We start from the raw sequence: 231,261 nt of genomic DNA on the forward strand, positions 1-231,261 counted from the left end.
ACGAATAATTTAACCACACAATATTATACTTTCACCCAGACGTTGACTATACCAAATTTTACCACACCCCTGCACCTGTAACGAAACAATTATCATTTTATCATCAAACCCGTTTTTACGGCGTACACAAGTAAACCATTATCTATTATTATTATATTCACCAAATCGTACAAAACTTTACATAATATAGGCGCATAAATATTAATTATATTCTCTGATATAACCAGACAACCCACATTGAAATCATTGTTATAACAAATACACTCTTTGAGATTTAATAATCTTTTGCACCCAATTGTCATTTTTTCACCCTCACATAATAATATTTATATAGCACATTCTGTTACCCCGTCCGTCGCTACATACATTAGATATCATAACATAACATACGCTCATATTATAATTATAATTGAAACGACGTAGTTATTACGTTTTCCTCGTGAACAGCTTGAATAATATTAATAATGGTAAAAATATCAACCATAATCATGACTACGATAAATAAGCGCAACGAGGCACAAAGTACTAGTCATCGGGGTATGTCGTTTTATTACAAATGTGTATGCTTTGATTTAAAAACAAATCTAAATGGTGTCTTTAGCAGGAGTATACATCAAGCAATTCAACACTAAATAAGATTTGTATAGAATAATTAGTAAAATTTGAATTTCTGAAGCATTCAAATTGGCAATATTGATCAATGGTATACCAGGTAAGGACACATGGCGATTGCAGCGTACCATCGAGTAACTTGGGGGATTACAATTTCGAAATTCTATTATCTTTGTGAGGAAATTCAGAGAAACTTACACATGCATTGTTTAAACTGCGTAACAGAAATAAAAAATCAACAATGGGATTCGAATTCATAATTAGAAATGTATAACGGTTGTTGGACAACAATAGACCGTCTCTTTAATGTTCAATGAAGAACTGCACACTTTTTGGTTCATGTGCTCTTGGGTTTCCTTCGTACATGTGTATCTGATTCGAGTATAACGTAAATATACATCGTAGTACGAAGAGCAGGTGAGAGCTACGTATATCTGTGTCAATTGGACACGGCCATAGTTTTTCACTTTCATATAATTTATTACTTCTGTTCAGCCACGCACCCACCACGCTGCACACGTGTCGTTTAAATACACACAATATTTACATGACGCGCGATGGGTCATGCAAATATTCGCGATACATATCAACACATACATTGTTTACTTTATCATCTATCTAATATTGTGAGATAGCTTATTATACGTATATAATATATCTATGTGGTTTGTTAATTAGTAATTACTTCACAGCAGTTTAGTTATGTATATTACTAATGATCAATTTGCAGAAATCCAAACGTACAACACACTCGCCAGTTATACACGCGTATACATAGGTATGTACATACATATAGGTATACATACAATAATGCACTATTATTACTATTACTACACATACGGGTGCTGTAATAAAAACAAACTTCACACTATGTATTCTCAGCATTAAAATTTATAATTGTTATTTCCACACGTTTCTGCTTATAATCAAAAAGCACTTTGCTCAACAAATATTCAACACTCGAAGAATCAGATTCCTTTCTATACAGATGTATACATGTACAGGTAGGTATCTAAATACGAATATAATAGGGTTTATAAGAAAATAATCCGTACTATATATTTTTTTTTCCCCTTCAGCTACTCACGATGTATCGAAAATCTGAACAATTTCTCGTCAACAAATGATTTTGTTCGGTTTTTATAGAAAGTGTAGCGATGTTTAAAAAAATTTCCTTTACAGTAATGTGTATTATATATGGTATTAGATTGGGAAAAAAAACTACAACAACAAAGTTACAGTCAATTGAAATTTCGACTGCACCTTACAGTATGAAAAGTTTAATTGTACACTGTAAACAGCATAGTTGACAGGTAGAAGGTGGATCCTCAATTTTTTGTGTTTGCTTAAAACACCTTAGTATATAAATATGTGTACACACATCCAATATATGTATGAATCAGAGCAACCGTGTTTGTCATATATTAGAATTTTGTACCATATGCTAAGTGTTATGTAATAATATTTTCTTTGATATTATCCATAGCTTATCATTTTCTCAAAATCACACTCAACTGTATTTATTTTTTACGCATGATGTTTCTAAACATATGTATATACCAGAGTAGACTGATTTAGACCCAAATTAACCACATACATTACTATATTATACCTTGACATATAATATCCATGCGTCTAGTTACTGCAAATTCGAACTTGACATTTTTATCAATTATACTGTAGTAGAACTGCAGATTTATAATCTATATACATATGAAGGTACTTTAGTATGTTTAGCAAATACCAAGCAAACAAGTATATTTACGATGTATACACACACCTGCAGATACTAGAGATCAAGATTTAATAAAGTTCTCTGTTAGCGATTCTCGACGAAGTCAAAATTTTACAGATAATATAATATACATATAGATGATAGATGTTGTATTGTATGCACGTATGTATGTATATAATGTGTACGCATATCAGAGAAGCATACTATAATCTAAGCTATAACCATGGTCATGATCTATCGATAAATTCATTTTCAAATAGGTATAGATGCATATAGAACGCTACCTGACACACTCATTACATACCCTCGCCCCTATATATATACTAAAAGTGATTATACCCCCCTCGGCTGCTCCCTTACGCATCTAGATTGACAGCGTTGACCATAAAGTTACATCTGCACAACAGTGGTGATAGTGGTGGCATTAGGAAATCCAAGGGAGGTAGGTAGCCTACGATCGAAACCGTCTTTGCCCTCTCTCTATAGCAAGGCGGGTTGCTAATTTGAAAAAAAAGGTAGAAAAATAAAACAAAGATAATTTTACTCATACTTGAGAAATGTATTTGACTTTTGATCCCGTTGCCCCGGATGGTTTTGCCAAGCCCCTTGCGAGGCGTTTGGATTATTTGGCCCAGGACCACCGCCTCCCGCTCCAGGATTTCCAGCATTACCATCGCCCCCTCCTCCCCCGCCACCCCCTGCTCCCCCAGCCCCGCCTCCCCCACCACCCCCCTGATTCATCCAGCTGAGAAAACCCGAGTTACCGGTATTACCAAGGGCATTATTCCCCGACGGCGCCTGACCCGGAGGTCCTGGTTGGTTAGAATATCCCTGATCGTTTCCCTGATTTTGAAGGTTTCCAATCAATCCCCACGATGCCTGATTCAGGGCAGCAGCAACGAGGGCTGGATTCATTGGAAGGGCGGAGAGGTTCAGACTACCCATTGCCAGGGGATTGGACATACCTCCGCCGCCACCTCCACCCCCGCCGTTGTTCTGACCAGTTATACCAAGTGCCTGGAGATTCGGCATATCAAGATTCCCGCGACTACCTGGATTGCTCCAACCGTTCGGCCCCATGTTGTTACCCGAATGACCCATATATCTGTTGCCCTGATAGTTTCCCTGCATGTTGCCATCGATAGGACCAGTCTGCATACCACCACTACCTCCTCCTACCCCCCCTCCTCCTCCGCCGCCGCCGCCACCGCCACCACCACTGCCTCCTCCTCTGCCACGCATGTTGGAGTTCATTTGATTATTAAAATTTCTATTATTGCTCTCCGATTTTGGTGCAGCGTTTGATACGTGGACCGAAACGCCCTTAATGATATGATCCTCGCCACAAAGAGATTGAGCAACCTCTGGATCAAGGAACGTGACAAAAGAAAAGGCGCGGAAAGGTTTTGGTATGAAAACGTCGGTCACTTCCCCAAATTTGGAGAAATATTCTCGCAGGTCGTCGGCAGTCAGGTCCTCTGTACACCGTCCCACGAATACCTTGCAGGGTACTTGTTGGATCATTCCCTCCTACACACAAACACACAATCAGTCGTACGTACGTACATGTATACAATATATTTATTTAAATCTATTTATGATGTAAGGTGATCAAACATCTCTCTTGCAAAAATGAAACAGCGCACTTGAAGTCGTTCTCAGTATAACCGGATTAGATTCTGATTATAATCTTATTTTTTGGACGCTCGTAATATAAATATGCATACGAGTACAGCTAAAGGAATAATTGTAGCATTTGAATCAAGTTATGAAATCGTTTATCAATGAAATGTGTTCATTAAATAATGAACTGTGTCCCTAAGCTAAGGACATTTAGTCTATGTTTTAAGCATTAATCAGTACATACAAAGTACGAAAATTAAGTATTTCAAGAGTGGATGGGTAATCGCGGGTTTACATTCCATAAACTAATTGAATACATAATTGAATTTATCAGTATAAAGTAGAATGAACGATAACTGTCAGCATCGAAAAGCGAGAGAGAGAGAGAGAGAGAGAAATATAGAGATAGTGAGAACAATTTACGGGGAGTTGGTGCACAGAATATGCACTTTTCTATAACATATCTATAATTCATACAATTTTACTAGTAACACACATGTGTATATTTTATTCAATCCACGCAGATACGATTTTATCATCCTTTGTTTGAGAGTGTATTGCAGAACAGACGATTTATCTAACTAACTAGTTCAACTCCTCGCATCATTACATTCGTAACGGAAAGAGGTATTCAATGGAAAAAAAAGTAATTGGAAAATGCTGCATTTCTATACACTTGGCACTTTGTTAAAGAGGAAATATTGTGTATATGTCTATATCAGCTATAACTATACGTAAATCTACCGAATACACCTGTACAGTACTAGGGTCAGTATGTAGTCACCGTATGTATATATACGCGTGTGTGTATATATATATATGTATGTCTTACAACATACAGAAAGTGATGACACAGTGAACGTTGCTAATCCACTCTGTGGTACTTGGATATATCTGTGTCACGAAAATCTCTGGCTGGACGATGCTTGTAGTATCGGTCATAGTAATTCTCTTTAATAATGTTGTACCTTCCTTCGAATCTGTTACTGCCATCTGAAATTGATCTGTACCGACTAGATGAATTGTTTCTCTCATCTGACGTAGATGTGTGCCTTGAACGCGCCACCTGCCCGTGATGATACTGATGGTAATGACGGTGTTGTCGTGGATAGTGGTGTCCTCTTGCATCTACCGTAGGAGATGAGGAGGATGAAGATGTTGCCGCCGTTGTAGAGTACCTGACATCTACATTTGAATCATTGCTGTTGTTGTATCTTGCCGTCTCGCTTGAAGGGTATAAGTATGACGTAGAGGAGAAAGTTGAGGGTCTCTCATAAACGAACGAATGATTATTACTATTACTGTTATTATTGTGATACTTTCCCCGATCGATATAATCGTTTGTTGCAATGCCAGATGAATAAACCTCAGAATATCTCGGATAATCTGGACCTGACTGATGGTACGAATGTTGCATATGGTGTAAATGAGACGCCGATGATGGATTGTGAGTATTTCCTGTCGCTCTTGACTCGTAACTTGAACCGTCGTAACTTTGCGGAGGTGCTTGCTGTTGGGGCGTCCCTGTATTCGCTGTAGCAGTCATTGTCATCCCTGCTGATCCGTAAGACGAATACGACTTATCATAGAAACCTTCGTAATTTCCATAACCGTCGTAACTCGTCTCTGTTTCGTAGTGCTTATCGTATTTTTCTTCATCACATGGATAATTCGGTGGGTATGAGGGGTATTGTGTGGGACGATAGTCATATGCTGTATCGCATCTGACGTTTGTGCAGGGAGGTACAGGTGTGGGTAGGGGTAGAGACATAGGCAAATGGGTTGGTAGATTCGGGGGTCCGTTGCCCTGTCCAGCTCCGCTTAGTCCTGTTGGATGGTTGTTCCTTGTTGTCATCGAGATAGTTCCCGTCACCGTCGATGCTGCAGAGTACGTCTTGGCATTAGACATGCGGCGATTCGTTGGTGTGTGGACCGGTATCGGACGATAGTACTCAGCGGGGTAGTTATTGCTCATATCATACTGACGCGCCATCATAATACCGTCAATATTCTGTAACCAGACACACCACCGCTCGACAATGTCTTCAACTGTTCTCATCGGGTAACTGCAGTCTGTGTGCGACGTTACAGTCATGCGACTATCGATAATACATTTCAACAACTGCAGATGTAATTCAGTGTCCACACATATGTTTATATTTCTATGCATGAAAGTATCGCACACTTCTGTATTTGCAGAGTGATGGGGTATTTCGTTTGGAATCAATGCGAAAAAAAATCGGCTATTTTTCAATGAGATTTTAACATTTGCAGAGAACTTGGAGGTTCAATCAATGATCAATGAACTGTACAGAGTCAACTCGGAACTCAGTTATAGAAACAAATCTGGAAGTTTGAATTATATATTCCAAAATGAATAAAACGTGAGTTGCCGCAATACTGAATACTCAATTCCCATACCAGTTAAAACTATATATAGGTGATTTTGCTGAAATACTACATATGCATAAATATATAAAGATATGTATTCATACAAGAACTGCTCTATCTTTCATAATAGGTATTAAGAAATAATTTACGAAGAAAAAGACCAACGTAGATAGCAAATCTGTATCGAACCATGAGGAAATAATAATTTCAAACTGTTGTTATGAGTTATGCCATGCTGATGTTTCTCACGCAAGTAATTGGCACTTATTGAGAATTTAGATCAGTGAGGATATAATTCGTAAGCGCGACGTAAGTTGCTCAAAATGAATAACAGACATCGCGAGCATATTAAACATTCATATTTGCACACACATACTGAGTCATACTTCAAACACATATTACATGTAATGTAACATTATTTCAAATAGCATATAATAGTAATGTCGTCTTATACAGCACGCACTGGTATACATAAATGTACTGTTATGATATATACTAAATATATATTGACACCCTCTGCTGGATCTACTACTACCACCGTTCTCCATCATACAAATACTAAAGATTCTTTTTCACTCAGTTACTTTTAGTCATTAGACAATTTCAACAATAAAATCTGGAGAAACAAGAAAATTGCCCATTGTCAGATTCAAACCATCCTTATATACTTGCATATATCCAATAATTTAGACACTCACAATTCACTATTACACACGTATCCATATAATACATTCACTGTTGTGTAAGGAGAAGAGGACACCAGAAGTGACTATAAAATTTCTTTTACAACAGTAGTTAATAATGTTATTTGTGCTAATAATTCATCGTTGCCCTCACTGCAGTCCTTTATCGTCATTATTAGCCACATTTCACATACTTGACCATTGTTTACAAAACTGCTATACCAAATAACGCTTATACTCACAACGAAAGCGCAAATTGTTACTTGAAATAAAGGGAGTATTTAGGGTGGTCTCTCATACCTCTGCCTCTTCCAAATCCCCGAACAAGAATAATTCTATGATGTAAATAATAATTCATAATTCGATGCTAGTTTGCTTAATCACCCACGTTAGAAAACAATATTTTGCACTCAATATCAAGTCTTAGATATCACTTCACTGATCACTTTGCGTGTTACTTACATCCTAGTATAAGATTAACTCTCACACCGTCACGCTTACTCCCACTACACGCAAAACCAGCCACTCACGCAACTATCAAACTGTACAAAAGACTCTTGAGTATTCAATCGAAAATCGAACGTTATTCATACTTTGACAATGATTACTACAAAAACACAATATTCCCCATTCACATTTGCCATTTCTGCAGAAAGTACAATAATGAATTGGGTTCTTTACGCACATCACATTCTTTGAAAATGTAAAATGTAAACATCTAATGATTTATCTATTCCTGTCCACATCATATACCTATCAATTCAATCACACTTGACTGCATGTGTAGTAAAAGTTCTTACCTTGCTGTTTGGGACTTTAACGTCACACCACCTTCCATCAATCATGTGCCGCTGAGCGAGACACCGTAGCTGTGACTCATAACTTCCGAATCTGATGAATCCAAAGCCTTTACTTTGGCCGGATTTCGCGTCCTTCTTCACCTGTTGAGGAAAATATTCAAAGAAGAAAATCAGATATTAAACGTTACAAAGAGATCGTAATGAATAATCAGAATTATACATGATAATAAATTAGGGTGTTTATGTAAGTAGGCCAACAAATTATTACAGTGGCAGGGGTGTTACAGGCACAACCAACACATATTACACGCGTTCTGTGTTAATTACATATACGAATGTATACATAATATCTAAGTCCACATACACTACCATCGGAATTTAATTTGAAATACTAAATGAATTTCAGCAACGCTCTAAAATCATATTGAAAGTGAAATAGGTTTGCATTCGTGACAAAACAGTTTTAATGATCGCTGACATCGATGTACAGGGATGAATGTGTTGAAGAGTTTTGAGGCAACAATGACATTGATATCAATAAGGACATCTGTAGTATGTAGACCACAGGGTGTTTATGGTCTACACTGACGGTAGAAATCATGGTAATAGGATAGTTGCAGCATAGTTGAAATTATTCAAGTGTTTCACACCATAATTATGTCACAGACAACATTGGTGTCAGGATCTTTGGTAGATATTTAAAAGTCAAAAGTTTAGGATATCTTTGTCATATATTAAGGCGGTTGAGAATCAATAGGCACTCTGAAATGGTAATAGAATTTTGCCCGGAGTACAAAAGTGTTGCACCTTCTCTCCTCACAGCAACAGCATCCATCATTTTCCCCTGGTTCACAGCCATACAAATGAAATATTGTGGCTATATTCCCATTTATTTATTCGACGTTTCTTTGAACAGTGTAAAATTCTCTTTTCCACCAACAATCCAACATCCCCAGCATCCTCTCTACCTCTCACTCTCAATCTTTCGCTTATTACCCAGCCCCACCCTCTTTCTCTCTCGCTCTCTCTCTCTTTCGCTCTATTTCCACTTAATTTTCTCGACTATCCATCTTCACATCCTTGGTTCATGTAGCTGCTCTGTAGTAGATTAAATTCTTGGCTGAGCAAATATCCAATTGGGCATTTTGTTGTACACAACTTGGCTAAGGTAAATTTCCGTACTCATATGCGTATCCAGTGTCAGAGCAGGATCACAGATATATCATGGCACCCCCGCAGCAGACACTCGACAACCGACAAACACGCTGAATATACATTCAAAACATGATTCGTGTGCATTCTTGCATAGTCACCCCCGTCTTTCGCAACATGTTCGGAGCTCGGTTCTCTGTTATCACTGTTCTGTGTGTGTTTACCGGTTCTTTATCAGCTCTCGAGAAGGTAGCAGCGGGATACATTGTTGGACATCCTCTATAGTATCTTGGCTCTTTATCCAAACTCCATTTGTTTTCAAAGAATCCATCGAAGGTTGTCCCAGGCCAAGATGAACGGTTAAACCCGAGTTCCCATTTTTTCTCACCCCCTTCAGACTCTCGAGTTTAAATACGATTACGGTCAGTCGAAGGTTGCTTACCGTTCGAATAGACTAATATCTAAGGATGTGAAAATACATAGAACATTATGGCAGAGGCATACATAATACGGTAATTTGTAAATATTGTATGCGTTCAATGTTATACAACATATATACATATTCATGTAGCGCAAGGAAGCAAGTTCACATCTTCCGACAGTAGTGTATATTGGTACTCAAGGTAATCCGATATAATAACAATGATAATAATAATAACAACAACGGCGATGGGTGAGGATAAGAATAAAATTAGGAATAATGGTATCAATATAAACAATAACAGTGATGGTAATTATAGCATTATTAATTATGATGATACTGAAAGGGCTGGTTTAAAAACCATAAGTTTGATGCGTGCAATAATTTTAAGGTTTAAAAGATCATAGCAGAATGAATTGCGAGTCCCATGGCAATTTTTTCTCTGATTAATAAATGAAGCTGAATAATTATAGGAGCAAACAGAATCAACATGCAATTATTAGGGCATAAAGCGATGCACTATGGAAACTTGAAATAAAATCTATGTTACACTCTAACCTGACTATGGATAATTGGTAAAAAAGAAAAAGAGAATCATTGCTGCAACTTACTTGAGCCATCAGGACCTCGCCAAACGTCTCAAAGTATTCACGCAAGTTTTGTTCAGTCGTTTTCCATGGAAGACCAAGAACAATTAGATCGGTGCAACGTAATTTTGTTTCCATTCGTTTCGTCTTTGCCGTTGAATTCTCTAAATTGTCGTCAGACTTGCGTTTGTTTTCTGCAAATCAATATCCGACTTACAATCGTACAGTGAAAATATTTTCCTCCGTCTAACTCTACCTACGTGTACAATTAAAAGGCAACCATTCAATTTCTGGAAAAATGCATGGCAGAAGTATAGCTGCGATAGACTGTCTTTTCAGAACAAATTAAAACGTGGGTATGCCTCGATAATCAAAACTTACATACTAGGCTAGGGGTGATATGACCGGGAAGAGGGGGAGTGAGGGGTGGTGGTGGTGGTGGTGGTGGTGGAAGCGTAATTAGAAAGGGAATACGTACCTTTTGGAAAAACGCAAAAATAGACTGCTTTTCCCCATCCATTTTCGGGGGGGTGTAAGCGACCTTCGACAAGCCTGACGCCTCGCATAGCCCGAGATTCGGGGTTGCGATACTTGAGGCCGCAAGTCCCGGGAAACTGAGCGGACAAGGTAGTCAGAAGCAACGTACTGTCGTCCTCCGTAGGCAATTCTATCGGCTCCTCACCCTCGTCCTCGGCTACTTGTATGTACGACGACATTTTCACAAATCTACAACCGGATTTTTTAACTCACAAGAAAAAGTAGCACAACAAACATACACACACACACCCCAAGCAACACTATTTCTCGATTCTCATCCTTCTCGTACTCTTCTTCGGTGCTGCTTGTGTAGACTGTGTAGAGTTCAGTCGATACCGGAAGTGGCCATTTTGTCCGTTGTCGTGTCGGGTTTCTTTCTGGGCGCTCTTGGCGCCCTCATCTGGCGCCTCATGAAATGCAAAGAGCATAGAGGTAAGAATCTTTGTGTGTACAGAAAGCAGTGTTACCAATCGCACGGTCAGGGCCGTATTTGTACAGTAATTTCGCCTATACGGACGTATGGTCCAGTTGCTCGATATGTCCTCAAATTTCAAAGTACGGTCCACTTTCACCTTCAGTACGATCTGTTGCCACCAGAGGGTTTGCAACGCTGACAGAAAGTGTAACGGACGAGCTGAAAGAAGTATATGTATCGTATGTTGGTTATAATCTGTCTCTCTCGCTCTACACCTGAGTGAGAGAGACAGAGTAACCCTAACATCTCTCTCTCTCTCTCTCTCTCTCTCACCTCTCTCATCACTTCGGCTGCATTTTTCGCGAGGTCGATGGGAGGAGGGGAGGGTAGCTTCCTCCATACATGTATAACCCATGCCACTGAAACATAATATCAAGACCAATTGCCTGACTACAGGCGGGTAGATCACTAAGAGTATCTTCAGTTGCCTATCTGCGGGCGAGATCATTAAATGTCTTATGGTGCGCAAACTCGAAATGACAAGTTCTGTGACAGATTCGACTGAGCGCGAAATTTTCAAATTCAAATGTTTAAATATGAAAATAGCATTGTTATGTTGGTACAATATTTGCGTGCAACGCGTGCAACTTTCACATTGCATCACTATTAGATACAGATAGATGTTTTTTTTTCAATACAAAGATGAAAGGAGAAAGTTAGTAACTATTCTAAATTATTCTTATTTTTTTGTTGCATAATTCATGCCCTTACATAGATAATATTTCTTGTAAAAATATAGGTTTTCATTGTTGTTCGTTAGTTATAATATCACGACCACGTAGAGTATCGGAACGCGAGGATAATAGTCGTGTCCTATCCGCGCGTCGTGATCCACGATTTCTTCGCAAGTATCGGCGAGAGTGCGGACTATTTTCGGGTAGCAGGACCTTGTTTATCTCGTGTGCAACTCCGTTTCGACTCAATATATCGCACCTAATAATTCTGGCGTCATTAACCTGGAATTAAATTAACTTTAGTTTACGGAATCTTGAAAATATATAGATAATTAACCCGTTTTGTAATATGACCGATGAATTTTGAATAATAGTCGCAGCTAACCATTATTGTGTCGTTTTTTTTTACTATGTCAACTGTGCTCTGCTCTGTCTTAACGGCATACCGAAGATCTCGTTGGAATCCTCCCGAAACCATCATATTATTCACAACGTGATTCTTTAAAGTCTGAAAATAAAAAATATTTATACGAATAAAATGTAGGCAGAATTATTTACATCGAGTTTCATGAAAAAAAGCGTAATGCGTTTACGATTACTACAACACCCCAACAGGTATACACATATTACTTGTATGCATTAATTGTCAGCGTGTGAAATTTTCACCTTAGTTAAATATGTGGAATCGTTCATCAATCGGTCCAGCTTGGCCTGATCCAACTGTTCGAATGCTCTGTCTGACGGCACAAAGTAAGTGTAGGCTACGGTGGACTCCGACGGCCGTATGAATTCCTGAAACTCTGCTGGCTGAATTTCTAGAAGTTTGTCCATTGCTTGTAGCCAAATACTGAAATATTATTAGAATCATATAGGTATAATTTTTGGAGAAGTCATACGCAGAGAAATAAATGTGCTCTTTTTTAATAAGTTGACTACCTGAAATTTCCATTTGTTTTTAACACATCGTCCAGTGAATTGTTATTGGTTCGAAGAACTTTATTAATCACGTGCAAAACTCCATTGCTCCCCTGTTTGTCTGCCTTTTCTATCACTGCATCCTCGATACCCACGCTACCGCGATAAACTTGAAAACGCAGTGGTGTCTTTTCATCAAGACTCATCACCACCTTTAAATATTTTTAAAACAAAATATCTCAAAGCAGTAGCTCTAGCAATAACAAGGATGATCAGTGCAAACAAACAATGCGAGTGTGTATATATAATGCAGCTGTAGTCTCACCTGATTATCGTAAATAGAATCTGTGGTATGTTTGCCAAAAACAGCATGATTGAGAACAAATTCCTTCGCCTTTTCGCGATCTGTTCCCATGTGCTTCAATTCTGCGTCAGGTATCGCTGCTGAAAAATAGTTTCAGGATGATTTCAGATGGTACGCATAAATGTAAGGTGTAAAATAATGTAGAAGAAAAAAAAATTTATAACGTATAAATTAAACATTTATTTAAAGGCAGTGTAAAAGAAAATCAAATCACGTATACGTACAATAAATCGCCGCTTCAGAGGGTGCCAACAGAGTGTAAGAGTCAAAATTTTCGAAAGCGTCCTCTAATCCAGCATTTTTTACCACTTGCATAAAAGTACCGAGCTTTTCGTCTTTGGCTAACTCTGTGACAGTTTTGGCTGAAGGTAAGCGAAAAACCGCGAGTGGGTAAATCAATCTTACATGAATACATGAATCCTAATTACAATAGCACTTGACTCACCTCTGTCGGGCAAAAGTACGTCGTCGATGAGGTAAACAAGTCCATCCAGACCATGCAAAAAGTCCTGCCTCAACCTTTGGCCTTCAAGCGATCGCCCACGCGAAGTACAATCCAAAGTAAGTCTCTGTGGGCCAAGGGTTTTGGCATGATGTTCCGAAATAACTCCAGAGAGGCAAACAACGTGGGATATTACATGATTGGCAAGAAAAGCTGAATCAGCAAGGAAACAATCCAAAAATGTTAATAAAGTAGCAATAACAAGAAGCGTGTATGTCGTGTATATCAATCAAGTATGGTATACCAATTTATACCTTCCAAAGTATCCTTGTCCTCAAGAATCTTTCTCCAGCGACTCCATGGTATTTTTTGAAACGCTTCATCACTTGGCGCAAAGAACGTATGGGGCACATCACTGTTTTTAATACGTTCGACGATGGAGTTGGTATTATTCAGAGCCTTGGCAAGTACATTGAATCTTCCATCAGCAATAATCGCCTCGACAATGCCCATATTTTTGTATCGATCTGGTATAAGAACACCGTCGATGATATGAACAACTCCATTCGTAGCTTGCTGATTTTTTCGCATAATTAACTCGCAGTTCACAGTCTCCATCTGAAGAAATGATCTCATACCTATACGTGCACATACAGATTAACATAAAACGTATTACATTAAGGTCTCCTATGATCTTACGCCGTTTGAATATTTGTTGATGCGTATTTTGTGCCTGGATAATTTCGAGTCGATTAATTTATCAGCTCCCCACTGATCAGACAAAAGTTTTCTATCGACAAAGTGGTGCATTGCCAGTTTTCTGTATTTTTCTGACGTGATTTTCTCCGGTTTGATGGCTCCGTATGTTTTAACATAAGCCTAGAAAGTGTCGAAGTTGTACTGTCTACTGTATAACATAATTGTCGTTATGTTCGCAAATCTTACTTATGAGATATAGAGGGACCTAAGATGATGCGATTACAGTTTAGTATGACTATGATAGTAGTAATGAGTTTCAAAATATCGTACGTCGAAAGCTTCATCACTAGGAGCAAATAGCGTCACCGTTAGTCCTTGTGTAAGTTCCGTAGCCACTCCGGTTTTTTCTAAAAAATCCGCAAACTTTCCAGCACCAGCATTTCTCGCTGTTTCCACGACATCCGTCAATGGCGATACTGAAAACATATTCGTGTACGAGATGTGATTCTTCATGTGTCAGATGAAGATATTTCACCGAATTTCTTTACCTCCTGTACATCCCAATTGGCCTGGCACCATCTCATATCCCTCACAACACTCGTACTTGATAATCCTGGGAAGAAAATAATAACAAGAGGTCGATAAGATTCCAGGCCAATTTTTTATAATTTTATGCAAAAGTGTCTGTGTTGGCAGTTTACAAGAAAACTATACGGTCCTGCATTATTGGATGACTTCTCTTTAAAATAATGAAATGGACTGCACTGTGGTTTTCAAATATGAGAATTTCAAAATCTGATGTTATTTATTAAAATAAGATTTGTTCCATACTCTTTATTTCTTCTTCTCTAATTCACGAAAAACAAATGTAGTAGTTTTATAAAAATCTAGAATGACATAACGGGAGTTCTCTATAGGTGTAAGTATAATAAATAATGTCTTTATCCAAAATAAATCTTTTTAAGAAATGTAATATTTAATATTACAACTACTTATGAGTGTTGCAAAATTGCGATATACTAGACCACTTCCTCAATGTGACGCATCAAAACTCAAACACTTTTCCATATGTATAATCTACGCGCAACGCGTTGACGTTTTTTCTCTGAGATTGATGATTCAGGACTGTTGTGGGCAAGCATAGCAAACGTGGGCGATGCATCGAATAATTTCTTGAATATTTTTAGTAATACTTTCGGCCTAGGCGACTTATTTCAATTATTAAGTGATTAATCATGTAGTCAAATACGCGAGTTACAGGTATAGCTGTATACTAACGTTTCATTGCCACAGATTGTTCTTGGTCGCCAATACTTGCACTCGGTATAATAGTTCCTATTGGTACCAGGAACTTGTTCCACGACGCAAACGTTCGGTCTGAAATTTTCAACATCTACAAGTTATTAATTTTCATCGGCATGTTAAGCTAGTTACTGTTTCATTAAATATGTAATAATATTAGCTAATACAGAACAAGCCAGGATCAAAAAAAAGAGCAATTACGGTAACATTTACCTAATAAATCCAAAGATACCTGTAAATGCCGGCTGATTTACGGTGCACAATATTTCAGTTTAATACAAATTGAAGAAAAGGTAGGATGAAAATTGGTTTTACTTGTAAATTAATACGGCTTTATCAGATTTTTGAAATTTTGCAATTGAATTTTCTTTCTCACCTGCCGTTTCAGAGAAGACAACTTGAGCCAAAATTTAAATTCTCAAAGGGTACATCGTAATTTTTGGGATAAGTGTGGACGAAAACACATAAACTGCTGAATGATGAATGTCGAAAATATTTCTAGCTATAATTCGAAAATTTAAACCAAAACAGAAAAAATCAAGGTAATCCAAGCCTTGCACGTATACAACAATTTGTTCGATATGTCGAAAGATTTTGACACCATTACGTAAATGATTCAGAACCATTATCTGTTCGCATTTGATGAACCGAGAGAACCTTATCTCAAGTATATTTTCTTCCGACTTGATCCCTGTCTGAAATCAGTACCATTATGTGTACGAAAAATGGGTCGCCACAACTCCGATGCTTGTATATTATTGCTGCAGCATACATACACGGATAGCTGGTGAAGGTTGAATCAATTTAGAAGAGTAAAATAATCAGAGCTAGTAAGGAATTATGCAAGGTATATGTTATATACGCTAGTGCATCTCAGTACGATTTCGTGAAAGAAGAAGCGAATTTGCGCTCTTAACATGGTTTTCACAGGCATTTTATCACCTCCAAATTGTGAAAAAAAATTGTCCGCACATTTGAGTTAGAATAAAATACACGGTCGCTGACGATTATGCGTATAAGTATGCGGCGTACACCAAGACGACCTGAAATCGGCAAATGACCCCTCGAGGCTTTCAGCGATAAATAATGTCACGATTACTGACAATCATGTATTCCATCACGCCATTGTTATAGCGGCTCTTGTCCTAGCAGCCCGCATTAGTTTTAGTAATGTATTAAATAATGAATAAATTTGAAACGTTCATTAGCCCGGCACCGAGTGACGTACATGGAACACGTCACGTCAATTATAAGTAAATGAAAATACAGAACGCAGGATGTTTGAGGAAACAAAATTATATTCTGGACTTATGCATTTGCATTTACAAGTAAGAAATAAATTCTGACAGAAAAAATAATGAAACTGCCAAGTGGGAGTTGAAGGAATTATTTGGGAACGCGTTAGTAATACAAGTTCGTATTTGTCGGTAAATGATCAGTACTTAAAAAGTTCTACGCATCATGTTCATGAATTATTTGTAAATTATATGCGAGGATATTATTAAATCGGCGAATGATTTAACAACAAAGCATTTGGCTTACAATTACAAATTGAACATACCCTTGTTCTTGAGCAGCTTTGATGTTCCACCAGGGTATACTGGGATTGGCAGAAACCACGCCAACCGTTAATAAAAATGTAATTACATTCATGTTAGGCCGATTATTCAAAAAATCTTGATCTTGAATGTTCGAAGATCAGTTTCAAATTATAATTGAAAGTGAATTGAAATTTCTACAACCTGCAATATTACATTGTTTGTAAAGTAAAAATTCTGAGACGCAATTTGCGATTTCGGTACATCCGTCCGATGTCCGTTACGATACTGAACACACATGTGACATATTTCTACCAAATACCGAATGCTGAGTAACGATTAAATATAGTGAGATCAGTCCGAGTGCCGAATATGCCGCGTCAAGTCATAATGAAAGATCCAGATAGTGACAACAAGAAATTAGTACAACTAAGACTATGCTTGTTGGGTCAGTGTGCCGCATTTTTATGACAAAAAAGTAACACCAGGTTATATTCAATTCTAGGAACAAATTTGTATCTAAAAGTATGCAAGTGGTCCAGTACTTGGGGAGAAGCATAGCCTCTTCCCCTTATTAATTTGCCGCAACGAGATCACCCACAAATTTAGTATATCAGAAAGACCATTCGGCAACTCGTCAACCGGCATCGTGAATTGTACGACCTCAATTCGCCTGCGGATAAGCAATACGCATGGCGCGTAAACAATGCGTACGTTATGCTGCAGGCGTAGAAATATAAATGGCGAAAAATTATGCCGGCGACGTGGAGCACGGAATTTTTTTTTTTACACTACATCAATTAGAACAAATAACCAGGTCACATGTAGGGTCTGTAATTATGTGCAATAAGCGGTTCGCGCAAGTATAGAGCTAGACAGGATATTTACACACTATGTAATAAACGCGGCAACATGCTTTGCAATAATGTAGTCAATCACATGTACGATACGGAAATTTACGCATTACGCGTACCAATCGATACATTTCACTTGATAATGTTGAACAAATTTATGTATTTTATTTTATTTCAACAAGTATTATTGTTTTGATAGGAACTTATGATTATAGTATTTCGTAAAAAATTTAATTCGGACATAAATTTCAAGGATACACGTAATGTCACAAGAGTCGACGTCTTTCTTCAAAACTCTGCAGCTCTTACCTATCATTAACAACTTGTGCAGTGCAATAGAACAGATACGAATATGCATACATTAGCAACTATAGACGCTTGAAGAGCAATCTTTCAATTCCACGAGTTTAGCACATATAAAGAGAAACGCTTTGCAAGCGTGCCAATGTAAAGGACCACTTGGTCGCATCAATTGAGACAAAGAGGATGGAATAACGGTGATATTATAGCTAATGAATAACTATTGTGATCATGGTTCGTACTGATGTAGATCGTCCTAAAATGATTTAAAAAAAAATATTGTCTCTAAGAAATAAGAATTCCGAAAGCCTCCAGAGTCCGCAGAAGATGCGTCGTTTTAGACCATTCCTGAAAAGGCAGGTGATAAGCCGATGCGTATTTATATTCGCAAAACGAATTCCTGAGAGACCGAAGCTTATTACAGTGCAGCTTTGGTGAAGACTGTGAATACCTCGTCCGGCAGGGAAAAGAGGGATAGCAGGTGGCCGGGAACTCTTCGCGATGAGCACCGACTTCCTGCAGTGATTCCCGTCGTTTATCTGGTGTATGAATTCCCCTTACCCAGTCCAACCACCGGCTCTTCTCCTACTATAATCAGACCCTGGTTGGGGAGTGCATTATTCAGTCAGTGATAAACTTAAACAGTGCGAAGAAATTCTAGATGTTAGTAACAAGGATTGTGCTCTAGTTTGGGTAACAGTTCAACATAAGTGGAGAAGAATTTAATACCATTCCAAATTACCAAGACCTGATTGTTCTGTACGACCACCAGGTATTTTTTGCCTTTGCGTTAAAGTACTTGACTGCCAATCAAAGTGTCGAGTAACCCATTTGCGTTGCAAATAAAATTAATATCCAGCTCATGGAAGAACTGGTTCCACTTGCGTGGGTAACCAGTAGCGACTATTTCTTGTTCTCCGATCATTTGAGCGTACTATTCGCCACTTCAAAAGATTATTGTTATACTGCTGTAGTTTGAAGTTTGTGTTCTTTGGCTCAGAATTTATGATAAGTTTTTACCGATTGAAGAAGAGCCGAAATGTTCGTCCCAGCAATATTTGTCATCACAGAATTAGTAGCAATGATTTCCAAATCTCGTTAAACCATCGAATTAAAGCAGGTTTAAAACTACGCTGTCATGACATCTGTGGAAATAGAGAACAACGGTGACCCAAAAAATGATAACGCAGAGAATAAGACTGTGTAAGTGACACAAAAATATCTTTACTTCAGTCTAATTGCAGGAAATCAATTCGTATATTTACTATTCTGCATAGTCTCTTCTTTCTTCAAGACGACTTTTATGCATTGTATATACATACCGTGTGTAACTATTACGTGGTTTTAGACCCCATATCAGAGACATCGAAGTACAGACGAAGAGCACCGAGGACGATTTACAAAATAATTACTGCGACGACACAGACAGTGGTGGCAATGATCGACGTGAATCCGGACGAGGACCTCTCGACAGGTTGCAAGTGGTAAGTACTGATATTCTGCACCATCTATGAGACGCGGCAAAAAATTTATTATTTCAATGATAGTCCGACAACTTGCAGTGCATGTTTGAGGCTTCTTTACCTCTTTTTTTCAATTACGCAGGTAGTGGAATGGACTAGCAAAAACATGCTCCTGGTCCTTACCATTGCTGGAATCCTGTTCGGCCTTGCATTTGGATTTCTCGGCCGCTTGGCTAATTTTTCACCGCCGTCTATAATGATTGTTAGTTTTCCAGGAGAGATTTTGATGAGACTTCTGAAGATGTTCATTTTGCCATTGATAGTATCGTCGCTGATAGCTGGTAACAGATACATCGTAAATATAATTTTCGTTTTCAAACAAAACACCAATTTTACTGCGACTCTTGATAATTTTCACTTGCACAAATCATGCTCTCAGACAGTCTTTTAAAATATTTTCAACTCAATAGATAACAGAATACACATGCATAGGTACTTGGTAATCATTATCCTGTAGGTATGGCCCAACTCGATGCCAAGAGTTCTGGACGAATGGGTTTTAGAGTGCTATCCTATTACATGGGTACGACTTTCCTGGCCACAATTGTTGGCATAGTAATGGTCCTGATGATAAATCCAGGCGATCCCAGCATCAGAACCAGTATTCCAAAGCTAGAGGCTAATGTCGTGACTAAAATATCAACCCTGGATGCTATATTGGATATATTGAGGTAAATAACATCATTAAATTGACAATATGTAAGTCAACATCTGTAATCACATTTGCTAAATATAAAAATGTAGGAATATGGTGCCGGAGAACCTCATACAAGCTTGCTTCCAACAAGCGCAGACAATTTACAAAGAAGAAAGTTCCATGATTTTTGATCCGCATCTAAAAAAGAAGTTTGGCAAGAATCGCGTATTCAAGCCAACATTGGTGTACAGGGATGGTACTAACGTTATGGGAATGATAATGTTCTGCCTTGCATTTGGGCTTCTCGCTGGTCAGATGGGAGCTAAGGGTCGGCTAATGGTAGATTTCTTTGTTGTCCTCAATGAGATAACAATGAAACTAGTGGGGGCTGTTATGTGGTGAGACAGGTGTATCAAACTGCTGATAGTTACTGTAGATTTACCAATTAAGAATAGTGTAAATGATTATGATGTGGCAGGTACTCGCCATTCGGTATCGCGTGTCTCATAGCTGGGAAAATCATGTCGATAGAGAATTTATCAGCAACAGCAGAGATGCTCGGTCTCTACATGGCCACAGTTATCGTGGCTCTGATAATACATGCAGTAGTCACACTTCCACTGATATTTTGGTTGTTTACACGCTCCAATCCAGCTGTGTTCTTCCGGGGTATGATGCAAGCGTGGGTCACAGCACTTGGAACAGCATCCAGGTATAGAATAAGACCTCACTTTACACTGCGCCTGTACTTATTCTGCATAATTATCTGCGGTCTTTGTTTTCACAGCGCAGCAACACTGCCTGTGACGTTTCGCTGTCTGGAGGAAAACAACAAAATTGATCCAAGAGTCACTCGGTTCGTGGTATCTGTAGGCGCCACTGTCAACATGGATGGCACGGCACTGTACGAAGCTGTGGCCGCGATATTCATCGCACAAATGAATGGCATCCCATTAGGTATGGGGGAAATAATCACAGTGAGGTGCGTTGGAAATTTAATTCATTTATAAGTGTATTTTTATTCACTGACTGACGTGTGACCAATCTTGTGAAAATTTCCAGCATAACGGCAACTTTAGCAAGTGTTGGTGCTGCGAGTATACCCAGTTCTGCCTTGATAACAATGCTCCTCGTCCTTACAGCCCTCGGGCTACCAACCGATGACGTATCTCTGCTCTTTACCGTCGACTGGATACTGTAAGTCCAAAGCCTAGAAAAATAAACTGATACAGGGTGGCCACTCAATTCTGCTCACGGAATTCCCTGACATTTCTCAGTTTTCCCTGACTAAAATCATTATTTTTCCCTAACATTTTGATGCACAATTTGTGCAGAAATCACTAAAAACTATATTAACCTAGGTAAAGTATGGTCAAATATATTAAAGTTTAAAAGTTTTTAAAAGTTGTTCGTTCCGTTCATTATGATTTTTGAAAGTTGACAAAAAATGAAAATTTCCATTTGCTTGGTCTTGTTAAGTATATATTTAAGAAGGGGCTCCAAGAAGCGAAATATTTTTAGAGCTATTATTTGAACATTTATGCTGTTTGCAATGAAAATCGAGGTTCGAAGAATTATGACTAATTAACGAATGTGTAACTTTTTGAAAAATAGACTTAAAATTTTTTTTCCAACGGGACATTTTTCTTTTAAGCGTTAAGAATACACCACAATTTATCAAAATTTTTAAATTGATATTTAATACAGCAAAACAATTATTTTATGCGGTGTACTCTCTAGACGCAGCGCGTCTATGCCGTAACAGCTGCGCAGAGCCCTATGTTCAGCGTTAAATTAAAATTACCAATACTGAAGATGGAATCCCAGATGCTTGTACTTTTTTATTGGAAATTTCCTCCTCTTTAAGAATCTTTTTAAAATTTTCGCTAGCGCTTTTACTTTTTGAGTTATTGCCAAAAACCTGAGGCTTCGTTTTTTCTAGACTATTAGGCGTCGGTGAACTTGCGTCTCCACACGTAATGACGGCCATAGATAAATCAAACCGATGTCTGCTCGTACTACTGAATTCATGTGACAATCAACAACTAAGCTTATAATCGTCAATAAGAAGAGTAGAAAAATTGTGGCGATGCGGTGATAGCATCTCAATTTTATGGACAAAGCTTTTGAAATCCGTGAGTTCTATAAAAAGTCCCTGATCAACCAAAAAATTCCCTGACATTTCCCGGTTTTCCAGACGGGTGGCCACCCTGTGATATAACAGGGTTCAAAGCAATATTCATATCACTCTCTGTTATTGCAATTAAAGGGATCGAATAAGGACATCCATCAATGTCCTGGGTGATGGTTATGGTGCAGGAATCGTTTACCATCTCAGTAAGACGGAACTGGAGAAAATGGATGTGGAGAGAAAATTGGACAACCTTGAAACTGGAATTTCTCCGGGAACCGAAGAAATTTTTTCCTCCAAAGGTTTACTCCTCGATTCTGCAGGAAGTGTGGAGATCCATATGTAAATTAATCAATATTACATTAGCGATAAAATTCTCTTTCAAGTATATAGTATTATAGAAACAGATAACGAGATCTTTAACTTCCCTAATTAATTATCTTCCAAAATCAAAGATTTCGCATAGTACTTTGGTTTATTGCATGCACCCTGTACAAAATTCACATGAGCATCAAGAATTTCTAATTGTGTTAACATTAAGTTCGTCGTATACTTGATACTCAGGTGTAAGCGACACCAGTCCTAAGTAGGTGAAGAGTAACGGTGTAAATACATTTAAATGTGAAAACATTTACAATAAAAAATTACACTTATTATAAATAATAATTGCAATTTGTTGCACAGTTGTGAATTTCAGCAAGTTTCAAATACTGAGTATTCCCTCCCCTCAGTAGACATGCACCATGCCGAAAAGGAATCTACATTATGTAGTTAAGAATCGTATTACCAATTTAATACTCGTATGAGATACTGGAATGATTTAACTTAAAAGGATACGTCCAGAACAACACGTACGTCTGTAACAGCAACAGTTGAACCAGCTATATTAAGGAAACTAATTACAATTGATTGATGGTATTGACATCAAATTATGAAAATTTATAATATCAGGGCTGGCAGCAAGTGACGACTCTCAGAAAGATTCTCTCCGATAATATGAGAAAATTGGATAGTCTTTATCTTAATAGGCCGATTGTTATACTATACTCTAAATTTCTATCAAATTCATGAGCTGCAAAGTATGGAATAAAATGAAGAAAATTTACAAACACGTACAGTTTTTACAATTATCTGAAGTAACATGAGATTCATCCCACTCACTCATTGAATTATACAGTGCATAATTTAAATGAAATTTCAAAGAATACCTAAAATTTTGAAATAAAAAAAAAATATGGAATGCAAGTAAATACGACTTGCGACCAGCTCTGTGAGTCACATAGTGTAAAGGATACAAATAGCCCACCAAAAAATCCATTTGTTAGCAAACTTTGTCTACTTATGAAATACTTTTTCCATTGCCCACCAGTTTTCATCATAAGCAGCGCCTGTGAAAATAAACGTAAAAACACACGGTGTTAAAAGAGATTTATGAATACATTGTAAATACAGCGACGAGTACAAGGTTCAAAGGAATTCAATAAGAGCGACTGTATCTTACCCATAACCCGACTACAGCGAATATATAAAATCCAAAACCATAGAGTCCAGTCAGACCCAAGAGTCCAGCCGTACTTCCAGATAACGCAGCCATGGATATCCTGCAGTATTCGACGACAGCTGAATTATTTCTAACCGCTCCCTCACTGTAAGCGACCACCTCTGAAATAAAGATTTGTCACAGTAACTATCACGTGACAGTATTATTGCAAAATATGTCGAACATAATGTAACGATTTGAACAAATTGTATCAAGTTGTCACATAAGTTCCGCTATGACAGATCATGACATGAAACAGTATGTGGCAAAAAACAAACATAACCTACATACATAATCTATGCATTTCGTTAGTCCTCGCTTTTCAATGGTCTGATTGTTCATTGTAAGGACGTGGATCACTTACCGCCGGTTTTTTCTTGCTTTGTTCTTACTTTCGTAGACATGATAAGGCTTCCTCAAATTGCGGTTTGAAAAGAAAAAATTTACAATTCACTCCGACGCTTAACCCCAACACACAGGCATGCACACGTAACACCACACACACGCACGCGTCTCCTTTAATGTTTCACTCGCGGTCTTATAGCAGGTCTGGGTACTCCAAGCCCCTTCCTATGTAACGCAGCGTGACCGTCTTGAGCCTGTGTTTCTCAATTTGTGCACCAAAGAACGGAGCGCTGCAATCTCCGAGGCCGGTGTATGCGTACTAAGTAGTCCTCTCCTTCACTAGCGCTAGCGGCGAAAATTCACAATATCGGCTTCATTTTCGAGCACCGTTTTACAGCCGGAGTGCCCAGACTGACTGTAAGACCGTGGTTTTACTCTATCAGAACCACTGGGCAGCGATGGCTACTCAGAATTTTTTTTATCCCACGAACCAGTGATTTTAGGCTCGCTGATTGGTTAAAAAGTAGTTTCCTTGACGAATGGTCAAAATTTTGTCAATTAATTTGTAAGTTTTTTCAATTCAATTGATAGGCCACTATTCTATATTTTGAATCTAAGTATTCATTAAAGGATAAGATGTTGCACTTTAAGAATCGGCATGTATTTACAGGGTTTATTATTTTCTAATTTTATACAGAGTAGAATGACACTGAAATCTCCCCTGTCAGTCATATTGTTCTTGAAATTGTGAATCGTTGAAGCGTCGACGATGAATGTAATATGTAGCAGCTATGGCGGCAGCAACATTAACAACAACAATGACAATAATCATAATAATCATTTTTTTTCACTTGTAAGGATAAAAAAAAACGGCAGTTTTACAGCAAAAAGACATTATACGCAATGGAGAATGTCTAGTTTACTTTTCGTCTTGAATTTGACGTAACACCACTGTATTGTCAGTTCTTCCAATAAATCAGAACAATAATCTCAAAGACTCTTTTCATATGATCTGACTGACATTTAGTCAACATGACCAATATGATTATTATTCTTCTGCAACGAATGATCAGTTTTTCGACAAAACAGCAACATAAGTAATACCCAGTTATGTAATACATTACAATTGAGTATAAGTGCATGTTGTATTGAACGAAAAATAATTCGAGTAATAATTTTTCGTCAATTTATGCTAAATATTATTATTCAGGGTCTGGAGTTCCGATGGCTTCTTCTTCTTCCTGTTGTTCTTTAGCAGCCTTTGCATCTGGGACCCATAGTCCGCTATCGATGCATCGTTTCATGTGGTATCTTGCTTCCTCTTCTGGCATTGATGCTATCGTCTGTTGCAACAACGGTATATCCTGTGCCTCAAAGCACTTTTGTAAGGCCTGAAATACAGAGTGAGAGCTCAGCAAGATCCTGAGAGCTGATTATACAAACAGTAACTTTGTAAGAGAAAATTGCGAACAACAGTCAGCAATTAAGAATAATTAGTAGATAAACAGGTAGGGGAGAAGATAATTGAGACCAGTCAGCAATCAGCAATAAGTAGTAGATAAACAAGTAGGGGAGGTTTCAAACACGGGGTAGATATGGAGTTTAAACACCAACCTCAGGAAGTTCTTGAAACACTTGGACCGGATCTAGACCTCCAGGACCAAGGCGACTCTTTCTTTCTTCCTCTTCGGCTTCTTTTAGTGCCTCAGCTACTTTTTCTGCCGCTCTCTTGCGAATCCTTTCCTTAAAGGACTTCAGTTCGTCATCAAAGGAATTTTTATATTCAACCTCAGCGATTTGTATACGACTGAAGAAAGATCCGACACAGGCACGTGGGTCGACATCTAGCTGCTTGGAGAGTTCAAGAATATACTGCATGCAAATGCACTGGTGAGCTACATGCTCCATTAGGTCGTGTTTCTGCAACAATAGGAATAAATTCATAGGTAATAAGTTCACAAACAAGAAGCAGCGATTTTAGTTTTTATAAGCCAGAAAACAAATGAGGAAAAGATCCTGAGAATTTCACCTCACACGTGTATTTCAGGAGAAAAATTGACAAAATCGCTAATAACGATACAGTCATAGCACAAACTTGTGTTTTTTCCGATTTGACTGTATGGGACTCTACGAGTATTTTGACTTGTGGATAATGGATTAACTTTCTACTCAAATGGTAACGTGACATCTATATCGGCATATTATCATTTCTTCATTTTCTTTCTTTAACTGTACTAATCATAAGGTAAAATAAATTCTATAGAATGTTTCATTTTTGGCCATCGTGAATAACTATGCGATTTAAAGAATTTGAAACAGTCTACAAATTTAAGATACAAGAATTTGTTATAAATCGACATTTTTTGTGTATACAAACCTCTTCCATTTCCAAGTTGATACACCAAATGACCAAGTAATTCGCCGTATTTTCGCAAACCAAATCTGGGTGGTCCTGGAGATATTTCTTACTATCGTCATACCTCCGCAGCATACCAAATTCCTTCAAAGTTTTTTCATTACGCTTAACAAACTGCTTCATCCTGTTCTCTTTCTCTTCATCTGGCAAGTTACTCTCATCTTCCTTTCTAGCTGGCTTTGTATTTATCACCGTCTTTGTAAAACCTGGTTGGGCAATTGTATCCACATTCCAAGGTTGTAACTTTTCCTTCTTCTTTAATTCTTCTTCCTTGTGCAATATTTCAGACTCTTTCATTTTAAGCTCTTCCAATGCCTTTTTAACAGATGTCAGGTCTTGCTGGTCCTTTTCCTCACCCTTTTCTACCTTGCTCAACTTTTCCTCCGCCTCTTTCAACTTTCGCGCAATTCTGCAACACGTGTATCATTTTTCACAATATTTTTCATACACCTTTAAACATGCCTAAGTTTTCAACAGGAATGGACAAATCAAACCATTCTATGTAATTTGACAAGTCTTACTAGCAGGAAACTGTCTTACTCCTCTTTTTCTCTTTCATGCTTCTCCTGTTCTGCTCTTTGTTCCTGCATCCTTTCCAATCTAGCCTGATGCCGCCACCTAAACAGTGACGGAGTATCGATATTGGGATGGGTGTCATCTTCGTCATCAGATATCTAAGAAATACGAAAGAATTATAAGTAGGTATAACGAACAAAGCTCGGCAAAATAATTTTATAATTCACTTTTTGTTCATTCAACAAAAAATTCACTTATAATCTAATTCATGTACACGCAAGAAGTGTAAATATCATTTAATTGTCAAATTCAAAGCTAGGAAACTGGTGAAAGGGCTTGAATTTTGTGCTTCGATAAGAATTGCGCGATGGAAAATTCCTGACTCAATAAACCGATATTGGCAAACATCGCATTTATCTAAGATTCAGATTCGCATCTGCGGTTTCTCGAACCTTCCAAGATTCTCTTGTCCGCTCGGCCTCGTCTACTGGAGCCTTTGAATTACGATAAGACTCACCTCTATGTTTTTCCACTTGCTGTAATCGACCATTGTTGTGTTTTACAGGAGTGGTGCGGAACAGGTCTTCTGCCTCGTACTGTTGGTTAGGAAATTTGACAATTGTCAGGTGATACCGGTTTCTGGTAAACGCTGGTAACTGCTACTTGCACAGCCTCCGGATCTAAGCGTGCAAGCAAAATGCCAATGCCATACAATGCCAAGCATTCCAGGTAGATCACGCGACGCGAGCGGCCTCCGTCGGATACGTATAGCAAAGTATCCACGAAATAGAGTACAATCAAGATGGCGCTGCGGAAAAGTTTCACATTTAAAAAAAAAGCGCTCATCAGATTGACTCTGATTACTTATTTACGCCATTCTGATTACTTGTTGAACACTATTTGTCGCTTTTTGGTGGACACTTTTTTAATTGACAATCCACATGAGACACTTCTTACCTCTAGCCTTCATAGAGATTGTTGACTGAGGATATATAATCTTCAGTCAATGATAGAGATTACATAAGATCACTGAAATCATGATAGACTGAAATATAATGATACTGGAACGCTTAATGCGATGGTGGGGGTTTCGGACCACAGAATTCTTTTGTAATATTTATCAGGTTCCACCGAGTAGTAGTCGAGTACTCACAAAAGTACGAGAAAACATCCGATATTGATACAGATACGTAATTGAAAAAGAGAAGAAAAACTGAATTTCCTAATGACTAAAAATACGTAAATAAACAGAAGATTGAAGCATGCATTGATCATAAATAATGTTATATTGTTTCAATATTTTTTCATTATAAATTATTTACATAATTTTAAATTGCAATAAATATTTCACTTTGTTCGACTATAATATATATAACAATATGCAATGCCAAAGTTTCCATCTACTCTTGAAGCATAACGCAGGCAGAAAGGTTTACTAAATTATTGTAAACGTCTTGCATAAATTCTTAAAAATATGTGTATACCAAATAATAAACGACTGCACCATAGCGTTAATAAATGAACTGTGCTCATAATAGATTGGTACAAATTCTTTAAGTTTCGTTCAAATATTGTATTGTATAATATGTATACAACAATAAAAATTCTCGACTTATCAATGTTTTGAAATATACAGAGATATATCGTTGTTACTTATAGTCTTAATTATGAAATTCCGTTGAAACTAGGTTGGTTAAAATATGGAATTTTATAATTTTAAGAGCCGCCTTTTCACATTGTCTGTTCCATCATATGCATGTAATATTGATAGTCATTGATGTAGCTATATCAGCCATTTTCCCGCCTTCACAGAATGTTTCATATTTGTTCAGAGATCAGATCGGGCTTTGATATTACAATTATACTACATATACTGTTCATGGAATAAATCATTCGTTATGAATAATAACTTTTCCGAGCGAAAGAAAAGATATATGCGTTGAGCCTACTATTTGGAAATTGGATAGTTATAAACGGTAAGAATATACATTGTATAATACACCGATAATCATTACGCCTATTATACCCACTGGAGGAAAGTATGTATCACAGACAGTAGAGATAGATTATTTTACAGATACATCATGCTTTCATTCATTGTCAGTGAAACAGTAACATAAGAAATAGAATGCTCATGTCTGACGTTTCCTGTTACCCATTCAACTTATTACAGGACCTATATCTCTTTTGTTCCTACTTCTGAATAGTGATGTTTATTTCCCCAAACACTTTCATTGGTAAAAGAAACGGAACTTAGGAATAATCATAAAAATATTGCAGAGAGCTTCAATTGATTCAATTTGTAGAGATAAGATTTCTCGTCGTTAAATTATTATAACTCTCTCGCATCCAACGTTTCGCGTTCTGGATCGTAATTTTCTGTAAAATCAAAAACCACCGGAGCTTTCAAGCTACAACAGTCTCAAATACGATTCGAATTGTGCGTGTCATTACCGTTGGTAAATTTCTTAAACTCTACTTTTTACACCCGCATATCGCATTTTCTCGCTTGCAACAAATTCGAGATATATTTACTTAAAAAGCGTTATAACAAAATTGAACTCTATGAACGTTGACTACAGGAATGCCACTCCGTGTGAAACAAATGTTACACCTGATCAAATTAACGTATTTTTTGTGACTGTAATGTGTACTTAATATGTATAATTCAAAGCTATACCGACATTATTATGAATATTATATAACCTACGTGTGATGTTTAAGTCTGAAAAAAAGCCAATAAAAATATTCACTCCTCAACGTCATCATTGTGCTATCTCATCATTTGTCGGAACATTTCCAGTTCGAAAACACTGTCAGACAACCTATAAATTATTCAATATTTAATGACTTGAATTTTGGATTCAAAACAAAAATAGATATCATACCGACCTTCCAAAAGCGTTGATCAATGCAACAATTTCACTTCTCTCAAGATAAAACTGTTGCTTTGTAATATCATCCAATGTTGGTTCCCATCTATCAAACTTTCCAGAAAATAATATTTTCAATGCCGTTCCCAATCCATGGATCTGCAACTTTCCCCAGAGTTTGCACTTGTCGCAACCAACGCAGTCCATAATCCTTGATATATTTCTGAAATGTTGTCTAAACTCTTCTTTCAACGCTTTATCCTGTGCTCCTCCATTGAACATAACACTTTCGTTGAAGTGATCAGGAAATGACCTGAAAATATTCTAAAATGTATCAAAATATTGAGCTCGTTATAAGCAAAAACGAAACACATGTGCGTATTTACCTTACAACATTCAAGAAATCATGAACAGCCAATCTGGTATCGCGATCATCCTCGTCATTACCAGTATAATATTCTTCTCTCAATAAATAGGGCGCAGCCTTCGCCAATGCTCTTAATTCAAGCAGATAAATGAAATACAAATTTTTCAGCCAAGTTGGTCCTTCGCCTCCAGTTGTTTCCGGAGAGAATCTCCTCTGTAGTTCCGACAAATTTGGACCCCATTGAGCACCAGCTGACACAGTTTCCAAACTATCCTTTTCTGACAATAAATACTTGGAGCACAGGTGAATGTTGATGCTCGAGTGTAACCCTGATACAACTCTATAGAAGACTCTCTTCTCTAAGCACATTCCTGTAATATGTAATATTTTGGTGTTACTCATATAATTTGTGTATAAACTCAAATAGAATACAAGGTCATCCCATTCCGTGAAAAATAATCAATGAATTATGTCCATCAGAGTCAATATCTTAAAATCTTATCCAAAGGATGATGGGGAGATAAGATATGTAAAAATGTCTGGTTTCTCAATGAAATTTACCGTTCATTTTTGATTGTACAAAGTTGCGAGTAGACTTCTCTGGCCTAGAAATAATTAATGGCTGTTATAATATACATCCAAAAACGTAAGGATAAAAGTTTCAAAAACTCAGAAATTTCAAAAATAATTACCTGAAGCAATTTTCCATATAGATACTTCTCCATATTCTATGAGCACTTGGGCCCCTATAGCCTGTATACCTTTCAGGATTTAGCAACAAATCAACATATTCACCAGGACTTGTTTCACTCACACAGAAATTATCGACAGCGTCGTCGTGCTTTTGCCACATTTCAAATTCCTCATAATTTTTTACACTAGAACGAAATAACGTAATTAACCGTACATCTATTATTTGAGCTAAACCTGTTATCAAACTGTGAGTTAGTACGGTATTTTTAACATTTTGCAAGAATTGGTTCATCATAACTACCCCTTTACCTAATCGTCGTGTTTAAATATCCAAGCTCTTTGTTATAGTCTTGAGAACTTCTTTCGCAGTCTTCTAGCGGTCTAGGAGCACTGTACTTATCGGCTGGATTTTCGTTGTAATGATTATGCCTAGATACATCTCCTTTCAGTCCAGCTGGTATATCTTCCTGTAAAAAAATTCTCAATTACATTGAAATATTTATGTGTAACAGATAAATACATAATTGATTGAATAATTTACTACACTTACATCTTGGCATGGTTCTACATGACAGTAGCGTATCGCACATCTGCTGTCATCTGACCAGAAAGGACATTCTTGTTTCAAGTTGACTTTGTAAAATCTGAAGTAATCCTTAACCAATAGACTCCTTAACCTCGGATATATTTTCATATTATTGAAATGATCGACTGTATCCACGCTGCAGCTACAGTCATCTATGGATCCTTTGAGCTACCAAGGCAACGGTAACAAGATAAAATAATACTGACACTGTTTTCAAATTTTCTCATCATACTGTACAAAAGCAGAGGTTACAAACATACAGACTATAGGCAGGCAAGTGAAGAAATGTTTGTACGGACTTCAAAATTATGACGATAATTGTAATTTTGTTCCTCTAATGCTCTATAATGCTCGTCAAAGGATGACAATGATCATAATAATAACAACAATAACGGGAACTATTGAAGACAATAATAATAAGAAATTGAAACGTCGAATCGATCGCTCGTTGGTAGCGTGAAAAGCTGCGTAAACATTACTGTTGTTATTTTTTGATTGCGTAATCGAGATAGTACTCTGGAAATTCATTCAGTTGACATCTGTTGTTTTGGGGTTATGTTAACGAGGTCACATATTTGTCAGGTCAAGATCAAGGACGATGCCTGGAATGATATTCTCACCTTACAGAAACATTGGTCATCGTTATCATTGCTTGTCCCGAAGTAATTAGCGTCGACACCGAACGTTGGGAATAAGAACAAAATAACGATCACTGGATTTGACAGCCACATTGTGCTGCCACAACACTGATTTATCTACACGTTCGATGAAATGAAATGAATCTACAAAGAATCTGCGACGGTTGAATACTGAACGCGATTGTCGCAAGTGATGCCTTCTTAACCGACGTGGGATTTCCTCGTGACTAACCTCAACCGCACATCACGTAGTGCAACATACTGAGAAATCGCGTAATCTTCGAAAGTTCGCAAGACGTGTATGTTTCGTTAACGACGTGAGGCGGTGCGCGTAGGGCACGATAACGTTCTTTGAAATCGAAACGGGGAGGTTTAAATTTGTTGTACCGGGATAGGTTTCACTTTTCCCGTAGAAAAAAATATCAGCATCGCAGCCGCGTGACATGTTCCCGGTGTCGTGTAAGCAATTTATTGGTTCCCCGAAAATAGTACGACACTTGGTAGACCGTTATTGCACTACCGATCGTACCTATCAATTGGCATCTGTTTTGAAAGGTCGCTACGTTTCGACCGGTACTAAGGATGATCCTCAAAAGGAGAAGTCGATTTTATATAGGCATCTTTACTCCCGAATATTGGCCGGCGGGCCCATAACCATAGCTGAATATATGAGGGAAGTTTTGACCTCTCCAAGTGCTGGATATTACATGAATAAAGACGTTTTTGGCACTGAAGGTGACTTCACTACTTCCCCAGAAATCAGCCAGCTATTTGGAGAGGTAATCCTGATGGCCTACAAAAGCAATAAACGATCATCGCTAACCCTTTCATCAATTGTTGTTTTTATTATTATTAGATATGCAGTATTGATTAATCTTAGACATTTCGATAGATGATTGCTGTCTGGTCTGTAAACGAATGGAGAAAAATAAGCAACCAATCTGTGCAGCTGGTGGAATTAGGTCCGGGGCGAGGAACCTTATCAAAAGATATACTTAGGGTGTGTCAAAAGATCTCATTAGTCCAAGGCTCACCTTTGTTCGTTTAGTTCAGATACACTAAAACCAAAAAAAAAAAATTAGCTTTGAGGCTTATAATTTTTACTTCGAAATATTGCCCACTCTGCCAGACAACCAAATTACCTGAAATTTGCAAAACTTATCCAAAATGCTGTATGTAGGCCCGAAGAGTTACGAATCAAAACTCAAACATGTATTTAATCTATCTGGTCGTAATGGTTTATGCATGATAAGTTTCAAGTGATTGTATGAATTTCTAATAAGTTAAATGCATAGATTTTCAGCTCTTCAGCTGACTGGAACAGTATAAGAAATATTTCAATGCTAACTTCACTTACCAGTCTATATTTAATCTTTAAACTTTAATTTTGAACCTAATGCTTTCTGGTATTAGTTTTATCTATGTTGATTAAACTTTTTGCACGGTTCTATGGACTTGTTGACTATCTTGCATGCATTTTATTAGCTGGTCTCACTTTTATTGAGCATATAGCGAAGCAAGGGCCTTCCTCTCTCTTGTAGTATTGCTGACAGATAGGTGTTTCTGTCGTTCAGGTTTACCACAAACTGGGATTATCCTCCAGAGTTTCATTACATTTGGTAGAGGTCAGCCCAACACTGTCTGACCTGCAAGCAAAGAATTTATGCAAAACATATGAAGAAATTGACAATGACAAATGTCAGTCTTATTACAAACATGGCACAACAGAGGATGGTGTCACAGTGTTCTGGTATCGAACCATCCACGATGTTCCTTCTGGTTTCAGCATCATAATTGCACAGGAATTTTTCGACGCTATGCCCATACATAAGTTTCAGGTGAACTAATCTGAGCGTGAAGATAGAATTTCCAGCTTCTTAGCTGCCAATTTAAAACATTGCTCCTTCCTTTTTTAGAAAACAAACGAGGGATGGAGAGAAATTTTAATCGACATCCATCCAGAGTCGAAAGAGACTGAAAAATTTCGCTATGTCTTGTCTAGGTCAGCTACTCCGAATACCAAGTTTTACATCTCTGTAAGCATTAGTGAGCATAGGAAATATCTAAGTTTCTAAAACAAATGAAGATAAGTTACATTTGATGATGAATAAGGTTTAAAGTCTGTTGTTTGCTGTCCGAATAAGTATGTGTGAAACAGTTATTACAAATTTGAAACATCTAAATGAGATACGCAATTTTAAATATAACCGTTGTTGAAAATTCTAGCACATATGACGTATACATGTAAAATTACGTGATTTATGTCACTAATTTATATGCATCAATTTTTTTTAGGAACACGAACCCAGGGATCACATCGAAACAAGCCCGCAAACCGCCGTAATTATAGATTATATTGCAAATTTTCTCATAGGAAACGGAGGATTCGCGCTTATTGCTGACTACGGTCATAACGGAGATCGAACAGACACGTTTCGAGCTTTCCGTAATCACAAGCAGCAGGATCCACTCACGAATCCAGGAACAGCTGACTTGACTGCAGACGTTGACTTCTCACTGCTGAGGAGAATAGCATGTCAAAATAATCGTCTGATATCATTTGGCCCTGTCACCCAGAGACATTTTTTAAAACAGCTTGGTATCGACACCAGGCTGATTATGCTGTTGAAGAAAGCATCCGACGACAGTACCAGAAAAGCATTAATTTCGGGATACAGTATGATTACAGACGAAGACAAAATGGGAAACTGTTTCAAGTTCTTGTCTCTGTTCCCCTCAGTGTTGAAAGATAATTTGAATAAGTGGCCTGTGGCAGGTTTTCAAGCAATTCACACACCGGAGTAGAATAGTTGAAAATTATATATTGTTAGAAATTGTTTACTCTCAAGATTTTCTGTAAATATTTTGTACTTTAGAGCGTTGTTTTCGTGTACATGAAAATAAGAATAAACTTCATCGCTGAGAGCAAAACTTGTATTTCGTGTTCCGTCGACAATATTCGAATATTTTGGTCTACAAGGATTGAATTGACGCGCGCAGTTTTGTCGTTTAGCGCCATCGTTGAGCCGCTGGCGGAAGCTTTTATTTTTCGTAGGGAGCACATTGCACAAATGCGCTATGGCGCGTCGTATCCTGGTCGTATTTAAAAGTCTGTGGTCGTATCTAACCATAGAATTGATAAAAACAAATCAAGAACGCAGAGTCAACAACGACGTGGTGGGTAGTTATGTATAATTTTATTTTACTGTAAAGTCCATGGATTGAAGATCGACCAGGAGTTTAGTGTCGTTAAAACGAGGTACAGGCTTGTAGCTGAACTGTGTCAATTCCTTATAGACTATAATCTTGTCAAACAAACCTAACCTCTTTTCTATCTTCTAACTAAAATTCAATAAATGATTTGTTACAAACAGAACATCGTAAAACACTTCTGTCCGGAAGACAACAGGAGACCGTGGCGATGTCAGAGATTCAAAATGACAGTCAAGAGGCGGAAAAAGTATCACCCGATGTGTCAGAGGTGGACAAGGAGTTTCTGATGGAATATATTAGGGAAGCGGAACAGCGTTTCTCAACAAAGGAAAAGATCCGATTAGCAAACCTAAATGTGTCCCGTCCGCCTGATTCGCATTTCAGCAAACTGGATTCCAGCTTGAAGAAAAATACTACATTTGTCAAAAAGCTCAAGAACTTTTGTACGGCTCAGCTGGATACCGTCCTTAAAGATATGAGCAATTTGAATTTAACGAAATATATAAGCGAAGTGGCGACAGCTCTTGTAGAGGCTAAATTGAAAATGACTGATGTCGCGCCAGCTGTGAAGGTTTGCAGTTACCTGCACCAGAATTATGCCGAATTTGGCGCTCATTTCTTTGAGAATTGGCAGAGGATATTGAGTTTCAAAGTCGGTGACAAGATTCCAAATCCTAGCAAGCTAAGGGTAGATTTAAGATTTTACGCTGAGTTAGTCAATGCTGGCATATTTACGCACAAGCAGGGTCTTCCGCTTTTGGGCAGCGTGCTCACCGTACTCATTAATATGGACAAAGAAGACCACAACAACGTAACGATAATTTTGAGTTTTTGCCGTCACTGTGGTGAGGACTATGCGGGTCTGGTACCAAGAAAAATAAGAGAGTTGTCTGAGCTATGGCCAGGCGAGCCTTTGCCCAAAAGCAGACTACTGTCTGCCGACAAGCAGCAGAATGTTCGAACACTACTACGGGACTATTACAACTCTCTGTGCAAACATCTACTCAAGGAACACAAAGAACTTCAGGCATTCGAAAAACAGAATCGAAAGATACTGCAGACCAGAGGTGAATTGAGCTCAGAGAGGAAAGAAAAGTTGGAAACTCTGCAGGTATCCTATGAGCGTTTGTTCAATGGCGTGCAAAGCTTTTCAGAAACATTAGACGAAAGCATGCCTGAACTGCCAGTCGACATGGAGGTTAAAACAGAAGCAGAAGAGTCTTTTAAGATGACCTGTGACGGTGAGGATAGCGGCACAACAACAGAAGATATGTGGGGCGATGAGGAGACTAAGAGATTTTACGAAGTATTCCCAGACCTCACCGTATTTTTGCCTGGTTCTTATTCAAAAGAAGTACCTGTGCTTAAACCTGACGAAAATCAACTAACAGAAGAGGCTCTGGACGAGGAATTGGTGCTGGAAGAACTCGAGGACACAGACAAAGTTGCCGAAGAGCCAGAGGCAGAGGTTGAAGAGACACACGTCACGAATATCAGCAACAAAATATTATTGGACGCGTTTCTGACTCACCTTCCCAATTGTGTTAATAGAGAAATGATTGACAATGCAGCTGTTGATTTCCTTATGAATTTAAACACGAAGCACAATAGAAAGAAACTCATTAAGGCCCTGTTTGGTGTGTCCAGAATTCGGCTAGATTTGCTGCCCTTCTACTCACGGCTTGCCGGCATCCTTTATCCAGTTATGCCAGACGTCGCTAATGACCTCTGTCTAATGCTCAAGCAAGATTTTAAGTACCACGTTAGAAAGAAAGACCAGATCAACATTGAGTCAAAAATAAAAGTTGTTCGTTACATCGGTGAGCTTGTTAAGTTCAAACTGTACTCAAAAATTGAGGCACTTTACTGTCTTAAAGTACTATTGCACGATTTCACTCATCACCATGTTGAAATGGCTTGCAATCTATTAGAGACGTGCGGGAGGTTCTTATTTTGTTCCCCAGACTCTCATCAGCGCACAAAAATTTACCTGGAACAAATGATGCGAAAAAAGGCGGTTACTGCTTTGGATTCGCGTTACGTAACGATAATCGAGAACGCTTACTACTTTGTTAATCCACCCGAGTCGACTGGCGGTATTGCAAAAAAAGAAAGACCACCTATGCACGAGTTTATTAGAAAACTACTTTATCAGGATCTGTCCAAGGCAAATACTGACAAGGTATTGAGACTAATGAGAAAACTGGACTGGGAGGATGACAATATTTCTACGTATGCTATTAAATGCCTTGTAGCCGCCCATAATGTAAAGTACCTGAACATAAGGTGCGTTGGTAGTTTACTAGCAGGTTTGGTGGCGCATTATGAGGCTGTTGGCCCTTACGTTGTAGATGGCGTTCTGGAAGACATAAGGCTGTGCATGGAGGTAAATTTGCCAAAGTATAACCAACGTCGTATTGCAATGGTCAAGTACCTCGGGGAATTATACAATTATCGCCTAGTCGAGAGCGGCGACATCTTCCGCACTCTCTACCTGCTCATAACTTTCGGCGTTTCTACAGATCATACAGTACCTACGCTCCTTGATCCGCCTGAGCATTTGTTCAGAATCCGTTTGGTCTGCACGCTCCTGGAAACATGTGGTCAATACTTTAGTGGTGGTTCTAGTAAGAAGAAACTGGATTATTTCCTAATATTCTTCCAGCATTACTACTGGTTCAAGCGTAGCGATCCTGTATGGACCGTCGAAAATCCATTTCCAGTCAGCGTCGATTATATGTATCGTGACACACTGACAATGCTTAGGCCGAAGATGCAGTTGTTCCAAGGTTTCAAAGAGGCCCGTTGTGCTGTAGATGAATTGCGCAACACCTTGTACCCAAGTCTCGCCAGAATTGAAGTAAAGGAGGACGAACAGTATTCAGGTGAACCACGCGCATCTGACAGCAATAATGAATCTGAAGCAATGGGAGCTATACCAGAGGTCGATGAGGAAGTGACGACACCTACGCCAATAGCTTCAGGTAACGGAAGTGGAGATGCCAAAGGTATACTCGCAGAACTGCACTTCGATGAAAGTGAAGAGTATTCTGAAGCACAGTCGGAAGATGACTGGGCAACAGATGGTTACAGAGAAGGTAATCATGGTACACAGGAAAATACTCAAGGGGAGTTCAGTCTATCGGCAGGCGTGAGTGAGGGGGTTGTTATGGACCCCTCAGAATTAGATGCTGCGCTACCAATGGCGCCAAGGCGGGTTGGCTGCCCAGAAGATGACGATTTTCTTTCGGCCCTTGACAAAATGGTGTCTGACAATATCCAGGACCGGATGCGTGACTCGGTGAAGCCACAACAGGTTGATATATCTGTGCCACTCCATGTCAAGAGCACAAAAAAGACGTATGAACAATTACGTGAAGGACCGTCGGACAATACGACTGTGGACTTTGTACTCATGCTTAGGAAAGGTAATAAGCAGCAGTATAAAAATCTTGCTGTTCCTGTGTCTTCCGAACTCGCTATGAATCTCAGGAATCGGGAACAAGAACAGAAAGAAGAAAAGGAGAGGGTGAAGAGATTGACACTAAATATTACCGAAAGACAGGAGGAAGAGGATTATCAAGAGACTATAAATCAAGGCACTAGACCTGTTACCGTTAATCTGAACAGAGAACGTCGACAAAAGTACAATCACCCAAAGGGTGCGCCGGATGCTGATCTTATTTTTGGGCCCAAAAAAATTCGATGAGCAGGAAATAGTGTAACCTCGGCAAGGTATATTGTAATGATAACACTTGATATGGTTTCTTATGCCTGTGGTAGCCATACTACCTGTGATGATTTTTATGCTATATGCATAAGTGGTTACACACACACACGTTACGCGAGTACATCAAATGTTTAAGTATACAAAATAATGTACGCTGTTCTACAGACCTCAAATTCAAACGGAGATGTATTTCCAAGTGGGATCGTTCGATTGAAACCTTTCGACCCCAGCTTTACACATCCATTACCATTAGGTATACGTGTAAACTCGGCATGCGCCGTTAATTGAGAAATAAACGTTCCAACGTTAAAATTACGTACAATAATTCGCATGCCTAACATCACATATTCCATCAACCATTTCCGACACACGATAGATAGTTACAATAATCTTAGATTGTCATTTTTACACAAGGTATACTTCTCCATCTAAAATCTCATTTCCATTAATCGCGTTAATGCGCAATGACAAAAATCAAATGCAATATTATATCTATATTTATATACCTATATTTTTTACCATAGGAATAGTTATCATGTACAAAATGAATATGAATATAAAGTCGAGCGCTTTGTGTCTTAGCTGACAGAAATTTACTTCAGAGTATGGTGATTCGGTAAGCTTATAGCATTATGTCTACAACGCGCATGAAAATAAACTGCACGAACAAAGAGATATAGTGACGATTGACGCACGTTTTAGTTGACAGCAGAGAGTAGAATTTAATACCACCAACTACCTAAGGGTCTTCTTCAGCATCTTCAAACTGGCCTGCTTCAATATCCATGGCTTCGTCTGTATCTGCACCGTTCTGATTATATGCTTCATCTGGAAAATTACCATGCCAATTGAATGGTTACAGGGCCAGCATCTAGATAGCAAATTGTATTCAATCTAACCATTCAACAAAAACAGAGAGAAATCATACCCGATGCCAATATGTATGGCATAGCGTCTGTTTCAGCTTCCCAACATTTGAAAACATCGTCCTCAGCATCCTCATAGATATCCTCTTCAGCTGTGAAGTTTTTGTTCATTTCTATTCATTATAATTGTTTCTGTAACTTATAACTTGGAATTGAAATCTATAGGGTTCTGTAGCAGAGTTAGAAATAAATAAATTTGGTCAATTTGCGTGAAAAAAAAGGTGCATTATACCTCCAAGGTAGAATACAACAGTAATTGAAGTAAAGTCAAAAGGATTGTCATGAATTTGAGGCATGACCATTTAGATACCTTGAGGATCAGGGTGAAGTGCTTGGCACTGGCTCATCGCTTGAAACATGGCATCCAAGCTATTTGAATTTTCTGGAACGAATCTCATTTCAGTCATTGGAGTTTCCGATTCATCGTCGTCGTCCTTTTCATCGTTGCCTTCAGATCGGGCATCTATAGGCAGCAATTCTTGCATATCTGTTGATACAGCATGACACAGACATACAGAGATATTTGTCCAAAATTTGAGTTAAGAAATACAAAAAAATCCTCAATCATCAACCGCAAGTATAGCACATGTATAAGGGAAAAAAGTATCCTCGTTTTTCATTTACCTGCAGGGTCTAATTTTGCATCTACCATGACATAAAGGTATTGGTGAGGATGTAGTTGTTGGTCCCTTGATATAGCATGCAGCGATATATTAGGATATTCCAATGAAAATCCTTGACCAGTCGTCCCACTAACCCATGATAGTAGGCTGAGAAAGTAAGATTACTTATAACACAGCCAATCCATGCTGCATATGGGTTCTAACCGTTGCTCTTGCGAGCCACTAGTTTGAAACATCAAATAAAGGGAGAGTCGTGTTCTTCACTACCGATACTCTTATTTTTATCGTGTCATCTATTTTAATTTGCAAAAAATTAATTCAAAGTTTGTACTGTAGAGATTCTACGCTGACTATACTAATTCTATAATCAGTATTACACCAAAATATAATATAATCTGAAAATTATTACACGAATAAAATTTAGTGTAGATCACTGCCAATCTAGGTCAACAGTATGATAAAAACGGCATATTACCTTTCTGTCACATACAGTGTACCCTTTCCAACTTCTCTGTCATTTACGTACAACGTAGTGTCAGGCTCTTCGTGTCTAACACCTTCTTGCGGCAGTAGAAAATTGATCAGCACGACCATTTTACAATCTGCAAAATAACACCACAAATTACACCTATTCTACGTTATCATTATTGTAAATTAGAAGAAGTTAATTATTATAGGTTAGCGTTCAGGAGTCGAAGGGAATCCTACAACTTTGGGCGACTTGATTGATATCCGTAGCTGTATGACTGATCAGCAATTACGGAATCAAGAGCATTTGCTTTTCGTCGTGGGCAGCTGGGAAAATGGTTCTGAGTCAAAAACTTTTAAATCCACATTTTTCTTTTGAAAATATGTATCGCTCGAATGAATGCAGTACTTTAGTACCCTGTCGTTTCTCGGTCCAAGATTCAAACACGTCGCGCAACGAATGCAAGTCTGTCCGTGATAATAATGTAATAATTACCGAACTGATCGATCTTACCTCGTTTTACCTGCCCTTGACGTATGTACGGTACTTTCCTCCGCAAGTATCTCTTGCCGTTAATCGAGAAGAATAAGAATCACGGAAAGTATCGCAAGCGCTCGAAGCGCGGATCGTTCACTGCAGTTTTTCGGCCTGGTACATACACCCGGTGCACCCCTCGAGGGAGAAAATTTGACTCCGTCCCGCCTTTCTCTCTACCTTTTACCCTCGCGCAGAAAAGCAATAGAGATTTTGACACTGCGTCGCCGGGTTTTCTCAACCCTCTAGCTACGCTGCATACCCGTGGAGCTTATGTATATATCTCGGTCTGCGTCGTGATTGGCTGAGCGCGCTCACTCAACCAATCACGGCGCAAAACGAGAACCGACGTGCTCAGCGGAGTAGGTGCTGCACCCTAGTACCCAGACCTCGTATTCATTTTGTAAACACAACTTGAAACTCCTTCTGCACACGTATGTAACATGATGCATACATTATACACACACTGTCGCAACCTCGTGTGAATTGACAAGTCGCCGCTAAGTATTCTGTTTTGTTCTTGCAAAAGCTACCCGACCGAAATGACAGTGTCTTTGCCAAACCTTTTGTCGAGGTTCTTAGTAAAGAGATTATTGTTTTCGTCAAGCTATTATCGTCCAAAAATGTTTTCCCAGCTTGACATGCACACAACTGAGCGTAAGTCGCAGATCACGATTTCACGACCATTCTAACCTCTCAACGGAACTTCATAATGTGTCTATGCCATTTTCTCCTTTAAAGGACTAGGTCACGGAGAATACGAATATCAGGATCCTACATCGGAGGACCAAGTGTAGGTTATTACATTCAAGTTGCCCGATTTACAGTCAACTTCTTAAATTTTCGATCAAGTCCTGTTCTTACTGTTTTGAAAAGCCGGATAGAAATTCTGCCTCTCTTATTTCGCAGCGTCAACGTGGTGTACATTACTAAACATGGAGAAAGGATACCAGTCAGAGGAAAAGTTGGTGACAATGTATTGTACTTGGCGCACAGGCATGGAATTGAAATGGAAGGTGCATGCGAAGCTTCCTTGGCCTGTACTACTTGTCATGTCTACGTAAATTCTGATCATCGGGAAAAATTACCCACAGCAGAAGACAAGGAAGAAGATTTATTAGACCTGGCTCCATTTCTGAAAGAAAATTCCAGATTGGGTAGGCTTTGGCAGTAAACGAAATTAAGATATCCAGAGTGGACAGAAAAATTCCTTTACAGTAACACTCTTCAAATTGAGGTACCTTATTTAAAGAGAATCTTGCGATCAAAATGAAATTCGCGGAAGTCATGCCGGATTGCCCCGGTTACTTTTAATAACAGTTGGCTTCCTTCACTCCCTTCTTAAACATGAATATTGGAAATTGATATCGGATTACATCCGATTTTCACCACTGTACAAAGTTTCAGTTAAAAAGAGTTACATTTGCTGAGATAAAAAAGAAATGTTCCTAATATAATAATTAACTTCCATGTTATATATACCCCATTTTTTGGATTAATTTTTGATTCTAGGATATTTCTAGGATTTGTTTGTAGCCACTGTCAGACTCCTCCAATAGATGAGCTAAATAGATACTTTACTACTTTTTCATTCTTTCAGGATGTCAAATAATTCTGACTAAAGAATTAAATGGATTAGAACTTGAACTTCCAAAAGCTACAAGAAATTTTTATGTAGATGGTCACACTCCAACACCCCATTAAAAAAAAAGGGAAGAATTGAATCTCCTACATGTTCAGAATCCCGCTTGTAGCCACATCATAATGTATTGTATATATAATATATTGTACATATAATGTATAATAAAAACCTTACCTTTTTTGATAATTGATGCAATCATTCTCATTCTGACGACGATTTAGTGTTTCTACAGAGCACAGTAAACTTTACAGATGCACAAAGCATCACATTGACGGAAAAAAAAGAAACATACTCTTACAAAGTCACATCATAGTTTCACAGTTCTACTTTTTGTCCTTTTGACATTGCAAGTTTTACGTTTTGATTGCTCACTCACGTCTTTTTTGCTGTTTTTACAATATCGTTTGTGATACCCAAAATAATTTCATTTTTTATTCCGTTTACGATTGTTGATATTGACTGCATTACTACCTTTTACATATCGAGCTTGGGTAATCAGGAATATAATGTTAAAGTCTGAATCAGTTTCTCGGTACAGTAGTTATTTTTTTTTTTTATCTCGGATTATAATACATATCTCTCCAATTACAATGATACAAGATTTAAACATTTACGATATAATGAGTTAATGAATTAAAGTAATTTGATTTTTCAATATTACATATTTTCTCTTCCTCTTTTTGCCTTACGTGTCAGACAAACTCATTGAGTCGAGTTCGTTGTGTAAATATATATATATACATACAATATACGTATGTACGTGTATATATGTATTTTTTTTTTACATACATACATATATAAATACATATGCATAAGGTGAAAATTTGTCACGATACAAGTAAGAGTTGTAGAAACTCTTATGTAATTTATCATAACTTCATCACATCTCCTGATTCTTCCAACATGCTACCCAATGTTCCATGGTGAACTTATAGGCGTACATGTTTTTACATTTAGTACGCATATTTTCACCAACAAACCAATCGTACTTGTGTTCTGTGTGTATAATTATGTGTGTGTGCGTACAAGCGTGTGTAAATACACGACGCACATAATCGTACTCATTTACTTATTTTGGGTTTATAATATTATTGTTATTATCATCTTATGACCTACAATATTTGTTTTTATATTATTTATACTTTTCATGCTGATACGAATGATCAACGCGATCATGGACACATTGTAATACTTTTGCAAGACATTCGTCAACTTCCTCTTCTGCACTCATCCTCTCATTCTCACTCTTTCTCATCCAACAATTGAACAATAACTTATGAATTAAACGCATCATTCACTCAAACGCATTTTCTCCTACAATTGCTGCCGCACATTTAGAGATGATTACACGCGTATCCTCATTTGGTAAGAATCATCACAATTACGGATGCATTGGGGATAATATAGCTTTGTACTTGTTTGTAATTTAAAGAAAAAAAGACAAATCTTTCAACATTAAATAGCAGTCGTATATATATGTACATACATATATATATACAAACACACGCATATATGTGTTCGTGTGTATGGTATACATATATTATAAATGTAATAGTATGTCCATTAAAACGTATGCGTTGCCAGTTGTAATTGCAACGGAGGTTGCGATCGGCCTAACCAGTCGACCAATCAATAATTTATTGTGTTATCATCATGCCGTTCGTATCAGAATCACAAAAATTTGGATAACGAACGATTAGAAAATTACATCGTATTTACATTCTCCATCAGATCATGTCAACACTGCCGACAATGATCAACGACTCAACCCTTTATTTTAGAATTTTAAAGACAATTATTTAAATTCTAACGTCGCTGCGCAGCATTGCAATTCTAATAACTTTTCGTGCGATATTCACATTCTCTGTCGCAAAGTTGGCAGGCAATATGTTCAACCTCCTTATATTATTTTGAACGTTTCCGTCGCACACTTGGTGAACATGATATACGATAGAAACAACTTTGGTGACAATATAATAACTTGCCCCGTCGTAGACCAACAACAATAGTAATAATAATAATAATAATAATAATAAAGATAATAAGAACTAATGGGTGAAATGTCTTCACTGGATATAAGATATATTATAAGTTAATCAAATAAATATACACATATATATACGAACATATCATGTATACACACATGTGCATATGTCGTATATGTGTATATATAAATATATCATAAAGCAATATTAAACCTAATCGCGCTATTCTATAGCAAAAGGTATTCTATGTGCTCCTCTGAGCCTTTAGGAACACACCGATACCTTTTGAATATACAAAACTGTAAAAAAGTCAATACAAAATCGAATACACTAATATTCATCCGAAAAAGCTTCTCCATTTATACGGTATACATACTTATAGGTATATTCACGACCATGCACACAGTCGCGCAACTTTTTCACTTTTTTACGAAAACTGCAAATCGGTGGAAATAGCATACGATTATTTGGTACCCCTGCATCGGGATTACAATTATTGGGACGCTTAAACGGATTCCTAGCCGTAACAGCATACTGCCAAACGGTATCGTACTGCAACCCTTTTGTCCCCATATTTTGGCATAAAAATTTCGTTTCAGTAGTACAACACCTTCGACAAGTTTAATAGCAGTGCGATTTTTCAGTTCGACCACACTTGAGAATCGGTAGGTACTTCAATCTTGATAAGGTGTGCGATGTCGTATATTAGTACGTTTAGTATTTTTTTTTCGCAAAATGCACAGAGACATATATATATAAACACGTGATTCATCTTTAAACCTCTTCTGTATCGCAGTTTAAACAGATTCAACGGTACGAGTATATTCGATTTTATCATACGTACACAGAGTTCGATAATTTGTACACGCTGTGATTTTAAAATAGTATACATATGCACGTACTTCCCTATTGCGTGTTTCTTTCTGCGAAAAAATGGTGTGCATATATTTGTAACAGAATACCAAACAGATCAAATGAACATTTAGAACTGAATCTTGACAAAATTGAACGAGTCTGTGAACTGGCTGGAGGCCTATATTTCTGAAGACCATAATCATTAGTCATCGTTATTCTCATCATCATTACCGTTATCATCGTGGTTGTTGTCGTTGTGTCACAGTTATTATTCGATACAAGTTTTAAAATGCGGACAGGAAAGAATGCTTGCGAAATGGAGCATTTTTACGTACGTTTACTTTGCTAGATGTGGTATGTTTTTTCTTCGAAGACGATAAGTACGGAATAAATTTGATTAACGGTCGTATCCGCTGCTGCTTCAATGATGCACACTTTCTTCCGCTGTCCACTCGTTGTTATAATCGATAGAGCACCCTGTAGATTTAATAAGACATAACAAACCATAAAGTCATAATACCACATTAATATTTGAGTGTGCGGAATGCATGTTATTAAAAAGCTAACCTTATAGGCGACATTGGTGTACAAGAGCGTGTACCGGAAGCTGCCTACCCCTCTGATATCTCTGACGCCGACCCATGCCAGGATCGTGGCAATGGTATACATTTGCAACAGCGACATTAGCACCACCGACTGTTGCAAGGCGTCTTGAGACGTACTCGACGGAGAACGGGACAGAGATATCAAAGGGCTCTTCCAGTTATTCCATGGGATAATGGCGACCTCCGCACAACCCGCAAGACATTCCGCACCAGTGAACGGCGCGAAGAGGTGGGTAAAACCACAAACAAGGAACAATCATCGACAACAGAGCCAGTCCGAACCATCGCCGACCACAGCCTTCCTCCGTACTGCAGCTGCGAAACCATTTTCAGTTCGATTTAAAATTACTTTCATTCATTACTTCTAATTGCGCGATTCTGGGAGATTTTAGGATTTCCAGACCGAAAATTGATATTTTTCATTGTAAAAAAAGTCGTGTTATTCAGTAATCATGTGAGGAACAAAAATTTTCAAAATTAAAAAAAAAAAAAATAAATGAAAAAAAAATAAATAAATAAATAAATAAGTAAATAAATAAATAAATTAGTATTCAACCACCGTAATAGCAAAATTTTATACTTTAAAATTGGCATTAAAATATGTATACTCTGAATTTTAAATATATAAGAACGTTTTCAAGTTATAGTGATACCGTCACTTACCTGCATGGGTTCTGTGCAAAATCCCCCTCAGCGTCGCTCATGCAGTGATATAGCATGCACTGGGCACATGAAAGACATGAAACGGTGGCGATGCCCCGTCTGACTGGATCAGGTGCGTATTCACAGGCACCTCTCGGATTGTGCTGCTCAGAATATAACTCCTGGCAATGTTTACACCGTAGACGTACACTGCTATTACGTTTCCCGCAACTTTTTGCCATCTGTGAAACTATTACATCTGGCTTCTTGAGCGAGCTGGAAGAGCCGCGTCTGTCGAACCTCCCACCTTTATGGTCCTCGATAACTGGGTACTGGTACTCATGGTTCAGGGTTGTCAGTTGTACGTACGGGTAATTGTCTGTACTGACGTCCATTGATTCCAAGGGATGATGCGGCGGAGGTAGCGGCTTTGCTGAAGGGCCGCCAATGTAATGAATCGGCGGTGCTTTATGGGGGTCCAAAGAAAAATCCGGACACTGGGAATGATGGTGGTGATGATTTAGCTTACGAACTGCACCCCGCTGTGTTTCGGATGATGGGCGTGGATCTACCGGATCCACAGGCAGGTTTAATGTCTGGAATCGTTTAATGTAATTCAACCATTGTTGTGAAACTAATAAAATAATATTACTTTGAAGGGAGACATGCATTCGCTATTGTATGGTACCGGATGGTGAGGTAATAAATCAATGTACAGTAAATTGAGCAGTAAAGAAATGGAGACTGAAGTTTCTGTTCATGTTACCAACTTACCATAAAAACATCGTCATCTCCAACATCTGATTGACCACAATACAAGGATGATTCCGCAAGGCCTAGAACAATAAGTCACATGTAAATTTCTTGTATGATGATCTCACCTACTTGAAACAAACTACAGTGATATCATGTACTAATTACATAGTTTTGATAAATATACTCACCATGGTCATTAAAAGTCCGAGATAAGAGTGCAGCAAAAGAACAAGCATATTCTATCAATATTTTCCTATTCCATATTTATTGAACGTCTGAGTATTTAGCACAAATTGCATACTTTGTAACTACATGAACGTATCTTTTTATGAAGATAACTTGAATGTATCTTTTCAAGAAAGTGCGTAATTCATTGACACATGCAGAATTAACCTTTAGACACCGTGGCTCTTTTAGGACTCAGCAGATAACTCGGAAACTCCACCAAAACATGTTAACTATTTATATACATAAATCGTACCACTAAAAAATATCGAGTTTTAAAGGAAAAATACCGGCCCTCTAAAGGTTGATAAATTTCTAATTGTCTTAATCATAGAAAAAAGAAATGTTTGTAAGCCAGGTAACCCAACAATCCATGAGATGGGTAAGCTTTCACATCGATAAATACTAGATAAAAATCAATACACCGAGTAGATTTTAATCAATTGAATGATAATTCACCTTCTAGCAATTCTTCAACCGCTGTACGGACCCCCTTGTCAAATGCCCTGGCATCCGCAGCTGTTTGAAAGGTAAGTCCAAATTTTTTCTCTCCTGTACGCCAATGGTGAAATGTTGGCATGACTTTGTTGTATTCAAAATCCTTTTTTATTGTGCAGCTAAGAACGACCTGAATAAATTTTTGTCAAAAATATATCACAAGCTCATGGTTTTATTTATATTTTTCAAGGAATGCTTAGAGAATGAAAGTCTTCTTTGAAAAATCCTTGGCGCATAGTAAAAAGAAACTACTCACAGTCTGATCAGAGATTCGTTTGCCATAGATGAGGTATTCGTGTTTGCCATCTGTTGCCCCAGGTGGGGAGGTAGTTGTCGAATCATGAGATGTAGAGCCAAGGTTAGGGACGACGCCGGGGTGGGCTGTGCCAGAGGTTGACGTGGTAGGCACAGCGGTTGATGAGGCGGCGGAAGGGATCCCAGGACTTGCAATGCCGACATTGGGATGCCCCCCCGCGGTGGAGGGAGACCTCCGTCTCACAGAGACGTTGGACAATCCCCCGCCGCCAAGAGGCACCCAACCCCCGGAGCTGTCGTCCCTAGTCATGACCTGGGCCCTGACCCTTACCAAGTAGTTACCACTGGAAAGTGTTAAAAGTCGTGCAACTGTTGTAAAAGAATGAAGTGAAAGTGTTTTTCTCTCTCAAAATTTCAGACCAATGATTCTGATTAAGTTAAGGCTGATCTGGAATCCTTCTGAAATCGCGCGTGTGGGGGAATCGGCAAATTATCAATCGCGTACGGCCGATGGATTTCATGAATGGATCGTACAATGACAGCTGGGGAAGGGCTGGATGGACGCAGGGAGGTGAGACATGAACATACTCGCGATAGACGTTAGTGGAACAGTTTTCGACAACTGATGGAATGACGGATGTTAGGTAGGCAGGGGTTGACAGCATTCGCGTACATACGTTACGTACATTACGTGCGAAACAGGGATAATCGGCTCAGGAAGGAAGCGTGACCGAGGAATCATGCGTTGGCCGAATGATGAGAGGAAAGAGTACTGTATTTTAGAATGAAATCCGAATAAAATGGTGGAAGCGATTGACGAAAGACCTAGCCCTGTGCGAAAAAAAGGATAGAACGGTCGCTGGAAGTAGGGTGAAATCGGTCGAGTAGAGCAGGGTGTACGGTTGCATAGATACGTGCATAAGCGTTTGGAAACATGTAAATGCGGATACGTGTATTTAACGGAATATATCGTAGCTAAGGTGTAATATTTTTGTTTTCCGTGAGCGTATGCGTGGGTTTAGGTGTGCGTGTCTGCGTTCGTTGATCATGTATCGTAGGCGATGAAAGTATAGCACAGCAGGGCTGTTTGCTCGGTAGAATAATATGATTCGTTTTATATCTACTTACTCTTCCGACGCCTCTGTCATGGTTCGAGCTGTCAAAGCCTTTACTCGATGCCCACTTTTTCCCAAATTTCACCATTTTCGTTGCATTGAAAATACATTCGACCGCGATTCTACCGTGTGAACTCTCTTTTTACTCCTTTGCTGTCTTTCTTTTTTTTTTAGGCTAGCGCCAACTACAGGAAGCGCCCCAATCCACCTCTGCCCCCCGAATAACCCCGCACGTCCCGCTTGCCCTCGACCGACGACCGACGACAAACCCCTCGCTCCGCCCCGCCCAGAGCCGAGCGATCCCTGGCTTATAACCCGTCGTCGTTGATCTACCCGCGCCGCGACGAGCCACGAGCGTCGTCGTTCCTTGTCTCCTTTCAGTTTTTACTTCCTCGGGAATACCGTCGACGTTTGGAAATACAGCGAATTTCACATTAATGTTAAACGAACAGTCCTCTCCGCCACATCGTTCATATTTTCCGTTTATTTATTCTTATAGAAGAACGCGTATACATGTATAATAGCCATGCTCTCGATCGATGTGTATCCGTTTGTCACCGCGACTACAGGAATTAATAATTGTTATCAGGATGCAGCTGCAGATGATGTTCGCTATGAGTCGCGAGCAGAATCAACCTTGCCATACTTGGCGAATTATTTATATTTATTTATTTATCTTGTATTCTTCCTTTCGTTTTCTTCTTTTGGTTTAATAACACCTGGATGAATGAATAGGACCCGCGCTACGAGCCCATTCATCGGCTCGCATTCACACGAGGATCGCGCGGGTCGGTTTATGCTTATACTGTATGCGATGGTCAATGGTGTGCGATCCCATCGCACACTGCACAATAGAACAGTAGGGGTTAGTAAAAGCATGGATAGAAGGGTTTGCTGCAGTTCGACGTGCTCCGTAGAAGAAAACTGCTATCTGTTCCCGCGAGAGGCGGGCCTAGTTCTTTTTGGTTAATTCCTTAGTTCCTGAAGCTAAATACTGCAGAATATTGGTCGTTTACTGACATAGTTACCTACCATGGACCTTAAGAATTAGTTCCAAAAATGTTGGGTACTCCAGCACAGGGGGAGTTCACTCAATGCTTTTAGATGGGACCATGTAGGAAAATTAGCCCTAAGAATTTTGATCAGTGCGACTGTCGTTCGTGCCGTTTGGTTGGTAATAGGACGTTCTCTGTTTTTATCTAATCCAGGAGCTAGAAGAAGACAAAACATTTCTGTCGGTATGTCTGTGTATGGATAAGTACTGAACTGTAACTGTGAGGCTGCTATCTGTGATTGAATATGAGTAACCTATGTCAGGAATTCACCCACTGATCCCTATTCGGTGAATTTATGCCAACGGCTGACCGAGACGTCGAACGGAGTATAAAATATAAAAATATAGGTTATGCTGTTTCCACGGCCGTTTGAACGATAGAAGGTTGTACCCATTCAGTAGCCCAGCGTGGCGGTTGTGTTTATAAAGTTGCAGAAAAGTAACCAAACTGAGACGAGATGTGTGTGTTGAGAGCCAAGAAAAGATCTGGAGTCGATTCATAAGCTTGTTAATAATAGTGGCAAAGACTTGATGCGAACATGTCAAACACGATAAGTGGTAAGAATTTATTGCGTCCAACTGGGCTGCAGTGCAAAGATCTTCATGAATATCTAAAGACTCGGCCGCCAGAAACGTTGAATAAACTGTATCACAACCCTCCGATTTGTCTGGCCGTTTTTCGGGAATTGCCTGAAATAGCCAGGCATTATGTTATGCGGTTGCTGTTCGTTGAACAGCCCGTACCTCAGGCAGTCATAGCTTCATGGTGTTCAAAGTTACATACCGATGAGCATCAGAAAGTCGTCAAAATTCTCAATGAGCTAAATATCTGGAAGGAAGCATCAATCCCCGGTGGTCTACCTGGGTGGATTTTGAATTCAACGTTGAAGAAGAATTTGAAAATAGTTTTACTTGGTGGCGGTAAACCTTGGACGATGTCAAATCAGTTAGAAACCGATAATAAACCACGAGACGTCGCCTTCCTAGATACGTATGCCTTGGAAAGGTGGGAGTGTGTTCTCCATTACATGGTCGGATCTCAGCAGCAAGAAGGTGAGCCAGTTTATGCTGTCAAAATGATCTTAAAAGCTACAAATTGCAATAACTTATCAATTAATGTATGTAAATATTGAAATCTGAAAGAGTCACAAAATCTTTCCAAGGCGATATAAAAAATGCTCCAATGGCTAAGCCATGTACACAACCAGAAGCAAAACAATATATAGGATGGAGTACTTGCTAATACGATTGATTTTGATAGAGTAAACCCACAGAAAAATCAACCATTGAAATGTTCCATTACCTATCACAATGTACTAACAAGTTTAAGCATAGACAATTAATATGGAACGAAAATGTGAATATTGGTTCTGAGGAGCCACGAAATCAGGAAAATTTGAATTTTGAATTTTTAAAGCCAGCTTCAAATGATTTAACTTAGGAATATCGGCTGATGCGGTAAGAATACTGCTACATGCTGGACTGATGAAACGTGACGAGGAAGACGGCAGCCCAGTCATTACACAAGCAGGATTTCAGTTTCTACTGCTAGATACAGCGTCCCAGGTAAGATATTCTGTCAACTATAAGATGGTTAAATTTTGGCTACTCAAAAGTCAAAACGAAAGTTGATTGCGTGTAGTGTTTGTGTAAAACCTTTCCTTACTTGAAAATGTAAATGTTGTGCATGGTTTACAATAGCAACTGATAGGCCAGTCATCAATTTATTGTTTACACTGTACAAATCAGCAGTCTTTCATGGTAATATAATATTCAGTTTATGACCACCATATACAAAGTGACTTGGGATTATCGAACCATAAGCTACCTGTGTATTCCTCGTACTATTGGTAGCCTAGGAACGATAGCTCTTTGTAACCGTGTGTATTCTTTATTTCACCATACGTTCCCAGGTACCAACTCGTAATACTAAGTAGCAATTAGCTATGATTTGACTACTTTTCAGGTCTGGTACTTCATTCTTCAATACTTGGACACTATAGAAGCCAGGGGTCTGGATCTGGTCGTTTGTCTAACCTTCTTGTTTCAATTGAATTTCTCGACATTGGGAAAAGATTACAGTACTGAAGGTATGTCAGAGGGACTATTGACATTTTTGCAGCACCTCAGAGAATTTGGTCTGGTCTATCAAAGAAAACGTAAGGCTGGAAGGTAATTATTTCAACAAACTGATGAATCTATTCCACATTCTATCTGCGTGTACATACTGAAAATACTTTATAAATGTATTAAAATTGTAATACCGTATGTTTTATTTTCTCAGATTTTACCCTACCAGGCTAGCACTAAACATTGCCACAGGTCAAAATAAGCCTCTGTCAAGTGACTTAGAGAAGGAAGGATACATAGTCGTGGAAACCAATTACAGAGTTTACGCTTATACCAATTCTAATTTGCAAGTCGCTCTGCTTGGTCTCTTTTGTGAAATGCTTTACAGGTAAGCATGAAAAAAATTGTCTAAAGCAATATCAGTTTTTTTCACTTATTCAATTTCAGAAAACCAACTACTGATTTGTAATTTTGGCCGTTTTCAGGTTCCCAAACTTGGTTGTATCCATTTTAACAAGAGATTCAGTGAGGCAAGCTCTGAAGAGCGGCATTACAGCTGAACAAATCGTTGGGTATGTACGTAATAATATTGGTATACGCACATTATTCGATGTTTCATTAATGCCCCAATTCTAAAATCATTTCTTGTACAGATACCTACATCAGCATGCCCATCCTAAGATGATTGCCTTAGGACCACCAACTTTGCCCCCTACCATAGTGGATCAAATCAAGTTGTGGGAAAACGAAAGAAATAGATTTATATTTAGCGAGGGCGTTCTGTATAGCCAGTTTCTTTCACAGACTGACTTTGAAGTTCTCAGAGATCACGCGCTCACCACCCAAGTTCTAATCTGGCAAAGCGAAAGGTAATGTTATTATATAAAATACAGAATAGGGATGTGGGCTTATTGTCTAACTTTGGTATAATTAATTTTCATTTATTCTTATTCGATATTAAACAACATAGTATATTCAAAATGAGATGATCATTCTTTCACCATTTTGTTTACAGAAAGCGGACTATGGTTGTCACAAAAGCGGGTCATGATGACGTCAAAAAGTTTTGGAAGCGTTATTCGAAAGGAAGCAGTTGATTTCAATTTTTGCTTTGCTTTGGGCATTGCTACCTGCTGGCGAATTCTTCATCTTTCAACTACAGTATGTCTCACATGTTCAGACTGTGTTAATATTATTTACTTCCTGAATGAGACTACTATTTTCACTTTTTGAGCACTTGTAGGTAAAGTGGTTGCAAAAGTCTGCCACCGATCACTCTGGAATAAAGCGACGTTGGAGTAACAATAATGCTCTTGATGATAACTATAATTATGCCAGTCCTGATAAGAAGTTACAAAGACCTGGAAGCTAATGGGATTACAGTGTCAATGATATAAATAATTTCTATGATAAAGGTTACGAAAATAAGGAAATAAATTTGATTAAATTTATCAATATTTGATGATCGTAATTTCCCAAATATTCTCACAGTCAATGTAGCAGAGAGCAAAATAATATTCTCTCATTCCTTACGGTCCAATAATTTTTTATAAAGATTAAGTAATTAATTGTACAAACGATCCTCCTGACGTGATTCCCAGTTCAAAGGATCCGCAGGAGGTTGATGTCAGCGTTGCGGTGCAGCCTTTGGTTTCGGCATTTTGCCCAATAATCCTTGTATTTCTTTCTTCTCGTCATAAGTTCTCCACAACTCGTATAAGTTAATTATGTACCTGGCAATCTCCTGAATCTTTTCCATATCCGCATTCAACTCGGCAAACCATGACTTTAAATCTTTATGCTGTATTACACAGGCAATTTGCAGGCAACCTATTCGTAGAAATATATTAAACAAAAGAAAAAAGGAAGAAGAAAAACTGCACTAAACTGGTCAATGTTGATACATTATTATACTCCGTTCAGGGAGAGAACGATACACTTACGAAGCCAAACACGTCCAGTTCAGTCGGATTTCGCCTAATACGCGACCCATTTTACCCACTCCAGGTAACTGGACAGGTCTTGCAGCTAGCCAGACCCGGCTACAGCCAACAAGGGTAACCAGGTACTCAAATCTAACAGTTACTTCAAATCTAACGGTTGATTTGAAGCCTGATGAATCATTTCAAACCATCGAGCGTCAGTCGTTGCAAAGTTGCGAGTCAGTTCGAACGTGTGAAATTTGAATTGTAGTTTTGTTATTCTGATTGATTGATACATCCGATGGCAGAAAATTAGCAAAAGGAAGTAGAATAAATTTACTTGAGATGTAATGAGACTGCGATATTTCAGAGAGCGTGGCCTTTTGGTGCAGGGCACAAATCTACGATATTATAGGTACGATATTGAGTAGCGAGCTCCGCTACCTCCATCCGACCCCCACTGTCCAAACCTGTACGACGCTGTGTCATTCTCTCGTTGAACGCAGTATAGTTTCAAATTATATGATTCAAGTGTCTCACCGATAGCGATTTGGTACGGGGGATAGAGCAGACACACATCTGTGCGCAAGCTGTCATTGACTATACGCCAAGCTAGCGTGAGCAGCTGATCGTCTGGTCCAACATCTTGTACAAGTGTTAATAGTGGACGATACGGTTGATAGACTATCAGACAGCAGTCAAGGTGTTCCAAAAGATAGAATTCACATTCCAGAATGTGATTGGTTCTATAAGGAAATTCCTGAGAGTAGGCATAGTTGAATTTGTTTTTTACTGTAATAAAGGTTATGGAGATTAGCCATTTAAGAAAGTACAATGTTGAAATGATCTGTGATGTGTGCAGAGACTTTGCCATGTGAGGATAAACTCACCGACAGTCTGGCATGTTGTAATCAGCCTGGTGTTCGATATGACTCCAAATTCCTCTACCTTAGAAGCCAGAAACAAGGAAGTTGGGGCCAACAGCAACGGGTCAATACATTTTAAACTGTTGCGGGCAAAGAACCGTTTAAAATAGACGGTGGCTGTCGCTATCACCTGTTGTCGAAGTTTCAACTGTTCACCCAATATTTGGATCACTATAAAATTAAGTAAACGCATATATGATATAGCGTATACATTGATAGTTCAAAGTATCCAGATTTCACTAAGTTTCAACAAAGAAAGCTTTGACTTTACTTACAGTTTGAAAAAAAAATAAATAGTTTTTGATACTCTTCTTCGGATAAAATAGAAAGGTCGTGCTGACGTTCTCGAACTAAATCTTGTTTATCGAGTAACCATTGTTGGCTGAAAATCAAGAATTAAATAATCAATGAATTGTCAGTTCTTATCATTGTGCATATGGTCCACCGGCGTTTTCAGGTTATTACAACTTACTGATGAGAACTGTGCCAAAAATTTCCGGCCATACTTCTCCGATATATCAACGGCTATATTACCACTGAGCGATATTTCGTACCCACTTTCATTTTCGTTCGTTAACAAATATTTTATCTTTGTGTTCTGATTCGTCTGTATGTGCGACAATTGTATACAAATCATCACAGCCGAGATTCTATTCCAACGGTGACTCTTTTTAGAAATACATCGGGTGTAAAGCCCGCTGCACACGGGGCTTGTTTTGCTGATAGATCGCATGCGGGGTACTAGGATGGCTGCTCTGCTGGGAGCGCTGCTAGAAAGTGGCGCCTCTGATGGCTCTGAAGCGTGGTCGCGTGCTGGATTTCGGTGATAGAACGTGTGCTATTTTTCGTGATGGTTTTCTTGCGCGTAGCAAAATACTATTTTTAAAAACCTGATAAAAAACGACGAACGAGAAATTTTTATTTTCCACGTGTTCCTTTTCAAAATTCAAAAGTCGAAAAAAACACCCTATCGTGCCTTTATCTCCGTAGAAAAGCAAAAAAAACTTTTAAGCAGCCTGAAGGGAATGATAAATGAGAAATTTCCATTTTTCATGTGTTCCTTAAATTTTCAATTTTCAAAAATCGACAAACAAACCAGAAAAAAATGATGAACGAAGGAAATTTTTGTTTTCCACGTTTTCCTTAAATTTTCAAAATTCAAAAATCGAAAAAAAACAATCATGACAATTTCTTCGATGTAAAATCTTGTTCGATCGAGGGGGAATAAATTCTGGTTAGAAAGTGACAGAAAAAGAGTACACCAACCTGTTTTGACATCACCGACAACCAAAAAATCTTGATTTTCATTTTCTTTTATAAAAATTCCATTCCATAAGTCTCCTGTTTGTTTTTTCGTTTCGTTATTTATGTTTAATATTTCACGTCATTCTTTATGTATAATTGTAAGCATTAAAAATTACTCCAATTGCTAAAATTAAGGTCAATGTGAAGCGGCAAGATCGATGAAGGAACAAAAATTAACTACAGTTCACAGTTCTCAGGAACTATGGATTTTTCTCGGTCGAACTTTTCTCTCTGACACCAGCTTCGATAATCGTTGAGAAAAAGTCGTAAAAAAATATAATCGTTCCCTTCGTCGCTTGCACTTCGAACAACACTCTGGCCATTCACACTCTACGGAATTTCTCGAAATTTCCCAGAAGTCCTCGGCGAATATCCAAAAACTCGAGAATCTGTGTAATTTTGGAGGGATTCTTTTTTCAATTCTCGATGCTGCTTAGTCAAAGAGATATTTTCAAAAGTCTTTCGTACACAAACAAAATTCGAATAATATAAAACCAGTAATGGCATTTATTTATTTCTGTATAAACATTGTACAAATACTGTCAAATACAAATACAAGCCGCGGCCGCAGTGCTAGTAAATAAATTAATAAATGAATAAATACTATGAACTTGCTCGTAGAGCAACGACTAATAGTTACCTCGTTCAATAGCGGTATATTGAAATGGCACTATGCCTGTAGTATTAAAGTATTCACAAAATTTATCTCGTATCTCTAGAACTTCGTTACTGCTTCGGTTATTTCTCAGATATAGGGAGGCATTCTGCCCTTCGGATAATTGTACTGCATTACAATTACTATCAACGCGGGTTGAGATTCTGTAATTATGCGGTACGTACCATTGACTGGAATCATTGTTAGATTTATTGATTAAATAATTATGTAAAAGCACACACGCGTAAGTTATTCTCTCTACTTTTTGAACGGAGAGAGATATCGTAGAAAGTAAAACGCGCCATCTGTTTGCCAGTATGCCAAAAGCGTTTTCAACAGTTCTGCGAACACGGCTCAATCTGTAGTTGAATATTCTTTTGTCAAGCGTCAAGTTTCTATCCGGATACGGCTTTAACAAATTAGGTTTCAAGGCAAATGCTTCGTTACCGACAATCACGTACGGTAATTTGTAACAAAAGCCTGGAATTTCACATGGAGCAGGTAAGTTCAACGTTCCATCGTTGATCTTAGTCCATAATGGGCTCTCACGCAAAACAGCAGAATCGTGCATACGTCCATTTCTTCCGACGTCAACGAACAAAAATCTGTATTCAGCATCGACAAGACCCAGAAGCACAATGCTGTCTTTTCCCTTATAATTACGGTAAATCGATCCGTCACTTCGAGGGGGACGAAAATTGATGTGTTTCCCATCCAGCGCACCGATGCAATGAGGAAAATTCCATAAAGTATCGAATTTGTGAGCGATAACCTGCCATTCCTCCAGCGATGATGGGAAATTCCATACTTTTGAGTCGAGTACTTCTACTATTGCTCTTAAAGTTTCGTCAATCACTTTTGAAATTGTGTTCGCGGCTATGCGAGTGGAGTAGCTCAAATCTTGAAAGGTATTGCCCGTTGCTAAATATCGAAGAGTCACAGTGAGTCTGTCCCTCGGTGATATAGCTTGACGCATAACGGTATCCTGTTTTTTTATGGCCGGAGTCAGAAGTGTCAACAACTCATTCCAGTCATCTTCCATCATTCAAGTATAATTGGTGAAACTGGCTGGATCTTCAGGGCTAAACAAAAATTTAGTATAAATATGCATTGAAAAGTCAAGTATAAAATTGAAAATCCAAAAAAGTAATAATAAATAAAATGAAAATCATATGGTTACATACCCGAGCTCACGAAATACCATATTTAGAACATTCTGTCCTCTATCACGCCGTAACAGCCACTCGCGACTCCAAAATTTACGTTTTCGTTGTTTCAGTAGATGTCTACGTTTAAAAGCAGTTGCTACAGCTGACACGATAATTGCTTTCCTACGTCGAATTATTTCAGCCGCAATAGTTTGTTGCACTCAAGCGTCCATGGTACTGTTGAGGTTAGAATTGCTGGGACTACGTATTCGCCTATATTTTTTCTCTAGGCTCCCTGCACGCCAGCACGCCTAGCGACAAGCATCGTGTGAAGCCAACCCAACGAGGGTGCCATCGTTGCACCCAGCGCCACAGCCAACTTGGAACCCAGCGGTAAAATCTAGCAAGCAATCCAGCAGCAAAACAAGCGTCGTGTGCGGGGAGCTTAAGATACGTGAGATAGGATACTCCATTAGACACTTCCGGACAAATATACATCTAACTTTTCATTGGCATAGCACGTTCACCGACTGAAACCTTCGTAATGCAATTACCGACAAGCCGATAAAATCATGTTACCGGAAAAGCACGGTAATGAATAAGAGTTGATCCGGAGTTAATAATCAATACAGTTACTATCAATAGTCATACATCTTTGCACTTTGCGCCAATTTACATGTTTTTTCAATATGCGTTTCGTTAGTAAATCCGCACGTGACGAGTCTTTATTTTTGGTAATGGATATGCACATGGTTTTCGTTCATTATCACTACATGAAGAAAAGAAACATAGGCAATACCCCAGCCGTTACAACTTTGCAACTTCAACTATGATTGCATGAATAGTTTAATTACAAGTCAACAATATGGTCATCGATTATACCAATTATACCACGTCAGCCAGAATATTGTACATTTTTTTTGTATACATATTGATGTGTAATAATTCAAACAGGTAAATGATAAAAGTGGTTTGATCATATTCCAACACTACATTACAATTCGTTCAATAATACACTCACACCTATACATAAGAACCTTCCGGTTGTTTTATCCGCGTGGTTAATACATTGGCGAGACGGTGAAAACAAAGACGATCAGCGTCCGCTGCACGTTCCACCTGCACGTTATGTAAACGAAACGTAGCGTGGAATCCGGAATGGTGCTATCTCAACAGCTCGGAAGTCCTGAACTTCGGCGGGTACTTCCCTACTAATGATGTTAAAAACGGCATCAGCTGACGGATGAACTGTTGTGATCAGCCCACCGTACACGTCGGGCAACTTCGAAATTACCACCGTGAATACCATAAAGATGCCTGGCCAATATATCGGCACGATCCTCTTCCGCCCGACGAGCTAATCGTCGGTATCGTTTTACAGCCACCAAACAACCGATCGTCAACATTATTTGAACGATAAGCCAAAAAATCAAGAGACCCAAGGCAAGGCCAGCGTCAACGCAAAGCAGTCCATCCAACGATTCTGAAATAATCAAGATTTATATCCGCATCTCCAAAAAATTTGACAGTATTTCTGGAATTCCAGAATAAAGTGATATGACGACGACGATGATGGTGATACTATTAGAATCACCACAACGCCATATAATGGGTGAAAGATAAAAATTAATGTACTCACGACCACCAGCAACGAGGATGGTGTCTGGTGCTGAACTGTCCCGCGATAGAAGAGGATCTGGTGAAACTACTGGGCTATGAACGAATATCGAGAACTGGAGAGGAATTTTATCGGGAATCGTCTTCGGTGTTATTTCGGTGACATTGGCATTTGTGGGTGCAGTAGATATCTCTCTACGCCGCCTTCCGTAAGAATATTCATCATTGCTGCAGTGAGCCTTGACGGAAAGATCAAATAATGTCCATACAATGGAATCGTTGTATACATTATAGGGTGGCTTGCTGCTGATGAAGTAACGTCTTAAATCGTCATAATAACTTGAATACATACCGGCTTGCATCTTCCGGTGCAAAACTTTACAACCACGTTGAACCTGACCAATTGGCTATTGGGAAACTTGAAAGCAGTGAATTTTGCGACGAGTGAACTGTTGTCTGTGACATCTCGTACCAGAGCTGGAAAGGTGCTCGTATCAGTTGGACATCCCATTTCATCGAGCAGAAGATAGGATGAATCTCCTCCAGCACTGCTGGCGACCAAATGTCCGGCAAAAATGTCAAACGGGCCTGAAATTTACGTTTAGTCTTAAAATTACACGTTAAGGTTTCAAATGGAATTCACAAAAGTGTACAGGAAGGATTTCGAGAAGGTCAACTATGCAAAAGACACTCGCCGGCGGATAGGCAACCGAAGTTACATTGGGAAACTTATTACAGCTTATTATGTATAAGATGTCACTTCAGTTGCCTACCTGCGGGCGAAGCGTCGTTCGCGTATCAACTATCTAGGTATAAGGAATACTCTCGATAAAAATATATACGCGACAAGAACATCATACCGTCGGGCGGAATTATTTCGATCCTCAGAATCAACTTCTGTCCCAGCTGAGTGACGGTCGCGTCGCGCGAAAGGCTCTCATCAAGTATCCTCATCCTTACCATCGGAGCCTCCGATGATGAGTTTACGACGGTTGAAACGATCGGTGGTAAGCCAGCGCTTGGAAAATAATGATTATAAAAGAACATGCATTCGAAAAATGAATTAAAACCAAAGCCATGCTTGCGCTCTTATACTTCTGGATTAAAACTTTCTATAGAGACACTGTGAAAATAGAATAAACACCACAATTCTCACTTTGGGTCAATAAAATGTACGTCTGAATGTACTGTGATGTTTCTCGGCTGTGGGGGGTCGTCATTTCCGTCCAGGGAACACCCAACTCTCACCGCCTGGTCACCAAGTCTCTGAATTATTGGATTGAACTGCACGACAACGGTGGCCCAAGCTATGGTGCGGCTCCTGTAGGCGTTCGATTAAATTAAAATATCACTTTTAGCATATCGAAAGTTCAACAATCGATGGAGAAATGAAAAAGTAAATTGCGGACTAGTATCTGGAATATACCGATTACGGCTGTTTACGGATATGACAGGGCTCAGTCCACATTTGATGGTTCTGCCCATCGTGAGATCCTCGCGATGCGGTAAAACCAGCCTCAGGGATGTCAGGTTTTTACCACTTCCTTGCACTCCACAACGTTCGCCCCATCCACTGACGTACAACCTGCCCCAGAAGGCGTCATCCGTGCTCAATTCAACGGTAAGGCTTTCGTTCGTGCATCTGACTCTCACTTGGATGATTAAAAAGATAGCTACAGTTATCATTTCACGAATTGATTGATTTGGAAAGTATCGTTGAGCATTGACTTACGGTCCAAACAGGGCTCGCGTTCTTTGTAGATTAGATCAGGCACGTATAGCAGAGAACTTGGTCCAGCACCGATAGTATCGTCGGCATGAAGGAGACACACCAAATTCGACGCAGTTATTGAATTGTACGACCGATGTACTGTATACCCTCTGCAGTTGAACCCATCCAAACTGGCGTCGCACCTCTCTTCGCACTTAAATTCGAGTAGACGTAGATTAAATGCTGCGTATGAATGTGCATCAATATCTCTTGAGCATCGTTAAACTCACTTGTGTTTCGTCCAGTCCAGGCAACCTCAGATCGGAGTACAGCATGGTTGCGTTTTCGAACTCCGAGTAAGAACAGTAATCAGCTTTAGCTGAAACAACGGTTGATTCCATGTAAGTATGCCGATAAAAATCTTTTAAACATTGTAACAGCTCCTTTCAGCTTCATTTGAGTTTCTACGTTAAACTATACCGACACAAATTATGGCACTGATTCTGGAGATACTCGTCTCTGTACATGGAAGCCCTATAAGCTTGAGGTCTGGATCCCCTGTCAAGGGTAGAAAGAGCGCATCTACCCTGCGTGTCTCCGATGCGTAAGTCTTCGGCGGTGCGATATCGCGCTGATCTGCAATTTCTACCTGTTGAAAGAGGAACTAGGTAGAACCAGTTATTGGATACAGTGGTACTTCTACGCGGGCTTCAAAATATGCAATGTACGAACCGGCGGCGATACAGCTTTCATAACACTGCGCTCTCGTCATGATTTCAGGCAGCCACCTGGCTGAAGGATCCACCAAAATCGCACCGAGCGTTCGTTCCACTTGCCAGAGCCTTTCGAGCTTGCAATTCGAAGGAACTAAAAAGTTACAATTTGAGATTATAGATGTAAAACAAAAATCAGCATGCAAATATCGAAATACATGCTCCCCAATTACTTGAAGGCATGCAACTGGAACTTTAAAAATGATGCTCTACTCTTGAAGAGAATTAATTGTGAAAGATAGAGGATCATTCATTTATTCAGCCATATATTCCCTTTATTTCGAATACAATTCTGTATAGGTATAATGTGCATACGTATCTACCTTTAACGCAAATTTGGTGATAAAAGGTGACGTTGGGTTCTGGAACAAAATGCTGCGAGCTTACTTTTACGCTAAAACAACCAGCTCTTTCCAGATCAATTACAAAAGCAGTGCAATTCAGTGCTCTGCACCTGAAAATTTAAGCAACTGTCAATAAGCTCACTTTCGCTCAGGTCGTATATTTTTTGGGATCGACAACTCACTTCCGAAAACATGTTGTCGTGATTCCTTGAGAATTTATACCCTCGTACAGAATTGCACTTGAGTCTACGGACTCTGGTCTCATCCCGGCGACTTTTTCCCATCCGGTATTGTTTTGGTCACATTGCCGTAAACCAAGCACTGGAATATCAATTTCATATAATTTTTAATCTTCGTCTAAATCATACTGAGCGAAATATGGTGATCGGTTTTTATGTATCTTTATCAAAAAATCTTCGTAACTTCAACTACAAAATTTTTGAAAACCATTACTGGACCACGACAGTTCTCTAAGAAAAGTAAACTTTAACTAGTCTAGAACGTGGAATTATTGTTTGTTTTTCTGTTTTCAATAATTAATGTAGCTGTACTTTGAGGTAGCAAAATTCACGAGTACTAGTCGCCCCATTAACTCGATTCGACCACGATGAAGTTGATCCCAATGAATTTATTTGGATAAATTCAGTTTCATCTGGTGAGATGAAATGGTATTTTTTATTGTCAACTATCTAATCTTAGCACATGTCTCTCAAAACGAGTGGTGTTTTTGAAATGGCTAAATAGGTCCAATGGTACCCATGATTTTTTCTCCGATTTAACTTTAACTTTTAGATAACAAATCTGCATCCGTACTCACCTGTACATATGGCACAAAGAAGCAATATAGATTGGATGTAAATGGTCCACGTCATTTTTTTACACATTTATGTAGTTTAACACACGTGGATATGTGCGCATGCATACGTGCATTTATGATTTTGATACGCGTATACGTGTGAAGATGTTGTCTGGACAAAACAATTGTGCGTGCGGATGTGTGAAGGAAAGTGCAAGTGTGTGTACGTGTTTGTGCAATCGAAAAAAAAAAAAAAAAACTACGGCGCCGCACTCTTTTCCACACTAGGAGATGCTTCCATACTTGCACAAAACCACCAACTCAAAGTTCGAACGATGATCTGCCGCTATGAATACGAGTGTCTTTGCATCCACCTCGCCATAGTCTTTCAGCTGCGGTATACGCGTCAATATATCTTACATAACAACGTGTCGAATTGACACGTGTACACGCGACTTATACTCAGCCGCATCACCGTCGCATTGTCATATTTGAAAAACAAGATAGCAAAACGTCGGATCCTGTCCGAATCTATTTGCAATTTACACTATTTACACCCCTTCGTTCTTCCTGGAGACACCAATATTTCCAGCATCATCGACGATGGTCTTCAAATGATGGTCCGAGTCTACTTCCAATCATCGGTTGAGCACAATGGAACTTTAGTAATCATTTGAGTCCCAACTAGCGGGTATAGTCAAAAAAAATACGTCTCTGTGACTGCAGTGGTAGGTGGGGTAGACCTTCAACACGTCATCACCGATGTCACAATTAACTAAGTTAATTTTTTAGTTCCCGGAGCAATTTACACCTTTTGTCCGCGTGTGGAGGAACGGACATAAAGTTATAGTTGCAAGTCAGATGCCACCTGACCGTATTCGAGCTCCTCGCACAGGTTCGAATTGCGAAAAATCACAACCGATGCGGGATTGCAAACGCGAAAAGTGCAGGCCGCTCTTCCGGTTTGCTCATACTCTGATCGCGTCAGAGTCGAGGTGAATACTGCGAGTCTGCATCCGATGCGGGTAAGCTTGTATATATCCGCGTGCATTGTCATATGGCAATGATGTGTTATGCCGTAATGCGTAAAGGCAAGTATTCCTCTATACGCGGGGGAAACGACGCACGGAACGCGATATACATCATTGTGCGATACTCGGTAGCAGGTACACCGTAAAACGTAGAACATACATAAGCGGCATTGTCCGACACCAGAACAGTGTCTTTAACGTCCTCCCCACGGCCCCTCAAGCAGTCCTCAAGCCCGTATAATCTGTCGCGGGCAACGCACACCTGAAAAAAACGAGCCCAAGGAACGAAACGGAAATGTGTGTCAATCGACCAAAGACAAACGTCGCTGACGACGGTGAAAAGTACAAGTGCTCATTTTTGGATCCTGTATTATGGACGGAGTGACGCGTCGGCCGCATGTCTTGAGCCGATAATGAACACGCTCTGCGATCTCGCCGGTGGAATGGGCACGCGGTGTCAAGAGATTTGAATGAAAATGGAAGAAAAGAAAATCCAGAGGGCCTATCGATGGGCGGAAAACGTCGACTCTGACAAAGAGAACACCAACCACGACCGCATTAATGCCTGGTCCATGAATGGCCGATCTATTGTTGTAATCAGGGTGAGGGTGTGGTGTTTCTCGATCTCTACGTCGTCGAGCTATGCGCGAAACGCCTATTCACGCGTCCTCGTTCCGTCGACGGAATATTTCTACCATATTATTGTCATGTTAATTTACTTAATTACCGAGGCTGTATGTATATACACACACTCGGGTCCATGCGTTCAGCCGGAACTCGTGTCATCAAACGAGACCTCTGCTTCGACTGAGCTATGTTCTATTATCAATGAAACCTGGGCGTGTTTCGGTACAACGTACCCTTAATAAAGGAAAGCGAATATCACGTGTACGCGTTATCAACTATACATTACCTCATTTATTTTAGGAATTTTATTTTCGTTGTACTTTTTACCCGACATTAACTTAATGTATAGGCTGCATAAGTATATCATCACAGGTAGTTTACTCCAGTTCATCTGCGGATACTCTTTATCCGTTTGATAATTCAAAATGATCTCGTCGTGAGTTTCTTTTGCACTTTGATGACCCTAAACATCGTTGAAGGAAAACCCACGTACCTAGATTACTCCGATATTGTATATACGATTATAAAATAAAATAAATTTTCGCAACTACATAATTCTATCGTATTACCAAGATCCGCTCCTTGTACTACATCATTGCTATACGATGAATGAAGTTTCGCTCACATTTAGAACTACCGATGCGAAAAGTATCCGTTTTTTAATCAGTTGAATTAAATCGTATCATAATTACGCGTTTGTAAGCATGCGCTACTATTTTTTTCAACTATTAAGATGCTTAAATTGTTCAATTTCTCCCTTCTCGATATCATCGTAGAAAAGAATAACAGATTATTTCAAGGTGTACATTTGTTGCGGATATACCGAAGAGGGATATCGCCCAAGTTTTTCGATTTCTTAAACCGCATTCGTGAGAAAATATACACATGTAAATGTTACGCCACATCCTTGACTAAAATGCGAATGATTGTAGAGGCATTCACGTTTGCAAAGCGAACAAATAAAATTGTATATGTAACTATAGTGCTTTGTATACTTAAGAACAGGAAGTAGCGCAGACACTTACAAGCTTGTAGAAAGATTTCACTCTCTGTATATGATACAGTCATTGCCTGTTGACTACCTGAATAATTTTTTTTTTTTTTGTCTCAAGACTATAATAATCAGAGACGTTCATCATGTGGCTGCAGAACCATTTTTCAGCGTAATTTTGCAACCTTCTCGATACCCTCTCCCGAATGTTTTTCAGCGTCTAATTTTCTCGTTGTTGAGTAATCAATAGTGAACAAAAGGGATGCAATAACAAAAAAGAATAAGACGTTAATTACGCTCTTCATCGTCGAGCTAATTGGACATTCTTAAAAGCGCATTTAAGGCAAGTACCGAAGAACTCTGCTACCAATATTGTTACAGAGCAACGTCAATGCTGAAAATCTGAGTCAACAAATACACTATCGAAAAAACGTTTTTTTCAATCATCTACACGAGCTTTGCTGCGCAGATAATTGAAAAGTGGTTAGAAAGCGTGAAAGGTTAATTATTTCTCACGAATATAGAGTAATCGAAAGGGCCGCTTTGTAAACGCTCAAGAAATTCATTTCAGGCACGACGAAGCATGGCAATGGGCAGCTTGCTCGCCCGTCATACATGCGTGAGTTCTACATTGCGCCATTTACGTTGCCAAACGTAAATGATGCAACGGTAATAGTTGTGGTCTACGATCGCTAATCACGGTATAATATCCCTGCGCAATTCAGGCAAACGCTTTATATTCCTCTTCCGTGAAATTATCCAAAAAGCAACAAGTACTGATGATCGATGATCGACGAATGCAACTCCTCGTCTGACTAACTTCACGAAAAGCAATCTGTCGAATTTGCTACCCTTCGATCCCTCAACCAGATTATCGAATTTTACTCTATACACCATACGCCTGTCATTTCCATCGATTACAGAATTTTCACTGCCTAGGCCAGTACATCATGTATTTTTATCATTTTTAATAGTGCTATGCGATTAACCGATTAATCGGCAGCTTCGATCAGTTGTTTTGTCGATTAATCGATAAAACGAGTTCTTGGATTAATCGACGATTTTGGTTAATCGTATTTCCAGTTAATCAATCAATCGTTTCTTCGATTAATCGATTAATCGAAGTTGCGGTATAATAATTAATTCTTCAAGTCAATATACGGTGGTGTATGAATCGAAACCATCGATTAATCGATTAATCGCACATCACCAATTTTTACCCGTTCAGATGACTGAGTCCTATTGTGATACCGGCACCTACGTCATCCGGTCACGTTTGCGCCTTGGCACGTTATGATCACACCCCTACAAACGACCCGGCGATATCACCTTCACCCATCTCCGTCCGGCCACGCAATTACCGTTTTTTTTTTTTTTTTTTTTTCCGCTGACATTAGTGTACATCGACGACAATGATAACTTATTCGCATATAGGTACCGCGTGCTGTTTCATGACCTTGAGAAATGCATAAAAACAAGAGGGTAAATCATCCACAAGCCACTGGCCTGGCGTAAGATCTTTCACTGTCCTTAGATGATACTTGATGTCGCCTCGCGATTATGCTATTTATAAATACCCTGGTAATTAAATACAATGATTTTAACGGACAATCATTATCGACGTAGCGAAACGGATAACTTAAAAATACAATGTGTAAGAATCGACTGACCGCCTTTCTCTGAGGTGCAACCACCTGGAAAGAAGGACGATGTGAAATTTTCGTGATTCCCTGATTGGCAGAAATGAATTGAAATTAAAAAGTACCTAATACGTTTTATTGTTCGATAGTAAATGCACCGAGACAATCTTTTGTCACATTCGAAACTCTACCGCAGGTAAATAATACATCATAAACATATGAAAAGAATTGAATTATTCTCATCCTGGTACAAGTCCTTGATTTTACGTAACCGAGTTGTTTGTGTTTTCGTAGTCGAGAGAGTTGTATGAATGCAGGTTATTATAGGTGCACAACGTGTTTTAACCGCGATTCGTTACGTTATCTTTACGAAACGGTACCGAAGCGGGCGTTTCGTGATAACTCTTGCAATATTACAGGTATATGGGTTGGTAGAACACGTGTGAAGATAGTCGCAACGAAAGTGAACGCGTTCCAAGTATCGAGAATCAGTATTACAACGAAGGAATTCCTCTAAAAAATTAATCTAACCGAATTGAAAAATTTATGGTTCTTATTCTGAAACAAACGGATATAGACCTAATCAATTGTAACAAGAAACGGAACAGTTTGAATCAAAGACTTCTGTGAATTTGTATGAAATAAATATTTCTGTACCAAACGATCCGATTTAAATTGACATACATTTAACGAACCAAATTCACTGCTCGGTGAATTCATAACGTGGGAATAATCACCTGGTTAGAGAAAAGTTTAGAGGCTGCAGCCAATTTTCGGTCACAGAATGCAGACCGGGGTTCTCAGTGCTTTTTGCAAATCGATTTCGGCCCAATTTCCGGCCTAGCCTTTCTCCGAGCCGATTATTCATACAAACACATCAAGGTTCGCACTGCATATCTCCACATCCAAAACACACACACACGCAAACGCACCGAATAAAAGTATTCTATTCCTGAAGCAGGGACAGCGTGACGGTATCTTTTCAATGACATGTTCAATCCCTCCATTATTTGCGAGATCAATTATCCATTAATCGGCTTTGTCGGTGAACGATGAGTGGACAGAGGCATACCTGCTCAGTTTAACATATAGGCACTATATAATATACCTTTTGAAATCGCACAGCTTTGATAGCACGGTATGAAATCGCGCTTATTTCCCGCCTCCACAATAATTATTACGATACACATGCGACACAGAGACCGGATTTTATTAAAAAAAATTCTCCAACGAAATATCGAAACACGCGTAAAGGCTTTCAATTTTCACTGAAAATAACTTGGGTTTGGGGAAAATTTTCTCACGTACAATATTATCGAGTAAAAGACGACTTCGTGGTCAGCACGAGTCCTTCACCAGACTGATTCGCACTCTTTCACTATTTCACTTCTAATTTACTTTCGTCCTCACTAACCGACGCCTGATTTTATAACATCGTTACACGTATTGTGTTTTACCTCGCACAATCATCTTCGCTCATTTACTTATAGAGTTGTAGGCACGCCTGTGGGCAGGGAAAGTATGATATATGTATGACTTAGCTTATAGGATCGTTGGTGCTCGCGGATGGTTTAATTGCGGCTAGTCTTTCTTGCGAAATTTGCAGAAAGCAGTCAACTGATCGTATTTCTGGCTCCCTCTTACTGCAATAATCACATCATTTCGCGTTCCGCAATGGAATCGCGTTCGCATTATACTTCTACGCAATACCTACTTCACCTCCACTTCCTTAAGTGTGTTGTACGATTCGTTGTCAATCATACATGACATTCACTAAACTCGTGTTCAAATTATTCGCCATTTTTTTTTTTTTTTTTTTTGTCAACAGGTAATTTAGAAAGGGAGATTCCACTGATACATGGGATTGTTCTCCGTATCGAAAAGTGGGAATAGGCTCGACTATGGAGGACCAAGTCGTGACTTAAAAACCCTTAACCCGCTTCCATTCAATTTGCACCTACAACATTGACACTATTTATCATATTCAACATGTGATTATCTACGTAACTCGAACAAAGTACCTTGCGGATTATGATTCACCACTCATGACGCAACATCACTCCGCATAATATGTAATAGTAGCTGATAAGAGCTCAACGTTACTCATATTTAAATACCGAAGAGTTGGACAAATTATATCCTCAAAGCTATAATAAATAAATTGCATATTTATTTATTCGCAACTGATAAACTGGGAAATTGGAAAATTTTTGTCGTATGTACGGTGATGATACCTATACATCTTTATGGTATAGAGTTCAAGTAACACATTTTGCACGAAACATGGATGGACGTAGTATCAATGAGTAAGAATTGTACCTATGGAAAATCAAACTGACTGTGGTATTAGGATCTCAAAGTTGCGTGAATATTATGTTTGGTATTGCAGTATACTCATATGACTAATTCGGATATTACTGGACAACTACTGAAGATACTTGCATTGACGTGAGAATGAATATGATGGATTGTTTTCAGAACACGAAGAGTGCGTTACTTGGAATCGTTTCCAATTTTCTCTGCAACTGCCCAAAAACGATCTCAATTTCTAAGAATTCTTGGCAAGTCCTTGAACATGGAAATATTTTTGAAGTAATGAACCAAAATAGGATTCGTTATTCAAATGGTCTTTCCGTGGATATGTTATACGCAAAAATATATGAGAGATCCACGTATGTATTTACATATGCTTGTACGCGGGCTCAGCGTATTGAAATTTCCACCATTCCTGGCACTTGCGTAATGGTTGAAAAATAACTGTGTTCTACATGCAACCATACCGACATCACAATTGGCTGCAAGGTTTGCGATAAGGTATTAGAAGGTTCGGTATACAGCACAGGACAATATAGACGATATGGTAATAACGAAAAAAAAAGAATTCGCAATCGTTAAAGTTTATCGACGGCGTGAAAGCTATATATCCAGTGGCTACAATAGGTTGCATTTTCAAAGTGTCTTCGCATTGTACAATCTGCCTTTGACGGAACTGGAAGAGTAAATTATGAAGCGACTAGCGAGCCTGCTGCTGATTGTCATCTTGACTACAGAATACGCCAGTGCTGGTGAGAATTTGGATTAAACAGACGCCGTTGCGACTACTCTTAACACTTGTCTACTTCAGTCTATCTATTCGCAATAAGTTTGAAATATAACGCGTATCAGTCGCTCTCATTAATCGTAAAAATTATTTTTTTCGACTTCCAGTAACTGTGGTAAGAGAGAGGGATGGGAGCATGGAAAGTAGCAATGGTATAAACGGCAGGGTGGCGGACCATGTTGGACAGTTAATCAACGGGGTTGAACGCCTTCCTTACATCGGGGAAATAGTTAAGAACTTTTTAACACAGGCGATAAACATCGTGATTCAATTGGACGTTGCAACCAAAGGAAATCTTAGCCGCATGATAAATAGGATAATGCCATGTACAATTTCCGTTGACGGAAGTATGATGTGCAGCGGAGTTTCCATGGCATCACAAATTCGTGAGCTCGTTACGAGCCTGATAGACATCTTCCTTCCTCCATGGGCCAAGATTGTGTTGGCCACGGTTATAGCTCGCATGAAACCAATGAATTTCACTGATAACTGGTAGCCCGGTTCTATCCATCTGTGCATAATATTGATGTCATTGATATTATACAATTATCTATGTAACGATGCGTCTTTATTGCATCTGTGTTCGATTAAAACTTTATCTATACAATGATTATTTCCTGAAGACTTTTCCATCTACCTGGATTGCTATTCACTCCTCACGCCATCGTTTAAATCCGTGTAATATGTGTAAGTATAGTTGATAAAAGAGCAAGCTGGTCAGTTGTATTTCAATATCGATAAAGTGTGGGCACTGTATGCTGGACGGATAAGCCAGGACCTCAGTTTCGTCCACGATGATCAGATGCATAGGTATAATGTGAAGTAGAAATAAACCAAACACTTAGGTCTGCGTAATCAAACATCGTAGCCAGTTGTGAGTAATTACTGCAATTACGTTCTGTCCCATTCATCTTTATGTCGTAGCGGGAACATGAGCCAAGTTAATAAGGATGCGTTCTGAAATTAGCCCCCAGTATTGTCAACAATCTTTTATCTCTTCCTCTTGTCTAGGGAGTTTTTTTCGCACTGCCAGATAGTCTTGGAACGTATCCTAAGACATTTGAAAACAACAGTCCGTCGTACTACAATGAACATTAGGAAAATGTTTTGAGACAATAATGCGTATATTATACGATGAAAAAGGGTTACAAATATTCAGAAGCGAATTGACAACGATGCGTAATTTCAAACGCCCAGACGTATTTATATAACGTCATAAAGTAGAGGTGTACTAGCTGTACATCGCATATTATATAGTATGGTGGAAGATCGTCTACACTCGAATGCCAAAGACCCGTTGAAACTGTTGTGCACAGTTGACACAGTCGACAAACGAAAATGTACGTTTTGGAATATTTTCTCGAGGCTAGACAGGTTACAAAAATCCAAGAATTTTCAACATTCCGTACAAGGAATGCATCGACACTATTGTGGCCGTCAGACCCTCAGGTAGTGCTCCCTGACGCGCAAGGGTCACGGCAAATTCGTCCAATTTTGGTAGCATGAAGTTCTTCGTGAGCTTCCAGCCCTCAACCAACGCAGCTTCACTTATGTTCGACACTATCCGGCCTGCGAGGTTCATCAAAGGACGTTGCATCGCAGTTATATTTCTGATTATCCCCGTAAGTCCCCAGACCAGTAGGCGACAGAACAGAACCAACGGCGTTCTGAGGATGCTGACAAGTATGCCGCGGTGGTTGTCGTGGCCTGAAAACAACGTTTTATTCGTCAGTATCTGCTCTGTTCGTTTATGACACAGTATCGAGTAATCAGCGTCCACGATCATATTACCCTCATCGTTATTGCTCGTCGTCTGCAGCTTGTTGGTACTCGTATTAAGAGCGACGGATCGATTGTCCCCGGCATAGGAACTGGTTCTATGATCAGCAGAGACTTTCGGAAATGTACAGTGGATTGTCAGAAAAATGCCGAGCAAAATTAGCCCCCTTCTCGACATCGTTGCGACTAGGGGCGAGTCACTTCTGCTGCAGGAGAGTGGAAACCGATGATTACAAGCCGATGGCAATCCCCTCTCTTGTGGCAAAAGATACCCTTCGCAATTATGTTAACTATTCAGACTGGTATACTGGTCGCATATGCACGCTGCGTTTGCTATGAAAGTGACAAAATGGCGTCGACTGTGACGTATTGGTTGACGGTATGATATGCTAAATCGACAACTAACTCATGGCAGGATTAAGAGAAGAACCAGCGGATGGCCATTCTGTATTTTTCAATAGTTCGTGATGACAATTTAGTGACTTATATGGATGTCGGTTATTCACATCACATAGGCGAAGAAGGTCTACAAACACAGTGGTATAAATTTTTTTTACAGTAAGAAGCTTGATTTATTCACCAGCAAGGGATTCACCAGAAAGGCTGTTACCAGAAAATAAAGTTATGGAACAAGGCTGCAAGTCGAAAACTCGTCAGTTATTCTATACGGAAATTGATATTGGCGCACTTTGATGAGTACAAGTGTCATTGTCTGCTCAAATTTACTGTCAACGTTATGTACCGCGAGTGGATTGATGCATTATCGGCAAGATGCGATACTTGCAATATAGTTAATTGGTACGATTATTCGGCATAATTATCTGCATATTCGTACGATAATATCAAAAAATAGCCACGGACGTAGCTCATATCAATTTCGAAGGCGAATCAATCGTTGTGTTACACACTATCCACGCATAGTTAATTGTGTTTCGTAAAAGCTGCACAACAATGTCTAATTAACTCGTGAATAATTCACGCGTCGCGAGTGATAAGTCGAACGACCAAGGTCGTATTTCACGCAATTAACTTGTGGCTTGTAAATTGTAAACAATAATTCATGCGGCAGTCACACGTGAAATTTCAAAATTTGGTAATTTGAATAGTTTCAATAAACTAAACAAAAGTATAGTTCTTACGTAGTTGTACAATATACAAACCAACATAAGTAACGCAAGAAATGATGACATTCAATACGTACGTTGTATTAGTAAGCCCAAGGTACACAAGACTTTGGAGCGTCAAAAATTTGATCATACTCGTATTTCAAGATTGAACGGTATGGAATTCTGCGGCTGGGAATTCAGTCGAGCATTTCGGAGGAACTTTCAAAAACTCTATGCGTAAATTATACGTTCTTGAAAACGAAAATTAAGCGATCGGTCTTGTTTGCGCCTACCGACATAAGTTGGCGCGTTGTTACAACTATGATCAATAAAAGGGAGAAAAAAACTTGTGTACACACTGAAAAAAATACCTGATATGACTAATTGGTATACTCTGTACATACATGGCATTCGCTTAAATTTAACGTTACATCTTCGTGTCGTACGAATATCTACAAGCTGATAACACAAGCCGAAGCGACGAAACGGGGAGCTGGAACGTTTCAATATTTTTCCGGATTATATAAATTTTTTGGCGTTTCATGTTACAATTACAAAACTCTCTACCAGCGAATAGATTGTCATTTAAAACTGAATGATTCATTCAACGAAATACATATTATTTTCCATCGAATTAGTCGAACAACTTAGCCTCGAGAGTAGCTGTAATATTTTATTTCCACGGTGAAATGGAGTGTGAAATTACGCCAATTAAAATCTGACTGTTTCCAGTAATAGGACAAATGAAGATGGGATACTACATCTAAGTTCTTATTGTACGTTGCATAATTATCAGCGTATTATTTATGAACATTAAAAATGTCCAATTTACATTCTGCGTGTGTATTACATGCGACTGTCTGTACAATTATTGATCCTCTCGTCTGTTAAATATTCGCATACAATGTAAAGGAAGTAATTCACCAAAGTTCCGAAGTAAGTTAACAGGCATCCGGTATCTCGTTAGCCTATAAATATGCGCAAGAAATTTCAATCGGTACAATGGACCACACGGTGCAGGGTAATGTCTGCCCTATAAAGGATTTCATGAAAAAATTTGCCAGCCACAAAATCGAGCCGACACTCCACCAGCTGTTGGACTCCGTCATACCTGTTTTATCGTTGTCAATGCCGACTGAATTTAGTTCATTAGAATTACCTGTGGAATTTCAAAGCATGATATATGCGAAGCACTGCACAGTTTCGTTAAAACTCGTGAGTTAACATCTCTGTATTGATAAAGCACTTACCATCTGCCTCGCAAATACTTGCGAACACGAGGATCGAGATCACCGTGACTCCTACGAAGATGCGATACAAGTTACTCGCCATTCTCAGTTTCACCATCCAGGATAATTCCTCGACAAAGTGACAAAGTAGAAACCGAACACCTAGTGCGTGTCCTCGAACCCGTCACACTTTTTATATACTTGGCAACTGCTGATGTCTGAATGCATACGTTGTAATTGGGGGCGTAATGGTTGTGCCGACATTACGTACACCTTATGTTTAGAATTGTGTTTCCTTATCAGCCACGATGCGCGAATATTCAGATGCAGTTCGATTTCACCAGCTTTACGGGCCTTGGGCCACATGAGTTTGACCCGTAAGTTCGCATGATTTTATTGAATATTTTTAGCTCTTGATACAACACGCGTACCGAGAAATTTTTCTGAAACTCAATTTTAACGCAGTTTTATCACGCGACTGTGTGACTCAAGTTTCTGTACACCTTTAAAACGATAAAAAAAATATCACATTTGTAATTTGATGTATTCCCATTACCTGACTACGACATTATATAAGCGTAATTTTTCACTGACTCAAGGGGTGTAAAGCCTCTTTCAATACTCGTATCGATGCATATGTTAGGAAGATTTGGACGTACTGATATTTTCCTACGGGGAAACAGCGTATCAAAAGGAACAAGAAGCAGGAGTTATAAGAGGATAGTTCACACAATTGTCATTATCGCGTGAGAATCGCCTGATTCTTATTTGATTTTTAATCCAATTGACATTTATATTCAAGATTCAACTGCATGTTTTCTTTTCGCATGACTGCGAAACGAACAAATTATACGTGATCGTCATTTCCATTAAGCTTGTCCTGCTCTTCTCGTCATTTTCGTAGTGTGGTTAATTATAAGACGTACGTGGGTACGTATATGTATAAAAGTGAAGACGGCCATTATAATTTCTCCGCAGCTTGGCGAGCCTCGGCCATGTAGAGCCTGCCGAGATCGCTCAGATCGGCGGTTTCCTCTAAGAGCCAATCGCGGTAGTAGAATACTCGTGCAAAGCCATCCGGTAAGCCGTTGGCGCAGAGATTTGCCCACGACACAACTCCAGCCAATTCTCGGTTACAGACGAGAGGACCGCCAGAATCACCCTACGGAACACATGTCGTATTTTTCACGATATTTCAAATAAATTGTGCGATTATCGTTTAAACGATGTTGCATTATGGATATTTCTGCCATTGACCGACTAATTTAAACGACAAGCGAAGCGTTGGGTGGAAAAAAACTTTGGACGGAAATATTTGTCACATTACCAGTAGTATAAATAACTGACCACGGCTGCCAGTTTTTCGTAATCGAGCCAACAATTTAGTGACAATTCACTTTTAAAATAGAAACTGCAAAAGAATAACAAGGCGAAAATATATTTTACAAGCAGATATGTGTATGCATGGAATTCGTGAAATTCTCCATAGTTATTTTGAACCCGTGATAAAGTATAGCTTTGGATATACCGTTTTCCTACAGGTGTTTATCGTTTCAAAAAGCTTTTATCATTCGCTTCGAAGAACGTTTATTGCAACGTGAATTGTACGTACATACATGTCCATTAATTCCTGTGATTTAGAACTGTTGGCATAGATTACGTGCAGCACGCACACCTATGCTAATATACACATTTTCTCTGTAACAGATTGTTAAAGTAAAAATAATACATCGGGCCATTAACAACCGTGCCAATAATGTTTTTTCCGTTATGCGAGTGTAGAAATTATCGCTGTTGAGTAATTTAAGCAAGAGTTACGTCTGCATGCAGGGCTGATTGCTTTCCAAATAATAATCGTGAGATACATGAAAGATAAAAAATGTAGGCCATTATTCAAATTTAACTCTTGTCTTTCGTTCTTGCTTCACGGAAATAACACGGTAAAGGTACATCTAATAATAAAATTACTTCCGTTTGTACGCTCATCCCTGCAGCGATCATTGTCAATATTTTGTGTGATTGGTTGTTCGGAGTGTATATGTATAAGTTATGTAGGCAAATCTAACCGCAATACTAGGCCCTCGAGGGGCGGCTGGCTGCAGCCTCGGCTGCATAGAATCTGCCCAGGTCGCTCAGATCGGCGATGTTTTCGTTGACCCAGTCACGGAAGGCATAAACCCGGGCGAATCCGTCCGGTAAACCGTTGGCGCAGGGGTTTCCCCACGAGACGACACCCGCCAATTCTCCGTTACATACGAGCGGACCTCCGGAGTCGCCCTGCAGCATTTTATTCGACATTGTCAGGTACGCGTCAGCCTTTTTATCCAATCATGCGTATCCTCTTATTTTTAATAGATTCGAGGCATAGTCTACAGGGTCAATGATATCGAATCGTACCCCCTTAAACCCACCACAATTCCTAGGCTCTTACGAAAGATACGAATGCACGAATTAATCCACTTCAAACTTTGGACACTTGAGCAGCCCTGGTCAATAATTATACCTATACGTTGCGAGACTCGATTCCTCTTGTGAGAAACCTTTCGCCTGGTGGCGAGCGCGGAACTGTTCTATTAATTGACGGATCAATGATTTATTTTACTGCCACTAAACCGTGATCACTGAACGTTGTGGAAGTAGTGTCAATCGGAAATAGGTTTTTTTGAAACCGCACTTCTATTTATAGGTATGAGGATCCATTGAAGAACGTTGTTTTTCCACTCGATACAACGCTTCGCTTTCTTTCAAATTATAATTCACATGTATGGAATGCGCGAGGTATTTTACACGCATGAATTTAAAGAGACGCTATTGTGTTCAAGGTACGGAATGATTACCTAAATATTTATGATACATTCGTATGATAAGTAAGGCGAGTATTACGACGAAACTTTGAAACCACGATGACAACGAATGATCTAGTCCTATTTATGTTCCAGGTATGACGCATTGTATAGTCAACGGTATAAGCTTACACATGCATTTACACCTATAAATACTCACACTGCACACGCCGTTCCCTCTCACGCCACCCACGCACAGAGTGGAGTTGAATATCATCGAAGATGCCCAGTACTGGATGCATGTATCGCGAGTCATAGTAGCCATTACTCCGGACTGCAGTTGACTCGGCAAGGTGTTAGAAGGCATCTGAAAGATGTTTCTAACTTGTGAAAAAAAAAAAAATCAGTCAATCCTACACGATATACCGAAGCAAATTCATCTCGATCGATTCAAATTCAAATCAAATACTTGAGATGAATAAATCTGCTCCGAATCAATCGGATCAATTTCTCAAATTTATAATTCATCGAATACAGTTTTGGTTATTGGCATTTTCGTCGGCCGTTAGCCAGCTTACGTGGTGTCGACCCCACCCGGAAATGTCGCAATCCTGAACGTCGACATCGGCACTTGCGATGGGTATCGGTTGTTCGGTAGCAGTGTACGGAATTGGTGTAGCGAGTTTCAATACTGCAATGTCATTTTCCCAAGTGTTGCTGGGATTGTACTCGGGATGTATTCGCACTTCCGACAATTGCGTAACCCGTCCTCCGAAAACGTTGCTCAAGTGGCCTGTAACGACGAATCTTGCGCTCGGATCGACCGCCTCTGGAACATTGCTGCAAAAGCAACAATCAGTTTTTCACTTTCCGACATGCTTATTTGTACTGCGGTATATTTCCGGTTGAATGATCCAAGGTCGCATGGCACCGACAAATTAGATTTATAATTATCGTAGCACTTTTTGCACGTCAACGATTTCGAACTCGCATTTTTTCGTGAAAATTAATTATACGTCAACTAACTTGGCGACGCAGTGAGCAGCGGTGACGCAGTGTTCAGGTGTTACAAGGGCTGCTCCGCAAGTATGGGAAAAGCTAGTGCCCACGCGTAGAGACACCTTTGGACATACCGTAATTGATTATTGCTGTTGAAATAAGTAACGGGTGATTTTTTAACCGAATGGTAATTACCATGTACGGATATCTTCCATACTCCGCAACATCCGCGTTGACGAGACGGTCTTCCGGTCTGGCTGTAACAATCAGGCAAGACATTCGTGTAACAACGTATAATTTCAACAATAATTGCCAATAATTTGTTATCGCATGATACGAGCACTTGGGATTGGAGCGGACATCTGATAATCTAATATTTTACATAATTACATATGAAAATAACTTTAAGTATAAGAAAATTTTAACGCACCCGATGAAACCGCCAGGGTGGCAACGCCGATGATAAAAATGAGCACAAACCGCGACATCGTCGTAAAATTTGTGCGCGAAAAATGTTTCGACATTAGGATATATAGCCTCGGTGTATTAGTTATCGTATAGATAGAGAATTCCATTCGTCTTAATTAGGAATCCTAGGTGACTAGAGAAAAACGAGAATTAAGTATCTAATGGACAGTCGGCGGGAGAATTTCTTCCGATAATACCAGACTAGCCGCGACGGCGATGATCGAGGTGCCGGTAGCGAAGATAAGGACATGATATCGGGTGGTTAGAAGCTTACAAATGCGGGTCAACCTTGATTTCATTCGCATGTAAATACAGGCTGTATTACGAAACTCCATTATGTACACCATCGATACGTTCGCAAGGGAGTGTTATCACTTCCGTAATAGTCAATAAACTTTTGGACTTCTAATTCTGTCCAAGCGGCACGCAATTATTGTACCAGGAATAATCATAAAGGTATATTCCTACATGGATTAATCTACGAACGGATTACTTGTAACCGGAATTGCGACACGATCACGTGTTATGTCCACATTAAATATAAATGCACTTTGGCCTACATCACTGAATGGTTATCATCAGATTACAGATCCAGTAATGGATTGGTACAGGCGTTATAGTAGCAGAAATAACGTTCGTTGTCCGTTACTTGCTAATATGTCGTATAAACCTGCATACGAATGGTTCACAGTTCACCCCGTTAGATATACTCGGATTCAATCACTTCCCGATATGTCACATGCATACTATAAAACGTCGGCGCTAATGAACAGTGATAATTATAAACACACCTGGAATGTGCTCAAAAATTTTTAAATGCAAGTAATTTCGTTGTGACTCTGATGCTGTGATCTATTTTTAATGCCACTAACGAAAAATTTCGCTAAATATTCCGATAAAAAATTAAATGGGTGAACATTCACTCGAAATTTAACTATTTTTGGGTCGGATCAATTTGTGATGTTATACATTTGGCCATTTTTTCTGTTACTTTCGCATTATACTCTGGTTTTCTGCCAATTTACCGAGCGATTATATCGGTATATGTGCAAATTGACTTACCGCTGGTTTGATTTGGGTTTATCGATTCATAAAGCAAATAATTCATCCGAGAAAATCATTCGCCTATAACACGGTCTAACGTCTTTCTACCTTCCACAAGGGTTCTCCAGTGTCTTTTGCAATTCACGTGTAAAGATGTATCAGGCTTACACGGCACATATCAGCTCTTTATGTTCCAGGTAAAAAGATGGATTTACGTGGAAGATTCTGACCGGAATCTTGTCAAAGAGTTGTTATAACTTGTACAGCAAACATTTTGCGTCCAAAGTGCGGGTGACTACCGATTGTCAATGAGAACCGCTAACACTCACGTTTTCGATATGTTTACGCAGGCAAGAGAGGTAAGCAATCAGCTTTACGACGAGGAAACGAGCAATTTCACAGTGAACATTTGCCTTTTGTCATCATCTCGCAAACCATGAAACCAATTGGTGTTCAATGATCGGCAAGTAAGAATAAGTAAATTGGGTACACATCGCTGAACCACATCGCTCAGTTCGCCTGGAATAGAAAACGGGATTAGTACCTATTGAAAAAAGAAGAGAACTGGATGGGTGGAAACTAAGAAAAAAACTGAAATGCTAGCGTTCGCCCGTGTCCTGTTAGGAACGATGTCGGGCTTCTTCGTCCTAATCCTGGTCACAGTAAGTTCAGGCCCGCACATTGCGAGCGGTCAATTAATCAGACCAAACCACGTCTACCAAAGTATGATATCTGGTGTGCACGACTACTTCAACAACACGTGCATCATACTGCTGCACGCGACGATTGATCCAATGGAAACGAAAGGTGAAAAATGCGAGAATCGTCAATTTTCGATACACATGCCTATATGAACAGTAATTCGTATTTTCAGGAACGAAAAACACCGTACTTTTGCGAAATCTTCAGTTGTACCTTTCCCGTGAACGACAGACGCGAACAGCGATCATGGACCTCGGCACCTTCACTACAAAAGTAATTATTCCGTTGTAAGAAAGATAGACGCGTTTGCGAGATGGACGTAATGATACGTGATCGTATTTTTTTAAATTTCAGGTCGGTCGATCATACTTTAACATCAAACGACCACTGTTCGTCATTCTGAATGATCAAGGGAACGTACAACACCTTCTGACAAATGTAAATGCCATCAAGTTTCGTCATAAGCCTCAGTTTAATGTATAAGGGGCATTCCATGGTATCTCGATCAAGATTCTGAGTCGATACATCGGTCTGGCTTTATAATTTTTTCTGTGAAAGTACATGGCGAAAAACGTGATCGCAATTTTTTCACAATCTTTCGACCCAGCGTATCTGAAGTATAATTTAAAATCTTGAAAATAAACACCAAAATTCTAAAATCAGAAAACAGTTATAAAAATCTTATAAAATATGTACAAAATTTTGACACCTGTTAGAAGATGAGGATTTCATAACTTGAAAATATAAATAAGAAATATAAAAAATAAAATTAATATTATTATTGGATTGCTTTTTTGACGTAAGAATGAACACAAAAGCTTATTATAATATGGGCCGAAAAACGTCTTGTACTTTCGCACCAAAAATTATCAAGCCAATCTGAAGCAACGACTTAGAATCTTGATGTCATGAAATGTCCCACAAGAAAACTCTTATCCAAAGTTTTCTTACGCCGGTTCTAGAATCCTGAGTCCTCTTTGCACCTTCTTTTCCAAGTATAATATTGTAAACACACGCATCAATGCATGTTCAAATAAAATGTGTGTGCGTAGGTATTCATGCGGTATAGTATATATAACAGCAGGTATCTACGTGGATAACTATGGCCTACCCGACGTGGATGATATTCTTGAGCGAAGGCTCCACAGCGAGTGATTTCTTCTCTCGCATGGACATACCGTTTGACTGCGAATTCCTGGTCTCGGAAAGTAACGGAACGATGGAAGTAATTACGGAGGTGTATCGCGTCTCTCCGGGGGATGTGCTACGGAATTTGCCCTTTGGAACTTGGAGCCCTACTGACGGTGTCAGGACAACGAGGCTGACCTTTTATCAACGAAGGAGCAATCTCTTCGGAAAGAAACTACGCGTCACCTCAATAGAGGTATTCCGATATGGAATGTATCAGATCTGTTATCGGTTCAAACTGATTAGTCCGCGATAACCGGGGATTATGCCCCGTGACGACGAATGTCATGATCACCGTACAAAAGGAAGTTGTAGTTTTTTGTATCTCAGAACTCTTCTTCGGTAGCATGAAGATTTCGTCGCTTCAGAATGCTTTTCTAAAATGTTTTCATAATCAAATCAACTTTCCAATGCCTTCGAAGTTTCCATCCAACTCTTGTTAAAACTCAGACTCTGAAGAAATCGACCTTACGATAAAAGAGGCAATATATTTCAGAAGTGGGAAATGAATATATCGTACAGGGTTTTTTGTCAGACACTAATGGCAACGTGGCACAGCACTCTCGTCATATAAGTATACTATTCGTATAATGTCGGGACGGTATATGGTACTGGATAATTGCAGAATCCACCGATGTCAACGATCCTAACCGATGAACAGGGTGAAATGATTGGAGTTGGCGGGTTGTTTGGCCGGATCCTGGAAATACTTCAAGAAAAAATGAATTGCACGTAAGATATGCGTGACTATATATTATTCTGAATCTTGAACACATAATCGTTTAAGATGTTGGAAACTCACGTAATTCGTCATGAAATTAGCTAGGTTGAACCTTCGTCACCAGATTTATCGTCAGATTTTGTAGTCTCACAATCGTTGTCCAGATTTTTTCTTTCTTGGCGCTTTCTCAATTCCTCCAGTTGTTTTGCAGTTTCTCTCTTGAAGTAACGATCTTGGCTTGCCGAGCCCCTTTCTTCAAAAATCTCAGTCTTCGTTCCATCGCCTTTCCTTCTTTTCCGTTCTGAAAATAACCTCTGCCCTCGACATGTTCTAACCATTCGCGACAATCCACGTCGAATCATTTATGAACGCTACAAGACTGATTCACCACGTTATTTTTTCGTTAAGAATCTGTACGGTCCACCCCGGCATATTTTCTTTTGTATGTAGACCAAACTATGACTCCTGCAGGTGGAAAAAATGTTGATCGATATTGCCAAATATAAAACGGGCCGTGGCCATTAACAGCCACAACTAATTCACGCCTTTGTGCAGATTCGTTTGTTTCTTTCTGCTGCTTTTCCTTTACCGAACGGGAATTTTCGTTTCAACAGGTTCGAATACATCGAGTGTGACTCGTGGGGTTCGATATCCTCGAATGGAACCTGGAATGGGATGCTTGCTTTGTTGAATGAAAGAAAGGCCGATCTGGCCGCCAGTGAATTAGTGATGACCAGCTCACGAACACAGATCGTTGATTTCACGATACCAATTGTATCCTCCAGGTAAGCTATACAGCCAAACAAAGCTGCGTCAAACATCCTGTATTGGATGATTAGAAATGGTGATACTCTACCGATGCATGCAGATTCCGTACCTACATCCAAAGACCATCGTTTGCATTTGTCAAGTGGCGAGGCTACACAGCACCCTTTTCAAAGAACATCTGGATGACCGCTGTATCGCTGATAATACTTTCCAGCATCATCATCGTTTGGATGGAATATGCCGAATCGTGTTTGAAGCGTCATAGAAATTTCATTAATTCAAGGTTAATGGAGACCATTTTGGCGGTTTTTGGAGCTTTTTGCGGCCAAGGTTGTATCCCTCATTCGATTCTGTGCGCAGGTTGCGTTATTCTGTGCCGAATTGCTTGGATTGCTGTGCGTGCTGCGAACGACAGGAAATACCAATAGCTATAAACCTTGCTTCACTCCAGTTTACTGATTTCAGGACGTACATCGATTCTATTTCTTGTTGGTCCGAACTACAGCTTACTAACGAAAACCTGTGAAAAATGGACACAAGCATTCCAGCGCGAATAATACCGACGCACAGGACTATTAGCATGACGCTAACAACAAGCGCACAATTAAAACAAGGGTGTTTTTTAACTTGCCTCAGGCATAATGCCCTCCCCATTGACAACTGCGAGGACCATTCACCTGGCGATTCACCTGACAGCAGTCATTCTATTAGCCGCCTACTCCGGAGCTCTGGTCAGTTTCTTAGCCGTCCAAATGTTCACGATGCCGTTCACGACGATGGAAGGTCTGTTAGAAGACGGTACCTACAAATTCGGAGTTGTCTCCAGTTCGGCGGAGTACAATTTGTTCAGCGTAATGCCCACATATTGGAAATTTTCGAAATTATCCAAAAGCGATCAAAAGTTCGTTCAATAACAGCACAGGCCTGTTATACCTACACTTTAATTTTTCCACCAGAATACATCGGACTTGGTGCTACGAGCGCTGTTTGAAGAGAGAATGGAGTCGGACAGACAGTTACCGCGAAATTACCTCGAGGGGTTACGACGTGTCTGTGAAGAAAATAAGTACGGTTTCATGATTACGGACACCATGGTCGAGGCACTCGAGAACCGAGTCGACTGCATAATTGAAGCACTCGAAACTATGCTGCAAACTTCTTTAGCCATGGCTGTGACGAAGAACAGCCCCTATCGAGGGATCGTCAACGCTAAGTAAGTCTTTTTACGGATAACATATGCAAGCACAAAATCGAGTTAAACAATCATTACACCTACAGCATTCTAATGATGAGGGACAGCGGTATTCTGAAACGCATATTCAAGGCCGAGTGGCCGGTTAAATTCACCAAGGTATACCAAATACGATTAGGGTGAGACTTAACAGCGAGACTCTTGCGATTCATCGGATAGCATTTTCCTTAATGGTCGATCCAATGTTGGGTATTGATTGCTTTTTTACACAGGCTAAGCAGCAGTGGAGTTCTGTTGAATTTGGGGATATCGTTCCGCTGATTCTCGTCCTTGTCTGCGGTATTATTCTTGGGAGTATTTTTGTTTGCGCTGAGAGATTTATTACCTGGCAAACTGCATACTTCAGATTCGGTAACGGGATATACCGCACCGAAGCTAAGAGTGTTAATTGATTATATCAAATATTGTATGAAAATAAATATATTGAACGAGCTAGTTATGGTATCATTGTATTACAGATGTCCTTGTGTTATAAATAAATTTGTTTCGATTCTAAATTCTTTGTTTTATTTCATTGTCAACCACTATCGTACAAAATCGATCAATATTTCCTTAAGCTGGCGGCAATGTTACTCATAAAATCCGAAATTTGAAAAAACGCTGTTTGGTACTGTTTTGAAAGCAACTGCAACGGAGAGACAGACTAATTGTAAGGCATTATCTTAGATCATGCAATTTCGGCAATAGGTGGCCATTTGTCTATAAACTAGAACCTTTTTTGTTCGATTTTAAAACTAACCGCCTCGACGATGACCGAATAATCACAGTACAGTGCAATCAATTGTGGACGTTCGCAGTGTTGTATCTTCTTTTACATCAACGCCTCGCAACTTTCCTCGCAAAAAACAGAAATGAGACGATGAAAAGATGATGAGAAAACATGCGACGTGAGAAATGATTTCATTTAATCTTCAATTACGTATAACGATGATCCCGTCGACAATGCGAGATACTCCCGATTAGGATTCATCAGAATCGAAATCTAAAATCCTATTAGAAACAATCTCAACATCTACATTGCTCGGCATTTATACCAGTATATAACGTATAAATTCGAATCTAACCAGAAAGTAAACTTTCTCGTGGATTTAAAATCGGGCTTTCGTTCCTGTCCCTGTCAAAGTGACGCTGAATTATATGTACGTAAAAAGTATCTACATCGTATGTAGTATCAAACGGTACATGAATTATATTTTCCCTAGCGTGCTTGATACGTTATCAAAACCAATTCTTTTTGGAAAGACTTGAAAAAAAAAATATTTATGAACGAATAATTATGTTCCAACTACTTCAGTTATCTAGACATCACAGGTGCAGTATTATCGTTTGGTATTATCTGCACGCTTTCGCCATCGTCGTCAATGACGAATTTCGCATCCTTGTAGTGCATCAAGTTCCGACTTCTCTGAATTTTCCACGCCGAATACCCGGCTTTGTAGAAGGGTGGAAGAGGCTCAAAACCCCCGTCTCGAGCCAAGCCGTCGTTGTATTCCCACTGATTGTCCGCAAGCCGATGCGCGCGTCGTTTTAACGGTGACTTGCACAACGCGTCCTGAAGCATGATATCCTTCGAGGGTAGACGCACGTTACCTTTCAGCGAGGCGATGAAGTATTGTACCTCAAACAAAGAAAGAATTTTCTAAAACAAAATACCAAAAGATTATTGAAATGAATTTTTCTCATTTCTGTAAAAATTTCTTTACGGAATTCCTGTTTTTTTTTTTTTTTTGTTTCGTTTGTTCGTTTGTTGACCTTTCTTTTCTGCAACTGTCTCCATTATCCTAAAACCGGATTTCCTCTGCTTCTCGGACAAATCTTGATTTGTTCCAAATTATATAGGGTATGTGTAAACGTCATCAATGAATTATAAATATTCTGCACGTACTTGTATATGAAACATTGGAAACGGCACAACAACGAGTGGTATCCCGACAAAGCACATCGTTGGATGTTCGACGTTTATCATGTGCCTGTAAAGGGGGTGAACGTAGTTATCGTCAACTGTAATTCCGCAGGTCTCGTCGAGGAAAGGAAAACTGTACTTGTACCCCGTACAATACAGGAATGCATCTGCGAACAGGCTTGTCCCATCTTTGAGGATGAATCGGTTGCCTTCCACCCCGGTTACGCCCATCACCTCGGTCATGTTCGCCGGTAGAGCCGAAATCAGTCTATAAGTAGAATTGGAATTTTTTGCAATTGAAATCGAGCAATTCTTTCATTACGTGAATTTATTACGTTATTATGCGAGGCTTCGTGTCAAGTAATTATTTATACCAGCCGAGAGGAGATTAATGATAATTTAATTCAATTTGCATTTAACAAAAAGCAGCGTTTCGTACACAAATTTTATGGAAATATATACGAAGATTGTTTAGAAAATTTCTTCAGCTATTAATACATGTATTGATTAATAAAGTATGGTAAAATTATTGAAGTGCAAATTTATGACAAACAATTAAAGGTATGAACTTTATCATGAGAATGTTTGTTATTCATTTCACCTGCAATTACGGAACAGCGAAGACAGTACATTTTTTTTTAATTTTTTTTTTGTCAAATATCTTTATTTACATCGTTAGATGATTGGATTAGAAGTTTGTCATCTTCATTAAGAAGCCCACAGTATCGATTACACGTAATAAATGAACTTACCTAGGATTGTTGTGGCTAAGATAAACGTGGCGAGCGTATCCGGTCAGTTCAATTCCAATATCAGCGCCAGAAGAAGCTGCTCCCAAGACAAGGACGGTTTTACCAGTGAACGGATGTGGTTTGCGATAATCGTGGCTATGCATTACTATGCCAGGAAATCGTTGAATCCCGGGTATAGGCGGAACGTTCGGTTCAAAAAAGTGACTGCGTGACAAAGAAAATTTAAGTTGTAGTCGTGTCAAACGGAGCAATTATGAAAGTACAGTGCAATATACTGAGATTTTCAACTGGTGAACCAGAAGCGATTATGTAACATCAAATTTCAATTATTTCGAACAACGATCACAGGAAAATTTAGACGTATGAATTCTGAGTAAAGCCGATTTCTTTCCAACGCAAAATCTTTTAAAATCGGAATTGCACGATATGTTTAGATTTATTACTTTTTGGTGACTATTAACAATTTGGTCTACGCGTACCCGTTGCAGCAAAATACAGCATCGAATTCTCTTTCCACTATGGTACGGTTTAGGACATTCTTTATTTTTATTTTCCAAATTCGACGATTAGCTACTGATGAAGTAACCAAGGTTGCAGGATCGGTACACCGAACATTGCATATGGGTTGTACAGTCTCAACGCTGGTGTTGAACTGAAATTACGAAAGCGAAAACGTAGGCATTAGATGATTTATTTTCATGCGTAGGGCCTCGCACCAAAAATCATTATCAAAAGATACAGAGTTTGATTTTTAAATAAGTATTTTTATCTTTTGTAATACTCTCAAAAAGTATCTACATAGATACATGTAATAATTCGAATTACGCCGAAATTGGGGTATTGCAACGAACTGTAGGTACGGATTGTAAGTAAACAAAATTGATTTTTTTTTTAATACGATAAATAATTGGTGCGAGTCTCATTACACATAATACAGATGAGTAAAATACGGGTAGTTGTAGTACCGTAATATATTTACGAAGATCAAAATGATTTGTGTAATCTTCTAAATAAGATAAGACTTCGGAGTGCGAGATGCAGCTCTTCTCGCCGTTGCCCATCTTCCGCCAATCAGGAAAGTTCATTATTACACTTGGCAAATTTGTTCTGTAAAGGTACAGAAAGACAGTAAAATATCACCAGTAATATAGCAAAAGTACAATCAAGTTTCAAAAATCATGTCCATATTCCAAATGCGGTTTTACAGAAATATTATTTTTCAACATTTTTATTTGCGCCTGATTTGATTCCAACTATGAGAAATTGTGACACGAATAGAAGTTTTTGTCCACAAGTCAGTATTCGGCATTTAAAAAACCTATCTGATTCAGTAACGATCCGATCCGTGACCCTAAAATATAATTAGTTGTTTATTTCTCTGAAAACTTATGATATTGAATAGGAATCATCGAGTATGTATCATGGTTCACCTGAGACTTTCGTACATGCTGGAGTGAATGGGAAGTTGATTCTTAGCGTCGACTCCGATGCTCTCGTTATAAACCCACGTGCCGCCAATGTGATCAGTCTGTTCGAATGCTTCAAATTCAAAAACCGCGGGCTCGGTCGCCAAGTGACGCAATGCGCAAAGGCCCGCAGCACCTGTGCCAATGACGCATACGCGTAATTTCCTCTCGGCTGCAGGCATCCCAACCAATTAACTCCTGAATACAGATGCCAGGAGAATCAGACAAGGTTTTTTTTTCACGGTGAATACTTTCTTAGGATCACCCTGTCACTCTACACTTTTGACGATAAGACAATAAATTGATTTTATACAAGTGTATAGCACAATGTACGTTATATTTACCCAGCAACAGTTAAAAACCACGCGACGAATATACGGCAAAAACAATATTGTGCACCAGTCCAAGAAGCAAGCTCGATATTGTGATAGGCGGAAAAACGAAACCACGGATTTCCGATGGAACACACTATGTGTGTATCGTATATAGTTCGTGCATACATAAAATAATCATATCTTTATATACTTCGTACATGATAAGACACATTGTTATCTGCGATAGTCATTATCAGTGCATCTGCTTTTGCCCACACCACAATGTTACAATCCCGTTGTTATGCTCGGTACGGGTTAATTAAAAACCAGCACTTCCAGCAGCTATCTGTCACATACCTAATAAGTACAAAGCAGATCGTCGGATTTGAATTTTTCTAGTCACAAAACCGCGTGTATTCCCGCGCATTAATCAAGAAGACATGGGCGTTGTTTTTATGCGAATTTATATCAACGTCTAGTTATGCTTAAGACACCGTAAATTTAGAATAACAAACATCGCAAATTAAAGTTTAAAATTGCTGTCACAGTACGCGTATATCATACGACGACTCATCAATTCGTTAAGAAAAAAAAAAAAATCCCTTAACCTGGGTAATACTGGACAGATTAGATTAGATAATATCGGTAACTCAAATTCGCGATTACGATAAAATTCAAGCCTATTTCTTGTACTTTGTATTTCTTCGTACAACAATGGGATTCGTCGTCTGTTAATTCCGATGCTTCCGATACAATAGAGGATATATTCATCGGATAGCATTACACGTCGATAACGGAACTTCGTTCACAACGTTTTTCAGTTTTAGGGTAAAAGGAAAATTCTAGCGACGCGAGCCAGTATTTCGGTTTAAATGCCTATTGAATTGCGGAGAAAACGGTCGGGATATTATATGGTTGTGATTATAGTTTACAGAATAGGAATGCAGCCGAATAAGAATCTTCAACTCTGCATTCGATTATAAATGACAGTGCAACGCAATTCCAATGGATTTATATGTATGCGAAAAGAAGACAGAATTTTTCGATTTTATAAAGGAAGGATGCGCGTCGGTGTATTCGGTGTCTAACTAAAATTGAGAAGAAATCGTTTAATAGCATTGAATTGTATGTTAATACTATATCCTAAGTAGCATACATATACATATGTATAATATTCAATTATATAATAACAATATACTATGAATTCATTCCTTTTCTTTCACTTCCTGTTTGTAACGATTAAGAATTAATCCATAAAGATATCCGTTTCTGAGCAATCATATAATTCTCTGTGTGTGTGTGTGTGTGTGTGTGTGTGTGTGTGTGTGCGCGCGTGTGCGTGTGTGTATACTATAAGTTACAATCAATATTCCAACCACTGAGACTGATTCAATTCATTAATCAATGTTATGAAAGTGTGGAGAAAATTTAATATACATATATATATATGCATAACCCTATATGTATGTATATATGAAAAGCCATTCGGTAATAGGTATATAGGTATATACACTATACGAATTTTACGATTTCTTATATATAATTAATCCCCGCGATCGAAAAAAAAACCCTCCTCACGCATGTTACTTTGCATGGCGAATGGGTATATTAATATTTAGGCCGTGGTACAAATAATAATAACATTAATTGTAATAATAATAGCAATAATAACAATAATAATAATAAGTATAATAATAATAATACATGTAACAAAATGCAATTTACTAAAACATACGACTTGAAAATAATTCGTAACTATATCAACAGTGGCCAATAATGTACAATAGAGGCTTAGCTCTGATAAGTCCCAAACTTGTCGGTATATGATCTGCCCGTTGCCGTGTATAATTGCGCAGACCAAACTCTGATCGGATCTATAGTACCTGCTGTATTATAATTATAAGAATAACACCGATAATTATAACGATAATAATAATAATAATAGTGATAATTACAATTACAATAATGATAATAATGATGATAGTAATAGCCATATTAATAATAATATTAATGATGATAATGACGATGATGACGATCGTGATAATAACAAGGATAATAACCGAAAATGCACAAACTTAGAAGAATGGAAATTTTTACCCGTGCGTATATAAGTATATATAGATAAGCATGTGTGTGTGTGTGTGTGTGTATGCGTCTGTTCAACTAATTTGCAATATATATATATATATATATATATATACACACAGTATACAGGTCATATATGTACGACTTGTATAAACTACCTACACGCGAATTCTATAACAGGCAAAGATGAAGGTTCAGATTTGTCATGGCCATGTAATAGGGATTGTAAATTCAACAAAGGTTTTCAACTAAAAAATTATTGCAATCCAATGCAGGTATGGATGCAGATGATAATATTACCGTTCAAATGGGGTGAAAGTAATAACGTTAATAATATCACTGCTGGTTGACTTTCCACAGAATCCAGTGTGTGACACTGAAAGCCGAAATTATATATTTATATTGAACTTTGATTGTTACGTTGCCACGCCAGATCTTAATCAGTTGAATAGATTGTTAATAAATATTTCCGTGCCTTGTGGCTTCTACTGGGATAAATCGAGTTTGCCGTTTCATGAAACATCGCTTGAAAGGAATTCGATTGAATGAAAAAAACGAGATGAAGCAAGCAGAGGACAGGAAAATAGAGTTAGAGAGCCAATAACTATTACAACAGTGGGTATTCATATTATATATACATATATATAATATATGTATAGTGTATATATAATATATGGGTATACATACAACTTTAATACCAAGAAGCCTCTCATCCTGCCAGATTAACGAAATATGTACTTATATGGTAAGTATGCCGCATTCGCCTACAAAATGTTACGGGTAACAAAATCTAATCGAAATTGAAGTAAGCGTTTCGTTTATTCCTTTAACATACGAAATAAGAATAAAAAAACACTGCGGACATTACCATTGTTTAAAATGAAATTTGGCAAGTATAATGATATATTCTATCGACAGCTTTTTCGTTCACCACATCGCTGTATTGAATCTACGTGTACAGACACATGTTTGCCCTGCTAAGTCTCTGCATATTTACAATCATGTATACTTTCTTCAATTTATTGCAATTATTGATTATCATATTGTAACTAATTGAAAATACATAAAAATGAGTATGCATGGTGATTAGGTGAAAACTGAAATTTTTACAACCAAACACACATGCACACGCATTGGTTAGACTTTCCATTGTCATTATCATTATTTCACACGACGCCAGCTATACCTGCACATCATTGTGCCATAGCTATTAAAGAGATTCTAAACTCTGCATTATTCTAATCTGCGACAAAAAGCAAATATTTGGCGTCATATTTTGATTCCTGGCGACAATTTCTGCGATTATATATTGTCGCCTTGTTCAAATTATCGAAAGTATTTAAGGTAATAGTCGTGAATTACAAGGGGAAACGCGAGTAACGAGGGTTTGACAATGAGTGCTAATTAAATAATGGAGCACAAGACACTAAATCTGCCTCCATCTTTCGTAGCATATCGTAGCCCATTATTTTCTCATTCGACACATCAAATACAAAACCAGCTATTTTCTACTATACCTCAGTTTGGGGTTTCATCATTCAATCAATTCCTGCTCATAATTGCTATAAATATGTGTACGGATTTTCAACATTATTCGTCGAAACAATTTTTCACAGCCCGTTATTTCATTGTTTTTTTTTTTTTTTTCCAACATTAAAATTTGTTAATCCAAATAACTGGAATATTATATCGTAGTTGTCTCGTGTGTTAGTCACGGGCAGGCAATCGATAACGCTATACCAGTAATCAAGTTTCCAATTTGTGTTGATGACCGAAATTCGGCAAGACTTATCTTCTTCAAATATACGTAAATACATTATTGCAGTAAATCGTGCTCTTACGGAGTACACACACATATATATATGAGCAAACTGCCCGAAGCGTAAGAGTACATATATACATACGTACCTATAATCTTTGTTGGGAGAAAAAAATTGGAAAAATTGAATCGCCCTGAAAACTCGTATGTTCCAAATACACGCACCAATAGTCCACGCACCATGCACTTGTTCATTGAAGTATTTCTATTGAACCGCTAAGTCGGGTAAATTGTTACAGTTTAATATTCGGTTCACTCGGGTGTATGAAATTTATATTACCACATACTCTAGATTGTTGATTATTCATAATTACTTACATCGCTTAGCTATTCATCTATTTATCTATCTATCTATCTATCTATCTATCTATCTATCTATCTATCTATCTGTCTGTCTGTCTGTCTGTCTGTCTGTCTTTCTACCTACCTACCTACCTACCTATCTACCTAGCTATCTATTCATCTGTTTTTTATCTCTCTACACTAATCATAAATGTTTTTTATCTCTCTACGCTAAATCCCCCTAACTTCCAATCTATCCTTCACTGACAGATGACAGGGAACTACGCGTTGAACCACCGGCTACAACGGTGTGATGGGTTAGATCTGGAAGATCAGGCAGATCTGGGAGGTCTGGTGGCAAGCATAGAGGCACCGCCGACGGTCCATAAATGGCCTCCTGTACCTCCAATTGTTGAGCGAATTGTTCTTCTAGTCTCTGCAAAGTATCATGAGAAACAATAATAAATTAGATTAGCATATATGAAGATATTAAGCATTCTTTTCACGTAAACAAATTTTATTTGGTTCTTCTTATAGTACAAATATGGAAAAAAAAAAGTTTTAATAAAATTGAAACTAGATTGAGAATCACAACTATTAAGAGATGGGATTTAAATTTTACTGATAATTAATTGGTTTTCAGATGTTAGCATACAAATGCAAGGGTGCATCTGAGGAGAATTAGAGAATTCGTTTTGTACCCGCATGATTTTGGTAAAGCGATGGCAGTAGTTTGGTAATGCAATTCAATACTCATCAGAATAGAATTGATAATTGACTGACCTTTGGTATTCGAGTATTAACGATTCTCGGATAAATCTTCTACCTGTACTCAATGCCATCGAATACAGTTGTTCGGAGTGGTATTAAAGGATGTGAACAGCGTACAATTTCACATAACAAAAATATATACACAAATTCATATACATATATAATGTATATATACATACAAGCAAAGACATTTCCAAACCACAAACCCTTGATGATACGACTTGATAGAAATATACATATGAATGTATACCTATAGATAGCGAAATAACTGTGTGAAAACATCCATAGTTCGACAAACATAAACAACGCAAAGATATTCAGAACCAAAAAAACATGTTGCAATATTTAATGATTTGAATCACACTACAAAAATGGTAGCTACTGATGAATACAGAAATATGATTACTCGATTTGCACCGCTAGTGCATGTGTAGGAATGATAGTGAATGAAAAAAATATAGATACTCTTTAGACCGTAGTCTACAGAGTGTGCTATCGAGAAGAATAGTAGGTGAAGACGATTACGGCAGCGGCAAATGCTTAGAAATGAATGGAGCATTTTCAAAGATGATAAACGATGTACAACAATACGACAAGAATGGAATGACGTGAAATAGTCAGCCAGGATCATTTACGCAAGGAAAGTGGGCGGAATTCGTTGGGATTTGCCGATTTTTTGTCAAGGCTAGCACCCTCAATCCCAGACAATGAAGTAGCATCCCCTTCGGAACCAGGATGTTTGAGTGATACACGAGGTAAACTAAATGCTGATGGAGATGGCTGAGGTTTGATGTAGGAATTAGCTCTGGAAGTGGATGCGAAAGAACGAGGCGACCTGCGCCAACTGTTGGACATGCCCGTAGTCGTTGTTATTTCAACAGCCATGCCGACAGGACTGACACCGCGAGAAGTGTCTAAGGAGATTAATGAAAGGTCGCTGAGACGTGTCGGTAATGAACCTGGATAACGTGATTCCAGGGCTTCCATTTCCGTAGCCAGCTCAGCCTCTATTTTCTACAACAATTGTGTAACAATGTTGTTAATAATTTCAGCACGATAAATCGTACTGTAAGAATGACAATGATGACGTTAACGACAGTCAGCATTGTATGTGAGCTCTTTGCTTCGAAGACAAGTCAGAAGAATCGATTAAGCGTAAGTTGATAAGATGTTTAAATATTTTCATTGACATGTAGAAAACGTGTGTAAAGTAAAACTTAAAAAATGCAAATATCAAAGTCAACGTGTGAGATTTACGTATTCAAGTCGTAAGACAAATGATTTCATCTATTATATCTTACATGAAAAGAAAAACCAGAAGCAATGAGAAGGAATTTCGCTGCATGGACATGCAAAAAAATTACTGCTGTTATTTTCACTCGATAAAATCCAACATATCTTATATCTACCTATTATCAATATTCTTTATAAACATATCAGGTACTGTTATTTGATAATGGCATACACGTAGCGTGTGTAAACGGTAAGTGCGTGGACTTTTTTTCTTAAAATAATATGCAATAAGTCTGTAAGACTTATATCATTAACGACTCACCTGCTTTCGTGGTTTAAGCTGTGCTTTCCACTCTCGAAGTTCCTTCGTGTAGGATTCCTCCTGCTCCTTGAGCTTCATTGTCTCATGCTCCATAAGCATTTTTCGCTTTTCATTTTGAAGTTGTTCCAACTCCTTGATGGAAGCATCGCTCTGTGCCCTCAACTCCTCGAGCTGCCTGGCGTGTTTTAATTCAAACCTTTGCTGTTCAGCCCTGTATCTCTTCTTTTCATTCTCTTGGAATTTTTTCAATTTATCACGCTCAGCGTCTGGATCAGGAGTAAGAGCAGCAGTCATTGATATACGCATTGATTCGCGGAACATCATCTCCCTAGCCTTCATCTCTGTGCGTATTCTCTTCGGAAGGTTCCTACGTTCAACAGTCTGACGTTTGACAAGCTCCTCTTCCTTACGCTGATTCATTCTCTTCATCTGCTCAAGCTCCTTTTCATGCCTTATCAGCATTTGGTGCCTTTGCAAAAAGAATATATCCTTCAGTTGTCGCTTCAGTAGCTGCTGACGCTCTTTGATTTGTCTCTCTTCAAGTTCCCATATCGCCGCTTCCCTTGCCCTCATGAGCTGCTGTTTCTGCTGCAAGAATTGTCTCTCCATAAGTGCAATCCTCTCACGATGACTGTCTGATAGCCTCCTCAGCGACGTCTCATGGCTCTCATTCAACTTTTCCAAAAATACCTTCTCCCTAGCTTCGTGTTCGGCTTCGAGTTTATCCTTCCGCATCTTAAACGCATTCTTTCGCCTTTCTTTAGGCATAAGGTCAACCTCCTGCTTGAGCAGTCGCAGCTCCTGCTTCAGCCCTTCGCGAAATTGTTTCAACTCGCGTTCTTGCTCACTACGGATTTTTTTTGACGCAAGCCTCAGGTCAGCCTCTTGTTGGGTCTCAGCCCTTTCAATCTGTTGACGCTGTTGTCTGGCCAACGTATCGAGGTCACCTTCTGCCCCACGTTCCAACATAAGCCTCTCTTGTTCAAACCGCTTCTCCTGCTGATCCTTGGTGAATTGCGATTTCTGCGACAGATCCTGAAATTGTTTCTGTTCCATTTTTTGTAACATCTTAAGCTCCCGTAGTTCTTGTTTACGAAATATCTGGTCGTCGTACACCTTGCCATTTTCATCATCTCCGTATATTACCTTTGATGTAGTAGTTGTAACTACAACGCCATCAATCTCGAACTTTCTCGTACGCTTTCGTGTCTTTTTCTTAAGATTCATTATCTGAATATCTTCCTTTGTCCTCGCTTGTCTCGGTGCGTCTCTCGTGTACTCGGGAGGTTTTCTTCTAAGTACAACTTCGTCGTCAATTTCTGACGATTGCCGGGAATCTCTTCCCAAGTGGTTGTCTCGGCTCGAACCTCGGCTGTCCTGGCTTATTGTCGTTGATATAGATTCTGCATCAGATCTGTCGACACTCTTGCTAGGTGTGTGAGACCTGGTTGATCCCTCATCGCTGTTGGACCGATGTGACGAGTTCCCTTCATTACTACAGCTACTGTCAGGTGAGATGCGTTTATCCTTTAATGCTTTACCTCCACCTTCCTCTCTTGACTCATTTGTATGCTTTGCCATCGTTGACCAAGGTCCTGCTGCCGTACCATCGCTGCGTACATTTGCAATACCATTAGGCATCAGCTTCGTAGGGCTAGCAAGGTCATCGACATCTGTCGACCCAACTGTAGTTCCAGCAACCATCACCGACATACGAGGTGGAGTTAGCATCTCGTCGCCGCTGTCACTCTTTGAACTGGACCTCCTCCTTCTTCTCCTACTATTACTACTATTAACATGATCTGCCATTGATGTGCCAGTATTACTATTCTTGCCAACAACAGATGAATCTTTCACTCGCTCTTTGTCATCACCAACGGTAACTACAGATACATGGCTGGTATCCATCAATTCGTCATCAACAATCGGGCTTACTATGACAACTTCCGACTCATCCAGTTTCTTGCCAACACGTTTGGAAGTATCGGTGGCACATATTACAATTGGCTGTTCCTGTGGCGTGTATTCAAGGCTATCCAAGCTTGTAAACCCATCATCGTCAGTCGAACTCTCATTTACCTGGGTTTTGTTTGTCTCATTGGCAACGATTACAACTTCAGATGTCGGGGATTGGTGTCGAGGCGGAGGTGGAGTTGCTGTGGCATCGACAAGCACAGGAGGATGTGTTGTTACGACGGTAACTTGGCTCACATTGCTGGCCAAACTATTCGATGGATCAGGTGTATCTGGAGTTATTCGTACCATGGATTTATTGAATCGTATATCTTCTTGATGTTCAGAGGGTTTTGTTTTACCTTCAAAGGAAAACATAAATACATTAGTCTCCATGTAGGGGGACATGCGACCTGGGACAGGAGCATTTTATTAATTTGTCAATTGTCAAGAATATGACAGTAAATGCTCATAACAATCATAACTCTGCAATTAAAGATAGGGTGAGACATTTCAGGAGAAGATTGTATAGATTTTTGGTATAAGAAATGAATGAGTATCAAATCTTAATTTCTAAAACAATAAACTAACATGAGCAAATATCTTACCGGTAATAACGACAACATTATCTCCACTGCCGCTTCTGGATACACTACGGCTTCTCACTGGTGTTGACGTCACAACAGCGACTCCTGACCCGGCGGACGAACCTCTCCTATGAATATGTTCTGACCTGTCTACTGTATCACCGGAACTTTTTTCTTTTCTGGCTTGGTTTTCTCTCTTCCAATCCGGACTACTGCCCCTATAAATTTCACCCGACTGCGACCTCAAAACATTATTGCCAAACGAATCATTGCTCGATGCTTCTTGACTTCGACTTTTCAAAAGAGTTGTTTGAGTGCCAAGGTCTGAGTTAACATCGGCAGTAGAGCTCGATTTTGGTGTCCGTTTTCCCGAAAGTTGGGAAATTGTGCTTGTTCCTGAAATGCGTTTCAGTGTTTCGATTGACGCGTGATCCGAGTGCCGTTTTGCGGAATCCATCGAAATTCGTTTTTCAAGAACAGCATTCAGTTTATCTTCAACAGATTTCCGTTTTTCGTCCAGGCTTTGGAAATTTTCGTCTGTGACTGGTCGCGCATCGTACCTTATGTCGTATTTTGGTCGTTGATCTTCAATCAATGACTTCTTTTCATGCCTAAAAGTAGATTTATCAAACACTTAGTACTCGGACATGAAAACGATGATAGAATTGTCAACACTCGTTTAACACATGAAGTTACGAATATTCGCCAGCAATATTAATAATTTACCTTTTTCGCTCCTCCACCGAAGTTTGTCTAACATAAACTGGTTCTTTGACTCCATCAGGAGCGTGGACTGGTTTAACTGGTGCTGATTTCCGTTTGTCCTCGTTACTCAAATGTTGCTTATCTGCTGGGAGTTTCATCTTTTCGTCCATAGATCTTCTTCTAACTTCTACATCCATAGGCTTTTCTGGTGGTGGCTTTTTCTTCTCTCCAACTGGCTTTTCATTGAGCATAGACTTTGGTTTATCCGAACACTCCTCACTGCGACGCGCCTCGACAGGAATATGATGGTTTTGTTCTTCACCAACGATTTGTGCTGGAACTTTTTTGATATCTCTATCGTCACCGTCATTCTTAGATACAGATTTTTTCTCCACTTCTTTATTAACAATAGATTTTTCCTTGTCCATTGTCACAGGAGTTACGGTATTGCTCTTTTCAGTAACTGATGGTTTTGGAATGTTCTCCTTATCTTCTGCCTTGCCAGTGTCGTGACGTGTCGTGGCACCAGGTGGTAAGGGCGCGGGACCCTTTTCCCTGGAGATTCGACGTTCGTTCGACTCGTTTCCCACAGGTGGCTTGGGTGCCTAAATAATTCAGCCAACATTTTCATTTAAAAGTCTCTGGGTAATTGTAGTTACATGTATATTCAGAAGCACAGACAAAATTACACCTCAAAAATGCAGCCATTTCTTTTATGCAAGTAATCTTGTTCGACACTACATACACAACAAGATCTTGATTTTTGACGTTTCCCAGCATAAGCTACATAACTTACCAACTTTTTCTCAACAGATACAGAAATGTTCTCTTTGGAATCAGCTTTTCGCAACTTTTTGTTTCTTTCTTCTTTTTCACCCTCGCGCTCACCCTCCCTCTTATTACTCTCTTCCCTTTCGTGTGGCACAGATGGTGCAGCGACATTCTCCTTCTCAGCTGCTATAAGGTATAAAAAATGCAAGACATTGATACTTACTATTCATCTTTGGCAGTTTTCAAAGTATGGATGAAATTATAGACTAGCATAACATTAGAATTAGTAGAATAGAAATATGAAAAATGTGCGTACATTTAACGTCGTTGTCGCTGCGCAGGGAGGCGGAGTCATCTCCAAGTTGGTCCAGCTCCAGCGGCAGTTGCGATGTGCGCTGCTCCTGGAATTCACCAGTTAGCCTTAGTATATGTATGTAGTTATATCACAAGCTTATTAATTACATAACTATCCAACAGCCTATAAAATGCCTATTTGCCCGTTCACAAACATTTTCTATACACAGGATCAACTGTTCCAGGCGTTTCCTAACCTGCAGCAGATAATAATCACTTTGATTTCTCCTCATTACAATCTTAAAATGATCCCACCATCTTTGCTGTAATTACTTCCAAACCATTCAAGTATCCCATTACTCATATAAGAATATTTCAAAGATGTTCAAATGAAATTGCATGTAGTTTGAATCATCTGATGCTAGATTCACTATAGAAATTCTCTTAATATCTTTGGGACATACAGCGAACACTTGCCTCTCTTTATACATCTATAACACACACTCCGGTAAGCGAATCATTCTTATTCGACAGAATCCTGATTGTAATGATAACAAAAAACACCAATGACAGTTTGTATAATTATAGAAGCAAAACAAGAATTTAGACTATATATATTAGGGTGGTCGTTAAAAATTAAAATCTTTGCGGCGCCCGAAAAAATCCTTCCTTCTGATGAGAAACTACGGGGAAAATTTTGCTTTTGCGATTTAAACAAAAATAACACGTGCCGATGGCCAATTGAAGTTAATTTTTCGATAAAATTATGGTTTTTTTTTTTAATTTGTCTCAGTAGTTAAGTTTGGGTAAAAATCATCAAAAACGGCTTGTAGAATATTAAATTCTCTACAAAATTTTCAGCAGTGATTTTGATAATAAGTTAGAATTTATAAATTTGATATTGAGATTATTGCGATGGATATGAACGTTATCAGAAACTTAAAGGAACATTTTTATAGAGAATTTAATTTTCTATTAGCCGTATTTAATGATTTTTACCCAAACTTGAATACTGTGACGAATTTAAAAAAAAACTATAATTTGATCGAAAAATTAACTTCAACTGGCGGTCGGCACGTGTTATTTTTGTTTAAATCGCAAAAGCAAAATTTTTCCCGTAGTTTCTCATCAGAAGGAAGGATTTTTTCGGGCGCCGCAAAGATTTTAATTTTTAACGACCACCCTAATATATATATATATATATTTATATATTTTATACATATATATATACGCAATCCATATACAGGGTCACCCAAGAACATCACCTCACAGGCTATCAACGTATTTCTTGTGAAAATCTGTGACTGAAACGTATTTATTTCTTATAAGAAATTTGTTGTTTGCGAATTACAGCTGTTTAACATTTGCTGATCTAGCTGATGACTTAAAATAGAACGGGACTGAGGCTGGCAGATTGTACTTTGTCGGATGCCAATTTGTGTGATTGGCCAATTTCAAAAGGCTGTCATTCGCAAACGAAAAATGTCCTACAAAAAGTAAAAAATGTTTCAGTCACGGATTTTCAGCCCATGAGGCGATGGTGGTAGGTCACCTTGTTCATCATACATATGAGTATATATGTAATTATGCTGCCATGTCTACTGACCTGACAATTGCACGAGGAAGAAGAACAGGGCTGGCGAGGCCCAGGAGAGCCGCATGCACAGCCAAATTCTCAAGTTATACACAAGTGTATACAATGCATAAAATATGTACAAATATTTATGCACACAAATGATACGGTTAAAGGTATTTATATCATATGAAATTTCGTATAAATACTACAATTTCTACAACACACCTGTATGATTGCACTTGTGCAGATATGTGATAGGCTGAAAGATTTCAGAATTCTTGTTTCTAAAATTTTGTATCATTTGTTTATTCTGTATTACGATTTTTTTTAAGATCTTTGAGAAGTGAGTACTACAGAAATATTTCACCAGTTACAAAAAATGTTATACTTCGACAGATATTCATTTGAAATTTAAGCACCTCTAATTAGTGATCTTGAAGAGAATTGAATGAAGTTAAATTATAGATCATAAGACAATAGTTGATCTGAATCTCACTCTAATATATGGCAATGAAATTCACATAGATTTAGTTATAAAACTTAGTAATTTCATAAAGTCAGTCAAAACATGCATGTACAGTATAAATAATTGTTCTTTGACATTCGTGCACACTATTTTATACACAAATCATTCTCCAAAAAACCCGCTTTCATACCAGGGATAACAACTAAGAAAAAGAAGTAGAACGGATATTTGTATAGAGTAAAGTAAATGTTCAACTGTTGTGTTATCCACGCAAAGTACCAACGAAACAATAAAAACTACTTTAGTATTTTCGGAAAAAAGAAACGCGAAAAAGCCCAAATACAAGCTTGACAGAACATTTCTACTGCACACCATGTAACTGCAAATGTCGAATCGCATAGAAAAGTTAAATTCCAAGTATTGCATTATCACCCACAATGCTTGTGTGTAACAGGTTTGCGTCAAGTACCAATAAATATATTATGCGTATTATTGCGGCACAGCATTCATTTAAAGGTAACAAATTCTGACATATGTTTCACTTTTGAGCAGCTTACCGATCCGTTGATACTGTTCCCTGTGTTTTTTTGCCTTCCTAGCCTTCTACCATAATGCAAGCATGGAATCACAGGTATATTATTTAGATGTATTTATGTGAACTTAATGAAAGTTTCTTTCGCATTTAGGGTGATACAACAGGCCAAAAGATGCTGTTTAAAATTATATGCTTCAGTGAAATTTATAACAACTAGCAAACAAAGTGTATGTTAGTGATAATCACGCTCACAAAAGAAAAATTAGAAAATCACCGAAGTCTCTTGCATAGTTATAGTAGCTACCCATATAACATTAGCTCCATTGAGCTAGGTATGGGCAGAAATCGTACATCGTTTGAAACTGCATACTTATACTGTGTACTTCGCACTCTCTGCTGAATATCAAATATGCGGCTGCATTTGGAATAAGATTAAAATCCCGATGAAAATATGTGACTGTATAAATGCAGAGAACTGTCATTTTAAAAGAGGTATATGCAATTTTCCGTTGTCTTATTTCTTAATTTGGGAATGTCTAAATCCAATGAACTATGCGGTGAAGACAATGATAAGGTGTACTGTGCATAAACGTGGATAATTGTGACATGATGCCAATTATACGTGTAGATGCACATTTTAGCTGTAGTGATACAGATAACGTATAACAAAAGTCGTACCTCAGCATCTTCGTCGAGGAGTTCCTCTTCAACCACATCAGCCTTATATTCGAGTAACAGGTCACGGACGGGCTTGGAATCCAGAGTACGATTGACAAATGGATGTTTAAGTAACTCGTCGGCTGTAGGTCGTGCCGCAGGATCCTTTATCAACGCCTTGGCAACAAACTCGTTGAAATCCTTGCTCCATTTCCCAGGCTGATCAAGCCTTGGAGGATCACTTTTTTGGATTTTCAGCAGAACTCGCATCGGTGACATCTCATGATTGGGGGGTTCCATTTGAGCGAATTCAATCAACGTAATGCCCAGCGACCATATGTCAACCTGACGAGAGTTTATGAAAAGTTATTTGCCAATATATATGTACAATGTTGCAAAATCATTTTTTTTTTCTTACTTTGAAGTCATAAGGATTGTCCCTAAACGTTTCGCACAGAACAACCTCTGGTGCCATCCAATAAGGCGTTCCAATGAATGTGTCGTGCTTCTGGAGGGTGTGCTTATTTTTTGCGGAAACCCCAAAGTCGGCTATTTAAAGAAAAAATGTGCCTATTAATATCAGTGGAAAGTAAATTACAACTCGTCGTTCAATACATAATACCGATTGGCTGCTATCAATAACGAATATACCTACGAACGAAACTTACCCAGTTTAACGCCGCCTGCCATAGTGAGGAGAACATTGCCAGCCTTAAGGTCTCTGTGAATAACTTTGGCTTTATGAAGAAAGGCCAGTCCTTGTGTCATGTGTTGACATATATAAGCTATCTGTGGCTCGGTCAAAGCCTTTTCCAGTTCAACCATTATCGAATCCAAGGCACCGCCGTCGCAGTACTCGATCAACATCTGAAGATTCATACGTCGATTGAGATATCTTAATGAATTGATAAAGACAACAGTAATTGTGTTGCACAAATGACTTGCCAACATCTGAACAAATGATAAATTTAGATGCCTCGATCTGGTAATCTAGCAAATGCTCTGTGTACACACCCACAGTTTTCCCTCCATAAAATAGGCCTCGTGTAATTCCACGATGTTTGGATGCTTGCACTCTGAGAGTATATCAATTTCAATCATGAAATCTGCAAGGTCATCCTCACCTTCTAATGCACACATTTTAGCTGCAGCCAATTGCTGAGTCTGTTTACTCTGTGCCTAGTAAGAATGACAGAAGAAAGTTCAAATTACTAAGTACTTTCATTTGTGTTTTGTATAAAGATTCAGGGATAAAATCACAACAATGTAGTTGCTTACCTTGTAGACTTTGCCAAAAGCACCGTCTCCAAGTTCTCCGATCATTTCCCAAAATTCTTCCGGGTCGCAATCCATTTTAATATTATTGAACAACTTTTTCTTCTTCGCGTCATTGCCACCGAAGTGGAATGCTTTTTTCAAATTTGATAAAAACGACATGTTGAACTTATTACACCCTAAAACTTGACTAAGAAATAAACTAAATTGACTTGGTCCATATAATTGATTGAAGCATGTCAGGCTTCTGGCAAATGACTATAAGACTTATATTGAATAATTAATACAGGACCTTGTTATATTATTTCATATAAAGCGCAAGACAGTAATTATAATCAATAACAAAGATGATTCATAACGCAGACGTGAAATGTCACAAACGTTGTAGGACATATCATCAAATGTAACGTTAATACAAACATTAAAAAAAAAAAAAAATTAGTACAGTCCAGTAAATTTATCTTTTCACGTGTACAAAAGTAAATCAGTAAACATCCTCGACTTGATTCCTAGGCAGGAACCGAATTGAACCAATACTTGTGATATTCAGACCCCCTCGACACGTCGAGGTATCGTCACAAATCTCTCCCGCATCTTGACGGATTTAATCTTCAATGGTGTCTAGCGAGCCAGTACCGATACTCGTCGCCAGTCGGTGTGGGTCATCAAGGGCTAGGCCCTTCATTTCTTCCAGACATCCAAGATTGAATGAAAAATTAACCACTTTAGAACCTCCAAAATCTGTAACAGAAATATTCAATTCATGCAAAATTACATAATAAAGATACATAAAGCTTTTGATACTAGGTTCTTAAAAACATTAGGTACTTTGGGACGTTCGGTCACTTCTTTGGGTGATTCAATTCTCTATCTAGACCACATTTGCAAGCCTGATGGAGCTGTTAATTTAACATGTGATATTAGCTATGAGTGAGTGGAAAAATGAAGACAGAGATAAGAAAGATAAGCATAAGCGTGAGCTTGTAACGGAAGGCGCATCGTCAGCGGTGGTAAAACATAACTACACCCTTGGCCTTGATCCAAGTCAGGTTTCCAATACTGATTCAACAAATACAAGTGGCTGTTTAGACAGAGCAGTGATATTATGAATTTCAAACGTATAAATATTAACATGAAGCCATCACGTTGAACAATGATTCTAGGTATATATGTACGTAAAAATGCGTCGAATTAATGATTAATACAGCTGACATTCGATCGACATCGTTTGGTTAGACGTCCACCTGCGTATTTGCGAGTTATCAAGAGATGCAAAGCACCTGTTTCATACGTTCCAGAACGGAGACATTTTTACGCTGACGGCAAGAAGTTTTTCCTCAAATTCGGGAAACTTAAAGTAAAAAATAAGTCCAAAAATTATCCGATACCGAATTCGTGAAACGAAATTTTTCTGTCACATTGAGTGTTGTTTTTGTTGGCCTTTTTTCTCCTTTTTATTTTTCCACATACATTTACATTCCGATAGGTAGTACTACAACTACAGAACCAACGCCAAACGGCGTAATAGTTTCTTAATCGATAACCGGAGGTTATATTTCGGTGAAAGGCTGCAAAAATATAGTGAAAATAGTACCAAAATCTGTATGTAACACAGTCGCTCACCTAATCGACCAATCGGTACCAATAGTCATCTTATCCAGCAGCCTGTCGAAGGCACGGCACTGAATAAATGACACTCGGTGTACAACAATATTGAAGTAATATCACAGAATAGAACCAGTTTCAATACGAAACGGCAAGCGAGATAAGCGGGAAAAATTTACGTTTGAAATTATATGGCTTGATAAATCTGGTTAAAACACGGCCATTTTCAGCGCACACACGACTCTCAAAGAGACACGGACACACCACGCCTGGAAGTGACGTAAACCGCTGATCCACCCATGTTCAACCATGGAGTGTATTGTACATTGTGTGTGTATGCGTACGTACGAGGCAGCAGCGGGGGGGGGCACGCCGTACCCAACCTTCGTTCAACTTTAAACTAACGCGCGTATTTATCGAGGGTTAAATTGTCAGGCTAGTCACCGATGGCTATTGCTGTTTTTAGCAATTGCACGGTCAGCGTGCAGTATCCGTAAGTCGGTACGCATGTACTCCCAAGGAATATCGAGACTGGCTATTGCCACGATACATACCGCCTTTCAGCCCCCCACCCGCCATCGCCGTGGACAATCAGTCGGCAACCAAAGACTGTATGTATAGATAGAAAAGAGAAGGAATAATAAAAATTCAGGTGCATGCAAACGTCGTGTCGCGTGTTAACAACGTACGTAGGTATCATCTGCGGAGTATATATGTATACATTTATTCTATTTCTGACTGTGATGCGCTGCTGTATGTACGAATTCGTATTCGTAGTTATTGTTGTGGATGATATTTTGTCAACTGTTGTCTTCAAGCAAAATAAAATTCTCGGAAATCAGACGCAGACTAGTTGCTGAAGCTCGATTCTTCACTTCTTGGAGCAGACGCGTTACAGCTCATTTCTCGTATGTTATATTATTAAATTATCGCATAGCCTGCGAAACCCTACGAAGAAAATCCTGTTATAGTCCACAGACATCAAACGCTCGAACGATTCCGATAATCGGTTAGGTTAATGTATAATTTGCAAGTAAAGATGTAGTGTACAGGTGGTTCGACATTTCTCGATTGTAATATTCTCAAAAAAATTTTTGAATAAGCTCACTAATTCAATTTCCAATATAAATTGTTTCAATCGCATAATTCGGTAACTCGAAAATATACATATAAATATATAATCCAATTCACATACACTACATCATAGCTTGTTCTTTGATAAACAGACACTTATTTGAGCGTAAATCCTGCAGATTCGTTCGCAGTAGCAATCTGCATCGTAGCTTAGCAGAGTCGAAGGTAGCAGCAGCTCTACGTGAGAAATCAAGAGAATTGTATTGATTCTGTTTATTCTAATATTAATCACAAGCCGTCGAGCAGCTGTGTACTGTAAATTTTTGGTTAAATTTATGTAATCCGTGCTTGTAACGACATTCTTTACGCATCATTGTGTCTCCCACTCAACTTTACTCTGGTGACTCTGGCGCGTCTGGCAACGGTGTCGGACAGCACGAGTAGTGAATAGTCTACAGTCACGGAGCCGTTTTCATCTCTCTTGCTTCGATTGGGTCTCATTTGGTCTCATTTTCGCGTAGCCGTCGCTGCAGATCACTGAAATATACCCAAGGAACCTGTAGTTCCAGTAGTATTACATACCTATAGGTATGAGTTCCAGGTAGAGTCCCGTAGTACAGTCTTTACAGCATATACTTAAAGCATACCTACCACTGGAGGGAGCTACCTATCCCATCGACCTCGCGAATATGCAGCCGATATGATTGATATATATATATATATATCCAATCACGTATAGAGCGAGAGAGACAGATTATACCAACATATACTTCTCTCACTCCTTCGCGACACTCAACACGCAAAGCTTTCTCTTAAGGGTAGAGTAGAATTTATTACAGTGATGCAGACTTTCCACATGTCAAATTTCAAGTGTTTTTCTACAACTTAACCCCGAAACTTCAGCAGGTCTGGGAAAGGTTAAGAACGAAAATGTGGGGTTTTTGGTTATTGCAGCCAGAGACGCATAATACATATTAACATACCCCGGCAAAAGGCATTGCAACCGATAAGTGATTTAAATTGGTTTGCAGGGTGCAAACATACATCAACATATCGAGGAACTAAGATGGCAGGTAAACCGACGCGGGGCGTTTTTCAAACAATCTGGAAACATTTCATAGAGTCGGTTAAACCACGTAGATTTAGAGGAGATCTAGTAGGCACTGATCACTTTGGTACCAAGTATTATGAAACACCACTACATTCCACAAGTTCAAAAAAAAAACCACCACGTTACTTCGAACCAGTGAACAAAGATGACTTTCAGCAAGAAGTACCTGCTGAATGGGAAGCGTGGCTAAGGTATCGCAGAAAAGAACCACCGTCAGATGCTGAAGTATTGCAGAGTCTGGCACTGATGAAAACTAAGAAGAAAAATGCAGCTGAATTGGAAAGTGCTTTAGAAGCTACAAGATCCTCAAAGTCAAAACCGGCACCACTGCCAGAGTCGATTGGATTCCCAACTTATAAAGACTATCAGTATCCTGAAGGATTCAAGGACAGCAAAGAGTAATGTTCAGAGGTGCTTGTATAATGTTTTCCACTGGCTACACTGGATACTCACTAAGTGCATTTCCTGAGATTCCACTTCTGCTATTGTTTGGAATCTGGAGAAATAACACTCAGTGTGAATCAAGTGCAACCAGTGAAAAATGTTATCGACTTTCATTTAATACTCCAGCGAATTGTTAGAATGTGATTGCTGATTGTTTTCGTAGCCTGCGTATAATATAATTATCGATGACGTACATGTTATGTAACAATCGTACACAATAATTTGTACTTTTGCGATGAATCCTTCAACTTCAATAATTTGTACAGTCACAAAGGAGAGTTGATTGGTAGAAATCAATTGTTCATAGTAAATTCATGTCAATACTCTGTTTCAATAGAAAGCATAATTGAAACCCCTTCGTTTTTACTTTACCTCATACTCTTCCCTTACTCTGAAGATGAATCACGATGTTTAGTAATCAATACATTTTTTTAAAATGCAAAACAATTTATTGACGTTAAGTATACCTCATCGTACATTGCGTGTAGTACGTTCGAGCAACATGGTATAATATTATGTATCTACGTACCAATTACAAACTCGATTGACTACAAAGCGTGAGAATCCATCACGATATACAAAATAAAAATTCTAATTCTTACGTCAAGATAAATATGTATGGCTCACAGTGAAGCTTCTCACCCGATCTGCGTTACTCGTTTGTAAACTTTATCGCATCTAACTCATAGTTCCACTGCAGCTGCACTCGTGATAATGAGTGCATGGTTACAGCATAGACGTGTCATCGATAACTTGAACGAGAAATACTGCCCACTTCGGTAGGTCTGCCCAGTCATTCAAGAATGATTTAATACAAATTTAAATCACAATACATAAATGAACTCCGAAACTTGAACTATCAATCCTATCACTCTGTATCAAATAAAAATTTTCTCATATACCACGAGAAAACCAAGAATGAATTCTATGAATTAAATACGAATCGAAGTAGTGTAGTAGTGTTGATTGTTGTTCAGCTTCTTCTGCGGCAGGAGGTATCGGTCTGATAATTTACAATGCAGGTGACAAAAGCAAGCACCATTGTGCATGTCAACCAGAGAAATCATGGTTGTCAAATAAGGCCTGGTCATAAAGCTCTCCTTTAACCAGTCGACCGCCAAAATACCGACCATTCAGTGAATCACGGGCTCTTTCAGCTTCTGAAATAAAAATACAAAACGTTCAGTTCAGTTTCGTATTTGCCACACATTGGTATGTCTACTATTTACCGCACGGATTATCTGCAGATAAGATACTGATTATTTTGATGTGTTCTTTATCAGCTTTACACTGGCCACAACTAATTGCAAGCGACAATGACTTGCATGCATATCAACAATATTACGTACAACATGACGATTAACTATGAAATAAATACCTACCACTCATTTGTGAAAATTCGACAAATATTTTGACAATAATCTCGACATCTTCCTCGTCTTCTGATTGTCTTTCGTTATATATGATTACTCTTTCAACAACGCCAAATTTCGAGCATTCATCTTGGATCTCTTCCTGCAAACTCTCATCTACATCCTCAGGTGCGACCATATTTCTTAAAATAACAACTCTTGATTCCACTTTACGCATAAGCTTTTGCATTACAAGATGCCTAGCACTCTGCCCCTTGATCGACATGTTCTCCTGCTGTTGAAGTGTTTGCGGCTCAGTTTCTTCCAAGAGTTTCTTCTGCAATTCTTCTTGCTGTTTCTGGTGTGCTGCCTGTTCTTGAGCCCTCCTGACGACATCCACGCTGGCAGCAGTTGTCACTGGAACCTATTAAGTACATAACAGTTAATCAATGATTTATCTTTATGTCTTCAAAGTATCGACTCAATTTAACAGCCAAAGCAATCTGCATAATATGAATTTAAGCTGAATTCTAAGATCGATGCTAATGACCATATATTATTACTATTATCATGTATTTCTACTTACAAGTGGAGCCCCCACAGAAGTTGGCGCGATAACTGCTGGTGGTGGGATGACAACGGTAGGTTGACCAGGAATAGGTTGAATTATGGCTGGTGGACGTGTTAGTGTTTGTGGAATAGCAATTCCGGGTGGTGGAATGACAGCCGGAACCACGGCACTGGCAATGGTAGGAGGTGCCATGATAGTTGTGGTCGCTATTGCAGGTCTTACTATTCCAGGTAGGGCTGAAAACGATATGGTACACTTAGACTCATTCGTATCAACAGTATGCAATATCTTCGAACTATATTAGCCTTGATTTTTCCAGTCCATCTATCGATACATTGTTTTAAATAGTAAATACCTTGGTTTATTATGGGTGGGGTGTTTGTGCCCAATTTTGTAAGACCCAAAGCAACAGCATTACTCGCTACTGCATCCATGGCTTGTATTTTGGCCGTAGCAGCAGCTGCAGCTACTGCAGCAGCCGTAGGCATCATACTTGTACCGCTCGGAGGTCCCATCAGTGCATTTGGTGGTGTTATGGCTCTGCCAACCCTCAAGTACTGACCACCAAGATCAAAAAGGTTCATAGACGCTATCGCTTCCAAGGCTGACTGCATCGTCTCATACTCAATGAAGCCGTATCCTTTGTGTCTGTGGGGTGAACTACCTTGCGCAAGTTTGCAGTAAGTGATCGGCCCGAAAGCTTCAAACACTGATTTTATGTCATCTTCGGTCAAATCTTGATGAATTGACGCTATGTAGATTCTGTTGTAGTGTTTACTTTCCTCAGTTATCTCATCTATGACGGACTGAGCCTGCGGCATGTTTGAAGGGCGTCCCACTACCTGTATTCCAAGAGTAAGAATTAATTAAAACTGCATAATGGCCGCAAAAATCTTTATAAGTGGAGTAGGTTAATTGGATTTAGGGTGTGTAACTGTACCTTGATATTACGGCCTCCAATCATGACACCGTTCATTTGTTCTAATGCAAGTTGGGCTGCCTCTGGAATCTCGTATTCAACAAACGCAAAGCCTTTGTGCTTCTGCGTTACAGGATCCCATGACATATTTATTGATTTTATGGGGCCAAATGGAAGAAAAGCTTGACGAATGGTGTCCTCCTTCAACTCGAAGCTTATGCTTCCAACGTAGACCCTGTTGTAGCGATAGGTATTGCCAAATTAATTATTGGGATGGTATGGGACAATGATGTAAATTTTTGTTCTTGGATATGTGTTGGCCAAATATATACTAACAGGCCAGAGGCATGGCATTCATTTGTATTACTTTGATTACAACGTATCAAGAGTGATTAACCATAATTTTACTCTTGTTCTTGAACTTGGTGTTATGACATATCAAACAGTTAAGATTTGACGGAGTTTCTACTGAATTTAATTTAATTTGTCAGATGTTATCTTGTATTGTAATTTCTATATTAATAAGTACAACTAGAAAGTAAAGATAATTTGTCTTTTTTTAACGCGACTATGCAAACGGTTTGCCTCTGGTGTTAAATTAGAAACATAATTTTGACAAGACTAAAGTTAGAACGTATGAGATGTTATTGTAATTGCAGGAAAGAGGTGATTTATAGTTAATTATGATTGGGAGCAAAGGCGAAGCAAATAAGTGTTGGGCATTGTTATATAAGGGAAAAGGATGGTTTTAAACCAGTTGATGATAATAGGAAGGCAGAAGGAAGCGAGTGAGGAAGGGCAGAGGAATCTAAGGCAAAGAACAAACAAACCTGCACATGAGGGCGAGAGCCTGCTGTCTCTGCACCTGATTCCGCTGACTAGCCATTTGCTGCAACACAAAGGACCACAGGCCTTCTATTGGTATCCCTCCCCCTTACTTGCACCACCGTTTGTTCACATTTCATAAATCCCCCAATCTCATTGTCATTCCCACCTCTTTCCTTGACTATTCTTCTCCTTTCTTTACTTTACCATATCTAAGTGTTGCCCAGTATCAACATTGAAAGAACAACCAGGCAATATGCACATTGTTGTCAAATTGTATACAACAGAAATAGGAAACATAAGGAATTTGACCATGATCAAATAGGGATAAGAAAAATGAAAAAAGAAGTACTTTTTTCCCCATATAATACAGGTATTAACTTTTAATCATCATCCATAATACTTTTTCCAGCTATATACAATGCTTTAGATTGTTCTAGCAGAAGAAGTGGAACAGAAATTAACTCTATTACACAATCTCAGAGATGTAATTTTTTCGTTTCCGTAGGTATCAATACAGATAAGAAAAGTTAGATTCTTTGCTGCATATAAAGAATAAGAGTCAAATAGTCAAGGATAGAATGGTGTAAGATGATACTTTCTCGAATCGCTCATAGCCCATGCAAAACTAATCCTCTCTGCGTTGGTATGGCTCTGCTCTGCTCTGCTTTGCTCCCGCCGACTGGTATTAAAAACTCTAATTTCGTATACAGTTGCGATTTAGGGAAATGTTGAAAGGGAAAGATTGATTGTAAGGCAGTATTGAGTTTGTCCTTGATTTAGTTGACACTAACCTGCACATTAGCAATAATACTTGCTGCCGCAGGACCAACTTATTCTTCTGCGGGGGAGAAAAAATCAACTGATCAGACTTAAAGTTATATTCAAAAAACCATTCGTTGTTTAATTTAATTTTTATACGTACTGGGATCTGGGTGCTGAATCCACAAATTTAATAGAGGTGTTAATACACGTCAGACGGATTGGTGATAGGATTTACATACCAAGAGAGTATCAGTCTTTGGTCACTCGAAAAGAGAATCTAAAAATCTTTTTCTCACATTGCAAGCAGCAGAATGTTTAACAAACTGTTTTAGCAATTTCCGAAAACCCAAGTATTTTCTAAATTTGTGCAAACAGCCGAAATTCAAAAAATTACTAGCTGATTTTCATTTTACACTCGAAATAATACCTGTAACGCAGTGATGATATTGTGAGAAATGAGCGTGACGCAAAATTATGATTAATTCTTGTAAAAATGAGGTACAGAAAAACAAAACAGCCCTGATGACAGAAAATCTCATTTCTGATACCCCTTTGTCATTCAAGTATTTGGATGGTTTAGAAGTATAATTTTATTCTGATTCATGTTACCATGCGACCTGCTAATAACTTATCATAATTTTTTATAGACCATACCTATAGCCATCCATTTCCAAATTGTTTTAGCAATAACGAATTGATCGAAACAATGATGCATTCAATTGTAAGAAACTTATTATTATTTTCACTTTTGCCTAAAAATTGTCAAGGGGTAAACTTGAATATGATAATTTTATCTCTTTCGAAATGCATGTATATAGGTAGGTTGACGGAGGGAGAAAACATTTAATACCTCTTTAGGTATCGAACCGATTGCCGAGCCATAAACTTTTTGCAGTCTCACCTGTTGCTGGTGAGCTAAAGTCTGCTTCATCAGGACCATCTTGATGCTCTGCTCCATTGCATACTTTTTTGCTCTGTTCACCGCATCTTGCTGTTCTGATGTAATCTTGGGCAAGCCAGCTCCCAAAATACCTGGTAGGCTCAGGTACTTTGCCCCAGGACCTGATCAGAATAATCAATAGTACGAGCAAATTAGGAACAATGTTTTCTCAATGTTTTTACTTTCTAAACAACTAAGAAAAATATCAGATCTTATCAGCACAGCGTCCACGAGGACGGAGTCAACCTTCGGCCAAAAGAAATGACCAAAGGGACTCAACGACTTTATTGTCACAAAATATTGATACATCATACTTTTAGAAATTAGAATAACGAAATTATTTACTAAAAAAATGTTAGTTATGCGAAATTGTTTGAGGTAATGTTAGACACATAAATATGGATGGGATTGCTGAAAAACTATGTTTATGCAAAGATAACAGTATTATCTTTAACTTACCGGCAACGACTTGACCGGTCTGATTCAGATCATATATAGGCCCTGGCAAGAAGTCGGATGGATTTCCTATAAAAGAATAACAGATTAGAGAGTGTTTTCAATTAATGCAGGACCACCTTTACTACTTCTACCATCATATAATGTGATTCACTGGTACCATTCGTAATAAAATTGAGCAATGAATAATTATTTTCATGAAGGTAGAAGCATTATCGATAGTCGGCTTTTTCAGAAATATTTGGGAATCATGGAGATATATTGCCAATCCTATCGTTTGGTTGGTATAAGTTCAAGACAAGATGACCGATAAACATCTTGATTTATTATTTTTTGTATTAAACATGGACCAAGAATACGGCACGTTGCTGTTAGATACTTGAATTTAAATTCAGTAAGAAAAAACTACAAAGAAAGAAAACAGATCTTTGTTGAAAATTGTTATTGACCGTAACATTCAACAATTTTGAGTGGCAATGAATACTGATGTGAGCCAGATTTGTATATAAATTGAATGGACGAATCATGTCTGAAAGTACACTGAACAATTTTTGGCTATATTATAGGAGACAGGGTGGTAAAAGGAACGTTGCCGTGCACAGCAGCTCCCCGACCCGGACCTTCCGCCAAACTGTAAGTTTAAAGAAATTAAAACAGTCAAAGTAATCGCGATAGCATTTTTCATGTGATCAAAAATTAGACGTTTGTAGCAGTACAGACATGTATGCACGTAAATATATGTACTAAATATCCAGGTATGTTTCTGCATGTGCATACACATACACATAAATCGTGTCATATTATATCGACAAATTAGGGAACAGAATCCCTAGTCGTTTCGCACGCACCATCCAAAACCAAATTGCAAAAATTCCAGTTGAAATAAATTAAACTGACGGTTAAAACTGCACGCTAACTAATTCAATGGTCTATAATTGACATTTCTTAATATCTTTTAACCGAGTGCTAATATTATTCTCTGGAACTGATTTCATGAATTTGTTTTGTGGATGATCTTCTAACTTTCTTTGCGAATGAGGTATGAAAACTGTAATGATGCCCATGGCGGTGGAATTCTATGAAATTCTTCTACTAGGCTAACAGCTGCGTTGTGTCCCTTATCCCTGCACAATGTCATTCAATTTTCAATGGTACGTGCTTTTTTAACATTTGACTGAACGCGGGGCCAACTTAATATAACCACCCTATCGACAAATGTAATTGTTGGGTTTCATTCGTGACCAAATTGGTAGGGCTAGTCTCTGAAACAGAAATCAGAACACGTGTAACGTATCTTCTAAGATTTCTTTTGTTTACTTTGACATTTTGGCCAACGGTTGCCGCTTGTGTGCTCATTTTCATTCACTTAACAGCTAACAGAGCTCAGGGCTGAACAATGAAGGTTGCGCGCGCAATATATCCGACGGACCGAGGCGAGGCAGTAATCTGTAAGCACAAAGCAAAAGGAGAACTCTCTGAGTGGACTTCCGTCTGTTTTGCTTATTTTTTGCCTTCTGGAACTTATGTCAGCTGACTCACCGAGCCAAGGGCTACAACGTCTAGCCGATTATTCTAGCTAAGAATCCTGTTATGAGAAATTTTATACACGCTTTACCTAAGAATAAAAAATATTATACCCTCCGCTCCTCGCTTCGTAGAATCTTTCTTTACAAAGTCCTTAAAAACTTACCTGCCTCACCTAGGACTCTAGATCGACATACTGTTCGAGTTATTGTAAATGGACTTTGTAATCTTCCATTCAGTATTCACAGGTAAAATCACGATAGCATGGTTTTGAAAATTGTTTGTTTGCGAGCTACCCTAAAGGTGAGTGCTGACCTAGCTAATATACATTTATATATGCATCGAGTACCGCGTACTCGGCACTAGACGTTGCGTAGGTAGTCGGAGGGAGTTTGAAACTCGGATTCTGTTCAACGAACGAAGGGTACTTTCTTTCTTTCTTTCGTTCAGTCTCAGCTCAGTCTCAGCCCGCAGACTCTGTACTGTGTCTCTCCGCTGTAACATCTCAGAACAGAAGGACAACCATACATTAGTTTTATTTGAGCCCATCGCCCAAATCTGGTTGACATATCGCCATACCATTCTCTTTTCAACAAGTGCATTGTACCACTATGTTACATGTATGTATTATTATAACTGGTGTGTTGTATTTTGGCCATAGAGCAATAAACCGGTAAACAGTTGAGCCCATTTCATTCTTATATACTGTATGTATTTTTATACATTACCTAACAATTTCTGTATTTTAATATACTTCTCTCTAAACATTAGGCTATATTTTTTCCACGATAAGTAATATCTGATTCAAGATGACAGGCTTAGCACATCGTATTACCTTCAGTACGGAGTTTCTTAACTGGTGGCTCAGCGTTGGTTTGCTGTTGAGTGTTGGTAGGTGGTGCCTGGAATTCAAATTAATATTGAAAAACTAATAGGCCCAATTGACAGTGAAAGTTCATGCGATGTTTGGCGAGAATACATCGACGTAGAGTTCACGCCTAGGATCTAAAGAGTGTGGACATTCCTCTGAAAATCATATTGTTCAACAGGCGAAGCTTTATGGTACAATATTGTTGACTAATTAGCGTTAAAATAGATAACCGCCATAATGCTAAATCCTAACGCGAACGTCCCACCGACAAAACGACCGATGATCTCTGAGTCCCTCACGGTATTCTATATTCGATGAAACGCCAGAAAAATATTCTTACCATGGCCATTGTTCCGTTCATATCTTAACACAGCACAAGCAGGATGCAGTACGTCGAATCGTGTAAACGAATATCGTCCCACAGTAATGTATAACAGACTTCTCAGAAATTATGGATTCTGGACCACCTCGATACGATCACAATCCACTGCCCAAAGCGTCGTCGCAGATATTCTACTATGGCCGGTTTTCCGCTTCCGACGACTCCTCGAATCTACTCGTTGTCTTGTGTACGTTCTGAAATTAGCTGGCAGAGCCAACAGTGGCCTAGGACAGAGGTAGAGCTAATTACGAACTCGGAAGTGCAAAAGAGATAAAAGATTGTTTATCGCACTGAAAATAGCATTAGTTGGTATGTTGATTTAGTTTGAGCATATGACCAAGCGCAGGAGATTCAAATCTCTGAAATAATTTTACGATCATTTTTACTTTTTCAATAAACGCCTAATTCAATAGTGAAATTATTTTTATAAATTGAAATTCATTCTTACGTAGGCCGCGATATGTCAACTATGATCTGAGATTATTACTCATATCAAAAACTTGTGAAGCTAACCATCTTTAGCAGAATTACCGTTCAATTTATTTCACGATCAACTCTGCTGCATACGACTTTTACACATAACCTGACAACCAGTTGAAAACGGGTTGAACAAAAAACCGCGAGTTCGACTAATTTTAAGACGATCAAATAAATTAGGCTTGCGATTCGAGAAAGAAAGGCGATTTAAAAAACAAACTTTATCTGATCAGTACATCAAATCTTCCGGTATTTCGACTTTGTGACGTTTGGTATTGTTTTTAGAATTCCGTTCACACGTGACAGATTTAAACCCAACAATGGAAGGCGATGGTTTCGAAGTCAGGATAATCGACGAGGAAAAGGTATGGAATCTTTTTTTTAAGATTTATCATTTGCTACGGTTATTCAAGTATGCCTGTTTTTTCCCCAGCACATATGCGTAGCCTTTCGATATGCATAGCTGGCCAGTACCGGTTGAAATAATATGCTCGCAACAGAGGCATTCCCAAAATAGTTTGCCAGATATTGTATGTCACTTTGCAATTATTTGCCATCTTACCAATTTTCTTGTACTTCAAAGGCGCACTTTCATTCTCTAAAACATTATCATTTTTGTTCTATTACTCCCACGGATATTCCACACATTTGTATATTAAGAGTAGTTTTTTCTATGCTGCAGGGTAAAGGCATCTTTTCTTTGAAATCATTCAAAGAAGGGGAACAAATATTTCAAGAGAAGCCTGTGGTCTGTTGCCAATTCTCATGGAATGCAGAGTATGGATACTCTGCCTGTGACAATTGCATGAGCCCGCTAGAAACAGCGGAAGAAAATGCAAAACGCCTTGCTGGCAAACCAGACTTAGTCCTGCCTTATCCCGAGTGCTGCCAAACTAAGAAGGAATCAATTGTAGCCTGTCCAGACTGCGGAGTGAAATACTGCTCGCCGGAATGTCAGCAGGAGAGCCTTGGCAGGTAGATTGCAGAAATGGCTTTTGGTTTTCAGTCCGACTATTATGGTAAGCAAATGATCTAACGAAGTAAACTATCAACAGGTATCACCAATACTTGTGCCACAAGTCCAGCAATGATCCTGGAAGTGACAGTCATCCTCTGGTGAGACTAAATGAAGCATGGAAGCAGATGCATTATCCGCCGGAAACAGCTACTATAATGTTACTGGCTAGAATGGTTTCAATGGTTCAGCAATGTTCAGATAAGGAAATGATCCTATATACTTTTGGCCAATTTTGTAGACGTGCCGTCAACGAAACGCAAGAAATATCTCACAATCTATTAGGAGAAAAATATGTTGGCCAGATTGATATGTTGAGAGAAATGGCACAATCCGCTCTAAACAACGAGGCTGTAGCACATGTATGTCAAAATTCAGTTAATGTTACGTCCATTGTAGTGGGTGTAAGATGCAACTAATCACTGTCATTTCAGTGGTTCACTCCTGATGGATTTAGGAGTATCTTGGCTCTAATTGGAACCAATGGCCAGGGTATTGGAACAAGTGCCTTTAGCCGATGGGTAAGAAACGTTTCGGCACTTGAACTGCCCATGAACAAAAGAATGGAAGTTGACAAATTGATTGATAGGATTTACGATGACATGGAAGAAGGTAACGTTCAGACTTTCGAATATTCTGATATTTATTTACAATAATTTGAAATATTATATTAAACGAGGTGTACTTGTGTGATTTTCAACAGTCGTCGGATCATTTTTGAATAACGAAGGCTCAGGTCTCTACAAACTTCAATCAGCTGCCAATCACAGCTGTGCGCCGAACGCGATAGTCGAATTTCCTTACTCTAATAGTACTCTGGTGCTTAAAGCAGTCAGAGACATACGGCCGGAGGAAGAGATTTGTATCAGTTATTTGGATGACTGTGCCTTAGAGCGGAGCAGGTACTCTAGGCAGAAAGCTCTCAGTTCACTCTATCTATTCATATGCAGGTGTGATAAATGTCTGTCTCAAGCTGATGATCCTAATGAAACTTCGGATGACTATGACGATAATGACGACGATGGTGATGATGTAGACATGTAAAAAATTAATGTGTCTGTCCATTAACAGCCTGTGAAATATTCAGGCAGCTAATACTTGTCTTCTCTATCCGGCGATACCGTTAAAACGCAGCAATAATATGTCTACATCACTTTTTATACATGCATGTTCACACGTACTTATATAAGTACAATATATATCTACGCTCACGTTCACTTAGCAGATATTATACGTCAGTAATAAATATCAATACCTACATATATAGTATCTGTATGCATTTTTGCGGTATTAATAGCGTCTTACTAAACATATAATTAATGTGGTATTTTGTACTTTATTACCGCTACACTTCCGAGTGAGACCCTACCACGTAATAAAAACGACCCTCAAAAGTATAAAAATCACAATCCACTTGTCAAATGCTTTTCCATATTCTATCGCTCAAACTTAAGATAATGCGCTGCGCAGCGAGTTGAGAGATAGCAATCCGGTAAGTGGTCGGTAAGTAAAAGCGACACGAACTGATGTTACCATCGCTCACCCACATGTACCCAGATAATACGGAGTCGAATATTATTCTGCCTATGGAATCTCGAACGAGAACAGACTGAAATTTTCACATAATCCCGTTAGGACGCCGCATACTTTTCAATGATGTAAATTCATTTGGGCCAGATGCGGCAATGTCAATCCAACTCCATCGGATCGACAAAAATAATGTTATCTAAATAGATGCACAATAAACATGCACCTGATTTACTGTTAACAGAGTTAGAAACCTTTTCTTAATGCGAATGATGGGATACATTCGAAGAAGTTAATCAAAGAATAGTAATATACAGTTGTTCCTACATGTACCTTATGTAATTTCTGTACATATGTTTAATACTTAACTCGTGCCGTTAACTGAAGAGACTAATATTTATCTTCAGTCAATGCTCATACCTTTATTCCGAAAGAATATGCCGCTGACACATAAAACGAATTTCTTAACTGACGTTAGATTTCCGTGGTTTTTTGAAAATGCAGTTTATTTGCAGCGGAAAACCCAGACCTTTCTACAAAAAAAAATACTACTTGTATATATTTTTTGGAAATTAGGTAATACTCCATTGTTACTAATGTTTGAGTCCACGCTCTAACACATCCTGATACACCTCAGGTAATTGTTGTTACAAAAGTGATTAAAAAAAATTTTAAATGTTCAGGGTTCCTTTTTTCAACTTCTACTCATATTACATGGTTCGATTGTGAATCTGTCCGCCTACCCCCAAACCCAAGATTGTTCAGAAATTTATTATCAAGAGACCCAGATTATAATTACTCATATCTGTCCACTTTATTATACATTTATGGCAGTGCCCGTGTTAATTGTTACGTATTTCGAGTTTGAAAATATGTATAGCGACAAAGTCGATACTATTTTATCCGGAATTTCAGCACTTTTCCGGTAACCCCTAATAATGACTGCGAAAGGTTAAGCGGGGTAGAAAAACGTGGAAATTGCTAAAGATGTGTGCACCTTGTTGACGTTGACTAAGAAACGGAATTTATCAAAAAGAAAATTTATTTATGTGGAAATCACTCTGACTAAACTAGAGAAATCCGAAGATATTACGATTTCACATGCATTACACATTATGGAAGTATGAGTTTTATTGACAATGAGTTGAATTTACGCAAGAATAAAATTGTCATTTGAAAAACTACAATCTGTTAGTATTTAACGAGTGAAAATAATTTCACTTATGCTCGTTTCCACACCACCGCAAGCGGTAGAGCACCCGGTGCGTTTTTTTTTACGTGGTATCCCCAGTAGGCCTACTCCACGGAGAATAATAACAAGATCGATCTTACGTTCTTCGACAAATTGCGGATAACTATGTTTCACGTGTTAATTATGGTGAACTGTTTTTCCCAATCAATTTGTTACTTGCGTATATTCGCAGTTTGTTCGAACTTTTTCAGTTAATATGACCCGCTAACTGTTTATTATCGATTAAAGATGACGGTTTTAATTATCAATGGAAGATGGTTGTTTAAATTATGTATGAAGGGTGATTGTTTTTATCTTATAAGCGAACGCTGATTATCTTTAAATGTTCGGGCACGGGTTTTTTTTTCTTACGATGTATGAGATAATCACTAAATAAATAAAACTAAATCAGACCTGAACCAGACCTATGCCTAAAAATGGAAACGTTAATTTTTCAGTAGTATAGTTAATAACACTCATTTACCTGAAACAGATGAAAATATAATTACTGACATGTCCATACAGACAAAAATATACTTAGCTTAGATAAGTAAAAAATATGACAAACCAAAAAGAGATAAATTAGTTATATAGTTTCAACAGTCAGAAGATTTGATTAGCTGAAACAGACAAAGAGTTTGATTAGCTGAAAGTGACTAAAAGTTTTATTAACTGAAATAGACAGAAAGTTTGATGAGCTGAAACAGACAAAAGATTTGATTAGCTGAAACAGACAAAAGGTTTGATTAGCTGAAACAGACAAAAGGTTTGATTAGCTGAAACGGACAAAAGGTTTGATTAACTAAAACGGACAAAAAGTTTGATTAGCTGAAACCGACAGAAGGTTTGATTGGCTGAAACAGACAAAAGGTTTGATTGGCTGAAACAGACAAAAGGTTTGATTAGCTGAAATGGTAAAAAATTTTAATTACTCGAAGCAGAAAAAAAATTTGGTTAGCTGAAACAGACAAAAGATTTGATTAGCTGAAACAGACAAATATTAGATTAGCTGAAACAGACAAATATTAGATTAGCTGAAACAGGCAAGAGGTTTGATTAGTTCAAACAGACTACAAGTTTTATCAGCTGAAACAGACAAAAGGTTTGATTAGCTGAAATGGTCAAAAATTTTAATTACTCGAAGCAGAAATAAAATTTTGTTAGCTGAAACAGACAAAAGATTTGACTAGCTGAAACAGAAAAATATTAGATTAGCTGAAACAGGCAAGAGGTTTGATTAGTTGAAACAGACAAAAAGTTTGTTTAGCTGAAACAGACAAAAGGTTTGGTTAACTGAAACAGACTGAAAGTTGTATTGGCTGAAATAGACAAAAAGTTTGATTAGCTGAAACATACGAAGATGTGGTTAGCGCAATCACACAAGTCCATACACTCACAAAAAATAGGTGGAGTTCAACAAGATATTCGCTTTACTATTCGCTGCTTCGATTATTGATTGTATTGATCAATAAGAAACATTTTCAATTGTTTAAATTGATATCTCTTTCTGTTTTGAGTTATTAAAGTGAATATATTTTTCGACTAAACATTCTACAGTTTTCTGTTCGTTTGTTAAGAAATTGGTTTAGTTGTCCTAAAACAGAAAATAATGCGATCAGTTAAACGTGTATTTCTGTACATTTCAGATATATTTAATAAATACTTACGCCAAGATTCTCCACTATCACTATACACTACCGAGATTTTTGTACCAGCGCGTTGAGCGCCGGGTTTCAAATGCTGCGCTTTCTCTCATAACTGAAAGATATCAAGTCCACGCGCAAAAGGCGCCGTGGGACTTGAAAATGTTATTATTCGTAAAAAAATTAACCGAAGAGTTGGAAGATCAGTACATTTAGAGTACGTAACTCTTTTATATACTGTTTACAAAATCGACGCGTAAAACGACGTGTCCGATTCCCGTTATTAATTTACGCGCAAAAGGCTGCGTCCAATTCTCGTAATTAATCTACGCGCAATAAGGCGCGACAGATTAAACTGTCAAAAAATTTGTATTACCTGGGACTTGTCCCAAAAATTCTGTAGAAACCCAATCCACATCTGTATCTTTTTGAATTAGGTACATTGCTATGCGGATTGTTCTTCTCAGATCATAAATCGAATCGAAATCGGGAGGGAGGTTGGAGGGCATGCATTATTGTGTGGCGTGACGGTCGGCGGTCCTCTTCGACGCGAAGCCTTCGAGCTCAGCATTTCTCTCCATCTAGCGTACCACGGAACGCGATAGATGGTCCAGAGATGCGTTTTGCTCATTCAGACGATCACAGAGATCAACCTCATGCAATAATGGTCGCTAATGACTAAATAATTGAATTAAATTGAATCGAGTGACGATTGAAAAATGGTTGCAAAGCGACAAGAAATAGGAAATTCAATCTCTTTAATATTCAAATGCTCACAAATGATCGAGAGACTCGAATACGGAGTCATTTGGGTAAACAATTTCTGTGATCGTTTGACGCTGTGGATTATAAAAGTTAGTCACATCACGGTACATCGCGACCTTCCTACCCTTGCCTGTTTCCCAACGCAACCACCCAACGGAAAAGAGACTCACACACGCATGCATAAGCCCCGCGACGTATCCCAAAACGTCCACTTACCTACCCGGTTACCTATATTCGATCTAAACGATTCTCCATTTTTTCCAACACACTTCATTCTTCATCATTTGCGCCGTGGTCACCGACTTACATTTTCGTTGGTTACCTGTTGGGAGCAAAATGTTTTTGTATCATAGTCTGCCTACTCAGAATATAGTATCGCAGTTGCATTCCGCCAACCCTAATATTGTAGTAAATCTTGGCAGACTATCGGTACATTAACCTTTTGTAAAATTGATTAAAAACGTCCTATATGCCAATTACCATTTTTCTAAGCGAGCTAAGCCTGCAGTTGATCAATACTTGTTGGCTGTTTAAAGATTGAAAATGATACATAATATAAGATGCAATTTCATTACGTTACGTTATGCCAGCCTTTGGAATTTTATCGATTTAACAATAATGTGAATAATTGAATACGTTCAAACCTCAGGTGAACCCACCACTTAAACGACATCATCGGTAAAGTCAAACGTAGATTACTACAGCAGTGTGAAACGCAATTCGATCTCGCGAGTGCCGAGTAAGTGATGGTTGCCTGTCGCGATACTCATTCCACTTTTAGCAACGTGCAAAATTTATAACTTTAAGTAAGCTACGATAAATTGAATTGCGAAAAAAAAAATTATTCGACTGAAGGTCAAGCAAGTTGTGATCGTGAATGAGCCTATCCATGCAGCTAAGAAATCGAAGATTTGTGCAACAATTGTTACCGCCACGCCACGTGACAGAGGAATCCCAGGGAAATACCCATAACCTAACACGTGCAAACTCACCAACGTTGCCGAGAAATTGTTAAATTACTCGGAAGTCTCTGCTTAGATCTGTAAAAAACAAAACAGAACATTTCGATTAATTTAATAAAATGGCTTTTCAGTCTGCAAATTAATTATTACTGTTGTCCAGTTTCGTATTCATTGCGTGCTGTGCAAGAACAAAAGTTCGGCTTTGCATGTACCACCTTGAATTATCAAACAATAATTAAAATAAGTATTGTTACCTCGACTCTGGGCTGCTCGACACTTTTACATGTAGTAGTTCTTGCAACATCTGAGGTTTATTGGAGAAGCGAAGCACGTTTCACGTAATTTAGATCGTCACTCTTATGTAGTCCAAAAATCCGCACCACAATAACACTCGATCCTCCAGTCAGTTTTTGTGCTGTAACTGCCTGTCTGAACCGACTGAATAAACTTTCTAACTATACAACTGCGCATTTACCGAAAATCAGCCAAAAAAATAGTAAAATTAATACACGACGCACAGAAACAAAAATAGACATCACTAAAATCTGAAGTTACACACAACAATGGAAACTCGAGGCACGAAATTCACTTTCACGTTCGTAGGATGTTTTCATTTGGGTAACTCGGGTTTTCTTCAGCCTAGACTCTATTCTTCGTATATTATTCACAGATGAGTATGGTGCAAGTACACCGATCGGATAACGCGTTCTGAATGTTGAACTAATGCCGAGGACACGTCGTTTCACTCTGATCGCTCGGAAACGACTGATTCCGCACGGCGTTCAGAAGAGAATCAAATGAGTTCTGGGAAGGACGGAAGATAATAATTCTCCCACCCTCTCTGTTGCTCTTCCCATGGAGTGGGGGTAGCTGCACACGCCCGCCTAGCTGTTTCTCCCCCCTCGTGGCCCCCCACTCCATGAGCAGACCGACAGAGAGGGCGGAAGAATTATTATCTTCTATCCTTTAGAGAACCGATTCGAATCCGTTCACGGGACGCTCAGGCCGTTGCTTGCGCTTTATGTATCCCTATGGTCTCAACGGCCGGGTGAAAACAACACGTAAGCTACGCGATCAAATGTTTAGAGCTTTGCCGTAATATGCGACGTCAGAAGAAGTATGAATTCTCCGACCACTACGAATATTTCTTGAACGGGATTTTGTCAAATTTTCAATTTCACTATGACGACGGTATGTTACTAACATTTTGCACGCGATGGTGTTAGCACTTCTTTCACCGGCGTGGTCAGTTGCTAATTGGTTGATACGTGAAGCTGCTAATACTCCCAAACCCGGCCAGACGCGGCAAACTGTTACGCAAATAACCCAGGGTTATCAGTATTTATGTGCAGCGAATTTCTGTTTACTCGATCTAGCTTTTTGGAATGGACTGTACGAAAAGAGACACAACTACAACATGACGCTATCTCTCGGCTCGCGTCTAAGGCAGCAGGATCTTACTAGACAGGTTTCTCTCTCACTAGACCATGTTCCAGTTATATCAAGGTTCAGTGATCACGGCTGTTGTGTAAATGATAGTTCATACCTCCGTGGTTCATACCGCTAGTAGAAGATGGCAACACCATAGAAAATATTTCACCAATGGCGACTTGGTACGGATGCTAGGAGGTGACACCACGCAAGAAAACAAGTCTCTTAAGTTTAAACACATAGTCTCTGTTAAGTGCCATGTTAGTTGTCAGTATTGAAATATCGTCGAGTTTCAGAGTCTGGTGAACAATATATTTATCGCAGCCATTAACTATAATATGATAGTAGGGAAATCAAGAAGGCCGTGCAGATTACAGAGGATTTTTTAAATTTCTCGAAGGTAATGAAATCATTTCGAGAATTATTCTGATGTGTACCCTCGTTGGCTGAACATTCTTTAGTCAACGGTACGTTTAACAATTAATCTAAATCGAAGAACGTCAATCACATTCTCTATAATAAATAGCGCAAGAAAAAAATACGGAATTTGAGAGATGCGATGATCGCTCGAAATTAACTATGGATGTTGTAAATCCTACGCCGCAGGATCTTCAGAGAAAGCTCTACTTTCTCGTTGAGCAATTACAACATATGGCCAGCGAATTGCCTCCCAAATACCAAATGCGTCTACCGTATGAACTTCTGTCTGGACTGGCAAATTCTTTGTTAAACGATACTATATTCGAAATAGTCAAAGGGCTGATGGAAATTCAACACGTTACAGAAAAACACTTGTTTCAGCAGCGACTCCAGCTGTTAAATCAACAAAAAATTGAAGTTCAAGAGGCTTTATCTAATTTACATGACGAAGAAAAATGCATCACAGCAAAAATGATTTTACAAAAGAAACACAAAGAGGAATTGCGGCAAACTGATATGAAACTGGTTTTGCAATTAGATCAAAAAGTATCTGACCAACAAGGCATATTAGAAAAAGCTGGCGTTCCTGGATTCTACGTCACCAATAACCCCACAGAAATTCAAGTACAGATGAGACTTTGCGACTTCATAATACGGCTCAGTAAAATGGAAATTCCATGTTGATCATGCACATACAAATCTTATCCTATGTGTGGTGAACTAGCTTATACTGCAAATCACAAATGACAATTATACAGTACATCAAAGTGATCAGTGACAATTTTAAGAAAAAATGCAATCAGACTTGTTTCGAATGTCAAGCTTGTATTTCACATACAGATGCGATGAAAATAAAGTTGAATAGATTTCTTTCCCTATAGAATCAGTCTGTTTTTCATTTACAATATTTTAAGGTTACCAGATACCACCTTTACTTTTAGGTTTGGTCGATTGGTATATCATTGTAATTTTAACTCTGGTTTGATTTAAACATTTTCAATTCTTGCAAAATTTGTTGCGACGACCTTTTTATAATATCAGGCCTATAATACACCCAATAACAGTACAATGGGCAGGTACAACATTATAAATGCATTTGTTTTTGTACACTATCAAATATTTAAAGTAGCTAGTGACTTTTACAAAACAGTTGTATGTAAACAAATTTTACACTTCAATTTGTCAACTAGAATATATAATTGGGTTACAATCCACAATAGCAGTAGATTCTATTTTCAAGTATTCATTCTTTGTGATTCACTGCAACTGAATGGCTTATATGCCACTCAATATCTAAACAAAAAGATGCGATGAAATTACAGCCATGAATGCAAGTAATAAATCTTATTACTAACAGATATCTATGCGCCTTAGATTTCTTTACATATTTACAGTCTTTTCCGAATCTCTGTTCTACTTCCGGATTGGTTACTGAGCTAATAAACTGCGATTTGATTTCTCATCAACATACCATCCACTAAAACAAATTTAGTCCTAGGGAATTCGAGAAATTTTCACGTAATTTGCACAGCAAAGTTGGTAATCCATTGAACCATTTGTACGTATAGCATCGTCACATTTTCCAAACAATTTCAAACTTGCAAAGCCAATCACTCAAGAAGCAGCTTGTGCAGTTGGTGGGGATTGAGATTGTGATGGAATATCGGCGTTAAGTTCAGTACTAGCACCAATCGGATCACTGGATCCTTCGAGGAAGCAGATTCTGTAAACGTCATCAAAATTTGATATGAAATGTACTTCTAAACCATCTGTAATGTATTTAGGAAGATCATCATAGTCCTTTCTGTTCTCCTCCGGTAATAATACACAATTCACGCCAACTCGTTTAGCCTGAAAATGAAAATTTGGTTGAGTTACGTGTGATTCGATGTCTGGATCAAATCAATATTTCACATAGATACAACTACTTACTGCAATTGTTTTCTCCTTGATGCCACCGACAGGAAGCACTTTTCCCATAAGACTAAGCTCCCCAGTCATAGCAACATTTTGCCTAATTGGTTTATTCTTTGCAAGCGAAATTAGGGCTGTTGCGATGGTAGCTCCAGCGCTTGGTCCATCCTTTGGTGTTGCACCTTCAGGGACATGCAGATGAAGATGAGCATCGTAAAGGAATGTGTTGTTGGGATCTTCTTTTTGTAGAAAATTTCTAGCCACAGTCATTGCAATACGTGTCGACTCTTTCATCACGTCACCCAGATGACCAGTTATTTCAAATGTGCCTTCCAATTTTTTAATGCCAATGGGCTTTCTCATCGTTATCTCTATGAATAGAGTAGATCCGCCCATGGCTGTCCATGCCAATCCCATAACAACACCCGGTGGTGTGATTGTGTACATTCTGTCATGAGCAAAGACAGGTTTTCCAACGAAGTCTTGTAAATTATTGCTGGTTAGGTCGATCTTGTCTGTTTCATTTTTAACAACCTTATACGCAACTTTGCGCGAAACTTTCTCAATGTGTTTCTGCAAATTTCTCACTCCTGATTCTCGACAATAGGATTTTATCAATAGACTTAACGCATCGTCATGGATTTTCAAGTGATTTTCGGACAGTCCTGAGTCCTGCATGGCCTGTGGTATCAAATATTGTTTGGCAATAGCTACCTTCTCTTCAGCTACATATCCTGACATCTCAATCATCTCCATTCGGTCTCTCAAAGGCTCTGGGATAGTATCAACAATGTTTGCCGTGCAAATAAATAAGACTCTTGATAGATCTACTGGTACGTCGAGATAATGATCTAAGAAATTTGCGTTCTGCTCAGGATCCAACATCTCTAACAGAGCTGAAGCTGGATCGCCTTGATGTCCCCTGTGAAAAATTAATTGGTTGATAATTAACGCATCACCCATAGTCAAACTATTATTGTTAGCGATGGAAAAAATACCCACTTTCCGATTTTATCAACCTCGTCTATCAGAACCAATGGATTTTCAGTTTTTGTTTTTTTCAAACACTGAATTATCTTTCCAGGCATTGCACCTACATAAGTTCGCCGGTGACCCTTGATTTCGGCAACATCAGTCATGCCACCGACACTAAATCTGAAATACTCTCTGTTGAGAGCACGGGCAATAGATCTTGCTATCGACGTCTTACCAACACCTGGCGGACCGTGAAAGCATAATATTTTTCCTTGGGTCGAACCTTTCAGCTGACTAACAGCAATAAATTCTGCAAATCAATATTAGAAAAATTGAAGAGAACAAAACGATTTTTCAACTAGCATTACATTCATTTATTATGACAGTCTTACCAAGAATTCTCTTTTTTATATCCTCCATGCCATAGTGATCTTTTTCTAAAACTTCACTAGCTTGGTTAAGATTCAGATTCTCTGGACTTGTCATTCCCCAAGGCATAGATGTGAGCCAATCCAAGTAATTTCTTGTCACACTAAAAAGTCGTTTTCGTTAATTACGTGTTATGCAAATACCTACAAATTTTATTCATGTATTCAATTATGAACCTCAACGTACTTGAATTCGCTGCTGTGACTCTCGAGAAAACTTAATTTGTTCAATTCCTCATCCAAGACATCCATGACTGGCTTGGGTACAACTTTTTGCCTAATACGTTCTCTGTATTTCTCTTCAATTGCATCCTTGTCATCCTTTTCCAATCCCAGTTCTTTTTTTATAACTTTCAACTGTTCGTGAAGTATATACTTTCTATGCTGTTGTTTTACTTTTTCTTCTACTTCTCTTCCAATTTTTTGCTGCAGTTTACTAAGCTCACATTCTTTCTTAAGGAGCGCTAATGATAACATTAACCTTTTTGGAATCTACAGGTATAAAAAAATGTCATAGTCGATAAATTTATATAAAAATTTTACCTATTCCGAAACCCGTAATTTTACCTGAGGTTATAGCAACTCCAGTATGAATAATAATGATAAAAGTAATTAAAATTTTTAATCCAAAATAAATATTCTTCCACCTACATCCATTTCTTCCAGTACTTGTTGCAACTCGTGAGCATCAGCTCCTGTAAGTGCAGCACCCAAGTCACTAAGATAGACAGGATTGTCAACGACTCTTTGACCTTGATGCAGCATTTGTTGAAGTGATTCTCTGTACAGTGGATTCATACTAATTATGTCTCGAATCGTTTTGATCACCTCCTGGGTTAGTGCCTGCATATTACAAGTATAAAATTATTTCATGTTTTATTCAGACAATAGAAAGACAGAAAAAGTACTGACAGGTTAGCTACCTTTATTTCTTCTGTTTGTCTAAATTTCTCATGTGAAATATTGACGACTTCGACCATGAGCAATGGTTGAGTTTCCGAAGTGGCCTCACTTGTTTCCACTTTTCTTTCTGTAGAATCTTCTTTCTTCTCATGTTCTGGTGGTACGAGCTCGGTAGCTTCTTCAACTTTATCAACTGATTCAGCAGCCTTAGGTTCAGCCCTTTTCCTCAGCATAGCTCTACGATGCTTTTTACCACCACCAGCCACCGTGTCTTCTATAGGGACGTTAATTGTGGTATTTAGTAGTGGAAACGTCAGTTTCATCTCTGTGTAAAGCAGGTAGCGCAATTGTTAAAATATACAATATAGTTGCAATAAACTTATTAGTAAGAAGCTCAGCAGATAGGCAAATAGGCTCCATACCCATACCAGTTATTCTAAAACTAACAGCGCATAACCCAGGTGTCTAAATTCGCTGTTAATTCTTTTACAGACACCGTACCTTGAGGTGATTTTGCAGAAAAGTCTTCTAGTATTTGACCAGTAATTTTCACTCTTCTATGGGCCATTACAACAAGTCTCAACCGATCACCCAAGTCCTGTACTTCGTGTATCTGAGCAAAAGTTCCAATAGAATACACTTGATCCAAATTTTGCACAACTTCAGCATCATTCCTATGATATAAATGATGATATTAAAATGTTCGTGTGCTGGACAGTGTCTAACGCTCTCAGAAGGACCGATAAAAAGGAAAGACTACTCACTCTTCGCTCTTCTTCAAAAATATTCCAACATACGGCTGGTTCAGTTTAACTTTACGACGTATAACATCTATCAAAATTGGATTGCTCAGTTCGATAAGTTTGATAAACCGAGGAAATACTGGATTCCTGTTTATAGCTATAACCGGTAGATGCGGCCAGACTTCAGGAACAACCACAGTTGCAGGCAGAGCAGCAGCATAATCGTCAGGGAGTTCAGGCTCGCTTCCACTGAGAATATGAAACAATAGCAATGGACAGCAATAAGTGCTTGTGAATCAACAAGTCGATGATGCAACATTTGAAATAATGGAGTCGAGGGTAATGTTACGATAACATTAATTGTAACGATTAAGGAATAAGAAAACCAGAGCTTACTTGGAAGGTGGATCTTTGTCCCCGGACTTCTTAGACGAGAACCCCCGAATGGCAATAAAGGCGGTGGTCTGTCTGTGCCCTCGTGAGCCCTTTTCCCACGCCTTGATAGGGCCAATCGTTTCTCCAGTGAGAATTTTTCTTCCCCATTGCCGCGTAGCTGTACCGGCAAATTTCCCCGAACAATTCGCCGAGCTTTGGACGTTAGAAAAGGTTCGATTCCATGTAACTCGGTACCGATATACTGGTAACAATTTAAGTCGTAGCCCCGTTACGCATATTCGCATTTTGATCGACTACTGTTACGATTATGTACTCTCCGGTGTGTTGTCCAAAGTGTCTGGGTCTCTGTGTATCTCCTTCCTAATCTCTGAATGCTAGAAGCGCGGACCGAACTATCGAGAAATTACGAGGTTATGTATCGAATCTTGACCATGTTCTGTGCTGTGAATTGTGCTGAAAGTAGTAGCAGCGGTGATTAGCTGAGGGAAAGTGCTCAGCCAATCACGGCGCAAAGCGAGAGAGACAGCTGTTATCGCAAATGTGGATTGAGAACCCGCGCTCTTGACTAGATTCAAACGATTTTACTCTGCGTATTCGAACTTGACGACGCGACACAGATAAGTGTAAAACGTCGATCTCAATACAGAAACTTATCCCTATTCGATATAATCCAACGCGCGTCGACATCCAGTTATCTATCTTCAATTAGAGCCAACTGACGAAGCTCCATTAATTTTCTGTGTCGATATGAGTGGAATTAAAGAAAATAGTCTAGAACCCAATTTTGCATCACCAGTTGTTTTCGGCAGCGCCCGTCGCTTGCCAACTGGGAATAATAATAGCAACGGGAACAAAGGCATTATTTCATTAAGGGATCTGTCTATGCCAGAGATATGGGAGCTGGCTCGAGATCGTGTAAGGATCAGTGGTATAGAGAGACGATCAACAGATAATCCTTCACACAAACGTATAGCTGTGTCTGAGACTGTGACGAGACGTCGCACATCAACTTATCAAATCATGTCGCAATACGTAGACTCAACTGCAGCAAACGATGGACTAGATGATAATGAGGAGTTCTTCGCGAATTTGCTAAATAAAATGACCAAGGAACAATTCATGTTAGTCTAGTGCTTATCTCGAGTAATGTACTTGATACTACAAGCTTATAAAAAGTTTATGCATACATTCACAGCGGTATGTATAGCTGAAAGTGCTTCTCTTTCAGACCATCCGGTGAAGTTAATAAATCACGAAAGCGACTGAGTTTATGGAATAAAGAAAACGCAAAAACCTCTGGCAAAAGCAAGCGATCTAAGAACAATGTCAACATGATTCCTCCTATTCCACCAGCAATGGCACTGCTAAAAAAACGATTGCTGCCTCAACAGCACAAGACTACTTTACAAGCCGTGTCAGCTATTCCAGTTCGATCTGTGACAGCTAAAACGGAGCAACAAGATCAATCTGTTCCTCAGCATAGGTCAACTTTAAATCTGGCTCAAGAAGACATGAATATGAAAGAATCTTATTCAAGTTTTACGGATTGTGACTTATTGTCAAATGTGCCCAGGAAGGTAAAAGAAAATTTTCTTCGGAAGAGGACTGCAGATGATGGTTTTCCTACTTCCTTTATGGAAACGTTGAAGTTGCAACATAATTATGCTGTTGAGGCTGTCGATCACAATTCCAGACATTCTACAACGCAGGGCGATTATAGTTATAGTAAAAAATATAACCAGAATTTTTTAAGCAGCCCATGTCTTTCAACTATTGAAGAATACCTTGAACCATCCATGGTAATCGAACCATTAATCCGTGATCCAAATGCTATGGAATTTGAACGACACTCAAACCTGTCTATTCCATTCACTCCACCTTCGTCCACAGAATTTGTTAGTTGTAATGCTCACGAATTTGATAAAGGTTTTAACAATCTTGATGAGAATGATAATTCCCGCTCGTTGTCAGTATTGACAATAACTTGCCCAAGTCTGATTTCAAACTGCGAAAGCAAATATAACTACGAGATTATGAACCAGGAAACATTCAACATACGTGATAATAACTGGTTCAATTGAACTGTTATTGCATTTTATTTACCTTAGTTAAGCTCATTGAAATAATAATTTTTTCACATTCATAGTTTGAATTAATTCAGATTTGAATATAGGTTGGAGCTCTTTGAAATGAAAGTGTATAGATTACTGTTGAAGATTTCTCAACTCGAGTCAGTCTGGTCAGTGTACATTGTCCAAATAGGGCAATTCATTCTGATATACTTTCATGGTATATAAGGATTATCAGATAGTTTGTAACTTCAGAGTGTAGGTGATTAAATGTTTATTGAGGCTACGCAATTTCATGCTGATAATCACATCAATAATAAAACTAGAATTTTAATGACATTAATAAAATACAAATTTACAGCGTATGCGCTGTACAAATTTCAACACTTGATACTTTCATTCATTATGTACATCATTGACATTTGATGAGTATTTATATTGGTTATACCAATATGAATATAATTATTACATGGTAAAAGTGCCGTCTCGTAATGGGGAATAAGAAGGAAGAAATCTATTTTATTTGTTCAAATTTCTCCAACAATACTCCCGTAGGTACTTCATTGTTAGCGTGTTGCACAAAACACCATCTTTAAGCTTACTCTAAGAATTATTTGTAAAAAGACATAACACAATGCTACTTAGTCCATGCTCAATCCAATTGTATTTATGTATTTATATGCCCAATTAAGCAATAACTAATTGTACTTTCTTTTTATGTTAGTCTTTGACAATTTTTGATATCTGACACGATTCATATGCGACATCATTATGTACATTCCTGGCAAGCAGAGTAACAATAGATATATTCTCATTGCCGAAGGAAAATGAAATGCAAAATTCCATTGGTTGGGCATGGCAACTGTGAACCGGTTAGTCTCTTCAAAATATGGAATGTTCCTCAGTATTATTATACCTTCGCAGAGGAAACCAAGGGGATAGAGCGGCATCCATATTGTGTATCGTAGCCACGTCAGAAAACTGAACTCTGTTTTAAACAGTTGTGTCAAATAGTACGGATATCTAACTATTTCAACGGAGCTCCATACTACAAATAAGTAAAATACAACTGGTTTTGTTTGCATTCGAGGTTCTGATTCTATCATGCAGAACAATATAATTGCTCTAGCTCCAACTTGTAGTAATGGCGTCATAAATCCTCCCTTTGTGTATCCAAATAGAGGGTGCATTACTTCCAGAAATTGTAGTAATTGTACAAATTTCATCGCTGTCCCTACCGATTCATACGTAGTTGGCATAGAGTCTGCAATTACATGTAAACCATGATATATTGTTATATTTATCAGGTACTCTACACAAAAATATTCTAATTATTCTGTTAAGTTAATCAAACATTTTGAAGACATAACACGACTATTGAGGTGTATTTACCTGGCCCATCCCGTGAGTATCTTACTGCCATTATCATTAATATGTAAGCGAATCCAACAAATTGACATAAATTGTAAAAAACTAGGTAAACTTTCTTCAAGTCTTCTGTAAGAGATAAGGTTTCGTTAGGCTAAGTATTAACAAATATAGATTCGTCTAAGACATTGAATTAGCATCCGATGGCTGTTATTTCAAGTATTAGTCATTAGCGCCATATGGAGGAATTAATGATGTTGATTTTACATATCAGAGAATGAACGGCTCCAATACCTTGCCTATATCCACATTCTTCTTTGTAAAGTTTATCATACATGTTTGGGTAATCCTTAGTAATATCTCGTTTTCCCTCTCCATCGATCCCTGTTCCTTCATCTTCGTCGCCATCGGCATCCTGACTCTTCCACTTATCGAAATCAATTTTCAGCCAAGCTGGTTTTTGAGGTTGACTAGTTAGCCGAGGCCACCAGCCACTTGATTTTTTACGCAGAATAAAGTCAACTTGTCGATCAATTACTTTAAAATTGCTTTCCTGTTGATCCATTTCAAATATTGTATTAATAAAAATGTCGTGATTTCATACTAGAGCGAATGATGATACACAGTTGAAGCTGGATCATAGTCTAGCATCAATGTAGTAAAATATATGTAAAATAAAAGTTTCATTTCAAAGTTTAGTAACAGTGCGAGTGTATATCAGTCACATAAGTAGAATAAATTACATAATAAGCTTGATATCATATAGCTAACGCATAGCATGATATGAACTGCCTATCAATGAGTCCTACTGCATATCATCGTTGTATAAATCATATACTATGCCTCAGGATCAATTCCCGAATGAAAATCCAAGGTGAAAGCATAGCTGTCAGGGCCTCTAGCACCTTGCCCATTGGCTACGAATTTTAATTTCTTTTCGTGCAAGTCAACGCCAGGGTTCTGAAAGCGATATCAGCTAATTAAACAGTGATCATTAAATCTCTACTAATTGATCGAGTTTAAAATATTGAGAATGCAAACCTTGACATCAGTTAAATCGACCTTAAGTGTAACTTGGCTCTCAGTCTGGGCCCAATACACGAAAGGCGACGGCACCTCCGGCATTATCGTAAATTTCAGGTAATCTCAGGTGTCCACCTACGTTGAAATGCGTTTAAATGGACAATGGTCAGCCGTGTAATCATAAATCAGTCCAATGAAAAAAAAACGAAATATTACAAGCAGCTGGCGATTCTGTCACTACTTATTCTACTGAAGGAATAAACCTAATGAAAGTTGACGTGTCAGAAAAATTAAATGGTAAGCTATTGACAATTCGAAGAACAGCCAGTAAGTATGCATGCTCCAATACCGGTATAGTCAACTGACGTACCGATATCAATGTCGTATCCCTTTTCATCCCGCTGCTCAGACGCCGATAGAAAACCCAACGCTACCGAATCGCACTGCACCTACTTTGTTCCCCAGAACTAACACGAATATCACCCATGGCTGGCTACTTTTTGACTTACCGACTCTAGCGGCAAAAATGGGAAGTAAATAATTCGCGTGAAGTGAGGACGGAAGTGGAATTGAAGTAGCGTGCGCAACCTTTCGCGTTCCCCGACAAGAAGCGCAAACATGGCAGAGGTGAAGTATTACGGATTTTGTTGAATAATCCAAAAATATCTTTACGATCCTTAAAAAAAATGATACTACTGTTAATTCTCTGGTTTTTCTCGATTCACCCTAGATGTTTTTGATGATATTTACGTTTGTTTAGTCGTTATAAACCTCCGCTCTAATGCGTTCCTTTCACCGACACAGGCTGACCGTTAATCGTTAATTTTGTTGCAGGTTGATGAAACTCAGAAGAAGAAGAGGGCCTTCAGGAAGTTTACCTTCCGAGGCGTCGACCTGGACCAACTCCTCGACATGCCCAAGTGAGTCAAGATTCAAATCTACGCTCGCGTTTACGAATGTCAATAGCCGACCTAACCTTACTTTTTTCATCGATTCACCTAACGTCAAAGTTACTGATATCGATATGATGAACACTCGTAATTGGGAGTTAATTATAATAATTAATCTTTTGAATCTATCTGATTACAGTGAACAGCTGATGGAGCTGCTACACGCTCGTGCTCGCAGGCGTTTTTCACATGGTCTCAAGCGCAAGCCGATGGCTCTTGTGAAGAAACTTCGTAAAGCGAAGAAGGAGGCTCCTCCAAATGAGAAGCCAGAAATTGTCAAGACACACCTTCGCAACATGATCATTGTCCCAGAAATGGTTGGATCCATTGTTGGCGTTTATAACGGAAAGACTTTCAACCAGGTGGAAATTAAGCCTGAGATGATCGGACACTACCTTGGGGAGTTCTCTGTCACCTACAAGCCTGTTAAGCATGGTAGGCCTGGTATTGGTGCTACTCACTCCTCCAGGTTTATTCCTCTCAAGTAAATTGCTTGTATGTAATAAATAAATGGCGTAAAATACCATTTTCTGATCCATCGTTTTATAATGATTCACTCCATTACCAATCAGATATTTCCTCTCTAATTACTTGAAAAATCATATCAATCCAGCAGATTTCTAGAGAAATGACTGATTTCGAGTCATGTGCACAAGTTTTCTTTCCCAACATTTGTCTGCTACACGTGGCTCGGAGCCTGCCCTTTCAGCAGAGATTCTCTGTATCTGTGCTCTATTTTAAGATACAGTACATACTCAATCTTTATGAATGCATGAATAATTAATTACCACTTGACAAGAAATATCAAAAGCAAGTCAATTCGGGTATAAAAATAGGAAGCTTTATTCGTCACGTACACAACAACTCTATATGATGATAATTTCATAATAATTAGAACTTGATGATGTTGTCTTGGAAAAAACGGGAGAACAATGTTACACGGTCTAATATACACACACATTTTATAACATTAATAGTTTTGTTGCAGAGTAAACATTTGTTGAGAATATTAGTTTGAGGTAAAATATTAAATCACAGAAGCTTTATTATTGCTACATGAACTTGGATTGTTGTCTGACACACTTGGACTATTAAATGCAACATTGTCATCTGATTTACCTTTATAGGAAAATTTCCTATCTGAGGCAAATGTACCGTCATCAGCCAATATTACGGAATTCTGACTAGTTTTCTCAAATATTTCTTGTTTGACTTGAAGTTCCGTATCGACATCTTCTTGTTTCACCTTATCCATCTCTATGATTTCAGTGTTTCCCATCACAGACTTACCGTCCAATATATGGTCTATATTTTCTGTCTTTAACATTCTATCATCGGTTACAGGTATTTTTTCTTTGCTCAACTTTTTTGGAAATTCTTCCTTTTCTCGTTCATACATGAAGGTTTTTCGCTTTCGCTGCGTTGGCTTACAAACTTTTTTGTACAATATTTTCATCTCTTTGACACGTGCTGTCGGTATTGTCCAATCCATCTGATTGGATGTCATGTCTGTGTTTCTTGTTGGATCTAATTTGCTGTCATACTCTGGTAATTCCAGACCTAATTTCTTCATTACCATCACTATGATGTCATCGACCATACCGTTTATCACCAAATCTGCTTTTTTATCCTAAAATAATGATCGTCTGTCAAAACATTTAGTTGATAATTGTATTAAGAGACAAGACTGAGGTTACGGTTGAAATAAAAATAATGAAGTCTAGTTGAAAAGCATCCTTACATGCTTCGTTGGCTGCAGATTGCAAATAACAAGTCTGCCACCATACTTCTTTGTATAAAGAGGCAAGTTCCCACTTGGTATGATTTGTAAAGTTGTTCCCAGACAAATGCTCAAATCGGCAACACTGTAATTGAAAAATTGTTGACAATTTGATTTATATTTTTCTTCTGAAGTGCCAGAAATCAAAACGTAGTTAAAAAAGTTATAACAATGGAATACAAACTGACCTGGCATGAAGGTCTGAGAGTGCTAAGTCATTGTCAGGTAAGTTATGCTCCCAGTCAAGTATCGTGTCATGCATTCGACCTCGACAAGGTCGTCCTCCAATTTGTTCAGATCGACATACCGTTCCCAAACATTTTTTCCCAACACTCTTTGTAGCAAGGTTGCGAATAAATTGTCTGTGAACCAAATCAGGAAGTGCGTTATGATCTCGCGATAATTTAGGGTACGAATATTGTTTTACACTCGAATCACACCTCTAATTAAGCATATCAATTCTTACAGTGTAAACAAACTTGTACCTTCCACACTTGTCACACTGTTCAGTGAACATATTTCCATGCAACTCTGCAAGCTTCTGCCGCTGAACTCCAGATCGCAGGTGCAGTCCGTCAATATTTTGGCTCACAATGAATTTGACCTTATCTGTGGAGCAACAAAATCCGATTAGGCCCAGATTCAACATTTCATATTGTTTTCCAAATTTGTTAATTAATTTTCCATAGTCTTGTGCTAGGTACACCCTTACTGCAATCAATCAACTTCTTCAAAGCCATGTGAGTCTTGGTTGGCTTTGCTTCGTCAAATGATATATTCATTTCAGGTTTCAACCCTTTCTCCTCCAAAGTCCAGACACCCTTCGGTCCTCTATGGATGGAAACATATAACATTAAGGCTGTTACGTTCGAGAAGTGACGTATTTTTTGCATTCATTTGAACTGGAAGTATATTATTAGGCGATTTTGGTACACAGGGTTATCCAAGTTTGAAAAGACAGTAACATAAAAATATTGTGCTGAATTGATACATCAATTCGTGTTCGAAATATAACAATAACTTGACATATAGAATAATCGTCTCATGTATACAATGTGCGTAATATCAATAAATTTTGCAGTAGACGACGTGTCCATTTAATTCAGAAAAGTAGCAACAAATCTGAATTACCCTATCAATCTCTCTGTGAATTATTCGAAATTAATTTGAAAAAGCACAAATCGGATACATCTAATAGAATAAAACGAATAAATTAGGAACGAAGTTGGAGGAAAAAATTCGAGATGATCTAAATTCAAAAATTCATGGCACAAATATTCACGCTTGTCATAGCTGTCACGGTATCGCAAAACTCTTTTATGAATCTATACTGTACGAAGAGAGTGTTATTTTCGATGAAATTATCCGCAAATCATCTCGTGATTGCAATCTACTAGAGCTGACGTTGGCACGTAATGTCATGACGCCGAAGTACCCTAGTTACAATTACTAACGAGCGTCCTCGAATGAATGAATTACCTAAAATCGGGAATACCGGCAGCGGTACTGATTCCCGCGCCGGTGTGAACGACAACATGACGTGCCCCGTCTATCCAATCAGCCAACAAATCGCATTTGATACGAAGAGTCTCGGCGCTGTCGAATTTCTAAAAAGGAGGAGAGTGGCATTGGGTTATTGATTCGCCTGGAGGATCAGCAATTACTGCCCAATGGCGATATCGCCAAGCCAACTTCGGACCGTACATAACGGCGAAAATTACCTCCTCGAGGCCAAGCTGACCCTTGTTCTCGTACGGCGATAAACCATCGGCGTAGCTGCATGACATCGTCCCTCCCCCCTCACGCCCTTCCGCCGAGCGGCTAACAATGGCCGCAGAGCAACAACCCTTGTTGCCAAATAATAATCCGCCCTCTACCCCCGTCGATGATGACGTAATTATTATCAAAAATCCACGTTTAAATGCTCGGGTTCGTGCGTTTCCGCCGAGCTTCGGTGATGAAATTTAATATAAACAATTTTAAAATTATGATTATGATTTGCCGGGAACTTTACGATTACTGATGAGACACCGGTAAACGACGAAATGTCGATGAAAATTTTCAGAAATAAATCTAACTCAGGTTTATTCACTATTAGGAATCCACGGGACACCACCAAATATCCACAACGAACACCAGAAAAGATCATAAAACTACTCTTTGCGCAAAGCAGGTTGCGCGTTGGAGCGACGCTCGGCGTCGTCCAACGTCGTCGCGGACTCTTCTGCCACCTAAAAGTTCGTCGTGGAACTAATTTGAACGAACGTTCGACGCTCCGATTGCAACTTTTTGACACCCAGCATCAAATGACTTTCAACGGATTGTCGTTGGCGAAGATCCATTTTATACAGGAGAGATCATATTCTCGGGATCGAGTTACGTTTTAGAAATTTCGGGGCTTCAGTTTATCCAAGGTTAATAACGGACCGTGGCAACCTGTTCCGTGTTCTACGTTTGTTGTTGGTTCCGTTGTAATCCTGCACCGAAACTATGAGTCGCAGGAGAGCACATGACGATGACGATGGATACGGTATGATTACTGATAGAAAACATACTCTCATCTCACCATATGTTAGAGTATCGCACCGCTCGCAGCCATTTCAAACTACCCCGATTTATATTGAATTTTTAAGTATCAACGCTAGTCGAATTCATTGAACCTAACCTTATTTAATCTAACCTTATTTTTGGCCCAATCATTGTACCTGATGCTTATTAGTCGCATATGTATGTACATACGTATTTGTGAGAAATTTTTCTTACTCCACATTTTTGTTTTCAATTAATCTAATGACATTGAAGACGAATCTCAGAGTAGATGGTCGCATGCTATGATGAACTTCAATTTGCAGACCGCGTCTATAAGAAGCGGAGGAGGGTATCAGAGAATCAGGAAATTGAAGATCGCCTGGAATCGCTTATATTGCGAGTGGGTGAAAAGTCAACTTCGTCATTAGAAAGTAATTTGGAAGGGTTAGCGTCTGTGCTAGAAGCGGATCTCGGTGTGTTTCGTACTAAGATTCTCCGAATATTGACTGATTGCGCTATAAAAATGCCAGAGAAATGTACGATCTACACGACGCTGGTGGGGCTGCTGAATGCAAAGAATTTCAACTTTGGTGGTGAATTTGTTGACTATATGGTGAAAAATTTTAAAGATTCTTTAAAAAGTTGCAAATGGAACGCTGCTAGATATTCGCTCCGGTTTCTTGCTGACTTAGTCAACTGTCACGTCTTATCTTGCGGGTCGCTTATGCAGCTCTTTGATAATATGTTAGATACGGCAAATGAGGACAGCGTACCTCAAGTTAGACGAGACTGGTACGTTTTTGCTGTTCTCTCAACCCTGCCGTGGGTTGGTCGAGAGTTATATGAAAAGAAAGAGCAAGAACTGGATCACCTTATGGTCACCATTGAAGTATTTTTGAACAAACGAAGTAAGAAACATCAACCTGCTCTAAAAGTATGGTCCAGTGACACACCTCACCCTCAGGAAGAATATTTGGACTGTCTCTGGGCTCAAGTACGAAAATTGAGGCAGGATAATTGGGCGGAAAAACACATTCCTCGACCATATCTTGCTTTCGACTCTATTTTATGTGAAGCTCTACAACACAATCTTCCAACGCTTCTGCCTCCACCACACCATGAATCTTACACGTACCCGATACCAACTGTTGTATTTCGCATGTTTGACTATACTGACTGTCCAGCGGAAGGGCCACTGCTGCCTGGCAGTCATGCTATAGAGAGATTTCTTATCGAAGAACATCTTCGGCAAATTATTGATAATCACTTCTTTGAAAGAAAAGATTGGTAAGCTTCATCTTCTGTTATTCTCATTTTCTTAATTACTTCTTTTTTACTTACATTGTAATCATTTTCGATTTTTGCTGGTAATACTTTGTTATATGATTTCACTTCAAAGCGAGTAATACCTATTTTCAATGAAGCTATTTTTATTCTGATTTACAGCGCGGCGCAATTATTGAACTTTCCATACAAAGCAAAAATTCCACTTGATTATTGTATTGTGGAAGTAATGTTTGGAGAACTCTTCAGATTACCATCTCCAAAACATTTGGAAATCTGCTATGGATCGATTTTGATTGAACTTTGTAAGTTGCAACCATCGACTATGCCACAGGTAATATAAATGATAAATTCCCAATGAGTTTAACTGGTAACGATAATAAAATTCGCTGTGTTATAGTATCTTATACACCCTGCACTGTGTTATAAAGGTTTTAGCACAGGCTACCGAAATTTTATTCCGTCGCATCGACAGCATGGCTGCGGCAGCATTCGATAGATTTGTTTGGTGGTTTGCCTATCATCTGAGCAACTTCCAATTTCGTTGGTCATGGGAAGATTGGGACTCATGCCTCCAGCGTGACCCTGAACATCCTCGGCCTAAATTCATAAAAGAAGTGCTGCTGAAAGCATTGAGGTAAGAAATGATTTTTCCTCATTTCTACAAGATGAAAGTTCCAGCTTATCCTTTAAACAAAATATACAAACCATTTTTTGTTGGATCAAAGATTGAAAAATCAGAGATATTTTGATAATTACCATGCATCAATGTATCAAAAAATACTTTTTGTTACAGACTATCCTACTTCCAAAGAATTCGCGATATGATGCCAGAAACTTACGCCGAACTGATCCCTTTGCCTCCAGAACCAATTTACAAGTACACTTCCGAAGGCGCAAGTCAGTATTTTTACACTCTGATATTTGATATCTCATCGCAGTATCATTTCATTATCATAAATTTTACATTATATTAGAATGTCATCTTTTCTTGAATAAATCTTTCTAGCAATCGACTTTGCTCAATTTTTTTCAGGCACACTTCCTGGAACTTCTGCAGCCCATGAACTAGTTGTTTCAATACGCCGCAAATGCACCCCGGAAGAAGTATTGACCGTTTTGAATACCTTACCAGGTCAAGGAGACAATGAGGAATCAAACACATTCAATCCGTTGAAAATTGACGTATTTGTACAGACGTTACTTAACCTGGGGTCAAAGAGCTTCAGCCACAGTTTCGCCGCTATTGGGAAGTTTCATTATGTATTCAAGGTAAGAATAGTCTTCTCTTATAAAATCATTATATTGAACTATATCATTTCATACCTATGTTAAATAGTTTGACAAAATTTTGTGGCATTGAACCTAACTGCAGACTTTTGCTTGTTTTTCATAGGCTCTGGCCGAATCAGAGGAGGCACAAATATGCATTCTAAGAAATATGCATGCCCTATGGAAAAATCATTATCAAATGATGGTTGTACTCTCAGACAAATTCTTAAAGACTGGAATAATTGAATGCAGTGCTATAGCCAATTGGATATTTTCTCGGGAAATGACATCTGAATTTACTAAGTGAGTCAATGTAATTTTGAACCAATTCCACAAACTTTTATCTTAGAATTTAATTAATAATCGAAAATAGAATATGACTCTTAGAACTTGGTACTAATTTTAACCAAGCTAAATATCGCAACCCCATTATTTTCAGACTCTACATCTGGGAAATTCTTCATTTGACGATCCGTAAAAAGAATAAACATGTCATTAAACTGAACACAGAAGTGACGGAGGCCAGAGAAAAGTTACGAAGGGCGGAAAGTAGATCTGGATCGTCTTCGGAAGATGAGGACAATACTAAAGATAAGTCGGGAGAAAGACCATCTGAAGACGTTGTAGAGCGAATGGAAGAAAAATTGGAAGCTGCTCAAGCAGATCAAAAGAATTTATTCCTCATCATTTTTCAGGTATAATTATTAATATTACATACTTGCAATCTCGGTTGAACATGTTATGTAACCTGTGAGATGGCACTTATTCAAAACACTTGATAATTGCTTTTTTATTCTTTTACAGCGTTTTATTATGATTCTTTCCGAACATCTTGTTAGATGTGATACAGATGGCATCGATTACAATACTCACTGGTACAGATGGACTATTGGAAGGTTGCAGCAGGTATTTTTGGCTGTAAGTAAAAAAAAAAAAAACCCTCAACGCTTCTTTAGTGGCTTTCTTGGACTACCAAACTGATCGCTTAGAAGAGTGTAATGCATTATAGAAAGCTGTTAATCAGTTCGCAAGTGTTATGATTAATTCACTACAAGTTAAAAGAGAAATTTTACTTCTTTTTTTAGCATCACGAACAAGTACAAAAATACTCGTCAACACTGGAAACACTTTTGTTCACGCCAGATCTGGATCCACACATTCTTGACGTATTTCACCAGTTTGTTTCGTTACGTGCATAAGATGTTCAAATCACTGAACGTTTCGTCTTCAAGGGATTGGTATGAAGTATGATATATACATATATTATACATATACAGTTATATTATTTTATTGATAACTCTTAGGACAATTTCAGTCGTGAATATTAGGTAAATAGAGTTTCCGAGTATATTTAAATGACATTTGATTATCCGTATTTATGTTAATGTACATCAAGTCTAAATTGTTGTTGGAATTTTTTCAATCGGTAGCAGAATATTCAGTTCTACCTATAGTGTTGTATGCTAATGAAAGTCAGCAGTTTGCCGGCAATGTACATGGGTGTATATACAGAAACCTATACACCTGAATAATATTGAATCAAAATTATCTATTACCGACTCATGCAAGCAAATGTAGAGGAAGAGAAAGACTTTATTTTAATCCAATTAAAAATTGAATGCTTGAACAGTTTACCTGTTTCAAATTGCATCACCTGGGCGATAATATGACAGAATTTCACTGCAGATATGAATGGACCGTATGTAACGATATTATCATAGGGATTCACAAGTGTCATAATGTTACAGTTTGGAGATATACTCACTAGTATGTATGTATATCAATCTACTGAGTTTTCTGACGTGTCATGTGAGTCAAAATTTCTTCAACGTCATCCTTTGACCCCAAAAATATTGGGCTCCTTTGATGAATAGTAGATGGTATAATGTCCAGTATGCTCATTTCACCATTTGTCGCAAGGCCACCAGCTTGCGTTAAAATGTATGCCATGGGTATGCACTCATAGAGGAGACGAAGCTAGCAACGAAATCAAAATCATACATTTTATTTACACATTGTGTAATGCTGTTTTTCACATTTGTTTGGTAAAAGTAGTTTAGTTATTCAGTGAATTATAATTTCACTATCCAGTTATCATTTGGATTCTTCTACACCAGCTGTTCAGTATCAGTTTAATATTAGACCAAATTGTCAATGGATATTGCTTCGGTAAAACATGCCTCAAAACTAATCATAATCCCAGAATCGCTGTAGCCATATTTTATTTGTGCATTCTTGCGAATTTCGTGTTACCAAACATGTACCACGATAATTGTATGTACTGGTCAGAAAGTGCGTGTATCAGTTAGGCGAAATTTATAGAATTGTGCACAGGTAGACTCTGTTATTTAAATTGAATAATACCTTTCCCTTTGGGCTCTCTGTTGTTGCTGGGTACATAAATATCCCACCGTATTTGAGCGTCCTGTGTACATCAGCTACCATTGAACCCACGTACCTGGCATTGTACGGCTTGCCAGTTGCTGGGTATTTTTTTGAATGGACATAATCCTTTATCGCCGGTGACCACTTGCTTTCGTGAGCTTCATTTATGCTGCAGCATAAAAACAATAAATTATTGTTCGCCATTTACACTAACTCGATTTCACGTGATACGTTAAGCCCATCCATAAAAGTACTTGTATAAAGTAGGTATCATTTTATTTACGTATCAATTCGATATATAATTTACTTGTTGCAAGGTACACTTTAGGTTCAACTCAAATAAAATTTGATTTATGTCAGGTTTATGAGTATTGACTTTGTTGTTCTGTTCTTGTGCGCATATTTTAGAATACCTGTAAATTTTTCCTCTTGATGGTATTCTCATGTCCTGATCTGTTAATATAAATTCGCCAATAGCTGGATCGTACATAAAGCCATTGACACCCTGCCCAATTGAGAGTACCAACATAGTTGCCGAACCATACAACGCATATCCCGCTGCTACCAGATTACGACCTGGCTGTAGAGCATCAGCAACTGTCGGTGCTCCGGTTGAGCCTTCTTGTTTTTTGTAGATTCCAAATATTGAGCCAATGGATATTAGGCAATCAATGTTTGACGAGCCGTCCAAAGGATCAAAGTAGACGATGTATTTCCCCTGTTTGCCAACTTCTACTTCGATCACAGTTTCATTTTCTTCACTGATTAGGAGACAGGTCGTAAATGAAGATGTCAGCATGTTTATAAAGAGTTCATTGCTCAGGACATCTAATTTTTTGACTTCTTCACCCTGAACGTTCGTGCACCCAGCAATACCGTACCTTTGAACCAAGTAAATTACATTGACACATGTACAACTAGCTACTTCAATGTGTAAAATTATCATATCGTTATTTAATATGCATATGAGACTATTGAAGATATTATTATTTTGCCTGTACCAAGGTTTAAACATTAGTTTTTGAAAAAAAATAAAATAAACAAATCTTCCTGTCATGTAAAAATTTTCAGGTCAAGTGCAAGAAATGCTTCACACCGTGTGGGTATTTTCCATTTGAAATAAATGCATGAGTTCTTCGCGTCTTTAGTAATGAAAACTATATTGAAATGAAATGAAAACACTCTCTAACAGATAGTTCGTTTGGGTGTGATCGTAAATGAACTTTTGTATACAAACTTTTATCCCATAATTTATTCACATATTGTCAATCACAAGTTCATAAAAATTCAGCATTTTGTGATTGTTTTTGAACAATTCATTCATCAAAGAGGATTTTATATTTTCTGAACTTTGAATAAACGAAGCTATTCTATTTTCATATGTGTATAAACCGGAAAAACCTCAACGGATGCCTCAAATCGATAATCACGTCGTACTTTTTCTTTTTCATTGAAAGAGATAATTACGAATGTTACATGAAATTGAAATTAATCATTTTAATTTTGGATATAAAAAAAATTGATTCAAAGCTTTTATTTCTTTCAGCTACAGCATAGTTCGATTGGCTATAGCTATGTTCACTTCTGCTTTTCTTACATGTACACATATTCTATTTTGAGGTGTAATCTATGTGTAACTGATAAGTGATAAACTAATTTGACCCCAGGCACATTAAGCGGGGATTTCAACTACGCACGTTACATTAGTGTTATCAACATTCCCTGACTCATCTTATTTTTATGACTTTGAAGTAAGAGAAAGCGGAATCTTTGCCGTTGAAAAAACCAATATTTCGGTTCTATTGGTCTATAGTACGTAACTGTGACTCAGGCAGCTCGGTGAATTAACCAGATTTCGTAGCATTTACTAACGATAGGAATCGAATTAGGAATGTGTACATACATACACATCACATACCGCGTTTGCAATGAACGGTTTTATCTGTCTTGAGTAAACTTTGGTCGTTCGAACAGTAAACATGCTTGTTTGCAGCTATTAATAAGTGTTTACGAACATACAGATGTGTGTGATTGAGAAATTTCCAATTTCGATAGTCCAATTTTAAGATAAAACGAAATTAAAAATTAAGCAGTATGTAATAGAGTTCTCTGTGATTATTGTTAGTTTCAATTTTTTCCGTTTTTTTTTTTTTAATAATCTCCGACGGCGTATCTTGTACACATGCAGGTTGTTTTACTTCTAACACGATTTTTAATTTAACACGTTAATTATCAAGTTCTGTAAATCGAAGGATCGTTTGAGCTAATATAGAAATCGGGGATAGAGAAGTTTTTTGATCGACGTTATCGCGTTTTTTTATTTCTGATCGTGAACATGCAACTCTTTAGCTGCGGCAATGATTTTACAAACAAATTATACGTCATTTGTCATGGTTTATCTATTCACTTATTATTTTGTAATAGAATTTATCGCTATGTTACGTATTCTTTCATTCAAATTTTGAATTTACATTTCTTCAAAATTTCGTGCATGTATTTTTCATATGCGCATAGGTAATTATCTCGTGTTTGAACCGTAAGATATAGATCCAGGTAATAATATTGGTAATAAAGAAAACTTGAGTGGTGATGAAATGCCCCGCGCGTTATCAGCTGAAGCGTTTACAATTTAATATTACGTAAAATTGTTGTTTCAAAGGAAGAAAACATATTTTATGGATTACAAGTAAAAGTAATCAACTTCTATAAGCGCCGATCTTTCATTTATTTTATTCACTTTTGTTTTCGTCCCCAAGCTGAATATCCCCCACCACCACGGAGAAATGACTTAATCGGTACTTTGATTTGTAAAGTTACGCTCTATACTCGTTCACAAAACTTTGGAGCAGAATAATAATTTAATTCTATTGAATCTATAAGTAAGCATTCAAATGATGTCGCTAGTGCCGCTGATATTTATCCGCCAATTTGAACGGGCAATCCGTACACAGAAATCGCACTTTTTGAATTGGCGCGAAACCACGGACCCATCTGTTTTTTATAAAAAATAACTAAGAGTGTATAAAGTTTAAAGCTTACATATTTGCAATGCCAGCTTTCCGCACAGCTGAACTTACAGCTTTGACTGCCGTTTGAATGCTGTTTAACAGCTGAGTCAAATCACCCGTTGCCGTTGGTACCTTGCGTTGTTCGGCCAAGACGAACCGCGTCAGGGTCATGCAATTTGAATCAAAGGCTGGACCGCTCGATGCCATTTTCAGGTAATTAATCTACAAATGTTACAAAATGCTGAACAAGTTATGCTGTTTGTCACTGCGAGTGAAGAATTCGATACACCCTCACGTTGGTAAGGTACATCGACTACTGGACGTCACCGAAACGATATTTCAGTTTACTGGTAGCTTGCCACGCAACGACTGAACTTTCACCGCAGAACAATATACGTACGTATATACACGACTGTTGCCGCTTACACACAAGGAAGTGTAAAGGCAGTGAATCGTTTCCCCGAAGTAATGGTCACTACTTTACCCTATCCGCGCACGATAATTTAACTCTACTTAGACCAAGGTATAGCTACATCGGTATGTACAACATCGGGAGCCGACAATATTATCCATATTTCATCAATAATTTGTTATTGATTAAGAAACAGGTTTTTCGCGATACTTTTCATCACCACGAAAAGGGGAGAGTCTGTCGGTCTGTCCAATAAACTTCCGCGATGATCTCGAACATGGCCGAAAAGTCTGAAAAACAAAAAATTTACATTTTTTTAATAATAAATGTATAAACTACCAAAAACATAATTGTTCAGTCCGAAAAAGTAATAAAGAAGGAAACGGATAGGCTGGTCGGTTAAACGTTGAGAATCGATTCATTTTTGGTAGAACCGGAAGTTTAAATTAAACGGGACATTGTAATTTGATTGTAAAATTCGGTAAGTTTCAAATGTTTTGATCAAGCCGTTTCCCAGATCACCGCGAGAGTTTGTCGAACACACCGACATCCAGGCCTACATTTCTAAAAACCTGTTTTTTGGATTCTTGAGTTTTGAGAAAGTAAAGATTCGCTGAAATTGGAAAAAGTGGCTTTCGACCGAAACCAAAACTTTTCTGATATTACCAAAGGTGATGAAAAGTAAGAAATGTTGAACTCACATTCTAAATGTATAATGTATGTACATACATACAACGTATTTCCGTACAGAAAATTGTTTTATAACAGTCAGTCTTCGATTAAATAGTGCACTTCCCCATTGATTCGGCTAACGAAGCAATTCGATTTCAATGTTTTTCACGTTAAGCGTGTAATTCTAAACAATTATCGAGATTCATGTCAGTTATGGGAGTGACGTCATTCAACGCCTCACGCCCTTAGAACGCATACACATATAAATTAAACTATTACTTCTGCTTGCACAGAATAGCTTAAAAATAAGCAAACAATCATTGTTTCATTTACAAATGATTAAATTATAACAGAAATTTGAGCATGTGCTTCTGACATGTGGCTAACAGCGTGCATTCTAGGACCGCCATCAGTCGTGAGCAGCGAGAACCAAGTGGGGAAGATGAAATCATCATCCGGTGGCTCTTCTCGTGACTACTACGTTAATGTTCAATGCTCATGTGATTTAACACTCCTACAGTCAGAAGGCCATTTGCATTCTGCTGTAGCACTAGATTCGATCAGCATTTTTCATCTCTGATAACGAAAAATTCGCGAAAATGAGTGCATCGCCCGTAGCTGTTCTAGTTTTTACGATTCTATGGGGTGTGGTTGGAATTGTTCTCCCGTTTTTGGTACCTAAAGGTCCGAACAGAGGGTAAGGAGAACACACTTTACACTGACGTATTCTGCTCAATAATGGCCCATCCCACTTTTCCGCAATTTATTGTAAATTTATATATCAAACTGACTCTAGTATTTGTATCATATTCGATTCCTTGAGCTATTCCAATAATTTTGACCGTTATTTACTTTTAATTATCAAAAAACAGTAGTAGGCAATTTACAAAACACATTTTTTCTATCACTGGAAAACTCGATTCTCAATATTAATCTACTAACAACACTAAATACTTATGGTTATTCTGTTGAATATGAATTTGTTAATAAATAACTACTAATTTTATTAATTTCAGAATCCTGCAAGCCATTTTAATACTGACGGCAGCTACGTGTTGGTTATTGTAAGTACATGTTACCGCCTCTCGCAACCCTACCAAGCTATAATTTTTTTTTTACATTTCTCTACTACTTTTAATAACAATTGAAGTTCAGTTTCTTTGCAAAATGTCATAAAGTAGTAAAAAATAATGTACACTCAAACTTGATTCCCAGAAAGTTTGTGGTAGTGAATAATTAACTTGAAACTTAGTCAATTTTTTATGTGTAAAAAATGTCTTCAGCTGGCTTTGTTGCTATATGGCACAAATGAATCCTCTTATTGGACCTAAACTGGAAAATACGACTCTTCTGCTGATTGCAAGGGAATGGGTAAATATTAATCAAGGATTTTATTCATATTCCAAACATTTTATAAATCGAATATCTCGCACCTGCAGCACAGACTCCAAGCTGTGAGATTCAAATTATTGTTGTTATTTTTTAAGCTATGTACGCTAGATAAATTGTTTTATCACCAATAGTTTGTGAGTTATGAAATCATATGACATGCTGTAATGATTGAATCAAGTTTTATAATGTGTAATGTATTTATTTTTACAGGGAAAAGAAGTCACCAGCTAAACAGCTAGCAACAATCCAATTTAACGTGTTATTATTGTAAATAAAGTAAATGTGAGAATCGAATGATTAAATATTCCTTGTGAACTTGATATGTAATTAAGATTTCACTATTATCATAAATTAGACTAGTCAGAATGTATAATTTTTAAGCAGAGGTGGGGGTCGTTCAGTAAATGTAAAAAAATACTATTCCCAAGCACGTAAAACGAAGATAAGTTAGCGTTCTGTAATCTTCCCTCAGTGTTATTCCTTAGTACATTTTCTAGCATTTAATTTAAGACATGAATCGACGTTAATTTTCCTACTCTACATCCTACAAAATGAAAAGTGTATAATATTACTAAATTCGTATCAGCATAGTACAGTGTATACGTATTACAGTTATGTTTTTTTCGACATATTCTTCGTGATATGTTAATAAATTATACAATTTAGAACTATAATAATTTACATCTATGTATTTATTTCATAAAGACATACCAATAGTGTGCATATGCGAACATAAAGTATCAATGCGTTTTGAAACTGCCGCCACGCTACCTCTTACTTCGCGGGAAATTACATTAGGCCTAATCACAGCTACGTTGTGCAACTAAGAAATCGCGTGTATGTGCATACAAAAAGGTTTGGTATTGTACAGTGGTTAGCCACGCATGTGCACATAGAAAACAGAAAGAAGATCCGTTGTGTATGCATGCAGTTTCAAGTGGTGTGCAGATTTAGGCGCGCACATCGAATGATCTCGAACATCGCGTGCCCTCTTCCGCTGATTCAGTTTATTAGGAAGTAACCAACGGAGTGGAACGTCGCCCATCGTTGTGCTGTAGGAGTCACGAGAAATTATCAAAATGGTACGAAGTATTTATATCCAGCGCTAACTCAGGCATCTTAAATCCCAGGCCTAACGCGGTGCTGTGATATTGTGAATTGAATAGTAGAGAATATATGTGTTTAATATTACATTACTCTGTTTCTAATAAATATACGTTTGTCAAAGAACCGGTGTTTTGTTTGATATCATTGTTCTTTTTTTTAATAATTGACGATTAAAATTGGCATCGAAGATTTTACCGTTCTTGACAAAAAATGGTAATGTGCAAAATGTCCCGTGTAATGTATTCGACGGGTTGTCAAACAATCGCAGTCCCACAATGTCCTAACCTTATAAGGAATTATTTTCGTCCATAGTCGTCGCAATCTTGATCCGCCCCCGGTATTCCAGAAACAATCATCTAACACAATAATTTATACCACTTAGTGGCGGCGTTCCACGTTTGATAGTTGATTTTAATTTACTTTTACTCATTGTTTGAATTATCACGGTAATATACGCACAATTTGGGTGTGTCAAATATTACCATATAACTTGGGTAGTCATTTGGTGAATTTGTGAAAAAGTGAAGATTAAAAAACAAAAGAATCGTACAAATTGACAGTTGAAGGCGAAACAAGAAATTAGGATGTTACACGAATTTTGTTTCGTAATTGGCAATCAAGTTTCTCAGGAATGCAAAAAAAATTTGTTGATCATCGAGTTTGAAACAATCCTTAAAGATGGGAAGATTCATGAGGGTACATTAATTTACAATTGATTCGTTCGATTAAACTGGCAAGATAGTATTGTATTAATTTTATCGGCCTTGTAACAAAACCGATACACAAATTTATTTCAGGCACTTGATATAGTACCGCAAAAGTTGAAATCTTTGTAGAACTGTCTGAGTATCATATTTCTTATTTTCAGCAACCTCAAATAATCCTGTTGAAAGAGGGGACAGATACGACCCAGGGTAAGCCTCAACTTATATCGAACATAAATGCGTGCCAAATGGTGGTGGATGCTGTCCGAACAACCCTTGGCCCTCGGGGTATGGACAAGCTCATCGTAGATCAAAATGGCAAGAGCACTATTTCAAACGATGGTGCCACAATTTTGAAACTGCTGGACATTGTACATCCTGCGGCAAAAACATTGGTCGACATAGCTAAGTCACAAGATGCTGAGGTAATAATCCGTGAAATTACTAAAATACTTCGACAAATGGAACTAAACCTCCTTGTTGTTAAAACTGTCTGGATAATTAAAAAGATTGCATTGTATCATACAACGTCGAGGAGAGTAACACTAAAACTGAACTCATAGACTGGCAATAACTTTGAGGATCGATATTGTTTCAATCGAGTTCATACATTACATTTGATAGATTACATTCTTTGAAAATGTCATTCTTTTGGAATTTAAAATGTGAAATTATAATTTGTTGTAATTTAATCATGACCAGGTCGGAGATGGCACAACAAGTGTTGTCCTATTGGCTGGGGAATTCTTGAAGCAGGTAAAACCATTCATAGAGGAAGGTGTACATCCTCGAATTATTATCAAAGCCTTTCGACGTGCAACTCAGCTCGCTATTGAGAAGATTAATTCTCTCAGTGTTAAAATCGAGAAATCCAACATCAAAGAGCACAGAGCTTTGTTGGAGAAGTGTGCTGCCACTGCAATGAGTTCAAAACTTATTCATCAACAGAAGGACTTTTTCAGTAAAATGGTTGTGAATGCTGTTCTGCAATTGGACGAGCTTCTCCCACTTAACATGATTGGTATTAAGAAGGTAAAAATTATCTGTAAAATATGTAAATGTGTACTAGAAAACCTTGGCAATATAAAGTTGCAAAACTAAACTGTTGCTCACTTATAGGTGGCTGGTGGTTCTCTGGAAGATTCTCTCCTAGTCGCCGGTGTAGCTTTCAAAAAAACATTCTCGTATGCTGGCTTTGAAATGCAGCCAAAGACATATAGACCATGTAAAATTGCTTTATTGAATATTGAATTGGAGCTTAAGGCAGAGCGGGATAATGCCGAGGTCAGAGTGGACAATGTGGCAGAATATCAGAAGATCGTCGATGCAGAATGGCAAATTTTGTATCAGAAGCTGGACAAAATCCACCAAAGTGGAGCTAATGTTGTGCTGTCTAAGCTGCCGATAGGAGATGTAGCAACCCAGTACTTTGCAGACAGAGACATGTTCTGTGCTGGCCGTGTTCCCGACGAGGATTTGAAGAGAACCATGAAGGCTTGCGGTGGTGCAGTCATGTCGACTGTCCACGATATAAATGACGCTATTCTCGGAAAATGTGAATCCTTTGAAGAGAAGCAAATTGGTGGAGAGAGGTTGGCAAATATTATCATTGGTATAGATTAAATTTGATTGAAACACTTGCATTGTTGCATTAAAAACTTTTACTCTTATTTCTTCAGATTCAATTTCTTTGCTGGGTGCTTGAACGCTAAAACTTGCACCCTCGTCCTACGAGGAGGTGCTGAACAATTCTTGGAAGAGACCGAAAGGTCCCTTCACGATGCCATTATGATTGTCAGACGTACAATAAAGAACGATGCGGTTGTTGCTGGCGGTGGTGCTATTGAGATGGAACTATCACGCACCCTCCGTGATTATTCGCGTACCATTGCTGGAAAAGAGCAGCTTCTTATTGGAGCAATTGCACGTGCCTTGGAAGTTATTCCCAGGTATGTAGGTCGCTTTAATTCTATACCTAATGCAACCTACTGATTATGATCTAATGTGGAAATTTAACTAGGTATGTATGTACCGACACCCAACTTCCTAGGTTTGAATTGCACTTGTTCATTATTTACAATTCTGTTCTCTTCTTTCTTGTAGACAACTTTGCGACAATGCCGGATTCGATGCGACGAATATTCTTAACAAATTACGGCAGAAACATCATCAAGGAAACAAATGGTATGGTGTTGACATCAACTCTGAGGACATAGCAGATAATCTAGAAGCCTGCGTATGGGAGCCAGCTATTGTAAAAATTAATGCATTGACGGCCGCGAGCGAGGCTGCTTGTCTTATTCTGTCTGTCGATGAGACAATTAAAAATCCAAAAAGTGGAGGAGGGGATGCACCTCAAATGCCGGTAGGCCGCGGCATGGGAAGACCTATGTAATTATTACATTTATGTGAAAAACTTGTCGACAAAAAACAAATGGTAAATTGCAACTACAGTTTCATAATCTTAGCTGAATAAGATGTCCATCTATTCCATTATCGAGTTTACCAATTTAAGCAGGAACGTTGTTTGAAGACAGTTTGTGCAAATGTGTTGAATGAGCAACGATATCAGATCAGAAATCATAAACGTTTCGCAGAGGCAGTGTTATCTTCGAATTTTCATCACATTGGGGCTGTATTCTACTTAATCAACATTACCGCCTTCTCACTTAACTAATAGTTACAAAAATTCATTGCTTGAGTACTATAATCTAGCAGCAATCGCAGCACCTGGCAAGAGTTTATTTATTGTTCGATTGAACGAATATCACATCGCCTGGTGAATAATTCTTCCTGTACGGATTTCATCTATCAACTATCCAACCGATTGTAGGATACATTTAGCAAGTTTTTTAAATGCAACTACTGTTCATTATGTCTACTTTTATAGTTTGTACCACACCATAATTATTGCCAAACAATAAATAAAAGTTTAATATTCACTATTCTCATTAATTGCATTGTAATACTACGTTCTAGGAAAGAGTAACAAAAATGTACCCTAATACTAATGCTCCTAATACTTTATAATTTTACGTAATAATATAGATATTCAATACTGTTCAATATAGGTAAAAAATATTTGTATAACCAATTTTGAGATATGTTGTGAATTTTTCCGTTGGCGCGGTTCTTTGCAGGTGCGGACATAAGTAGAACCAAAGTAAATATATCTAAAACTGTTCGGTAGTTAACGAATTGAGGTCTTTAAATCTAATATTTCTACTTAATAATAAAATATAATCAGTAAATGTTTTCTTTGAAGGTGATTAGATATCGGCCGCTCTATGCTTCTCTACATTCGTCGAGATTTATCAGGTATTTATTCAACCTAAATACGTATCAGAAATTGGAAATTAGAGGTTAAATTATAAGATATGCGGCTTGGCGATGTGCAACCATCCTAGATTTATAGAGTCTGTGGCTACAGCTTGCACGCATGGCGATATTATTGGGGGTCTGCTGTTAGATCTGATCTAATCTGACCAATGAAACTGCTTCGTATTATCCAATTGGAAATTGAATAGTTAAAAAATTTGTACAAGGTGGATTTAGCTTCATAGCGCGGCAGTTCTTTTGACTTGTTCACTGTGTGTTGGCACGGGATCGAAGGGTGTTCGAATAGGTTATTCACATTGGTCGCCCATGACGTGTTTCAGCTCATTCCAACTTATTCACGTTCTTTGTCATGGTATTAGGACCTTGACTCCCTTCTTTTCTGACTCCTCGCTTGATTCCGAGGACGCATTTTTGCATTACGATTAACCCCGCGGGTTATGTTTAGCGATTCAATATTTATGTGTTGTTATTATAATCAATGAGTGCAAACGGGAAGAAATAAATTCAAGGCACGAGTTTGCACTAGTCTGTAGGCAGCACCTGACAGTTTCATAGCGATATTCGTGAAATTTGTCGGTTGATTAGCCAGCTGTTATCGATTTGTCATGTAAACAAATTTTTTTTTTCATCAATTGAAATACAAGTCATTACGGAGACTCTGTGTCAAAACGTTGATATAAATCCAAACGAGGCTCCCGTATGCAAGTTAGTAAATATTTGCACTGTTTTTTGCTATAAAACTAACTGTTTACCAATCCTTGAAGGGTTTTACCAAATCTTTACATTAATATTTTCATATATTGATTAAAATATTTAATGATTATATTGCATCTATTTAAGGCGAGAGTCGTCAGAGGTAACCGCTACGATGGCAACATCACCTGTTCAGACAAATGATACGATTCGATTTAATGACATAAGCAAATCCCAGAATGATAAAAGGCTTTATAGGGGTCTTATATTACCCAACAAAATGAAGGTATTACTCATAAGCGATTCAACAACTGACAAAAGTGCTGCATCGCTTGATGTTAATGTTGGTAAGCTATCAACTTGATTTTCTTGTAGCTCTTTACTTAAGTCACTATATCTACCGATCAATTTCAGGATGCATGAGCGATCCTGCAGATCTTCCCGGTTTGGCCCACTTCTGTGAGCACATGCTTTTCCTTGGAACAGAGAAATTTCCAGCTGAAAATGAATATGGAAAATACCTGTCAGAACATGGTGGGCAAAGTAACGCGGTTACTTTCCCAGATCACACGAATTACTACTTTGACGTGACTCCAGAAAGCTTGTCTGGAGCCTTGGATAGGTTTTCTCAGTTCTTTCTGAAACCATTGTTCACTGAGACAGCTACCGAGAGGGAATTGAATGCTGTTAATCTTGAGCATGAAAAAAATATACCCAATGACACTTGGCGAATAGATCAGTTGGAAAAATCATCTGCAAATCCAAATCATGCATACTCGAAATTTGGAACAGGAAATAAAGAGACATTGGATGTAATTCCTAAGAAAAATGGTATCAATGTCAGGGATGAATTGTTGAAATTTCACAAAGAGTGGTATTCAGCCAATATCATGTCGCTGAGTGTACTTGGAAAAGGTCAGTTACTTTTTTCACCTCACGGTGTTTCTGCAACCCTAATACTACCCTAAAAGATTGAGTAATATTATTTTTCAAGCATTTCAATGAACCAAGAAATAGACTTTATATTTACGACATGTTACTTCTGTAGAAAGTCTTGATGAATTGGAAACCTTAGTTACTAAACTATTTTCTAATGTCGAAAATCTTGACGTCGATGTACCGACTTGGGATGAACACCCATTTTCTAAGGAGAACTTTCAAACAAGATGGTATATTGTGCCCATCAAAGATGTGAGAAATCTGAACATGACATTCCCGATACCTGATTTACGTGAACATTTCAGATCTGCAGTAAGTTGTTGAATTAAGTACTCATTGGCTGAATTGGCAATCAGCATACTAGTTACATTATTGTTTATTAGGATAGCATATCTAAATACACATAAAATATTTTTACATACTAATAGTAAGTTGATGCTAATTTTCACAGTCATATCATCGCGATATTGTCCGATAAGATAATTTGTAATATTTCGTTCTTAGCCAGCAAATTATATTTCACATCTCCTTGGGCATGAGGGTGAGGGTTCGCTATTGTCTGCATTAAAAGCTAAAGGTTGGAGTAATTCTTTGGTATCCGGACAACGGCAGGCAGCCAGAGGTTTTGGTTTTTTTGGCACCTATGTTGATCTAACCGAAGAGGGTATCAAACACATCGATGACATTGTCACACTAACTTTTCAATACATTAATTTGATGAAAAAAGAAGGTCCCGTATCATGGATATTTGAAGTAAGAGCTCGTTAATTTATCGTTGGAAAGTTTTTATTCCTGATTACTAATAACATCTCTCGTTTATCGTTCTTCACACTTTATGCATTGATATTTGTTATAGGAATGCAAAGATATAGCTGCAATGAACTTCCGTTTCAAAGAAAAGTCATCACCACGTAGTTGGGTAAATTCAACTGTACATTGTTTGCAAGAGTATCCTATGCAAGAAATATTGACAGGGCCTCGGCTGTTGAGGGAATGGAAGCCAGAGTTAATTGAGATGGTTCTGGGTTATCTGACTCCAGAAAATGTTAGAATCTCTGTCGTAGCGCAGCAGTATGAGGACATTGCTAATGAAAAGGAAACCTGGTATGGAACTCGGTATATGAAAGAAAAAATACCAAATGACATTATTGAGAAATGGCGGAATGCAGGTTTAAACTCGGATCTACGACTTCCAGCTAAAAACGAATTCATACCAGCAAATTTTGAGCTAAAGCCACAAGAGCCTGACGTAAGTACCAAGCTTGTTCGGTTAGTTATTAATTTACTTTTATCAGCGAAATCTTTGACAACATGATGAAATATTACAATTGGTCTTACAGGCAAACAAATTCCCAGTAATTATAGAAGATACAGCGCTAATGCGAGTTTGGTTCAAGCAAGATGATGAATTTCTCTTGCCTAAAGCTAATCTTAGCTTCGACTTTGTTAGGTGAGCAATTTATTTGATTTTATACAAAATCTTGATGTGAATATCCGCATTAAGCTGCAGAATTTAGACAATGCATATGTACCTACCTACCTCATATATGAATCAATTGAAAAATTCTGACCAATGTGATTAATTAGTATTTGATCTGATTCGTATTGTGACTTCAATCTAAAAATTCCAGTAAAGAAAACTTTAATATCAGTTTTTAGCATAACATATATTTTCAGTCCTTTGGCGTATATGGATCCAGTAAGTTGCAATCTAGCCTACATGTTTGTGCAGCTGTTTTGTGATTCGCTAAACGAATATGCCTATGCGGCTGATCTTGCAGGATTGAAATGGGAACTTAGTAATAGCAAATATGGAATGATTGTGAGTAATTAATTGATATGATATGTTATGCAAATTGCCATTGCACTTTTTTTTGTATTTTGTGTCGGTGGTGACAAGCTTATGCTATTTTACCAACACATCATTAGACTAGTTATTTTTTCATCCAGCTAGGAATTGGAGGCTATAATGACAAACAACACGTTTTGCTCGAGAAAATTATTGATCGAATGGTCAGTTTTAGAATTGATGTACAACGATTTGACATTATAAAAGAAAATGTAAGTAGATCATTATATGATAAATTTTTTGTTTATAACACTATTCGATAACCAGTAAGAATATTATCAGTGCTGGTATTGCAGGCATGTTGATTTTCTGTGAATATATTTTTCACCGTGTTGGTTTTAGTATATTAGAGGCCTGAAAAATTTTGATGCTGAGCAACCCTATCAACATGCCGTTTATTATTTGGCAGTTTTGCTAGCAGAAACTGTTTGGACCAAGGATGAACTGTTAGATGCAACTTCACGTGAGTAAGATGGAAATTTCATTTATGTGATTACATTAAAGACTGAACTACAGTATATCTGTAGCGTTATTGGGCGTATTTTTGTAATTAATTAAATAGAAATTATAACTTATTTGTAATTAAATCGAAATCAATTTTAAATTAGTTTTTTAATTTGTAATTGATTTCGTTCAAATTACACTTTCGTTACATTACATTTGTAATTTTTACTTCGAATGTAATTAGTTATGGAACGTAATTGGATGCTCCCAACCAACACTGATCTGTATAAGCTAATGAAAAGTAAGTTTCAAGCAACGTAATTAAATATTAACGTTCACAAAACATTATGATTTCAGATTTGACAGTGGAAAGGGTTCAACAATTTATACCACAAATTCTAGGAAAAATGCATATTGAATGTTTAGTCCATGGAAATGTGACCAAGTCGGAAGCATTAGATATTGTCAAACTTGTTGAATCAAGATTGACTAATACGTTGCCGCAAGTTACACCGTTATTGCCTCGACAATTAGTTTTACACCGGGAAGTGAGATTAGACGATGGTAAGTGTAATAGCTGTTAGTCCAGTATAGTTTGGTAATTGCAAATTAGTAGATAATAAAATGCATGACGTATTAATTTGAATTACCAAATTTCAGGTTGTCACTTCCTTTACGAGATCGAGAACAAATTACACAGAAGTTCATGTGCCGAAGTATACTACCAATGTCATCTTCAGGCAACAGAATCAAACATGCTTCTAGAGTTATTGGTCCAAATTATAACTGAACCCTGCTTTAATACTTTGCGGACAAAAGAACAGCTTGGCTACATCGTATTTAGTGGAATAAGAAGAACAAACGGTGCGCAAGGTCTGAGAATCATTGTGCAAAGTGACAAGCATCCCCAGCATGTTGAACAAAGAATAGAAGCCTTTTTGCAGTCGATGTTGGTGAGTTTCCTGGATTAAAATTAACGTTTGTTTGTCGTTTCAAACTGATCTTTGGTTGTTTTGTTACTTATTATTCAAATTCCTGTGTACATCCGATTTTTTTGCTTTTCCAGGGGCAGCTAGTTGATATGTCAGAAGAAGAATTTCACAGACACAAAGAGGCTCTGGCTATAAAAAGATTGGAGAAACCAAAAATGATGAGCACTTTATCGGCTTTGTTTTGGTCCGAAATCTCAACACAACAATACAATTTCGATAAAGCTAACATCGAAGTATCCTACATGAGAACGATAACGAAAGAAATGGTCATTCAATTTTATAAGGTATGTTTCTCGTTCTTGCCGATTTCATCAGAATCACTGTATTATCTCGTGTTAAAAAATGATTTACAGATGTATAGCTACAAATAGCGTTACGTACTTTATATTTTAGGACGCTATACACAGTTCATCCCCAAGTAGACACAAGCTTTCAGTCCATGTAGTTTCAATGGTGGAAGGTGGTGCTGGACATGCAGAGGCAAACGTTGCAGAGGAAGAATCAACCCCCTCTACGGAAACCAGCCCAAATACACCCCATAGAATTAAGGACGTGATGTCATTTAAATCTAGCCAGGCATTATATCCTCTACTGCAGCCATTCATTGATATACCCAGAAAAGGTCGAAGATCGAAGTTATAATGTTCGGGTACAGTGATTAAGTACATGTGGTGCTCTACGCCTAGGTCTTTAAAATGTTGCGAATTGATAGAGTCATGACATGTATTTCAGGAGAGGCATAAACTTTTCTCATCTTAGGTCTATATGCCATAGCCTTGAGTATTATCTAATCACATCGATCCAACAGCCTTGACTGAACGATTACGATATGGAATTATTGGTCACTAGTCCCTTTTTGTTTTTTTCAATACGACAGGGAAATTTGTTCACGATTTCAAAGAAAAACTTTCAAACAGAAAAATTATGTCATAAATCAACCGTTGCGTTAGAAAATTAGATATCTACGTGTATCCATGATTAATATGCATGCAATTTGTTTATGTTACACCCGAATTGGTAATAATTTGTAATTTGCACCTCAATCACTGTTACACGTTTGAAAATGATAACAGGAAGCAAACTTTAAAAAAATTTCCAAATTCATCAGCAGTCACTTGGTACATACATTCTACATACGTACAGTAAATAAAGTGCAATAGAATATTTGATTATTTTTGTAGTAGCAGTGAGCGATTCAATCGCTAATGAATTTTCAAATAAAGAACATCATTACAAAATTATAATTCTTTCGTTATCAACATAACCATTCATGTTGTGTGCCAACGAAAAAACCAAACTATAGTTTTCAAAATATTGTCACAGCTGCTTCTATGATCTCGGAGCAAAATGGACGAACCCTATTCTTTGTCTTCAGCTGTGTGTGTATTACAATTATTCATTTTTCGGAAGTCGTTCCTGGTTCTAATAGAGCTAAATAAATTTGATTTTTCTCCCGCGTCTGAAGCATCGCACTGCTAGCCTGATAATTGCAATTGATATCTATTCGATTGAAAAAAGATGGGCTTTGAATTGCCCAGTTATCAACTCTATTTGGGTCATTTCTTTGACTGAGGTTGCGGCACATAAACACGGATCAGGTCCTGTTTCCTCGGGCAAAACAGAAAATGGTCGTTGATGAGGTTAATCTGGAATCAATTGGAGCAGTATTATAACCTGCAAAGTATACCCATTAACGTGAATTTGACCAAACTCTGCAGAAAAAAAGTAACAAAAAAGTTTACGTCAAGAAATGGTCGTTGTTATGTGTAACTCTGGGCTTCTGAAACCATTTCCTTCTCCAGTATACAATTAATTCCTTCTAAAGTCAGTTGATCGTTGTGTTATAACAGAGATTTTCTCTTAACGGTCATAGCCGTTAAATTGAAATTAGAATTATACATCATAAGTTTAATAAATAATACTGGAGTATTTTGTTATTCGAGCAATTTCTTAAACGAAATGTCATGACTGAACAAACTAAACCAGAGTTTGCAAAGAAGAATATCTTGAAAAACCAATTGGAAGCTTGAAACTTCCAATTGCTTGAAGCTAGCATGATTCAAATGAGGAAAAAATGATTCCGGACAGTTTGTTACACTAGGTAGACAGTTGACCAGAAAATTGAGTTGATGCAGCGGGAATTAGTCGGAAATAATAGCATTAACCGTTATTTGCATGAACAATCTTTCCTTGGACATAAAAAACGTTTCATTAATACAATTGCATATAACTGCACATTATTAGCTATACATTTTGTCTTTCGGAGTAAACTCTTACGCTGTGAGCCTGGCTGACAGTGTAAATAAAAAAAAACTAATACGGCAGACGTTTGAAAAAATTCACCGAGAAGGAAGTGATTTTCAGTCGAAAAAGTTTGAAAATCTTTTCCAAATTTTGATTGACGATAATTAAGTGCGTAACCAATTTATATTTTTGGGTGCACGGGTACGTCCAGTGTTACTTTTTATGAGGTTTCGAAATAACGTAATGATGTGTCATACACCAGGCTGTGTAACAGCTATTTTTCCTCTACGGGAAAGAAAAATTCAGTCAAATTTATAGGTACGATTATTATTCATGGAAGTCAAGAAAGTGATGACACTAACTCTTTCTTTTTCAGTTTGACGACATGGTGGGAGAAGGATGATGTTCACAATGGTTAAGGATTAGTCTCACAATCAGGATATCTGTCGAGTGTACTCGGTGTTAGTTGGCAGTGACAGTCGACAAATTACTTCGTACAGGAAACATCATGCGATACAATTGTACGATTATTGCTTTCCGAGTTTTCTCGCGGATATTTGAAAACATTTTAATCATTTCGAAGTAGTGGTATAAGCCTATAGTTTGTTCCTAGTAAGTTCATTTGGATTTACTTGTTTTTATTCATAAATTGTGTGTGTACAGTTTACACGATCACGATATAACTATGAAAGCGTGCCGGATTTTCAAACATATTAAATATACCAACTTTGGTATATTTTTGGTAACTGCAGATTGTGCTGCTGGAAATATATCTTTTGTGCGAGTGTCTAACTGTATGTCATAAATTTAACAATCAATCCTCAGATATGAGAATAAAATTACTAATAAAATAGTTTTTTTCCACAGATTTGCTGTGGAAAGTAGGTGTGTTTATGTGTACAGGGTTCAGAAAAACTTTTATAGTTTTTAGAGTGCTTACATACCTTTTGTAATTAATATCACTACGTTAGGTGATCATCATAACATAAGATTACTTTGGGTTCGTGTTTTCGCGGGACGTTCTGACCTACCGATCAAGGTGATAATCTTGTAAACAGGATAAATGTGCCGGTCTGCCTAGACAGCCTGGCCTAAACATGGAAACAAGCTACCTCGGCGCCTACAGAGAGGCAATCGGAGTTACAATTTGCCATCTCAGGAGCGAAATTGTAACACCTGGTTGCCTATGTGTAGGCGTCGAGGTGGCTTGTTTCTATGTTTGGGCTCGATACATCTCACGGTACGTTGGCCATGTTACGTTGCAGCGCAGGGCGAACTTGAATGTCATAATTATGCTGGAATTAAATTTTATCAATTCTAGTATACATGTGCCAAATGATCTGGGAAATAGGTAGCTTTTATAGGAAAAGGCCTGCATGCTTTACGTTAAAATTTATTCAGAGAAAATATGTTGAAAAATCATTCGTGTCTAGCGTAAAAATATCGTCAAGTCACTAATTTATTGCTCTGAAAGCTACTCGTATGAAATTTTAAATAGTACTGCAAAAAAGAACAGTTTAATTCTCACACGTTAGTAAAATCTGCCTTATGCAAAGAATTTCGATATCGTAGGTTTAATTGAGACATGGCTGTGGCAGCACAGCAATGTTGATATTATCATCCCATACAGCATCGAGACGTTGCAGCAACATAACTTTGCAACATTGGCAATGATTGCGCTTATATTGCGTAATGTTACCGCAATGTCCGAGTCTCCGCCATTCATTGCATAAGAACTAAAATATTTCTGAAATATTGCAGAAATTTGTTTTTTCAAATTTCATACATGTGTATCATATTGGTGAAATAAGTTATATACAAAATTACAGATAAAACTTTTATTATGACATTTGTACTGCAGCTGCGTATATAAATATCCATGGAGTCTTTTTAAACAGAATTACATATCCGAAAATGTACATGATTGTTCATTTTTAAACTGTCTTGTAGATCCAAAACAATTTGTCTTTCGATTTCTTGCAAACTCCTCATCGAATTTCTCGGTATGAAAAAGCCGATTATCAGTTTAAATTTTTTTGTCACTTTGTTTAGTGGGGATTTCAATGTTCGCGAACATTTTTGGAGCAGCAACGTTATACATAATGAAGACGATTTTTTTCTTGACCTTGGTGAATTGTTGGCTAATATTATTCTTGGATATGAAGGTCGAGACATCAAAACACTTTTTTTTATTGTGTTAACATTTCAGCCCTGATGGGGGCCCTCCTTAGAACAATTTTATGACGTAATCGTAATCGTAAGGACTCCAAACTTGGTTATTTTACTGAGAAATACACTTGGTGTATTTTAAATACGTGATTACGCGTACCCTGGATACTTCTCTACCACGTCAAACCTTATACGCAGATGATTACTATCCATCAAATATCACTTCAATTCCCCAACTAAGTGAGGTGCTGATATTCATTTAGCGTTGGTCCAAGAAAAAAGATTTAGTTCTAAGAGACTAGTCACAAATCGCACCTACGCCAAAAAACACTTTGTTCAAACGAATGTTACACATATTCGGAATTACATGTGCATTTGCAGTGCCGTCGATCCAACATTATATCCAACAAAGTCACATTCTAAGCATGATAAAGGAGACCCGTTCGTTTCTGATCTAACTAAAATCAGTATTAATTTAGAATCGAGACTCTTAAAATGATCATTAAAATTGATTGCATTTCAAGTACTAATTCTTAATTTCTTCGGTAGTTTCACAAATTCGGCGTAGATTAACGTGTTCTCCTCGCACTTTAAGCATACGTCATGAGCTTAATTTCCGTGTACACATTAGGTTTCGTGTTCTTCCAGATTTCCTGTTACTTCACGACACCTATCCCAGATATTTTCATATTGTCCACTTCTGATCGGATTGCAATTATGCAGGAACTATGTCAAAGTATCAATACCAGTCAGAGGAAAACGACTATTTACTCCCAGTTAGTGAATATTTGTATTTTTTTTTTAATTTTACAAACACGGTATCTTTCACCAAGTACTCATTCATTAATTATTGGTTATAATTGAATGCGTTTCAAGACAAAGGTTGCTCGGGATAAACGATCGAATACACTTTAATGATATAATCAAATCTCCGAACGACAAAAGACTTTACAGAGGTCTGATATTACCGAATGATATGAGGGTACTACTGATAAGCGATTCAACGACTGACAAAAGCGCTGCATCTCTCAACGTTGATGTCGGTAAGTTATACTCGTATAACCCGTGAAATTTTTTTCATTTTCAATTAATTCACTCACCTCATCGCAGCAACTTTATACTCATTTCAGGAAGTATGAATGACCCCGTAGAATTACCAGGTCTGGCACACTTTTGCGAGCACATGCTTTTTCTTGGAACAGAGGCATATCCAGCGGAGAATGGTTATACGAAATACATCTACGACCATGGTGGAACATGTAACGCATCTACCGGCGACGATTTCACCAATTACTACTTTGATGTAAACCCCGAAAATTTACCCGGGGCCTTGGACCGGTTTTCTCAGATTTTTCTGAACCCATTGTTCACCGAGTCAGCCATCGAGAAGGAATTGAATGTTATTGATCTTGAGCATGAATCAAACCTAATGGACGATAAATGGCGAATTAGGCAGTTACATAAATCATTGGCAAATCCTATGCACCCGTACTCGAAATTTGGAACGGGAAATAAGGAGACGTTGGGCATAATTCCGAGGCAGCTTGATATGAACATCAGAGACGAACTGTTGAAATTTCACGAAACGTGGTATTCAGCCAGCATCATGTCGCTCAGCGTGATTGGAAAAGGTCGGAGAATAGTAATATTCTTACTGCACAATTTACAATTTAATGTACAATTAATTAGGCTTGTTCTAACGAATGAACATTTTTTTAGAAAATCTCGATGAATTGGAAGCTCTAGTTACTACATTTTTCAACGATCTGGAAAATTTTGATGTTCATTTAACAACCTGGATCGTCCATCCATTCTCTGATCTTGAAACAAGAGTGTACGCCGTACCCATAAAGGATGTCAGATATCTAAGCATAATGTTCCCGTTACCTGACATGGGAGAATATTTCAGCTCTACAGTGAGTTTAGTTGATTAGGCGATTTGTGTGTATATAATATATAGGTTAGTCCGAATTAACGTGAACGATTGGTCACCGATTTATTCTTTACTTCTACTCCACCAAATGTGCATACTCAAATTATTTTCACCTGCCGTTTAAGAGTGGATATTTTAGATATCATTTTCCACTACTCGAAAACTGTCCACTTAGGGCAAAGTTGTAAACGGGAAAACAATGTGTTTTTGTATACATTGGTCGAAAATAATATGTTCAGAATTTTCTGGAAATCGTAAACCATTGTATTAAACGAAAAATGTATGAAAATCGTTTTTTCTCGCAAAGCAAGCTTCAGGGTGGCCACCCGTCTGGAAAACCGGGAAATGTCAGGGAATTTTTATAGAACTCACGGATTTCAAAAGCTTTGTCCATAAAATTGAGATGCTATCACCGCATCGTCACAATTTTTCTTCTTTTCTTATTGACGATTATAAGCTTAGTTGCTGATTGTCCCATGAATTCAATAGTACGAGCAGACATCGGTTTGATTTATCTACGGCCGTCACTGCGTGTGGAGACGCAAGTTCACCGACGCCTAATAGTCTAGAAAAAACGAAGCCTCAGATTTTTGGCAATAACTCAAAAAGTAAAAGCGCTAGCGAAAATTTTAAAAACATTCTTAAAGAGGAGGAAATATCCAATAAAAAATTACAAGCACCCGGAATTCTATCTTCGGTATTAGTAATTTTAATTTAACGCTGAACATAGGACTCTGCACAACTGTTACGGCATAGACGCGCCGCGTCTAGACAGTACACCGCATAAAATAATTGTTTTGCTGTATTGAATATCAATTTATGAATTTGGATAAATTGTGGTGTATTCTTAACGCTTAAAAGAAAAATGTCCCGTTGGGAAAAAATTTGAAAATTTATACTTCAAAAAGTTACACATTCGTTAATTAGTCATAATTCTTCGAACCTCGATTTTCATTGCAAACAGCATAAATGTTCAAATAATAGCTCTAAAAATATTTCGCTTCTTGGAGCCCCTTCCTAAATATATACTTATACTTTTGTCAACTTTCAAAAATCATAATGAACGGAATGAACAATTTTTAAAAACTTTTATAACTTTAATATATTTAGCCGTACTTTACCTGGGTTACTATAGTTTTTAGTGATTTCTGCACAAATTGTGCATCAAAATCTTAGGGAAAAATAATGATTTTAATCAGGGAAAACCGGGAAATGTCAGGGAATTCCGTGAGCCGAATTGAGTGGCCACCCTGTCAGTTTCCGAAAAATTTGAATTTATTTCTGAATTTTCATTGACTAAAAAGAAAACTTTTTTACACCTGACGCCAAATGGGCCCGGTGGTCGTTAGGGAGCTACGTTTGTTTTTGCACATCAATGTGCATGTTATTGGATTGTAACATTTGGCCGCAACTTTTCTTCAATTCATTTTTAGATAACATGTACTATCGTCTGGACTACCCCAGATACAAACAAATCGATAAGCTTCTGCCATTGTAGTTAATTTTAAAGTTTAGGTCAACCTTTCGCAATGATATTATCTATGAAATAATGATTAGATAATGTCGTCTGAACTGTTTTTATTCTCATCGTTAGTCGGTGCATTATATCTCGCATCTTCTTGGACATGAAGGTAAAGGTTCTCTGTTGTCTGCATTGAAAACCTATAATTGGAGTAATTCCTTACAAGCTGAATATGGAAGAGGAGCTAGAGGTTTCAAGTTTTTTAACATCAATATTGACCTAACGGAAAATGGACTAAAAAACTTTAGTGATATTGTCTGGTTGACGTTTCAATACATTAATGTGTTGAAAGAAGACGGTCCTATTCCGTGGATTTTTGAAGTGAGTACTCATAAATCAATTATACGGGGCTTCTATTTTTACCACGTTTTTATTAACTCGCTTTCTTATCAGTATGTTCGTTTGATTGTCTGGCTATAAGGCAATCTGATCCCTTATTATACATGTTGCACACGTTTATTGTAGGAATGCAAAAAAATGCGGAATATAAATTTCCGTTACGAAGAGAAATCGTCACCTTGTGATTTGGTCAACTCAACTGTACGTTGTTTGCGAGAATACCCCGCGCGGGAAGTCTTGAGAGGACCTCGGTTTTCCAACGAATGGAATCCGGACTTGATTGAGGAACTACTGGATTATCTGACTCCAAGATACGTTAGAATCTCTGTCGTAGCTCGGTGGTGTAAGAATTTGACTAATGAAACGGAAACCTGGTATGGAACCGAGTATATGATAGAAAAAATACCACATGACATTGTTGTGGACTGGAAGGATGCAGGTCTAAGCGGGATCCTACGACTTCCGGCTGAAAACGAATTCATACCAACAAATTTTGAGCTAAAGCCACGAGAGCCTGACGTAAGTACCAAGTTCCTTCGATTAGTTAATAATTTACTTTCATCAGCGAAATCTTTCGACGATCTGATGAATTATTACAATTGGCCTTACAGGCGAACAAATTCCCAGTAATTATTGAAGACACAGCGCTGATGCGAGTTTGGTTCAAGCAAGATGATGAATTTCTCTTGCCTAAAGCTAATCTTAGATTCAATTTTGTTAGGTGAGCAATTTATTTGATTTTATACAAAGTCTTGATGTGATTGTCCGCATTAAGTTGCAGAACTTAGACAATGCATTTGTAACTATTTACCCCATATGTGAATAGATTGAAAAATTCTGACCAATGTGATTAATTAGCATTTGATCCGTTGATCTGATTTTCATCATGACGTCAATCTAACATTAGAATTGTCATTCAGAGATCTAAAAAATCCAATAAAGCAAACTTTAACATCAGTTATTAGCATGACACATATTTTCAGTTCTTTCACAAGCATCGATCCAGTTAATTGCAATCTGGGATACATATTCGTGGACCTGTTCTACGATTCATTGAACGAATATACTTATGCTGCCCGTCTTGCAGGACTCTGTTGGTCTCTTAGTCATAACGATTACGGAATGACCGTGAGTATCTACAGTTGACGTTAAATATGTTCCTTATATTCTTTTGTTCATCATAGGCAATAACTTTAGGTGAATATACACGTACATAGGTATATCACGAGGTATATCGCCATTTTACGCAACGCAATGATTATATGCTTTCTTCAGTTAACAATCGAGGGCTATAACGACAAACAGCGAATTCTGCTGGAGAGAATTATTGATGAGATGGCCAATTTTAAAGTAAATCCGGGTCTATTCCAAACCATTAAAGAAAGTGTAAGTATAAGATGTCGCGAGAACGACGATTTTTCTTGTAACATCATGTGATGTGGGTATTACTTACATACTGTGATGCTCAATGGATTTATTCCTCACCGTGTTGGTTTCAGTATATTAGGAATCTGAAAAATATGAAAGCTGACCAGCCTTACGATCGTGCTGACTACCACATGGGGGTTTTGTTGTCAGAGACTAAATGGACCGCAGATGATTTGCTAAAATCAACTTCACGTAAGTAACACGCGAGTTTCAGATTATACCCAGCTGCGTAAAGGGCTGAATCCTACAGACTTGCGTCCAAATTTGAGTATTGATCGCCAAAATTTCCATGCTTTCAGTATTGACAGCGGAAAACTTACAACATTATATAAAACAGATGCTAAGTAAAGTGCACATTGAATGTTTAATACATGGAAACGTGACCAAGTCGGAAGCGTTAGATATGGTCAAAATATTTGAATTTAAATTGATCAACGCGTTGCCACAGTTCTCACCGCTACTACCACGGCAATTAATTCGATGTCAACATGTGAAATTAGATGATGGTAAGTGCAACATCAATTAGTTAGACTTTCTCTATTTGTTGTTAAGATTGTTTCTCCACTATACTTTGACTTTCATTTACAATGTTTCAGGTTGTAACTTTCTTTACGATGTCGGTAATAGATTGCACAAAAGTTCCTGCGTCCAAGTGTACTACCAATGTGGTGTTGAGACGATAGAATCGAACGTACTCTCGGAGCTCCTGAATCAAATAATATTCGAACCCTTCTTTGATACCATTAGAACCAAAGAACAGCTTGGCTACATCGTTTACATCAGTGTACGACGAATAAATGGTGCGCAAGGTCTGAAATTTACTGTGCAAAGTGACAAACATCCTCAGTATGTTGATGAAAGAATAGAAGCATTTTTGGAAGCGATGTTGGTAAGTTTCCTGGATCGCGTTAAACGCGATTTGCTTGTGTTTTCAAGCTTCTTTTGAACTATCGCCAAACTCGAATTTTTGGGTGTATACTTACAATGCATTTGCAGAATTTGAATTCCTTCGTACTTTCGATTACTCTCACTTTCAGAACAAGTTAGTCGATATGCCGGAAGAAGAATTCTCAAGTCACAAAGACGCCTTAGCTACGAAAAAATTGGAGAAACCGACAACGCTGGGCACTCTGACGAGTTTGTTCTGGTCTGAAATATGGGAGCAACGATACAATTTCGACAGGGCTAACATGGAAGTATCCTACATGAGAACTGTAACGAAAGAAATGGTTATCAAATTTTATAAGGTGTGCACGAGTATTTCGACGTTTTATTTAACATATTGCGGTGTCGTCTTATTTAAAAATAAATTTACGTTATGTTGAATAATTTACCATGAATAACTACAAGTGTTTCGTTTCAATTTTTAGGATGTCCTTATCAGTTCAGCTCCGACTAGATGTAAACTTTCGGTACATATAGTTTCAAAGGTTGAAGGCGGAGCTGGACATACAACGATCAACGTCCCGGAAAATGAATCATCTCCGTCCTCGGAAACACGTCTAAATACAGTTTTTAGAATTAATGACGCAGCGATGTTTCGTTCAACCCAAGCGTCGTATCCTTTGGTAAAGCCATTTATTGATGTACCAAAGAAAATTTGAAGAAGACGTAAATTGCAACTGTATTTAGTATAATGGATACGATGCACCGGATACGGGCATCCGAGACAAATTTTATTAAACAATAGGGCATTAGTTCGAATGGACTGAACTATGAAATAATTGTATTATAAAACGATTGTTCACCAATCCCATTTCGTGCAATGTGACAGATTATCAAATAGAAAAAAGGATTGACAAATCCATCATTTTATCCATATAATGAGATATGTACATATGTGCCACTGGTATACATTTTAATTTTTTGACTTCACATATCTGGGATTGGTAACTCATACTTGCAGTGATCCGTACTAACGATAATTCATTTCTCTGAGAATAACCGCAGTGAGCGAATCTGACGAGTTCAGAGCAATTTTTACATCTCTGAGAGTCATTTTTATAGATATATCATATTTTTAGGTAAGATTTAATAAAATAGTACGTACTTTGTGGAAATAACGAGCATGACCGTCAAATCATATTTACCCAGTTATACCCAATCAGAAGGCCGAAAAAAGGCGATTTTACAAGGATTTCTCATGAAGTGACATTTTAATTTGATAATGTAAAAATTTTATACACATTGGGGTAACATTGAACTGCGTCCTGATATTTTATAATTGTAAAAATAATGATTTTTAAAGCTGCTATAGCCGATCTTCGGGAGCATCTCTAAAAAAAAAACAGGCGTCTTGCGGTGAGCAAGATATCTCTGGACTGGATCGTCCAATATGGAAAAACAAAAAAGATTTAGATAATATAAGGTATTGTCCAGTCTTCGATCGAAGGAATAAGCAAAACATTAATTTTTAGAAAAACAGCAGCTTTTCAAACAAAAATCGATTTTCCATAAAAAATGTCCCCTTAATTTGTTTGTAAAATGGAAAATATTAATCGACGAGAAAAAACCTTCGATCAAGGACTGAAAAATATATTCATAAAGGTTGTGTCAAAATTTGAGACTAATCGGATCAGCAGTTTCCGAGAAATCTGGCTCACTCCGACTTTGAACATATAGTTTCAAGAAAAAAGCGTTAAGTTTCACAAGCATTTTCAAACGCTCCGGGTTATCTTTGCAAATGTGCGCGTAACTGCGATGTGAAATTTTCTGTGCATATACTTGAATGTATTTATTTATTGAAAACGAAATAAAACAAATCAATTTTGGAAAATCCTCACAAGGTACAACTCCTTAAATATTTTGTTTCTGTCTTTTCATCATATGAATTGATAGCCGAACTTACAGTATTTCCCGTTTAAAATATGGTTAATATTCTTCAACCAACGTGGTAGGAAACGATATAAAAATTACTGAATCCTGTATTCTTTTGCTATTAACTGCATACGTGTAAACATATTTAACAAGTGTTCTCTGCTTCTAATAAAGTATGACAGCAATTTGGGTCTCCGAACTTGGTCGAACGTGAACCGATTCGCTAATTGCAACGGTGATTTGCATAGTATAAGCCAGCTGATTGATCGAAATCGGCATTAAAATTTCGATACCTTGAGTAAATGGAGAACTGAATAATTATTGGGAGGATTGGATCGAAAGTGACCACTTTACCTTGTCAAGTGTCTGCGCATGTATGTACACGTCTATAAGCGAATATTCCGTGTGTTCTACGCAAATGTTAGTTGGCGTGATATTGACATCAGACTTGCGCTGATTTGCATATTGAACTGTTTCATTGCGAGGAAATAACATAAAATCGGTGGTACCACTTTACTCTTCACGATCATTATGCGTATATGATGATTTCTACACACTAGCAAAACACGAAGCAAGGATCCAGCAACTCGACCACCGCTAAATAGATGCGCAATGTTATCAAGAAACATGTGTTGGTTCACTGCCCCATCACATAAGTTGATCTCCACTCTCAGGTTATCACACTGAAAGTGAAAAATAAAAACACATGTGCACATTTATATGATACTACTGTATACGCCACGTGTGACGAAGAAAATTCGGAAACCTTGTATAAGTATAGTATATAACGGTAAGCAAGTTTTGTGTAACTATTACTGGAAGGTGAGTCTTTTACAATCTGTTTATTAATTCATCAGCGTCGGTATTGGAAAACGTTTGTTGTAGCTTTACAGTACAAATGTACTCCGGGAAATATCTGCCGTGACAGGCTGGAATATTCAGTCATAAATACACGCCAACGAATCCATTCTAAAATAAAAATATTTGGCTTCTAAGAATAGCGAAAAGAATCCGTTTTGGATTTTGTTGTATTACCTCAGCTATTTCTGATAGACGTCTTTTTTGGATTACGAAGGGTCCAATTACTGGAAAAAGGGATGTACAGATCGATTCAGTGGCATAAAATTTTTGTTTCCAAAAATCGCAAAAAAGTAAGGCCAATCCGTTCGGATTTTTTTTTAATGCAAAGTCTTGATCGATTTGGAAAACCGCCAGGGTCAAATTGAGAGGCCTCGTCTCGACTTCACTACACAAGAAAAAACGTTTGAACGCATATGACAATGACAGGAAAGACATGATCGAATACCAATTATCGGTATGCTTTTGCTAATATAAATTGGTTTTTATTTCAAATATACAAATTAATGTAATCTTCGAACAGGGTAATCGTTAAATAATTAATATATTTTTTTTTTACTCATCTTAGAATGTTATCCCCTGGATCATAATATGATGCGTTACTCCTGGGACAGGGGCTCCAGTCGCTCTACCGTTATAGTTACTGGGTTGCACATTTTCTTCACCAGCAATTGATACAAATGCTATATTGATTCGGTCATTACGGAATTTCCACGTACATCCGTATGAATATAATACTATACAGTCACCGGTATTTCAAAGCAATACATCGATGTTTTTCAATCACTTTTTATAATCTATTAACCAGCCAATTATCATTTGTTTGTTCAGCGATTAGGCAATTATTTTAACGCATTTCTCGTTCGAAATTCAGCATTGCAATTAATCGTCCTCGGTAATTGCTTCTCCCGGCAAGTGATTGAATCCTCTTTCCTGACTCGGATCGCGGCATACGACATCTCGACGATCACAACTCAGCCCGTATCCACAGGGGCAAAACATATCGTGGACTTCGGTAAGTTCAATCTGAGATCCATCCGGGTACATCAATGTGGTACTTGGAGTTATCGAACCATCCGGTCGACAAACGTCGCCGATGTCGTGCATCAGCTTGCACTGCGGAATGCTGAATTTCTGTTTTCCTCACGGGGTTAGGTGGGTTTCAAAATTTCAAAAAATCGGATTTTTTTTTGCTTATCTTATAATTGAATATGTTGAGAATATTCCTTTAAAATTTTGAAACGATCCGAGTCATATTCTAAGGGATATAGTCTTTGGATGTTTCACCCATCAGGCTATAACCAAGCGTGACGTAGGTATATGGAGGTCGTCTGCGGCAAATCAAGAAAAAAAATTAACGTGTGATGGAAATAATGATGAAGATACGACAGATGTTACCGTGTCAGGTGATGGCACGTGGAAAAAACGTGGGTTTGCATCATTATACGGTGTAAGTACGATTATTTACATGTTATTTGAATGTAAATCTTCAATCGCGTTTTTCTTGAAACTACATTTTTGAAATCGGTAGTCACGATTTCTCGAAAACTTATGAACCGATCTCTTTCAAAATTTGCACACTTTTTCAAAATAACATTTCAAAATAAAACGGGAATTAGTCGGAAATAATAGCATCAACCGTTATTTGCATGAAAAATCTTTCCTTGGACACAAAAAACGTTTTATTAATACAATTGCATATAACTGCACATTATTAGCTATACATTTTGTCTTTCGGAGTAAACTCTTACGCTGCGAGCCTGTCTTACAGTGTAAAAAAAAAAACTAATACGGCAGACGTTTGAAAAAATTCACCGAGAAGGAAGTGATTTTCAGTCGAAAAAGTTTGAAAATCTTTTCCAAATTTTGAATGTCGATAATTAAGTGCGTAACCAATTTATATTTTTGGGTGTAGGGGTACGTCCAGTGTTACTTTTTACAAGGTTTCGAAATAACGTAATGATGTGTCATATACCAGGCTGTGTAACAGCTATTTTTCCTCTACGGGAAAGAAAAATTCAGTCAAATTTATAGGTACGATTATTATTCATGGAAGTCAAGAAGGTGATGACACTAACTCTTTCTTTTTCAGTTCAACGACATGTTGGGAGAAGGATGATGTTCACAATGGTTAAGGATTAGTCTCACAATCAGGATATCTGTCGAGTGTACTCGGTGTTGGTTGGCAGTGACAGTCGTCAAATTACTTCGTACAGGAAACATCATGCGATACAAGTGTACGATTATTGCTTTCCGAGTTTTCTCGCGGATATTTGAAAACACTTCGATCATTTCGAAGTAGTGGTATATGCCTATAGTTTGTTCCTAGTAAGTTCATTTGGATTTACTTGTTTTTATTCACAAATTGTGTGTGTACAGTTTACACGATCACGATATAACTATAAAAGCGTGCCGGATTTTCATACATATTAAACATACCAACTTTGGTATATTTTTGGTAACTGCAGATTGTGCTGCTGGAAATATATCTTTTGTGCGAGTGTCTAACTGTATGTCATAAATTTAACAATTAATCCTCCGATATAAGAATAAAATTACTAATAAAATAGTTTTTTGTCCACAGATTTGCTGTAGAGAGTAAGTGTGTTTATGTGTACAGGGTTCAGAAAAACTTTTATAGTTTTTAGAGTGCTTACATACCTTTTGTAATTAATATCACTACGTTAGGTGATCATCATAACATAAGATTACTTTGGGTTCATGTTTTCGCGGGACGTTCTGACCTACCGATCAAGGTGATAACCTTGTAAACAGAATAAAAGTGCCGGTCTGCCTAGCCAGCCTGGCCTAATCATGGAAACAAGCTACCTCGGCGCCTACAGAGAGGCAATCGGAGTTACAATTTGCCATCTCAGGAGCGAAATTGTAACACCTGGTTGCCTATGTGTAGGCGTCGAGGTGGCTTGTTTCTATGTTTGGGCTCGATACATCTCACGGTACGTTGGCCATGTTACGTTGCAGCGCAGGGCGAACTTGAATGTCATAATTATGCTGGAATTAAATTTTATCAATTCTAGTATACATGTGCCAAATGATCTGGGAAATAGGTAGCTTTTATAGGAAAAGGCCTGCATGCTTTACGTTAAAATTTATTCAGAGAAAATATGTTGAAAAATCATTCGTGTCTAGCGTAAAAATATCGTCAAGTCACTAATTTATTGCTCTGAAAGCTACTCGTATGAAATTTTAAATAGTACTGCAAAAAAGAACAGTTTAATTCTCACACGTTAGTAAAATCTGCCTTATGCAAAGAATTTCGATATCGTAGGTTTAATTGAGACATGGCTGTGGCAGCACAGCGATTTTGATACCATCATCCCATACAGCATCGAGACGTTGCAGCAACATAACTTTGCAACATTGGCAATGATTGCGCTTATATTGCGTAATGTTACCGCAATGTCCGAGTCTCCGCCATTCATTGCATAAGAACTAAAATATTCCTGAAATATTGCAGAAATTTGTTTTTTCAAATTTCATACATGTGTATCATACTGGTGAAATAAGTTATACACAAAATTACAGATAAAACTTTTATTATGACATTTGTACAGCAGCTGCGTATATAAATATCCATGGAGTCTTTTTAAACAGAATTACGTATCCGAAAATGTACATGATTGATCATTTTTAAATTGTCTTGTAGATCCAAAACAATTTGTCTTTCGATTTCTTGCAAACTCCTCATCAAATTTATCGGTATGGAAAAGCCGATTATCAGTTTGAATTTTTTTGTCACTTTACTTAGTGGGGATTTCAATGCTCGCAATCATTTTTGGAGCAGCAACGTTATACATAATGAAGACGATTTTTTTCTTGACCTTGGTGAATTGTTGGATAATATTATTCTTGGATATGAAGGTCGAGACATCAAAACACTTTTTTTTATTGTGTTAACGTTTCAGCCCTGATGGGGGCCCTCCTCAGAACAATTTTATTTAAAACATCTGTCACGTTATCGTAATCGTAAGGACTCCAAACTTGGTTATTTTACTGAGAAATACACTTGGTGTATTTTAAATACGTGATTACGCGTACCCTGGATATTTCTCTACCATGTCAAACCTTATACGCAGGTGGTTACTATCCATCAAATATTACTTCAATTCTCTAACCAAGTAAGGTGCTGATATTCATTAAGCGTTGGCCCAAGAAAAAAGATTTAGTTCTAAGAGACTAGTCACAAATCGCACCTACGCCAAAAAACACTTTGTTCAAACGAATGTTACACATATTCGGAATTACAGGTGTGCATTTGCAGTGCCGTCGATCCAACATTATATCCAACAAAGTCACATTCTAAGCATGATAAAGGAGACCCGTTCGTTTCTGATCTAACTAAAATCAGTATTAATTTAGAATCGAGACTCTAAAAATGATCATTAAAATTGATTGCATTTCAAGTACTAATTCCTAATTTCTTCGGTAGTTTCACGAATTCGGCGTAGATTAACGTGTTCTCCTCGCACTTTGAGCATACATGATGAGCTTAATTTCCGTGTACACATTAGGTTTCGTGTTCTTCCAGATTTCCTGTTACTTCACGACACCCATCCCAGATATTTTCATATTGTCCACTTCTGATCGTATTGCAATTATGGAGGAACTATGTCAGAGTATCGATACCAGTCAGAGGAAACCGACTAATTACTCCCAGTTAGTGAATATTTGTATTTTTTTTTAAATTTAACAAACACGGTATCTTTCACCAAGTACTCATTCATTAATTATTGGTTATAATTGAATGCGTTTCAAGACAAAGGTTGCTCGGGATGAACGATCGAATACACTTTAATGATATAATCAAATCTCCGAACGACAAAAGACTTTACAGAGGTCTGATATTATCGAATGAAATGAGGGTACTACTAATAAGCGATTCAACGACTGGCAAAAGCGCTGCATCTCTTAACGTTGAAGTCGGTAAGTTATACTCGTATAACCCGTGAAATTTTTTTCATTTTCAATAATTCACTCACCTCATCGCAGCAACTTTATACTCATTTCAGGAAGTATGAATGACCCCATACAATTACCAGGTTTGGCACACTTTTGCGAGCACATGCTTTTTCTTGGAACAGAGGCATATCCAGCGGAAAATGGTTATACGAAATACATCTACGACCATGGTGGAACATGTAACGCATCTACCGGCGACGATTTCACCAATTACTACTTTGATGTAAACCCCGAAAATTTACCCGGGGCCTTGGACCGGTTTTCTCAGATTTTTCTGAACCCATTGTTCACCGAGTCAGCCATCGAGAGGGAATTGAATGTTATTGATCTTGAGCATGAATCAAACCTAATGGACGATAAATGGCGAATTAGGCAGTTACATAAATCATTGGCAAATCCTATGCACCCGTACTCGAAATTTGGAACGGGAAATAAGGAGACGTTGGGCATAATTCCGAGGCAGCTTGGTATGAACATCAGAGACGAACTGTTGAAATTTCACGAAACGTGGTATTCAGCCAGCATCATGACGCTCAGCGTAATTGGAAAAGGTCAGAGAATAGTAATATTTTTACTGCACAATTTACAATTTGATGTACAATTAATTAGGCTTGTTCTAACGAATGAACATTTTTTTAGAAAATCTCGATGAATTGGAAGCTCTAGTTACTACATTTTTTACTAATGTGGAAAATTTTGATGTTTATTTAACAAGTTGGATCGTCCATCCATTCTGTGATCTTGAAACAAGAGTGTACGCCGTACCCATAAAGGATGTCAGATATCTGAGCATAATGTTCCCGTTACCTGACATGGGAGAATATTTCAGCTCTACAGTGAGTTTAATTATTAGGCGATTTGTGTGTATATAATATATAGGTTAGTCCGAATTAACGTGAACGATTGGTCATCGATTTATTCTTTACTTCTACTCCACCAAATGTGCAAACTCAAATTATTTTCACCTGCCGTTTAAGAGTGGATATTTTAGATATTATTTTCCACCACTCGAAAACTGTCCACTCGGGGCAAAGTTGTAAACGGGAAAACAATGTGTTTTTGTATACATTGGTCGAAAATAATATGTTCAGAATTTTCTGGAAATCGTAAGCCATTGTATTAAACGAAAAATGTATGAAAATCGTTTTTTCTCGCAAAGCAAGCTTCAGGGTGGCCACCCGTCTGGAAAACCGGGAAATGTCAGGGAATTTTTATAGAACTCTCGGATTTCAAAAGCTTTGTCCATAAAATAGAGATGCTATCACCGCATCGTCACAATTTTTCTTCTTTTCTTATTGACGATTATAAGCTTAGTTGCTGATTGTCCCATGAATTCAATAGTACGAGCAGACATCGGTTTGATTTATCTACGGCCGTCACTGCGTGTGGAGACGCAAGTTCACCGACGCCTAATAGTCTAGAAAAAACGAAGCCTCAGATTTTTGGCAATAAATCAAAAAGTAAAAGCTCTAGCGAAAATTTTAAAAACATTCTTAAAGAGGAGGAAATATCCAATAAAAAATGACGAGCACCCGGAATTCTATCTTCGGTATTAGTAATTTTAATTTAACGCTGAACATAGGGCTCTGCGCAGCTGTTACGGCATAGACGCGCTGCGTCTAGAGAGTACACCGCGTAAAATAATTGTTTTGCTGTATTGAATATCAATTTATAAATTTGGATAAATTGTGGTGTATTCTTAACGCTTCAAAGAAAAATGTCCCGTTGGAAAAAAAATTTTAAATTTATACTTCAAAAAGTTACACATTCGTTAATTAGTCATAATTCTTCGAACCTCGATTTTCATTGCAAACAGCATAAATGTTCAAATAATAGCTCTAAAAATATTTCGCTTCTTGGGGCCCCTTCTTAAATATATACTTAACAAGACCAAGCAAATGGAAATTTTCAGTTTTTGACAACTTTCAAAAATCATAATGAACGGAATGAACAATTTTTAAAAACTTTTTTAACTTTAATATATTTAGGCATACTTTACCTAAGTTACTATAGTTTTTAGTGATTTCCGCACAAATTGTGCATCAAAATGTCAGGGAAAAATAATGATTTTAATCAGGGAAAACCGGGAAATGTCAGGGAATTCCGTGAGCGGAATTGAGTGGCCACCCTGTCAGTCTCCGAAAAATTTGAATTTATTTCTGAATTTTCATTGACTAAAAAGAAAACTTTTTTACACCCGACGCCAAATGGGCCCGGTGGTCGTTAGGGAGCTACGTTTGTTTTTGCACATCAATGTGCATGTTATTGGATTGTAACATTTGGCCGCAACTTTTCTTCAATTCATTTTCAGATAACATGTACTATCGTCTGGACTACCCCAGATACAAACAGATCAATAAGCTTTTGCCGTTGTAGTTAATATTAAAGTTTAGGTCAACCTTTCGCAATGATATTATCTACAAAATAATAAATTAGATAATGTCGTCTGAACTGTTTTTATTCTCATTGCTAGTCGGTGCATTATATCTCGAATCTTCTTGGACATGAAGGTAAAGGTTCTCTGTTGTCTGCATTGAAAACCTATAATTGGAGTAATTCCTTACAAGCTGAATATGGAAGAGGAGCTAGTGGTTTCAAGTTTTTTAACATCAATCTTGACCTAACGGAAAATGGACTAAAAAAAGTCAGTGACATTGTCTGGTTGACGTTTCAATACATTAATTTGATGAAAGAAGAAGGTCCTATTCCGTGGATTTTTGAAGTGAGTACTCATAAATCAATTATACGGGGCTTCTATTTTTACCACGTTTTTATTAACTCGCTTTCTTATCAGTATGTTCGTTTGATCGTCTGGCTATAAAGCAATCTGATTCCTTATTATACATGTTGTATACGTTTATTGTAGGAATGCAAAAGAATGCGGAATATAAATTTCCGTTTCGAAGAGAAATCGTCACCTTGTGATTTGGTCAACTCAACTGTACGGTGCATGCGAAAATACCCCGTGCGGGAAGTCTTGAGAGGACCTCGGTTGTCCAACGAATGGAATCCGGACTTGATTAAGAATCTACTGGATTATCTGACTCCAGTATGCGTTAGGATCTCTGTCGTAGCTCGGTGGTGTAAGAATATGACTAATGACACGGAACCCTGGTATGGAACCAAGTATATGATAGAAAAAATACCACATGAAATCGTTGTGGACTGGATGGATGCAGGTCTAAGCGGGATCCTACGACTTCCGGCTGAAAACGAATTCATACCAACAAATTTTGAGCTAAAGCCACGAGAGCCTGACGTAAGTACCAAGTTTCTTCGATGAGTTAATAATCTACTTTCATCAGCGAAATCTTTCGACGATCTGATGAACTATTACAATTGGCCTCACAGGCGAACAAATTCCCAGTAATTATTGAAGACACAGCGCTGATGCGAGTTTGGTTCAAGCAAGATGATGAATTTCTCTTGCCTAAAGCTAATCTTAGATTCAGTTTTGTTAGGTGAGCAATTTATTTGATTTTATACAAAGTCTTGATGTGATTGTCCGCATTAAGTTGCAGAATTTAGACAATGCATTTGTAACTATTTACCCCATATGTGAATAGATTGAAAAATTCTGACCAATGTGATTAATTAGCATTTGATCTGTTGATCTGATTTTTATCATGACGTCAATCTAACATTAGAATTGTCATTCAGAGATCTAAAAATTCCAATAAAGAAAACTTCAACATCAGTTATTAGCATGACACATATTTTCAGTTCTTTCACAAGCATCGATCCAGTTAATTGCAATCTGGGATACATATTCGTGGACCTGTTCTACGATTCATTGAACGAATATACTTATGCTGCCCGTCTTGCAGGACTCTGTTGGTCTCTTAGTCATAACGATTACGGAATGACCGTAAGTATCTACAGTTGACGTTAAATATGTTCCTTATATTCTTTTGTTCATCATAGGCAATAACTTTAGGTGAATATACACGTACATAGGTATATCACGAGGTATATCGCCATTTTATGCAATGCAATGATTATATGCTTTCTTCAGTTAACAATCGAGGGCTATAACGACAAACAGCGAATTTTGCTCGAGAAAATCATTGATGAGATGGCCAATTTTGAAGTAAATCCGCGCGTGTTCCAAACCTTTAAAGAAAGTGTAAGTATAAGATGTCGCGAGACCGACGATTTCCCTTGTACCATCATGTGATGTGGGTATTACTTACATACTGTGATGCTCAATGGATTTATTCCTCACCGTGTTGGTTTCAGTATATTAGGAGTCTGAAAAATATGAAAGCTGACCCGCCTTACTATCGTGCTGACTACCACATGGGGGTTTTGCTGTCAGAGACTAAATGGACCATAGATGATTTGCTAAAATCAACTTCACGTAAGTAACACGCGAGTTTCATATTATACCCAGCTGCGTAAAGGGCTGAATCCGACAGACTTGCGTCCAAATTTGAGTATTGATCGCCAAAATTTCCATGCTTTCAGTATTGACAGCGGAAAACTTACAACATTATATAAAAAAGATGCTAAGTAAAGTGCACATTGAATGTTTAATACATGGAAACGTGACCAAGTCGGAAGCGTTAGATATGGTCAAAATATTTGAATTTAAATTGATCAACGCGTTGCCACAATTCTCACCGCTACTACCACGGCAATTAATTCGATGTCGACATGTGAAATTAGATGATGGTAAGTGCAACATCAATTAGTTAGACTTTCTCTATTTGTTGTTGAAATTGTTTCTCTACTATACTTTGACTTTCATTTACAATGTTTCAGGTTGTAACTTTCTTTACGATGTCGGTAATAGATTGCACAAAAGTTCCTGCGTCCAAGTGTACTACCAATGTGGTGTTGAGACGATAGAATCGAACGTACTCTCTGAGCTCCTGAATCAAATAATATTCGAACCCTACTTTCATACCATTAGAACCAAAGAACAGCTTGGCTACATCGTTTACATCAGTGTACGACGAATAAATGGTGCGCAAGGTCTGAAATTTACTGTGCAAAGTGACAAACATCCTCAGTATGTTGATGAAAGAATAGAAGCATTTTTGGAAGCGATGTTGGTAAGTTTCCTGGATCGCGTTAAACGCGATTTGCCTGTGTTTTCAAGCTTCTTTTGAACTATCGCTAAAATCGAATTTTTGGGTGTATGCTTCCAATGCATTTTCAGAATTTGAATTCCTTCGTACTTTCGATTACTCTCACTTTCAGAACCAGTTAGTCGATATGCCGGAAGAAGAATTCTCAAGTCACAAAGACGCCTTAGCTACGAAAAAATTGGAGAAACCGAGAACGCTGGGCACTCTGACGAGTTTGTTCTGGTCTGAAATATGGGAGCAACGATACAATTTCGACAGGGCTAACATGGAAGTATCCTACATGAGAACTGTAACGAAAGAAATGGTTATCAAATTTTATAAGGTGTGCACGAGTATTTCGACGTTTTATTTAACATATTGCGGTGTCGTCTTATTTAAAAATAAATTCACGTTATGATAAATAATTTACCATGTATGACTACAAGTGTTTCTTTTCAATTTTTAGGATGTCCTTATGAATTCAGGTTCGACTAGATGTAAACTTTCGGTACACGTAGTTTCAATGGCTAAAGGCGGAGCTGGACGTACAAGGATCAACGACACGGAAAATAGATCACCTCCATCCTCGGAATCACGTCTAAATACCGTTTGTAGAATTAATGACCCAGTGATGTTTCATTCAACCCAAGCGTCGTATCCTTTGGTAAAGCCATTTATTGATGTACCAAAGAAAATTTGAAGAAGACGTAAATTGCAACTGTATTTAGTATAATGGATACGATGCACCGGATACGGGCATCCGAGACAAATTTTATTAAACAATAGGGCATTAGTTCGAATGGACTGAACTATGAAATAATTGTATTATAAAACGATTGTTCACCAATCCCATTTAGTGCAATGTGACAGATTATCAAATAGAAAAAAGGATTGACAAATCCATTATTTTATCCATATAATGAGATATGTACATATGTGCCACTGGTACATATTTTAATTTTTTGACTTCACATATCTGGGATTGGTAACTCATACTTGCAGTGATCCGTACTAACGATAATTCATTTCTATGAGAATAACCGCAGTGAGCGAATCTGACGAGTTCAGAGCAATTTTTATATCTCTGAGAGTCATTTTTATAGATATATAATATTTTTAGATAAGATTTAATATAATAGTACGTAATTTTGTGGAAATAACGAGCATGACCGTCAAATCTTATTTACCCAGTTATACCCAATCAGAAGGCCGAAAAAAGGCGATTTTACAAGGATTTCTCATGAAGTGACATTTTAATTTGATAATGTGAAAATTTATATACACATTGGGGTAACATTGAACTTCGTCCTGATATTTTTTAATTGTAAAAATAATGATTTTTAAAGCTGCTATAGCCGATCTCCGGGAGCATCTCTAAAAAAAAAACAGGCGTCTTGCGGTGAGCAAGATATCTCTGGACTGGATCGTCCAATATGAAAAAAAAAAAAAGATTTAGATAATATAAGGTATTGTCCAGTCTTCGATCGAAGGAACGAGCAAAACATTAATTTTTAGAAAAACAGCAGCTTTTCAAACAAAAATCGATTTTCCATAAAAAATGTCCCCTTAATTTGTTTGTAAAATGGAAAATATTAATCGACGAGAAAAAACCTTCGATCGAGGACTGAGAAATATATTCATAAAGGTTGTGTCAAAATTTGAGACTGATCGGATCAGCCGTTTCCGAGAAATCTTGCTCACTCCGACTTTGAACATACAGTTTTAAGAAAAAAGCGTTCAGTTTCACAAGCATTTTCAAACGCTCCGGGGTATCTTTGCAAATGTGCGCGTAACTGCGATGTGAAATTTTCTGTGCATATACTTGAATGTATTTATTTATTGAAAACGAAATAAAACAAATCAATTTTGGAAAATCCTCACAAGGTACAACTCCTTAAATATTTTGTTTCTGTCTTTTCATCATATGAATTGATAGCCGAACTTACAGTATTTCCCGTTTAAAATATGATTAATATTCTTCAACCAACGTGGTAGGAAACGATATAAAAATTACTGAATCCTGTATTCTTTTGCTATTAACTGCATACGTGTAAACATATTTAACAAGTGTTCTCTGCTTCTAATAAAGTATGACAGCAATTTGGGTCTCCGAACTTGGTCGAACGTGAACCGATTCGCTAATTGCAACGGTGATTTGCAGAGTATAAGCCAGCTGATTGATCGAAATCGGCATTAAAATTTCGATACCTTGAGTAAATGGAGAACTGAATAATTATTGGGAGGATTGGATCGAAAGTGACCACTATACCTTGTCAAGTGTCTGCGCATGTATGTACACGTGTGTAAGGGAATATTCCGTGTGTTCTACGCAAATGTTAGTTGGCGTGATATTGACATCAGACTTGCGCTGATTTGCATATTGAACTGTTTCATTGCGAGGAGATAACATAAAATCGGTGGTACCACTTTACTCTTCACGATCATTATGCGTATATGATGATTTCTACACACTAGGAACACACGAAGCAAGGATCCAGCAACTCGACCACCGCTAAATAGATGCGCAATGTTATCAAGAAACATGTGTTGGTTCACTGCCCCATCACATAAGTTGATCTCCACTCTCAGGTTATCACACTGAAAGTGAAAAATAAAAACACATGTGCACATTTATATGATACTACTGTATACGCCACGTGTGACGAAGAAAATTCGGAAACCTTGTATAAGTATAATATATAACGGTAAGCAAGTTTTGTGTAACTATTACTGGAAGGTGAGTCTTTTACAATCTGTTTATTAATTTATCAGCGTCGGTATTGGAAAACGTTGGTTGTAGCTTTACAGTACAAATCTACTGCTGGAAATATCTGCCGTGACAGGCTGGAATTTTCAGTCATAAATACACTCCAACGAATCGATTCTAAAATAAAAATATTTGGGTTCTAAGAATAGCGAGAAGAATCCGTTTTGGATTTTGTTGTATTACCTCAGCTATTTCTAGTAGACGTCTTTTTTGGATTACTAAGGGTCCAATTACTGGAAAAGGGGATGTACAGATCGATTCAGTGGCATAAAATTTTTCTTTCCAAAAATCGCAAAAAAGTAAGGCCAATCCGTTCGGATTTTTTTTTAATGCAAAGTCATGATCGATTTGGAAAACCGCCAGGGTCAAATTGAGAGGCCTCGTCTCGACTTCGCTACACGAGAAAAAACGTTTGAACGCATATGACAATGACAGGAAAGACGTGATCGAATACCAATTATCGGTATGCTTTTGGTAATATAAATTGGTTTTTATTTCAATTATACAAATTAATGCAATCTTCGAATGGGGTAATCGTTGAATAATTAATATATTTTTTTTCACTCATCTTAGAATGTTATCCCCTGGATCATAATATGATGCGTTACTCCTGGGACAGGGGCACCAGTCGCTCTACCGTTATAGTTACTGGGTTGCACAATTTCTTCACCAGCAATTGATACAAATGCTATATTGATTCGATCATTACGGAATTTCCACGTACATCCGTATGAATATAATACTATACAGTCACCGGTATTTCAAAGCAATACATCGATGTTTTTCAATCACTTTTTATAATCTATTAACCAGCCAATTATCATTTGTTTGTTCAGCGATTAGGCAATTATTTTAACGCATTTCTCGTTCGAAATTCAGCATTGCAATTAATCGTCCTCGGTAATTGCTTCTCCCGGCAAGTGATTGAATCCTCTTTCCTGACTCGGATCGCGGCATACGGCATCTCGACGATCACAACTCAGCCCGTATCCACAGGGGCAAAACATATCGTGGACTTCGGTAAGTTCAATCTGAGATCCATCCGGGTACATCAATGTGGTATTTAGAGTTATCGAACCATCCGGTCGACAAACGTCGCCGATGTCGTGCATCAGCTTGCACTGCGGAATGCTGAATTTCTGTTTTCCTTAATTAACACACGTGCGAAAATTCAATGTTACGATGCGTATTGCATACCTACTTATATAACTATATTATGTCGTTTCGGTGCCAAACTCTTCACGGCAGAAGAAACAAAATTCCGGCATGAATAATTAATTACCTGCTGAGATTTACCGTCGACTCACAAAATCGATTTTATCACGCGTGTATGAAAAGTCGGGCTTTGCGTAGCAGTTTAACGGGACGAAATTGGCTAATTTCATTCCAGTCTTGTAAAGATAGGATGGCGCATGCGCAGTCCACGATTGCTTCACTTTTATCCCCAGGCAGAAGAAATTGACCACCCGCGTTCAGCAAAACTGCCTCCCAAAGTCCCGAGACTTTTCATTCGCTTGTTATAAAAACTATCGTGTGTGACTCGGGCCAAAAGTTGGCAATCGCAACTCGTGTGATTGTCGCCCTTGCTTCGCTCAGGCGCAAACTTCACACTCGTCGCAGCCGCCAACATTTGTCCCTTGTCACAAAATACATTATTCCAGCTTCCGTACTGCGGCATAGTTCCCTTTGTATTTTAAATGACTCGAACGAAAATCTTCACAATTCAGAAGCTTCGCAAATTTTTTCATTCCATGTAACTATGCCATGCGATAAGAATTGCAAAGGCGTTAAAATGAGATTTTCAGATTTACGCTCCGCAACGTTTTCAACATAAAAATACGTGTATATTTGTAACAAAATTACAAATTCCGACTGTTGCATCGTTTCACGTGGAATAGAAATAATGGTGCGTCCTTCAGTTGATTCGGACAAATCTCCCAAGAGTTTCGAAGTGTTGGGACTGAACGATAATTGAGATGCTTGAAAGTACAGTCTGCGTCTTACCGATTGTACAACAATATCCGGGCGTACACTCCGAGTTACTTTGGCACTGTATCCACCGTGGCCTGTCCATGACCCTGGCGTAACTGATTTCGCAGATTCCTACGGCCACGATGAGCACAATAAAGGCCAAAGGTTGAGTCATAGTGTAGAGTACTAGTCCACGTGCAATGTTACTGAAACATGGTCATTACCGATCGTCGTAAGAAAATTGTGTGAATAAAAGAAAAATACGCCTTTTTTACGAACGTAATTGCGCACTTTGTGATGTACACGGTATATCCACATGATACATTGGTAAACGTATAACTATAACGCGATATACATGAATTATTCATTACGTCGTATCAGTATATTTCAAACGTTCCAAAAACAGATAATAATTACAGTCCACCAGTGCTAATGTTACGATTTAAATATGTGTATAGTATTTATCACTACATGATATAAATATTTACATATATTTGACCAACGTTATAATTAATGGGATTGACAATTCGCAGAACTCGACTTACAAATAATATTATTGTTTATAATGACCCAGATGATATTCACAAGTTCATACTTACCGTTGAGTATAGATTATGGATTATGTTTCCAAGAACGTAATGCCGATAAAGTGCGTCTGAAGCGATTATTTTTTCAACTTTTAGAAATCTACAAGTCCCTGGTATGGGAAACAAATGTTAATGAATTAAACATATCATCACAGCTGATTAATCCTTTTGAAAATAGAAATTCCGGCTTGTTAACTTTATTTGTGTTTTCTCGGAAAGGTAATTATCGATACTCACAAAAACAAAAGAAAAAAAATAAACATATTAATAACACGCTATTGTAAAATGAGAGCTGGTTATAGTAAAAATTTTCCGGTTAATCGCTGATCTCTGAGTTATCGGATCTCTCAACTGTTCGGTAAACAAACAGCGAAAACAAAAATATTTCAACGAAACAGCTTGGCACGACGAAATGGTCCGCGTCACGTTAGTTCGCGAATGATTTCTGAATAATTTAATTCCCATTCTCGCATCTGTCTTATTTACACAATACATTTATGGCGTATAATAAATCTCGAAGAACAATGCTGCGTTATTTTACATGGATAGTAATTGATGAAGTCAGTTTTGCATCCGGCGGTAAATGCTAAATATTCAAATTAATATTTTGCAATTCAAGATTCTTATGTTACGATAGTCGGTCCGGTTATAATTTTTATGTTTTTTTTTTTTCAATTTATTTCATACTTATTATAGCTCGGCAAAAGATGAACACTACCCGAAAGCTGATTACCATTGCTGTATAATACCGCGGTAAATGTAATACATTGAGATAATTGCCCTCTCTATACGTATAACGTCAAGTATAGGTATATATCTTCGCAAGGTGAAGGCCAAAATGCAAATCCGTTGGGAATATTGTATCATTAATATCTATAGACTGACAAAAAAAACATGCCAGATGAGAATAACCCGAGGCTGATGGTCGTCTTCGGTAACGCTGTACGTACTTAAATTGGCACTCATACATATTAGCGATATTTAAGTACGTAACTGTATCCTGATGAGTTTTGTACTATTTCTTCCAACTTTATGCAGTCACGCCGGTCGATAAACTATTTTTTAGAAGAAACGTTTAACTCTTCTTTTATGTCCGCTTACATTAATAGAGATAATTGTTTTCCTCCCTATATTTCTGACCGTATAAAAACGTATTTCATGTTCAGACCAAATTATTGCATGCACACTATGCGGATTACAGTAGTTAGTAACACCTGACGACGAGTGATCGTCATCGGAATCCCGGATATGCGATGATGTATCACGTCCTGACTATTTATCCTTAGGATAACTGAACAACTGCAGAGTATTTCATTTTGATCGTCCCAGATTACTCCGAAACTAAACAATATACGAAAAAATGTTGTTTTTTTTCCCTAGCTGGAAAAGTACATTTTTTGTACAGGCATCTGAAAGGGTATCAAATTCTGTGTGATAAAGTACTACGAATTAACCAACTAAACTCGTCTGGCACTGTTGGGTAATATTTGAAATGGTTTCATTTAAAATATGAATGGAATTTTGCATTTAACATTTTAAATCTTGTCAAAGTAATCATTCGCATTTACCCATTTAAATTATGTTTTTAAAAACATTATCAATTTCTTATTTTAAGTAGCTTAATTGAAGCATTTTACCCAGCAGTGTCATTGGGTCAGTGGAAATACTTGAGGACTCGAGTATTCTAATACCGGAAACTATAAGAATAGTTCTCTACGTGAAGTTTATAAGGTTGTACTTGTTACCAAAAAATAGCGCAATTTTTTTTTTTTTTATTTCCCAACTTTAGTTCAAATCGTTCGTGTGTACTTATTTAACGGTATCTTGTTCTTATCGTTGATACTTCTCAAGGCAATGATATTTAAAAAAAACCAAGTTGACCTTCACTTGACCCAGGGTATTCCACTAACGAAAAGTCTGACACTCTCGTATTCCCCCGCCCCCCTTTAAACCATGAATATTTTGTAGTAAACAATATTTCGTATATTGTTTAGTTTCAAAATGAAACACTCTGTATACTGCAGATTACTGTATAATCGCTGATCGCGTTCGTTTTTCATTAAATAATTATACTTGCCACGATAGTTTCGATATTGAAATTGAATATTATACCAACCGTGCAATTAATGTAAGGCTCGCCTCGGTGAAAAACCGTGATCAATTCTTCAATACTCAATGTCTGAATGTTGAAATGACACTAAAATAATTCACTAAAGGATACAGTAAATCTCGCTGTGCGTCTAATTTACGAATAAAATATTGTCACAATAAAGTTTTTTTAAATTCAATTTAATTTCAGAGTTCTTTTAAATTTTTGTAATATTTGAGGAACACTAACTTGGCAAATGCGCTGAGGCATGTGATTGTTGAATCTGATGAACGACTTGTTTTATACCGCGGTTCAAGTCTTCCCGCAAACGAGGAATGGCCACAGTTGTGTGCGTCTTAATATCACTCGCGCACACTTGTCCGCGGCAACAAATAGACGACTACAATAAAGCATCGGGTTTTATTACAGCCATCTAATGAGTCCTCTGCAGAGGATTTCAACGCACATGGGTAGGTGTATGTACACGGTAACCATACATGGACTGTTATTACATACGTGCAACCTGTAATTACTGTACATACGTAGCGTGATGATCAAGTAGAATATTATACCTGTTGTGTACAACACCGGTAGAGTGATTTCTGACAATTGATTGCTGGTGAATAATACGGAATTACTAATTGTGTAAACAACTTGATGGATTAATATGGCACAAACAAGAATTGGTATAAGAATTGATACGCACGCACCTTTTTGCAATGAACTTTAGCGTTAAGCATTGCAGAACCTCGACATGACAATCGTACGACAAATCTTTTAGAAAAAAGACTTTTGCGGAAATTGTTTTTTTTTTTTACACTTTTCACTATTGAGCTTGCCCGGACTCTGGCGTCATGTCAAACGGATCGTGATATGACTCGTTTGGTAGGCAAATTTGAAAAATCGCCGTGTTATGTTGACTTAGAATCGGAAGTTTCTTGACTACGACTCCGCAGCTGGGACTGTAAATATCAAACAAACGGAAAAAAATTAATGGGCAAAGTACTGGAGGTATATCTACAGCATCATGGGTTTAGTCATTCTTGTTTAATAGCTAAAAAAATATATTCTTACTAATAAGTTATTATGAGAAGAAACAACTAAAAATGTCGATAAAATTCTTATCGAACGGCTTACACGATGACAATGCACAAAGCTTTCATTAAAAATATGTACACAATTTACACGATGCTTAGAAATTAGGGCTTCCGTCTGTTTGACATTGAGACTTGCATTCTCGGGAGAAGCTTCGACTCTTTCGATTTAACTCAACAATTGAATGCAACTGAAATCGAAAAAGTCTCAATCAAATACATAGATCAATCTAAAACTTTTATTTGAAATTTCGTCAATATATCTAGTAGTGACGTTGTAAGATTACTTTATACCCTCATCGAGAGTGGTAAGCTTGTTACACCAACTTATCGTCTGTATGTTACAATATCAAAACGATTGATAGAGCAAAATTCATTTTGAAAAACTTTCACAATTATCAGGTACAAACAAGCAAGTTTACCGACTAGGAACATATTGGATGATCGAATCTGTAATCGATGTGAGTTTTCCAGTTCACCGACACTAATCGCTGTGTAAAGATTCAAAGCAATATTATCGGTAAATTGAAAAGTCGACAGTGTTGTGCACGGTATGAATGCAATTGCTCTGATGGGTAATGTAGATAACAAATGCCACTTTTTTTAATAAGTTCTTCGATTTCTATTACATTTCCATACTTAGATATTTTAAGAAAGTGTGGAATGTACCTAGCCCAACGCTGTTCATATATGAGACATCATCTAATCTCCCGAATGTGTCCATAAGTCGCATATGTTCCAATTTTATTACAAGGCGTTTGTTATCCTCAAAGGTTTACCATTGCTTGAAACATGAGCATTGGATGACAACCGCATAGCACTTTGATGGTAATCTTCTCGTTAGCTGGTATGAATATCGCGGAGCCTCGTGTAAGAACTATGGAGGGGCCAATCTCTGCCTTGCCATTGACAATAATTAAAATGCTGCCTGTACTTCTTGGTATTAAATTGTATACTGCTCTTCCAGGTGGTATCTGCAACATATTTCGATTAAACTTGTGTACATTGATATTACGCTGAATTGACATAAAATAATAAAGCACTCACAGTAATCTTTGCAACTGCAAAATCAGGAACTGGAGGTCTGAATATTTCTGTACACTCATCTTCCCGTGACGGTTGAAACCTTTTGGCAGATGCTGGCTCACAGTTGTATGTCAACATATCTACTAATGTATTTACATCTTTTGGTTTTGGGGTTAATCCTGCTCTTACAACATTGTCTGAGCAAGCCATACACTCGATACAATCTAAATATAAATAGCAAAAGTTATTATATTCATTATTACCATAATAAAACAAAGAATGTGTATTTACTAAACTGAAAATATTTCTGAATAAAGAAGTAGATACTGAAAAATTTCAATGACAGAAATTTGGAAGGACTCGCTCACCACCCGAAAGATATGCATGAGGCTCGTTAGGTCCTAGAAATAAAGCTTCCCCAGGCTGTAGCGTTACCCAATTAAACAAGTAAACACCAAAGCATCCGACATCTCCAGGAAACTCAGAGTGTAATTTCTCTAGCAAGCTGCCATTGAGGGCTTGCCTACCTGATTCATCTGAAACAAGACAACTTGGCCTGTAAAATCATGGGTAGAAGTTACAAGATTATTCAACACAGATGCCTGAATACCAACCTAAGTGCGATAGTCTGTTCAGTAATTTTTTGAGTTGCAATGCAACAAATCCTGGATCACAGGTCATAATATTTTTGAAGCAGTTTTTGAGAGCTGCATGAAGACCTACTTCATCCGAATTAACCAGTTCCAATATTTTATCTTCTCCTACAACAGCACGGAATTCTGGAACAACCTTAAAGAACTGCTTGATTTCAGATATTGGACGAAATCCGCACAGAGCTTCAAACGGGGTAAGAGCAATCGCTAGTTCTGGCTTGTGATTTGGATCTTTGTAAACGCCAGGGTTCAGCTTGTGAAGCCTCTCAGCGTCTTCCTAAAACCAGTGTTATTACTTTGTAGACTCAAAATTTTCGATTCAATGGTCGGCATCGGTGGGAAATAAAGTTTTCACCTTGTTGGGATGAGCTTGGATTGACAAAGCCTTGTTAATCGACAAAACTTTTAATAAAAATGGCAGTTGAGGGCCGAACGTTTCTTTTACACCATTGCCCAGCATATGGTTGTGCTCTTCAATATATTCGGCCAATAATTTGTTCCCCTCCTTCAAATATGATGGTCCATTGGGATGCGTGCCCATCCAAAGCTCTGCGTAAGGCTTGCTCTCGTCTAAGGAAAAATCTGGATTTGCTGCCTTGACCAAATTTGCTACAGTACTTTCGATACCACGTTTCCCCCACTCGTATGACTGGACTGAACATTTTAATTCCATTTTGTTGCTTCAGTTTCTAAAAATTAAGACAAGAGAAGTTATAAATTACTATAACAGTAATATTATTAATAATTGTGATAATGATTAAAAAATAATAGACAGGTGCCTGTTTGGGAAATTCTTTAAACTGCTAACGAGTACACGTCAACACTTGAGAATAACTACGTGGAATGAGAGGTAAGCTAATAGAACACAATTATCCAGCTGATTAAATACAAAATTAAATACTTGACTGGTTTGGGAAAACAGATGAGGACTTCAGAGAACATGGAAAGATATGTGTTAATATTAGCAAAAGATGAATGACCATAATGTATGTGTACAAAGGTGTTTCACCGAAATATTTCAGCGTAATAATGACCAAGTGGCAAGTGAGGAAATAATAATGTTGTTTTTCTTGCAAGTAACAGAGAATTAGGTGGATGAGATTTCGAACTTAAATTGCAGTTGACGTATCGCGCAAACACGATGCACTATAAGGAAATAGAAATCGTTTACATCGATGTAATAACAGTAGTAATGCCACCGGTGATAAGATAACATTTATAAACACATTACATCCTGAACATACGTAAGGTTAGAGATCGATTGACTCACAAACGTGTCCTTCGTAACATACGTTCGCAATCGATCACAACAGTGTTGTATTAACAACCTGTCCAAAGTGCAATATCGGATATCAAACGGACGTGAATACATGTGTCAATATGACGAATTGTATATCGATGGGATGTACTATTCACATTCAATTTACAGACGCTTTGATGAGAAGCAGGTTCGTTTAGTATCTAGTAGCCGGAAAGTTGTTGTAAAGTTAACATCTCGATGTAATTTTACGAGATCACTGACCTGCGCTAGGTCAGTGTCGCATACGCTGATTAAAAACTGAGCTGACTGTAATTATGGAGTTGATTTTCGTTAAAAGATAAAGTTGATAATGTGTTGCGAAAGGCGTTGAATATGTCGAAAAACTTTTCGGCTCTCTAACCGCGGAACGCAGCCCAGCGACCAACTTGCGACTACGGACACTGGGGCACACGCACGCAGAATACTAGATGACGTATGCATGCATGCTGTATACCTATGTATGTATGGGTATGTGTGCGGGTGCTATAAGTACGCATACACGTGATGCATCTCGCCTACGCCTCTACCTAACCTACACTAGCATAAATAGGTATATATGTATGACTTTCATCCAGCGCTATTCAATTTTTTTGGAAAGCACGTCACACGCTACGTCATCATGTCCCTTCACGTGTGATGACGTCGTATGATAAGACCCTTTCACTGTTTAAGATTTATGATTGGGTGCCCCGTTGAATCCAGTATTTAAAACCTCATTGCTCGGAAATTGAATCACGGATACTATAGATTGAATCGCTATGAATCTTTTTTTGTTTTCTCAAGATTGAGAACAGTTCACAAAGTCAGAATATTATTCTTGTTCAAATAGTCAAAATATAGCTCGTATTTTATACTTTTAACATAGGTATAACAACTGGAAAACGGAGCAATGAGGCTGTATTTGCTAGACGTGACAGAGAGTGTCAGTCGTTTGAGTCGGGTTAAAGTTCGATTAGCGGTGTGAACCGGATGTGACTAAAAGATAATTCCAGAAAACAATAGTACTGATAAATTAGTATCAAAGAAATTTGCCACAACTATTTCATGGTACATACATCAAAGTTCAACCCGACTGGCCGCCTTTAACCTGACTCCAAATCAACACCCATCCTCGGTGGGTGTGTTTTATTTACCACATTTCAGAAACGAAAGTATTGAAAGACTCATATGATTGGTTAATATTTAAAAATCAGCCAACCGGTAGCTTCTTTTAAGCCTTCCGTTTCCAAATGAGATCAGTGGGCCACAGTCCTTTATTCATGATGCGTGCGCAGTTTTTGTCGAGAGCCGAGTAGTGGCAGAATGGTTTGAGGGAAAAACGGTTTTGATAACCTCAACAATCAGAATTCAAATAAGCAGATACAAGATATCTAGGTTGTGGCAATTAAAATGAGTGAAAATATTCATGGAACATTTATTTCCGAAAAAGTATCAAAGATCAGATGGAAACCCGAGGACTTTGTTGAAGCAAAATCGTTTTTAACTGGAAGCTGGGATAATCCGGTAGGGTTAGGTGATAGGTTAGAAATTACGCCGATCACCTATTTATTATTCAGTAGTTTGTTTTACAGCAATTTAAAGTATTATTTACATTCTTGGATATGATTTTTGATTCACGAATTTTCGATACTTTAGATGTATTTCTCTGGTATTACGTGTTTCTTCATTTCTTGCAAATTAATCACAACAGTCAAGCAAACTGTAATAACGAAGAAAGAAACCCGGAGTTTTTGATTGAATGCGGGCGTTTACACAGGGGTTAAGCTTAGGATTAATTTGCGCTCTCATATACCGTTGCCAAAGTTCATGAGTAATCGTATTTTATCGCTGTCCAAAACCATCATATACGTTACCTATCATGTTCATGGACTTCAAAACAATGCAACTAAGGGTAGAACCTGAATCCATCAGTACTGTCACTCTGCTATGCAAATAGCCATAGCATTTTGAATTTTTATTCATTCAGCTTTTATAATATGATCAAATCACACAGGTGAACCATATAACATATTGGACATTCGACACAAATGAAGAAGACGACGAGTCTTATCCAGTGATAATATCATCCCACGCATTTCTCGGCGACGTTACAGAATTAAGGGTAATAAGTATAGATGAGCATTAAATAACGATCAGATATTACAACGCTATAAACAGTAATTTTGTAAACTATATTCGGTATTTCATCCTAAAACAAAGTTGGTTTTTCATTTTCATAATTTTCTGTGTTTAAGTTTATCAGCAAGGATCTGTTCGTGGCATCATCCTCTATTGGTACGGTACAATTGTTACAAATTCAAGAAAATCCATATGCACAATTCAAGGAACGGTTGTCATGGAATTTTTTACATAAATTTCCGTAAGAAATTTTATTTCCCATTTATATGATTCCCTTTGCTCAAGCATCTGAGAATCCAACATTTGACTGAATCCGTTTATTAGACTCTAAACATTACGTTGAACAATTTCAGAGCATCGGATTACGCTTCATGTACGGCCATCTCAACTTTCGAGCAAGACATAGTCACAGTGGGAGAAGATGGTACGATCAACTTGTTAACAGCCAATCAAAAAATTCCGGTGAGAACAATTGGTAAGTAAACAGAAAGTAAAAAAGAATATCAGATTAAAATCACTAATGAATATTCATTTATCTGGCGAAATTGTATCCAACTTGCCAAATTTTTGCCTACTTTATTTTTTTTTTAGAAAAATCAGATAGCTGTTCCATGCACTGTGTTGATTTTCTAAGGCATAGTGAAGTTTTGACAGGAAATTTATTGGGGCACATGAAAGTATGGGATTTAAGAAACAACCAGGATGTTCCCTCTACTACTTTTATACTCTCTGCAAATACAAAGGTAAGATTTTAAATACTTTTTCATTTGTCGAAGTGGCAACTGATTTCATAACTCAAAATTTGTTCTATTTATTTTCTCAGACCGAAGCCACAAGTTTAGCACATCATCCTACACAGAGACACATTGTAGTTGCTGGTGGCGGTGACGGTAGCCTGACAGTGTGGGATTTGAGGCATAACACATATCCGGTTTCTCAATTAAATGCCCATTCCAGCTCGGTCAGCGAAATAAAATTTCATCCTGATAGACCAGAAAATTTGTTTTCGTGCTCGTCAAGTGGACAGCTATGGCACTGGAACAATGCACAGAACACCAAATTGAAATTAGGTGATTGTTATAGCGCGCGAGTTCTCAATTTTTCTGTTACTATACTTTATTCCACTTTTAAGATTGGATCATTTGAGACAACGAAGTCACCGTAATTTCTTTTTAATTATGATTAATATGTGTAATTATATTACAGATTCAGGGGACACGCATTGGCTCAACACAATCAGTACAAAAGGAAAAGTGAATGTAACGTCACTGTGTGCAACGCTTCACAAGCCAATAAATACAATCGATGTTGACAGGTCCACATTACTCTTTGGCTGTGACAACGAAGCTATGTATGTCATTAAAAATATTGCAGTGTAAACAACTGCATTTATGATATACTTGTACAATATTGTGTCTTATTTCATAATAACTGTAATTAAACGCTCCCGTCTGTATTTTGTAATAAAATTGACACCCGTTTTTCAATCTCTTAATAATTATAACAATTATCGGCCGCATATCTCTTTGTGCTGAAATTTACTTGACAAATTATGCGATACAACTAGAAAAGAACGATCGCATCCCTCTGTACGAAATGCTCATACGTATTGATTGTTAAGAATTTCGAGTTTGAGAATATGTATTCCCGACAAAGTCGATACTATTTTATGCGGAATTTCCGCATTTTTCCGGTAACACCTAATAATTTTTTTTGTTTATCGTTTGTCATGGAAGATGTGCTCATTTGGTATTCAAATCTCGTGTTTTATTGTAACAACTCGTGTCGATTGCGGAACGTCAAGCAGGGGAGAAAGATGTTGGAATTGCCAAAGGTAACGTATGTGCACCTTCTTGACTTTAATTAAGAAATCAAATTTATCAAAGACAAAAATGTATTTACGTGAAATTCACTCTGACTAAACTAGAGAAATCCGAAGGTATTACGATTCTACGTGCGTGGAATATTATCGAGGCACGAGTTTTGTTGAAAATAAGTTAAATTTACGCAAGAATACAATTCTCATTTGAAAAACTACAATATGTTAGCATTTGACCAGTGAAAATAAGTTCATTTATGCTCGTTTCCACACCACCGCAAGCGGTAGAGCACACGGCGTGTTTCTTTTTACGTGGTATCCCCAGTAGGCCTACTCCACGGAGAATAATAGCAAGATCGATCTTACGTTCTTCGAAAAATTGCGGATGACAATGTTTCACGTGTTAATTATGGTGAACTGTTTTTCCCAATCAATTTGTTACTTGCGTATATTCGCAGTTTGTTCGAACTTTTTCAGTTAATATGACCCGCTAACTGTTTATTATCGATTAAAGATGACGGTTTTAATTATCAATGGAAGATGGTTGTTTAAATTATGTATGAAGGGTGATTGTTTTTATCTTATAAGCGAACACTGATTATTTTTAGATGTTCGGGCACGGGTTTTTTTTTCTTATGATGTATGAGATAATCACTAAATGAATAAAACTAAATCAGACCTGAACCAGACCTATGCCTAAAAATGGAAACGTTAATTTTTCAGTAGTATAGTTAATAACACTCATTTACCTGAAACAGATGAAAATATAATTACTGACACATGTCCATACAGACAAAAATATACTTAGCTTAGATAAGTAAAAAAAATGACAAACCAAAAAGAGATAAATTAGTTAGTTTCAACAGACAGAAGTTTGGTTAGCTGAAAACGCAAGAGGTTTGATTAGATGAAACAGACAAAGAGTTTGATTAGCTGAAAGTGACTAAAAGTTTTATGAACTGAAATAGACCGGAAGTTTGATGAGCCGAAACAGACAAGAGGTTTGATTAGCTGAAACAGACAAAAGGTTTGATTAGCTGAAACAGACAAAAGGTTTGATTAACTGAAACGGACAAAAAGTTTGATTAGCTGAAACAGACAAAAAGTTTGATGAGCTGAAACCGAAAGAAGGTTTGATTGGCTGAAACAGACAAAAGGTTTGATTGGCTGAAACAGACAAAAGGTTTGATTGGCTGAAACAGACAAAAGGTTTGATTAGCTGAAATGGTCAAAAATTTTAATTACTCGGAGCAGAAAAAAATTTTCGCTAGCTGAATCAGACAAAAGATTTGATTAGCTGAAACAGACAAATATTAGATTAGCTGAAACAGGCAAGAGGTTTGATTAGTTGAAACAGACAAAAAGTTTGATTAGCTGAAACAGACAAAAGGTTTGGTTAACTGAAACAGACTGAAAGTTGTATTGGCTGAAATAGACAAAAAGTTTGATTAGCTGAAACAGACGAAGATGTGGTTAGCGCAATCACACAAGTCCATACACTCACAAAAAATAGGTGGAGTTCAACAAGATATTCTCTTTACTATTCGCTGCTTCGATTATTGATTGTATTGATCAATAAAAAACATTCTAAATTTTTTAAATAGACATCTCTCTTTGCTTTGGGTTATTGAAGTAAATATTTTTTTCGACTGAAAATTCTTTAGTTCTCAGTGCGTTTGTTAAAAAAATTGGTCAAGTTGCCCTGAAACAGAAAATAATGCGATCAGTTAAATAAGTGTTTTTGTACATTTCAGATATATTTCATAAATACTTACGCCAAGATTTTCCACTATCACTGTACACTATCGAGATTTTTGTACCAGCGCGTTGAACGCCGGGTTTCAAATGCTACGCTTTCTCTCATAACTAAAAGATATCAAGTCCACGCGCAAAAGGCGCCGTGGAACTTGAAAACTTTATTATTTGTAAAAAAATTGACAGAAGAGCTGAAAGATCAGCACATCGAGAGTGCGTAACTCTTTTATATACTGTTTGAAAAATCGACGAGTAAAAAAACGTGTCCGATTCCCGTTATTAATTTACGCGCAAAAGGCTGCGTCCAATTCTCATGATTAATCTACGCGCAATAAGGCGCGACAGATTAAACTGTCAAAAAATTTGTATTACCTGGGATTTGCCCATAAATTCTGTAGAAACCCAATCCACATCTGTATCTTTTTGAATTAGGTACATTGCTATGCGGATTGTTCTTCTCAGATCATAAATCGAATCGAAATCGGGAGGGAGGTTGGAGGGCATGCATTATTGTGTGGCGTGACGGTCGGCGGTCCTCTTCGACGCGAAGTCTTCGAGCTCAGCATTTCTCTCCATCTAGCGTACCACGGAACGCGATAGATGGTCCAGAGATGCGTTTTGCTCATTCAGACGATCACAGAGATCAACCTCATGCAATAATGGTCGCTAATGACTAAATAATTGAATTGAATTGAATTGAGAGACGATTGAAAAATGGTTGCAAAGCGACAAGAAATAGGAAATTCAATCTCTTTAATATTCAAATGCTCACAAATGATCGAGAGACTCGAATACGGAGTCATTTGGGTAAACAATTTCTGTGATCGTTTGACGCTGTGAATTATAAAAGTTAGTAACATCACGGTACATCGCGACCTTCCTACCCTTGCCTGTTTCCCAACGCAACCATCCAACGGAAAAGAGACTCACACACGCATGCATAAGCCCCGTGACGTATCCCAAAACGTCCACCTACCTACCCGGTTACCTATATTCGATCTAAACGATTCTCCATTTTTTCCAACACACATCATTCTTCATCATTTGCGCCGTGGTCACCGACTTACATTTTCGTTGGTTACCTGTTGGGAGCAAAATGTTTTTGTATCATAGTCTGCCTACTCAGAATATAGTATCGCAGTTGCATTCCGCCAACCCTAATATTGTAGTAAAACTTGGCAGACCATCGGTACATTAACCTTTTGTAAAATTGATTAAAAACGTCCTGTATGCCGATTAGCATTTTTCTAAGCGAGCTAAGCCTGCAGTTGATCAATACTTGTTGGCTGTTTAAAGATTGAAAATGATACATAATATAAGATGCAATTTCATTACGTTACGTTATGCCAGCCTTTGGAATTTTATCGATTTAACAATAATGTGAATAATTGAATACGTTCAATCCTCAGGTGAACCCACCACTTAAACGACATCATCGGTAAAGTCAAACGTAGATTACTACAGCAGTGTGAAACGCAATTCGATCTCGCGAGTGCCGAGTAAGTGATGGTTGCCTGTCGCGATACTCATTCCACTTTTAGCAACGTGCAAAATTTATAACTTTAAGTAAGCTACGATAAATTGAATTGCGAAAAAAAAAATTATTCGACTGAAGGTCAAGCAAGTTGTGATCGTGAATGAGCCTATCCATGCAGCTCAGAAATCGAAGATTTGTGCAACAATTGTTACCGCCACACCACGTGACAGAGGAATCCCAGGGAAATACCCATAACCTAACACGTGCAAACTCACCAACGTTGCCGAGAAATTGTTAAATTACTCGGAAGTCTCTGCTTAGATCTGTAAAAAACAAAACAGAACATTTCGATTAATTTAATAAAATGGCTTTTCAGTCTGCAAATTAACTATTACTGTTGTCCAGTTTCGTATTCATTGCGTGTTGTGCAAGAACGAAAGTTCGGCTTTGTATGTACCACCTTGAATTATCAAACAATAATTAAAATAAGTATTGTTACCTCGACTCTGGGCTGCTCGAAACTTTTACATGTAGTAGTTCTTGCAACATCTGAAGTTTATTGGAGAAGCGAAGCACGTTTCACGTAATTTAGATCGTCACTCTTATAGTCCAAAAATCCGCACCGCAATAACACTCGAGCGTACATTCACTTTGTGTGCTGTAGCTGTTTGAACCGACTGAATAAACTTTCTAACTATACAACTGCGCATTTACCGAAGATCAGCAAAAAAAATAAAATGAAACTGACACACGATGCACAGATGCTAAAATAGGCATCACTGATACCTAAAGGTACACAAAACAATGGAAACTCGAGACACGAAATTCACCTTGAACATGTTTTCATTTCAGTAACTCGGTTTCTCTTCAAGCTACACGCTGCTCTTCGTGTATTGTTCACAGATGAGTATGGTGCAAGTACACTGATCGAACAACGCGGTCTGAATGTTGAAATAATCCTGAGTACACATTACGCCACTCTCATCTCTCGGAAACGACTGATTCCGCACGACGTTCAGAACAGAGTTAAATCAGTTCTGTGAAGGACGGAAGATAATAATTCTCCCGCCCTCTATTCTGCACTTCCCATGGAGTGGGGGTAGCTGCACACGCCCGCCTAGCTGTTTTCCCCTCTCGTGGCCCCCCACTCCATGAGCAAACCGACAGAGAAGGCGGAAGAATTATTATCTTCTGTCCTTTAGAGAACCGATTCGAATCCGTTGACGGGACGCTTAGCCCGTTGTTTATGCTTTATTTTATGTATCCCTATGGTCTCAACCGCCGGGTGAAAACACCACGTAAGCTACGCGCAACGCGATCAAAATATGTTTAGAGCTTTGCCGTAATATGCGACGTCAGGCGAAGTATGAATTCCCTGACCACTCATAACAGACATTTCTTGAACAAGATTTTGTCAAATTTTCAACTTCACTATGACGAAGTATGTTACCAACGTTTTGCAAGCGATAGTGTAGGTTATGAGGCACTTCTTTTACCGGCGTGGTCAGTTGCTAATTGGTTGATAATACGGGAAACTGCTAATACTCTCAAACCGACCCGACCCGGCAAACTGTTACGCAAAATAACCACTGATATAGGTATTGATATACATATATCAGTCAAAATATCCCAGATTATCAGACTTTATACATTCTCAGTCAACGATACAAGTAAGGGGAAAATTCTGCGAAATACATTGCATTTAAGCCACGAAGCAGAATATGAGCAATGCTGTATGAGATAGTAATTATGGTAGTTGTGTACGCAATTTAAGTTCCAACCTGTGTGTAGGGGCAATGCACCTGTGCAGGATGCGAGATGTATGATATTGTATTGTTACTATTGCACGTAACTTAGAATAAAATGAATAATCCCAAAATAAGTTTCATCATATTTTTTCCGTATATTCTCAGCTTGTGTTGATCCTACGATGCTCCAATAAATACCTTTTTTGCATGCAATCCTTGAGGTCTAATTAGTCCAGAAAGGGCTTTTGAACAGATTCTGATTGTAAGACGAAAATTTTCCGAGCTCTGAAAATCGCAAACAAGCAAGGCTATACCCTTTTGTATTTAGACGGTCGAAATTTGGCTTATTTTGAAAAATAGTTGCACGAATTCTTTGATGCACTATATCGACGTAATTTTGCGAGAGGAATAAATTGCGCGCAGTCTGAACACGCTATGAGCTACTTCACCTTGCTTCTTCATTTCACCATTTTTTCACACTTGCAATTAGTAATCCTAGATTTCTTAAATATGCGAATAGGAATGTTATTGAGGTCCGTTGACCTAATCACGTGGGTTTTGACGCGCGGTATTTTCAGGGGCAACTTTTCCTGCGACGTCGTAGTGCTATTCGCGTCAATTTGACACTCTGAAAATATAGCTTGACGCAGGCCTATGACGCCACAACTCTAGTTCAGGATGCGTTCCGAAATTAGCTGGCAGCGTTAACAAACTCCCGTTGACAGAGGCAAAGCCACCCACGAACTCAGCAGTGCAAAAGAGATAAAGGATCGTCGACAGCGCTGGGAGCTAGGAACACACCCATAATGTAGCCTGTCGGCGTCAAGTACCTTAATTTTTTTGTTTACTTTTAAAGATACTTTCCACCTATTGAATTATTAATAGCAGTGTGTATATTGCACACAGCACACACAGACACGGGTATACATATATATTTAATTTATATAGGTATATACCTACCAATTGGTGATACGGACAATTCGAATTAATTGGTTGGTCCACAGCCAGCTAGATCTAGGAGTATCGTCTTATCCGCGGACTTGCCGCAAAAACTGCCGAGAGATTTTTAATGATCAGTAAGGCACTGACTTCGGATGTCCGCTGGTTTTGCCATTTTGTGACGCTGCTTTGCGTGTACATACATAAATAATTTGTAAACAGTATACTCGTTTAAATTAGACATTTAAATAAAGATCACACGATGTCTAAGCGGAGGATTGAAGTGGTGGATCCATATATCAAACGAAAGAAGTAAGTAACTAGCACTTCTATCACCTCGGTTAAACAACTGGAAGACTAAATCTTGCCATGTGCATTGTTAAAATTCCATCGCGATCCTTCTCATTACCAAAATCTAATTTTACATCTATTCACATATATACACATATTTTTGCCTCAACTTTTTCACCCATCATTCTGCATATTTTTAACTGTATTCCACGATTTCTTTAGTTCCATTCGAACTTCTATATTAGCAAGTAATGTTTTATATACATACAGTACATACATACCTGTAAGAACTACAGCAAAGGTGCTCAACTTGGATTTGATGTAATTTATTTAAAACTATGTATGCTTATTATTCACAATAAATTCACTCATTGTTCATCATCTTGATGCTTTACTGGTAACTCCTAACCTTAAATTGTTTCAGTTATAAAACAACGTGACAGTGATTGTTAAAATAAATGTTGTCTTACTTCTTAACAGAGATGGAACAGTCGCTAATAACATGCCAACTTCAACGGCGGCCAAAAATCAAGTTCAGCATAACCCATATACCGGTCTTCCATATACGCCACGTTATCATGAATTTTATAAGAAGAGAATAACTCTTCCAGTATTCGAGTATAGAACAGACTTCATGAGGCTCTTAGCGCTGCATCAATGCATTGTCTTAGTTGGTGAAACTGGATCTGGTAAAACTACTCAGATACCGCAATGGTGTGTCGAATACTCAAGATCTATGGGTCCGAAAGCTGTGGCTTGTACTCAGCCGAGAAGAGTAGCTGCCATGTCAGTTGCCCAGAGGGTGTCAGAAGAAATGGATGTTGCTTTGGGTACACAGATTAAAATTAATATGATTATTATTGATAAAATCAGTCATACAACATATTTTTATGCGTCGAATTATGCCTCATTATTGCAATCGAATCACAAAATTTAATAATAATTCAAGGACTATCATACAAATATTCACGCAATTGTTTCTAATATGGCCAAGTTGATGTTAAAAATAATACCGTGCTTCTTAGTAAAAGTGAAAGGTTATTTTTTCATAGGACTAGATAAACATGCAAAAAAGTACCATCGTGTCCTTCTTGACAATTTTATTCAATATCGCAACAAGTGTTATTAAAGCATGAAATACTGTATATGGCCCCATGGACTAAGGGAAGGCTTAAACAAAGTCAACATCAATCCATAATTTTCAATATACTTAGAAGATCACTTTTAGAGCATTATCTCAGTTCTGTCCTGATCCAAAATTGTAGTACCCTTTTCCATAAGAGCCAAATTTTCCGGGCCAGACAAATAGTACCAGGGCTGCAGTGAAATGGGCAAAATTTATAAATTGAATCATCGAGTGCTATACTTTATTCAAATAATTTCGTTACCTTTTTGCAGGTCAAGAGGTAGGCTACAGCATCCGTTTTGAGGACTGCAGCTCTGCAAATACTGTGCTTAAGTACATGACGGATGGTATGCTGCTTCGAGAAGGGATGTCTGACCCCATGCTCGAAGCGTATCAAGTAATCTTATTAGATGAGGCTCATGAAAGAACACTGGCGACAGATTTATTGATGGGAGTTTTAAAAGAAGTTGTGAAACAGCGTCCAGATCTGAAACTGGTTATAATGAGTGCGACTCTAGACGCAGGAAAATTTCAACAGTACTTTGATAATGCACCATTGATGAACGTTCCTGGTCGAACGCATCCTGTAGAGATATTTTACACACCAGAACCAGAAAGGGATTATTTGGAGGCTGCAATTAGAACAGTAATACAGATTCACATGTGCGAAGAAGTGGCTGGCGACCTTCTCTTATTTTTGACTGGACAGGAGGAGATAGAGGAAGCTTGTAAGAGAATCAAGAGAGAAATGGACAATCTAGGACCTGAAGTTGGAGAGCTGAAATGCATTCCCTTGTATTCCACACTTCCACCGAATCTTCAGCAAAGAATATTCGAACCCGCTCCACCTACTAAACCCAACGGAGCTATTGGAAGAAAAGTTGTAGTGTCCACAAATATTGCAGAAACTTCATTGACCATTGATGGTGTTGTTTTTGTCATTGATCCAGGGTTTGCGAAGCAAAAGGTAGTTATTTCGTCACCCACAGAAATTACAATGTTGATATGTATTGAAAAATGACACGCTAAATCCGAATATTCTAACGAAAATGGTATCACTTACCACAGGTCTATAATCCGAGAATTCGCGTAGAGTCTTTGTTGGTATCGCCAATCAGTAAAGCATCTGCGCAACAGCGAGCTGGTAGAGCAGGTCGAACTCGTCCAGGGAAATGTTTTCGGCTTTATACAGAAAGAGCATACAAAAATGAGATGCAGGACAACACGTATCCAGAAATTCTTCGTTCAAATCTCGGCAGTGTTGTTTTGCAATTGAAAAAGCTTGGAATTGATGATCTGGTAAGTAGTGCGATTTTTTTACCGTTAATAAAATGAAATGAACAATTATTTGAATCAAAATTTGAATTTTACAGGTTCATTTTGACTTCATGGATCCTCCAGCGCCTGAAACACTTATGAGGGCACTGGAGCTGCTCAATTACTTGGCGGCGCTTGATGACGACGGAAATTTAACAGACCTAGGTGCAGTTATGGCTGAATTTCCGCTCGACCCTCAGCTGGCAAAAATGTTAATAGCTTCATGTAACCATAACTGCAGTAATGAAATACTCAGCATCACCGCGATGCTTTCAGGTACTGTATTGGGGTTTGTTGATTCTATTTTAATTTTAGATTCACATAATTTTCTAACATCTCTCTCATTTAGCTTAACGTCAGCTCCAAAGTTCAGAAAATAAGAAATTCCCCATAGTCGAAGATGTTGTTCAGACATTTTCATGTGTCTTCCTTTTTTAAAGCGCTAAATCAGTTATAGTCTATAGTAAGAAAATATAAAATGTATTGAAAGCTGGCAATTTACAGTAGATTCAAGTTAGGATGGTGGTGAGGTAACATGGTTATGTATTGACAATTGACATGGTATTAGTCCCACAGTGTTTTGTGAGACCAAACGAGGCTAAGAAAGCTGCAGATGACTCAAAAATGCGGTTCGCGCATATCGATGGCGATCATCTGACTCTTCTTAATGTATATCATGCCTTTAAACAGAGTAAGTAAAAAAATTAATGTCATTTACGAGGACAAGTGTGCTACAGTACAATATTCAACAATTCTAAAATCAATTGCAGCCTTTTCTCATAGTGTAAATCTATGACGTGATTGAGTGTTTAAAGCTTTTGTTACTAATTGAATGACTTTTTAAAATTGATGATTCATTCCTCATCTCTGTGTTTGTGTAATTTCTTGGCACTCGCATAAAATATGGCTGTGATTTTTCAATTATGGTTTTTCTGAAACATGAAAAATTTGAACTATGAGTGTTAACACAGAAATTTAATAATTTTCAGATATGGAAGATCCGCAATGGTGTTATGAGCATTTTGTGAACTACCGATCACTTAAGAGTGGAGATAACGTTAGACAGCAATTAAGTAGGATCATGGACAGGTTCAGTTTAAAACGTACGTCAACCGATTTCACGTCCAAAGACTATTACATAAACATCAGAAAAGCATTGGTCAACGGATTCTTCATGCAGGTAAGAAATCGAAAACATTTGTAAGGGTATTACTCTACTTATGTTGATGCGTCTCTTTTTAATATATGAATGAAAAATTGTTCAGACAAGAAGCTTGATTCTAGCTTCCCACTGATTTGGTCTTATGAGAGTAAATCATTTTTAAGCGGAAAATGACAAAGATTAATTGAATAATAATGAATTGTGTTCTTTTTTTTTATACCAGGTTGCACATTTAGAAAGGACGGGACACTATCTTACAATAAAAGACAATCAGGTTGTGCAATTACATCCGAGCAGTTGCCTTGACCATAAACCTGAGTGGGTAATCTACAACGAATTCGTGCTTACGACAAAAAATTACATCAGGACAGTAACAGACATAAAACGTGAGTACCATTGTAAAAAACTTTCTTTTTTTTTTTTTCTTCAATGAAATAGAAAAATACCGAAACACCGAATATTCTAACAATGTTTGCATATTTATTTCAGCCGATTGGTTACTTAAAATCGCACCCCAATACTACGATTTGCAGAACTTCCCTCAATGCGAAGCTAAAAGACAGCTTGAAGGTATTCAAACGCGACTAGATTCGAAACAGTATCAAGAAGGCTTCTAACGTTGTTCGCTTTTAGCCACGTTACCAATCACTAACAACGGCTGTGACCAGCCCAGTCCTTCGAGCATGTAAACTCTTTTTTTTTATTCATTAAAAAAAAACCGAAATAGAGGTAAAGCAATTTTTCAAACGATCTTAGGCCAAGTTCATCTCCTGTTACAACATAAACGTTATTCTCATAATTGGCAATGATATTCATGCTGAAGGACTTATAAACTCGATGTTTATCCTATTGCTCAGGATAAATCGTCAGGATACTTATATCCATCAACCGCTGGATGTTACATCCAACCCTAAGTACCAGTGGGCTTAATTTATACAATTTCAAAAAAGCGTAGCTGTTTGATAGTTTTAAAAGGAAAATACAATTACAAACAGAAGAGAAATTGTTGATAGGGTCGTTCATAATGTATGTAGCCAAAGTTGATATACCTTACCGACACACACCACTGCACTATAAATAATAACTTACTATCTATCAGTTCGGATATTTAACGAAACAAATGTTATTGTTAGTTACTTTTCTTGTCACTATCCCCTTTGAAACGCAAAATCAAGTTGTCGACTGTACCCAAAAAGTGAGTACGTGATCACATCGACCAATTTTGTGATCCATTTATTATAGGATACCTCACCACCCTTTGTGTATACTGTTTTATACCTACCCAAATTGAAGTAACGAATAAATTTTATTGAATTACTATTTAGCTCACTATTCCACTTGAAAAATTGCTACACGTTGGTGACTGTTCGTCATAACACATTTATAATAATAATGGCTGTGGTCTGTATTGAAGTTTCCGTTGTTTCGCTCTGTATCACTGACAGAAGCACAGGAAAATTTTCAGAGAACAAAAAAATTAATAAAACACAAGGAACGGAAATATTGCGTCAAGTTATTCGTTCAATGTTGATTAATGATTGTTGATGTAATAGAGATTTCATTTCTTAAAAATAAGTTATAAACTACTTTGAAATTTGGAAAAAAAAACTAACACCAGGAGTGCAGACTGTTTTTTCGTTGAAACGTGACTTCACGTTAGGATAGAAAAAGCTTTAGCTGACACAGTTTAGCGCGTATGTGTATAATTGATCATAATGAGTTACTTTTCAATTCAATTACTTACCTATGTACATCAACGTATATTACCGTAATACCACGAGTCTACACCCCGTTCGAATTTGTATAAGTAATTATTTTAACCGCTTGGGAACGGTGATTAGAGTTTATTGAGTATTTTCAATGCACTCGTACACCTTTCCATGGATAGGGTACATTCGTATTGTTAAGATCGATATTTTCTCTTTTACGCAATAAAAAAAAAAAGAAACTACTAACCACCATGAGTTAAAAAAATACATTATTACGGTAATGTATCTAATGATGTTTTACGTGTTTGACGCCAGATGATGGGTCGCTTTTTTCAAATTTTGTACATATAATAGCGTTTCATTATGCTGTATCACTTCATTCCAATAAAACGAAGTATACCTGTAACATTTATGCATTTTTATCACTCTTATGTCAATTTCATGGTTTTTACTTGTGCACGTTTTAATGATGTTCAACTAAGTCGTGCTCAAAGGATGATGAGGTTTTAAAACTCGTCAGCAAATAGTAATTAACAATTTGTTTATTTAATTATTATATATATACAGCGAGTATCAAAATTTGAAGAAGAAATCAACGAACGAATACGAAATATCGGTTTGTATGTACAGCGAATATAGGGTATTGCTCGGAATTATTTATATTATTGAGTTAAGGTATAAACAGATACACATATGTTGCGACTCCTACACTACTAAAATTTTTTAACGTTCAAAAATAGGAAATATATATATATATTAACAAATCAGTTTGACTTTTGTCAAAGAAAATATTTAACTTTTCAATATCGCTCCATATAACGCATCAGTCGTTAGTCACTCGTATTGTGTTTTTTCTCAATTTAGTAAAGGAAACTTGTGAGAAAAGAGAAAAACCTCAAGTCATTTCGTTTTGGTAATATACAAGATTTTATTTCTCTCTGCTCTGACCAAGAAAAATGTGATCAATACTTCGGATCCATTGATAGCTGGAAGGAAACCAATGGCATACGTATTTATAAACTAGAAGTTTATCGGTTATTATACTGTATAGGTACATTTTTATACGAATTACAACGTTCAAACGATTACCAAATAACAAGTATATTCGATATCAAAACATCAAGAAACTTTGTTGAATGTTAATTCTTTCATGCCAGCTGTTATGAAGTAGTACGTGGCACAGTTTTTCTTTTCTTTGCAATAGAAAATTCAAATGTATAACAATTGATCTTTGGGATTTAGTGTCAATCCTAAAGTCAAGTAACTCGAAAATGATCAATTGTTATTTAATTAACTTTCTATCCAATACTTAATACTTAGCCATTAGTCATATGATTACAACAAGAAAAAGAAATTGTGCAAAAATAATTCGTTTATCCCTACTATATCAGTTTGCACATCTTATAAGGGAACTTTTTTAATGGTTCACGATACATCGTATATTCGTATCATATATTTAAAAAGAGCTTACACATTTCTAACTTACAAAAATATATAGCTTGTAGTAAAGAGTAAATCCTAATTAAAAATCAGAACAAAAAAACCGTTCTTTTTACAAAATCTACGCGCGCTACCATAAAAAAAAGGGAAAAATGCACAGCTTTTATCTCGCACGCATGAACTAGATAACCACATCGACAAAAATTTTCACAATAAATTTAACAATCTTTCAAACCACGTTACATTATTTTTTGATTCTATCGCATCTTTTTTCAATCACTACAAACTTCTTTGGCATACTATTTGCAATGATAGTTAAGAATGCTATAGATAGAAGTTTGGGTTGATAATGAGACATGTAGCATCCTCTGGACCAGTGGACAAAATAGAGATAAATCTAGAACTCTATACTGTCTCCTCCATCTCTTGCATCAATAGATGGATTAAACAAAACAGTGATTATTTGTACAGGTATTCTCGTCAATGTAAAACCTGCCACAAAATGGACATACCTCTTTAAAAAAAGTTGATCTTTGAAAATGAAGAGTGCATAAAATTTAATTTCACAAATATTTGTGCACAATCATGAGAACTTCATGGTCAATTTCACGTGAAAAGTTTCAAACATAGGATATGAGTGAATAATCCAGAAATTAAACGACTATGGTAGCAATGTGTTATGTATTTACAAATTTGCTAATATCACTGTTACAATATAAACTAGAAGATTAGTAAAAAAAAGTGTGATGCATTATATGACTGAACTTCGTAATCGATCAAAGGTCGATCGTGGTGATATTGGTGACAATGATGATGATGGCCACAATAATTACAATAATAACAACAACAACAACAATAATAATAATATAAAAGTAGCAAAATACATTTTTAAATTATTTTTGGTTTTACGGGTAACGAATCATAATGGCAAAAGTATCAAGTAACCAAAAATTTTAACTAGCGATGTTCAACTGATACATCTGACATCTTCACAACCGGCTGCCATCGTACTTCGTTGATAATTTAATAAATAATTTCAAATTTTAACTGAGTTTTTTTTTTTTTTGAACACTATAAATCCAATCTAGTTTTGAAAATATTAGGTAATTTTTTAGTGCTTACTTAAGGTACCTATTATGCCCATTACAAAATTTTAAAAAAATAACCAAACATTGGAACAGGAATGGAAAATGAGAATTATTTTTTGATCAACAGTGATTCAATTTTTTCCGGTTTTCCATTTACCCCGTAATTGAAGAATAATTGTTATTTCCCAATTATAAACCGATTATTTTTTTTCCATTGTGTTACGGGTTTGAGGATTTTAACATAACTTTCTTTTTTTCTTTTGTATAGATGTCAATTTTCTAGTAGTATGACAAAAGAAAAAAGAATAAAACCCACTATTCGGAATTTTTCCTACACAACACGCACACGCACACGCATATTATATAAATTTTCACACAACCTACAGTACGTACATCTAATAAAACATTAATTTATTAATGTTCTATTGTACATAAATTACACTAACCATTCGCCCGCAAATCCCCTTTGTTGCCTCGCAAGTATTCTTAATATAATTATACCAAGAACTAAAATTGATGAAATATTGACATATTTATAGAAACTTTGTTTAAGACAACTGACTTTTTTTTAGTGGTAGTTATTAGTGTGTGATGACAATGTTCTTTTCCTACTTTTTTTTTCTGTCCCCACTAAAACAATATTTCACACCACTGTTTTGTGCTTGTAGCGAGTTAGTTTCCAACAAATGTATTGATTATTGACAACGAAGAAATAATGACACTCAATTCGCGTTTGTTTCCTAAAGAAACGAAAATCGAGACAGTATTCACAAATAGTTATTTCAGTTGACAAAATCTTGTTAGTTAGTGATGACGAAAAATTGTCAGAGCCTTGTGTTGCAGTATAAATATGTGCACAATGTAATACATGTTTCCCTATACATTCAATTATATTGACGAAATTCTACATCTGAGAAAATAAGACATGAAAGTTAGAATTTGCTGGTCGTACATCAGATGATATTGATGGAACAAAGAAATGTGAGTGCACCGAGTCAAATGACTTGAATAAGAAAGGATTCTTATTTTTTCCATTTCACAGCAAAAGCTGGGTGAAAATAGACAGATTTTGCACAAATGAAATTTTCTGCATTTTTGAAAACGTTTCCAATTTCCAATCAATATTATATCCTAAGATCGGATGGCCCAATCTCGCTCATTTTGTGCTAGAATTAAAGATTTTTTTTTTCATTTTTTTCTTCCTTAAATACTTATTCAAATTTTATTCGTTTACTAAATTCTTCTTGCTGCTTTTCCCTCCATGCTTTCTTTGGCTTTATTCTTTTCAGCTGACCGTCCCTAAAGTCAAGAAAAATAAGTGGCTATAGGTTTGTCATATTACAAGCAAAACATATAAAATGCATTTCAAAAGCAGCATCACAACATTTATGATGAGAAACGCTTCAATATTAATATCTAAAGAAGAGATTATTGAATTTACCACTGGAGATCGACAAGTCCGCCCTGCCTGGCGATTACAGCCTTGACTCTGTTAGCAAAGTCAATTGCACTCTCTCCATCTTGTCTGTACATGGGTGGCAGGTACCAAACATCACAGACTATCGCCCAGCTACTCATCATCATGTATAAATACTGGATCATTGAATATTTGCTACTGTTCCAAAAAGCATCACCAAACTTTGGATCGTACTGTGAGGAAAATAAAATATCTAAATGACTTTTTTGCCTATTTGAGACTTGCCAGATTGCATGTTCGTGAATTTCTCAACTGTGCCAATGACATCGTAGCACTGCATTTGAATTTTTAATTCAACAAAAAATCGTGTGAGAGAGGACGAAACTTCAAACACGAATGCATTGTACCTTTATGGCAACAGGGTATATTACACCTCCTACTTCAAAGCTGCCTTTTTTGAACTGCATTACAGAAGTGTTATTAATACAGGTTCCTTCGGGAAATATCAATATCGGTGGATTCGTAGGATCTGAGACATGCTTCTTTAACCTGTTGGAAAGTTTTAAGGTTTCAATTTTTTTTCCTACCCTTTCAGTATATTTGTGATTATCATATACTAGAATATAGCAATACCTTTTTGTGACAGCTTCTCTGTCCTTAACTTCTGATCTTTCAAACCAAATATGAGGCGAAGCTCGAGCAAGGGCACGTTGAAGAATCCCTAAAAACCCGCCGTGTCGTTGACCTATCTATAAGAATGGTTTTAAAGGAAATTAGGAACCTTATTTTGTCTGACAACGAAGTTTTAATAATTTTATGAAACAGCCAAACATTGAGCCAATGCATTAATGAACACTTTTTACATAAACCTTAGGACCAATTCGTCTTTCAGCAATCTCAACAATAACAATGAGATTATAATTAAATTCTTGATTTAAAATGATGCAATTTTTCGAAACATAAGTGTCAATAAACAAAAAAAAACGTCTTCATTTCCACAGAAATTATACAGTGCAGAAAAAAAAATCATGCATGCAGCAAATTTTATACACAAAAAATGAATAAACGCTACCATCAAAACAAGTAACAATAAATACATCTGCATCACTACCAGGGTATAAAATTTGAATAAAAAAAAGAATAATTTTTTCCAGTGAAAACGGAAAAGAAACAAAAAAAACCCCAACTCACAAGCCTGTCGAGAAGAAAACAGTAAAGCACCATAGAGAATCATTAAAATTAGAAGAATAAAACAAAGACAAAGCTTAGGAGAAGGATGGGAAAGATAAATAAGAGACGAGAACTAGCCAAATTTGAACCACCCTTTGTAAATCAGTCAGAGGGTACAGCTTTAGAGAAGTTCCGACTGATTCCAATTTCAGCTCAATTAGCTAATACATAATTGCTGGTATTAATAAAATTGTTAGTGTGACAATGTTATGTATAACAAGTCGAAAATGTAAAAATAGTTAATAGCTGGTATATAGTAAAATATCGAAAGAAAATTCTAACAATTCAATCTCTGAGCAAGTAGAGGACGTACCAAGGAATAAGAGTTATCGCGCATGAGAACAAGCACGTCAATAGGTGATGTGTGATTGGCGACACAAATACCCCTCAGTGGCCGGTTCTCAGTGTTGTGGTAGTGGATAACTGAGGAAAGTGCACTGGATAGTACGCTGAAGCACATTATCGATACTCTGTGGTTCAGCCATCTTTTGAATCTACCTTCAGGCACATATCCCACAACTGCTGTACACGCCGTCAGCCACATCACCTGTAAGTACAACCTTCACAACTTAGCAAAGCAATGTACAAGATGATAATAATATTGAGGAAGACATTTTGCAGGAAAATTACAGATCATCTTCTCGTTTCCTTTCTCTTCATTTAGATAGCTGTATACAGCTACTCAGTAAAAAGTAGTCGACAGTTGGTCAACTTGCCGTTATCAATCAGTTTTGCTAATGCAACTAATTCGTGCGGTAGTGGATTTTCTATCATAAATATGAGGATAACCATTGCATTGAATATCATCTAATAGAAATTAGCTTGAAGCTTGGAAAAGAAGAAGAAAAAAAAATACCTACTTCTTTCATGGACGATAATAACTTCATATTCCAGTATATATCGAAATACGTAGTTGTCCAGAACGCAATTGGTGGTTTTAACAAATTTGGAATTTTTGTACAGGAGGATAAAGAATTCACATTGACACCAATTAGGAAATATTTTAATAAGTGAAGGAAATAGTAAACTTGGATTTTCGGACTTACACATACATAACCTTCTCCACATCAAACATTTGCATCATTTTTACTATTCCTCGCTATCGAGACTTACGGTAGTAGTACTTGTAATAAGAAGAATCACAGTATATATGCAACAGACACATAAATAAACCGAACAAAAATTTATGATAATTCTCATTGACTGATAAGTGAAAATTAAACACAAAGCACATGTCATCTGCATTATATTTATCCCATACATACACACACGTACACATGGATGGAGATGTAGCTGGACGCAGAACATTATATCCCGGGACACGACTAATGTAGCTTTAATAACAAAGTTCTTTAATTTTCTAAATTGAATTACCAACGAAAATGTAGTCTGAGCAGACAATATTCCAACATCTATTGTTGACGTGTGATTTGCAACGCATACTCCTCCTCCTTGCGGCATATACTCTGGATTGTGTACGGTTATAACGCCGGATACAGAACGTACAAAAATTCTGAACGCTATCAAGGAAGCGTGTTCACTTAGCCAACGTTTTATTGCTCCGTCTGGCATAAAGCCAACAAGAAATGTCGTAGCTACCAGCCACACTGCCTAAAGAGCTTAATCAGTATTAATAGTGCCCAGATTGTATAATTCCAATTTTTATTCTATTCCGCATAAAAAATGAATGAGTTTGTTTAGCTCTCGTCAAAATTACAACAAATATTTCTAGAACGTGTAAACTCACCCCAATGAAACAGATGAGTATCCTTAAAGGGAGAAGGAAGCAATATCGCATCAGGAAGCCAAACATCCATATGACTGTCAACTTCCAAGATATGAACTCGTAGTGTCTATTGGTTCTTGTTAAGAGATTCCAATTCTGTAAGTGCAAATTGACTTTATACAAACGAATTTCCTGAAAGCTGAGGGAAATAAAAAAATAAATAAAAAAGATTCAAACAAAGAACCGACATGTGGGGCAAAAAATGGTGAGAAATCGCACCAGAAACAAATAATATCCATCATCACACTCATTACCTACTTTTGATAGTCGTAGGTACTTGTGTGTACTAAAACTACCAGGATATTGTTGATTAACGTCAATTATGATGGAATAATAAACATTATCGGTAATTCCCACCTTAAGTTCTTCGGCCTCGAACCTGGAAGTTACTTCATCTTCAATAATGGCCTCGACCCCGGCCTTGATATAATCCAAACAGGTCGATGTGTCAAATTCTCGTTTCAACATCTCGAATGAGTCTTCTCTAGGTAAACTACTCTGGAATAATAAAAATATCGTATACTATGTACACAATTTGTCTGATCATTTGGTTTTTAAACCTGTGCGCATCGATTGATAATGAGATTTTCATATTTTGTATATATAATTCAATATGATATTAGATTTTGCAAATAATTAATCTGTACAAGCAATCCCTGAATCTGGACAAGTCGAACTCTTGATCGACAAAAATCAATTTTTTTAAAACCTCTTTATTATCTCCTAAAACTTTTGAACTTTTAAGGAAATTACAAAATGTTTTACTTTCCTATCGTTTGTTTTATAGACAGTATATGTATAAGCTCATGTGGGAACAAAGCTTTGCATTCAAAACAAATATTTCACTTGTAACTATGATGATATACCCATAGGTATACATTCACAACAAAATCTCAACAAAAAAAAACTGCTGGATCTTATTGCACACCTTGTAAAACTTCTGTATCGTACTCAAATTCCATAAAGTGCAATCGGCATAAATAAAAAATGATGCTCCTCGAGTCCTAAATTTAATTATTGCGCTCAATTTCAATGGATAACATTTTACCTCTTTGTTACCATTTACTTCCAGCGTATTTCGATAAGAATGACTGTGATTGACGTGATTGATGTGATTTTTGTTATTCATTTCTGGTTCTGGAACCATAATCAGGTCTTTCGATCTGGCAATCACCGAATTTCCAAGTACTCCATTCTTTTTCTTCTCCGCCGCATTGTATTTTTTGTAATTTCTGGGAAGATTAGCAGACGTTGTGTCGTTGCCAGTATCTTCTGAGGTTCCGCTTTCATCCTCACTTTCATCAGGTTCCCAATTTCTATTGCTTTTTCTGACTTTCTCAATATTTTGTCTTCCAAACTGCAAATCAGAATAGGTAGAATTAATGTAAATTTATCACATAGTCATAAATTCGAATAATCTACATTTGAAACAAAAATGTCAAAGTGGTCAGGCCATAGAATAAATCAAGGTATGTGACCATGAATTCGGTAAAGCTATTCCGAACTTCTAACAAAATGCGACTTTGGTTGCATAAATAGGACCGAGAAATATATTTTGGGAGAAATATTAGCGTTGAGTTCACGCCCATGAAAAAACTGTAAAAATAGACTCCAGAAGTCAACACTAACGATGAGTGCAGACTAACTTATGGCACAGCTGTTAATAGATTCCATACAACAGTTTCGAATTTCTAACACATACAAATCTAATTTCAATCAATCTTGGATGAAGTTACACAATTGCAGAAATATATGTGTCAGAAGCATCTGAACTTGAAGCACTTTTTTTTATATGAATGGTATAAGTGGTCAGTTTCAATTACGTCACAGATCAAAAAACTAATAAGGTAGTACATGCAAACTGAAAATGCTATAATTTTTTAGCTTTGATATTGTCTTATCTATCAATTCGTTCCAACTTGTTACTGAAAGATACCAGCGCCCTAATAAATCCAGATTATAAATTACAATCAACAGAAAGATAAGTGGCCTTTTATATATTGAACAAACTCACACTTATACTTTCATTAACAAGCAATGTAAATATTAATGTTCATGGTATCTTCAATGTGTCAAATTTAACGACACGAATATTTAGAAAAGGCAATGATGTTTATGTATTTATTTATTTTTCCCTGTTAAACTTAAACCCTGAGACTCATTTATTCTTTGCATATATTTTATTGTCAGGGTCGAAAGTCCTTCAAATTTTCGAAAAACTCTTGCGATTTGTCCAAAATAGAAAAAATGTACCTTCTTCTTTGATAAAGAAGGAAAGACTGAAAAGAATCAAGTTCCGTATGTATGTCAATGTAGTCTGAGCTAAGAATACCTTTTGATGAGCATTTGCTGACTTTTACTCTAGCTCATTGCATAAGCTGTTGTTAATATTTTGTCGACTCCTCAGCTAAGGCACTTTAAAAGTGATTCGGACAAACACAGAAAGAGAAAAGAAACAGAAAACGAGGAAGGAATATGTAATATCCATTAGGAACCCGAAGTATATGATCATTGATTGAGCAATGCAAATTGGCACTCCATTGTTCCGTCGCTACTCAAAATTATTGCGTAATTTTAGCGGTTCCTAAAGTGATTATGGAATTACTATTCAATTTGCATCATCAGCTGAGAGTGCCATATACCTGACATGTGTTTACAATCGGAGAGAATTGTTCAGGCAGTAAGAAAACGGGGTAATTTCAATGCCTGGCGATATATTGACCTTGATGAACAAATATTTCCGTCTACTTTATTCAAAAAATTTCACGACTTTAAAACAGTCTTGTAAATATCGATTGTTTCTAGTTATATTCTAAATACTTTCACGTGATTCGAACCCTTTCAGAGATCTGATCGAGTTTTGTATTTGTTCATCTATTTAATTCAATAATATATGCAATAACCCCATGACAACATGGAATGATAATACAGGTAGCACAAACACACGGGCATAGAATTAATAAAGAAGAAAAAACCCAAACAACAATCAATAATAACGAAATGCATAATCAAGACTACATCAGCAATAAAGAAATGAGGAATCTTTGCTTGCAAGTGGACTTGAGGACAGACAATACAGCCAATTAATTCGAGCCACTCAAAAATTTTATAATAACTTTTCACATATTGCCATAGAACTTGACGAAACAAAATTGAGGGTACTCGTGCAATGTTTTAAAATTTTTTTTTAAATGTTATGCAAAATTTTCTTTAAAAATTTCCGAATCATTTTTCTTACTTATCAGCCTTTTAAATAGATTTTTGAGAAATCATTGTATGAAATTTAAATTTTGATTCTTACACAAGATTCCCTTCCAATTTTAATTTCTTGAATAAAACTGAAAACGTTTAAAAAATTTCTATTAAATTTGATCAAATCTCTTAAAGTGTTGGAATAACGTGAAAGACGTCATGAATAAAGTGAGAAATAATCAGAGTCGTTAAGAAATTGGTTAGTATTTGTCCAAAAATAGTCATATAAATTTTTTTCAATATTAAAAATTTTGCACTTGCCTCAAGAAACAAGAAAAAAATGGTATTGGAATTTAGGCAAGCACATATTGCGTTATCTTAACAGCACGAATAAAAACATTTGACACATACTTGCTTTTAACGCAATGATGAAACAAAGTACACAGTGAATTGTTACAAGAGTGTTATTTATTCAGAGCCGAGCCGGGTTAGAGTGTACTTTTGAATATTTTAACAGACGTGACAGGAAAGCATGAATAATCCCAGTCATCAAAGGCGATCGCAAGTCAAAAGTCATTTTCTTTTCAATTCACCATGGAAAAATTTATCCTGATTGATAAGCTTAACCAGAGTTAAGTTACAAGTATTTGTCGAATAAATACCCTGGCAAAGAACACACCATTAATTTAATTAGATAATGCGATGATTTATCACCGATAGTAAAAGTTTGTCATTGTTCAAAGCTTAGAAGAGATAATTAAAAACAACCAGGTGCAAGGAGTACTCGTTTTTTACAAGCATTATGCAGAACGCCCTTTGAACAGTAGATAACAATGTTATCTTATGAAGAAAAAAAAGATTACTGCCAGAGTTTAATACCAGTGCCACCTAATAATTGCTTTGTTAAACACCAGAACCAAGTTTAATATCTCTCGTAACATTTTACGAAAAAGAAAAATGAAGTTTTGTAAAGAATTAAGAATTAACTAAGGAATTGGTAAATTTTTTTGATTAGAAACTTTTTCTTTTTAGTCACTCTAAATTCATGTCAATTTTTAGAAATAGACAATAAAGACAAGGCAATAAAAAAAGTAGAGTGATTGATGAGGAAAGCTTTATAGTCATCAATTACTGATGACATTAAAATGTCAATACTGTACATAAGCAGGTTCGATAACGCATAACTCATATTCAACACCAATTTTGAAATACAAGACAAGCTTGTTTATCTCTGAATGGAAGTTACTGATGAAGCAAAGCCAATAACCGGAAATAAAACAGAGGCCTTTGGTAATACAGTAACAAAAGTTTATAAATTCAATGCGCAATATCATTACATATAGAATATAGAAATGATATAGAATTGCACCTTATCACTTTGACCACATGGTCAACAGCTGACAGAGAATTTCAAGCAACAAGCATACTATGACTTTTGCAAAATCCGAGCATGCGTCCAAAGACGTATCAGATATCTGACCGATCCTTTTGCAAGTCATTGCTCCTTTTTGCGCGTTATATTATGCGAATACACAGATTTATATGTAAACCAACTAGATCTCTAAACTCAAGTAGGTTAGAATAGGTATATAAAAAAAAAAAATAAAACAGTGAGATAAAGTAATTAAGATTCCATCTGAGCGATCGAAGAAAAAACTATGTTTAAAGAACCTTAGAAGAATCTTTATTTGACTATTCGAACAGGTCAAGTTTTATCACTCGCGATTTTGAAACTAAGTGAGAAAAAAAAAATTGATAACAATTTATTTATTCCACGTTTACGATGGTAGACAAAATAATTTGTATGACAAGTATATGAAATTTATTGCCATTTATTTCCAGCACCTTATGCTCAAAATTCAAGCGAGTCGTGATATTAAATATTATAATACATTCAGCACACAATAGGTAAGGATTTACGGATACACAATCACTCAATAGAGCTATACATATACATATAGCTGTCTTTGTAAGACTGTAAACCGGTCTAGTGTTAGCGAAATTTGAATATTGATTAATTACCATGCTACTAACGGAATTAGTGAACAATCGAGAATTGTTATTTAGTAGCAGTACGCCGCGTAATCATGAAAAATTAACCGGTAAAACAACATTCTAGAGGAATGAAAAAAGATTTGTTTTAACGGTACATATACTATATACGCGACACTTTATGCGATATTGAATAAAATATTCTAACAGCTGAACGGTAAATACAAGGACGCAATAAATGGGAGGACAACATGATTTCTATTACGAATTAATGCTAGATATTTTTTCCGACCTTTGCACATACTTGTTACATACATAAAACACGTATGGATCTTAGCTCATCGCGTGTGTCGTGCCTGTATGGTGTTTATAAATTAACTTCGATTTATTACAGAATTAAACTTTCTTTCAAACGAGTTGAAGAAAAATAAAACAAAAACAAAAAAAAAAACCGCGGTTGAAACTTTGCGGCAGTGACAGACATAAAATGATTAACTTTTGCCCGTTTCTATTATCGCGAGAAATGAGTACATTGTCGACTTGGAAGCGTGAAAAAAATCTATCAGCACAAAACGAGACCCTGGCATAGATAATCTGATCTCTTCTAATTAGAAATTAATTATATCGTGGTTTCGAACCCAAGCTCTTTCACGAATACATTACTGACAGCCGACATGCACGGATTTAGTCCAAATTCCTGAAAAATTACAAATTGTTGCCTCATCAAAATAATATACGTACCAACCTACTTGTCGTACTTACGCAGAGTTATAAAACGTCACGAAAGTGTGCGGCGAGGATTGCGTAAACATTAGACCGCGAGATAAAAACACGAGACATAAAACAGCATGGAAAGAGAAGTAGGCAAAGCTCAAACAACTCAAAATATGGTGTGATAATTGAACAGCCAATAGAATGTATAGAAACCAAAGAAATTATATTATTGCATAATGTATCCAGATCGCGATGACTGGTATCATCTCTCCCCCTGGCCGTAATTTATTCGATTGAATTAGTCACAGGGAATTAAAATCAGGAAGGTGAATATCGCATACCTAACTGGATTCAGGTAGGTGTGACATGTGAAATTTATCGAGCACTCGAAACATGGCCGTGAAAAAATTACATTCGTAAAAAACCTGTAAACCTTGGATAAATTCAAGATCGAAAAACGGCTTGAAAATCGAACGACGTGAAGGACGTAAACGTTATCGTAACGATTCATGCTGAGGTAAAACCGTTATTTCACGATTTTGGTATTGTCTGAAATTTAGTAAACCGTAATAGAACGAAAAACACACTTATATTTCGAAATCTTAGTTCCTTCAAAAACACTGTAAAATTATGAAAATAGTGATTCTTTTCTCCGATGTTGTTACGATAACGTTACTAACTTCAGCCTCTTAATGAAAGTATAAGTTACGGGAGACAAACTTCACGGTAAGTGAAAAAAGAGCAAGTCGTAAACAAATCGTAAGGCAATCATTGGTTGGAATCATGCGGATGAAAAAAATTAAGGACTATCGTATGTACCATAGACGGTACGGTTACGATTTGACGAAGGTAACGTACAAATGCGGGATCGATTGCTCAGGTGTAGGACACTCGTTTGACAATAATTGATGATCATCTATTACGGCGACTATTACTGCCGGAAGGAAATGACGGCCGGATTGTTCGCTTCGTCAATTGGACTTTTAACAAGACTGATTCAGCCTTATATCGAGGAGTATTATAGCCCTACGTACTGGTAATTTATAAGCTGTCTCACGTTTATGAATACATAAAAATAGATGCGCTATACTATTCACCTCGAAAATTGCCAGTAACAATTTAACGTAAAGTCTCCTGACACCTAGCGACTTTCCAATCGATGCCAAAAATAGCACCGCCAGTAGAAACATCAAAAACGGCGTCAATAGCAGCGAGAAACCGACCGACACCACCGACCACAGTAACGCCATTTTGATCACTGAGGTACTGAATTATAAAGGCAACCAACCACGAAGAACACGGACTAGACTAGACGATATCCCATTGCCTCGCGGGTCGAAACGGTGTAGGAGGGAGCAGCGATATAGGGATATCTAACGGAGAAAAATTGAACTTTAATATTCCTACATTTGATAACGATTATCGTGAATTTCGGTTATACGGAAAATTTTCAAACTGTTTTCGATTCCGCTATGTTTGCGCACGCAGTTTACATTGGCTGCTCTTCATTAAACAACGTTTAGGAATAACTCCGAAAACGCTAATCGTTGACTGAGGTATATATCTTCGGTCAACGCTGTAATGAAGGTAATTACAGTCGGCCAAGAAGGAACAAGGTATTACCCTCAAAGTTGATTATCTGCATCTCGGTCGTACCAACAACAAAAAATCAAACATGATGTGAAAGTAACTGAACTTTATTTTAAAACTTTAGAACCCCAGGGAGGGTGTCTAAATGACGTCAATAAGACTAGAAATGTGTAAGACAAAACTTTATGTAACTTCCAAAGGCAAGGCACAGATTCAGACTTACCGCACCTTGATAAATACTAGTGTTACATACAAGGTAGGTTAAAATTGGTTACAATGGAATGGACAGCAATAGTTGGTATTACTGTCAAGAAGCCGCAACGACCGAGGTGTGCGAAATACGAAGACGGGCCTCAGCTTGAAGCTGAACACTCTCAATATCGACCAATGAACAGTCTTTTCCCGCTGGAAGTGCTGTAGTTACATTTCGATCACCAAAATGTCGACCGCACAGCTGAATCCGAGGCCCGTTCGCGTTTCTCCCCTAATCAAGGTATTCCGGTGTTATTATTAAGCCATGACATTTGGCGATTAAAATTCTGTGTAGTGGTTTCATTCCGCTAATTACGTGTCATGGATAACTGACATCAATCATGTGTTTAGCAGACGATACTTTTGCACTCACAGTAGTTACATTGCACCTAGCGTTACATAATTATTCGTATAACGTTCGAATAAACAGTTGAAGAATTGGCGACGTTTGTTCATTATCTCCGCGAAATAGACAAAAACGCAACGGAGAGAAATAAATTGTTGGCTCGAAACACGCCTGTGCTGTAACTGTAGTAAGTAATTCTGTATAATTTTTTTTGTGTCATATAGTTTGGGCGATGGACCTTCCTCGGTGCTGGTATCCTCTGGGGTATCTACCATCAGAACAAATTTTCAAAACTTGAAGCCGCTTTCCAAGAGGTCGAGGCCAGGGAAAAGCCGATCCGTGATGCAAAAATAGCAGCGGAAAAGAAGCGTCTAGCTGAGAGTAATTATCTAAGTTTCTATGGACCATAAAGAGTAACGAACACAGTAGACTGCTTTCTATTGCCATATACTCATACCACCTGATTAAATTTAATGTATGTAATTTTCAGTTGAGATGACGGAGCTAGAAAAACAGATGAAATGATCACCCGAACAGCCACATCTCATCCGCTTCTAGTGTACATTGGTCATAATTTAACTGTAACATAACCAATATTCGGATTAACATCTCTGTGCTTCTCTTTGTATGCAATGCATACACCAGCGGAAAGAAGCTTGCAATGGAAGTTATTCGCCAATTACTGATATATACGTTTAGTTAATAAATCAAACTAAATTAAATCAATTCATTATTTACTGACAACTCTAGATATTAATGTCCACTTACACTTGTTATGTCTGTACGGCGTACTTCTCAAGTTCTTGTTTTTATTGGTTGAGGTATTCGAGATTCACTTAAAACTAACTTGAAACTTTTGCAAATACATAATTGGATCTCTTTTAGAAACTCCGAGGTATACAGACCTGAAACAAATTAATTTATTGCAAAATTCGATAACTGGAGGAAAAAAAAATTTAGTTTACAGTGTTTCAGTTCACAGACAAGTTCATTTCAATTACGAACTTAATTGAGATATAGAATTTTTGTTGAATCACGTGACCGAAACTCTTCTTTCAGGAAACCAAACTAAAATATATAATAATCCAATTATTTGAATACAAGTTTAAAGGATTCAGCTGCATCGGTGTTACTTTCTGTCGATAAAAAGGAAACATTGTAAAGCTTTTTAGTACGTTGCATCACCTCTAGATATCGCCGCTAATCTATGAGGGATTTCTCGTGAAGAGAAATGTTAGAACAAAGATCTCATCCTCTTTGCTACAGAATGCCGAATGTCCAGGAGTAGCCGTGTTTAAGTTCCTTTGTCAATACGGACGGCCCGCTCAGCAAAAATCGTCAACTTGTAACAGAATTTTTATTTAACCAAAAATATGGATATACATCAAAAATCTTGAAAACCAGTGTTAACTGTCGAATAATTTATGTCCATACGGCCTTGGCCCATGGACCTCAAGGATTATGCCAGAGTTCTTATAGCGTTTTGTATCCGTTACAAACTTATAATGTCGTCATGATGCGGTTAGCAAAAAAGAAATAGTTCCTTGCGGCACGCACTGTGGCGTGAGACGTTTGAAGATCAAGAATAATACAAGTTAATACATATATATATATATATATATATATATATATATATATATATATATACACACACTTATATAAACGGGATTATTATTATTATAACTACAGTAAAGAACTCTATGGAGGCTTTCAAATATGTACAGAAATATCCATAAATTTCTCCGGTACATACGTACATAAGATAAAATCGGCTCCACTCTGTACCCTGGCAAATGTAATATTGACGTTACTTTCCAACCAGTGTCGTAACTAGACTTTACGGGCCCCAATGCGAAAAAACTTGAAGAATTCCCCCCCCCCTACCTAAAAAAAAAATATACGTAGCAGACGAGACAGTGACTGACCAAAATGTTGATGAAATTCGCTTAATTCCAATATAAAATATTGTTAAATTCATATTCAACGTAAAAAATTTTGAAGTTCGAGTCGCGTGGGCTCAATTCACGATACTTTTTTTTTTGCTGTGGAGTTATTGAGTTGATTTTG

At 37.6% G+C, this 231,261-nt stretch overlaps 40 protein-coding genes and 2 long non-coding RNA genes across 130 annotated transcripts; 20 read left to right on the forward strand and 22 right to left on the reverse strand.

Annotated features, from left to right (window-relative positions):
* Window positions 1-1,857: 1,857 nt before the first annotated feature.
* Window positions 1,858-10,958, reverse strand: LOC124306487 (TAR DNA-binding protein 43-like). 3 transcript variants are annotated; one of them, XM_046767269.1, is made up of 6 exons: window positions 10,791-10,958; window positions 10,483-10,730; window positions 10,029-10,198; window positions 7,845-7,985; window positions 4,939-5,981; window positions 3,735-3,877 (listed from the first exon to the last, which is right to left on the reverse strand). In XM_046767269.1, the coding sequence occupies exons 2-6, from the start codon at window positions 10,718-10,720 to the stop codon at window positions 3,868-3,870; spliced, it is 1,602 nt and encodes a 533-aa protein (XP_046623225.1). In that variant the 5' UTR covers window positions 10,721-10,730; window positions 10,791-10,958; the 3' UTR covers window positions 3,735-3,867. The 3 variants fall into 3 exon arrangements, with proteins under 3 accessions (XP_046623226.1, XP_046623225.1, XP_046623227.1); XM_046767271.1 differs by lacking the exons at window positions 10,483-10,730; window positions 10,791-10,958 and adding an exon at window positions 9,221-9,457 and having other exon boundaries at window positions 10,029-10,164; XM_046767270.1 differs by lacking the exon at window positions 4,939-5,981 and having other exon boundaries at window positions 1,858-3,877; window positions 10,483-10,943.
* A 587-nt stretch (window positions 10,959-11,545) lies between these two features.
* On the reverse strand, window positions 11,546-17,508 carry LOC124306235 (transforming growth factor-beta-induced protein ig-h3). 5 transcript variants are annotated; one of them, XM_046766682.1, is made up of 13 exons: window positions 16,974-17,385; window positions 15,389-15,487; window positions 14,659-14,723; window positions 14,441-14,586; window positions 14,111-14,290; window positions 13,726-14,029; window positions 13,415-13,624; window positions 13,194-13,331; window positions 12,931-13,046; window positions 12,627-12,817; window positions 12,357-12,537; window positions 12,076-12,198; window positions 11,546-11,972 (listed from the first exon to the last, which is right to left on the reverse strand). In XM_046766682.1, exons 1-13 carry the CDS (start codon window positions 17,063-17,065, stop codon window positions 11,760-11,762), a joined length of 2,058 nt encoding a protein of 685 aa, XP_046622638.1. In that variant the 5' UTR covers window positions 17,066-17,385; the 3' UTR covers window positions 11,546-11,759. The 5 variants fall into 5 exon arrangements, with proteins under 5 accessions (XP_046622638.1, XP_046622637.1, XP_046622641.1 ...); XM_046766681.1 differs by having other exon boundaries at window positions 12,931-13,049; window positions 16,974-17,383; XM_046766685.1 differs by lacking the exon at window positions 16,974-17,385 and adding an exon at window positions 15,789-15,947 and having other exon boundaries at window positions 12,931-13,049.
* A 511-nt stretch (window positions 17,509-18,019) lies between these two features.
* Window positions 18,020-20,175, reverse strand: LOC124306256 (uncharacterized). 2 transcript variants are annotated; one of them, XR_006908566.1, is made up of 5 exons: window positions 20,052-20,175; window positions 19,751-19,905; window positions 19,427-19,612; window positions 18,527-19,249; window positions 18,020-18,452 (listed from the first exon to the last, which is right to left on the reverse strand). It is a non-coding gene; the product is annotated as an uncharacterized LOC124306256 (long non-coding RNA). The 2 variants fall into 2 exon arrangements; XR_006908565.1 differs by lacking the exon at window positions 18,020-18,452 and having other exon boundaries at window positions 18,894-19,249; window positions 19,689-19,905.
* On the forward strand, window positions 18,754-23,061 carry LOC124306239 (excitatory amino acid transporter-like). Of its 2 annotated transcripts, XM_046766700.1 has the most exons (10): window positions 18,754-18,876; window positions 19,222-19,307; window positions 19,453-19,588; window positions 19,710-19,908; window positions 20,085-20,298; window positions 20,372-20,662; window positions 20,743-20,976; window positions 21,052-21,246; window positions 21,327-21,461; window positions 22,534-23,061. In XM_046766700.1, exons 2-10 carry the CDS (start codon window positions 19,243-19,245, stop codon window positions 22,739-22,741), a joined length of 1,677 nt encoding a protein of 558 aa, XP_046622656.1. In that variant the 5' UTR covers window positions 18,754-18,876; window positions 19,222-19,242; the 3' UTR covers window positions 22,742-23,061. The 2 variants fall into 2 exon arrangements, 1 of the variants encoding a protein (XP_046622656.1); XR_006908555.1 differs by lacking the exon at window positions 18,754-18,876 and having other exon boundaries at window positions 19,180-19,307; window positions 21,327-21,532; window positions 22,445-22,617.
* Window positions 22,852-24,490, reverse strand: LOC124306254 (ER membrane protein complex subunit 6). Of its 3 annotated transcripts, none has more exons than XM_046766738.1 (5): window positions 24,300-24,489; window positions 23,897-24,057; window positions 23,691-23,783; window positions 23,233-23,276; window positions 22,852-23,153 (listed from the first exon to the last, which is right to left on the reverse strand). In XM_046766738.1, exons 1-5 carry the CDS (start codon window positions 24,337-24,339, stop codon window positions 23,123-23,125), a joined length of 369 nt encoding a protein of 122 aa, XP_046622694.1. In that variant the 5' UTR covers window positions 24,340-24,489; the 3' UTR covers window positions 22,852-23,122. The 3 variants fall into 3 exon arrangements, with proteins under 3 accessions (XP_046622694.1, XP_046622695.1, XP_046622693.1); XM_046766739.1 differs by having other exon boundaries at window positions 23,233-23,252; window positions 24,300-24,480; XM_046766737.1 differs by lacking the exon at window positions 23,233-23,276 and having other exon boundaries at window positions 24,300-24,490.
* Window positions 24,491-24,928: 438 nt separating this feature from the next.
* Window positions 24,929-27,950, reverse strand: LOC124306246 (hsp90 co-chaperone Cdc37). The gene is made up of 5 exons (XM_046766714.1): window positions 27,730-27,950; window positions 27,237-27,370; window positions 26,658-27,105; window positions 25,895-26,200; window positions 24,929-25,671 (listed from the first exon to the last, which is right to left on the reverse strand). Exons 1-5 carry the CDS (start codon window positions 27,760-27,762, stop codon window positions 25,483-25,485), a joined length of 1,110 nt encoding a protein of 369 aa, XP_046622670.1. The 5' UTR covers window positions 27,763-27,950; the 3' UTR covers window positions 24,929-25,482.
* Window positions 27,951-28,479: 529 nt separating this feature from the next.
* On the reverse strand, window positions 28,480-32,484 carry LOC124306241 (ero1-like protein). Its single transcript, XM_046766704.1, has 8 exons — window positions 32,352-32,484; window positions 31,696-31,899; window positions 31,455-31,612; window positions 31,145-31,330; window positions 31,014-31,057; window positions 30,472-30,823; window positions 30,105-30,398; window positions 28,480-30,037 (listed from the first exon to the last, which is right to left on the reverse strand). Exons 1-8 carry the CDS (start codon window positions 32,460-32,462, stop codon window positions 29,986-29,988), a joined length of 1,401 nt encoding a protein of 466 aa, XP_046622660.1. The 5' UTR covers window positions 32,463-32,484; the 3' UTR covers window positions 28,480-29,985.
* A 261-nt stretch (window positions 32,485-32,745) lies between these two features.
* Window positions 32,746-35,278, forward strand: LOC124306243 (protein arginine methyltransferase NDUFAF7, mitochondrial). Of its 2 annotated transcripts, XM_046766708.1 has the most exons (6): window positions 32,746-32,828; window positions 32,925-33,148; window positions 33,262-33,369; window positions 33,944-34,207; window positions 34,286-34,405; window positions 34,665-35,278. In XM_046766708.1, exons 1-6 carry the CDS (start codon window positions 32,813-32,815, stop codon window positions 35,172-35,174), a joined length of 1,242 nt encoding a protein of 413 aa, XP_046622664.1. In that variant the 5' UTR covers window positions 32,746-32,812; the 3' UTR covers window positions 35,175-35,278. The 2 variants fall into 2 exon arrangements, with proteins under 2 accessions (XP_046622664.1, XP_046622663.1); XM_046766707.1 differs by having other exon boundaries at window positions 32,809-33,148.
* Window positions 35,279-35,454: 176 nt separating this feature from the next.
* On the forward strand, window positions 35,455-39,624 carry LOC124306232 (regulator of nonsense transcripts 2). The gene is made up of 2 exons (XM_046766676.1): window positions 35,455-35,628; window positions 35,744-39,624. The coding sequence occupies exon 2, from the start codon at window positions 35,791-35,793 to the stop codon at window positions 39,289-39,291; it is 3,501 nt and encodes a 1,166-aa protein (XP_046622632.1). The 5' UTR covers window positions 35,455-35,628; window positions 35,744-35,790; the 3' UTR covers window positions 39,292-39,624.
* Window positions 39,625-39,798: 174 nt separating this feature from the next.
* On the reverse strand, window positions 39,799-42,121 carry LOC124306250 (methylosome subunit pICln). Of its 3 annotated transcripts, none has more exons than XM_046766726.1 (6): window positions 41,844-42,121; window positions 41,337-41,463; window positions 40,863-41,008; window positions 40,549-40,725; window positions 40,241-40,351; window positions 39,799-40,140 (listed from the first exon to the last, which is right to left on the reverse strand). In XM_046766726.1, exons 2-6 carry the CDS (start codon window positions 41,453-41,455, stop codon window positions 40,052-40,054), a joined length of 642 nt encoding a protein of 213 aa, XP_046622682.1. In that variant the 5' UTR covers window positions 41,456-41,463; window positions 41,844-42,121; the 3' UTR covers window positions 39,799-40,051. The 3 variants fall into 3 exon arrangements, with proteins under 3 accessions (XP_046622682.1, XP_046622684.1, XP_046622683.1); XM_046766728.1 differs by having other exon boundaries at window positions 40,241-40,330; window positions 41,844-42,119; XM_046766727.1 differs by lacking the exon at window positions 41,844-42,121 and adding an exon at window positions 41,570-41,740.
* A 196-nt stretch (window positions 42,122-42,317) lies between these two features.
* Window positions 42,318-43,692, forward strand: LOC124306251 (adrenodoxin-like protein 1, mitochondrial). 2 transcript variants are annotated; one of them, XR_006908557.1, is made up of 4 exons: window positions 42,318-42,521; window positions 42,606-42,657; window positions 42,774-43,101; window positions 43,465-43,692. XR_006908557.1 is itself a non-coding variant. In XM_046766729.1 (4 exons), the coding sequence occupies exons 1-4, from the start codon at window positions 42,407-42,409 to the stop codon at window positions 43,566-43,568; spliced, it is 519 nt and encodes a 172-aa protein (XP_046622685.1). In that variant the 5' UTR covers window positions 42,318-42,406; the 3' UTR covers window positions 43,569-43,692. The 2 variants fall into 2 exon arrangements, 1 of the variants encoding a protein (XP_046622685.1); XM_046766729.1 differs by having other exon boundaries at window positions 42,774-43,021.
* A 3,020-nt stretch (window positions 43,693-46,712) lies between these two features.
* Window positions 46,713-51,282, reverse strand: LOC124306244 (sprouty-related, EVH1 domain-containing protein 1). Of its 2 annotated transcripts, none has more exons than XM_046766710.1 (7): window positions 50,456-51,282; window positions 49,329-49,671; window positions 49,034-49,202; window positions 48,368-48,393; window positions 47,615-48,189; window positions 46,914-47,266; window positions 46,713-46,823 (listed from the first exon to the last, which is right to left on the reverse strand). In XM_046766710.1, the coding sequence occupies exons 1-6, from the start codon at window positions 50,473-50,475 to the stop codon at window positions 47,110-47,112; spliced, it is 1,290 nt and encodes a 429-aa protein (XP_046622666.1). In that variant the 5' UTR covers window positions 50,476-51,282; the 3' UTR covers window positions 46,713-46,823; window positions 46,914-47,109. The 2 variants fall into 2 exon arrangements, with proteins under 2 accessions (XP_046622666.1, XP_046622665.1); XM_046766709.1 differs by having other exon boundaries at window positions 48,368-48,429; window positions 50,456-51,281.
* Window positions 51,283-51,567: 285 nt separating this feature from the next.
* On the forward strand, window positions 51,568-55,023 carry LOC124306240 (general transcription factor IIH subunit 4). 3 transcript variants are annotated; one of them, XR_006908556.1, is made up of 8 exons: window positions 51,575-52,549; window positions 52,938-53,062; window positions 53,463-53,668; window positions 53,781-53,954; window positions 54,052-54,138; window positions 54,220-54,435; window positions 54,582-54,727; window positions 54,810-55,023. XR_006908556.1 is itself a non-coding variant. In XM_046766701.1 (7 exons), the coding sequence occupies exons 1-7, from the start codon at window positions 52,036-52,038 to the stop codon at window positions 54,661-54,663; spliced, it is 1,404 nt and encodes a 467-aa protein (XP_046622657.1). In that variant the 5' UTR covers window positions 51,576-52,035; the 3' UTR covers window positions 54,664-55,023. The 3 variants fall into 3 exon arrangements, 2 of the variants coding, with proteins under 2 accessions (XP_046622658.1, XP_046622657.1); XM_046766701.1 differs by having other exon boundaries at window positions 51,576-52,549; window positions 54,582-55,023; XM_046766702.1 differs by lacking the exons at window positions 54,582-54,727; window positions 54,810-55,023 and having other exon boundaries at window positions 51,568-52,549; window positions 54,052-54,142; window positions 54,220-54,389.
* LOC124306249 (cyclin-C) lies at window positions 54,804-57,069 on the reverse strand. The gene is made up of 5 exons (XM_046766725.1): window positions 56,887-57,069; window positions 56,690-56,796; window positions 56,379-56,585; window positions 56,029-56,280; window positions 54,804-55,396 (listed from the first exon to the last, which is right to left on the reverse strand). The coding sequence occupies exons 1-5, from the start codon at window positions 56,916-56,918 to the stop codon at window positions 55,194-55,196; spliced, it is 801 nt and encodes a 266-aa protein (XP_046622681.1). The 5' UTR covers window positions 56,919-57,069; the 3' UTR covers window positions 54,804-55,193.
* A 1,134-nt stretch (window positions 57,070-58,203) lies between these two features.
* Window positions 58,204-59,756, reverse strand: LOC124306247 (protein ALP1-like). Its single transcript, XM_046766715.1, has 2 exons — window positions 59,559-59,756; window positions 58,204-59,456 (listed from the first exon to the last, which is right to left on the reverse strand). The coding sequence occupies exon 2, from the start codon at window positions 59,417-59,419 to the stop codon at window positions 58,349-58,351; it is 1,071 nt and encodes a 356-aa protein (XP_046622671.1). The 5' UTR covers window positions 59,420-59,456; window positions 59,559-59,756; the 3' UTR covers window positions 58,204-58,348.
* A 594-nt stretch (window positions 59,757-60,350) lies between these two features.
* LOC124306233 (uncharacterized) lies at window positions 60,351-70,257 on the reverse strand. Of its 4 annotated transcripts, none has more exons than XM_046766677.1 (13): window positions 70,161-70,257; window positions 64,150-64,288; window positions 63,947-64,077; window positions 63,583-63,717; window positions 63,335-63,499; window positions 63,141-63,229; window positions 62,872-63,064; window positions 62,566-62,791; window positions 62,296-62,460; window positions 62,000-62,157; window positions 61,492-61,727; window positions 61,162-61,378; window positions 60,351-61,005 (listed from the first exon to the last, which is right to left on the reverse strand). In XM_046766677.1, the coding sequence occupies exons 1-13, from the start codon at window positions 70,240-70,242 to the stop codon at window positions 60,755-60,757; spliced, it is 2,187 nt and encodes a 728-aa protein (XP_046622633.1). In that variant the 5' UTR covers window positions 70,243-70,257; the 3' UTR covers window positions 60,351-60,754. The 4 variants fall into 4 exon arrangements, with proteins under 4 accessions (XP_046622633.1, XP_046622635.1, XP_046622636.1 ...); XM_046766679.1 differs by lacking the exon at window positions 70,161-70,257 and adding an exon at window positions 65,085-65,762; XM_046766680.1 differs by lacking the exon at window positions 70,161-70,257 and adding an exon at window positions 65,067-65,762.
* A 1,699-nt stretch (window positions 70,258-71,956) lies between these two features.
* On the forward strand, window positions 71,957-72,762 carry LOC124306252 (uncharacterized). The gene is made up of 2 exons (XM_046766730.1): window positions 71,957-72,117; window positions 72,260-72,762. The coding sequence occupies exons 1-2, from the start codon at window positions 72,057-72,059 to the stop codon at window positions 72,646-72,648; spliced, it is 450 nt and encodes a 149-aa protein (XP_046622686.1). The 5' UTR covers window positions 71,957-72,056; the 3' UTR covers window positions 72,649-72,762.
* Window positions 72,763-73,332: 570 nt separating this feature from the next.
* On the reverse strand, window positions 73,333-80,637 carry LOC124306248 (chymotrypsin-1-like). Of its 7 annotated transcripts, none has more exons than XM_046766721.1 (9): window positions 80,479-80,637; window positions 80,244-80,305; window positions 80,076-80,170; window positions 79,628-79,889; window positions 79,270-79,416; window positions 76,288-77,428; window positions 75,133-76,196; window positions 73,944-74,134; window positions 73,333-73,859 (listed from the first exon to the last, which is right to left on the reverse strand). In XM_046766721.1, exons 1-6 carry the CDS (start codon window positions 80,621-80,623, stop codon window positions 77,228-77,230), a joined length of 912 nt encoding a protein of 303 aa, XP_046622677.1. In that variant the 5' UTR covers window positions 80,624-80,637; the 3' UTR covers window positions 73,333-73,859; window positions 73,944-74,134; window positions 75,133-76,196; window positions 76,288-77,227. The 7 variants fall into 7 exon arrangements, with proteins under 7 accessions (XP_046622677.1, XP_046622676.1, XP_046622675.1 ...); XM_046766720.1 differs by having other exon boundaries at window positions 73,944-74,137; XM_046766719.1 differs by having other exon boundaries at window positions 73,944-74,204.
* LOC124306236 (probable glutamate receptor) lies at window positions 78,468-86,688 on the forward strand. 2 transcript variants are annotated; one of them, XM_046766686.1, is made up of 13 exons: window positions 78,468-78,570; window positions 78,953-79,088; window positions 81,911-82,367; window positions 82,435-82,535; window positions 82,617-82,700; window positions 83,344-83,646; window positions 84,076-84,182; window positions 84,786-84,956; window positions 85,040-85,269; window positions 85,576-85,790; window positions 85,896-86,152; window positions 86,218-86,290; window positions 86,404-86,688. In XM_046766686.1, exons 3-13 carry the CDS (start codon window positions 82,157-82,159, stop codon window positions 86,581-86,583), a joined length of 1,932 nt encoding a protein of 643 aa, XP_046622642.1. In that variant the 5' UTR covers window positions 78,468-78,570; window positions 78,953-79,088; window positions 81,911-82,156; the 3' UTR covers window positions 86,584-86,688. The 2 variants fall into 2 exon arrangements, with proteins under 2 accessions (XP_046622642.1, XP_046622643.1); XM_046766687.1 differs by lacking the exons at window positions 78,468-78,570; window positions 78,953-79,088 and adding an exon at window positions 79,378-79,455 and having other exon boundaries at window positions 81,679-82,367; window positions 83,347-83,646.
* LOC124306242 (flavin-containing monooxygenase FMO GS-OX-like 4) lies at window positions 86,594-91,945 on the reverse strand. 2 transcript variants are annotated; one of them, XM_046766706.1, is made up of 7 exons: window positions 90,657-91,945; window positions 90,277-90,510; window positions 89,812-89,953; window positions 89,326-89,498; window positions 88,847-89,050; window positions 88,077-88,362; window positions 86,594-87,809 (listed from the first exon to the last, which is right to left on the reverse strand). In XM_046766706.1, exons 2-7 carry the CDS (start codon window positions 90,492-90,494, stop codon window positions 87,486-87,488), a joined length of 1,347 nt encoding a protein of 448 aa, XP_046622662.1. In that variant the 5' UTR covers window positions 90,495-90,510; window positions 90,657-91,945; the 3' UTR covers window positions 86,594-87,485. The 2 variants fall into 2 exon arrangements, with proteins under 2 accessions (XP_046622662.1, XP_046622661.1); XM_046766705.1 differs by having other exon boundaries at window positions 90,277-91,945.
* Window positions 91,946-92,294: 349 nt separating this feature from the next.
* LOC124306230 (serine/threonine-protein kinase 10) lies at window positions 92,295-108,855 on the reverse strand. Of its 13 annotated transcripts, none has more exons than XM_046766665.1 (13): window positions 108,758-108,855; window positions 105,961-106,698; window positions 105,697-105,861; window positions 105,351-105,549; window positions 105,101-105,231; window positions 104,704-105,027; window positions 101,471-101,555; window positions 101,180-101,340; window positions 100,405-100,988; window positions 99,700-100,289; window positions 97,139-99,453; window positions 96,219-96,597; window positions 92,295-95,248 (listed from the first exon to the last, which is right to left on the reverse strand). In XM_046766665.1, the coding sequence occupies exons 2-13, from the start codon at window positions 106,117-106,119 to the stop codon at window positions 95,145-95,147; spliced, it is 5,196 nt and encodes a 1,731-aa protein (XP_046622621.1). In that variant the 5' UTR covers window positions 106,120-106,698; window positions 108,758-108,855; the 3' UTR covers window positions 92,295-95,144. The 13 variants fall into 13 exon arrangements, 12 of the variants coding, with proteins under 12 accessions (XP_046622621.1, XP_046622620.1, XP_046622623.1 ...); XM_046766664.1 differs by lacking the exon at window positions 108,758-108,855 and adding an exon at window positions 108,007-108,093; XM_046766667.1 differs by lacking the exon at window positions 108,758-108,855 and adding an exon at window positions 107,581-107,820 and having other exon boundaries at window positions 101,180-101,337.
* Window positions 108,036-110,543, forward strand: LOC124306253 (NADH dehydrogenase [ubiquinone] 1 alpha subcomplex assembly factor 2). Of its 12 annotated transcripts, none has more exons than XR_006908563.1 (3): window positions 108,036-108,173; window positions 109,668-109,709; window positions 109,904-109,990. XR_006908563.1 is itself a non-coding variant. In XM_046766736.1 (3 exons), the coding sequence occupies exons 1-3, from the start codon at window positions 108,219-108,221 to the stop codon at window positions 110,147-110,149; spliced, it is 321 nt and encodes a 106-aa protein (XP_046622692.1). In that variant the 5' UTR covers window positions 108,204-108,218; the 3' UTR covers window positions 110,150-110,543. The 12 variants fall into 12 exon arrangements, 5 of the variants coding, with proteins under 5 accessions (XP_046622692.1, XP_046622690.1, XP_046622688.1 ...); XM_046766736.1 differs by lacking the exon at window positions 108,036-108,173 and adding an exon at window positions 108,204-108,251 and having other exon boundaries at window positions 109,904-110,543; XR_006908560.1 differs by lacking the exon at window positions 108,036-108,173 and adding an exon at window positions 108,260-108,470.
* A 617-nt stretch (window positions 110,544-111,160) lies between these two features.
* LOC124306237 (poly(U)-binding-splicing factor half pint) lies at window positions 111,161-118,961 on the reverse strand. 11 transcript variants are annotated; one of them, XM_046766696.1, is made up of 11 exons: window positions 118,755-118,961; window positions 118,379-118,445; window positions 117,900-118,038; window positions 116,023-117,465; window positions 115,474-115,685; window positions 113,864-113,922; window positions 113,055-113,268; window positions 112,470-112,956; window positions 112,130-112,350; window positions 111,574-111,967; window positions 111,161-111,351 (listed from the first exon to the last, which is right to left on the reverse strand). In XM_046766696.1, exons 5-11 carry the CDS (start codon window positions 115,579-115,581, stop codon window positions 111,242-111,244), a joined length of 1,593 nt encoding a protein of 530 aa, XP_046622652.1. In that variant the 5' UTR covers window positions 115,582-115,685; window positions 116,023-117,465; window positions 117,900-118,038; window positions 118,379-118,445; window positions 118,755-118,961; the 3' UTR covers window positions 111,161-111,241. The 11 variants fall into 11 exon arrangements, with proteins under 11 accessions (XP_046622652.1, XP_046622649.1, XP_046622650.1 ...); XM_046766693.1 differs by having other exon boundaries at window positions 117,893-118,038; XM_046766694.1 differs by having other exon boundaries at window positions 116,023-116,088; window positions 117,337-118,038.
* An 11-nt stretch (window positions 118,962-118,972) lies between these two features.
* On the forward strand, window positions 118,973-121,697 carry LOC124306245 (histone-lysine N-trimethyltransferase SMYD5). 2 transcript variants are annotated; one of them, XM_046766713.1, is made up of 6 exons: window positions 118,973-119,105; window positions 119,559-119,638; window positions 119,956-120,248; window positions 120,329-120,650; window positions 120,723-120,900; window positions 120,992-121,697. In XM_046766713.1, the coding sequence occupies exons 2-6, from the start codon at window positions 119,594-119,596 to the stop codon at window positions 121,330-121,332; spliced, it is 1,179 nt and encodes a 392-aa protein (XP_046622669.1). In that variant the 5' UTR covers window positions 118,973-119,105; window positions 119,559-119,593; the 3' UTR covers window positions 121,333-121,697. The 2 variants fall into 2 exon arrangements, with proteins under 2 accessions (XP_046622669.1, XP_046622667.1); XM_046766711.1 differs by lacking the exon at window positions 118,973-119,105 and having other exon boundaries at window positions 119,194-119,638.
* Window positions 121,698-127,821: 6,124 nt separating this feature from the next.
* On the forward strand, window positions 127,822-129,150 carry LOC124306280 (gonadal protein gdl). Of its 2 annotated transcripts, none has more exons than XM_046766803.1 (2): window positions 127,822-128,314; window positions 128,374-129,150. In XM_046766803.1, exon 2 carries the CDS (start codon window positions 128,427-128,429, stop codon window positions 128,949-128,951), a length of 525 nt encoding a protein of 174 aa, XP_046622759.1. In that variant the 5' UTR covers window positions 127,822-128,314; window positions 128,374-128,426; the 3' UTR covers window positions 128,952-129,150. The 2 variants fall into 2 exon arrangements, with proteins under 2 accessions (XP_046622759.1, XP_046622758.1); XM_046766802.1 differs by having other exon boundaries at window positions 127,823-128,247.
* Window positions 129,077-134,084, reverse strand: LOC124306273 (lon protease homolog, mitochondrial). Of its 2 annotated transcripts, none has more exons than XM_046766791.1 (10): window positions 133,627-134,084; window positions 133,252-133,479; window positions 132,989-133,161; window positions 132,508-132,761; window positions 132,236-132,427; window positions 131,772-132,076; window positions 131,549-131,688; window positions 131,184-131,466; window positions 130,200-131,103; window positions 129,077-130,118 (listed from the first exon to the last, which is right to left on the reverse strand). In XM_046766791.1, exons 1-10 carry the CDS (start codon window positions 133,908-133,910, stop codon window positions 129,882-129,884), a joined length of 3,000 nt encoding a protein of 999 aa, XP_046622747.1. In that variant the 5' UTR covers window positions 133,911-134,084; the 3' UTR covers window positions 129,077-129,881. The 2 variants fall into 2 exon arrangements, with proteins under 2 accessions (XP_046622747.1, XP_046622746.1); XM_046766790.1 differs by having other exon boundaries at window positions 132,508-132,812.
* Window positions 134,085-134,261: 177 nt separating this feature from the next.
* Window positions 134,262-136,305, forward strand: LOC124306277 (uncharacterized). The gene is made up of 2 exons (XM_046766796.1): window positions 134,262-134,747; window positions 134,855-136,305. Exons 1-2 carry the CDS (start codon window positions 134,374-134,376, stop codon window positions 135,705-135,707), a joined length of 1,227 nt encoding a protein of 408 aa, XP_046622752.1. The 5' UTR covers window positions 134,262-134,373; the 3' UTR covers window positions 135,708-136,305.
* LOC124306278 (very-long-chain (3R)-3-hydroxyacyl-CoA dehydratase) lies at window positions 136,008-138,573 on the reverse strand. 4 transcript variants are annotated; one of them, XM_046766798.1, is made up of 6 exons: window positions 138,457-138,573; window positions 138,105-138,221; window positions 137,907-138,023; window positions 137,358-137,616; window positions 137,088-137,192; window positions 136,008-136,959 (listed from the first exon to the last, which is right to left on the reverse strand). In XM_046766798.1, exons 2-6 carry the CDS (start codon window positions 138,186-138,188, stop codon window positions 136,394-136,396), a joined length of 1,131 nt encoding a protein of 376 aa, XP_046622754.1. In that variant the 5' UTR covers window positions 138,189-138,221; window positions 138,457-138,573; the 3' UTR covers window positions 136,008-136,393. The 4 variants fall into 4 exon arrangements, with proteins under 4 accessions (XP_046622754.1, XP_046622755.1, XP_046622753.1 ...); XM_046766799.1 differs by lacking the exon at window positions 138,457-138,573 and adding an exon at window positions 138,303-138,417; XM_046766797.1 differs by lacking the exon at window positions 138,457-138,573 and having other exon boundaries at window positions 138,105-138,418.
* LOC124306282 (40S ribosomal protein S15) lies at window positions 138,561-139,562 on the forward strand. The gene is made up of 3 exons (XM_046766804.1): window positions 138,561-138,713; window positions 138,921-139,006; window positions 139,176-139,562. The coding sequence occupies exons 1-3, from the start codon at window positions 138,705-138,707 to the stop codon at window positions 139,522-139,524; spliced, it is 444 nt and encodes a 147-aa protein (XP_046622760.1). The 5' UTR covers window positions 138,561-138,704; the 3' UTR covers window positions 139,525-139,562.
* A 301-nt stretch (window positions 139,563-139,863) lies between these two features.
* LOC124306276 (NAD-dependent protein deacetylase Sirt6) lies at window positions 139,864-143,000 on the reverse strand. 2 transcript variants are annotated; one of them, XM_046766793.1, is made up of 7 exons: window positions 142,538-143,000; window positions 142,296-142,423; window positions 141,529-141,647; window positions 141,302-141,425; window positions 141,005-141,178; window positions 140,778-140,901; window positions 139,864-140,666 (listed from the first exon to the last, which is right to left on the reverse strand). In XM_046766793.1, exons 1-7 carry the CDS (start codon window positions 142,601-142,603, stop codon window positions 140,064-140,066), a joined length of 1,338 nt encoding a protein of 445 aa, XP_046622749.1. In that variant the 5' UTR covers window positions 142,604-143,000; the 3' UTR covers window positions 139,864-140,063. The 2 variants fall into 2 exon arrangements, with proteins under 2 accessions (XP_046622749.1, XP_046622750.1); XM_046766794.1 differs by lacking the exon at window positions 142,296-142,423.
* A 68-nt stretch (window positions 143,001-143,068) lies between these two features.
* Window positions 143,069-147,737, forward strand: LOC124306275 (nuclear cap-binding protein subunit 1). The gene is made up of 10 exons (XM_046766792.1): window positions 143,069-143,346; window positions 143,669-144,632; window positions 144,792-144,963; window positions 145,061-145,266; window positions 145,426-145,529; window positions 145,666-145,901; window positions 146,026-146,204; window positions 146,341-146,596; window positions 146,706-146,819; window positions 146,987-147,737. The coding sequence occupies exons 1-10, from the start codon at window positions 143,307-143,309 to the stop codon at window positions 147,098-147,100; spliced, it is 2,385 nt and encodes a 794-aa protein (XP_046622748.1). The 5' UTR covers window positions 143,069-143,306; the 3' UTR covers window positions 147,101-147,737.
* Window positions 146,561-151,678, reverse strand: LOC124306279 (fructose-1,6-bisphosphatase 1). Its single transcript, XM_046766801.1, has 5 exons — window positions 151,326-151,678; window positions 148,700-149,167; window positions 148,266-148,455; window positions 147,667-147,878; window positions 146,561-146,817 (listed from the first exon to the last, which is right to left on the reverse strand). The coding sequence occupies exons 1-4, from the start codon at window positions 151,499-151,501 to the stop codon at window positions 147,687-147,689; spliced, it is 1,026 nt and encodes a 341-aa protein (XP_046622757.1). The 5' UTR covers window positions 151,502-151,678; the 3' UTR covers window positions 146,561-146,817; window positions 147,667-147,686.
* A 1,206-nt stretch (window positions 151,679-152,884) lies between these two features.
* Window positions 152,885-154,090, forward strand: LOC124305891 (V-type proton ATPase subunit e 2-like). Its single transcript, XM_046765867.1, has 4 exons — window positions 152,885-153,075; window positions 153,395-153,442; window positions 153,662-153,749; window positions 153,981-154,090. Exons 1-4 carry the CDS (start codon window positions 152,978-152,980, stop codon window positions 153,999-154,001), a joined length of 255 nt encoding a protein of 84 aa, XP_046621823.1. The 5' UTR covers window positions 152,885-152,977; the 3' UTR covers window positions 154,002-154,090.
* Window positions 154,091-154,408: 318 nt separating this feature from the next.
* Window positions 154,409-158,520, forward strand: LOC124305888 (T-complex protein 1 subunit eta). Of its 2 annotated transcripts, none has more exons than XM_046765853.1 (6): window positions 154,409-154,852; window positions 155,746-156,006; window positions 156,284-156,613; window positions 156,701-157,173; window positions 157,261-157,530; window positions 157,685-158,520. In XM_046765853.1, the coding sequence occupies exons 1-6, from the start codon at window positions 154,850-154,852 to the stop codon at window positions 157,974-157,976; spliced, it is 1,629 nt and encodes a 542-aa protein (XP_046621809.1). In that variant the 5' UTR covers window positions 154,409-154,849; the 3' UTR covers window positions 157,977-158,520. The 2 variants fall into 2 exon arrangements, with proteins under 2 accessions (XP_046621809.1, XP_046621810.1); XM_046765854.1 differs by lacking the exon at window positions 154,409-154,852 and adding an exon at window positions 154,888-155,090.
* An 81-nt stretch (window positions 158,521-158,601) lies between these two features.
* Window positions 158,602-165,081, forward strand: LOC124305886 (insulin-degrading enzyme). 3 transcript variants are annotated; one of them, XM_046765850.1, is made up of 15 exons: window positions 158,729-158,744; window positions 158,847-158,899; window positions 159,761-159,960; window positions 160,028-160,528; window positions 160,662-160,864; window positions 161,057-161,305; window positions 161,409-161,801; window positions 161,893-162,002; window positions 162,230-162,374; window positions 162,503-162,613; window positions 162,744-162,864; window positions 163,203-163,409; window positions 163,506-163,798; window positions 163,912-164,121; window positions 164,231-165,081. In XM_046765850.1, the coding sequence occupies exons 3-15, from the start codon at window positions 159,789-159,791 to the stop codon at window positions 164,477-164,479; spliced, it is 2,964 nt and encodes a 987-aa protein (XP_046621806.1). In that variant the 5' UTR covers window positions 158,729-158,744; window positions 158,847-158,899; window positions 159,761-159,788; the 3' UTR covers window positions 164,480-165,081. The 3 variants fall into 3 exon arrangements, with proteins under 3 accessions (XP_046621804.1, XP_046621806.1, XP_046621805.1); XM_046765848.1 differs by having other exon boundaries at window positions 158,602-158,899; XM_046765849.1 differs by lacking the exons at window positions 158,729-158,744; window positions 158,847-158,899 and adding an exon at window positions 159,130-159,625.
* A 1,476-nt stretch (window positions 165,082-166,557) lies between these two features.
* LOC124305887 (insulin-degrading enzyme-like) lies at window positions 166,558-188,597 on the forward strand. Of its 2 annotated transcripts, none has more exons than XM_046765851.1 (15): window positions 166,558-166,693; window positions 168,899-169,026; window positions 169,127-169,293; window positions 182,178-182,678; window positions 182,767-182,963; window positions 184,601-184,849; window positions 184,994-185,386; window positions 185,479-185,588; window positions 185,851-185,995; window positions 186,143-186,253; window positions 186,367-186,487; window positions 186,595-186,801; window positions 186,892-187,184; window positions 187,333-187,542; window positions 187,666-188,597. In XM_046765851.1, the coding sequence occupies exons 2-15, from the start codon at window positions 168,968-168,970 to the stop codon at window positions 187,897-187,899; spliced, it is 2,997 nt and encodes a 998-aa protein (XP_046621807.1). In that variant the 5' UTR covers window positions 166,558-166,693; window positions 168,899-168,967; the 3' UTR covers window positions 187,900-188,597. The 2 variants fall into 2 exon arrangements, with proteins under 2 accessions (XP_046621807.1, XP_046621808.1); XM_046765852.1 differs by lacking the exon at window positions 166,558-166,693 and adding an exon at window positions 168,332-168,495.
* Window positions 188,598-192,103: 3,506 nt separating this feature from the next.
* Window positions 192,104-194,856, reverse strand: LOC124305892 (uncharacterized). Its single transcript, XR_006908469.1, has 3 exons — window positions 194,641-194,856; window positions 192,537-192,634; window positions 192,104-192,143 (listed from the first exon to the last, which is right to left on the reverse strand). It is a non-coding gene; the product is annotated as an uncharacterized LOC124305892 (long non-coding RNA).
* Window positions 194,857-195,720: 864 nt separating this feature from the next.
* Window positions 195,721-199,851, reverse strand: LOC124305889 (mannose-6-phosphate isomerase). 9 transcript variants are annotated; one of them, XM_046765859.1, is made up of 6 exons: window positions 199,742-199,851; window positions 197,742-198,075; window positions 197,348-197,663; window positions 197,102-197,269; window positions 196,755-196,957; window positions 195,721-196,681 (listed from the first exon to the last, which is right to left on the reverse strand). In XM_046765859.1, the coding sequence occupies exons 2-6, from the start codon at window positions 198,057-198,059 to the stop codon at window positions 196,475-196,477; spliced, it is 1,212 nt and encodes a 403-aa protein (XP_046621815.1). In that variant the 5' UTR covers window positions 198,060-198,075; window positions 199,742-199,851; the 3' UTR covers window positions 195,721-196,474. The 9 variants fall into 9 exon arrangements, with proteins under 9 accessions (XP_046621815.1, XP_046621812.1, XP_046621813.1 ...); XM_046765856.1 differs by lacking the exon at window positions 199,742-199,851 and adding an exon at window positions 198,909-199,117; XM_046765857.1 differs by lacking the exon at window positions 199,742-199,851 and adding an exon at window positions 198,803-199,117.
* Window positions 199,852-199,938: 87 nt separating this feature from the next.
* On the forward strand, window positions 199,939-202,295 carry LOC124305890 (nucleoporin Nup43). The gene is made up of 7 exons (XM_046765866.1): window positions 199,939-200,189; window positions 200,680-200,787; window positions 200,921-201,045; window positions 201,158-201,279; window positions 201,396-201,547; window positions 201,628-201,874; window positions 202,011-202,295. Exons 1-7 carry the CDS (start codon window positions 200,076-200,078, stop codon window positions 202,181-202,183), a joined length of 1,041 nt encoding a protein of 346 aa, XP_046621822.1. The 5' UTR covers window positions 199,939-200,075; the 3' UTR covers window positions 202,184-202,295.
* A 6,377-nt stretch (window positions 202,296-208,672) lies between these two features.
* Window positions 208,673-216,098, forward strand: LOC124304412 (putative pre-mRNA-splicing factor ATP-dependent RNA helicase PRP1). 2 transcript variants are annotated; one of them, XM_046762624.1, is made up of 9 exons: window positions 208,673-208,854; window positions 209,314-209,663; window positions 210,232-210,926; window positions 211,028-211,258; window positions 211,333-211,552; window positions 211,845-211,967; window positions 212,266-212,456; window positions 212,662-212,824; window positions 212,928-216,098. In XM_046762624.1, exons 1-9 carry the CDS (start codon window positions 208,805-208,807, stop codon window positions 213,053-213,055), a joined length of 2,151 nt encoding a protein of 716 aa, XP_046618580.1. In that variant the 5' UTR covers window positions 208,673-208,804; the 3' UTR covers window positions 213,056-216,098. The 2 variants fall into 2 exon arrangements, with proteins under 2 accessions (XP_046618580.1, XP_046618581.1); XM_046762625.1 differs by lacking the exon at window positions 208,673-208,854 and adding an exon at window positions 209,024-209,154.
* Window positions 216,099-216,573: 475 nt separating this feature from the next.
* Window positions 216,574-228,286, reverse strand: LOC124304413 (glycerol-3-phosphate acyltransferase 4). 8 transcript variants are annotated; one of them, XM_046762628.1, is made up of 10 exons: window positions 228,104-228,286; window positions 222,157-222,465; window positions 221,466-221,606; window positions 221,070-221,204; window positions 220,697-220,933; window positions 219,636-219,869; window positions 218,726-218,841; window positions 218,500-218,641; window positions 218,117-218,325; window positions 216,574-217,974 (listed from the first exon to the last, which is right to left on the reverse strand). In XM_046762628.1, the coding sequence occupies exons 1-10, from the start codon at window positions 228,254-228,256 to the stop codon at window positions 217,887-217,889; spliced, it is 1,764 nt and encodes a 587-aa protein (XP_046618584.1). In that variant the 5' UTR covers window positions 228,257-228,286; the 3' UTR covers window positions 216,574-217,886. The 8 variants fall into 8 exon arrangements, with proteins under 8 accessions (XP_046618584.1, XP_046618583.1, XP_046618589.1 ...); XM_046762627.1 differs by having other exon boundaries at window positions 221,463-221,606; XM_046762633.1 differs by lacking the exon at window positions 228,104-228,286 and adding an exon at window positions 227,865-228,032 and having other exon boundaries at window positions 221,463-221,606.
* A 641-nt stretch (window positions 228,287-228,927) lies between these two features.
* Window positions 228,928-229,916, forward strand: LOC124305129 (uncharacterized). The gene is made up of 3 exons (XM_046764205.1): window positions 228,928-229,089; window positions 229,419-229,575; window positions 229,685-229,916. Exons 1-3 carry the CDS (start codon window positions 229,036-229,038, stop codon window positions 229,717-229,719), a joined length of 246 nt encoding a protein of 81 aa, XP_046620161.1. The 5' UTR covers window positions 228,928-229,035; the 3' UTR covers window positions 229,720-229,916.
* Window positions 229,917-231,261: the final 1,345 nt, after the last annotated feature.

This window comes from Neodiprion virginianus, chromosome 5, assembly GCF_021901495.1.
Source record: "Neodiprion virginianus isolate iyNeoVirg1 chromosome 5, iyNeoVirg1.1, whole genome shotgun sequence".
Lineage (NCBI taxonomy): Eukaryota > Metazoa > Arthropoda > Insecta > Hymenoptera > Diprionidae > Neodiprion > Neodiprion virginianus.

Excerpts from the sequence above, each read along its gene's own strand:
- LOC124306487 (XM_046767269.1), bottom strand. The coding sequence starts at position 10,720 with ATGTCGTCGTACATACAAGTAGCCGAGGACGAGGGTGAGGAGCCGATA. Across the intron at positions 10,199-10,482 it reads TTTTTGCGTTTTTCCAAAAG|AAAACAAACGCAAGTCTGAC; the intron begins GTACGTATTCCC and ends ATTGATTTGCAG. Across the intron at positions 7,986-10,028 it reads GCGAGGTCCTGATGGCTCAA|GTGAAGAAGGACGCGAAATC; the intron begins GTAAGTTGCAGC and ends TTTCCTCAACAG.
- LOC124306235 (XM_046766681.1), bottom strand. The coding sequence starts at position 17,065 with ATGAATGTAATTACATTTTTATTAACGGTTGGCGTGGTTTCTGCCAAT. Across the intron at positions 14,587-14,658 it reads CCAATTGGGATGTACAGGAG|TATCGCCATTGACGGATGTC; the intron begins GTAAAGAAATTC and ends ATATGTTTTCAG. Across the intron at positions 12,199-12,356 it reads ATTCCACATATTTAACTAAG|ACTTTAAAGAATCACGTTGT; the intron begins GTGAAAATTTCA and ends TTTTATTTTCAG.
- LOC124306239 (XM_046766700.1), top strand. The coding sequence starts at position 19,243 with ATGACATCTGTGGAAATAGAGAACAACGGTGACCCAAAAAATGATAAC. Across the intron at positions 19,909-20,084 it reads AGTATCGTCGCTGATAGCTG|GTATGGCCCAACTCGATGCC; the intron begins GTAACAGATACA and ends ATTATCCTGTAG. Across the intron at positions 20,299-20,371 it reads GCTATATTGGATATATTGAG|GAATATGGTGCCGGAGAACC; the intron begins GTAAATAACATC and ends ATAAAAATGTAG.
- LOC124306254 (XM_046766737.1), bottom strand. The coding sequence starts at position 24,339 with ATGTCTACGAAAGTAAGAACAAAGCAAGAAAAAACCGGCG. Across the intron at positions 24,058-24,299 it reads AAAGCAAGAAAAAACCGGCG|AGGTGGTCGCTTACAGTGAG; the intron begins GTAAGTGATCCA and ends TCTTTATTTCAG. Across the intron at positions 23,154-23,690 it reads GATTTTTTGGTGGGCTATTT|ATTCCTTTTCGGCATGGTGC; the intron begins GTATCCTTTACA and ends TACATAATGTAG.
- LOC124306246 (XM_046766714.1), bottom strand. The coding sequence starts at position 27,762 with ATGGTCGATTACAGCAAGTGGAAAAACATAGAG. Across the intron at positions 27,106-27,236 it reads CATGAAAGAGAAAAAGAGGA|AATTGCGCGAAAGTTGAAAG; the intron begins GTAAGACAGTTT and ends CACGTGTTGCAG. Across the intron at positions 26,201-26,657 it reads TCAACTTGGAAATGGAAGAG|AAACACGACCTAATGGAGCA; the intron begins GTTTGTATACAC and ends CTATTGTTGCAG.
- LOC124306241 (XM_046766704.1), bottom strand. The coding sequence starts at position 32,462 with ATGTGGCTGTCAAATCCAGTGATCGTTATTTTGTTCTTATTCCCAACG. Across the intron at positions 31,900-32,351 it reads ATGACCAATGTTTCTGTAAG|CTCAAAGGATCCATAGATGA; the intron begins GTGAGAATATCA and ends TTGCCTTGGTAG. Across the intron at positions 31,058-31,144 it reads TATATGGAAAATTGCTTCAG|GCCAGAGAAGTCTACTCGCA; the intron begins GTAATTATTTTT and ends AATTATTTCTAG.
- LOC124306243 (XM_046766707.1), top strand. The coding sequence starts at position 32,813 with ATGTTCCCGGTGTCGTGTAAGCAATTTATTGGTTCCCCGAAAATAGTA. Across the intron at positions 33,370-33,943 it reads TATCAAAAGATATACTTAGG|GTTTACCACAAACTGGGATT; the intron begins GTGTGTCAAAAG and ends TCTGTCGTTCAG. Across the intron at positions 34,208-34,285 it reads TGCCCATACATAAGTTTCAG|AAAACAAACGAGGGATGGAG; the intron begins GTGAACTAATCT and ends TTCCTTTTTTAG.
- LOC124306232 (XM_046766676.1), top strand. The coding sequence starts at position 35,791 with ATGTCAGAGATTCAAAATGACAGTCAAGAGGCGGAAAAAGTATCACCC.
- LOC124306250 (XM_046766726.1), bottom strand. The coding sequence starts at position 41,455 with ATGGTCGTGCTGATCAATTTTCTACTGCCGCAAGAAGGTGTTAGACAC. Across the intron at positions 40,726-40,862 it reads TGCAAAATTAGACCCTGCAG|ATATGCAAGAATTGCTGCCT; the intron begins GTAAATGAAAAA and ends CTGTATCAACAG. Across the intron at positions 40,352-40,548 it reads ACTTCACCCTGATCCTCAAG|AAATGAACAAAAACTTCACA; the intron begins GTATCTAAATGG and ends TATAATGAATAG.
- LOC124306251 (XM_046766729.1), top strand. The coding sequence starts at position 42,407 with ATGACAGTGTCTTTGCCAAACCTTTTGTCGAGGTTCTTAGTAAAGAGA. Across the intron at positions 42,522-42,605 it reads TGACATGCACACAACTGAGC|GACTAGGTCACGGAGAATAC; the intron begins GTAAGTCGCAGA and ends TCTCCTTTAAAG. Across the intron at positions 42,658-42,773 it reads CCTACATCGGAGGACCAAGT|CGTCAACGTGGTGTACATTA; the intron begins GTAGGTTATTAC and ends CTTATTTCGCAG.
- LOC124306244 (XM_046766709.1), bottom strand. The coding sequence starts at position 50,475 with ATGACAGAGGCGTCGGAAGA. Across the intron at positions 49,203-49,328 it reads AACGAATCTCTGATCAGACT|GTCGTTCTTAGCTGCACAAT; the intron begins GTGAGTAGTTTC and ends AAATTTATTCAG. Across the intron at positions 47,267-47,614 it reads TTTGCACAGAACCCATGCAG|CTGCAGTACGGAGGAAGGCT; the intron begins GTAAGTGACGGT and ends ATGGTTTCGCAG.
- LOC124306240 (XM_046766701.1), top strand. The coding sequence starts at position 52,036 with ATGTCAAACACGATAAGTGGTAAGAATTTATTGCGTCCAACTGGGCTG. Across the intron at positions 52,550-52,937 it reads CGGATCTCAGCAGCAAGAAG|GAATATCGGCTGATGCGGTA; the intron begins GTGAGCCAGTTT and ends GATTTAACTTAG. Across the intron at positions 53,955-54,051 it reads TTTTGTGAAATGCTTTACAG|GTTCCCAAACTTGGTTGTAT; the intron begins GTAAGCATGAAA and ends GGCCGTTTTCAG.
- LOC124306249 (XM_046766725.1), bottom strand. The coding sequence starts at position 56,918 with ATGGCCGGAAATTTTTGGCACAGTTCTCATCA. Across the intron at positions 56,797-56,886 it reads TTTTGGCACAGTTCTCATCA|CCAACAATGGTTACTCGATA; the intron begins GTAAGTTGTAAT and ends CTTGATTTTCAG. Across the intron at positions 56,281-56,378 it reads TACAACATGCCAGACTGTCG|TAAAAAACAAATTCAACTAT; the intron begins GTGAGTTTATCC and ends CCTTTATTACAG.
- LOC124306247 (XM_046766715.1), bottom strand. The coding sequence starts at position 59,419 with ATGATGGAAGATGACTGGAATGAGTTGTTGACACTTCTGACTCCGGCC.
- LOC124306233 (XM_046766677.1), bottom strand. The coding sequence starts at position 70,242 with ATGTGTATCGTAATAATTATTGTGGAGGCGGGAAATAAGCGCGATTTC. Across the intron at positions 64,078-64,149 it reads ACGACAACATGTTTTCGGAA|GTGCAGAGCACTGAATTGCA; the intron begins GTGAGTTGTCGA and ends TTAAATTTTCAG. Across the intron at positions 61,728-61,999 it reads CGAAATAATTCCGCCCGACG|GCCCGTTTGACATTTTTGCC; the intron begins GTATGATGTTCT and ends CGTAAATTTCAG.
- LOC124306252 (XM_046766730.1), top strand. The coding sequence starts at position 72,057 with ATGAAGCGACTAGCGAGCCTGCTGCTGATTGTCATCTTGACTACAGAA. Across the intron at positions 72,118-72,259 it reads TACAGAATACGCCAGTGCTG|TAACTGTGGTAAGAGAGAGG; the intron begins GTGAGAATTTGG and ends TTCGACTTCCAG.
- LOC124306248 (XM_046766717.1), bottom strand. The coding sequence starts at position 80,623 with ATGGAATTCTCTATCTATACGATAACTAATACACCGAGGCTATATATC. Across the intron at positions 79,890-80,075 it reads GCTGCTCACTGCGTCGCCAA|CAATGTTCCAGAGGCGGTCG; the intron begins GTTAGTTGACGT and ends TTGCTTTTGCAG. Across the intron at positions 78,544-79,269 it reads GAGGGAACGGCGTGTGCAGT|GGCGACTCCGGAGGTCCGCT; the intron begins GTGAGTATTTAT and ends AAAATGCTGCAG.
- LOC124306236 (XM_046766686.1), top strand. The coding sequence starts at position 82,157 with ATGCTAGCGTTCGCCCGTGTCCTGTTAGGAACGATGTCGGGCTTCTTC. Across the intron at positions 82,368-82,434 it reads TGATCCAATGGAAACGAAAG|GAACGAAAAACACCGTACTT; the intron begins GTGAAAAATGCG and ends TCGTATTTTCAG. Across the intron at positions 84,183-84,785 it reads CAAGAAAAAATGAATTGCAC|GTTCGAATACATCGAGTGTG; the intron begins GTAAGATATGCG and ends TCGTTTCAACAG.
- LOC124306242 (XM_046766706.1), bottom strand. The coding sequence starts at position 90,494 with ATGCCTGCAGCCGAGAGGAAATTACGCGTATGCGTCATTGGCACAGGT. Across the intron at positions 89,954-90,276 it reads AGCATGTACGAAAGTCTCAG|AACAAATTTGCCAAGTGTAA; the intron begins GTGAACCATGAT and ends GTACCTTTACAG. Across the intron at positions 89,051-89,325 it reads GCTGTATTTTGCTGCAACGG|TCACTTTTTTGAACCGAACG; the intron begins GTACGCGTAGAC and ends TTTGTCACGCAG.
- LOC124306230 (XM_046766665.1), bottom strand. The coding sequence starts at position 106,119 with ATGTCGTTTTTATCAAATTTGAAAAAAGCATTCCACTTCGGTGGCAAT. Across the intron at positions 100,989-101,179 it reads TATCTGTTGAGAAAAAGTTG|GCACCCAAGCCACCTGTGGG; the intron begins GTAAGTTATGTA and ends TGAATTATTTAG. Across the intron at positions 96,598-97,138 it reads AGCTTAAACCACGAAAGCAG|AAAATAGAGGCTGAGCTGGC; the intron begins GTGAGTCGTTAA and ends CAATTGTTGTAG.
- LOC124306253 (XM_046766734.1), top strand. The coding sequence starts at position 109,703 with ATGGCAGGTAAACCGACGCGGGGCGTTTTTCAAACAATCTGGAAACAT.
- LOC124306237 (XM_046766690.1), bottom strand. The coding sequence starts at position 118,775 with ATGAACGGAACAATGGCCATG. Across the intron at positions 115,686-116,022 it reads GACCGGTCAAGTCGTTGCCG|GTCCTGGGGCAAAGTACCTG; the intron begins GTAAGTTAAAGA and ends TATTCTGATCAG. Across the intron at positions 113,269-113,863 it reads GCTCTCGCCCTCATGTGCAG|GGTCTACGTTGGAAGCATAA; the intron begins GTTTGTTTGTTC and ends TCGCTACAACAG.
- LOC124306245 (XM_046766713.1), top strand. The coding sequence starts at position 119,594 with ATGGAAGGCGATGGTTTCGAAGTCAGGATAATCGACGAGGAAAAG. Across the intron at positions 119,639-119,955 it reads GGATAATCGACGAGGAAAAG|GGTAAAGGCATCTTTTCTTT; the intron begins GTATGGAATCTT and ends TCTATGCTGCAG. Across the intron at positions 120,901-120,991 it reads TTACGATGACATGGAAGAAG|TCGTCGGATCATTTTTGAAT; the intron begins GTAACGTTCAGA and ends GATTTTCAACAG.
- LOC124306280 (XM_046766803.1), top strand. The coding sequence starts at position 128,427 with ATGGATGTTGTAAATCCTACGCCGCAGGATCTTCAGAGAAAGCTCTAC.
- LOC124306273 (XM_046766790.1), bottom strand. The coding sequence starts at position 133,910 with ATGCGAATATGCGTAACGGGGCTACGACTTAAATTGTTACCAGTATAT. Across the intron at positions 133,480-133,626 it reads GACAAAGATCCACCTTCCAA|TGGAAGCGAGCCTGAACTCC; the intron begins GTAAGCTCTGGT and ends TCATATTCTCAG. Across the intron at positions 133,162-133,251 it reads TTTTTGAAGAAGAGCGAAGA|GAATGATGCTGAAGTTGTGC; the intron begins GTGAGTAGTCTT and ends TTTATATCATAG.
- LOC124306277 (XM_046766796.1), top strand. The coding sequence starts at position 134,374 with ATGAGTGGAATTAAAGAAAATAGTCTAGAACCCAATTTTGCATCACCA. Across the intron at positions 134,748-134,854 it reads ATGACCAAGGAACAATTCAT|ACCATCCGGTGAAGTTAATA; the intron begins GTTAGTCTAGTG and ends CTTCTCTTTCAG.
- LOC124306278 (XM_046766798.1), bottom strand. The coding sequence starts at position 138,188 with ATGCCGGAGGTGCCGTCGCCTTTCGTGTATTGGGCCCAGACTGAGAGC. Across the intron at positions 138,024-138,104 it reads TCGATTTAACTGATGTCAAG|AACCCTGGCGTTGACTTGCA; the intron begins GTTTGCATTCTC and ends TATCGCTTTCAG. Across the intron at positions 136,960-137,087 it reads ATACTCACGGGATGGGCCAG|ACTCTATGCCAACTACGTAT; the intron begins GTAAATACACCT and ends ATGTAATTGCAG.
- LOC124306282 (XM_046766804.1), top strand. Across the intron at positions 139,007-139,175 it reads CAACTCCTCGACATGCCCAA|TGAACAGCTGATGGAGCTGC; the intron begins GTGAGTCAAGAT and ends ATCTGATTACAG.
- LOC124306276 (XM_046766793.1), bottom strand. The coding sequence starts at position 142,603 with ATGTCATGCAGCTACGCCGATGGTTTATCGCCGTACGAGAACAAGGGT. Across the intron at positions 141,648-142,295 it reads GCCGGTATTCCCGATTTTAG|AGGACCGAAGGGTGTCTGGA; the intron begins GTAATTCATTCA and ends TTCCATCCATAG. Across the intron at positions 141,426-141,528 it reads GAAGAAGTTGATTGATTGCA|ATAAGGTCAAATTCATTGTG; the intron begins GTAAGGGTGTAC and ends GTTGCTCCACAG.
- LOC124306275 (XM_046766792.1), top strand. The coding sequence starts at position 143,307 with ATGAGTCGCAGGAGAGCACATGACGATGACGATGGATACG. Across the intron at positions 145,902-146,025 it reads AGTTTCATTATGTATTCAAG|GCTCTGGCCGAATCAGAGGA; the intron begins GTAAGAATAGTC and ends TGTTTTTCATAG. Across the intron at positions 146,820-146,986 it reads TGCAGCAGGTATTTTTGGCT|CATCACGAACAAGTACAAAA; the intron begins GTAAGTAAAAAA and ends TTCTTTTTTTAG.
- LOC124306279 (XM_046766801.1), bottom strand. The coding sequence starts at position 151,501 with ATGGCATCGAGCGGTCCAGCCTTTGATTCAAATTGCATGACCCTGACG. Across the intron at positions 149,168-151,325 it reads AAAGCTGGCATTGCAAATAT|GTACGGTATTGCTGGGTGCA; the intron begins GTAAGCTTTAAA and ends CTTGGTTCAAAG. Across the intron at positions 147,879-148,265 it reads CAGAGAGCCCAAAGGGAAAG|CTTCGTCTCCTCTATGAGTG; the intron begins GTATTATTCAAT and ends TTTCGTTGCTAG.
- LOC124305891 (XM_046765867.1), top strand. The coding sequence starts at position 152,978 with ATGAGTGCATCGCCCGTAGCTGTTCTAGTTTTTACGATTCTATGGGGT. Across the intron at positions 153,076-153,394 it reads CCTAAAGGTCCGAACAGAGG|AATCCTGCAAGCCATTTTAA; the intron begins GTAAGGAGAACA and ends TATTAATTTCAG. Across the intron at positions 153,750-153,980 it reads TGCTGATTGCAAGGGAATGG|GGAAAAGAAGTCACCAGCTA; the intron begins GTAAATATTAAT and ends TTATTTTTACAG.
- LOC124305888 (XM_046765853.1), top strand. Across the intron at positions 157,174-157,260 it reads AAGCAAATTGGTGGAGAGAG|ATTCAATTTCTTTGCTGGGT; the intron begins GTTGGCAAATAT and ends TTATTTCTTCAG. Across the intron at positions 157,531-157,684 it reads GCCTTGGAAGTTATTCCCAG|ACAACTTTGCGACAATGCCG; the intron begins GTATGTAGGTCG and ends TCTTTCTTGTAG.
- LOC124305886 (XM_046765848.1), top strand. The coding sequence starts at position 158,832 with ATGTTTTCTTTGAAGGTGATTAGATATCGGCCGCTCTATGCTTCTCTA. Across the intron at positions 160,865-161,056 it reads GTGAACATTTCAGATCTGCA|CCAGCAAATTATATTTCACA; the intron begins GTAAGTTGTTGA and ends TTTCGTTCTTAG. Across the intron at positions 162,614-162,743 it reads TTGACATTATAAAAGAAAAT|TATATTAGAGGCCTGAAAAA; the intron begins GTAAGTAGATCA and ends TGTTGGTTTTAG.
- LOC124305887 (XM_046765851.1), top strand. The coding sequence starts at position 168,968 with ATGCAGGAACTATGTCAAAGTATCAATACCAGTCAGAGGAAAACGACT. Across the intron at positions 169,027-169,126 it reads AAAACGACTATTTACTCCCA|ACAAAGGTTGCTCGGGATAA; the intron begins GTTAGTGAATAT and ends ATGCGTTTCAAG. Across the intron at positions 186,254-186,366 it reads TCCAAACCTTTAAAGAAAGT|TATATTAGGAGTCTGAAAAA; the intron begins GTAAGTATAAGA and ends TGTTGGTTTCAG.
- LOC124305889 (XM_046765859.1), bottom strand. The coding sequence starts at position 198,059 with ATGGAATTAAAATGTTCAGTCCAGTCATACGAGTGGGGGAAACGTGGT. Across the intron at positions 197,664-197,741 it reads TCCAAGCTCATCCCAACAAG|GAAGACGCTGAGAGGCTTCA; the intron begins GTGAAAACTTTA and ends CACTGGTTTTAG. Across the intron at positions 197,270-197,347 it reads GAACAGACTATCGCACTTAG|ATGAATCAGGTAGGCAAGCC; the intron begins GTTGGTATTCAG and ends GTCTTGTTTCAG.
- LOC124305890 (XM_046765866.1), top strand. The coding sequence starts at position 200,076 with ATGAGTGAAAATATTCATGGAACATTTATTTCCGAAAAAGTATCAAAG. Across the intron at positions 200,788-200,920 it reads GCGACGTTACAGAATTAAGG|TTTATCAGCAAGGATCTGTT; the intron begins GTAATAAGTATA and ends TCTGTGTTTAAG. Across the intron at positions 201,875-202,010 it reads GAACACCAAATTGAAATTAG|ATTCAGGGGACACGCATTGG; the intron begins GTGATTGTTATA and ends ATTATATTACAG.
- LOC124304412 (XM_046762624.1), top strand. The coding sequence starts at position 208,805 with ATGTCTAAGCGGAGGATTGAAGTGGTGGATCCATATATCAAACGAAAG. Across the intron at positions 210,927-211,027 it reads CAGGGTTTGCGAAGCAAAAG|GTCTATAATCCGAGAATTCG; the intron begins GTAGTTATTTCG and ends CACTTACCACAG. Across the intron at positions 211,553-211,844 it reads CATCACCGCGATGCTTTCAG|TCCCACAGTGTTTTGTGAGA; the intron begins GTACTGTATTGG and ends ACATGGTATTAG.
- LOC124304413 (XM_046762627.1), bottom strand. The coding sequence starts at position 228,256 with ATGGCGTTACTGTGGTCGGTGGTGTCGGTCGGTTTCTCGCTGCTATTG. Across the intron at positions 219,870-220,696 it reads CTCAGACTACATTTTCGTTG|GTGATGTGGCTGACGGCGTG; the intron begins GTAATTCAATTT and ends TTGTACTTACAG. Across the intron at positions 218,642-218,725 it reads AGAGAAGCTGTCACAAAAAG|GTTAAAGAAGCATGTCTCAG; the intron begins GTATTGCTATAT and ends ACTTTCCAACAG.
- LOC124305129 (XM_046764205.1), top strand. The coding sequence starts at position 229,036 with ATGTCGACCGCACAGCTGAATCCGAGGCCCGTTCGCGTTTCTCCCCTA. Across the intron at positions 229,090-229,418 it reads GCGTTTCTCCCCTAATCAAG|TTTGGGCGATGGACCTTCCT; the intron begins GTATTCCGGTGT and ends TGTGTCATATAG. Across the intron at positions 229,576-229,684 it reads AAAGAAGCGTCTAGCTGAGA|TTGAGATGACGGAGCTAGAA; the intron begins GTAATTATCTAA and ends TGTAATTTTCAG.